The 288,358-nt window shown below is 46.7% G+C and overlaps 2 protein-coding genes across 2 annotated transcripts; one reads left to right on the top strand and one right to left on the bottom strand.

Annotated features, from left to right (window-relative positions):
* Positions 1 to 51,082: 51,082 nt before the first annotated feature.
* Positions 51,083 to 211,201, top strand: HAAO (3-hydroxyanthranilate 3,4-dioxygenase). The gene is made up of 10 exons (XM_073672034.1): positions 51,083 to 51,303; positions 70,122 to 70,200; positions 111,749 to 111,832; positions 116,276 to 116,382; positions 118,349 to 118,438; positions 165,919 to 165,962; positions 176,123 to 176,268; positions 178,992 to 179,060; positions 206,519 to 206,601; positions 209,177 to 211,201. The coding sequence occupies exons 1-10, from the start codon at positions 51,221 to 51,223 to the stop codon at positions 209,250 to 209,252; spliced, it is 861 nt and encodes a 286-aa protein (XP_073528135.1). The 5' UTR covers positions 51,083 to 51,220; the 3' UTR covers positions 209,253 to 211,201.
* A 32,068-nt stretch (positions 211,202 to 243,269) lies between these two features.
* Positions 243,270 to 285,969, bottom strand: TMEM229B (transmembrane protein 229B). The gene is made up of 2 exons (XM_073673310.1): positions 285,742 to 285,969; positions 243,270 to 246,605 (listed from the first exon to the last, which is right to left on the bottom strand). The coding sequence occupies exon 2, from the start codon at positions 246,581 to 246,583 to the stop codon at positions 246,104 to 246,106; it is 480 nt and encodes a 159-aa protein (XP_073529411.1). The 5' UTR covers positions 246,584 to 246,605; positions 285,742 to 285,969; the 3' UTR covers positions 243,270 to 246,103.
* Positions 285,970 to 288,358: the final 2,389 nt, after the last annotated feature.

Raw genomic sequence — 288,358 nt, 5'->3', positions numbered from 1 at the left:
CACATACTGCGGATTTAGCATTGTAGCACTGACCTCTAGCGGCGGATCGTCATATTGCAGTAATAGAATATCAGCTGTTCACTGATGGCAGCGGCTCACAGGTCACAGCAAAGCGGATCTGATGGGGGGTTGTGTACAGCTTGTGCTGATACAATGCAGACAATATGCCCGGAGCACAGCAATCCACACAACAGCCCACGCCAGGGCTACAGCTGCAAAACGCTTCCTCATTAGTCACACCTCCCCCATAACTGCCAGTCACAGGATCCCCCCTAATACTGCCAGTCACAGGAGCCCCCATAACTGCAATTCACAGGATCCCCCCTAATACTGTCAGTCACAGGATCCCTCCTAATACTGCAAGTCACAGGATCCCCCCTAATACTGCCAGTCACAGGAGCCCCCCTAAACTGTCAGTCACAGGAGCCCCCATAACGCTGCCAGTCACAGGATCCCCCCTAATACTGTCAGTCACAGGATCCCCCATAACTGCCAGTCACAGGAGCCCCCATAACACTGCCAGTCACAGGAGTCCCCATGACGCTGCCAGGCACAGGAGCCCCATAACACTGCCAGGCACAGGAGCCCCATAACACTGCCAGTCACAGGAGCCCCCATAACTGCCAGTCACAGGAGCCCCCCTAATACTGCCAGTCACAGGAGCCCCATGACACTGCCAGTCACAGGAGCGCCCCTAATACTGCCAGTCACAGGAGCCCCCTAATACTGCCAATCAAAGGAGCCCCCATGACACTGCCAGCCACAGGAGCCCCCCTAATACTGCCAGTCACAGTAGACCCCATAACACTGTCAGTCACATGAGACCCCCTAATACTGTCAGTCACAGGAGCCCCCTAATACTGCCAGTCACAGGAGCCCCATAACACTGCCAGTCAAAGGAGCCCCATAACACTGCCAGTCACAGGAGCCCCCTAATACTGCCAGTCACAGGAGCCCCATAACACTGCCAGTCAAAGGAGCCCCATAACACTGCCAGTCACAGGAGCCCCCTAATACTGCCAGTCACAGGAGCCCCATAACACTGCCAGTCAAAGGAGCCCCATAACACTGCCAGTCACAGGAGCTCCATAGCACTGCCAGTCACAGGAGCTCCATAGCACTGCCAGTCACAGGAGCCCCATAACACTGCCAGTCACAGGAGCCCCCATAACTGCCAGTCACAGGAGCCCCCCTAATACTGCCAGTCACAGGAGCCCCATGACACTGCCAGTCACAGGAGTGCCCCTAATACTGCCAGTCACAGGAGCCCCCTAATACTGCCAATCAAAGGAGCCCCCATGACACTGCCAGCCACAGGAGCCCCCCTAATACTGCCAGTCACAGTAGACCCCATAACACTGTCAGTCACATGAGACCCCCTAATACTGTCAGTCACAGGAGCCCCATAATACTGCCAGTCACAGGAGCCCCATAACACTGCCAGTCACAGGAGCCCCATAACACTGCCAGTCACAGGAGCCCCATAACACTGCCAGTCACAGGAGCCCCATAACACTGCCAGTCACAGGAGCTCCATAACACTGCCAGTCAAAGGAGCCCCATAACACTGCACACCACACATATCATGTGATCTGTCACATTACACGTCAGGTGACCAACAAAATTTAAAGTGCCCAGGGCCTTACTTCGCTACCCTTTATCTGCTTATCTGCCCCCTGGCCAGATGTGTGTCAGCTGTTTATTCTCTGCTCTCCATGGAAAACACATACACATGTAAGCATGTGTAAGGTGCCCCAGCGAGGTAGTCGTAGGCGAGCTGCAGCCCCCTCTCGCTCTGGCACCCTACAGACAATTTGTGTCCTCCCTCTGATGTGTGGCTGTGTATGTGGTGCTCTCCACTTACTTCAAACCATCCAATCGCGGCTGTCTCCAGGCATTTCTCTTCTGGGACCAGGGCAGCAATAAATTCAGAGGACACGAGATTCTTAACCAAAACTTGGACTTTACTTGGGGAAGAGGAATATGTACAGTATTTGCAGGCAGATATAATGGATAAGGCCCGACAGGTTGTTATCTCTCTCACAGGCGCTGGCAACATCTTCAGCCCTGGTTCTCTCTTTAAGTGAAGCTTCTCTGTGACTTTAATCTCTAGCCTAAGAGACTCTTCTGCAATACCAGCAGTGTTCCGGATCCAATATCTCCCCCACGTCTTAGCCTGGAGTCCTAGTTATCTTCCTCTGCTTCCTGCAGACTAGAAGTTCCCCTGGGTCCTCAATACCTCTGAGTTTCTCCGGCCGGCTAACAGGACTCTTGCGTAGGGAGACTTTTACACTGGTGATCCCACTGTCTCAGGGTATGGAGCTCCCGTCTACCCTAGCAGCCACCATATAGTCAGGCTGCCCATACAGTTCACTGTCCTATCTCTTACTGAATATCTCTTCCTGCTTCTGGAAACTAAGCAGGGATTTTCCTAAAGTGCCCACCCTCTGTGAGCTGTCATCACTCAGCATTAACCCCATCACTGTCTGTAACACTGCTAGCAGACTCAACCTAACATCTGCACCCAGGACAGTGGCATCTTGTGGCTGATTACAGGTACTGCAGCCCACAAGGAATTATGCCAGGAACAAGCTCCACAACACTCAAGGCTTGATGAGGGCACTAAGTTACCCCTTTACTCTACTGACTGGACCACTGAAGCTAACCCCTTAGCTTGGCCTACCAACAGTTCAGAGAGGTCTAACTACAGGAACACTTCTTTTAACTACCTCAGTGCCAAGGGAAGGCTACGTCCTTCCCCACTATTACATTCCCCCACACTTTAATGTTGGTCGTCCCCGACCACGCTAAACATTCAATACATATCAGCAGCTATAACATCATATCACATTACTACATTTACTAAAACATTTTAGTACACGACTGGTCCTGGAGTCTTCTTCTTGAGTAGGAGACCGGCCCTTCTCGGTTAAGGGCCCGGAACTGCAATTCAGGACAGTCCATTATCAGCTTTCAAACTTCTCAAAAGTACCGGTCCTTCTTGGCAAGGACCCTGGAAACACAATGTCCATGTCCATATTTTTAAGACAGGTCACACATCAATAGCCCTTAATCTCCTTTGAAGGCTGCATTCTGAGGCACACGGTCACAGGGAGCATCCCGTGAGTCACTTTCTTCTTGGCCCTAGCAGGGGTCACCGGTTCTTCCCGCTAGGCCGCAAGTCTCTTAGATTTAGAGGACAGTCATCTTCACAGTGTGCCTCAGTGTTTTAAATTCCAGCAGAAAAAGGCGCAACAAGCGCAACAAAAATAAAAGTAGAAGTAAAAACAAAAAGAGCAGCTCCCTTTGGCACACAACTTTAGTGCTGCTTAAGGCCTTCGTGGCCTGGGAGGCAGGGGAACAGTCCTCCAATTTTTTTTCTTTTCCTTTAACTTAATTCAATATGGGGCACTCCGCCCTCATTGAGAAACAGTCCCAGGGCCAGGACCACCGCTGTTGGGTCCTGATAAAGGAAGAGGTGAAAGGTCAACGGACCTTTTAGCCCGCTAGCTCACTTCTTCCGGGCCTCCCCCCGTTCCTTCATGAAGGCGGCCCATGCTGCAGACGAAGGTGGCTTCTTCCACTTCCAAGGCTGATCAGGGTATCTGCTAGGCCCGGGGTCCTCGTCCGAGGATGTAGCACTGCCACAGCCGACCTGGGTAGGGCCGTAGCTGGTCACTGTAAAGTTGAGGACTTCATGACTGACACCAGCCTGAGTCCTTCTGACAGTTCCTTGCTCAACTGCCTCAGCCCCTCCTGGGTATTTGGCTGCTGAGTCAAAATCAGGCGCCTCACTGGGAGAGTCGGCCCTGCTGCAGCTCGGGAAGACTTCCTCCCCTTCATTCTCGATGTCTCCCCACTGCCGCTTCCTGGGTTCCTCCTCTTGCGGGACACTGGCCTTGGGAGGGGGTAGGATTTTTTTCCGGGCTTCCCTAGCCCAGTGCTGCAGAGCCTCTCTCTTGGCCCTTCGTTGGAAGACCTCCTTGTCCTTCTCGAGGACATCCTCCCATTTGTACGGTCGGATGAGCGCAGCCGCGTACCACCCCCTGGAACACTCACATTTAACAAAGTGGACTATGTCCCCCACACATAGGTTGTGGAGACGGTCGGGCAGGTAGTCGCGCTTGATGACTTCACGGGTGACGAATACCTCATGTCCGGTCCACTCCTCCTCTAAGAACCCATACCCCTCATGGATATGGAACTCGAGGACTCGCCCCCGAGTCTGGGACGCCTCCACCGACTCCCTCCGCGCCGCGTTGGACCCCTCCAGCCAGCCTCTCAGGAAGGTATCAGTCCATCGCCGCTGTTCTCGTGGCGTCATCGGGGGGTTGCGGGTAGTCCACTTCAGGCTACCGAGCTCGGCGTAACGCTTTGCCGAGGGGACGTTTATGGCCTCCAATGCCAGCTGCCAAAAATTCTCCCGGGTGGCCTTCCTTCTAGGGGGCCTCGCCTCCGCGCCACCCCCTTCAGGCCTAGGGGCCCCTGTCGCCGCGGAAGCTATCACGGCAGGCGCCGCAGGCGAAACCGGCTGCTGGGGTATAGACCGCTCACCTCCATCAAGCTCCGCTGCAGTTATTGCTCCGGCCCCACCGGGATGTTCTTCACCCTCGGCCGAGGGGGACGTGTCTTCCGGCATCCGGCTCCAGCACCACATACGAAACTCGTGGACGAGCAGGCCCAACTCCGGATCGGGCCTAGTGGACCACTGGACAGCCACTGGGGGCAAAGACTCAAGGGCGGCGTTCCCGGGTGAGCGACTTCCGATTGCGGCCCCTGGGGTAATCAGCTCTAGAATTTCCTCCTCGCTGCTCATCTCGGACAGAATATCCAATCCTCCGGCTGCTATCTTCTTGAAGCGTCCACTACAGCACCTCTTTCCTCTCACACGCTGAGCAGAAAATGGCGCTGGTCGTTTACCGGTGACGCGCGTCCTGCGCGTCCAACTCCTCCTCTTCCTGGGCCGGCCTTCTGACGGGACCGCCGTGTCACTCGTCGCTCTCGGCTGCTCCGCCTTCAGCCGCGCCCCTTTTCTGTGCGCGCTGATACTCACGGGGCCGGACTTCACCTTGCACCGCGCCCTCTTCCTCACTGGACGTCCCATCCTGGGACGCATCTTCACTGCTGGGCCCATCCTCCTTTGGGCCGGAACTCGTAGGGGCTGGATATCTTTTCGCGCTCTCCGGCGCCGTCCACTCCCACGATAGGCGGTTCTTCTCCCAGACTTAACCGCCATTGTCACCATCTTGAAATCCATGCTTCGGGCCGCCATCTTGGGCCGCATGCCTTCCAACACTCTCTCCTCAGTGTTCTGCGTCTTCTCTTCCCCGTTTTCTTCATGCGAGGAGCTCGCATCCTGCTGACTACGCCAAATGTAAGGTGCCCCAGTGAGGTATTCGTGGGCGAGCTGTAGCCCCCTCTTGCTCTGGCACCCTACAGACAAGTCGTGTCCTCCCTCTGATGTGTGGCTGTGTATGTGGTGCTCTCCACTTACTTCAAACCATCCGATCGCGGCTGTCTCCAGGCATTTCTCTTCTGGGACCAGGGCAGCAATAAATTCAGAGGACACGAGATTCTTAACAAAAACTTGGACTTTACTTGGGGAAGAGGAATATGTATAGTATTTGCAGGCAGATATAATGGATAAGGCCCGACAGGTTATTATCTCTCTCACAGGCGCTGGCAACATCTTCGGCCCTGGTTCTCTCTTTAAGTGAAGCTTCTCTGTGACTTTAATCTCTAGCCTAAGAGACTCTTCTGCAATACCAGCAGTGTTCCGGATCCAATATCTCCCCCACGTCTTAGCCTGGAGTCCTAGCTATCTTCCTCTGCTTCCTGCAGACTAGAAGTTCCCCTGGGTCCTCAATACCTCTGAGTTTCTCCGGCCGGCTAACAGGACTCTTGCTTAGGGAGACTTTTACACTGGTGATCCCACTGTCTCAGGGTATGGAGCTCCCGTCTACCCTAGCAGCCACCATATAGTCAGGCTGCCCATACAGTTCACTGTCCTATCTCTTACTGAATATCTCTTCCTGCTTCTGGAAACTAAGCAGGGATTTTCCTAAAGTGCCCACCCTCTGTGAGCTGTCATCACTCAGCATTAACCCCATCACTGTCTGTAACACTGCTAGCAGACTCAACCTAACATCTGCACCCAGGACAGTGGCATCTTGTGGCTGATTACAGGTACTGCAGCCCACAAGGAATTATGCCAGGAACAAGCTCCACAACACTCAAGGCTTGATGAGGGCACTAAGTTACCCCTTTACTCTACTGACTGGACCACTGAAGCTAACCCCTTAGCTTGGCCTACCAACAGTTCAGAGAGGTCTAACTACAGGAACACTTCTTTTAACTACCTCAGTGCCAAGGGAAGGCTACATCCTTCCCCACTATTACACATGTCCAGCAAGGGGTGCTTTATATGTGACGCGCCCCTGGGCCGTGGGGTACCCGGTGCCGGGCCGGTAGATGCTGGGGGTTGTAGTCACTGTGGCGGTGACCCGGTCCATGACCCAGGGCAGTCAATCCAAGGGTAATTTGTATATATGGGTTTTATAATGTCCGACTACGCTACCTGTGGATTGCGGCTATTGGAGGCCGCCGCTGCGGAACAGTCCTCTGAAGCTGATGGTTTGGCAGCAAAGGTGGTATAACTCCCCACAAGAAGAGTTAGCTTCAGGGCAGTGTGTGGATGATGGTGGTTGTGCAGGGTATCAGTAATAACCACAGAGTCAGTATAGTGCAGTCCCAGGGTCTTTACTCACAGTTGTCAATTAGACAAGCATGGACTGGAGTACTGGCTAGAAGTAAGAGTCCAGTCAGCCTGGAAGCAAACATAGAGTCCTCCTTGCCAGGTGGAGTTGTAGGCCTGCCCCTCTCACTGTACTCATTGGCTTTACTGCTTGTAGCTGTGTTGTAGCCCACGTCCCTGAGTGTATCGTGTGGTGCTCACCCGTATGGCTGGCAGCTCGGGCCTTGTGGATGCTTCGCTCCCTCGTGGCGGTGCTGGTCCCTCTGTGCTGCTGAGCCTTTGGGCGTCTGATGGGGGCCAGGAGACCTGCAATCTGCTGCTGGATCTGAAGGGTCCCACAGCCTCGGACTCCGGTGTCCGGTTCTTTGTGTAGTCCAGCTAGGACGAGCTATCTCCAGCTCCAGTCCCTAGCTCCTCTCTCTTCAATGTCCTAAACTCAACTCCCTGCACTAAACTAAACTAACCCCGCCTCCAGATCCCAGTTGCCAAGGGGAGGATCCTCCCCTTGCTGGTCTGGAGCCAGGAAGTGTTGCATGTATAGTGTACCTGACTAAAAGAACTCCTGCTTGCAGCCAGGTATGGCATTACCTCTTTTGAGGGAAGCAATGCCACTGTGGCAACCAGACCCTTGGGGTGCCACATATGCAGCTGTCATGTGGTACATCTATGCCTCCATTACTGAGCTGCAGTTGATTACAGGCTCCCTCTTTCCACAGCACAGGGAACAGTTAGGGCAGGGAAAGCACAACTTTCACTAGGCTATGCCATCAGTTTATGCGTCTGTGCATGCGCGGGCTTGATGTCAGCTCATTGTTCTGCCTGTGCTATGCCGGTGGGGACTCGTCAGGACCCTGGATTAGGTGAGTATATGATGTTTTTTATTTTGATTAAAACTTCTAGGAGCATCATAAACAATGGGGCACCCTGAAACAGTGGGGGGCCCTAATACATTATAGGGACTACTGTGGGAGCTCTAATAAAGTGTATGTACCATTATACAGTTTGGATACTAATGTGGGTGCCATTATACAGTATAGGAGCTAATGTGGGGGCCATTATACAGTTTGAGGGCTAATGTGAGGGCCATTATACAGTGTAGAAGCTAATGCGGGGCCATTGTACAGTGTAGAAGCTAATGTGGGGCCATTATACAGTGTAGAAGCTAATGTTGGAGCCATTATTCAGTATAGGAGCTAATGTGAGGGCCATTATACAGTTTGAGGGCTAATGTCGGGGCCATTATACAGTTTGGGGCTTACTGTGTGGGCCATTATACAGTGTATGAGCTAATGTAGGGGCCATTATAGAGTTTGAGGGCTAGTGTGGGGCTACTGTGGAGACGATTATACAGTGTAAGTCTTACTGTCGGTGCCATTATACAATGTGAGGGCTTCTGTGGGAGTCAGGGCCGGCTCCCAGTTTTTGTGGGCCCTGGGTGAAAGAGTCTCAGGGGGCCCCTTTAACACATACCAGGATTCATGATGCACAGATACCACTGAGAAATATATATATAGTACAATGCTAAAGATTTCACTTCTTACATTCCATGAACGATATCTATTGTAAATTCTACAAAAGCTCAGAAACCGGTGAATTCTCTCAACGCACAGTGCAGACCGGATAGTATAGTCCTCCATACAGTATTATGGGCCCCATATATTGCTCCATACAGGATACTGGTCCCCATATAACGCTCCATACAGGACACTGGTCCACATATAATTCTCCATACAAGATACTGGTCCCCATATAATGCTCCATACAGGACACTGGTCCACATATAATGCTCCATACAGGATACTGGTCCCCATATAACGCTCCATAGAGGATCCTGGCCCCCCTATAACGCTCCATATAGAATACTGGCCTCCTTATAATGCCCCATTCAGTATGTCACCTCTCCCCCCATATAATGCCCTATGCAGGATGTCCCCCCCCCCCATATAATGGCCCATGCAGGATGTTACTTATTCCCCCCCATATAATGCCCTATGCAGGATGTCATCTCTCCCCCCATATAATGCCCCATGCAGGATGTCACCCCCCCCCCCATATACTGCCCCATGCAGGATATCACTTGTCCCCCTCATATAATGCCCCATGCAGGATGTCACTTGTTTCCCCCTCCCCATATAATACCCCATGTAGGATGTCACTTGTCGTCGTCCCCCATATAATGCCCCATGTAGGATGTCACTTGTTCCCCCCCATATAATGCCCCATGTGGGATGCCCCATGTAGGATGTCACTTGTCCCTCCCCACCATATAATGCCCCAAGCAGGATGTAACTTGTTCCCCTCCATATAATGCCCCATGCAGGATGTCACTTGTTCCCCCCCACCATATAATGTCCCATGCTTCCATACATATAAAAAAAAAAAATCAAATACTCACCTCACTTCTCACCTGCTGCCGCTGCTCCGGACCCCTCACCCGCGCCGGCGTCTTCCCGCTCTGCGCTGCCTGTGACAGCTCAGGAGAGAGCGCGGTGTATAGACGTCACCGCGCCCCCTGACCTGAGACATCACATTGCAGCAGCCGCGGAAGAGACCGGAGCTGCTGCGGAGACACGAGGAGAGGTAGGTATTGTTCCGCGGCCCTGTGCAAGTGGGGGGGAGCGGGCGCTGACACTGGCACCACACCGCTCACGGGTCCCATAGTGAGCCGTAGTGCCCGACGGTGAGTGGGGTGGGCCCCCCGCCTGCTCAGGGCCCCGGCACTTGCCCGGGTGTGACGGGTGCTGATGCCGGCCCTGGTGGGAGTCATTATACTGTGTTTTGGGGGAGCAGTGGGGACATCATACTGTGTGTAGCGGAGCTGTGGGGCCATCATACTGCATGTAGCGGAGCTGTGGGCCCATAATTCTGTATATAGTGGAGCTGTGGGACCATCATACTGTATGTAGCGGAGCTGTGGGCCCATCATGCTGTATATAGTGGAGCTGTGGGACCATCATACTGTCTATAGTGGGGACATCGTAATGTGTATAGGTGAGCTGTGGGGACATCATACTCTGTATAGGGGAGCTGTGGAGACATCATACTCTATATAGGGGAGCGGTGGGGACATCATACTGTGTATAAGGGAGCTGTGGGGACATCATACTGTGTATATGGGAGCTGTGGGCGCATCATGCTGTGTATAGGTGAGCTGTGGGGACACCATACTCTGTATAGGGGAGCTGTGGGAGTATCATACTGTGTATAGAGGAGCTGTGGGGACATCATACTGTGTATAGAGGAGTTGTGGGCCCATCATACTGTATATAGTGGAGCTGTGGGGACTTCATACTCTGTATAGGGGAGCTGTGGGCCCAAACTGTGTATAAAGGAGCTGTACATTGGGGGACTCAGTAGACATTATTAAATGTTAAGTGGGCACTTAAGAAGCATTATTGTTATAGGGGAACTCAGAATATTGTGGCCATCAAAGGGGTAAAATGTGGGCACTGTTTTCTAGGGCATTTGCACAGGACATTAATATTTTGTAGGAGGGGAATTTTACCTTCTAGAGGACACAAAGGAGGCATTGTTACTATGTATGGGACATAGTGGTGGCATTACTATGTGGGTCACTAAGAAGAGCGCGGTTATTGTGCCAAACAGCAGGTGCAGTAATAGGGACACATACGGCAGAAGCGGCTCAGCATTGGGGTATCAGCAGGATGAGGCGTTTGTGCAGGTTGGGAACAGATGGGGACAGTGCTGGAAATGTGAGAAGTCAAATGTGTCTTTGTTGTAATCTCCACAGAAGACTCAAGGCTGGAGAAGTTGTAATTTCGATCTGGGCCAGATGGAAAAGATGTAAACAATGAACGACTCAATCAGAAAGAATGTCATCTGTAAGTTATTATATATAACTGTGCTGTAATCACTTGTATGTTCAGCAGGACTGGTATCTACCACTATATGTCACCATATGGCGGTAATGTCAGTGCACCACCATAGCTGTAATCAGGGTTACCATTTAGGGGCCCACTCATATGTCCCCCTCCTAAGTTGAACCCCTTGCTACTCCTCTGGTCAGAGACTAAGGTATCAGTACCTCTAACGCACCTCCACCCCCCTTCCCCAAAGATAGGTCAGATAACAAGCTCTGACGACTGCTTCCACTAGAATTATTGACTTTTTCACCCAAAAATAGCAGCAAATGTAAAAAAAGTGTTATACTTTAGGGGTGTGGTCCAACAGGGGTGCAACTTCACCCCTGATATGTTGGTAAGATATAGCAATTGTTTGCGGACTGTTTACACGATACCAGGCAATTAATATTCATCCCTGACATATATTAAATGTCCAACACAATGACAGTCATGGAAACAAATATAGCTTAACAATAAGGCAATGTTCACACTATGCATTTTTTTATGCGTTTTATTATGCTAATTTTCTGCTGCTTTTTACAGTACCAGCAAAGTCTATGAGATTTCAGAAATCTCTAGCACACACATTGTTTTTTGAGTCATCAGTATTTTGTGCTTTGCATGTTTTTTTGCATAGAGCACCTCACTTCTTTCAGTGTTTTCTATGCGTTTTTTCAGCGTTTTTCACCCATTGAAAGTAATGGGTGGTGAAAAAATGCTGAAAAAACGCCTAATGTGAACATAAATATCAGATTTTGCTGTGTTTTTAGTGAAAAAAAGCAATAACAAACTCATTTATTTTTGTGATTTTACCATCTTGTCTTGGTCACCTGAGATGGCAGTTTGGACTAGGACAGTTTAATTAAATTAGTGATGTGTACAGTGTAAACATTGGCTGAGCTAGGTGTGAGATTGAACAATACCTGTGGCCCACGAAGGTGTGAAATTTAACAATCTCTGAGCAACTGAATGCCAGACCATAGTGTGCAAAAAAATTGGGTCCTACAAACTCAGTTCACTGCCAGTGTCTTAGGTAAACTATTCCTGAACAATTCACCTCCCCCACTCTTACCTTTAAAATTCTGGTTTATATGGTTTCACATATGTCTTGCATTAGTGATCTGTTTTGATGCTTCTAAGGTCGAAGCAAAGCTGAACTTTGGGATCCTGAAAAACGCACCAAAAAGTGCACCAAAACCTGCGTTTTTGGCGCAGCTTCTTTCCTGCCAAGAGATCAGGTTTTGCTACAGGAAAAAAAATTGCTGAAAAAAATGCCTAGTGTGAACATAATGTAAAGGGGACATTTGGTTTCTATTAAGGTGACAGTATGATATCCACAGCAGCCCCCCTAATATACAGTATGATATCCACCACTGACCCCATAAAATATGATCACCACAGCCCCCTATATAGTATGATATCCCCCTCAGCCTCCCATACATTATGTCTACGTCAGCCCTCCATATAATAAGATGACCCCCACAGCATGATGGACCCAACAATCCCCCACGTGGTGTAATGACCCTTACCACCCACATAACCTCTTATACACAATATAATGTCACCCACTGCCTCCCACATCCCCTCATAAAGTATAATGTCCAACACAGGCCCCCATACAGTATGGTCATCACATATTTTTGTCACCACTTCAGCCTCCATACGCAATATACAATCCACCACAGCTCCCCACACAGTATAATGTCCATCACAGCTTCCAATACAGTATGATGTCCACCACAGCCCCCATATATAGTATGGTCACAGCCACAGTCCCCCATATATATAATGATGACCCCCACTGCATCCCATACAGTATGATAACCCCCTCAGTCCCTGATACAGTATAATGGCCACAACAGCCTTTTATATACAGTATGGTCACCACAGCCCCCAGTATAATGTTCCAAATAGCCCACTATACAGTGTTATCATCACAGCCCCCAATATAATATCCCCTATAGCTCCCTATTATTATTATTTATTATTATAGCGTCATTTATTCCATGGCACTTTACATGTGAAAAGGGGGTATACATAGCAAAAACAATTACAATAATCTTGAACAAAGCGTGACGGCGACTGGTACAGGAGGAGCGAGGACCCTTACCTCGAGGGCTCACAGTCTACAAGGAATGGGTGAGGATACAGTACAGTAGGTGAGGGTAGGGCTAGTCATGGAGCGATGGTTAATGCAGGTTGTAGGCTTGTCGGAAGAGGTGGGTCTTCAGGTTCCTTTTGAAGGTTTCCACGGTCGGCGAGAGTCTGATGTGTTGGGGTAGAGAGTTCCAGAGTAGGGGGATACACAGGAGAAATCTTGTATGCGATTGTGGGAGGAGGAGATAAGAGGGGAGTAGAGAAGGAGAACTTGCGAGGATTGAAGGTTGCGTGCAGGTATGTACCGGGAGACTAGGTCAGAGATATATGGAGGAGACAGGTTGTGGAAGGCTTTGTATGCCATGGTTAGGGTTTTGAACTGGAGTCTCTGAGCAATAGGAAGCTGTGGTGCCCCTGAGGGTTCAGTCGCCACAGAGGTACTGCACCTCACCCAGAGGTGTGGTGTCTCCTTCTCTCAGGTAAGGAGGGAGTGCTGCCCGGAACCCCAACACCCGCATTCAACACTACACTGCTCCAGGCTGGCTGGAAGGGCAAGATGCAATGTGTTTCCTGCTGAGCCCTGTCCCTGGCTGGAGTGGGGGGAACCAAAGGTAGGGGGAACCTGTAGTGGGTGTGGGTGGAGGAAGTAGAGTAGGGGAGCACCAGAGTAGGAAGTATATAATGGGAAGCCATCTTAGGGTGGCAGAACAGAATGAGCAGTCAGTGAGAGGAGAGAGTGAAGACAGTCTGGGAGCAGAGTCTCTTTAGGAGCTCTGCTCCACAAGTGGGCCTAGTGATAGAGGCCCAGGAGGGGAGCAGAGGAGAAAGGCTCCGTTCTATTGAAGGGATCCCAGGGGGTACGGCGAGTGCAGGACCGCACCCGTACGCCCCGAATCTGCCAGGTGTCAGAGGGATCAGGCCGCAAGAAGAGGGACCGGCCCCTGGACCAGCCGTGTTACTCCAGGTCTCGGCTGGAAAAACCGAAGGCTTCTGACTTTTATAGTGCAGTTGCCACAGCCTCATCTTAGTCACCGTAAGGGTCAAGCAGGTCCAGGAACTCCAGGTTGCCCAGAGGGACTCCAGAGCACCCGAGCGGGACTGTGAGTGGGGAAGCGCAGGGCTGGAGGGAGAAGACCCAGCGTGAAGTCGGTCAAGGAAAGGAACATAAGCAAGCAGGGTTCCGTCAAGCACTCCTGACACAGCTGAGGAAGAGCTGAACCCCCGGTCTGGTGAATGCAGCGCGACGTGGGAGGCTGGCACCCGCGCAGTGTACCTGTGGAACTTGCATAAGAACTGTGAGTAAAAACTCGGATGACTGCTCTGCACTGCCTCCGTCAGTTATTTCAGTTATTCCCTCTGCACTACAATGCCCAGCACCACCCACCATCAAACTCTACACTGCCCTGAGGCCCGCTCCGCCTGTGGGGAGCTGTTCCATCCTAGCTGCCTATCAACTGCCTCAGAGGTCTGCAGCAGCGCTGGTACAAATTACCAGAAACCACAGGTGGCATCACGAACTCTACAAATCCCCTATAAATAGAAGCCCCCCCATTTTATTGACCGCCCTGGGTCACCAACCGGGTTGCAGATTCATGGTTGAGGAATGAGCGGATGAGGGTGTAGCGTCGGCGTCCCTGCCTCCAGCTAGGCAGGGACGCTGTTCCCCTCACCTCTCCGCTCCGTGCCCGGCGTCTTCCTCCCGCTCTGCTGGCAGCGCGCGCTGCTTCCCGGTCACGGTGCTTAGGGCGCTCGCGCGCGCTCTCCCCCTCTCTTAAAGGGGCCGCGCGCGCCGTCCTAAGGAGTCCCCGGCCAATGGCCGGAGGACTTCACCATATATAAGGCACCTCCTCCAAAATGGAGGTGCCCGAGCAATATTGTTGCAAAGCCTTCACTCTGCTTCAGCCCTCAGGTCCCGTTACCAGTTACCTGCCAGTCACCTGTCAGATTCCTGCTTGATACCTACCTGATATCCGTTTACCTGCTTGCAAGCCTGCGGTTCGACGGTCTGCCTTCCGACACCTGTCAGTCTGTCTATGGACCAGCCTGCCCGCTCACCTGAGAGCGCTCATCTGCTACCTGCCTGCTAGCCTACCTGGAGGCTCCGCCGTCACTCGCCGTGACCACCTGCCTGTCCAGAGACTCTTGCCTGCTCACCTGGGAGCGCTCACCTGCTACCTGCCTGGTAGCCTACCTGGAGGCTCCGCCGTCACTTGCCGTGACCATCTGCCTGTCCAGAGACTCTTGCCTGCTCACCTGGGAGCGCTCACCTGCTACCTGCCTGCTAGCCTACCTGGAGGCTCTGCCGTCACTTGCCGTGACCACCTGCCTGTCCAGAGACTCTCGCTCGCTCACCTGGGAGCGCTCACCAGTCACCTGCCTGCTGTCCTTCTACCCAGAGACTGTCCCTGTCACTTGCCGTGAGTACCCGTCCTTCTACCCAGAGACTGTCCCTGTCACTTGCCGTGACTACCTGCCCTTCTACCCAGAGACTGTCCCTGTCACTTGCCGTGACTACCTGTCCTTCTACCCAGAGACTGTCCCTGTCACTTGCCGTGACTACCTGCCCGTCTTCCCTGGGAGCCACCCGCTTCCTTACAAGGACCGCCCCCTTGTATAGTAGCTCAGAGGTTCCTCCTCCCAGACCCGTTACAGTTTGCTCGGGCCATGGAATCCGGTGGCACCCAAGCTCCCTCGCTCTCGGACCTATGTCATGAACTGTCCCGTCAGAGGTCCCAACAGGAGTCCATCCTGAGTCACCTGCGGAGTGTCAACTCTCGCCTGGACACTCTGTCTGCTCCACCAGCAACCACCGCTAGTGTCATGACTCGCAACCCGGCAGCGCCGCTGCCCACCAATACCATGGTATCCTGTCCCGGACCCCGGTTTTCTGCACCTCCTCGTTTCGGAGGTGACTCCGCTCAAGCTCGGGGCTTCATAAACCAGTGCACCCTGCACTTTGAACTCTTGTCCCACCAGTTTATCTCCGACCGGTCCAAAGTAGCCTTTATCATGTCCCACCTCACGGGGGAGGCTCTGGCTTGGCTAAATCCTCTGTGGGAGAGAGGAGATCCCCTAGTGTCCGACCTGCCAGCCTTTCTCACGGCTTTCCGGAAAGTCTTCGACGAACCCGGACGGAAGACCTCATCCGCATCGTCTCTGCTACGCCTCCGTCAAGGAGATCTCACCGTGGGCCAATATGCCATACGGTTCCGTACCCTTGCTTCGGAGCTGGCCTGGGATAACGACGCTCTGGTGTCTGTCTTCTGGGAGGGTCTGTCCGGCCGTATTAAAGATGAACTCGCCGGTCGGGACATTCCTACCACTCTCGACGACTTAATAACACTTGCCACCCGGATTGACATCCGATTCCAGGAGCGCGCCAAAGAGGTCACCCGTGAGAGGAGGTTTCCACGTCTATCCCCCACCTTCCAGAAACCCGTCACTCCCTCCGTTACTCCCCAGGCACACTCACCTGAGCCTATGCAGGTCGACCAGACCAAGATGGTCAAAACTCGTCAAGACTTACGCCGTGCCGAGGGGAGCTGCTTCTACTGTGGCAGTAAGAAGCACCGGATCCGTTCCTGCCCAGAGAGGTCGGGAAACGCCTGTGTCTAGGATCGCTCAGAGAGGTCGCCCTAGACAAAAGTAAACCCTCTCCATCTCTGATGCTGTCAGTCTCTATCACCTGCGGAGAGAACCGCTATTTCGAACTGGCTCAACTTGACTCAGGAGCTGCTGGAAATCTCATTTCTCAGTCTCTGGTAGAGAAATACCGCATTCCCACCAAACCTCTGGCCGTACCTTTATCTGTCGCCGCCGTGGATGGGGGCCTCTTACCACATCCCATCCAACTCATCACCGAAACCATACCTCTGCAGGTGGGAATGCTGCATTCTGAGAGCATCTCCTTTCATGTTCTGCCTGGACTCTCTCACGCTCTCTTGTTAGGCCTACCTTGGCTCCAGAAACATGCACCCGTGCTTGACTGGCAGACCGGAGAAGTCCTTCGCTGGGGACAGGACTGCCATAGGACTTGTCTAGTTCCCGTTCATCCTGCTCGTCCTTCTCCTACCCCAGTCAATCTACCTGGTCTACCGGTTCCCTATTGGTCTTATGCGGTTGTCTTCAATAAAAAAGAAGCAGAGACATTACCCCCTCATAGACCATACGATTGTCCAATCGACCTGATACCCGGCTCTACTCCTCCCCGTGGGCGTATCTACCCTTTGCCCGCAGCAGAGACCCGGTCCATGTCAGAATATATTGAGGAGAATCTGGCCCGGGGATTTATCCGGAAATCTACTTCCCCGGAGGGAGCAGGCTTCTTCTTCGTCAAAAAGAAGGACGGCTCACTCCGTCCATGTATAGATTATAGAGGTCTTAACCAGATTACAGTGAAGAATAAATACCCCCTCCCGCTCATTCCTGAATTATTTGACCGCCTGAGGGGGGCTAGAATCTTCACCAAACTGGATCTCCGTGGGGCGTATAACCTGGTCCGTATCCGTCAGGGGGATGAGTGGAAGACGGCATTCAACACCCGGGACGGCCACTATGAGTACCTTGTAATGCCCTTCGGTCTCTGTAACGCTCCTGCCGTCTTTCAAGAGTTGGTCAATGACATCTTCCGTGACCTTCTCTACTCCTGCGTGGTGGTGTACCTGGACGACATCTTGGTCTTCTCTCCGGACCTTCCTACTCACCGGAGGGATGTTCGTCAGGTCCTGCTCAGGCTCAGGCAGAACCACCTCTACGCTAAATATGAGAAGTGCATCTTTGAGCAGACCTCTCTTCCATTTCTGGGCTACATAATCTCTCAGACCGGCCTACAAATGGATCCTGAGAAACTGTCTGCCATCCAGAAGTGGCCCCGACCAGAGGGGTTGAAGGCTATTCAGCGGTTCCTGGGCTTCGCCAACTATTACTGCCTCTTCATACCGCACTTCTCTTCCCGGACTGCCCCTATCTCTGCGCTCACCCGTAAGGGTACTAATCCCAGAAGATGGCCGCCCGAAGCTGAGGAGGCCTTTCTTTCCTTAAAACAGGCCTTCTCCTCCGCCCCGGTGCTGCATCGTCCGGACGGCAACAAACAATTCTTCCTAGAAGTTGACGCTTCCTCCTCCGGAGCCGGGGCGGTACTTACCCAAAAGTCATCTTCCGGAAGAATGATAACCTGCGGTTTTTTCTCCAAACTCTTCTCCTCTTCTGAGCGCAACTATTCTATTGGAGACCGAGAATTGTTAGCCATTAAGCTGGCACTGGAGGAGTGGAGTTACCTGCTCGAGGGGGCTCTTCACCCGGTAATAATTTACACGGACCACAAGAACTTGGCTTACCTTCAGAGCGCCCAGAGACTTAACCCGTGCCAAGCCCGGTGGTCCTTGTTTTTTGCCCGCTTTGATTTTGTTCTTCATTTTCGCCCGGCAGACAAAAACATCAAAGCTGACGCCTTGTCCCGATCCTTCCTGGTATCTGATCTAGAGGAGGAACCTAAGCACATCATTGATCCCGCCAGAGTAATGCAAGTGGCTCCTGTGAATCTAAATCGTCTCCCTCCCGGTAAGACGTTCGTAACAGTACCTGATCGGAAGAAGGTCCTACACTGGGGTCACTCGTCTAAGCTAGCTGGCCACGCCGGTCAGAAAAAGACCCTCCAGCTCATTACCCGGCATTACTGGTGGCCTACCCTGCACAAGGATGTAATAGACTTTGTTTCTGCCTGTGTGTCCTGCGCCCGCAACAAAGTTCCGAGACACCTGCCAGCCGGTCGCCTTCTTCCTCTTCCAGTAACTGCTGCCCCATGGCAGCAAATTGCTATGGACTTTATAACGGATCTTCCTGTCTCTGCCGGTTGTACGGTCATTTGGGTGGTCGCTGATCGCTTCTCCAAGATGGCGCACTTCATTCCCCTGCCGGGTCTCCCGTCTGCACCCGAACTGGCTAAAGACTTTATCCGCCACATCTTCCGTCTCCATGGCCTGCCCCTCCACATCGTGTCAGATCGTGGGGTTCAGTTCACCTCACGCTTCTGGAGAGCCACATGTAAGTTGCTTGACGTCACTCTGGACTTCTCCGCTTACCACCCACAGTCCAATGGTCAAGTGGAGCGGATCAATCAGAACCTAACCAGTTACCTCCGGCACTTCGTTAATGCCCACCATTCGGACTGGGTGGATCTCCTACCATGGGCCGAGTTCTCTTACAATAATCACGAGAGCGAATCTTCCTCCAAATCCCCGTTTTTTGTAGTCTTCGGTCAGCATCCTCGGATCCCATTTCCCGTCTCCACCTCGGTGGACAATCCGGCTGCGGAATCTCTCGTTAGCGAATTCTCCTCCATTTGGGAGAGTACCCGATCCGCACTCCTTCAGTCATCCGAGCGGATGAAAAAACACGCTGACAAGAAACGCCTGGATCCTCCACAATTCCGTCCTGGAGATAAAGTCTGGCTCTCGTCCAAATATGTCCGGCTCAAGATTCCTTCCTACAAGTTAGGGCCTCGGTTCATCGGCCCACTGGAGGTTATCAAACAGATCAACCCGGTGGCCTATAAATTAAAACTCCCGGCCAACTTACGGATCCCTAACTCCTTCCATGTATCTCCTCAAACCCGTGGTACTTAACTCTTTTTCCAAGTCTACAGGTACGCCTCCTGCTCCGGTTTCCACTGAGAACGAGTTTGAGGTAGAGAACATTCTGGCCACCAAAAGGGTAAGAGGAAAAACCTTTTTTTCTGGTAGATTGGAAGGGGTTTGGTCCTGAGGAGAGAACGTGGGAGCCCCGGGAGAACATCCATGCCCCTCTCATCCTTGATAAATTTCTCTCTGGCCTAAAAAGGGGGGCCTAAAGGGGGGGTACTGTAGCGTCGGCGTCCCTGCCTCCTGCTAGGCAGGGACGCTGTTCCCCTCACCTCTCCGCTCCGTGCCCGGCGTCTTCCTCCCGCTCTGCTGGCAGCGCGCGCTGCTTCCCGGTCACGGTGCTTAGGGCGCGCGCGCGTGCGCTCCCCCTCTCTTAAAGGGGCCGCGCGCGCCATCCTAAGGAGTCCCCGGCCAATCGCCGGAGGACTTCACCATATATAAGGCACCTCCTCCAAAATGGAGATGCCCGAGCAATGTTGATGCAAAGCCTTCACTCTGCTTCAGCCCTCAGGTCCCGTTACCAGTTACCTGCCAGTCACCTGTCAGATTCCTGCTTGATACCTGCCTGATATCTGTTTACCTGCTTGCAAGCCTGCGGTCCGACGGTCTGCCTTCCGACACCTGTCAGTCTATCTATGGACCAGCCTGCCCGCTCACCTGGGAGCGCTCATCTGCTACCTGCCTGCTAGCCTACCTGGAGGCTCCGCCGTCACTTGCCGTGACCATCTGCCTGTCCAGAGACTCTTGCCTGCTCACCTGGGAGCGCTCACCTGCTACCTGCCTGCTAGCCTACCTGGAGGCTCCGCCGTCATTTGCCGTGACCATCTGCCTGTCCAGAGACTCTTGCCTGCTCACCTGGGAGCGCTCACCTGCTACCTGCCTGTTAGCCTACCTGGAGGCTCTGCCGTCACTTGCCGTGACCACCTGCCTGTCCAGAGACTCTCGCTCGCTCACCTGGGAGCGCTCACCAGTCACCTGCCTGCTGTCCTTCTACCCAGAGACTGTTCCTGTCACTTGCCGTGAGTACCCGTCCTTCTACCCAGAGACTGTCCCTGTCACTTGCCGTGACTACCTGCCCTTCTACCCAGAGACTGTCCCTGTCACTTGCCGTGACTACCTGCCCGTCTTCCCTGGGAGCCACCCGCTTCCTTACAAGGACCGCCTCCTTGTATAGTAGCTCAGAGGTTCCGCCTCCCAGACCCGTTACAGCGGGAGATATTTTTAAGTTGGAGTCGGCAGGAAGTGGAAAGGGCTTGCATATGTGGTTTGAAGGAGAGTTCAGAGTCCAGGGTTACCCCAAGGCAGCAAGCTTGAGGGACTGGGGAGAGTGGACAGCCATTGAAGTTGATAGGTCAGCTGGGGGGGTTGAATGAGATGGCGGAAAGATGATGAATTCTGTTTTGTCCATGTTAAGTTTTAGAAATCTATCAGAGAAGAAGGATGAAATAGCAGACAAACATCATGGGATTTTGGTTAGTAGAGAGGAGATATCTTGTCCAGAAAGGTAGATCTGTGTGTCGTCAGCATAGAGGTGATAATGAAAGCCATGAGATTCTATGAGCTGTCCCAGGCCTAAGGTGTAGATAGAGAAGAGCAGGGGTCCTAGAACTGAACCTTGGGGGACACCGACAGATAGGGGGTGAGATGAGGAGGTGGTGTGTGAGTGGGAGACACTGAATGTCCGGTCTGTTAGGTATGAGGAGATCCAGGATAGGGCCAAGTCTGTGATGCCGAGAGATGAGAGAGTTTGTAGTAAGAGGGAATGGTCCACTGTGTGGAAGGCAGATGACAGGTCTAGGAGTAGGAGGACAGAGTAGTGTCGCTTGGATTTGGCAGTTAGTAGGTCGTTAGTGACTTTAGTCAGTGCAGTTTCAGTTGAATGGTGCGGTTGGAAACCAGATTGTAGGCGGTCAAAGAGGGAGCAGGAGGAGAGGTGGGAGGACAGTTCAGAATGGACATGTTGTTCGAGTAGTTTTGAGGCATAGGGGAGAAGTGATATGGGGTAATAGCTAGTCAGAGAGGATAGATCAAGGGAGGGCTTTTTGAGCATGGGTGCGATCGAGGCATGTTTGAAGCTTGATGGGAAGGTTGGCCGGGATTGGGTCAAATTCACAGGTGGTGAAGTGTGATTTGGAGAGTAAAGAGGAAAGTTGATCTTCTGCAATGGTGGAGAAGCTGGTTTTGGAGGAGAAGGGTTGAGTAGGTGTGGGGAGGGGCTGTGGGGACTTTAGGCAAAAGCTTTGTCTGATGGTGTCAATCTTCTGCTTGAAGAGTAAGGCAAAGTCTTCGGCTGAAATAAGAGGAGAGGAAGGAGACACTGGGGGACGGAGGAGAGAATTGAAGGTGTTGAATAGTTGTTTGGGGTTGTGAGACAGGGAGGATATGAGAGATGAGAAGCCCTGTTCTGAGGCAAATGATATTATACTTAAAAGAAATGTTTAACCCCTTCCTTCTATTTTCTTGGATTAGAATCAAATCCCAAAATGAATTCAAAATTTTGGGGGAAATTTTTACCAAAAATAATCCTTTTAGAATCGCTCATGTCATATCCTCGCTATATACCATAACTTTATAACACGGGAAAACCCCATTGATATTAGGGCATATGCCATTTTATTTAGAAAGAGGTCAACACATTTAGAAGTAATAATAAAAATCTAATTAATGTATTAGGTATTAACTAAAAAAAATATTATTACTATTGCTATTCTCCTAAATACCATCACGTTCCATTTTCCAGCTGGACCCTCATCTTGTCACTAACTGGTTATGTAAGTGGTCCTGGGGGAGCTTGGCGGCCCATGATGCTCCTATCAGTCAGTGCTCATTGTTTGCTATTGAAGTTGTGCCGCCGGTTCAGTGACGGTTCAGTTTTCCAAGCCTCAAGCAGCTGCCGGCTTTGCTGAACTTTCTTCTCCATGAGAACCAAAGTCATTAAAACTTTCCAGTCTGTGGCTAATTGCCCCCTGCCTAGCACAAACATGTCCCCTCCATGTCATACAACTTAACGTATTGTTACAGTTGTTCCAAATACACTTCAAAGGATGAAATTAAATGATACTGATGTGACAAAAAAACACATAGAAGAGTCCCGCGTCACAGCGGAGGACAGAACTGCTGGTGTTGGCTGCAGTAGCGGCAATTTGTCATTCTTGTTCTCACAACTCCTGCCTATTTAGGCAATGGTGCGTCATTTAGTCCCATAAGGCTCCATCTATACAACTGATCTATGAGAACAAAACCTACATGACTTTCCCAGTGCTCTGTGTGCCGCTATATGGTTCTATATGACTTTCATAGTGTTCTGTGTGCCGCTGTACAGGGGTGGACATATCACCGATGCAGCCGGTACAGTTGCACCGGGGCCCAATTGTGGAGTGGGTCCGCCAACATCAGGAACTATTTCAGCTGTATGTGCATCCTTGGTTGCATATTCAGCTGAAATGTATTGCGGTGCAGGGGAGCCTCTGGCTCCCTACGCTGCAATACACACCACTGCCTATCAGAGGCCAGCAGTGTGCCTATGACAGTGACGACATGCACCATGGTGGACAGCCGAAGTCAGCTGCCGGCTCCTACGGTGGCTGTAGGAGAGGACCCCGAGCACCGTGAGAGAATGGGGGAAGGTGAGTAGTATCGTTTTGTTCTTTTTAATGTATTGGAGAATAGAACAGGGCACATTATCCCAGGAAGGGGACCAGGATGGGGAACATTATCCCAAAAATGGGACCCGGATGGGGCACATTATCCCAGGAAGGGGACCCGGATGGGGCACATTATCCCAGGAAGGGGACCAGGATGGGGCACATTATCCCAGGAAGGGGACCTGGATGGGGCACATTATCACAGGAATGGGACCTGGATGGGGCACATTATCACAGGAATGGGATCAGGATGGGGCACATTATCACAGGAATGGGATCAGGATGGGGCACATTATCCCAGGAAGGGGACCAGGATGGGGAACATTATCCCAAAAAGGGGACCAGGATGGGGCAGATTACCCCAGGAAGGGGACCAAGATGGGGCATATAATCCCAGGAAGGGGAACATTATCCCAGGAAGGAGATCAGGATGGGGCACATTATCCTAAGAAGGGGACAAGGATGGGGAACATTACCCCAGCAAGGCGATCAGTATGGGGTACATTATGTCAGGAAGGGGACCAGGATGAGGAAAATTATCACAGGAAGGGGACAACAATGGGGCACATTATCCCAGGAAGGGGACAAAGAAGGGGTACATTATCCCAGAAAGGACCCAGGATAGGGCAAATTAAACCAGGAAGGGTCCCAGAATGGTGCATATTATATCACAAAGGGGACCAAGATAGGGCACATTATACCAGGATGGGGAACATTATACCAGGAAGGGGACCAGGAAGGGGAACATTATACCAGAATGGGGGACATTATCCCAGGAAGGGGGCCAGGATGGGGAACATTATACAAGAAAGGGAACCAGGATGAGGCACATTATGCCAGGATAGGGAACATTATACCAGGATGAGTCACATTATACCAGGAAGGGGACCAGGATGGGGAACATTATATCAAGGAGGAGGCCAGGTTGGGAGACATTATCCCAGGAATGGGCCCAGTATGGAGGACATTATTACTGGAAGTGGCGTCCCTTATTAGGTACTATCCTCTCTAGTTATGTATGTAACCGTCCCCTATTACTTAGTGTCCTCTGTTATGTACAGTGGTGTCTCATTATTACATAGTATTATATCTTGTTATATACAGCACCATCCCTTACATACTATATTCTCAAAATTGTTATTCACAGAGCCCTCTTTTTATTACATAGAGTCGTCTCTTGTTAGATATAAAATGACTGCAGATGTCGTGGCATCTGACTAGACCAGTCCATCAGCTCCTCCATCAGAAAAAGAAGCTTTCCCATATTTCATCAACAGTCAATTAAGTTTATATCTAACAAGAGAGGACGATATGTAATAAAGAACAGGGCGATATAAGTAACAAAAATAACAAGGAAATCCAATATGTAAGGAACGGTGCTGTACATAACAAGAGAGGGCACTATGTAATAAGGGACAGCAATATACATAATGAAAGGAGACTGTGTAGTATATATATATATCTGTAGCATGGTTGCCATACAAAGAAAGGGGCCCAAACACATTTCTTGCACAGGAGCCTCAAATTGTCAGTGTCTGCCCCTGCTGCCGTATGTTCCTATATGACTTTCATATTGCTCTGTATGCCACCATATGGTTCTATTTCACTTTCATAGTGTTCTATGTGCCGCCATATTGTTCTATATGACTGTTATAGTGCTCTGTGTGCTGCCATATGGTTCAAAATGACTTTTATAGCGTTCTGTGTGCCGCCATATCGTTCTATATGACTTTCATAGTGCTTTTAGTGCCGCCATACGTTATGAAATATTATACACATATATACACATCTATCCTATAATTATTATAGGATATGCTTATTAATCATATGCTGCCATATGTTTCTATATAACTTTCACGATGATCTGTGTGCTGCCATATATTTTTATACGACTATCATACCTTTCGTAGTGCTCTATGTGCCACCATATGGTTCTATATGACTTCCATAGTGCTTTTTAGTACCGTCGGCACCATATGTTTCCATATATCTTTCATACTGCTCCGTGTGCCGCCATATAGTTCTATAGGACTTTCATATTGCTCTGTATGCCGTAATATGGTTCAACATGACTTTCATATTGCTCTGAATGCCGCCATATGGTTCTATATGACTTTCATATTGCTCTGAATGCCGCCATATGGTTCTATATGACTTTCATATTGCTCTCTGTGCCGCCATATGGTTCTATATGACTTTCATATTGCTCTGTACGCTGCAATATCGTTCTATATGACTTTCATATTGCTCTGTATGCCGCCATATGGTTCTATATGACTTTCATATTGCTCTGTATGCTGCTATACGGTTCTAGAGGACATTCATATTGCTCTGTATGCCGCCATATCGTTCTATATAACTTTCATATTGCTCTGTATGCCGCCATATCGTTCTATATGACTTTCATATTGCTCTGTATGCCGCCATATGGTTCTATATGACTTTCATATTGCTCTGTATGCCGCCATATGGTTCTATATGACTTTCATATTGCTTTGTGTGCCGCCATATCGTTCTGTATGACTTTCATATTGCTCTGTATGCCGCCATATGGTTCTATATGACTTTCATATTGCTCTGTATGCCTCCATAGGGTTCTATATGACTTTCGTATTGCTGTGTGCTGCCATATCGTTCTATATGACTTTCATATTGCTCTGTATGCCGCCATATGGTTCTATATGACTTTCATATTGCTCTGTATGCTGCTATACGGTTCTAGAGGACATTCATATTGCTCTGTATGCCGCCATATCGTTCTATATAACTTTCATATTGCTCTGTATGCCGCCATATCGTTCTATATGACTTTCATATTGCTCTGTATGCCGCCATATGGTTCTATATGACTTTCATATTGCTCTGTATGCTGCTATACGGTTCTAGAGGACATTCATATTGCTCTGTATGCCGCCATATCGTTCTATATGACTTTCATATTGCTCTGTATGCCGCCATATGGTTCTATATGACTTTCATATTGCTTTGTGTGCCGCCATATCGTTCTGTATGACTTTCATATTGCTCTGTATGCCGCCATATGGTTCTATATGACTTTCATATTGCTCTGTATGCCTCCATAGGGTTCTATATGACTTTCGTATTGCTCTGTGTGCTGCCATATCGTTCTATATGACTTTCATATTGCTCTGTATGCCGCCATATGGTTCTATATGACTTTCATATTGCTCTGTATGCCGCCATATCGTTCTATATGACTTTCACATTGCTCTGTATGCCGCCATATGGTTCTATATGACTTTCACATTGCTCTGTATGCCGCCATATCGTTCTATATGATTTTCATATTGCTCTGCATGCCGCCATATCGTTCTTTATGACTTTCATAGTGCTCTGTGTGCCCCCATATTGTTCTATATGACTTTCATGTTGCTCTGTATGCCGCCATATGGTTCTATATGACTTTCATATTGCTCTGTAGGGCGCCGTATCGTTCTATATGACTTTCATATTGCTCTGTATGCCGCCATATCGTTCTATATGACTTTCATATTGCTCTGTATGCCGCCATATGGTTCTATATGACTTTCATACTGCTCTGTATGCCGCCATATCGTTTTATATGACTTTCACATTGCTCTGTATGCCGCCATATGGTTCTATATGACTTTCATATTGCTCTGTGTGCCGCCATATGGTTCTATATGACTTTCATATTGCTCTGTATGCCGACATATGGTTCTATATGACTTTCATATTGCTCTGTATGCCGCCATATCGTTCTATATGACTTTCATACTGCTCTGTATGCCACCATATGGTTCTATATGACTTTTGTATTGCTCTGTATGCTGCCATATCGTTCTATATGACTTTCATAGTGGTCTGTATGCCGCCATATGGTTCTATATGACTTTCATATTGCTTTGTGTGCCGCCATATCATTCTATATGACTTTCATAGTGCTCTGTATGCCGCCATATGGTTCTATATGACTTTCACATTGCTCTGTATGCCGCCATATGGTTCTATATGACTTTCATATTGCTCTGTATGCTGCTATACGGTTCTATAGGACTTTCATACTGCTCTGTATGCCGCTATATGGTTCTATATGACTTTCATATTGCTCTGTGTGCCGCCATATCGTTCTATATGACTTTCATATTGCTCTGTATGCCGCCATATCATTGTATATGACTTTCACATTGCTCTGTATGCCGCCATATCGTTCTATATGACTTTCATATTGCTCTGTGTGCCGCCATATGGTTCTATAGGACTTTCATACTGCTCTGTATGCCGCTATATGGTTCTATATGACTTTCATATTGCTCTGTATGCCGCCATATGGTTCTATATGACTTTCATATTGCTCTGTATGCCGCCATATCATTGTATATGACTTTCACATTGCTCTGTATGCCGCCATATCGTTCTATATGACTTTCATATTGCTCTGTGTGCCGCCATATGGTTCTATATGACTTTCATATTGCTCTGTATGCCGCCATATGGTTCTATAGGACTTTCATATTGCTTTGTGTGCCGCCATATCGTTCTATGTGACTTTCATAGTGCTCTGTATGCCACCATATGGCTCTATAGGACTTTCATATTGCTTAGTGTGCCGCGATATGGTTCTATGTGACTTTCATATTGCTCTGTATGCCGCCATATGGTTCTATAGGACTTTCATATTGCCTTGTGTGCCGCCATATCGTTCTATATGACTTTCATAGTGCTCTGTATGCCGCCATATCGTTCTATATGACTTTCATGTTGCCTTGTGTGCCGCCATATCGTTCTATATGACTTTCATATTGCTCTGTGTGCCGCCATATGGTTCTATATGACTTTCATATTGCTCTGTGTGCCCCCATATGGTTCTATATGACTTTCACATTGCTCTGTATGCCGCCATATCGTTCTATATGATTTTCATATTGCTCTGTATGCCGCCATATCGTTCTTTATGACTTTCATAGTGCTCTGTGTGCCGCCATATGGTTCTATATGACTTTCATATTGCTCTGTGTGCCCCCATATGGTTCTATATGACTTTCATATTGCTGTGTATGCCGCCATATGGTTCTATATAACTTTCTTATTGCTCTGTAGGGCGCCATATCGTTCTATATGACTTTCATATTGCTCTGTATGCCGCCATATCGTTCTATATGACTTTCATATTGCTCTGTATGCCGCCATATGGTTCTATATGACTTTCATACTGCTCTGTATGCCGCCATATTGTTTTATATGACTTTCACATTGCTCTGTATGCCGCCATATCGTTCTATATAATTTTCATATTGCTCTGTGTGCCGCCATATGGTTCTATATGACTTTCATATTGCTCTGTATGCCGACATATGGTTCTATATGACTTTCATATTGCTCTGTATGCCGACATATGGTTCTATATGACTTTCATATTGCTCTGTATGCTGCTATACGGTTCTATAGGACTTTCATATTGCTCTGTATGCCGCCATATGGTTCTATATGATTTTCACATTGCTTTGTGTGCCGCCATATCGTTCTATATGACTTTCATACTGCTCTGTATGCTGCTATACGGTTCTATAGGACTTTCATACTGCTCTGTATGCCGCTATATGGTTCTATATGACTTTCATATTGCTCTGTGTGCCGCCAAATCGTTCTATATGACTTTCATATTGCTCTGTGTGCCGCCATATGGTTCCATATGACTTTCATATTGCTCTGTATGCCGCCATATCGTTCTATATGACTTTCATATTGCTCTGTATGCCGCCATATGGTTCTATATGACTTTCATATTGCTCTGTATGCTGCCATATGGTTCTATAGGACTTTCATATTGCTCTGTATGCCGCCATATCGATCTATATGACTTTCATATTGCTCTGTGTGCCCCCATATCGTTCTATATGACTTTCATATTGCTCTGTATGCCGCCATATGGTTCTATATGACTTTCATATTGCTCTGTATGCCGCCATATGGTTCTATATGACTTTCATATTGCTCTGTATGCCGCCATATCGTTCTATATGACTTTCATATTGCTCTGTATGCCGCCATAAGGTTCTACAGTGGTGGCCAAAAGTATTGGCACCCCTGCAATTCTGTCAGATAATACTCAGTTTCTTCCTGAAAATGATTGCAATCACAAATTCTTTGGTATTATTATCTTCATTTAATTTGTCTTCAAAGAAAAAACACAAAAAGAATTGTCCTAAAGCCAAATTGGATATAATTCCACACCAAACCTAAAAAAGAGGGTGGACAAAAGTATTGGCACTGTTTGAAAAATCATGTGATGCTTCTCTAATTCGTGTAATTAACAGCACCTGTAACTTACCTGTGGCACCTAACAGGTGTTGGCAATAACTAAATCACACTTGCAGCCAGTTAACATGGATTAAAGTTGACTCAACCTCTGTCCTGTGTCCTTGTGTGTACCACATTGAGCATGGAGAAAAGAAAGAAGACCAAAGAACTGTCTGAGGACTTGAGAAACCAAATTGTGAGGAAGCATGAGCAATCTCAAGGCTACAAGTCCATCTCCAAAGACCTGAATGTTCCTGTGTCTTCCGTGCGCAGTGTCATCAAGAAGTGTAAAGCCCATGCACTGTGGCTAACCTCCCTAGATGTGGACGGAAAAGAAAAATTGACGAGAGATTTCAACGTAAGATTGTGCGGATGGTGGATACAGAACCTCGACTAACATCCAAACAAGTTCAAGCTGCCCTGCAGTCCGAGGGTACAACAGTGTCAACCCGTACTATCCGTCGGCGTCTGAATGAAAAGGGACTGCATGGTAGGATACCCAGGAAGACCCCACTTCTTACCCCGAGACATAAAAAAACCAGGCTGGAGTTTGCCAAAACTTACCTGAGAAAGCCTAAAACGTTTTGGAGGAATGTTCTCTGGTCAGATGAGACAAAAGTAGAGCTTTTTGGGAAAAAGCAATAACATAGAGTGTACAGGAAAAAAAAAAAAAGGCATTCAAAGAAAAGAACACGGTCCCTACAGTCAAACATGGCGGAGGTTCCCTGATGTTTTGGGGTTGCTTTGCTGCCTCTGGCACTGGACTGCTTGACCGTGTGCATGGCATTATGAAGTCTGAAGACTACCAACAAATTTTGCAGCATAATGTAGGGCCCAGTGTGAGAAAGCTGGGTCTCCCTCAGAGGTCATGGGTCTTCCAGCAGGACAATGACCCAAAACACTATTCCAAAAGCACTATAAAATGGTTTGAGAGAAAGCACTAAAGACTTCTAAGGTGGCCAGCAATGAGTCCAGACCTGAATCCCATAGAACACCTGTGGAGAGATCTCAAAATGGCAGTTTGGAGAAGGCACCCTTCAAATATCAGGGACCTGGAGCAGTTTGCCAAAGAAGAATGGTCGACAATTCCAGCAGAGCATTGTAAGAAACTCATTGATGGTTACCGGAAGCGGTTGTTCGCAGTTATTTTGGCTAAAGGTTGTGCAACCAAGTATTAGGCTGAGGGTGCCAATACTTTTGTCTGGCCCATTTTTGGAGTTTTTTTGTGAAATGATCAATGATTTGATTTTTGCTTCATTGTCTTTTGTGTTTTTTCCTTGCAAGCAAATTAAATTAAGATAATAAGACCAAAGAATTTGTGATTGCAATCATTTTCAGGAAGAAACTGAGTATTATCTGACAGAATTGCAGGGGTGCCAATACTTTTGGCCACCACTGTATATGACTTTCATATTGCTCTGTGTGCCGCCATATGGTTCTATATGACTTTCATATTGCTCTGTATGCCGCCATATTTGTCTATATGACTTTCATATTGCTCTGTATGCCGCCATATCATTCTATATGACTTTCATATTGCTCTGTATGCCGCCATATGGTTCTATATGACTTTCATATTGCTCTGTATGCCGCCATATCATTCTATATGACTTTCATATTGCTCTGTATGCCGCCATATGGTTCTATATGACTTTCATATTGCTCTGTGTGCTGCCATATCGTTCTGTATGACTTTCATATTGCTCTGTGTGCTGCCATATCGTTCTATATGACTTTCATACTGCTCTGTATGCCGCCATATGGTTTTGTATGACTTTCATATTGCTCTGTATGCCGCCATATGGTTGTATATGACTTTCATATTGCTCTGTATGCCGCCATATCGTTCTATATGACTTTCATACTGCTCTGTATGCCGCCATATGGTTTTGTATGACTTTCATATTGCTCTGTATGCCGCCATATGGTTGTATATGACTTTCATATTGCTCTGTATGCCGCCATATGGTTGTATATGACTTTCATATTGCTCTGTATGCCGCCACATGGTTCTGTATAACTTTCATATTACTCTGCATGCCGCCATATGGTTCTATATGACTTTCATATTGCTCTGTATGCCGCCATATCGTTCTATATGACTTTCATATTGCTCTGTGTGCTGCCATATCGTTCTATATGACTTTCATATTGCTCTGTGTGCTGCTACTTGGTTTCATAATTGTCCCTATTCTGGAAATGCGCAGCTGCTGGCCGGCCGCTCAGATGAGGAGTCTGGAGCTGCTGACATTAAACTAGGAGTTAGTTCCATGCAACATGTTCATTTTGCTGCTGATTAACCGCAAATTCCAGAGTGGCAATGATCCACCATGCTTGGAATTACTGATGACTATAGACATATCAGTAACAGAGTACCAGCGAAGTGTCACATGCCCAGATATGAGCTCCTTATGATGTGTAGGTACAGGTACTTCTCGCAAAATTAGAATATCATCAAAAAGTTAATTTATTTCAGTTCTTCAATACAAAAAGTGAAACTCCTATATTATATAGAGTCATTACACACAGAGTGATCTATTTCAAGTGTTTATTTCTGTTAATGTTGATGATTATGGCTTACAGCCAATGAAAACACAAAAGTCATTATCTCAGTAAATTAGAATACTTTATAACAACAGCTTGAAAAATGATTTTAAAATCTGAAATGTTGTCCTACTGATATGTATGTTCAGTAAATGCCCTCAATACTTGGTCGGGGCTCCTTTTGCATCAATTACTGCATCAATGCGGCGTGGCATGGAGGCGATCAGCCTGTGGCACTGCTGAGGTGTTATGGAAGCCCAGGTTGCTTTGATAGCAGCCTTCAGCTTGTCTGTATTGTTGGGTTTGGTGTCTCTCATCTTCCTCTTGACAATACCCCATAGATTCTCTATAATAGATTCTCTATGGGGTTAAGGTCAGGCGAGTTTGCTGACAATCAAGCACAGTGATACTGTTGTTTGTAAACCCGGTATTGGTACTTTTGGCAGTGTGGACAGGTGCCAAGTCCTGCTGGAGAATGACATTTCCATCTCCAAAAAGCTTGTCGGCAGAGGGAAGCATGAAGTGCTCTAAAATGTCCTGGTAGACGGCTGCGCTGACTTTGGTCTTGATAAAACACAGTGGACCTACACCAGCAGATGACATGGCTCCCCAAACCATCACTGATTGTGGAAACTTCACACTAGACCTCCAGCAGCTTGGATTGTGGCCCCTCCACTCTTCCTCCAGACTCTGGGACTTTGATTTCCAAATTAAATTTAAAAATTTCCTTTCATCTGAAAACAACACCTTGTACCACTGAGCAACAGTCCAGGTCTTTCTCCTTGGCCCAGGTAAGACGCTTCTGGCATTGTCTATTGGTCATGAGTGGCTTGACACAAGGAATGCGACACTTGTAGCCCATGTCATGGATACGTCTGTGTGTGGTGGCTCTTGAAGTCTTGAAGCAATGACTCCAGCAGCAGTCCACTCCTTGCGAATCTCCCCCAAATTTTTGAATGGCCTTTTCTTAACAATCCTTTCAAGGCTGCGGTTATCCCGGTTGCTTGTGCACCTTTTTCTACCACACTTTTTCCTTCCACTCAACTTTCCATTAATATGCTTGTATACAGCACTCTGTGAACAGCCAGCTTCTTTAGCAATGACCTTTTGTGGCTTACCCTCCTTGTGGAGTGTGTCAATGACTGCCTTCTTGACATCTGTCAAGTCAGCAGTCTTCCCCATGATTGTGGAGCCTACTGAACCAGACTAAGGGACTTTTTTAAACGTTTCGGAAGCCTTTGCGGGTGTTTTTTGTTAATTATTGTAATTTACTGATGTGGCGCCCCTGAGGATTCGACCGCCACAGGGATGCTGCACTTCTTTAATGGAGTGTAGTGTTCCTCCTCTGAGGTAAGAACAGTGTGATGGTCAGGACCCTTTCTTTACATCCAACACCACAGAGGAGGCTAGAATGCACTAGGTGCTGCCCTCCTGGTTACATGGAGACTGGGGAACCAAGAGTTAGGGGAACCATATAGTGGGAGAGGGTGGAGGACTCACAATTTAGTGACACTGTAAATTTCATATTTAATAAAAAGCCATCTTGGTTCTTGGTCTTTTTTAGTCCTTGTTAGTCAAGTTTATTGGCTGTCATCTACTGTGATCTCCCACCCTGAAAGTGGATCCTGTGTGGACCTGCAGCGGATGGGGACACAGCCCTCGTACCCCGGCCTCGGGACGGTGGGCAGGTTGCAGACAAGGAATGTCTCAACCCGGTCAAGGACCACGACCAAGAAGGCCCGGAGCTTAAGAGTGTAGTTCCACAGCAAATGGATCACAGGGAGGATGCAGACGGATCGGTATACGCCACCTGTCCTCGCCAACCTGATATATTCAGAGGGAGTCCGGCTGCAAGAGGGGTACTGGCTCCCAATACCTGACCTTGCTACTCCACGTCCTGGTCGGGAAAGCCCGGTAGGCCCTGAGGATCCCTCCGGGTATCGGAAGGAGCGGAGCTGCCACCCGTGCCCTTGTTCTGAGAGGAGTTCAGAGGGAAACCTGGCCTATGTGCACACACAGACAGGAAAGGATACTTCCTGTAGTTCAGGACTTATTCGGAGGTTGTCGGACCCCCCGTTCCTAGTGACCGCAGGACTCCGCGGGGAGCAGGGAGTCGCCTTCCTTCTGCCATCTCTTTCGTGAGTAAAGTTCACCCCTATGGCCTCCGGACTCTTTATTCTGCACTACACCGCGTTAAGCGGCACCAGATCTCCTACACTGCTACTCCCGTCATCCTGTCCTTCTGCCCTGAGGCCCTGCTCCGCCTGTGGGGAGCAATAATAACGATGGCCGCTATAACACCATGCCTCAGCGGACTGCAGCGGCGCTGGTGGCCCTTCACCAGGTGCCACAGGTGGCGTAGCCGTAATCAGCCACTCAACCCGGATAAGCCCACACCATCCTTTTAATGTGACAGCCCTGAGCACGGGTCGGGTCCGGGCCACGGCCGCACCCCATCTCTCCATCTCAGGACCCGACTCCGAGTCCCCCATCTCCCAGGGTAAAGACAAGGGCTTCCGAGAAGAGGCGTCACACTGAGATAATTAATTATGTGTTTTCGTTGGCTGTAAGCCATAATCATCAACATTAACAGAAAAAAAACAATTGAAATAGATCACTTTGTTTGTAGTGACTCTATATAATATATGAGTTTCACTTTTTGTATTGAAGAACTGAAATAAATTAACTTTTTGATGATATTCTAATTTTGTGAGAAGCACCTGTAAGTCATCCCTCATCCATCAGGTCTCTGCTGTGTGTCTAACCTTCTCAATAACATTAAACTCATCAAGTTGTCATTAGTTAATCATTATGTCATCCCCACCCCAAGCTCCGACCATCATAACCTCTTCTCCTGCTGTTTTTTTAATTGAATTTCTAAATGGTATTATCTCAGTTTGATCGCACAGCACAACCTTTATAGGACAAAAAAAATAATAAAATCTTGATATTCACAACATGTCATTGCTTCATCTTGGAATCCTTGAGAATTAGAATCTTTTAAAATTGTAATTTTAATTTTTCCCAAGAAATTTGATTTGCAACAAATTAAATGTTTTCCAAAGCCTCCAATTACCCTGAAAAGAAATATATGACACTATTCTCTTTTCTTTACACACTAATCTTCTTCACTGATGTCACACATTATCTGTACAGTTTCTTTAGTATTTTATGGCTTTCTTTTCCCTATCTTTAGAACTCATTCGTGACCTGTGACGTTCGCTCACTATCCAGATTCACCACAAATGGTTGCTGTATTTTCTACTTATGCTAATAAACAGGCTATGATAGTCTCTCCCGATTGGCTGTGCCACACCATGTGATGTGATAATTTTAAGGCATTATGGAGCAGCCTTCCCGGCGGTGCCTGGGGTCATCTGATCTTAGTGTGGTTGATGCAATCTTCTGCAAAGTGTAAAATGGCAGCAACCATATTGAGAGCAAATCCTAAAAATTCAATATGAATTTGATTCACATTGAAATGATTCACGCACATCGACTCTCAATCATGTGTTAGACTGTGTGCACACGTTGCATTTTTTCAGTGCTGATTGGTCACAAAACCTGATGGGTTTCCTAATGCCAGCAAAGTGACTGAGAATCCTGAAGTCTCGTGCACACATTGCTTATTTGTGACTTACAGATTTGCTGCAGCATGTCAATTCTTTCAGCGTTCTTGCTGTAGATTTCACCCATACTAACAAGCAGGGAAAAATCTGCAATAGAAACGCAGGTAAAAAATGCCGCAAAAATGCACATTTTTACTGCCAAAAGATGCAGAAATGGTGCACCAAATACTTAACGTGCACATACTCTTAATTTAGAATCTTAGGCAGTTCTTTAGGGAAGACTTTCAACAGGATTTTGGAGGTGTCTTAGGGAATTTTTGCCCATTCACCCAGAACAGCATTTGTGAAGTCAGACAATGATATTGAGGATATCCCTTCTAATTCACCCCAAAGGTGTTGGAGGAGGCTGAGGTCGAGGTTCTGTGCAGCTGGTCATGTTCTTCTACACCAAACTTCCCCAAGATATCTTTATGGACTTTAGACACTGGTCATAGCCATGGGAAACAGAAAAGGGCCTTCACCAAACTGTTTCCACAAAGTTGGAAGCTACAATTGTTCATAAAATCATGGACTGTTAGAGTTGGAAGGGACCTCCGGGGTCATCGTGTCCAACCCCCTGCTCAATGCAGGATTCACTAAACCATCTCAGACAGATGTCTGTCCAGCCCGAAGATTTCCATTGTTCTAAATATCTTGTATGTAGAAGCATTAAGATTTCCCCTCGCTGGAAATAAGGGGCCAAAACCAACCACTGAAAATAAATTCCATAGCATTATTACCTTCTAAACCAAACTTTACAGCTAACACAATGTAGTAAGGCGTGTATTGCCAAGCATTAGATGGAGTGGCATAACCACTGAACTCTGGAGCAGTGGAAAAGTGTGTGGAGTGATGGATGCCACTTCTCTCTTTGGTATCTGATGGGCAGTTCTGGGTTTGGTGAATACCAGAAGAATGTTACCCGCCTGGCGCCATTGTGCCAACTGTAAGGTTTGGTGAAGGAGAGATAATGCAATTGTGCAACACATTTTTGACAATTGTAACTTCCAGCTTTGTCAGAACAGTTTGTTGAAAACTCGCTCCTGCACCAACACCAGCATATTTGAAGGGGGCTCACTCACAATTTTTCCTAAGAACACTGCCATGAATAAAGAATGGCGTCTAAACCTTCTCCAAGACCAACTTCTCTCAATGATCCCGGAGCAATTTGGTGATGAGCAATGCTTTTTCCAGCATGAAGGAAATCATGTCACAAGTCTCAGTGAATAAAACATTGACATTTTTGGTTCCCAGATCTCAACCTGTGGTCAATTTTCAAAAAGTAGGTGGACAAAATACAAAAACGCAATATTTTGATAAACTCCAGGCACTGATTAAACAAGAATTGGACATCTGTCAGGATGTCTAGCTTTCAGAACGAAGGGTAGAAATCTAGAAAAATCAGGGTCAAACTGCAAATATCGAGTCTTTGCATAAACTTGATGTATTTGTCAATAAAAGTATAAAAACATATGAAACGCTTATAATTGATCTTCGGTAACCATAGAAACATCCGACTAAAAGACCTAAAAACACGGATGCAGCAAACTTTGTGAAAGCCAAAATTTGTGTCAGTCTCAAAACTTTTCATTCTAGTATCCTGTATGGGCTTGCTGTTGCAACATTAAACCAATAGGATATGGGCTAGGTTTCAATTCAGCTTCTAGACACAGCACAATTGGACTGTAGGATTATGACGCACGGTTGTACCATCCCTACAATCACTTCCTTGCTTCAAATTCAGTATATGATAACAGTACAGATGGGCTGCCAGCTCCTCTTCCTCCAACTTCTTCTCCAGCTCTGGGGTTGGAGTGAGTAATCACCAGCATGTGCCGAAACCTCAAAAGCTGGATTGGACTGATAGACTGCACTGGTTGAATCACCGCTGTGGTCCACAGACCATAGGGACCCACAGTCTGAATATACTAAACTTTATCCCCTTCTCACAACAGTTCCTATTGCTTCGGCCACTTCAAGAACCTGCGGTGGACATACAAATGCTCACCATCCTGGTTAGACTGGACATAGCCACGTCCATGTTTCCTATCAAACCACAGAATAACTCCAGTCTCTTAGGCTGCCTGGATTAGCTCACTGCCGGACTTTTCTCATTCTTGCACCATCAATGGTAAAGAAATTCACAGTAGTGGGAGTCACAGGACCCTGTAGCAAAATTTGGAAAGGAAGCAGAGATAGGTATCAGAATGTAAAACCAGAGCCCAATGTACACATACAGCAAACCTACAACTTTGAAAGATAAGAAAGAGGGTCATAGACTGCATAGAACCCCATGACAAATTTTATTTTGCATTGAACCCACACACAAGTATTACTTCTAGTAAAGCCCATTAGTGTTACCATACAATTCGATCTCAGTTTCATGCTTCTCACTTTGGCCCCTCAGAACCCTCTAACATACACAGTATGATTCCAGCACAGATCCCCATACAGTATAATCCCCCAGAAACCCTTAACATGCACAATATGATGCACACATTTCCCCTCTCACACTATGATATACCCACAGCTCCCTCAGACACACAGTATGATGCACACATTGCCCCTCTCACAGTATTATGTCCCCACAGCCCCCTCACACAAACAGTATGACACACACATTGCCCCTCTCACAGTATTATGTCCCCACAGCCCCCTCACACACACAGTATGACGCACACATTGCCCCTCTCACAGTATTATGTCCCCACAGCCCCCCCACACACACAGTATGACACACACATTGCCCCTCTCACAGTATTACGTCCCCACAGCCCCCTCATACAGTATGACGCACACGTTGCCTCTCTTACAGTATGATGTGTTGGTATATGCAACAGTTGTGGAGGACTTTATGCTGATCTGACAGTAGATGGCGATGTTATGTAAAGTTTACTGCATTGTAAAAGAAAAAAGCCTCTCTTGTACTTTCTGTTTTGTTCTTACTTCCTGGTGCAGTACTGTGTGACTGTGCGTTTTTTTCCGTTACCTCATGTTCTGAGAAGTAAAAGCTTGTTATCCCATGTAATCTGCTCTGTGAAGTTTTCTACTGCAACTGTGGGTATCCAGAAGCTGTGCAACAGATTATGGACCCAGGCACCGAGGACCCCAGACACCCAGGACACCGGAACTCTCAGCAAGACCCGGGTGAATGCAGAAGAATTCTTCAGTACAATTCTCTCCAAACAAATAAGACAAGTTAAAGATGACAAGTAGCATAGAGCTAAAACTCACAGTAGCTAAGCTGAATAATGAGAATTATCAGTTATAGAAGTTCAAGGTAGAAATGTTATTGTCTAAAGATGATTTATGGGAAGTAATCACTACAGATAGACTTGATGAGGATAATCAGACATGGGATAAGAAAAATAGACAAATAAGAGCTACCATCAGCCTATTAGTGGATGATGCTCAATTAATCCACATAAGGAATGAGAATACAGCAAAGGGAATGTGAGAAGCACTAAGAAAGCTGCATGAAAGACCCAGCTTAAATCACAAGTTATTTCTGCTAAGAAAGCTTTACAGTATGAGACTAAGTGCAGACAATGACATGCAGAAGCATATACAACCCCAGGAAAAAATTATGGAATCACAGGGATAGGAGGATGTTCATTCAGTTGTTTAATGTTGTTGAAAAAAAGCAGATCACAGACATGGCACAAAACTAAAGTAATTTCAAATGGCAACTTTAGGGCTTTAAGAAACACTAAAAGAAATCAAGATTAAAAATGTGGTACTCAGTAAGGGTAATTTTTTTCAGACCAAGCAGAGGGAAAAAATTATAGAATCACTCAATTCTTAGGAAAAAATTCCTGAAGAAGAAGCCAATAAATGGATAGAGGCAACAGAAATAGAAATAAAATCCATGCATGACTCAAAAACATGGACACTAACAGAATTTTTAGAAGGAAGAAAAGCTATAGGATGTAAATGGGTTTTTAAAGTAAAGTACCGAACAGATAACACAGCTGAATGATACCGAGCAAGACTCGTAGCTAAAGGTCATTCAAAAAAATATGGAGAAGACTATGATGAAACATTTGCTCCAGTTGTCCAACATACTACAATAAGAACTTTGTTTGCAGTTACAGCAATGAAACAAATGGAACTGAAACATCTGGATATAAAGACAGCATTTTTTAATGGAAGTTTAACAGAAGATATTTACATGGAACAACCTCCAGGATTCAAAGATGAAAGTAACCCAAACATGGTTTGCAAATTACAGAAAAGTATATACGGTTTAAAACAAGCTGCTAAAGCGTGGAAAGATAAAATTACGGAGGTGCTCACAAATGAAAAATTTAAAAGAAGCAAAGCTGATCCTTGCCTGTACACAAAAAGACTAATGGCACAGATGGATCTATGTACTCATATACACTACCGTTCAAAAGTTTGGGGTCACCCGGACAATTTTGTGATTTCAATGAAAACTCATATTTTTATTTATCAAATGAGTTGCAAAATGATTAGAAAATATAGTCCAGACATTGACAAGGTAAGAAATAATAATTTTTATTGGAAAGAATAATTTTCTCCTTCAAACTTTGCTTTTGTCAAATAATGCTCCCTTTGCAGCAATTACAGCATTGCAGACCTTTGGCATTGTAGCTGTTAATTTGCTGAGGTAATCCGGAGAAATTTCCCCCCCATGCTTCCTGAAGCCCCTCGCACAAGTTGGATTGGCTTGATGGGCACTTTTTGCATACCATACGGTCAAGCTGCTGTCACAACAGCTCAATGGGGTTGAGATCTGGTGACTGCGGTGGCCACTCCATTACAGATAGAATACCAGCTGCCTGCTTCTTCCCTCAATAGTTCTTGCATAATTTGGAGGTGTGCTTTGGGTCATTGTCCTGTTGTAAAATGAAATTGGCTCCAATCAAGCGCTGTCCACAGGGTATGGCATGGCGATGCAAAGTGAAGTGATAGATTTCCTTATTCAAAATTCCATTTACCTTGTACAAATCTCCCGCTTTACCAGCACCAAAGCCACCCCAGACCATCACATTACCTCCATCATGCATGACAGATGGCGTCAGGCACTCTTCCTGCATCTTTTCAGTTGCTCTGCATCACACAAATGTTTTTCTGTGTGGTCCAAACATCTGAAACTTTGATTCGTCTGTCTATAAAACTTTTTTACAATCTTCCTCTGTCCAATGTCTGTGTTCTTTTGCCCATATTAATCTTTTTCTTTTATTAACCAGTCTCAGATATGGCTTTTTCTTTGCCACTTTGCCCTGAAGGCCAGCATCCCGGAGTTGCCTCTTCACTGTAGACGTTGACACTGGCATTTTGCGTGTACTATTTAATGAAGCTGCCAGTTGAAGAGCTGTGAGGCATCGATTTCTCAAACTAAAGACTCTAATGTACTTGTCTTGTTGCTCAGTTGTGCAGTGGGGCCTTCCACTTATCTTTCTCCTCTGGTTAGAGCCTGTTTGTGCTCTCCTCTGAAGGGAGTAATACACACCGTTGTAGGAAATCTTCAGTTTCTCGGCAACTTCTCGCATGGAATAGCCTTCATTTCTAAGAACAATAATAGACTGTCGAGTTTCACATGAAAGTTCTCTTTTTCTGGCCATTTTGAGAGTTTCATAGAACAAACAAATGTAATGCTCCAGATTCTCAACTAGCTTAAAGGAAGGTCAATTTTATAGCTTCTCAAATCAGCCAAACCGTTCTCAGCTGGGCTAACATACTTGTGCAAGGGTTTTCTAGGGTTTTCTAAACATCCATTAGCCTTCTTACACAGTTAGTAAACACAATATACCATTAAAACACTGGAGTGGTGGTTATTGGAAATGGGCCTCTGTACACCTATGTAGATATTGCAATAAAAACGAGACGTTTGCAGCTAGAATAGTCATTTACCACATTAACAATGTATAGAGTGTATTTCTGATTCATTTAATGTTAGCTTCATTGAAAAAAATGTGCTTTTCTTTCAAAAATAATGACATTTCTAAATGACCCCAAAGTTTTGAACGGTAGTGTATGTTGATGACATTTTAGTTTGTTCTGAAAAAGAAAGGGATAAAGAGGACATACTAAAAATCCTAAATCAACATTTTGAGATCAAAGACTTGGGAAATGTGAAACAGTACTTAGGAATACAGATAGAAAGAGAAGAAGATGGAAGTTTCCTACTTAATCAAAATCACATGATTCAAGACATAACCGAAACATTTGGATTGAAGGATGCAAAACCAGCAAAGTCTCTAATGGAAGCTAATTATATTAAAGAGATGAGTAGTGAGAAAAATGTGTTACCAAATAATGAAGAGTACCGAATGGCGATAGGAAAATTACTGTATCTAGCGACTGTTACAAGGCCAGACATTGCAGCAGCAGTAGGAATTCTGAGCAGAAAAGTGTCCAAGCCAAATAAAGCGGATTGGAATGCTGTGAAGAGATTAATGCGTTATTTGAAAGGAACCAGCAATGTTAAACTGAAACTGCCTACAGGTGATAAATGCATTTTAGCTGGATACGTTGATGCATATTGGGCTGGAGATCCAACCGACAGAAAATCTACCAGTGGCTATCTTTTCTTTCTCTCAGGTGGACCAATTAGTTGGACTAGTAAAAAACAATCAATAGTAACGCTGTCGTCAACAGAAGCAGAATATGTTGCAGCAGTACATGTGAGTCAAGAAGTTCTATGGTTAAGACAATTGCTAACAGACCTAGGACAAGCACAGTTGGAACCAATAAAAATAAATGAGGACAATCAGGGATGTCTTGCTCTGATGGAAAGAGTTAACCCAAGAACCAAGCACATTGATGTGAAGTATCATTTCTTGAGGGACCATCAGGAACAAGGAATCCTGAAATTAGAATATTGTCCAACTAAAGATATGACAGGAGACATTTTCACAAAGGCATTGAATGCAGTAAAACATCAGAGACTAATGAAGAAATTAGGTTGGACTGAATAAGTCCTTACTGCTGAGAAAGGGTGTTGGTATATGCAACAGTTGTGGACTTCTTTGTTTGTGTGAAGGAGGACTTTATGCTGATCTGACAGTAGATGGCGATGTTGTGTAAAGTTTCCTTGTTTACTGCATTGTAAAATAAAAAAGTCTCTCTTGTACTTTCTGTTTTGTTCTTACTTCCTGGTGCAGTACTGTGTGACTCTGCGTTTTTTTCCTTTACCTCATGTTTTGAGAAGTAAAAGCTTGTTATCCCATGTAATCTGCTCTGTGAAGTTTTCTACTGCAACTATGGGTATCCAGAAGCTGTGCAACATGATGCCCTACAGCCCCCTCACACACATTGTATGATGTTCACACAGTACATTTCACCACACCAGTATGATGCCATCATCAGTGCCTCAGTATAATGCCTGTACTGACCCCCCGCACAGTACATCCCTCCAATCAGTATCATTCCCCCACAGCATGCCCCAACAGTGACGCTCATGTGTCACCCTGGCCTGGATGCTACAAATATAATAAAGCTGTGTCTGAGAGCAAGGGGGAGGTTTTCTGATCAGGGGAACATTAGCATGCAATACCTCCTGTCTCAGGCCAGTAGGGGCAGCAGGCTGTCCCTATAAAAGCTGGAACTGGGGGCAGGGTTAGAGAGAACTGGATGACCTGTCTCTGGATTGAGAGGTGTCCCAGAGCAGTGAGGGACAGTTGTATTGCACCCTAAGAGGACGTGTGGCAGTAGGAGAGCCACAAGCCAGGGACAAGAGGTGAAGTACGCCTGTCCTGGCAGATAAAGAACCAAATTTACCAGACTTTGGTGTCTGAGGCTGTGAGGATTCCACATCCTACAGCAGATAACCAGTCCGCAGGGGACTGTACGTTCCTTGGCCTAAGAAGCCCGGAGGTTCCGCCACACCAGAAGGGACCAGCAAAGCCGTACCAGGTCGGGAGTAGAAAGGAACCCACGTTGCAAACCATACGGGTGAGAGGACACGGTGAGCTCGGGACCGTGGGCTGTTACCCTACCAGGAGGAGATAGCCAGAAGGAGCGCAGAGAGCACGGTAGGTCTACACCCTCACTCTGACCAGGGCCAATTTCCCAATTGCTCTCAGACATCCAGGTCCCCTCCTAGCCGGGACTGTTTGTGGGTCAGTTCACCTGTTCTAGTAAAGACCCTGGACTGCAACCTGTTGTCTGTGTGCTCCTTGCTCCTCCAGCACTAACGGTACTGGGACGCCCTACACCATCACCCCCATCTTCCATTATACTGCCCTGGGGCCGCACTCTTCCCGTGGGGAGTCACACTATCCCAGCTGCATACATCATCAGCCACAGCGGTCTACCTGGCAGCGGCGGTCCGCACTGACCGCAATCCACGGGTGGCGTAGTCGGACACACCAACAGCGTGTCGCAGACTACCATTGGTCTGACCACCCTGAGCCACGGAACTGGGTAGCCACTACTACCCCCATCGTTCCCCTATTGCCCGGATCCGAGTGCCCCACGGCCCAGGGGGCGAGTCACTCACACAGCATGACCACCATAGTAATCCCAACACATTATGATGCTCCCTTAGTGCATTGACTCCTGCACAGTGTGACATTCCTACAAAAACAATGGGATTCCCATTGTGGCACCATTACACAGTAAGTTACCCCCAACAATCCACCCCACACAGTAAAATGCCCCCCCACACTCCCTCCACACTGAATGATTTCCCCTACACAGTATGATGCCCATCATAGTCACCCCCAAACAATATGATGGCCCCCACAAAGGTATGATTTCCCCACAGACTACCAGACAATATGATGCCTCCACAGCTCTCCTTGCACACAGTATGATGCCCCCCGCACACTGTATGAAGTTCCTCAATGAGCCTAACACAGCTCCTCAAATTTGAGACTGTCCTGCTGGGACGGTTGAGAGGTATGCATACAGAAGTAGCAATTGTTAAAATAACACTAGAGATGAGTGGATCGATCAGAGGAGAATTGAGTTTGAGTTGAATTTCCCAATATTCGTGGTTTCATAATATCCTGCAGCTATGATGTATAGCTGATTATCACACTTTGTACAGTAATGGTCAGTACCAGGACCATCACAGATCAGCGGTTCCAGCTGAGCACAGTTTGTATGGCAGAGTCATTTTCAGGGGCGTACATAGGAATCATGGGGCCCAATAGCAGAAGTTCTAATTGGGCCCCCCCCCCAAAAAAAAGTAAATAGTTGTCGGGGTCACAGAAGAGCAGATCTCACAACTTTCCAGCCTTTACATAGTAATTTTCCTCCTGCTGAAGTCCTAGATTGCTTTTTCATTGTCCCATAAAGTGTGATGCCAACAAAAGTGCCCCCCAAACACAGTATAATACCCGCATGATGAATTCCTCCACATTCACAGTATAATGACCCTATTGTACCCCACCTCAACTCCCAAGGCAAAGTATGGTGACCCCAACACAGTATGATCCCCCAACTGTGACCCCCACACAGCCCTCCATGCAGTATAATGGGCCTATATGCAGTATAGTGGCCCCACACCTCTCCACACTCCACAGAGTATAATGCACTCGCCATGGTCCTCCATACAGTATAAGGCACTCGCCATGGTCCTCCACACAGTATAATGCACTGCCATGATCCTCCATACAGTATAATGCACTGACCATGGTCCTCCACTTAGTATAATGCACTCACCATGGTCCTCCACTCAGTATAATGCACTCGCCATGGTCCTCCACACAGTATAAGACACTCGCCATGGTCCTCCACACAGTATAATGCACTCGCCATGGTCCTCCACACAGTATAAGACACTCACCATGGTCCTCCACACAGTATAAGACACTCGCCATGGTCCTCAACACACTATAAGACACTCGCCATGGTCCTCCACACAGTATAATGCACTCGCCATGGTCCTCCACACAGTATACTGCACTCGCCATGGTCCTCCACGCAGTATAATGCACTCGCCATGGTCCTCCATGCAGTATAATGAACTCCCCATGGTCCTCCATGCAGTAAATGCTCTCCCCATGGTCCTGTATGCAGTATAATGCACTCGCCATGGTCCTCCACATGGTATAAGACACTTGCCATGGTCCTCCACACGGTATAAGACACTCATCATGGTCCTCCACACGGTATAAGACACTCGTCATGGTTCTCAACACAGTATAAGACACTCGCCATGGTCCTCCACACAGTATAATGCACTCACCATGGTCCTCCATACAGTATAATGCACTCGCCATTGTCCTCCACGCGGTATAATGCACTCGCCATGGTCGTCTACGCAGTATAATGCTCTTTCCATGGTCCTGTATGCAGTATAATGCATTCGCCATGGTCCTCCACACAGTATAATGAACTCCCCATGGTCCTCCACACAGTATAATGCACTCCCCACGGTCCTCCACGCAGTATAATGCACCCCAAATGGTCCTCAACACAGTATAATGCACCCAATGGTCCTGTAGGCAGTATAATGCAGCCCACCATAGGGTAAAATGCAGCCCCCAGTCCTCCAGTTTTATCAGTACTCACTGATTTATAAATAAATACATACTTACCGCTCCTCGTTCCTTGCTGCTTCAGTCTCTGCAGCGCGTCTCTGTCATCACCTCAGCAGCTGCCAGCTCCACTGTCTGACAGAGCGTGGAGCATCATCATGCCGCTGCGTCAGACGCAGAGGAGGAATGATGGGAGAGAGAGTGTCACATGATGTTCCCTCCTCCATCATTGCTATCAACCAGGGCCAACTTCAGGTTTTCATGGGCCCCAGGCGAAAGAGTCTCAGTGGGCCCTTTAATACATACCACCATTCACGATGCACAGATACGGCAGAGAAATATAGGTATAGTACACAGGGCCCAGGCTATCCCCTCATCCTTCATATATGTAGACATGCGCACACACACAGTACGCAGACACGCACACACACACACATTACACAGACACGAACACACACAGTACGCAGAGACGCACAGACACAGTATGCAGATATGCACACACACACAGTACGCAGACACGCACAGACACAGTACGCAGATATGCACACACACACAGTACGCAGACATGCACACACACAGTATGCAGACACGCGCACACACAGTATGCTGACATGCGCACACAGTACGCAGACATTCACACACACAGTACGCAGACGCACACACACAGTACACAGACATGCACACACACAGTACACAGACACACGCACACACACAGTACGCAGACATGCACACACACACAGTACGCAGACATGCACACACACAGTATGCAAACATGCACACACACAGTTCGCAGACATGCACACACACACAGTACGCAGACATGCACACACACAGTACGCAGACATGCACACACAAACAGTACGCAGACATGCACACACACAGGACGCAAACATGCACACACAGTATGCAGACATGCGCACACACAGTACGTAGACCTGTGCACACACATGGTACGCAGACATGCACGCATATGGTACGCAGACATGCACTCACTTGGTACGCAGACATGCACACACACGGTAAGCAGACATGCACACACACGGTAAGCAGACATGCACGCACATGGTAAGCAGACATGCACGCAAACGGTAAGCAGACATGCACGCACACGGTAAGCAGACATGCACGCACATGGTAAGCAGACATGCACATGGTACACAGATATGCACATACACAAAGAGATACACAGATAAGTACACATACAGACATACGTACATATTTGAACACATTCTTAAAAACACATAAAACAGACATAAATATATATGTACACACTGACATACACACAAGACACATTAGAAATATATTTAATATGGGGATTGGGGAATCTGGCCACAAGCCTCACTCACCTGCCCCTTGGCCTGTGTCCCGTCCAGCTGTGCAGGGCCGCCGGCTTGTCTAATGGCCATCACAGGCCCTGGATCATCAGAGGGGCCCACTCGCCATTGGGACCCACACCGCTTCCCCAGCATCTCCGCAGGGAGAACCTCCGGCGATGTTTGATTGCCGACCCTTCATCAGGGCCCCCCTCCTGCTCCACCGGCGATGCTTAATTGACGGCACTTCATCAGGGCCCCCTTCGGGGCCTCCCTCCATCAGGGCCACCTTCAGGACCTCCCTTCGTCAGGACCCCCCTCGGGGCCTCCCTTCATCAGAGCCCCCCTCGGGGCCCGTCTTCATCAGGGCCCCCCTCGAGGCCTTCCTTCATCAGGGCCTCCCTTCATCAGGACCCCTTCTTCATCGGGGCCCCCCTCCTGCACCCCCCGCTCCGCTGCTTGATTGCCGCCGCTGCCCCCCGGCACTGTTTTCAGGCATGGCCGCGCGCAGTGCGCTGTGCGGCTGTGTCTGCTAGTAATGACGGCAGGGGCGACACAAGCACAATTAACAGCGCAGTGTCGCCCCTGCCGTGTCATTACTACAATACACAAACGCACAGCGCACTGCGCATGGCCATGCCTGAAGACAGTGCTGGTGGGTGGCGGCGGCAATCAAGCAGCTGAGCGGGGAGTGATGGAGGGGGCCGACTGCTATGGGGCCCCCCCAGCTCACGGGCCCCATAGCAGTCGCGTGGCCTGCCGCCATTGGCGGTATGCCACTGGTCATTTTCCATCTCCTGACTCACTGAGTAAGTCTCTCTCTCCAGAAGAGTGCAAGCTCTAATGGTCAGTGGGATCCTCTCTCTCCTGTAGAATGTAAGCTCTTATGGTCATTGGGGTATTTTTTTTCTCTCTGTACTGTAGAGTGTAAGCTCTTATGGTCAGCAGGGTCCTCTCTCTCCTGTAGAGTGTAAGCTCATATGGTCAGTGGGGTCTTCTCTCTCTCTCTCCTGTAGAATGTAAGCTCATATGGTCAGTGAGTTCCTCTCTCTTCTGTAGTGTGTAAGCTCTTATGGTCAGTGGGGTCCTCTCTCTCTCCTGTAGAGTGTAAGCTCTTATGATCAGCGGAGTCCTCTCTCTCTCCTGTAAAGTGTAAGCTTATATGGTCAGCGGAGTCCTCTCTCTCTGCTGTAGAGTGTAAGCTCTTATAGTCAGCGGGTTCCTCTCTCTCTCCTGTAGAGTGTAAGCTCTTATGATCAGTGGGGTCCTCTCTCTCTTGTAGAGTGTAAGCTCTTATGGTCAGCAGGGTCCTCTCTCTCCTGTAGAGTGTAAGCTGTTATGGTCAGCAGGGTATTTTTTTTCTCTTTCTCTTGTAGAGTGTAAGCTCTTATAGTCAGCAGGATCCTCTCTCTTCTGTAGAGTGTAAGCTCTTATGGTCATCTGAGTCCTCTCTCTCTCCCCTAGATTATAAACTCTTATGATCAGCAGAGTCCTCTCTCTCTCCTGTAGAGTGTAAGCTCTTATGGTCAGCGGGGTCCTCTCTCTCTCGGTCAGCAGGGTCCTCTCTCTTTCTCTCTATCCTGTAGAGTAAAGTATAAGCTCTTATGGTCAGCGGGTTCCTCTCTCTCTCCTGTAGAGTGTAAGCTCTTATGGTCAGCAGGTTCCTCTCTCTTTCTCCTGTAGAGTGTAAGCTCTTATGATCAGTGGGGTCCTCTCTCTCTTGTAGAGTGTAAGCTCTTATGGTCAGTGGGGTCCTCCTTCTCCTGTAGAGTGTAATCTCTTATGATCAGCGGGGTCCTCTCTCTCTTGTAGAGTGTAACCTCTTATGGTCAGTGGGGTCCTCCGTCTCCTGTAGAGTGTAAGTTCTTATGATGAGTGGGTTCCTCTCTCTCCTGTAGAGTGTACGCTCTTATGGTCAGCAGGGTCCTGTCTCTCTCTCTCCTGTAGAGTGTAAGCTCTTATGGTCAGAAGGTTCCTCTCTCTCTCTCCTGTAGAGTGTAAGCTCTTATGGTCAGCGGGGTCCTCTCTCTCCTGTACAGTGTAAGCTCTTATGATCAGCAGGGTCGTCTATCTCCCCTATAGAGTATAAGCTCTTATGATCAGCGGGGTTCTCTCTCTGCTTCGATTAGTGGGAGGCACAGGACTAATTATGTCCTGACAGATTTACTATAAACTTTATGTCAGAAATAGGTGTAAATAATAGTGGAAATTTGTGCCAGCTCATTGCAGGTGTAGATTTCAGGTTGTGGCACACAGAGAGCAGAGATATGGCGCTTCTTAATACATGTGCTGCATCTTTCTTTACCAGGCTTCTGTTTTGTTTTAGACTGATGTATGAAACACAAGTCTTGCGTCCTATTCACACAAATGATGTTCAAATGTGCATTCTGTTTCTTCAACTGAACCCTGCACCATTAAAGTCAATAGGAAAATTCACATGAGCAATTTTCCATACAAACTGTCTGTCCTTGCAGAATGTGCTACTTTGATGCAAATCTTGGATGAGTTCTTACTATTCAAAGTCAATAAATTCATGAAAAATGGAAAAAGCACAAAGACACAAAACTGATTTAGATATATTCAATCTACGTGCATAAATACATTACATGGGTACTGGATTTTGCAAGGATCTTTGGCTGAGAAACCAGCATATAAGCCATGTACGGTGGTAACTTCATCACAGGCAAAAGAAAAAGACACTACAAGATTATATACTGTAGGCAGCATGGTGGCTCAGTGGTTAGCACTGCATCCTTGGAGTGCTGGGGTCCTGGGTTCAAATCCTACTAAAGACAACATTTGCAAGGAGTTTGTATGTTCTCCCTGTGTTTGCGTGGGTTTCCTCCAGGTTCTCCGGTTTCCTCCCACTCTCCAAAGACATACTGATAGGGAATTTAGATTGTGAGCCCCAATGGGGACAGTGCCGATATTGTCTGTAAAATGCTGTGGAATTAATGGCACTATATAAGTGAGTAAAATAAATATACAGTATGATGTGCAATTCTATATAACAGGCACAAGAGGGAGCCAAAGAGCAGTTATCATTCACAGTAATGATAACACAACAAATAGAATTTTGTTAAATAAATTTCCGTCTCACTGCACTTTTTCTTTTCATTTCCTGATTTAAGATGGAGTTTGGATATGAATCATAGTAATAGAAATATATTCAGTACTAACTCTCCTGTGCCAGCCTTCTGTGCATCATAAAGGAATCCATAGTTGAATTCCTGCAGAAGTGTAATGAGGTCCTAGGTTGCAATATACTGTTTTCTAGGTATCTTATACCATACAGGTTAGGGGCAGACATATTATTTATTACTCAAGAGATACGGGGGCCACATCCACCTCCAAAGCAGGTGAAATTGTGCATTATGAGGAGCTATTGGACTGCAAAGGGCCCATATATTGTTCTTGCTCTTTGGCCAGTGCATACAGGCATTTTTTCTTCTTTTCTTTAAAGGGGACATGTCACATTGTACATGTAGTCTGATCTGTGCAAAGCACGGTAAAGAGAAGGAGAAGCTGAACAGAATGATATATGGGTTGGTTGGAAAAAGTTCAGTATAACTTGTATTTTTTTCTTTAAAATTTCTGGTGTTTGTATGCATGATCCACTGGGCGGTCCTACCAGTGATTGACAGCTCTCTCTGGAAGCACAGTCATACAGGGAAGACTGTCAATCACTAAGTAGGACCGCCCACTGGACTCTTACATACAAACACCAGGGATTTCAATTAATAAAATGCAAGTTTTACTGAAACTTTTTCCACAAAATGTCCATCAATCTGATCATCTCCTCCTGCTGTATAACATCCTGCCTGCAGATCAGGTACCATTATCAACATGACAGGTTCCCTTTAAATTTGCACCAGCTCTGCACAGCTTTACCTTTGCACCTTTCAACCTTTGCTTGGTAAACATGCAGTGGTTTTAAAATGCACAGTCTGCTTTTCTCCATAAAGGCTTTTATATTAGTCCATGGTCCATTTTCCTGCATAAGACGAACCACTGCTGTCAGACATGGAGATGCCACCAATTAATGTAAAGAGATGGATACAAGAGAACAAGGCGTATTTCTTACCCCCTGTGTGCAACAAACTTATGTAAGTACAAAGTGTTTATCCTGGATATTGCCAGAAACTTTTTCATATGGTAATTGTAAGTACTGATTGACAGTTTATCAGACAAATCACAGACAAATGGTTATCAACTCATAGATAATGTCATGAATACACAATCTGCAAATGACTCTATTTACAAAGGATGTTGCTTAACCCCTTAAGGACCGATCCATTTTGTAGGTTAATGACCACGCCTCATTTTTTAAATTTGATCACTGTCACTTTATGAGCTAATAACTCTGGAACGCTTCAACGAATCCCGCTGATTCTGAGAATGTATTTTCGAGGCATATTGTACTTCATGATATTGGTAAAAGTTTTTCGATAGGACTTGAGTTTATTTGTGAGAAATTGGAAATTTAGCAAAAACTTTAAAAATTTCGCAATCTTCAAACTTTGAATTTTATTCCTTCAGAGAGATATGTCACACAAAATAGTTAATAAATAACAATTCCCACATGTCTACTTTACATCAGCACAATTTTTGAAACATAATTTTGTTTGTTAGGAAGTTATAAGGATTAAAAGTTGACCAGCGATTTCTCACTTTTCCAACAAAATTTACAAAACCATTTTTTTAGGGACCACATCACATTTGAAGTGACTTTGAGGGGTCTATACGACAAAAAATACCCAAAAGTGACACCATTCTAAAAACTGAACCCCTCAAGGTACTCAAAACCACATTCAAGAAGTTTATTAACCCTTCAGGTGCCTCACAGAAACTGAAGCAATGTGGAAGGAAAATTTTACTTTAGACAAAATTTTTTTATTTTCACAAGGGTATCAGGAGAAAATGGACTCCAAAATTTGTCGTGCAATTTCTCCTGAGTATGCCAATACCCCATATGTGGGGGAATACCATTGTTTGGGTGCACGGCAGGGCTTGGAAGGGAAGGAGCACCGTTTAACTTTTTGAACGCAAAATTGTCTGGAATCGAGAACAGATGCCATATTGTGTTTGGAGAGCCCTTGATGTGCCTAAACAGTGGAAACCCAAAACAATTGACCCCATTTTCAAACCTAGACCCCTCAAGGAACTTATCAAGATGTCTGGTGAGCACCTTAAACCCTCAGGTGCTTCACAGAAGTTTATAATGTAGAACCGTGAAATAAAAAAATCTATTTTTTTCCACAAAAATGATCTTTTAGCCCAAAATATTTTATGTTTACAAGGGTAACAGGAGAAAATGGACTCAGAATTTGTTGTAAAATTTCTCCTGAGTTCACCAATACCCCATGTGTGGTCAAAAAATACTCTTGAGGCAGAGTGCTAAGCTCAGAAGGGAAGAAGCGTCATATTGGAGTTCAAATTTTGCTGGAATGGTTTGAGGGTGCCATGTCACATTGGTAGAGCCTCTGAGGTGCCAAAACAGCAGAATCCCCCATAAGTGATCCCATTTAACAAACTACACCTCTCAATGAATTCATCTAAGGGTGCAGTGATCATATTGACACCACAGGTGTGTCACAGAATTTTATACCATTGGGCAATGAAGAAAAAATAATTACATTTTTACCACAAAAATGTTTCTTTCGCCCCAGATTTTACATTTTGACACAGAGAAATTGGTAAAAAATGGCACCAAAAAGTGTCATACAATTTCTGCTGAACGTGGCAATACCCCACATGTGGCTGTACAGTACTGCTTAGCCACACGGTGAGACTCGGGAGGGACAGAGCGTTATTTGCCTGCTGGAGTGCAGATTTTCCTAGAATAGTTTGCAAACTCCATATACAGAGCCTCCAAGTGCTAGAAGAGCAGAATCCCCCCTCAAGTCATCCCATTTAGGAAATTATACTCCTGCCAAACATGTGAAGGCTAAATGGGTTTAGACACACTGTGGTGCTCAGAGGGGAGGGGGGAATTTGTATTTGGGAGCGCAAAATTTGCTGAATTTCTTTTGGGTGGGTGAGGAGCCATTTCGCTTTTCCAGAGCCTTTGTACTACCAGTAATCTGGAAGCCCCCTATATTTCCATTAACAGATGACGGACCAGATTGGGGGCTTTTTATGTGAAGCTTTTATTGGGAACATTTTACATAACACTTGGGATCACATAAATCCTGTGCTCTACGCTGAGCACTTACTTTGAGGTTTCCATCTAAATCTCCAAATGACATGATTCAGTTGAAACCCCCGAGGGATCCAATAACTACAATGAGGCAGCAGAGTTACTCTGGACTCCATATGGCCTCTGTTCAGCGCTGTCTTTCTTTTCAGAGGTGCACGAAACTGTGGCTGTCTGCGCTTTTATCCATGCCTAAAAAGATGGACACCACCGGATCACAGGCCAGAAGGCATCCACAGTGCCCCCATCTGCCTCATTATAGGGAATCTTGCGCCAGAGTTTCCATCTGAATCACGTATTTCAGAGATTTACACAGAAACCCCGGTGTAAGCGCTCAGTGCAGAGCACAGGATAAATGTGAGCCAAGCCATACTGCGATCTTTTGGAGGCAGAATGAACAAATCAACAGCATGTAAAGAATTGGTTTTATTTTTTACGACGTTCCTTGTGCGACATAAATGATTAGGCGACTTTATTCTTTGGGTCAGTGTGATTACAGCGATACCAGATTTACATTGGGTTTTTATGATTGGCAGCAGACACACACTAAAAGACGCTTTTTTTGCAAAAACTAGTTTTTGCATCGCCATATTTTGAGAGCTATAATTTTCCATACTTCGGCCGACAGAGTCATGTGAGGGCTTGTTTTTTGTGGGACAAGTTGACGTTTTTATTGGTACCATTTTTGGGCAAAACACATTTATTAATCGCTTTCTATTCTGATTTTTGTGGAGGCAAATTGAACAAAAACCAGCAATTCAGGATTTTTTTTTTTTTTATGTCGTTACTCGTGTGGTAAAATTGATAAGGCAACTTTATTCTTCAGGTCAGTACAATTATAGTGATACCTCATTTATGTAACTTTTTTATGTTTTTGTAATTTTACATAATTATTTTTTCAATAAGTTTTTATTATCTTTGCATTGCTGTATGCTGAGAGCTGTAACTTTTTAATTTTTTGGCTGATGGAGCTGTATGGTGGCTTGATTTTTGCGGGACAAGATGACGTTTTCAGCGGTACCATTTTTATTTACATTCGTCTTTTTAATCACGTTTTATTCCACTTTTTTCCAGAGGTATGATGAAAAAAGCTTCTTTTCCTATGTTTTTTTTTTGTTGTTTTTTTTACGCCGTTTACTGAACGGGTTAACTAGTATAACAAGTTTATAGATCAGGTTGTTCCGGACGCAGTGATACCAGATATGTGTACTTTTTTGTTTATTTCTATTTTTTATATAAAAATGTGTACTTATTAGTGTAATTTTTTTATTATTTTTTTTAACCTTTTTATTATTATTTTTACAATTTCTTTTTTACTTTTTTGAAACTTTTTTTTACTTAGTCCCACTATGGGACTTTCACTTTTTTTCATTTTTTCCACAGGAATAATGCACTGCAATGCACTAGGTTGCAGTGCATTATACCTGTGCAGAATATTTTTGAGACCATGCTGTGATCTTTCCGTACCTTCGTGACCATGGCAACAATCGGGCCCCCATGATAACGTCCCGGGGGCGCCGATCTGAAGGCAAAGGGAGCTCCCATCCCTCTGCCTGCCTCCTGAATGCTGCGATCACGCTCGATTGCAGAATTTAGGGGGTTAACAACCAGGGGCAGAGCTGACACTGCTCCTGGGTGTTCGTGCAGGAGCTCAGCCTCTGGCAGCGCTGAGCTCCTTCTGTGATCGCGTAGGAGATGCTGATATTTTAGCGATCATGCTGTTATCGGTCAATCAGATTGACTCACCGATCACAGCGATTTGGGTGCAGGGACCGCCGGCATGTCTGTGACAGCTGTCGGCACGGAACTGTCACTGTGTGTTTACTCGCAGTGACAGTTTGAATGCATGATGGGGATTACCCATCCTGGTGCGCGAACTAGCACCCGGCCGTGACGGGATATCCCCGTCATTGAGCATAATGGGGTTAAAGAGTTATCGTTGTTTTAATTTTTATTTCATAAATCAATAGTACAAATGAAAATAAGCAACTTTGTAATATATCTGATCAGAGAGATCTGCTTCATTCTCTGCCAACATTGATCAGTCACTGTCAAAATTCTCAATTCTGAACTAAAATCTGTATTCAGTGAAGACAAACTTTCCCATTACTGAGATAGGAGATGACAGTTACTACTGATAAGATTCTACGTAGATAGGAGGGAGAGGAGGATGAGGATGCAGCTCTGCCTCTAGCACCTCCCTCCTTCCATTTACATAGAATTGTATCCATAATGGCTGCCATCTCCTATCTCAGTAATGGGAAAGTCTTTCTTCACTGAATACAGATTTTAGATAATGACTGATCAATATTGGCAGAGAAAGAAGCTGATTTTTCTAGCAAGATATGTTACTTATTGTTGCTTATTTTCATGTGTACTATTTATTTACGACATAAAAATTAAAACAACGGTTACTCTAGGCCTCTAGATGTCTCCCTTCTGTGTAACTTGTTACCGGCTGCCTGTTGTCATATATAATCAGTCACTAGCAGCTGGGTCACCAAGATGACTGGCAGGTTTTTGTCTCTACAGGAAGCGGGGGCGGGTCTTTGTCTCTACAGGCAGTGTAACTTTGCTTCTACAGGAAGTGAGGAGGGGATTTGTCTCTACAGGAAGTGGGGGCGGGTCTTTGTCTCTACAGGCAGTGTAACTTTGCATCTACAGGAAGTGAGGAGGGGATTTGTCTCTATGGAGTAGTGGAATTTTGCTTCTACAGGAAGTGGCAGCAGGTCTTTGTTTCTACAGGAAGTGGGGTCGGGTCTTTGTCTCTGCAGGAAGTGGGGTTCAGTCTTTGTCTCTACAGGAAGTGGGGGCGGGTCTTTGTCTCTACAGGAAGTGGAACTTTGCTTCTATTGGAAGTGGGGCGGGTCTTTGTCTCTACAGGAAGTGGAACTATGTTACTACAGGAAGTTGTGGCAGGTCCTTGTCTCTACAGGATGTGGGGGCATGTCTTTGTCTCTACAGGAAGTGAGGGCGGGTTTTTGTCTATACTGGAAGTGGAACTATGCTACTACAGGAAGTGGCAGCAGGTCTTTGTCTCTACAGGAAGAGTGTGTTAATGGACCTTAAATAGGTCTAGGCAGATGATGTCATCTAGCCACGCCAAGCAACTTGCAAACCCCGATGTGGAGCACAGCAAAGGGCAATGAACCCAGGGGAAGGAAGCAGAGCCCGAGATACCGTTGACAGAGGAACACTAAAAGGTCCCAAAATATTGTCTGACAAGCATGGCTTCATCGCCTTACCTAGTGGGGCCAATCACAATACTCCCCTACTTTAAATTGATGAACAATATTAAATGTAAGTGAAAGCAGGAGAGTCACAATTCCAAACACAACCCCAAAATAAGACTGGTTTTGTATTGGGAAAAAGCTGAACTTTTTCTAGTATCACACAAACCAAATTAAAATGTATATTTTTAAGGGGTAGTCGAAGCTTATGATATTGATGAAATTTAACTTGGATAGGTCATCAAACCAATTGGTCGGTGTCCAAGATCCTGACAAGAGACTTGTATGGAAATCTATGGTGAGTGAGCCGTGTGCGACTTGTGACCAGTGACAGAAAATGAAACACATACGGAAACATTCATGTTGCAGTTTCATGTTGCAGGACGCAATAAGACACCATAGGAAATAATTAGATGCTATGTCTCAATGCGACACTGCAATTGCAATGTCACATTATGCCTCGATATTGACAAATCTGATTGGAAATATCAAGCAGTTAAATTTTGAAAGAGAATATGTCATTATTAGTGATGAGCGAACACTAAAATGCTCGGGAACTCGTTGTTCGAGTCAAGTAATTTGGAATACTCCAGTGCTCGGTCCGAGTAACGAGCTCAATGTAAGTCTATGGTAATCTCAAGCATTTTTCTGGCGGCCTCCCCCCCCCCCGGCGGTCTGCAGAGGGCCTAAAAATTGCCCAAATCGATGGGAACAGTGCTCAAATGAGATGGGAACAGCATGGGGAAGACCCCTGGTAGCATTTCTGACTCCCAGGTCACTGTTGTCAACAACGTTGTCAGAGGTATTACGCCACTTTTACGGACTGACAATAAAACATGCAAAAACGAAACCAAAATGGATTTTCCTGGGAAATATGTTAAGGAACATCCTTTCCAGGGTAATGACTTGTATGTAAGGCAAAATAAATGCACAAAAAAATTGCTCCTCCATACCTTGGGTTATGTTCACACATAGCGGTTTTGATGCGTTTTTGCACTTTTGCATTGCTTTCAACCAAGACAAATGCATTCACCGGGAAATGTTATTTTAACATTTTAAAACCTTATCTGGCCATGTGGTGTGTGAGATATCATCAGACACATGCATACAGTGCTGAAAAGACAAGGAAACAGCATGGGGTAGACCCCTGGAAGCATCTTTGACTCCCAGGTCACCGCCTAAAAGTGTGCCCATCAGAAGTGATCCTTGGCACATGCGAAGATGCCTCCCACCATCCACCTGTCATTGCAGATTTGCAACAATCACCGTCCACATCCTTGTCCCAGCGCAGCGTTCAGTTGTCCCTACCCCATTCCTTGGAATACAAGCGCAAGTATGCAGCCAGCCAAACACCCACCCACCCACAGGCCGCAATAGTAAACTGCCAGATTTCTGGGCAGCTGCTTGTGTGGCACCCCAGGGGTCTGGTTACCACAGTAATAGAAATATTATGTCTGAGAGCAAGTGGGAGGTTTCTCTGGTCAGGAGCCCTAAGCATGCAACACTGCCCGCCCAGACCAGGGAGGGGAGGAATCTGCCGTTATAAACTGGGTCTGGGGCGGGATTAGGTCAGTCAGAGCCTGGAGACAGTTCCAGACACAGGGAAAGTGTCAGCAAGGAGCTCTGTAGGAGCAGGAGCGAGTGCCAGGGGCTGGAAGCTAGATAGCTCACCCTGGCTGAAGACATTAAGACCGGACACGGAGTCCGAGGCTGTGGGGACATCCAGGTCCAGCAGCAGAATCCAACCGGCAGGGGATTCCATGTCCTCTGGCCAGAGAAGCCCGGAGGCACGGTCACAAGCAAGGGACCAGCACCGCCATCGTGAAGCGGAGGCTAACAGAAGGCCCCAAGTCACCGGCCGTACGGGTGAGCACCACATGGTATACTCAGGGACGTGGGCTACTTCTACCCGCACACAGCAAGGTAGCCAGGAAAGAGTACAGATAGACGGGGAGGCTTACAACTCCACCTGGCCAGGGGAGATCCTGCTAGCTCTCAGACTGACCAGGCCTCTACTGCTAGCCAGTACTCCCGGGAGGGTCTGCTTTATAACATCAGTAAAGACCCTGAACTGCACTTCATGGACTCTGAGTTATTCCTGCTGCGCTCGTGCACCATCACTCCCATCATCCACATTAACTGCCCTGAGGCTATACTCCTCCCGTGGGGAGTCATCCCGTTCTTAGCTGCACACACAACACCGGCATCAGCGGTCTGCCTTGCAGCGGCGGTCCCCACTGACCGCAATCCACGGGTGGCGTAGTCGGACTATTATCTCACTAATAAGACTGCCACTGAATTGACCACCCTGGGCACGGACCGGGTCAGCGCCACGGAGACTACAACCCCCAGCGATCCGGCTCCGGCTATTCCCTGCACAACACAGGCCCAGGGGGCGCGTCAACTTTGGCGTAGTCGGCAGGATTCAAACCAACCCGCCCCAACGGGTATTGCGTGCCTGAAAAAAGACTTTTGCACTTACCTGAGAGAAGTTTCCCGCCGTCCAGAGTCGTTTCCCGCCATAGAACGCCATCTTGGGTCGTTTCCCGCCATCTTTTGCCGTCCTCCCGCCATCCGCAGCCGCTTCCCGCCATCGGACGCCATCTTCGGGACGCCGCGCGGGAAGAAGAGGGGCGTGGATGCTGAAAGCGCGCGAGATCCGAAGCTCCGCCCCACGCGCTGACGCTGCGCAAGGTCCTGGAAGGGAGAAGGAGCGACGCTGACGTCACAGGAGCGCGACGCAAGGTCCTCAACCCCGACGATCGACTGCGGAGCCGCGGCCTATGGAAGAGGATCATCGCAAGGTAGGCCACGGTCCACTAGGGGGGAAGGAGGATGTTGGATACCGAGGGGAGCTCCACCGCCACACCGGCCGCCAGCGCAACCGCTGCTGTGGTCATGCCATTCACCATGCCCTATATCCCGGGGGCAACCTGGCTACCCCAGTACTCAGGGGAGTCACATACCCTAAGTGACTTTAGGGAAAGACTGGATAGCCTCTTCCAGGTATACCCCCTCACGGAAGAGCAAAAAGTGAGCATCCTGGTGGCCCAGTTAATCGGGGCAGCCCAAAGGGAGGTAAAGTCCTGGCCACCTAGGAAGAAGAGTACTGTCAGAGAAATACTAGCCCGGCTGAAAGACACATTTGATACCCGCACCTCAGCCGAAATAAAGCTCAGATTTTACGGGTGAAAACAACGGGCACATGAAAGTATAAGAGACTATGCTCTAAACCTACAAGAGGCCCTGAGAGCCATTAAGCAGGCAGACCCTGACAGCATGGGGAATGAAGACAAGCTGTTGACCGAACAATTTATTGAGGGTCTACTGTGCAATGCCCACCGAACCCAGTTGCGGGCAATGGCCTTACAGGACCCTGACCTGGACTTTGCACAGTTCAAGGACAGAGCCATCCGGGTGCTCCGAGAACTGGCACCAGGTGGAGCTGTGACCGACAGGCGCCCTGCTACCACTTATCACCAGGACGCGGCGCCCTTGTCTGCAGGGCCTGTGGGAGCTGATGTGCAGGCTTTGAACAATAACCCGGCTACAGACCTGCACCATCAGGTCCAAGAGCTGACTAAGAGCGTTGCCGCGCTAACCAGAACTGTGCAGTCTTTACAGGTCTCTTCTTCAGAAAAGATCCAGCTGGCATCCGGACCGTAGGACTTCCCGTGGCGCCGACTGAGGAGGACCCCACCGGCCAGAGGAAGACCTAGCGACCGATACAACGAACAACGAGGACGGACAACCCATCTGCCGCCGCTGCAATCAACCCGGACATGTGGCAAGGTACTGTCATTTAAACGGGCACAACCTGGGGTAGAGGGGGGCCAACCCCCAGGCATAAGATCATCAGGCCCATCGAACTGGCGTGATAAATACGTAGGGGGACGTCCGGTCTTGCCTGTGGTACTGGATGGCATTCCTATGAGTGCCCTACTAGACACTGGGTCACAGGTGACTACCATCCCGTACGTGCTCTTCAAGCGGTACTGGAATGACTCGGACATAACCCGCTACCTAGATGACGACCTGAGCATTATCGCCAGCAATGGTCAGCCCGTGCCACAGATAGGATTTAAAGAGGTGACCATCAAGGTCGGTAAGGTTGAACTGCCGGCACAAGGACTGATCATTGTGGACATTGACCGTTGCGAGAGTCACCCAAAAATAACCCTAGGTACTAACGTAATCGAAGACTGTCTTGCAGAGGTGATTCTTATTTTGCAACAGGTTGCCAAGAACGCCAGTTCCAGCCAGCAGCGTGTCCTCCAAAAAGAGATCCGGGCACTGATGAAACGGCAACAGGTGGAACTATCTGGTGGTGAGATTGGTAGCATGAGAATGTGTGACCCGTTCCCTATTGCCATGCCCCCGAAAAGTGAGATGATGATTTGGTGCCGGGCAGCTATTGGTCTAAGAGGTAGAGACTACCAAGCAATGGTAATGTCTACTCAGACAGTAGGCCCACCATTTTGACAGCACGGGGGGTGGTCGATGTACGCCATGGGAGGGTGCCCGTCCGCATCATAAATATCGGGGAGAGAGAAGTATACCTGCCCCGGTATGCCACGCTAGCCAAATTGTTCACCATCAACCAGAACTCTGTACAGGCCGTGGAACCCTTGCTTCCATCTCAACCAGAGGAAGGTAACGGCTCTAAGAAACCAATGGAGGACTGGTGTCAGCAACTGCATTTGGGTACTGACTCCACTCCCTCACACCAAAAACAGGGAGTCTATCGGGTGGTTCAAGAGTACGAGAGAGTGTTTAGTAAACACCCGCTGTACTTCGGGCGAGTAAAGGGGGTAGAACATCACATCCCCACGGGAGACCATCCTCCCATAAAGGAGAGATACCGACCCGTACCGCCTGCACACTATCAACACTCAAGGGGATGCTAAAAGACATGAAGAAGGCTGGGGTAATTAGGGACAGCTGTAGCCCCTGGGCAGCTCCACTAGTCCTAGTGAAAAAGACAGACAACACCATGAGAATGTGTGTAGACTACAGGAAGGTCAACCGTATCACACACAAAGATGCGTACCCGTTACCAAGGATAGAAGAGACCTTAGCTGCATTAAAATCTGCTAACTTCTTTTCTACTTTGGATCTCACTAGCGGATACTGGCAGGTTCCTGTAGCAGAGGCGGACCGGGAGAAGACCGCATTCACCACCCTGATGGGACTCAGCGAATTTAACTGTATGCCGTTCGGGCTCTGCAACGCACCAGGAACCTTCCAACGGTTGATGGAATGCTGTCTGGGACACCGGAACTTCGAGACGGTCCTATTATACCTGGACGATGTAATCGTCTATTCCAAGACCTATGAGGACCATCTGGAACACCTGGCAGAAGTGTTTGAAGCCCTGGCAAACTATGGCCTAAAGGTAAAACCCTCAAAGTGTCATCTACTGAAGCCAAAGGTACAGTACCTGGGACACGTGGTGAGTGCTGACGGAGTGGCCCTCGACCTTGACAAGATCACCATGATTAAGGACTGGCCAAGGCCATCCAGCATAAAGGAAGTGCGGCAGTTCCTCGGGTTGGCTACTACCGAAGATTCATTCCCGGTTTTACCAAGAATGCAGCTCCTATGCAGGACCTCCTGATAGGCCAGTCCAGGAAGGCCAAAAACCAGAAGCCACCCTTCAGATGGGAAAAGCTGGAAGAGGAGTCATTCCGCCAGCTGAAGATGGCCCTCACGGGGGATGAAATCCTGGCGTACCCTGATTACAGCCAGCCCTTTATCCTCCACACGGACGCAAGCAACATCGGGCTAGGAGCCGTACTGTCCCACATCCAGCAGGGGAGAGAACGGGTAATTGCTTACGCCAGCCGAAAACTGCGACCCACGGAAAGAAACCCTGAGAATTACAGCTCGTTCAAGCTAGAGTTCCTGGCAGTGGTGTGGGCGGTAACCGAACGTTTTAAGCATTACCTTGCCTCTTCCAGGTTCACCATGTACACGGACAACAACCCGTTGACACACCTGGACACTGCAAGACTGGGTGCTCTGGAGCAGAGATGGATGGCCCGCCTGTCCAATTATGAGTTCACGTTCAAATACCGGGCAGGACGCTCCAATACCAACGCGGGCGCCCTGTCCAGGATGCCAAACCTACTAGACGGAGGGGAAGATCCAGAAGAACTGGAAGAGGTCGAACTCCCTGCGTTCCACCGTCATGGGATTACCCAGTATTCCCACCGTGTGAGGGGCCAGCGATCCGCTACGTTCAACCCCTTACCCCACTACAACTGGGCGGAGACGCAAGACAGTGACCCCGCAGTCCGTCTGGTGAAGGAGATGCTGACCCAGGCTGACGCCCGCCTGGACCCAGACGCTCCGGAAGAGACCAAGCAACTGTGGACGGAAAAAAGCAGACTGTTTCTCTACAAGGAGAAGTTGTGCCGCAGAATGGTCAATTCCCGGACACATGAACTGATCTGGCAGGTTGTGGTACCGAGACGGGACTCAGCTATGGTGCTGGAGGCCTACCACAATGGGGCAGGGCACTTCGGATGGAAGAAGCTGGAGTTCCTGCTGCGTGAACGGTTCTACTGGATAGGCATGAGAGGAGCCATTGAGAGATGGTGTAGAGACTGTGGCCCGTGCAATCTAAGAAGGAGGGACCGTGCCAGCCGGAGGACTCCCCTGCAGCCCATCCTCACCAGGCAGCCGCTGGAACTGGTCGCTCTGGACCATGTTAAACTGGCTCCAAGCAGAAGCGGGTATGTCTACGCCCTAACCATCGTGGATCACTACTCCCGGTTCCTGGTGGTGGTCCCTGTCAAAGACTTGACGGCTCAGACAGCAGCCAGAGCCTTCCAGCTGCAATTCTGCCGCTCACACGGGTACCCGGACCAAGTGCTGACACACCAAGGACCAGCCTTCGAAGCGGAGGTCTTCCAGGAGTTCTGCAACCTGTATAGCTGCAAGAAGATAAGAACAACGCCCTATCACCCCCAAACCAATGGACTCTGCGAGAAGATGAACCAGGTGGTGATAGATCTGCTAAAAACATTGCCCCTGGAAGAACGCAGTCTGTGGCCTGAGAAACTGCCCGATCTGGTGGACCTGTATAACCACATCCCGGTAGGTTCCACCAACTGTACCCCGGCTTACCTAATGCGAGCAAGACCTGGTAAGCTGCCTGTTGACCTGGATATGGGAGTCCTGACACCCGAGGACACCTCGCCAGAGGCAGACTGGGATACAGAACGGCAGCAGCAGTACCGGAAAGTACAGGAGAGCGTCGAGCGAAGTCTCTGTCAATCAAGAGAAAGACAGGAGAGGACTTATAACCAACATGCTCCCGCTGTTCCCCTGGTACCTGGAGAGCAGGTCTTGAAAAGAAAAAGGCGGCTCCATAAGTTGGACGACCAGTGGGAAAAGGACCCGTACACCGTACTGCCCTCAAGCCACAATAATCCAAAGGTGTACTTCATCAGCAAGGATGGAGGAGAGACCACAGCCACTGTCTCCAGAGACCACCTGAAAAAGTGCCCCGAGAAGTTGCAAAGTACGGATGAAGATCAGGAAGACCCTCAACCCATAGAGGAAAAGGAGGAAATGATCAGCACCGTACTCGGAGACTTTCCCCGGTCCTGGACACAAGTAAACAACGCTATCGTGGTGCCCATCCTCACCTTTCTCCAGCCAGCCCCTCAAGTGCCTACAGAAGACCAGGTAGAGCTGGAAGAGCAGCCGGCCCAGGAGGCAGAAGAGTCCACACCAGTAGTGCAGGAGGATCAACCCTCTGCTAGTAGTGAGCCTGCCGTGCCCCTAGTGAGCCAAAGAGTACGCAGACAGCTGCCCAGCTTACCCATAACACCTCCTACACCCTGTAGTGCAGGACCAGTTAGTGAGCTCCGTAGGTCCACTAGAGTCACTAGAGGTCAGATGCCCGCTCGCTGGAGAATATAAAGTAATGCACTGTAAATTTACCTGTTTCTTGAAAATGTTTACGGTTTTTGTTGTTGCCTGTTATTAATTATGTTTCTCAGTTACCCTGCAGATTTCTATGGACTAACAGGTTATGGACGCTGGATAACCGGAACAATCTTGTAGATAGTTGCACATTGTGCCTCTTGCGAAGATGGCCGCGGAAGAGAAAACCTGTCTGGCGTGGCCTCCTTGCGGCCCAAAGTAGCTAGCTTCAGCCTTGCAGCCACGCCCAAGGCCAACGCAAGGGGTTTTCTTTGGACAGGTCCTTAAAACTTCACCTTGGGTGATATGGACACCCGGTTACGGAAACGCCGTGACCACAAAATGTACTTTTTCATGTTGTCTTATTTTTTTTATACCCTGCATTTATGTTTCTTTAAAAATATGTTTAGTCTCGGAGTACTAAATTTTACAAGGGGGGAATGTGGCACCCCAGGGGTCTGGTTACCACAGTAATAGAAATATTATGTCTGAGAGCAAGTGGAAGGTTTCTCTGGTCAGGAGCCCTAAGCATGCAACACCGCCCGCCCAGACCTGGGAGGGGAGGAATCTGCCCTTATAAACTGGGTCTGGGGCGGGATTAGGTCAGTCAGAGCCTGGAGACAGTTGCAGAAAGTGTTACAGGGAAAGTGTCAGCAAGGAGCTCTGTAGGAGCAGGAGCGAGTGCCAGGGGCTGGAAGCTAGATAGCTCGCCCTGGCTGAAGACATTAAGACCGGACACGGAGTCCGAGGCTGTGGGGACATCCAGGTCCAGCAGCAGAATCCAACCGGCAGGGGATTCCATGTCCTCTGGCCAGAGGCATGGTCACAAGCAAGGGACCAGCACCGCCATCGTGAAGCGGAGGCTAACAGAAGGCCCCAAGTCACCGGCCGTACGGGTGAGCACCACACGGTATACTCAGGGACGTGGGCTACTTCTACCCGCACACAGCAAGGTAGCCAGGAAAGAGTACAGATAGATGGGGAGGCCTACAACTCCACCTGGCCAGGGGAGATCCTACTAGCTCTCAGACTGACCAGGCCTCTACTGCTAGCCAGTACTCCCGGGAGGGTCTGCTTTATAACATCAGTAAAGACCCTGAACTGCACTTCATGGACTCTGAGTTATTCCTGCTGCGCCCGTGCACCATCACTCCCATCATCCACACTAACTGCCCTGAGGCTATACTCCTCCCGTGGGGAGTCATCCCGTTTTTAGCTGCACACACAACACCGGCCTCAGCGGTCTGCCTTGCAGCGGCGGTCCCCACTGACCGCAATCCACGGGTGGCGTAGTCGGACTATTATCTCACTAATAAGACTGCCACTGAATTGACCACCCTGGGCACGGACCGGGTCAGCGCCACGGAGACTACAACCCCCAGCGATCCGGCTCCGGGTATTCCCTGCACAACACAGGCCCAGGGGGCGCGTCACTTGCACTTGAAATGTGGCCTTTTAGGCTCATGGAGGTGGAATCTGTTCACAACCTCATGGCGGCAGCCGGGTGTCCATACTCGGTCCCCAGCAGCCACTATTTCTCCCGGTGTCGTCTCCGCCTTCCACAAGCACGGGTCTCACAACATTACCCATGCCCTCCCCAGTGAACTTAAGTGGGAAGGATCGCTTAACCACAAACACATGGACAGGTGAATGTGGCCAGGGACGGTACATCTCACTAGAGCCAAGTCCACGTAAAAAAAGCAGCCTTAAAGTGTCCGGGAACCTTCCCACACACTTTTCTTAGCCAGGGCTGCATCTCAGCAGGGTTGGACGGGCCCACCAGAGAACCGGAGAATCCTCCGGTGGGCCCTGGCTTCTCCTTCAAGAGAGTTCATAGTGCCGAGGTTGTGATGATGATAGAGGTCGTGATGATGATAGAGGCCACCATCTCCTTAGCTTGCTGTTGGTACTTTTTATGGGAATCAGCTTGACTCCAACCAGCCTGGAATATTTCCAATGAACTATGGCACGACACCATGGTATTAGCAATCCCCCAGTACCAGTAGTGAAGCCATCCACAATTTCCTTTTCTTCTGCCCAAATACATTTGTTTCTCAGTCCCCAGCCATCACTATTTCTCCCGGTGTTGTCCCCGCCTTCCACAAGCATGGGTCCCAGAACATTACTGCTTGTACTTTTCTGTGGGAATCTGTTTGCCTCCTACCAGCCTGGGATATTTCCAGTGAACTATGGTACGACACCATGGTATTAGCACTGCCCCCAGTACCAGTAGCGAAGCCATCCCGAATTTCCTTCTCAGGAATTGTATTTGGTAGACTGAGTGGCTGCCCAAATATATTAGTTTCTTACAAAAGAGCTGAAGATACAGTGTGGCATTAGGTGCAAGTTTCTCCAGCCTGTTAGATATCAGAGGGCAGCACAGTGGCTCAGTGGCTCAGTGGTTAGCACTGAAGCCTTGCAGCGCTGGGATCCTGGGTTCAAATCCCAGCAAGCACAACATCTGCAAGGATTTTGTATGTTCTGCCCATATTTGCATGTGTTTCCCCCTCAGTAAAAAAGCAGCAATAGAGTGTCCGGGAACCTTCCCACACGCTTCTCTTAGCCAGGACTGCTTCTCGGCAGGGTTGTACGGTCCCACCAGAGAATCCTCTGGTGTGCCCTGGCTTCTCCATCTGGAGAGTTCGTGATATCACAAACTTTGCAGCTGCTATGGGGCAATTGAGCGGGGGAGAAATGTGGGCCCTCAGAATCAAATCCTCTGGTGGGCCCAATGTTTTTCAGTCTGACACTGTTTCTCAGTAAGAGTTGTATTTCACCATAGCCATATTCTTTAGCTCGGTGAAAGGACTGGCATAGATTGAAACCGTATCTACTCCGGCTGTCATTTCTCTGCCACTAAGTTCCTCCCATTGTCACACATGACCATGCCTGGCTGTATGTTCAGCGGTGAGAGCCACAGATCAGGCTGGTGTGTTACAGCTTTCAACAACTCTGCAGTGGTGGGTGGTTTGTCATCTAAGCATTAAGCATGTTATCTTCAGCACAGCCTGTTGACGCCAGTGCTGTAGTGCTTTCAGCTTGTGACTGATGTGGTCATTTCAGAGATGGAGGCCGAACTGGAGGAGGAGATGCAGGAACTGAACAATGTGATTATATTGAGGTCACATTGGCGAGTCTGGTTTTTATACTAAAGAAAGATTCTGTGTTTTTTATTGTTTTTTTTACTCTCTTCAAATTTGTATTGGAGTGCGTCCTAATTTTTGGCAGCCCTTGAAATTGTTGCATATGCAATAACAGTATAGGAGACACACTCCTTAATAGTGGGAAGGACAATTCAAATAGATTCTATATTCTAGAATATTAACTGTCTTATCTGAAATTCTTTTACGGGTGAGGTATCGCAGTATGGATAGCGTATTACACTGAACCAGCCAGGTATTATTGCCTTATACTGTGTGCTGCTGGTGCTGCCCAAAAAAATGTAAAATCTATTCTATTCCCTATCGATAACGCTGTTAGATGCATTTAAAATAGGAACAGGAGCAGCTGCTAGGTGGTATCATCACCAGCTACAGATGAGTGTTCATTTTGGTCGCATAAATGTCTTCCACAGTCCATAACTTTATTTTTTTTTATTTCTTTGGCCTTATATACAAGTCATTACCCTGGAAAGAATGTTTCTTAACATTTGTTCCATTTTAGCTTGATTTTTGGATGTATTTTTTTTGTCAGTCCGCAAAAGTGCTGTAATACTCTGACAACATTGTTCACAGATATGCTATTTGTCAGCAGGCAACTGAGAATATGTTTGAACCCTCAACTGCAATACTTTAAATATTTGACACGCTCACAATAATTGCTGGATTATTAGACAGTCGCCTAATAGAATATTATTTGTCAGCGCCCAAGTGTCAATTGCTTCAACAAAATACAGGTGGCTGACTTTAAAAGGAGTGGAATATTTGGCACGCTCCACAAAATGTCTATATTATTACAGCAGTCATATGGATCACGTGCGTCTGATCATTGAAAAAAGTTCCTCTGCTTCCACAATACAGTAATATGAATCAAACTAAAAAAATCTGGCTGCATTCTGCAAACAAGAAAATGGAGCTGTAAAATGGTGTAAACTGACACACTGCTACAATCTATAAATGGAGGACAATATTTTCCATGTTCACTACAAATGGCTGGATTAGAACCGCAGTAATATGTGATACGTCTGAAAGAAAACCACGGTTTTAAATAGCAGCCCTGTAATTTACTAATACTATTCTTCACAGACACCTAGTGTTAATAGCTTGACCGACACACTGCAACAGAATGGAAAAGGAGGCCAATATTTTCCACGTTCAGTTCAAATTTCTGGATTTTTATCGCTGAAATATGGAACAGATCTGGCTTTATTCTACAGTGAGAACAAGCAAATGGAGCAGAAAAATGGTGTACTCTGGATTGCTTTTTAAGCAAATAACCAAGATTAAGATAAAAATTTGCCCTGGCCCCTGATATCTGGGACTCTGTCTACAAATATCTGTAATTATTACAGCAGCAGACAGGACGTTCAATGGACCCTCTTGTGCTGAATCATGCACTGCAGTCTGCCACATACCCTGCCTGCCTGCCTAACACTGCTGCTATCACCACTGAATATATGCAGCTGCATTAGCCCTCAGAAGGACTGTTGGTTCAGATGGATATAGATATATGTTGTGGAATACCTAGACTAACAGGACGTTCAATGGACCCTCTTGTGCTGAATCATGCACTGCAGTCTGCCACATACCCTGCCTGCCTGCCTAACACTGCTGCTATCACCACTGAATATATGCAGCTGCATTAGCCCTCAGAAGGACTGTTAGTTCAGATGGATATTATAGATATATATTGTGGTATACCTATACTAACTATAAACAAGCAAATCTCTCCCTGACGCAGCAGCAGCACCTCTCCCTACTCTGTCTGGTTCTGGGTAGACTGTGACGAGCATGGTGGCGCCCGGTCTTATATACACCTGATGATGCTGTGCGGTCAGCCAATCACTGTAATTCCTACAACCAACATGGCTGCGGCATTACAGTGTGTGGCAGGCAATTCCTGCATGTTCATTGGCACTCTTTAGAGAGTTTTTGCTGCCAAGAGGAGCAGAAACGCTGCAGAAATTTTCCTGATCGTGCGCACATAGCCTTAAACAATCTGTTGACACAATCCTGTTAGGATTAACTCAAATTATCCAGCTACATTATTACTACCTGCTATATATTCTTAATTTATTTTTTATTTTTTTCATTTTCAAACAACTGGGCGAAACAAAACTTGATGTAATATATCTAATTCTTGACTGAATACTTATTACTGTGCAAGGGAGACCGGAATGTTATCCTCTCAATTACCATGTGTATAATTTATACCTAATGCACCAATATATCCCATAATGTAATTAGGGCATGAGCATGATAGAAAGAAGAACAACAGCAAAGGAAGATATCTCTGTGGCTGGACAAACAATTACCTTGCAGGGAAGCCAAGAGAATTACTAATTAGGATTTGCTTTCTGGGCTCATCGTTTTCAAGTAGTAATATTTTATAATTGTTTTTACAGGCACAATAATCAGCTGACAGTGATGTTCGTAGGAGGCCCGAACCAGAGGAAAGATTATCATATCGAAGAGGGTGAAGAGGTAATGCCACCTCTTAGTGATCAGGCCAAATTTTTCTAATCTGACATATGTCACTTTATGTGGCAATAATTCTGCAATGTTTTAACATATCCCAGTGATTCTGAGATTGTTTTTTCGTGACACATTGCACTTTTTGGTAAAATTAGATCGATATGATTTGCGTTTATTAAAATATCAAAAATGTGCAAAAAATGTCAAAAAATTTGCAATTTTCAAACGTTAATTGTTTATCCCTTTAATCCAGATAGTCATACCACACGAAATAGTTAATAAATAACATTTACCGTACCTCATGTGTACCTTACATCGATGCTATTTGTCAAATGTCCTTTTATTTTGTTTGAAGGTTTAAAAATTTAGTCGCAATTTTTCAAGGAAATTTACAAAACTTATTTTTTTTAGGGAGCTATTCAGTTTTATAGTGACTATAATATTGGAAAACCACCCAAAGTGATACCATTTTAAAAACAGCACCCCTCAACATATTTAAAGCTCTTTTCAGGTAATTTATTAACCCACAATGTGCTTTTCAGGAATTAACACAAAGTGGAGAGCCAGAAATGAAAAATTATATTTTTATCACTAAAATGTTGCTAACAACTGAACAGGCAACTATAGCTGGCAGACTTTAATGCCATTACTTGGCCTTAGGTTGCCAGGGAAATCATCGGGACCACACAATCACGATCTCAGGGTGCCGATGGGGTTAAAAGGGAGCCAACACACTCTTTTGACTATCTAGATCCTGCTGTCTATATTGACAATATGGGGTTAAACATCTATGGTTGATGCCAACACCATTCATGGCAGGTGCAGCAAAGTGTAAGGGGATGCTATTTTCTTATATCTTTGGTGAGTAAAAAGTCATACTGGTGGTCATTAAGGGGATTAAGTCATGGCCAACACCAGGGTCCATTCTATGTGGGTTTCAAATTGCGACATTGGCCATATTGTACACACTGCATGTGCAGCGAAGGTGCTGGCAAACAAGTGTAACTCCTGTAATTAAGGTCGAGCCTACACATCGACTTTAGCCATGACACCTGTTGGGGGAAACAAGTTCTCTAGGAGTCACTGCTACATTGCAGCACAATACAAGTGAATAGGGTCGCATCGTAATCTTTAAGTCATAATGACTGCAACAAACAAGTCGCAAGATTTCCAATTGTGAAAGACCTGTTTGTCGCAATCTCAATACCTTCGAGGAAGCAATATGATCCTAAGAATCATAGAATCCTAGAATGTTAGAGTTGGAAGGAACCTCCAGGGTCATCGTGTCCAACCCCCTGCTCAATGCAGGATTCACTAAACCATCTCAGACAGATGTCTATCCAGCCTCTGTATGAAGACTTCAATTGAAGGAGAACTCACCACCTCTCGTGGCCGCCTGTTCCACTCATTGATCACCCTCACTGTCAAAAAGTTTTTTCTAATATCTAATCTACATGTTCTCCCTTTCAGTTTCATTCCATTGTTTCTCGTTTTTACATGTGCAAATGAGAATAAGGTTGATCCCTCTACAGTGTGACAGCCCTTAAGATATTTGTAGACAGCTATTAAGTCTCCTCTTAGCCTTCTCCTTTGAAACCTAAACATTCCCTGATCCTTTAACTGTTCCTCATAGGACATAGTTTGCAGTCCGCTCACTATCCTGGTAGCTCTTCCCTGAACTCCAATTCACCTGTATTGCGCTGCAGTGTAGCAACAACACCTAGCAAACTTTGTTAAAGTGACAGGTGTCCTGGCCAAAGTTTGCATGCAGTCAATCTTAACAGCAGCATTGAAGAGCTTGGAAATGTGAAGAAGTCTTTTCTGATGCTCATAGTTCCTCTACAACATAATTGTGGGCTGCCTATGGCACTCTCATGTCAGCCATGTTTGTACAATATGAAGCAAAGGCCATGGCTGGTAATTTTATAAAACACTGCAATACACTGTGTTCCAAATTATTATGCAAATAATATTTTCTCAGATTTTCCCAAATTACCTATATGAATTGCAGTCATTGTAATTTTCCAGTCAAATAACTATTAGAGTACAATTGAAAGGTTTTTGTACAAACTGCCTATGATAACAGTATATTTAAAAAAAAAATAAAACACTCAAACTGCACTCAAAATGTATGTTCCAAATTATTATGCACAGCAGAGTTTTCAACCTTTTCATTTTAATAAAGAACAAAAAAATGGTCATTTTTGAAATTATAAGCATTAGCAGGTTATTACAAACTGAAATCAAACAGTTTTCAACTCAAAACTTTATTCTAGGTGATGTTCCATTTGCACATAGGACCCCTTGTTCGAAAGGAGCTATTGAACTCTCTCATTCATTGAATTTGTCAGGTTTTGGATGGTTTCTGCTTCAATTGTTTTGCATGAGGACAGAATACCCTCCCAGAGCTGTTGCTTAGATGTGAACTGCCTCCCGCCATCATAGACACTCCTTTTGATGATGCTCCAGAGGTTCTCAATGGGGTTGAGGTCAGGGGAGCATGGGGGCCACACCATAAGTTTGTCCCCTTTTATGCCCACAGCAGCCAGAGATGCAGATGTGTTATGTGCAGCATGAGACGGGGCATTATCATGTATGAAAATGATCTTGCTGCGCAATACACGATTCTTCTTCTTAAACCATGGCAGGAAGTGCTGTTTGAGAAACTCAACATACATTATGGAGTTCATCTTTACCCTTTCAGGGATCCTAAAAGGGCCGACAATCTCTCTCCCCATGATTCCAGCCCAAAACATTACTCCACCTCCTCCTTGTTAGCGCCGTAACCGTGTTTGCATGGGGTGTCCATCAACCAGCCATCCTCCACTCCATCCATCTGGACCATCGAGATAATTTTCATGCATGATAATGCCCCGTCTCATGCTGCACATAACACATCTGCATCTCTGGCTGCTAAGGGCATAAAAGGGGACAAACTTATGGTGTGGCCCCCATGCTCCCCTGACCTCAACCCCATTGAGAACCTCTGGAGCATCATCAAAAGGAGTGTCTATGATGGCGGGAGGCAGTTCACATCTAAGCAACAGCTCTGGGAGGGTATTCTGTCCTCATGCAAAACAATTGAAGCAGAAACCATCCAAAACCTGACAAATTCAATGAATGAGAGAGTTCAATAGCTCCTTTCGAACAAGGGGTCCTATGTGCAAATGGAACATCACCTAGAATAAAGTTTTGAGTTGAAAACTGTTTGATTTCAGTTTGTAATAACCTGCTAATGCTTATAATTTCAAAAATGACCATTTTTTTGTTCTTTATTAAAATGAAAAGGTTGAAAACTCTGCTGTGCATAATAATTTGGAACATGCATTTTGAGAGCAGTTTGAGGTTTTTATTTTTTAAAAAATATACTGTTATCATAGGCAGTTTGTACAAAAACCTTTCAATTGTACTCTAATAGTTATTTGACTGGAAAATTACAATGACTGCAATTCATATAGGTAATTTGGGAAAATCTGAGAAAATATTATTTGCATAATAATTTGGAACACAGTGTAGTACAGTATTACAGTGTATTGTACAGTTAATCAAGTAATTGCAGGTTTAATAAAAAATATAAAACAAAAAAATTAAAGTTATTAAAAAATATATAAGGTTCATAAAATATTTGCATTTCCCTGGGAATCTGAAACATAAAAACATTTAATAAATTTGGTATCACCACGTGCATAACTGTCTGAAGCAATAAAATATAATAATAATTACTGGCAACAATAAGCTCTGAAAAAAATAAAGAGCAAAATGGTCACTTTATCTCCCCTTAAAATGTAATAAAAAGATATCAGAAAGTCAGATACATTTTTTATCACTATGACCCTCCATGTTCAATGGAGCCAAATGGGCTCCCTCTTGCTCTCCTATTAACGTGCTGGTGCAATATATCAGTAACACCACGATCCATTCTTCGGCTCTTACTGGGCCTATCTAGCACAGTTCTCCTCCTCTGGGGCGGTCTCCCAGAAACCTTTAATTTCTTTGTACAGCTTCAGTAACACCACAAACCACAGTCTCAGTCTCAGGTGGCTAATGTATCATCCTACTAGATCTTGTTGCAGCAGAGTCATCTACTATCAACTGCAATAAACAATGAACATAACATATCGTATACATAAATAATGTAAAGGACAAGTATATAGAAGTAATATCTAGGCAGTCCATTTGCCACAAACTATTTCTTATGTCACCTTACAGCAGGGCCGGGACAGCTTAATTTGGAGGTGTAAGGAAGATGAGGGCAATGGCACATCTCCCTCTACCCTCTCAAAGGTAAAAAAAAAATGGGTATGAAAAAGTCAAGTAAGGTAACCCTCCCCACATCACACCAGCCTTGTATAGGTAAAGGTAAAGCATTTTAATGAGCAGAGATTCGATGATCGAACATTCGTAAGAACGTTTTTCCAAATTAGAAGAAGAACAGAGGGAATAACATGGATATGAAGTGACCGCGGGCAAGGCCGCGCATTGGTATCTATGATCTGGCCCAGCAAGATCCCCACACACAGACTCTATCTTGATAACCGTATCTTTACTCGTATACATTTTTAACACAGCAAAGAAAAAAACAATAAATGACAACCGTAAATATGCACAGTAATAACGTGTACTGATAAGCTGACCCTCACTGTCCCTACTCACACGTTACCAGTCCTTTACTCCAGAAGGATGTGTCCCCCGTCGCAGGCCTGTCTGTCTTTGCAGGAGGGCGTCCCAGCCAGAAAAAAAACAGGAACAGCAGAATTCGCGGAAAGAAAGGAAGGGATACTTCGGCCTCTCGCCAGAGGTCCCGCTTACAGTCTCTCTGATCCGGATAGAAGCTCTGGTGGGTCCCCTTATGTAGTCCACACTCCAGTAGCAGGGAGTGTAACAGTTGAATCCTTCAGCAGTGCAGGAGCTGGGGAAGGCTCCGAGGATATGGTGTCAGATAGAAGAAATCACGTTGAGAGTCTCTCCTGCGCCACACACGAGGGCCTGCACACCGTCCTGGCTCTTTTCACAGACCACAGCAGACTCTTCGCGCGCTTTTTCCTGCTTCCCACTTTGGTCACGTGACTCTCTAGGGCGGGACACAGGAGGCTCAGTCTTTTTCTCTGTCATCACACCCTGCGCAGGTGCAACCTCTGGCCGCAAGGTGGCAACATCATCCTGTGTAATCACTTCTGTAACAGGCTCTATATCAATTATCACAGAACAGCCAGAGCCAGCCAGCTCACTACACGCCCCCCCACTCAAAGGTTGGCAGTCCCTGCCAACGACCGGCTCCAGGGCGGCGATGGCTGTGGATGTGACAGGGGGCGGCTGAGAAGAGGGCCACACATATTGGTCTCTGTAGGACTGTCCTGGAGGTACCCCTGCAGTGGTCCTCATTGTCCGCCTAACGAGTTGGATCCCCTCTCTCCTATCAGTTACCCCACTCTCTTTCCCAGTCGACATGTCAGTAGAGGAGGTTAATCGGTTCAAGTGCGTCAGTCGGACGGACAAGGGTAGGCATGCATTCAGTCTCTACATCCCCGGGGTCAGTGTCTCCGACAGTATTAGTGATATCCATCTCTCTAGGTATCACAGTAGGGGAGTCAGGCTGGGAACGGCAGGGGCGCAACATATTACGGTGCAAAGTTCGGATGCAGCTGCTGTCTTCGCCCTGCACTCGATAGACGGGGCCACCGGGGTACGGCTGTCCAATTACTCGATAGACTTTGGTCTCCCACTTGGGCCGGAGTTTCCCTTGTGGCTTCTTTATTCGGACTAGGACCAGTTGACCTACATTCAGTGGGTCTTCTTGTACCGGAAGTGGGTCAGCGTGCACTTGATCCTGAATTTGTAGGCCTACTAGCCGGTAGACAGTCTCCATTCTCTGGCGGTGTGTTTGTAGCCAGGAAGGATAGGTACCACAGGTATCTTCTTCGGAGCTAGACAGTTGCAACTCATGGATGTCTTTGCCTGGACGGCCAAAGAGAAGGGTGTATGGGGTGTATCCGGTGACGGAATGGACCTGATTATTATAGGCCCACAGCAGTTCCGGGAGGAATCGAGGCCAGTCGGGCTTTTTGTCTTCAGCCAAAGTTCACACGCGCCATTCCCTTGTGGATGGTAAGGGGTGGTCCTGGACTTCTTGATTCCATACATCTGTTGGAGTTCTTCAATGACTCGCCCTTCGAAACAAGCCCCCTGATCAGAGTGTAGCCGCTCCGGACACCCGTAGACCCGAACGAATTGCTGACAGCCTGTGCAGCTGATTCAGCAGTCTGATCCTTGGTAGCAACAGCGACAGCGAATTTCGTGAAGTGGTCCACCATCACCAGACAGTACTGGTAGCCACTATTCGCCGTTCCGATGAACAGATAGTCCACCATCAACAGCTCGAGGGGCCTCGACGTCTTAATAGTCTGGACGGGGGCACGCTGCTCCGCGGACTTGTGGAATTCACAGGCACGGCATGCTTGACAGACGTTTTCAACCAACTTACGGAGCCCCGGACAAAAAATGAACTGCTGGGTCCACCGGAGGGTCTTGTCTATGCCGAAGTGGCCGTTCCTCCTGTGAGCTTCGCCCACCATCTCATGGGCCAACTGCACCGGGACGACAATCTGCAAACACTCCTCCAGCATATGGGATAAAAGGGCCCTGCGACACAGGACTCCATCTTTCACAATCAGCCGATCCCACTGGGCAAGCAGAGCCCAGGCTCCGGTCGATAGTCGGGCTCTCACTTTGGAGGGCGGTTTCTCTTGTTTATTCACATACTGTTTCAGTAAGACGTGCTCGGGATCTCGATCTTGAAGCTTGGCTCATTCTTGCTGGGACAGGGGAGATCCCACTACGGCTTCAATCCCTCCTACCACATACTGGCGGCTATCTTCTATTTGCTTTGCGAGCCGGGCAAAGTCAGGCATCTCATCTTCCTCCAACTCTTCATCCCGGTCCCCCACTGGCGGGGATGATGTCACTCTAGACAGGCTGTCAGCATTCTGATTCTCGTTCCCCACTCTGTATTTAATTTTGTACTGGAATCTAGAGAGCCTGGCCATCCAACGCTGTTCCATTGCCCCTAGTTTGGCATTCTCTAGGTGGGCAAGAGGATTGTTGTCCGTCATGACCAGCACCTCCGCTCCTGTCAGATAGCCGGCAAATTTCTCCGTCATAGCCCAAGTCAGAGCCAAGAGCTCCAAGCGGAAGGAGCTGTAGTTGACGGGATTCTTTTCGGTGTCACGGAGAGACCTACTGGCATAGGCTATCACGCGTTCTTTATTATCTTGAACTTGAGAGAGGACCGCCCCTAGACCTTGAAGGCTGGCGTCGGTGTGCAACTGAAACGGTAATGTGTAGTCTGCATATGCCAGAACAGGGGGTGATGTTAGAGCAGCCTTAAGTGCCTGAAAGGATTTTTCTCGGTCAGGCCCCCAACTGATGCGTCGTCCTCTGGGGTTGTTCGCGGTCCCTCGGAGAACCTCATGCAGTGGTTCAGCAAGCCGAGCAAAGTCCTTGACAAACCGACGGTAGTAGCCTGCTAGCCCCAGAAAGGCCCGGACTTCTTTGACGGTAGTTGGCTGCGGCCACTCTTGAATGGCTGCTATCTTCTCCGGAGAGGGCTGGATGCCTTCGGCCGAGATCCGGTGACCCAAGTAGTCGATTTCCTGCTGGAACAGATGGCACTTGCTGGGCTTCAACTTCAAGCCGTGTCGCCTCAAGCGCTGGAACACTTGGCCAACCTTGTGAAGATGATCTTCAAAGGTGGCGGAGTATACCACGATGTCGTCAAGGTATATCAGCGTAAACTCAAAGTTGAAGTCCCCCAGACAGCGTTCCATTAGTCTCTGAAAGGTCCCCGGTGCGTTATTCAAGCCGAACGGCATCCGGTCGAACTCGTACAGGCCCATGGGAAGGATGAAGGCGGTCTTTTCCCTGTCCTTCTCACTCATTGGAACCTGCCAATATCCACTGGCCAGGTCTAGGGATGAAAAATATTTGGCCTTCTTCAGGGCGGTCAGTGACTCTTCAATCCGAGGAAATGGATATGAGTCCCGGATAGTGCAAGCGTTCAGCCTATGGTAGTCCACGCAAAACCTTAGGGAACCATCTTTCTTTTTGACTATCACCACGGGTGCAGCCCACGGGCTCTGGCTTTCACGTACCACTCCGGCATGTAGCATAGATTCTAACAGGCTTTTCACCTCCTGGTATTCCTGAGGTGGTATCTGCCGGTACCTCTCACGGATAGGGGGGGTATCGCCCGTGGGTATCTCGTGCTGGATACTGGTGGTACACCCAAAGTCTGTGTCATGCTTTGCAAAGGAGTCTTGGTGTTCCCGCAGGAGTTCCTCCACTTGAGACACTTCTTGTTTGGTGTACTGAGACGTGTCTAGCTGCACTTTTTCCCATAGTTTTCGCCTAATGTCTTCATCGTCTACTTGAGCGTTTATGGCTGAGACGGTTACCGTCCAGTCGCCTTCTGTAGACGGTGTGAATTCTAGGGGCCCAATGGGATTCACTTCCGTGGGTAGAGCATATACCCGGGCAAGTTGAGTGCCGGCTTCAAGGGCTAGGCCTACGTCTGCGGTGTTGTTTAGCCTGACAGGGACTCTCCCGTTCCTCACGACGGCTAGAGTGCGAGCAACTAGTGGGTTTAGCTTACCCCCACTTAGGGTCCTCGGCTCGATCAACACTTCAACCCCCTCAAGTTGTCAGTGGGTGTTAAGGGGTAAGGAAATGACTGTCTCTTTTTCAGCGGGCAAAGTAATCCGGGTAAGGCATGGCACCGTAATGGCGGCTAGGGGTAGTTGTTCCTCTGCCATCTGTTGAAGTCCAACGGTCCGGATTACGCGCTGGAACGCCAGACGAGTCGGCTTATGTTTGGTGACTTTCTGCCAGTATTTGGGTCCTTTTCTTGTCAACAGCATAATATCTAGGTCTTTCAAGATGTTCATTCCAACTATCACTGGGGTTTCGGAGCCGAAACCTTCCTTGATGATGACGATCCCTCGTTTCCCTAAGTCCTGTCCGTAGGCCTTTGTGTCCATCCAAGCAACTCCGGTCACTGGAATGGGTAGATTATTAGCCGCAATAATCTTAATGGCGGTGTCTGGGTCACGAGCAGTTCTTGGTTTGAGGTAATTTTCGTAAAACTGTTCAGAGATCATGGTCACTTGTGACCTGGTGTCCATCAGTCCCTGTACGGCAATTCCTTCCAGAACAACTTCAAGTGTCGGGCTATTCGAGGCAAGAGCACTCCGCCATCGGCTCTGTTTTTCCACACCCCTCTCCTTGGCCTCCCCTGCTGCACGAGCCTCAGCTGCAGGGGTGTCTAGTTTAACGGCGGCCATTGTGGTGAGGCCCCGCGTGGTAGCTCTGCTTGTGGATATGGCTGGGGTTCCATTCGCTGGTCTGATCGAAATTCCCTTCGCTGGGGTGACTGAGGGTTTGTTCGTTGGTGCGACGGAGGTTGTTGCGGAGGGAAGTGTTGGTCTCCCTGTCGGTCTAATGTTAACTGTAATATCTGTCTCTGTAAGTCTGCTACCATCTGTTTCAGGTCTTCCGTGTCACTGTTCGGATTTTTAATGTCAGATATGGATCTGCACGCAGCACCTTGAATCCCCACATCCATGACGGGTCCCCTTGAACGTTCTATGGCTTCCTCTTTGACTTCAGCAAAAGTAAGAGCCGGCATCATCCGGATCAAGTCCTGTAACGTGCGGTTAAGATACTGGTCTCTCAGTCCTATTACAAATTGGTCTCTCAGTACCAGGTCACGAGAAGCCATACCAGCTAGTTGCTCCCCTTTTCCACAGGTTTGTTCAAGGAGTACCTGAAGGGCGTTCGCATATTGGGGAATATCCTCCCATTCAAGCTGCGTCCGTCTAAAGAACATGTGTCGCAGTGTTCCCTGGTATGTGGTCGGCCCATAGGTGTTCTCCAGCACCCGCACCAAATCATCTACTGTACGCTGGCCCCTGACCGTCTCCAGTCTGACTGTCGTCGTCCATGCCTCCCCCTCTAGCGTCAGTACCGCCATTTCTGCCAAGGTCTTAGGGTCAATATTATACATTTCCCCCAGTATCCGGACTTGTTCCGCCCACTCTGGTACAGGGTAGTTTCGTCCGCCAAATTTCCTGACCTGATTCACAATAGACACCGGCGGGGCTTTCTGACTGTACACATGGTCTGGGTGGGAATCCTGTTGGTCACAGATCCTGCCGACTACGCCAGATGAAGTGACCGCGGGCAAGGCTGCGCATTGGTATCTATGATCTGGCCCAGCAAGATCCCCACACACAGACTCTATCTTGATAACCGTATCTTTACTCGTATACATTTTTAACACAGCAAAGAAAAAAACAATAAATGACAACCGTAAATATGCACAGTAATAACGTGTACTGATAAGCTGACCCTCACTGTCCCTACTCACACGTTACCAGTCCTTTACTCCAGAAGGATGTGTCCCCCGTCGCAGGCCTGTCTGTCTTTGCAGGAGGGCGTCCCAGCCAGAAAAAAAACAGGAACATCAGAATTCACGGAAAGAAAGGAAGGGATACTTCGGCCTCTCGCCAGAGGTCCCGCTTACAGTCTCTCTGATCCGGATAGAAGCTCTGGTGGGTCCCCTTATGTAGTCCACACTCCAGTAGCAGGGAGTGTAACAGCTGAATCCTTCAGCAGTGCAGAAGCTGGGGAAGGCTCCGAGGATATGGTGTTAGATAGAAGAAATCACGTTGAGAGTCTCTCCTGCGCCACACACGAGGGCCTGCACACCGTCCTGGCTCTTTTCACAGACCACAGCAGACTCTTCGCGCGCTTTTTCCTGCTTCCCACTTTGGTCACGTGACTCTCTAGGGCGGGACACAGGAAGCTCAGTCTTTTTCTCTGTCATCACACCCTGCGCAGGTGCAACCTCTGGCCACAAGGTGGCAACATCATCCTGTGTAATCACTTCTGTAACAGGCTCTATATCAATTATCACAGAACAGCCAGAGCCGGCCAGCTCACTACAGATACCTACACTGATTTTGACATTGACCTTTAAAGGAAGAGCTACTGTACCAGCTCACTCACCTACCATGAGAAGTGACGGCTACTTCTACACCTTCTATGGCTCTATCCAATGGGATACCTCAAATAGAGGTAGACCACGCATCTCCTATGGGGTCTATGAGTTGGGGGAGCCATGTGCCAAATAGTCCCACTCCTTGACTGGTACCAACATCCCTTATGTCCAGAAACATCATCAGATTCAACTGGCTAATTAAAAGAGATTCTCTGCCAGTTTGCCAGTCCAGCGTCTGACTGACACAGCATTACACCAGACGATCCTCCGGTGGGCCCCGGGTCTTCAGTGGGCTTCCGTGCTGGATGTAGAGGGGGCCCGTTGGTTGTTAAATTATGGGGTCTAGGATGGGGTCATTATAAAATAAAGATGCCCAGGATGAGGACATTATTGAATAAAAGGGCCCATGATGGGGACATTATTCCCAGGATGGAGACATTATTAAATAAGGGGCCCAAGATGGAGACATTATTAAATAAAAAGGCCCAGAATCTGGGACACAATTAAATAAAGGGGTCCAGAATCTTGAACATTATTAAATAAAATGGCCCATGATGGGGACATTATGAAACAAAGGGGTGCCAGGATGGGTGACAATTACTGTATGGGGGCCAGAATGAAGAACATACATTATTGGTTTATGATGGCAAGTGGAACAAATAATTACTGTAGAAGCCAATCAGGGGACCTTATTACTGCTGTAATAATAATTTTTGAAGATACTCCATAGAGGGAACAAAAGAGAGGTCCTGTTACTGTGCAAGGTGGCACTATGTCGCTTTTTTCTTCATCTAATGTAGTCTAGAAGTCGGCAACAAAGTGGGGAATATGCTCTAGAAGTGATAAGTTATAGATAACTGTGTCTTATTTTCTGCAGAGATGAGTCTTGGTTGGAGGAAGTGAAAGCAGCATTCGCTGGATGAAGAAGAATAGCAAAGATGAATGATTTCAACTAGAGAAGTCACTGTATTTAATGTACACGCAAACTATACACTATCATATAGAGAGCTCCTGTGTATAATGTCACTGATGATCACTGTATTACCTGTACACTATATGCTATATAAAGAGCTCCTTTGTATAATGTCACTGGTGATATCTGTATTACCTGTACACTGTGACTAAATACAGAGCTCCGGTGTATAACGGCACGGGTGATCACTGTTTTATATGTACACTATATTCAGAGCTCCTGTGTATAATATCACTGGTGATCACTGTATTACCTGTACACTCACGTTATATACTGAGCTCCTGTGTATAATGTCACCGGTGATCACTGTATTTCCTGTACACTATACACTATATACAGAGCTCCTGTGTATAATGTTACCGGTGATCACTGTATTACCTGTACACTGACGCTATATACAGAGCTCCTGTGTATAATGTCATTGGTGATCACTGTATTACCTGTACACTATACATTATGTATAGAGCGCCTCTGTATAATATCACTGGTGATCATTGTATTACCTGTATACTATACACTATATACAGAGCTCCTGTATGTAACGTCACTGGTGATCTCTGTATTACCTCAACACTGACACTATATACAGAGCTCCTGTGTATAATGTTACAGGTGATCACTGTATTAACTATACACTATACACTATATACAGAGCTCCTGTATGTAACGTCACTGGTGATCTCTGTATTGTAACGGGTCTGGGAGGTGGAACCTCTGAGCAACTATACAAAGGGGCAGTCCTTGTAAGGAAGCGGGTGGCTCCCAGGGAAGGCGGGCAGGCAGTCACGGCTAGTGACGGGGACAGTCTCTGGGTAAGACGGCAGGAGGTCATGGCAAGTGACGGGAACAGTCTCTGGGTAAGAGGGCAGGAGGTCACAGCAAGTGACGGCTGAGTCTCCAGGTAGGCTAGCAGGCAGGTAGCAGGTGAGCGCTCCCAGGTGAGCGGGTAAGAGTCTCTGGACAGGCAGGTGGTCACAGCACATGACAGTAGAGCCTCCAGGTAGGCTAGCAGGCAGGTAGCAGGTGAGCGCTCCCAGGTGAGCGGGCAGACAGGTCCATAGACAGACTGGCAGGGCTGGTAGGCAGACTGTCAGACCGCAGGAATGTCAGCAGAAAGACAAGTATCAGGCAGGTATCAAGCAGGAAACTGGCAGGTAACTGGCAGGTAACTGGCAGGTATCTGGTAACGGGACCTGAGGGCTGAAGCAGAGTGATGGGCTATGCAACAACATTGCTCGGGCACCTCCATTTTGGAGGAGGTGCCTTATATATGGAGAGTCCTCCGGCCATTGGCCGAGGACTCCTTAGGACGGCGCGCGCGGCCCCTTTAAGAGAGGGGGAGCGCACGCGCGCGCGCCCTAAGCACAGTGGCCGGGAAGGAGCGCGCGCTGCCAGCAGAGCGGGAGGAAGACGCCGGGCACGAAGCGGAGAGGTGAGGGGAACAGCGTCCCTGCCTAGCAGGAGGCAGGGACGCCGACGCTACATGTATTACCTCAACACTGACACTATATACAGAGCTCCTTTGTTTAAAGTCACTGGTGATCACTGTATTACCTCTACACTGACACTATATTCAGAGCTCCTTTGTTTAAAGTCACTGGTGATCACTGTATTACATGTACACTATATACAAAGCTCCTGTGTATAATGTCACTGGTGATCACTGTATTATATGTACCCTATATACAGAGCTCCTGTGTATAATATCACCGGTGATCATTGTATTAACTGTGTAGTATATACTACACACAAAGCTCCTATGTATAAGTTCACTTGTGATCACTGTATTATATACACTGACACTATATACAGAGCTTATTTATATAATGTCTCTGGTGATCCATGTATTACCTGTACACTGACACTATATACAGAGCTCCTGTGTATAATGTCACCGGTGATCACTGTATTGCCTGTACACTATACACTATATACAGAGCTCCTGTGTATAATGTTACTGGTGATCACTGTATTACCTTTACACTGACACTATATACAGAGATCCTGTGTATAATGTTACCGGTGATCACTTTATTACCTGTACACTGACACTATATACAGAGCTCCTGTGTATAATGTTAACGGTGATCACTGTATTACCTTTACATTGACACTATATACAGAGCTCCTGTGTATACACCGCATGCAGAATTATTAGGCAAATGCGTATTTTGATCACTTCCATACTTTTTATACATGTTGTCCTACTCCAAGCTGAATAGGCTTGAGAGCCAACTACCAATAAGGAAATCTGGTAATGTGCATCTCTGTAATGAGGAGGGGTGTTGTCTAATGACATCAACACCTTATATAAGATGTGCTTAATTATTAGGCAACTTCCTTTCCTTTGGCAAAATGGGTCAGAAGAGAGATTTGACGGGCTCTGAAAAGTCCAAAATTGCGAGATGTCTTGCAGAGGGATGCAGCAGTCTTGAAATTTCCAAACTTTTGAAGCGTGATCACCGAACAATCAAGCGTTTCATGGCAAATAGCCAACAGGGTCGCAAGAAGCGTGTTGGCCAAAAAAGGCGCAAAATAACTGCCCATGAATTGAGGAAAATCAAGCGTGAAGCTGCCAAGATGCCATTCGCCAGCAGTTTTGCCATATATCAGAGCTGCAACGTTACTGGAGTATCAAAAAGCACAAGGTGTGCGATACTCCGGGACATTGCCAAGGTAAGGAAGGCTGAAAAACGACCACCTATGAACAAGAAACATAAGATAAAACGTCAAGAATGGGCCAAGAAATATCTTAAGACTGTTTTTTCAAAGGTTTTATGGACTGATGAAATGAGAGTGACTCGTGATGGGCCAGATGGATGGGCAAGAGGCTGGATCAGTAAAGGGCAGAGAGCTCCACTCCGACTCAGATGCCGGCAAGCTGGAGGTGGGGTACTGGTATGGGCTGGTATCATCAAAGATGAACTTGTGGGACCTTTTCGGGTTGAGGATGGAGTGAAGCTCAACTCCCAGACCTACTGCCAGTTTCTGGAAGACAACTTCTTCAAGCAGTGATACAGGAAGAAGTCTGTATCGTTCAAGAAAAACATGATTTTCATGCAGGACAATGCTCCATCACGTGCATCCAACTACTCCACAGCGTGGCTGGCCAGTAAAGGTCTAAAAGAAGAAAAAATAATGACATGGCCCCCTTGTTCACCTGATCTGAACCCCATAGAGAACCTGTGGTCCATCATAAAATGTGAGATCTACAGGGAGGGAAAACAGTACACCTCTCGGAACAGTGTCTGGGAGGCTGTGGTGGCTGCTGCACGCAATGTTGATCGAAAACAGATCAAGCAACTGACAGAATCTATGGATGGAAGGCTGTTGAGTGTCATCATAAAGAAAAGTGGCTATACTGATCAGTAATTTTTTTGTTTTCTGTTTTTGCATGTCAGAAATATTTATTTCTAAATTTTGTGCACTGATATTGGTTTAAATGGTAAAAATAAACAAGTGAGATGGGCTTATATTTGGTTTTTATTAAGTTGCCTCATAATTCTGCACAGTAATAGTTACCTGCACAAACAGATATCCTCCTAAGATAGCCAAATCTAAAAAAAACCCACACCAACTTCCAAAAATATTAAGCTTGGATATTTATGAGTCTTTTGGGTTGATTGAGAACATAGTTGTTGCTCAATAATAAAAATAATCCTCTAAAATACAACTTGCCTAATAATTCTGCACACAGTGTAATGTCATTGGTGATCACTGTAATACCCGTACACTATAAGCTATATACACAGCTCCTTTGTATAATATCACCTGTGATCACTGTATTAACTGTATACTATGCACTATACACAGAGCTCCTATGTATAAGGTCACTTGTGATCACTGTATTACCTGTACACTATATACAGAGCTCCTTTGTATAATGTCACTGGTGATCACTGTATTACCTGTACACTATACACTATATACAGAGCTACTGTATGTAACGTCACTGGTGATCTCTGTATTACCTCAACATTGACACTATATACAGAGCTCCTCTGTATAATGTCACAGGTGATCACTGTATTACCCCTACACTGACACTATATACAGAGTTCCTGTGTTTAAAGTCACTGGTGATCACTGTATTACATGTACACTATGTAAAGAGCTCCTGTGTATAATGTCACTGGTGTTCCCTGTATTATATGTACACTATACACTATATACAGAGCTCCTGTGTATAATATCACTGGTGATCACTGTATTAACTGTATACCATATACTGCACACAGAGCTCATATGTATAAGTTCATTTGTGATCACTGTATTATATACACTGACACTGTAGCATCGGCGTCTCTGCCCCCTGCCAGTCTGTCCCCCTTACCGCCGCGTTCCTGGTCCGGCGTCTTTCGGCCTCCCTGCTGCTGCTGGTGCACGCAGCTTCCCGGGCACTGTGCTTAGGGCACGCTCCCTCCCTCTTAAAGGGGCCGCGCGCGCCATCCTAAAAAGTCCCCGGCCAATGGCCGGAGGACTTTCCCTATTTAAAGCACCTCCTTCAATATGGAGGTGCCCGTGCAAGGTTGTTGCTCTGTGAATCTTCCTGTACCTTCAGCCCTCAGATCCATCTGCAAGTCAGTCCTGTCCACCAGTCTGTTCTTCAGTCCAGTCCGCCAGTCTGACTACTATACAGCCCGACAGTCTGTCTACAGTCCAGTCTACCAGTCTGTCTATGGGCTCTGCCCGCCTGCTTACCTGGAAGCACCTGCCTGTTACTTGCCATGCCCGCGAGCCTGCTTACCTGGAAGCACCTGCCTGTTACCTGCCGTGCCCGCCAGCCTGCTTACCTGGAACCACCTGTCTGTTACCTGCCGTGCCCGCCAGTCTGCTTACCTGGAAGCACCTGCCAGTTACCCGTTGTGCTCGCCAGCCTGCCTACCCGGAGCACTCGTCTGGCTATCAGCCGAATCAGCCTGGACCACCCGTCAGCCTGCCTGCCATGCTCATCCGCTGTACCGGTCAGTTCCTGCCATCTGATCCGTGGGAGTCACCTGCTCTCATACAAGGTCGGTCCCAGAGTGGCACCTGGTCCCCCTGCTCGGTCCCTCCCTGGTTCTTGGAGTCGATTGAGCCGCCATGCGACCTTGATCAGGCCGAGTAGGTACTTAGTCACGTCCCTCTGGTCCCTCCTTGCACCGCAGCACAGAGGTTCCACCACCCGGATCCGTAACAGTTTGCACGGGCCCTGGAACCCGGTGGCCCCCAGGCTCCTTCGCTCTCTGACTTGTACCAGGAGGTTTCTCGTCAGAGATCCCAACAGGAGACTATCCTGTCCTATCTGCGGTCTGTCAACTCCCGCCTGGACACGCTGCCCACCCCATCTGTGTCCGTCTGGAGCCGTGCGGCACCCGCTCTGGCGGAGCCTCAGCCTACTTATGCCATGCATCCAGCTCTGGTCCCCGGCTCTCTGCGCCTCCACATTTTGGTGGTGACCCCGTCTTATGTCAGGGTTTTCTAAATCAGTGCACGCTGCACTTTGAACTCCTGGCACATCAGTTTCCCTCCGACCGGGCCAAGGTGGCGTTCATCATGTCTCATCTCACCGGGGAGGCATTGGCATGGCTAAACCCTCTGTGGGAGAGAGGGGATCCCCTGATGTCCGATCTTCCGGCTTTCCTCACTGTCTTCGATGAGCTCGGACGAAAGACTTCTACTGCCTCCTCACTTCTCCGTCTCCGCCAAGGGAGTCTCACCGTGGGCCAGTATGCCATACGTTTTCGTACCCTCGCATCTGAGCTTGCCTGGAACAACGAGGCCCTGGTGTCCACCTTCTGGGAGGGTGTTTCCAGACGGATCAAGGATGAGCTAATCCTGGACGACCTGGTGTCACTAGCTACCCGGATTGACATTCGTTTTTTGGAACGAGCTAAGGAGACTACCCGGGAGAGAAGATTTCCGCGTCTCGCTCCTGTATTCCAAAAGCCTGCCTCCCAACCAGCAATTCCCAGGGCACGCTCGCCTGAACCCATGCCAATTGACCAAACCAAGATGGTCAAGTCTCGTTAGGAGACGCGCCGAGCCGAAGGGAGTTGCTTCTACTGTGGCAGAAGAAGCACCTGATCCATTCCTGCCCGGTGAAGGTGGGAAACTCCAGTGTCTAAGACCGCTCGGAGAGGTCGTCCTAGGCAAGAGTAAATCCTCTCCGTCCTTGACCCGCTTCTTTGAGACCGCCCACCTGGATTCCGGAGCCGCTGGGAATCTCATTTTTCAGGCCCCTGTGGAGCGGTATCAGATTCCTACCATACATCTGGCTGAACCATTGACAGTCACTTCCGTGGATGGGAGACTTCTTCCAGAGTCCATCTTGCTCGTCACAGAGTCTTTAACCCTTCAGGTGGGAATGCTGCACTCGGAGAGGATCTCCTTTCATGTGCTTTCCGGTCTCTCTCACTCCCTCTTGCTTGGTCTACCCTGGTTACAGAGACATGAACCCGTCCTGAATTGGCGATCTGGTGAGGTTCTCCGTTGGGGGCAGGATTGCCATGAGTCCTGGTTCCGGTTCGTCCAGCTCGACCCACGTCTAGCCCAGCTAATCTACCTGGTCTGCCGACACTCTACTGGTCCTATGCGGACGTCTTCGACAAGAAGGAAGCTGAGACACTATCACCTCATAGGCCGTATGATTGCCCAATTGACCTGGTACCCGGTGCTTCACCTCTCCGCGGGCGTATCTATCCCCTGTCGCTGGATGAGACCCAGGCCATGTCTGAGTACATAGAAGAGAATCTTGCTAGGGGATTCATCCAGAAATCTACCTCCCCGGCTGGAGTAAGATTCTTCTTCGTTAAGAAGAAAGACGGCTCGCTACGTCCATGTATCGACTACAGGGGTCTTAACCAGATTACCATCAAGAATAAGTACCCCCTGCCTCTCATCTCGGAGCTGTTCGACCGCCTTAAAGGCTCAAAGAACTTTACCAAGCTCGATCTTCGTGGGGCGTACAATTTGGTCCGGATCCGCCAGGGAGACGAGTGGAAGACGGCATTCAACACCCGGGACGGTCACTATGAATATCGCATGATGCCCTTTGGTCTCTGTAATGCCCCAGCTGTCTTCCAGGAGCTGGTTAGTGACATCTTCTGTGATCTCCTGTATTCTTGCGTGGTGGTGTACCTGGACGATATCTTGGTCTTCCCTCCGGATCTCCCCACACACCGGAGGGATGTTCATCAGGTTCTGCTAAGGCTCCGGCAGAATCGCCTCTGCGCAAAATTTGAGAAATGTCTCTTCGAGCAGACTTCCCTTCCGTTCCTGGGATATATTATCTCCGAGACTGGTCTACGGATGGATCCCGAGATGGTTTCTGCTGTCTTAAAGTGGCCCCGACTGGAGGGGTTGAAGGTGATTCAGCGATTCCTGGGCTTCACAAATTATTACCGCCTCTTCATTCCTCATTTCTCCTGCCGGACCACTCCCATCTCCGCACTCACCCGTAAGGGAGCAAATCCCATGGAATGGACTTCCGAAGCGGAGGAGGCCTTCGTCTCCCTAAAACAAGCTTTCTCCGCCGCCCCCGGGCTGCACCGTCCGGATTGCAACAAGCAGTTCTTCCTGGAGGTTGATGCTTCCTCCTCCGGAGCCGGAGCGGTACTCACCCAGAAATCCCCGTCCGGGAGAATGGTAACCTGCGGCTTCTTCTCCAAGCTCTTCTCCTCGTCCAAGCGCAACTACTCCATAGGAGATCGTGAGCTGCTTGCCATCAAATTGGCGCTGGAGGAGTGGCGCTACCTGCTGGAAGGGGCTCTGCACCCGGTGGTCATCTACACTGACCACAAAAACATGGCCTATTTACAAAACGCCCAAAGACTCAATCCGCGTCAGGCCCGGTGGTCTCTGTTCTTTGCCTGATTCTGCTTTACTCTACATTACCGCCCTGCGGACAAAAACATTAAAGCCGACGCTCTATCCCGCTCATTCCTGTATTCCAACCAAGAGGAGGAGCCTCTGCATATCATCGAACCCTCCAAAGTAATGACTGTGGCTCCGTTTTACCTGTCTCGTCTTCCACCCGGTAAAACCTTTGTAGCGGTTCAAGATCGTAAGAAGGTTCTTCTCTGGGGCCATTCATCCAAATTAGCTGGCCATGCTGGCCAGAGGAAGACCTTCCTGCTCATCGCTCAGCATTCCTGGTGGCCTTCCCTATGCAAGGATGTTGCGGATTTTGTCACGGCTTGTTCCTCCTGTGCCCTTAACAAGGTTCCCAGACATCTTCCAACCGGCCGTCTCCTTCCTCTTCCCGTACCTTCCGCTCCGTGGCAACACATTGCTATGGACTTTATTACAGATCTCCCTGTTTCTGCCGGTTGTACTGTCATTTGGGTGGTCGCTGACCGCTTTTCTAAAATGGCCCACTTCATCCCTCTGCCTGGTCTCCCGTCTGCATCTTTGCTGGCTAAGGACTTCATTCATCACATCTTTCGTCTCCAAGGCCTACCCCTCCACATTGTGTCTGATCACGGGGTCCAGTTCACTTCGCGCTTCTGGAGAGCTATGTGTAAGCTGCTGGATGTCTCCTTGGATTTCTCCTCTGCTTATCATCCTCAGTCCAATGGTCAAGTGGAACGTATCAACCAGGTCCTTACCAGCTTTCTCCGGCACTTCGTCAACGCTCACCATAACGATTGGGCTGAGCTCCTACCATGGGCCGAGTTCTACTATAACAATCATGAAAGCGAGTCTTCGTCCAAATCCCTGTTCTTTGTGGTCTATGGTCAACACCCCCGGATTCCGTTTCCCGTCTCCACTTCAGTGGACAATCCTGCCGTGGAGTCTCTGGTCAGCAAATTTTCTACTATTTGCGAAGACACTAGATCTGCACTTCTTCAGTGCTCCGAGTGGATGAAGAAACATGCTGATAAGAGAAGTCTGGATCCGCCTCAATTCCGTCCGGAAGACAGTGCCTGGCTCTCCTCCAAACATGTTCGTCTCAAAATACCATCGTATTAGTTGGGTCCGCGGTTCATCGGTCCGTTTGAGGTTCTCAACCAAATCAATCCCGTGGCTTACAAGCTAAAACTCCCGGCCACGGATTCCCAACTCTTTCCACGTATCTCTCCTCAAACCAGTTGTTCTTAATTCTTTTTCTGACGATCCAGGTACCACCCCAGCTCCGGTCTCCGCTGAGGACATCTATGAGGTAGAGAACATTTTGGCAACCAAAAGGGTAAGAGGAAAAGCCTTTTTTCTGGTGGATTGGAAGGGGTTTGGCCCAGAGGAGAGGTCTTGGGAACCCAGGGAGAACATCCATGCCCCTCTTCTTCTTAAAGAAGTTCTTGTGTGGCACCCCTGAGGGTTCGGTCACCACAGAGGTACTGCATCTCACCCAGAGGTGTGGTATCTCACTCTCAGGTAAGGAAGGAGTACAGCTCGGGACCCTAACACCTGCATCCAACACATACCAGCAGTGAGGGCAGGGTGAGATTGCTCCTAAGGGAGAGCACAGTCCCTGGTCCCTAGCTGAGGGGAGGAGCTATGTAGTGGATGTGGGTGGAGGAAGTAGCTTAGGGGAGCACATGGAGGAAAGTATAAATAGAGAAGCCATCTTGTTTAGAGAGTTCGGTCAGTTAGACAGATGAGTCTACAGTGAGAGGAGTTGGGAGTAGGAGCTCTGTAGGAGCTCTGCTCAGGCGGAGGGCCTGAGGAGAGGCCCAGGACTGAAGGAGAAGGAGGGAGGAGCAGGAAGGGCTCCAGGAACGAAGAAGGGACCCCAGGCATACGGGCAGTGCTGGAGGCGACCCGTATGCCCAAATCTACCAGGAGGTGGAGGGGTCAGGCCACACAAAGGAGACCGGTCCCTCAACTAGCGGAAGACTGTACATCTCAACTAGAAACCGGAGGCTGCAGTATTTCAAGTCCTGCAGCCAACAGTCCATATCAGTCTCACCAAGAAGGTAGCTATAGAGGACCCAGGGGACGGAACAGACGTCGCCCGACAAGGCCCGCGGGTACCAGATTGGGACACTTGGTATGAGGTGCAGGGAAACGGCCAGAGAGAGAACATACAGAAGGGGGTTCCGCTAAGTACTCCGAAAATATCTGAGGGTGGACTGAACCCCTCCCTGAGTAAGCGCAGCACAACGAGGGAAGTTACACTGGTACCTGTAACTTGGACTGCAACAACCGTGAGTAAAGACCCTGAGGACTGCACCCACTGTCTCTGTGATTATTAGCTGCGCCATCACCCCTGCACTACAACGCCCAGCATCATCTACTTCACTACAACATCTACACTACCCTGGAGCTAAGCTCTGCCTGTGGAGAGCTGAACCAAACCTGCTGCACCAACAACAGCTCCAGAGGTTCTGTACAGCAGCGGCGGCTCCAGTAGCCGCATACCACAGGTGGCGTCACGAACTATAAATTTAAAACTATAAAATCCCCTGTAAATAATCCCCCTTTTGAATGACCGCCCTGGGTCACGGACCGGGTCACTGCCACTGTGACACCGAGTACCCCATGGCCCAGGGGACGCGTCACTTGCAGGCCTAAAAAAAAGGGGGCATAAAGGAAGGAGGGGTACTGTAGCATCGGCGTCTCTGCCCCCTGCCAGGCAGAGACGCCGTCCCCCTTACCGCTGCGCTCCTGGTCCGGCGTCTTCTGGCCTCCCTGCTGCTGCTGGTGCGCGCAGCTTCCCAGGCACTGTGCTTAGGGCGCACGCGCGCTCCTTCCCTCTTACAGAGGCCGCACGCGCCGTCCTAAACAGTCCCCGGCCAATGGCCTGAGGACTTTCCCTGTTTAAAGCACCTCCTCCAATATAGGGTTGTTGCTCTGTGATTCTTACTGTACCTTCAGCCCTCAGGTCCCTCTGCAAGTCAGTCCTGTTCACCAATCTGTTCTTCAGTCCAGTCCGCCAGTCTGACTAATATCCAGCCCGACAGTCTGTCTACACTCCAGTCCATCAGTCTGTCTATGGGCTCTGCCCGCCTGCTTACCTGGAAGCACCTGCCTGTTACCTGCCGTGCCCGCCAGCCTGCTTACCTGGAAGCACTTGCCTGTTACCTGCCGTGCCCGCCAGCCTGCTTACCTGGAAGCACCAGTCTGTTACCTGCCATGCCCGCAAGCCTGCTTACCTGGAAGCACCTGTCTGTTACCTGCCGTGCCCGCCAGCCTGCTTACCTGGAATCACCTTCCAGTTACCTGTTGTGCTCACCAGCCTGCCTACCTGGAGCACCCATCTGGCTGTCAGCCAAATCAGCCTGCTTGTCTACCCGGACCACGCATCAGCCTGCCTGCCGTGCTCAACCGCTGTACCGGTCAGTTCCTGCCATCTGACCCGTGGGAGTCACCTGCTCTCATACAAGGTCTGTCCCAGAAGTGGCACCTGGTCCCCCTGCTTGGTCCCTCCCTGGTTCACAGAGTCGATTGAGCCGCTGTGCGACCTTGGTCAGGCCTAGTAGGTACTTAGTCACTCCCCTCTGGTCCCTCCTTGCACCACAGCACAGAGGTTCCACCACCTGGATCCGTAACAGACACTATATACAGAGCTACTTTATATAATGTCTCTGGTGATCCATGTATTACCTGTACACTGACACTATATACAGACCTCCTGTGTATAATGATCACTGTATTGCCTCTACACTATATACTATTTACAGAGCTCCTTTGTATAATATCACCTGTGATCACTGTATTAACTGTCTTCTATGCACTATACACAGAGCTCCTATATATAAGGTCACTTGTGATCACTGTATTATCTGTACACTATATACAGAGCTCCTCTGTATAATGTCACTGGTGACCACTGTATTAACTGTACACTATACACTATATACAGAGCTCCTGTATGTAACATCACTGGTGATCCCTGAATTACCTCTACACTAACACTATATACAGTGCACCTGTGTATAATGTCACAGGTGATCACTGTATTATCTGTACACTGACAATATATACAGAGCTCCTGTGTATAATGTCACTGGTGATCAGTGTATTACCTGTACACTATACACTATATATAGAGCTCCTGTGTATAATGTCTCCGGTAATTCCTGTATTACCTGTACAATGACACTATATTCACAGCTCCTGTGTATAATGTCACTGGTGATCATTGTATTAACTGTACACTTACACTATATTCAGATATACTGTGTATGTCACTGATGATCACTGTATTTCATGTACACTATACACAGAGCTCCTGTGTATAATGTCACCGGTGATCACTATATTACCTGTACACTGATATTATATACCGAGCTCCTATGTATAATGTCACTGGTGATCAGTGTATTTAATGTACATTATACACTATATACAGAGCTCCTGTGCATAATATCACTGATCACTGGATTAAATGTATACTATACACTACACACAGAGCCCCTATGTATAAGGTCACTTGTGATCACTGTATTATATGCACTGACACTATATACAGAGCTCCTTTGTATAATGTATCTGGTGATCCATGTATTACCTGTACACTGACATTATATACAGAGCTCCTGGGTATAATGTCACTGGTGATCACTGTATTACATGTACACTATACACTATATACAGAGTTCCTGTGTATAATGTCACAGGTGATCACTGTATTACCTGTACACTGACAATATATACAGAGCTCCTGTGTATAATGTCACCAGTGATCACTGTATTACCTGTACACTGACACTATACACAGAGCTCATGTGTATAATGTCCCTGGTGATCACAGTATTACATGTACACTATACACTATATACAGAGCTCCTGTATATAACATAACTGTTGATACCTGTATTACCTGTGTGCTGACATTATATATGGACCTCCTGTGTATAATGTCACTGATGATCCTTGTATTACCTGTACACTATATGTGACATGCAGAAGTAGTGTTGTGCTCCAGAAGCATACAGCAACTAGAGGGGTTAACACAGTCACAGGAGACAGGGAGTGTTTTAGCAGAGCCCCTGGAGGATTGTGGGGAAGTTGTTTACTATCTGGCTAGAGCCAAAGAGAGAGGTGATGTATGATCTGCCTCTCACAGAAGACAAGGGAACAGAATTCAGGTCAGGAGGAAATCTAAACACAGGTCAGATAGACTTCCTGAGCTAACAGTGTGGAGTATTATCGGGCAGGAAGATAAGGACTGGAGGGAATTGTGTCATAGGGATCATCTCCCTCATCAAACCCCCCCCTCCATCTCCATGCAGGATAAAGAATGCTGTGTACTATTGTGTCCTTGTGGAGGAAAAGCCTGTGGTTGTATATGCATTAAAACTGTGCTACTGGATAGACTGTGTACTACTGTGCTGCAAAGGTGATTGTACTGTTGTTACTGGAGCCTGTTGCTCAAAGAGACACTTAAATTGCGCTGGCCGTGCCTCATTAAATGTTACTGTTCTACTGTTTCTGAAGGCTCTTGTCAAATGTGTCTGGTCAGCAATTGAATCTATCCTGTGCGTGAGAGAAGCTGCAGCCTATGGTCGCCCTGAGTAACAGTTCCCCCAAGATTCCAACGAATTCATGTAACCGGTCTCGCCCCTATCTGAACTTAGGCAGCGTACATGTAACATATACACAGAGCTCATGTGTATAATGGCACTTTATGGTAATAATATTGTGGTTTTTATTATTGACAAGTATTGTAGTATTTGGTCACTATGTGGTGGTAGTATGTTGTCTGGTCATAGTGTGGCTGTATTTTTCCCTTTATTTGGTATTATTTGGTCACTATATGGCGATAATATGTTGTCTGGTCACAGTGTGGCGGTATTTCTCCCTTGTATATAGTTTTATTGATCTTGTTATAGTGGATTGTGTTGTGTATGGAGGTCCCTTGTTCTCTCTGATATCAATAAGGGTAAGATTCTTTATTTCCAATAGAGATTAAATACTTGGACATTTAACCTCCCTGTCCTTATTACATAGTAGCAAATATGTACTTACAGAGATTCTTCGGTGAAAACTAGTAACCACCTATCATAAGGCCATGTTCACACGTTCAGTATTTGGTCAGTATTTTATATCAGTATTTGTAAGCCAAAACCAGGAGTGGGTGAAAAATGCAGAAGTGATGCACGTGTTTCTATCATACTTTTCCTCTCATTGTTCCACTCCTGATTTTGGCTTACAAATACTGATGTACTGACCAAATACTGACCAAATAGTGAATGTGTGAAGATGGACTAAGGATCAGTAATAAATTATTGATTAGTGGGGGTCTGACTGCTGGTACCCTGACCGATAGGCAGAATGTGCAACATCTATCCCCATTAATATGGAGCGACATGTATGACTCGACCACTGATCCAATCATTCCCTGATGAATGTAGCTGCAGTCAGACGTCCCACTAGCCGCCGCATTTTAAAATGGGGACAACAGTGCCCTGTCAGGGATAAAAGTTCCCCATTCTTCAGATCAGTGCGGTTTCCAATTGTCGGATTCCACTGATCAATAAGTTATCACCTACCTAACCTGTGGATTGGTGATAACTTGTTTTCATCAAAAAACCCTTAAATGCAAACTACCGTAATTAATTGTACATCCCAGTTATAGTGGCGCACAGTAGATGTACAGGAGCCTGTTGTGTTTTACAGTCAATGCTCCACTATAACAGGGATAAGGACTTACAGGCATTTGCATAAAGCTGTAGGGTGGGCCCCTAGAGTAAATTCCTCGTGTGGGCCACAGACACCTCAGTCCGACCATCGGCCAGTCAAGTTTTCTGACATGTTTGGCCTACCTTTTTGAAGACTGCACCTATTCATTGTGTTCTCATCTGACCTGATGGGAAAATGGGGCCAAATTCAAACTTTTGTATTGGACCCCCATGTACTCTCCTGGCTACATCAATTTTTGCAGACACCTGTAGGAAGTGTTCTCAACAAAACACCTTCTCATCTAAAATGGGCCAGTTCTTCCAGTTGCTCTATCTATACCTCCACCAGTAGAAGACACACAGGGGGACTCTACATGCCTTTCTTGTCCCAATGAAAAATGAAACTCCAGGCTATGCATTATGTTAAAAGTTTTAATAACTATCTTGGATACGAGAGGGCTTATATTCCAAAAATCTTGGTTCAGTTAAAATCAAGTTAAAATTGCATAAGTGCACGGTCACCAAAAAAATAATTTGTCTCAACACAGAAAGCGCTGGAGCAGAAATGATGAACATTGTTGACGGCTGTTTATAATGAGCTAATTTAATTACACGTTACTTGTATTTAGGTGAACGCCGCTTCCGAGAAAATTCATTAATTACCGAAATGCATCAAATTATCAAGTAATAAATATGAAATAGAAACCTTTGACTTATTTTGTCTGCTCTAAATAATGATCCATTTACGTAGCAGCAGATAATGTATTACACATTTCAGAGTGCAATGTCCCAGTATGGGATATAATGAAAATGTACAAGGTTCCTCCAAGTCCCCAACATGGAGTTGATTATGACTATTGACTTATAGCTAGAGATGAGCGTTGTTCTACTCGAACTGTTCGCCAATCTCAAATTCGAGCTGTTTTGGGCGGTGTTCGAGCCGGTCGGCGAACACGAACAATTTGAGAAAAATTCGGCTGTTCGAGGTTATGTTCGATAACTGTTCGTGCACCAAAATCATAACTGGATTTTTTCTCAGTAATGATGAAAATTAATGTTAATACGCAGTTTGAGTGTACAGCGGGGCGGGGGGAGGGGCAGGGGATGGATCTCTGCAGGAACAATGAAGATCTCCATTTTTTTTTCTCTTTCCCGCATTTGCAGTGGGGAGGTGCAATCTGTCAGCCTATAAGCAGCGCACACACGGAGCGAAGTGCTTTTTTTCACACAAGCAAGGGCATGTGTGATTGGCAGTGTATGTCACATGTCCTTGCCCTATAAGACCAAGCCATTTTCCCCGTCGCCACCATTTTCTCACTGCTGCAGCTGCGTGTTAGACGGCACCGCTGTTGCTGTGTGCGCTATACCTTGTTAATTTCAAGCCAATTTTCGCACAAATATACAGATAGCTTGGGAGTAGGGAATAGTTGTGATTGCAGTCCTTTTAAGGACTAGGTTACAGCATTTCCTACGACTTTTATCAGGCAGGTCTGTGCTCTTAAATAGATAGATTGTGGGAGTAAAGACTAATTGTAATTGGAGTCCTTTTCAGGACTAGGTTACATCAGTTCCTATCAGTTTTTGCCAGGCAGGTCTGTGCCAGTGCTGTGCAAGTTTTTTCACAGCATTTGGCTGAATCTAGCAAAGCTAATCCTTTTTGGCCTATTGCAGAGTGTGTTAGTCAGTGGAGTAGCCTATCTGTGTTGCAAGATATACCACCTGTGTATAGAATACCAATTTTTTTACTGCACCTAGTGAAGTAAAATCTTTTGGGCATAGCATCATTCTATTAGTCCATCTATACTGACCTCCATCAGGTTGCAAACTGAATATAATTTTTTTCTGCATCTAGCTCTGAAAAAATATTTGGGCTTCTAGCAGTGTGTGGGACTTGGTCTATTAGTCCATCTATACTGACCTCCATCAGGTTGCAAATTAAAAATAATTTTTTTCTTCATTTAGCTCTGAAAAAATATTTGGGCTTCTAGCAGTGTGTGGGACTTGTTCTATTAGTCCTTCTATACTGACCTCCAGCAGGTTGCAAATTGAATATAATTTTTTTCTGCATCTAGCTCTGAAAAAATATTTGGGCTTCTAGCGGTGTGTGGGACTTGGTCTATTAGTCCATCTATACTGACCTCCATCAGGTTGCAAATTAAAAATAATTTTTTTCTGCATCTAGCTCTGAAAAAATATTTGGGCTTCTAGCAGTGTGTGGGACTTGGTCTATTAGTCCATCTATACTGACCTCCATCAGGTTGCAAATTAAAAATAATTTTTTTCTTCATTTATCTCTGAAAAAATATTTGGGCTTCTAGCAGCGTGTGGGACTTGTTCTATTAGTCCATCTATACTGACCTCCATCAGGTTGCAAATTAAAAATAATTTTTTTCTGCATCTAGCTCTGAAAAAATATTTGGGCTTCTAGCAGTGTGTGGGACTTGGTCTATTAGTCCATCTATACTGACCTCCATCAGGTTGCAAATTGAATAAAAAAATTTTCTGCATCTAGCTCTGAAAAAATATTTGGGCTTCTAGCGGTGTGTGGGACTTGGTCTATTAGTCCATCTATACTGACCTCCATCAGGTTGCAAATTAAAAATAATTTTTTTCTGCATCTAGCTCTGAAAAAATATTTGGGCTTCTAGCAGTGTGTGGGACTTGGTCTATTAGTCCATCTATACTGACCTCCATCAGGTTGCAAATTAAAAATAATTTTTTTCTGCATCTAGCTCTGAAAAAATATTTGGGCTTCTAGCGGTGTGTGGGACTTGGTCTATTAGTCCATCTATACTGACCTCCATCAGGTTGCAAATTAAAAATATTTTTTTTCTGCATCTAGCTCTGAAAAAATATTTGGGCTTCTAGCAGTGTGTGGGACTTGGTCTATTAGTCCATCTATACTGACCTCCATCAGGTTGCAAATTGAATAAAAAAATTTTCTGCATCTAGCTCTGAAAAAATATTTGGGCTTCTAGCGGTGTGTGGGACTTGGTCTATTAGTCCATCTATACTGACCTCCATCAGGTTGCAAATTAAAAATAATTTTTTTCTGCATCTAACCCAGCCAATAGTTTTGGCCTAATACCACAGTTTGGCCACTCAGCTCTGCTCGGTTACCATCCATTGTTTTTTTGTGCAAACAACTCCAGAGTTGTGAATTAGTTAACCACCAAAATGAGTGGAAAAAGGCCTGCTGCTGGTGGAAAGGGGAATAGGCGTGTTGGGAAGGGGAAAAAAGGTTGTGTCCGTGGGGTAGGTGCAGAAGAAAGACCATCTTCCAGCCAAACTAAAATGTCTACTTCTTTTAGCGGACAATGTGATAAGATCCCTTTCTTACGGCCACGCCAATCGCTACAAATTCCAGATGAGGCACAAAAACAGCAGGTGCTTCAACGGATATCAAGTGCTCCTTTAAGTGGGCTCTCCTCCACATCAACTTCAACATCACAAATACTCCAGTCCTCAAAGGTGTCACCCCAATCGCACTTGCTTCCTCACAGCTCCCAAATCTCCAGCTGCCCGTCTGAGTATGAGGTAGAACAGATGGTTGAGTCTGCAGAGCTGTTTACTCATACTATAGCCTGGGAATCAGAAGTCGACTCCAGCGCTTCTGTGAATCCAGACGAGGAAATGATCTGCACTGATGCCCAGAATCTTTATGAGTCGGATCCAGGACCAGACGCAGAAGGTTCTGACCATAATGTAGACCCTCATTCCCAAACTGTAACTCCTGTTGGTGGAGACAATGAGGAAGACGATGATAAGACTCAAATACCTGATTGGAGCGACAACTTTAGTTTTTTGTCAGGGCAGGAACAGGTTGGCTCTGAGGACGACGGGTGTGATAACGCACAGGGTGATGATGATGAGGTCGGAGATCCCACTTTCTGTCAACCCACAGTCAGCCAAGAGATGAGGTCAGCAGAGGAGGTGGAGGAAGATGCTAGTGACGACGAGGTCAGGTTGCGCCTTCCTGGACAGAGACGTAGTACTGGAAGCACGTCAACAACTGCATCCTCAAACACAACTCTGCCTCTCACCACAAGTCGTGGTGGCTCTTCAGGTCGCATGGGTGCTAAGCCTTGCATAGCCTGGGCATTTTTTCAGATCGATAAAGATGACCCAACTCGTGTTATCTGTAACATTTGTCAGCAAAAGCTAAGTAGAGGCCAAAAAATACATAGTTTGAGTACTTCATGCATGAACCGGCACATGGACATGAAGCATAAGTTGCAGTGGGAAGCTCAGTGTGCTACAATGCGGTCTAGCCGGCCGGGCCAACCACCGTCTGCCATATCTTGTGCATCCGCGGCCTCTTCATCCTCTGTGACTGGGGGGACAGCAGTCACACCTGTTTTGGGGCGCAGACCTGCCACCTCTTTACCCGCAACAGCCAGCGTGATTGGCAGGTCATCATTTTCTTTGGAGGTGGTAACACCAGCTGGTCTTGAGCGCTGTCCGACATCGATAGCACCACCTTTGGATCAAGGCAACCTAACATGTCCGCCTGCATCTTCCTCACAGACCGGCAGTTTGCCGGGGACACCCTTATCAACCCCGTCTAAGCACAATAGCCAGCCCTCGGTCCCTCAGATGTGGACAAGTAAAAGACCATTTCCTCCTAGCCATGAGAAAGCTAAGAGGTTGAATTTCACCATCTGCAAGCTCTTGGCTACAGAAATGCTGCCTTTCCGCCTGGTGGACACAGAGGATTTTCGAGACCTTATGTCCGTCGCAGTGCCCCAGTACCAGATGCCCAGTCGGCACTACTTCTCAAAGAAAGGTGTGCCTGCGCTCCACCAGCATGTCGCACACAACATCACCGCTTCTTTGAGAAACTCTGTGTGTGACAGGGTGCATTTCACCACAGACACTTGGACGAGTAGGCATGGACAGGGGCGTTACATGTCGCTGACTGGGCACTGGGTAACTATGGTGACAGCAGGACAAGGGGCTGCTGTTCAAGTCTTGCCGTCCCCACGAGTTGTGCGTCAATCCTCTTTATGTCATTTTTCCTCCACTGCTTCTGCCTCCTCAACCTCCTCTCGGTCTTCCACCTGCACCCAAAGCCTGTCTGGTCATGCCACAAGCTTTCTAACTGCGCAGAAGGGATCCTGCACACCTCCTTACTATGCTGGCAGTAGGGCTCAACGTCATCAGGCGGTTTTTACATTGAAATGTCTGGGAAATGTGAGTCACACAGCTGAGGAGTTGTGGTCAGCTCTGGAGAACCAATTTCATGAATGGTTGTCTCCACTGGACCTGAAACCAGGGAAGGCCGTGTGCGACAATGCTGCAAACCTGGGTGCGGCCCTTCGCCGGGGCAATGTCACACACGTGCCTTGTATGGCTCACATGTTGAACCTGGTTGTCCAGCAATTTTTAGCCCACTATCCCAGACTAGATGGCCTTCTGCAGAGGGCACGGTCGCTGTGTGCTCACTTCCGCCGTTCGCATCCCGCAGCTCAGCGACTTACATCTCTACAGAAGTCGTTGGGCCTGCCACTTCACCGGCTAAAATGCGATGTGCCTACCCGGTGGAATTCAACTCTGCACATGTTGCAGCGACTGTGGCAGCACCGACAAGCCCTGGTGCAATACGTTCTGACGTATAGCTTGGGCCAACGAGATTCAGAGGTGGGGCAAATCACGCTGGAGGAGTGGTCTCAGATCAGGGACCTATGCACCCTTCTGCACAGTTTTGAAATGGCGACGAAGATGTTTAGTGCTGACGATGCCATTATCAGCATGACTATTCCGGTGATTTACATGCTGGAGCACATGTTAAACAGAATTCAGAGTCAGGTGGTGGCACAAGAGGAGGTGGAGGAAGTAGAGGAGGAGGAGTTGTATGCGGAAGGGCTAACATCTGCAAGGTCCAGACGGTCGGCAGCACCAGGGCGGCAGGCATGTGAGGGTGGGGGAGATGATTTTACCAGGGCGCATGGTAGCAGCCAAACTAGTGAGGAAGGTGCAGGAGCCCAGGAAGAAGTGGAGGACGAACTGATGGAAGACTCATCAGATGAGGGAGACCTTGATCACATTTCTGTTGTGCGAGGTTGGGGGGAGAGGACAGAGGAAGGAAGCATGATTGTTACCTCGCCACCAACACAACAGGGACTTGGTGCTCCTGGATGCGCAACACACATGAGTGCCTTCTTGCTGCACTACCTGCAACATGACCCTCGAATTGTGAGAATTAGAAATAATCCTGACTACTGGGTTGCCACACTGTTAGATCCCCGGTACAAAAGTAAATTTGCAGAAATTATTCCTGCCATAGAAAGGGATGCACGCATGCAGGAGTATCAGCAGAGACTGTTGCAGAATCTTACATGTGCTTTTCCACAAAATACCAGTGGTGCACGTAGTGAATCTCACAGTTCCAACTTGCCAACCGTGGGACCGTCAAGTGTTCAGCACTCAAACCGTAACAGAACCACAGTATCTGCTGGTAACATCAATTTTGCGGAATCATTTCACCACTTTTTTAGCCCATCCTTTGCAAGGCCACAGGAGACAAGAAGTCTGACACATAGTCAACGCCTAGAGACGATGGTACAGGAGTATCTCCAAGTAAACATTGAAGCCACGACTGTGTCACTGGACCCTTGCTCTTTTTGGGCTTCCAATCTGGATAAATGGCCGGAGCTAGCCACTTACGCCTTGGAGATCTTGTCATGCCCCGCAGCCAGCGTTCTGTCTGAACGTGTGTTCAGCGCTGCTGGTGGTGTGCTGACAGATAAGCGCACGCGGCTCTCCACTGATAATGTAGACAGACTCACGTTCATAAAGATGAACAAATCATGGATCCGAAACGACTTTTCTACCCCTGTGTCATCCTGGGGAGAGTAAAAGCTTGATGATTGGTTAAAATCACCCTACCAACCGTTTTAAGCTTTCAAATTACTAATCATGTTTATCTGTATCTTGACTGGAAAATAATTTGGGCTTTGTAGCAGTGTGCAGCACTGATCCTATTAGGCCATCTATAATAAGCTTCACCAGATTTAAAATTAAAAATAATTTTTAGCTGCATCTAGCCCGGAAAATAATTTTGGGGCTCCGAGATGCGCAAGACACATAAGTGCCTTCTTGCTGCACTACCTGCAGCATGACCCTCATATTGTCAGAATTCGAAGTAATCATGACTACTGGGTTGCCACACTCTTAGATCCCCCAAACTTTTCGATCAACCTTTTCATTTTAATAAAGACCAAAAAAAATGGTCATTTTTGAAATTATAAGCATTAGCAGGTTGTTAGAAACTGAAATCAAACAGTTTTCAACTCAAAACTTTATTCTAGGTGATGTTACATTTTCACATAGGACCCCTTGTTCGAAAGGAGCTTCTGAACTCTCTCGTCCATAGAATTTGTCAGGTTTTGGATGGTTTCTGCTTCAATTGTTTTGCATGAGGACAGAATACCCTCCCAGAGCTGTTGCTTAGATGTGAACTGCCTCCCGCCATCATAGACACTCCTTTTAATGATGCTCCAAAGGTTCTGAATGGGGTAGAGGTCAGGGGAGCATGGGGGTCACACCATAAGTTTGTCCCCTTTTATGCCCATATCAGCCAGAGATGCAGATGTTTTATGTGCAGCATGAGATGGTGCATTATCATGCAGAAAAATGATCTTGCTGTGAAATACACGGTTCTTCTTCTTGAACCATGGCAGGAAGTGCTGTTTGAGAAAATCCACATACATTATGGAGTTCATCTTTAGCGCCTTCAGGGATCCTAAAGGGGCCGACAATCTCTCTCCCCATGATTCCAGCCCAAAACATTACTCCACCTCCTCCTTGTTGGCGCTGTAGCCGTGTTTGCGTGGGGTGTCCATCAACCAGCCATCCTCCACTCCATTCATCTGGACCATCGAGCGCTGCACGGCACTCATCCGTGAACAAAACAGTTTTGAAATCAGTCTTCATGTAATGTTTGGCCCACTGGAGCCGTTTCTGCTTGTGTGAAGTGGATAGAGGAGGTCGACAGGATGGCGTATGCACAGCTGCAAACCTCTGAAGGACCCTGCATCTTGTTGTTCGGGGGACGTTGGAGGCACAAGCAGCTTCAAAAACTTGTCTGCTGCTATGACAAGGCTTTTTTGCCGCTGCTCTTTCAACCTGACGTAATTGCCTGTAGGAAAGAGTCCTCAATTTGCCCTTATCAGCACGCACACGTGTGTACTGTGAATCAGCTACATACTTCTTGATTGCCAAGACACTTCATCCTGATCATCGCACAATGTTGATTGTAGTCATGCCTTGACCTAAACACTCCACAATTTGTTGCTTCTCAGCAGCCGACACATCCTTTTTCTTTCCCATTTTGGCAGAAAATGTAGGCTGCTTAATAATGTGAGAGAGCCTTCTTAAGTAGTCTTGCCTTTCATTGGACACACCTGCCAAACTAATTAGCACAGGTGTCTGCAATTGCTTACAGTGATATAAAGAGCCCTGACACACATCACCATCAATGAGTTTAACTGACAAACAAACAAATTCTTCCCTTATCACTCCTAAACACTTTTTGCATAATAATTTGGAACGCGGTGTACATGTGCTTTTCCACAAAACACCAGTGGTTCACGTAGTGAATCTTACAGTTCTAACTTGCCAACCGTGGTCTGTATGGAATTGTTCAATAAAGGGCCCAAAATTAAGATAACATAGATGGGAGAGGTCTCTATGAATAGGAATTCCTAAGTATTTGATACCCTGTGAGGGCCAGGCAAAGGGAAAGTTGGACTGGATGGAATCCTATATGGATTTAGGGAGGGAGACATCGAGGGCCTCAGACTTCGCTGCATTGATTTTAAAATTTTACCATGTAACAAAGTGATCTATTTCAGCCATAACAGCAGGGATGGATATATGTGATTGAGTGATATATACTAGGACATCATCAGCAAATAGAGAGCACTTGTACTCGGTGCCTCCCACCTCAATCCACCTAATATTGGGGTTATGGCGAATTGATGAGAGCAGGTGCTCCGTCACTAGGATGTATAAGAGAGGGGACAGAGGACATCCCTGCCTTGTCCCATTGGTGATTGTGAAAGGTGATGAAAATGTTCTGACGCACCCCCTGGGCCTTGGGACACCCGGAGCCGGACCCTTTTTGGTGGATGCTGGTGGTTGTAGTCTTCGTGGCGGCGATCCGGTTCCGTGGCTCAGGGCGGTCAAACCAGTGGCGGAACTATTTATGTGGTTTTGATGTTTAAATGTCCGACTACGCCACCCGTGGATTGCGGTCAGAGTGAACCGCCGCTACAGGGCAGACCGCTAAGGCTGGTGTTGTGGGTGCAGCAGAGCGTAGCATAACTCCCCACGGGAGGAGTATAGCCTCAGGGCAGTGTATGCGGAGGATGGGGGTGATGGTGCAGGGCAGCAGCAGTAACGACACGGAGTCAGTGATGCAGTTCAGGGCCTTTACTCACAGTTCTTATTATCCAGACCACGTCTGCAGGTAACGGCTGCCCACGTCGTACTGTGCTCACCAGGTGAGGGGCTCAGACAACTCCCAGATAACTTTGGAGCGCTTCACAGGACCCCCTTTGTGTGTCCTTTGTCTGGCCTTTCTTACCAACACTTCTGTCCGGCTGCCTCGGGCCTCCTCTTGGTAAACTTGGCGCCAGTTTCCCTGACCCTATGTGGTGCCTTCCTAGCGGGTGGAGCAAGGGGCTGCGCCACATAAAATGTCAGAGCCTCCGGTTTCTAGCTGAGGGTCGTTTCCTGCCTCCACTAGTTCGGGGACCGGTCTCCCCCTTTGGCCTGACCCCTCCACGCAGGTGGATTCGGGCGTGCGGTGGCGACTCGCCCGTCCGCACCCCTGGGATCCCTTCATTCCTCGTTCCTGGAGCCTTCTCCGCTCCTCTTCCTTCCTTCTCCCTCTGGCAGGCCTGGGCCTCTGTTACTAGGCCCGCCTCCGGAGCAGAGCTCATGCAGAGCCCCTGCTCCCTGCCACTTCTGCTCAGACTTCTCTGCACTGAACTAAGATGGTGCCCACCTTTTATACTCCCTTCTCAATGCACCCAGGAACTGCTTCCTCCCTGCTCCTGCACTGCAGGGTTCCCCTTCCTCAGTGTTCCCTCCCCCCACTCCAGCCAGGGACAGGGACTGTCGTGCCCATCTCAGGGGCATATTGGTCGCCCTGCCCCACGGCAATGTGGTGTAATGCATGCAGGTGTCGGGTCCTGATCCACACTCCATCCTTATCTGAGAGTGAGATATCACACCTCTGGGTGAGGTGCAATACGTCTGTAGCAACCGAGCCCTCGGTGCTACAGTTCCATTTATCTTCAGCGTAGGTGACGTATTGTGATACAGGGCCGTGATTTTGGCTATAAAAGGGTCCCCTAGACCCCTACCCCAAGCTTTTTAAGAGAATCATATATGGCGTGCCAGGAGACTCTATGGAATGCTTTCTCAGCATCCAACGAGAGTATCTACTTACAAATTTTTAACTGCATCTAGCCCAGGAAATACTTTGTGCCTAGTAGCAGTGTCTGCTAGTCAGCGGATTATCCCGGCTGTTAAGCAAGCTACACCACCTGTAGTTTGGACACTTAATTTTTTCAAAGGAAATGCTTCGGGACCACGGGATACTTAGTGAAGAGCATCAGGAGGCACCCCAAGGCATAGGGGCTGGGACTGGCACTAGGATGCCTTGCGGTGGACAGCCGAGCTCGATCCTTATAAAAGCTTTTTAACTGCAGCAGCTTTAGTGGATGCTACTGGAGCTGGAATTACGCGGCTGCTGGCATGAGACTTGCCCTCCAATAGATCCTTGTAAATGGATTTAAAGTGTATTCATTCAAATTAGAGGGACAATTTAAATTAAAAAGCTTAGAGCTGCCTCCACCACAGGGGGGCTCTCTCGACCCACCAGCGGACAGGCACCAGTATTGGGAGAGGGGGGCTGGCCGTCAGGGTTCACCGCGGCTCTGGCACAAACCCGGCGACACGGAGGTGGCACGGGCAGGAGCGGACTGGCCGTCTCGGCTTCTCACTTTTTGGATTTTAGAAGGGCATGACATGCCTATATCTGTGTCTCCCCCTCCTTTTACTCCTCCACCTCTTTTCTTTTCGCATGACTATATGTACTTGTCACTTTTCCATGTGTTAGTTGTGTCTTCTGAGCAGTTTGTCAGCTTTTGGACACCTTTGAAGGTGTTTTCTATGTGTTTCTATGTGTTTTTGTTTGCCTGCCATTGGTTTTAACGGTGTTCGAAGGTGTTCGACGAACAGTTCGACGAACAGTTCGGCGAACACACGGGTGTTCGACGAACCGAACCGAACTCGAACACTACGGGGGTGGCTCAACACTACTTATAGCATGCCTTCTGCATTAAAAAGAGACAATATGGTAGTTTTATAGAGGTGAAAGTCTCCACCATGTGTTCCAACTCTTGCAAAAAAACACTTAATGTTTTTGTGTGGACCCATAGTTAGATCATATGCTATGGCTACCAATCAGTGTATCACTAAATATCAACCACAGTGCCAAACTGCAAAGCACAGAACTTCACATCACAGTCAGCTACAATTCAATCAAATCAATGACCACAAAAAAACATAGTACTGATGTAAAAGGCTAGGTTTTTTTCCATGTGGTGAAAGGCTAGGAAAACCTTTCATAAAAGTTGATCAAATGGTATGCCCTTTTCAGAGCGTAGGCCATAAAGGTACCTGGTGACTCAGGGATGTCAGAAAGAATGCCGGCATACACAGGTGGCGTTATCAATGTTCTTATTCAATATCTCAGCAGAGTATCATAGGAGGCAACCCCTTCTAGAACTAAATATCTGGCCCGATAAAATAAAAAAATCTATACTTACCTCCCATGCTGGCACCGTTCCGACGGTGTCAGCACTTGCTCTCCCCGGGGCTCCCTTATTGTTTTTGTGACATGTGAAGCAGGCGCCCAATCAGCGCCTACGTGTGGATTGAACATGAAGAGGAAGCCAGAGATCAGCTTTAGTCTGGACTTTGGCCCGCGATGCCACACTTTCAACTGCATCCTGAATGCCAATACAGTTGAAAGCAATGATGGTGGAGGGAGCTTCAGCTGATGCTTCCTCCGCCATCAATCTCCCTCTGATTTTGACATCTCAGAGCAGTGGGAGCGATGAAGTCACTATTTCACGCCCACTGTGCCGATCAGTGAAGAGCCAGTGACTTTGTCACATATCCCCCCTCTGCTCAAAGTAAAGCCTGGGGTTTTGGCACCTTCAGTCACCAAACAGGGTAGTCTAGACAGGGCATCTGCATTGCCGTGCAGTTTCCCAGGCCTGTGTTCCACATGAAAGTTGAAGTCCTGTAGCCCTAAGTTTAAACTTTTGGAACACTATCTCTGCCTCAAGAGACCATTTGGCCATTGACATCTTTGTGCCCTTAAGAAGGTCAGTCAAGGGTGCGGCTGTCAAGGCGAAATTCAGGATACATCTTTGATAGTATCCCATCATTCCTAGACTTTTTTAGGGCCAACCCATTTCTTACCCGAGTAATCGAGGTCTCTGCCCCTCCCCCACAAGGGTGCAATAAATCCGACCTCATGGGACCACGGGCCATCTCAATTACCACTCTGGCCACAGGATAGTTTTTAGTATCCCCGTGAATGCAGCGGACTCCCACCTTCTTCCCAGGGATCAATTGGAGAGGGAGTGTGGCCCTCACGAAGGTTACCAAACTCCCTGAGTCTAGTAGTAGTCATTTGAAGGCCATTCTCTTTTAAAGGACAAGCTTGGGGCCCCTCGCTGGGTGAACACCCTGCAAGCTATATGTGTGAAAAGGAACACCGGCATCCCAAACTATAGTTCATTTGCTCGGTGATCAGGGGACAATGGGCTGTGACATCTCCAACAAATTACATCCCCCCATGAGACCCTTGGCATGACCTAAACTGCCCCCTTGGACTTTGGACCCATCACCCTCTTTTTAAACTCTGGTCCCCAGTATGGAGTGGGTTGCCTCAAGGACCCGTTGACCCCTTGATACCTTTCGACTAGTCCGACCAAGTCTTCGGCGTTCTGGGGATCTCCGTGGTCAACCAACTCTGCATCGGGCTTGGAAGGGAGTGCACAAACTGGTCCATTACAACTCGCTCTATCATCTGTGCTGGTGTAGAGGACTCCGGCTGTAACCACGTTTGGACAAGGTGCAACAGATAAAACATTTGGGACGGAGGGGGATTGTCACAGTGATATGCCCAGCAGTTGACCCCTTTTTGCCCTGATAGACATTGTCACCTCCAAGCGTGCCAAAATTTCTGTTTTCAATTTTTTGTATACTTTGGCGTCCTGTAATGCCAAATCATAGTAGGCCTTTTGTAGCTCTCCCATTAAGTGTGGCGCCCGGACTTCTACCCACTGCTCTGGCGGAAGTTTCTCCCTATTTAAAAAACTATTAAAAAGGCCACTATGTCATCAACCGGGGTAATTTTCTGCAAGGCTCTATTCACCGCCTTCCAGTCAGAAAACTCATCAGCTGACATTGGGGTCGGAGCAGCCACTATGCCACGAATTGCTTCTTTGAGTAACTCAATCTGTTGCTGGTGTTGTTTCTGCTGCTGGAGTTGTTGCATCAGCAGCCTACCTGTCTCCTGTTGTGCCAGCTGGAGCTTCTGCTGCTGCACCCCGTGCTGCTGCACTGTTGCAGGTGCTGGTGGTGCTGGCTTTGGATCAGGTGCTTGACCAGCTTCTCCATTTTGTCTGACCGCTGTTCCATCCTTACAGCCGCCTTTACCCAGGACATGCAGCTTGTCCACAGCTGTCACACTTGCTACCTGGGGATCTTGCTTGCACTTCTAACACCAACTGTGGTAGATTGGCTCACTCGGCTGCACATAGAGTTAGATACAAGAACACTGTCTCTTTAAGTCTTCCACTGGTTTTATTAAAAATACTGCATAAAACCAGTGCAACGTTAGCAAAAGAAACACAGCCTTCCCAGTCTAACAGGAAAATAAAAACAACGTATTACAGAGTCCTGATTTTTTCCTTGGTTTATATTACTGAAGCTAACAACTTCAGTGCTACATATCTCCCCTCTAGTACTTTACCAGTGACTTTATAACATTTGTTATTACATATTTAAACTAGGCCATTAGGCTATATGCTTTTTCTGCTCTTACTTAACCTATTATATTATTCCAGTATGCCCTATTTGTGATTATGTGTTTATTTTATTCTAATATCTAAAAAGTAAAATGTATTTTGTTTGCGGGACAACCCCTTTAAGTTTGTTTCCATATGAAAGGTTTCATTGTTATATTTGATGATAACGAAAAACTTCTTCAATTGTAGATACTTTTTAATAAATATCAAGGTTGGCCCCCGACTTAGTCCAAGCTTTTAATTTTGTCCCTTTGTGTATTTTAGTTTGACATCCCTGATCTAAAGAAAAGAAGGTTTAATTATAGATACCAAGTTTTAAAGTTATTCTACATTACAGGAAAAGGGATAACTTGCTGACTGCTGGGAGTCCAACCTCTATAGACCCCAAGTGATCCTGAGAACAATGCTCTGCAGACCCCCATCTGATTGGAGCTGAGGTTGAGCATGCTCATCTATTCTCCATTCATTCTCTATGGGACTACAGAGATAACTGGGCACCATTTTCGGATATCTCTTGCAGGCCCATAGGCAATGAATAGTATACAGGTGCACATGCCCGACCTCCACTTCAATCAGATGGGGCTCTGCAGAGTACCTTTCTCTGGATCGCAATTAGACCCCCTAGCAATCAGTAAATTATCTCCTATCCTATTGATAGGAGATCGGATAGGTCAGATTAAAATTAAATTTACCTGATCCTCTTTTCATCAATGTTGGACACCGGTATTATAGACGTGATATTATTGAGTGATACCATAAGAATTAGCAGAAGACACCGATGATTATCTCATCTCTATGGAAAGTTGAAGATGTTCACCAATGGCTCATGAGAATGACACAACTTGCTAATTTTCTTGTTTTACAGTTATTTTACCAGTTGGAAGGTGATATGTGTCTGAAGATAATCGAGAATGGAAAACATAAGGACATTTACATTAAAGAAGGGGAGGTAAGGATATCCATGAGTGCTAGATTTTTAACCCTGAATGTATTACCTTTGGAGAATCTTAATGTGTTCAAGGGGTAGTCCAATACTAATATGGATTTTCATCCTGAATAACTATCTATTTATTGAAATAATCTAATAGCTTTTCTAATATGCAATAATTAAAAATTCCATATCTTTTCCCTCTCTAATATGGCTGCTTTATTTATTTTTATTTTTTTCCCATTTCCGTTTTGATGACGTTGTGTTTGAGAATTCCCAGTGCATGCTGGGATACTCAAGTGGTACTGGTCCTGATTGTCGCATTCTTTCCTTACAATGCGCACTGACAGTGCCTTCTGCTGACGCCATGTCGCTTCTCATTAGAGCCAGCAAGGGAGCGCACTGTCACTGTGCACTGTGAAGAATATCGCAAAGAAAGAAGGGTGCTTGTGTTGAACATATGTTGGAATTGACAACCAATGCATGCTCATTACAGTAGGTATTAGCCCGGCCCCTGAAATGGACGTCACTGATAAAGTTTCATTTCAGGGTGGGGACAGAGGCTGTGGCAGTGACTGCAGCCTCTTCCCCTTGGTGATGCCATCCCATTTGAGTATCCCAGCATTGACTAGGGATTCTCAAACGGAACATCATCAAAACGGAAATAGGCAAAAAAAAAATAAAGCAGTTATAATAGAGAAGGAACGGAAGATACTTTTTAATTAAAGCATATTAGAAAAGCTATTAGATTACAATAAATAGATGGTTATTTAGGATGAAAAACAACATTAGTGTCGGACCACCCCATTAAGGTGTAATGATGGCCACACAAGTATGATAATCATTAAAAAGGTATTCTGTCTCTTTTAGTGAGAGTAGCTACATTTTGCTTCTTTACATTTTATGCCACAACGCGGTTTATACATGGAAATTCCTTCCCTTTCAGTCCAAGACTGAAGGCAATTAGGATTAAATAGCTATTTAATTCTGCCTAATTACAATAGATTTCCCTAGGTAAAATATTGCTGTTTACGCACTCTGTAGTGACTTTGAAGTTACTTTTAGACTGACTTGTCCCTTAGAATTGCAACTTTTTTTAAGTGAATTTAGTTTACATGAAGGAGATATTTAACAATGGGTTGAATATACAGTACAGTCCAAAAGTTTGGACACACCTTCTTATTTAAAGATTTTTCTGTATTTTCATGACTATGAAAATTGGACATTCACACTGAAGGCATCAAAACTTTGAATTAACACATGTGGAATTATATACTTAACAAAAAAGTGTGAAACAACTGAAAATATGTCTTATATTCTAGGTTCTTCAAAGTAACCTTTTGCTTTGATGACTGCTTTGCACACTCTTGGCATTCTCTTGATGAGCTTCAAGAGATAGTCACCGGAAATGGTTTTCACTTCACAGGTGTGCCCTGTCAGGTTTAATAAGTGGGATTTCTTACCTTATAAATGGGGTTGGGACCATCAGTTGTGTTGTACAGAAGTCTGATGGATATACAGCTGATAGTCCCACTGAATAGACTGTTAGAATTTGTATTATGGCAAGAAAAACATAGGATGCTCTCTGCAGGCTTAATTGTAAATGGAGAGAATTAATGATTAAAGGGGTTTGCATTCTTTCATTTATTTTTTTTACTTAAATGCATGTATTTGAGACTAAGAGTAATTTTTGCAATTTGGTTGCATTCAAAATTTTTGCATCCTTCTGTAGCCTGTGAGTTTCCCTATATGTTACTGGCTGCAGAAAGAGTTACTGTATTTTTTCGGACTATAAGATGCACTTGTGGCACCCCGAGGTCTGGTTGCCACAATGACAGCAATGTCATGTCTGAGAGCAGGTGGGAGGTTCCCTGGTTGGGGACAATTAGCATGCAGCACCTCCTGCCTCAGTCCAGGGAGGGGAGAAGCCTGCCCTTTATAAACTGGATCTGGGGCGGGGTTAGAGAGTCCAGTCCAGCCAGAGTGAAGTGCCAGACAAGTTCCAGAAACAGGGACAGGTCAGCAGCAGGATGAGGAGTTCCTGTAGGCAGTGGAGGAACACGAGGCCAGGAGGGGAACTAGCAGAGTTCGTCCTGACCAGAGACTTACTAAGCCGGACACTGGAGTCCGAGGCTGTGAGGGTTATAAGCCCAGCAGCAGAAAACCACCACGCAGGGGACTTCAAGTCCTTTGCCCCAAGGAAGCCCGGAGGCTCAGCCACACGAGAGGGACCACTACTGCCCTTGAGGGGTGAGAAGCACGGAAGACCCGAGTCACCAGTCATACGGGTGAGAACAACACGGTACACTCAGAGACGTGGGCTACCACTACACTACAGCAGGATAGCCAAGAAAGAGTGAAGTCAGCACGGTAGGCCTACAAACTCCCCCTGACCAGCGGGATTTCCCAGTTGCTCTCAGACTGACCTGGCCTTCCTTGTTAACCTGTATTCCGGACGGGTCCTTTAATACCACCAACAGTAAAGACCCTGACTTGCATGACAGACTCCGTGTGGTTACTGCTGCTCCTGCGCACCATCACCCCCATCCTCCGCATACACTGCCCTGAGGCTACACTCCTCCCGTGGGGAGTTGTACTACACTCTGCTGCACCCACAACACCAGCCTCAGCGGTCTGCCCTGCAGCGGCGGTTCAACCTGACCGCAATCCACGGGTGGCGTAGTCGGACATTTAAAATGCATCAAACAGACTGCCATTTGAGTTGACTACCCTGAGCCACGGGACCGGGTCCTCGCCACGCAAGGACTACAACCCCCAGCATCCGCAATGGGTCCGGTTTCGGGTATCCCCACACTCACACGGCCCAGGGGGTGCGTCACACTCATCCCTCATCCCGGTATGTATGGCACCTTTCATCCCTATATATATGGCCCCCCTCATCCTTGGATGCTTGGCGCCCCCTGATCCCCGTCACGCTGCACAGAAATAAAATAGACACTCTCCTCCAGCACTGTGTCCTGATCTGTGCCGGAATAGTCACTGCTCCCCACGCCGGGACTGTGTGCGTGGGGAGCAGTGACCATTCATTCTCACTAATAGTGCGCACGCTGTACCAGCAGCGCGGCTCCTACTGCGCTCGGCTGTCAGTGTGCCCGCTTTTAAAATCCATGAATATTCAGCACTCCCATGGGTGTGGTGAATATTCATGGACTTTAAAAGCAACCATGCTGACAGCCGAGCCCAGCAGGAGCGGCGCTGTGGCTACAGTGTGCACGCTATTAGGGAGAATGAATAGGCACTGCTCCCTACGCACACAGTCCCGGCGTGGGAAGCAGTGACTATTCCCGCAGAGCATCTCGCTGTGTTAGGGCGCATGGCAGTTTCGCCATGCATAGCTCACACAGTGAAAACCCTGTCAGTAACAGAGCGGAACACAGTGCTGGAGTAGAGAGGAGGTGAGTATAATTGTTTCTTTTTTTTCTGTGCAGCATGACAGGGATCAGGGGGTGCCAAGCATAACAGGATGAGGGGGGCCATACATACAGGGATGAAGGGTGCCATACATACCATGAAGAAGGATGGGGGTGCCATACATATCGGGATGAGGGGGGCCATACATACAAGGATGAGGGGGGCCATACATACAGGGATAAGGCATGAGGGGGGTCATACATACCGGGATGAAAGGGGCCATACATAATGGGATGAAGGGGGCTATTCATACAGGGATGAAGGGGCCATACAGACCAGGATGAGGGGGGGCCATACATACAGGGATGAAGAGTCCCATACATGCCAGGAAGAGGAATGAAGGTACCATGCATACCAGGAAGAGGGATGAAGGTGCCATAGATACCAGGGTGGTTGTGAGGGGGGCCATACATACCAGGATGAAGGATGCCATACATATCAGGAAGAGGGATGAGGGGGGCCATGCATACCAGGATGGGGGATTTTGGTGCCATGCATACCAGGATGGTGAATTGGGGTGCCATGCATATCAGGATGGGGATGAGGGCCACGTATAGCAGGAAGGAGGGGGCCATATATACCAGGATGGGGATATTAACAGAATTGGGGGACATTACCCCTATAACAATGTCAGCAGTAGACTCCCTCCCCCTTAACAGGGCATCATGACCACATTTTTTGCTTCATTTTTTTTTCTATTTTACTCCTTTAAAACCTAGGTGTGTCTTATGGTCCGGTGCTTCTTATAGTCTGAAAAATACGGTATCTGAAAATTTGTCAGAGAGCTCATTCTGACGATGTGATGGGAGAGTTTGTTACTTTTTATTTATATTTTCTGAGCTCTTCATAGCTAATTTGTCAAAGTTGAATATGCAATGAAACAAAGTTTTTAAAAGATAAATAGTGCAACATTTTTTTATGTAACCAAATTGGAAAATTGATTTTCAACCCCAAATGCATGAATTTAATCTGCCTAGATTATTCTATATTTGTGTGAATCATCTCTGATAATAAGAGTTACTGTGTGCACAGATGTTTCTGCTCCCTGCTCGGATTCCGCATTCTCCGCAAAGATTCGAGAACACGGTGGGGCTTGTGTTTGAGAGGAGGAGATCATCTGAAGAGAAAGATGGTTTAAGGTACATTTTATTCTTATCACCATATTAATAAAACCCTGAATAGCGTGATAACATGTACAGCATTGCTTACTGATAGAAATCACAGAAACATCATCCAATACATGGTCTATCCAGAGAATTGGTGATAAATGTACGATTACATCTGCTGAGATCCGCAGAAATCACAAGAATGTGTTTCGTAAAGTCCACTTTGTGAATGGACTGGGCTTGTGCTCCATTCACTATTATTGGACTATTGTTCGCTCACTAACATTTCATTCAGGGTATGTTGGGAACGATGCTCTCAGAGGACGAACACAAAGGTCCATTTGCTTTTTTTTATGTCATTTTCTCTTTTTCCTTTGTTATTCCTATCCTTGCTTTTTTTTGCACCGACTTCTTCAAAATGACAGACGCAGTGCATGAATTTTTTGCAAAGACAAAAAGTTTAGCGCAGAGTTACAACTTCTGCAAAATGTCACAAAAATTGTGTAAAAAAACTAGCATGCTCTAAAACTCACCAGGGGAGGGGACTGGGTACCTTTGCGCCAAATTTTGCAACTTTTTAAATGTCGCACATAAAGAATCAGATGAAAACTTCTGCAATCGCTAAACGCAGCCAACAAAGCAGAAAACAAACAAAAAGAAAACAGACACGGATATATAAAATAGACCCCCAAAAAGGGGCAAATAGAATAATGAATTGGATGCAAACAAAAATAAGGTGATAAATCAAGGCTCAGGTGTTCAACTTAACTTGTTTTTTGCGGAGGAAGAAAAGAAATTCATAGAATAAAGTGGGAATTTTATCAAGAGAAGACTTTCTGAAGTCAAGTTCTGTTTGTGGCTGCGGTACCTTTTTTATCATCAGTGTTGCATGCTGTTGGATAAATTTGGCGCATCTCTACATGCAACCCTTCTGCCTGGAGTTGTTTGTCTCCTTTTTTTGTGACTTTTTAAAAAGTTACAATTCATAAATCTGATTTTGGTCGAGTTAACCATGGCCACTTTCCCAACCATTTTTTTAAAAAATGACGAGGGAACAACAAAACACAACAAAAGTCAGAAATGTCGCCTAAAAAAGGTGTCCGATTTGCAAAACTCCTTGATAAATTTCCACAAAGTCTCTGACGAAGACATAATGCGATGCTGAGTCACTTCTCACGGACAAGCCGTGAGGCAGGGAGGTCAAGGAGTCGAGGTTAAAACCAATTAAGTGCATCAGAGACAATGGGACAAGACAAATGAATAGTCAAGAGCGAGACCGAGGTCAGGCACCAAGGGTCAGGGAACAACAAGGCAAAGGAGCAATCTGAGCAAATGGTCAAAGAGGTTAAATCCAAGGTCTGGAAACAAAGATCAGAGTTAGAGAATACTATGCACAAAGCACACACACACCACCGTGCAAAAGCTACAACTGGCAATAGTCCAAGCACAGCCAGCCAGCTAAATAGCCAGGCAATCACCCTAAAAAGGGCGACACCTGGAGTTCTTCCAGCAGGCCCGGCCTAATTCTCATACACAAAACTGAAAGCTCAGCATGTCTCTGCATACTATAGGATGGCCAAGCTGTCACTCACAATGCTGACAGCTCGGCATGCCCCTGCAATCCATAGGACAGTTGAGCTGTCACTCACTGCAACCCTATGACACAGTGAGCAACGGGATCATGACACATAGCACTTCAATGGTTTCTTAGCAAGAACTATAAGAAATTAAAATTGATACTGCTGTCAGATGGTATCTCTCTCAGTATAGATTCTGCTCTACAGCGCAGAGGGGGTGGAAAGGAAATCATCCCTTTTCTCTCAGTAGTCAGCCAAAGATACACCTGAGCAACGTTGTCAACTTTTAGCACAAGACCTGTTCTTGGGAATCTGCGTCTTGCACCGGCTTTGCAGTGCTCTGTCCACATTAGGTTCTCTAATTATATTTTTCTGTTTGGCTGTTTCTCACATCCACTAATAATTCTATTTTCTTTCTAAAGGTATTACGTGGAGAACTCTACTGAAGTTCTATTTGAAAAGTGGTTTCACTGTAAAGATCTTGGAGTAGAACTTGCACCAATAATTAAGGAGTAAGTCAGTCATCCATTTTATATACGTTGTGTTATGTGGCTGGTGTGTTGTTTTCTTATATGTTTAGGTGACAGTAATTTTATGTTTGTGACAGTTGGTGGAGATGTAGAAAAGCAGAGCAGAGTTGGTCTTTTACAGTTGGCATCAGGGGTGGACATGTCATGGGTGAAACCTGTGCAGCCACACAGGAACCCAAGAGCAGTGGTGTAAGTAAAGTTTGATGAACCCTGATGCAAGATTTGGACTGGGGCCCCTCCCCATCCTGAATAAATTTATATATACACTGCTCAAAAAAATAAAGGGAACACTCAAATAACACATCCTAGATCTGAATGAATGAAATATTCTCATTGAATACTTTGTTCTGTATAAAGTTGAATGTGCTGACAACAAAATCACACAAAAATCATCAATGGAAATCAAATTTATTAACCATTCGAGGCCTGGATTTGGAGTCACCCCCGAAATTAAAGTGGAAAAACACACTACAGGCTGATCCAACTTTGATGTAATGTCCTTAAAACAAGTCAAAATGAGGCTCAGTATTGTGTGTGGCCTCCATGTGCCTGTATGACCTCCCTACAATGCCTGGGCATGCTCCTGATGAGGTTGCGGATGGTCTCCTGTGGGATCTCCTACCAGAACTGGACTAAAGCATCCGCCAACTCCTGGACAGTCTGTGGTGCAACGTGACGTTGGTGGATGGAGCGAGACATGATGTCCCAGATGTGCTCAATCATATTCAGGTCTGGGGAACGCACGGGCCAGTCCATAGCTTCAATGCCTTCATCTTGCAGGAACTGCTGACACACTCCAGCCACATGAGGTCTGGCATTGTCCTGCATTAGGAGGAACCCAGGGCCAACCCCACCAACATATGGTCTCACAAGGGGTCTGAGGATCTCATCTCGGTACCTAATGGCAGTCAGGCTACCTCTTGCGGGCACATGGAGGGCTGTGCAGCCCTCCAAAGAAATGCCACCCCACACCATTACTGACCCACTGCCAAACCGGTCCTGCTGAAGGATGTTGCAGGCAGCAGATCGCTCTCCATGGCGTCTCCAGACTCTGTCACGTCTGTCACATGTGCTCAGTGTGAACCTGCTTTCATCTGTGAAGACCGCAGGGCGCCAGTGGCGACTTTGCCAATCCTGGTATTCTGTGGCAAATGCCAAGCGTCCTGCACTGTGTTGGGCTGTGAGCACAACCCCCATCTGTGGACGTCGGGTCCTCATACCACTCTCATGGAGTCGGTTTCTAACCGTTTGTGCAGACCCATGCACATTTGTGGCCTGCTGGAGGTCATTTTGAAGAGCTCTGGCAGTGCTCCTCCTTTTCCTCCTTGCACAAAGGCGGAGGTAGCGGTCCTGCTGCTGGGTTGTTGCCTTCCTACGGCCCCCTCCACATCTCCTGGTGTACTGGCCTGTCTCCTGGTAGCGCCTCCAGCCTCTAGACACTACGCTGACAGACACAGCAAACCTACTTGCTGTTAGAACCCTCCTGTTTGTTTTTTCCATCTTGTGTTTTGCGGTCACGTGAACATCTGCCTTTATATTCCAGCTCCGCCCTTTTGGCTATGCTGGACCTCAGTGTTTGACTGTTTCTCTAGCCAGGTGCTTCTGTGCCTTTCTCTGTCAGTTCGTTTTGTCCTTCTGGGACCTCTAGTACTTTTTTGTCTGTTTGTCTTTTTGTGTTCTGCAACAACTTCTCTGTTTAGGAGGTGTCCCATTTTTGTCCCAGTCCTTAGTTCTTTTAGGGACCCCTTCCCTTATGCTATAGGTCTTTGTTCAGACTAGCCGAGGACTACGGCGGGTCTGTTCGCTAGGAACAGGCAGCCCGCTACATCGTAGGGATTCAGCTTAGTTTTACTGTAGGGACAGTTTTCCCTTTTCTTTCCTTAGTACATGTAGCAGATCATAACACTTGCCACAGCTCGCATTGATGTGCCATCCTGGATGAGCTGCACTACCTGAGCAACTTCTGTGGGTTGTAGAGTCCGTCTCATGCTACCAAGAGTGTGAAAGCACAACCAACATTCAAAAGTGACCAAAGCATCACCCAGAAAGCATTGGTACTGAGATGTGGACTGTGGGCCCCACCTGCAGAACTACTCCTTTATTGAGGGTGTCTTGATAATTGCCAATAATTTCCATCTATTGTCTATTCCATTTGCACAACAGCATGTGAAATTGATTGTCAATCAGTGTTGCTTCCTAAGCGGACAGTTTGATTTCACAGAAGTTTGATTTACTTGGAGTTATATTCTGTTGTTTAAGTGTTCCCTTTATTTTTTTGGGCAGTGTATATATATATATATATATATATATATATATATATATATATATATATATACAGTACAGACCAAAAGTTTGGACACACCTTCTCATTTAAAGACTTTTCTGTGTTTTCAGGACTATGAAAATTGTACATTCACACTGAAGGCATCAAAATTATGAATTAACACATGTGGAATTATATACTTAACAAAAAAGTGTGAAACAACTGAAAATATGTCTTATATTCTAGGTTCTTCAAAGTAGCTACCTTTGGCTTCGGTGACTGCTTTCCACACTCTTGGCATTCTCTTGATGAGCTTCAAGAGGTAGTCACCGGAAATGGTTTTCACTTCACAGGTGTGCCCTGTCAGGTTTAATAAGTGGGATTTCTTGCCTTATAAATGGGGTTGGGACCATCAGTTGTGTTGTGCAGAAGTCTGGTGGATACACAGCTGATAGTCCTACTGAATAGACTGTTAGAATTTGTATTATGGCAAGAAAAAAGCAGCTAAGTAAAGAAAAACGAGTGGCCATCATTACTTTAAGAAATGAAGGTCAGTCAGTTCGAAAAATTGGGCAAACTTTGAAAGTGTCCCCAAGTGCAGTTGCAAAAACCATCAAGACTAAAAGAAACTGGCTCACATGAGGACCGCCCCAGGAAAGGAAGACCAAAAGTAACCTCTGCTTCTGAGGATAAGTTTATCCGAGTCACCAGCCTCAGAAATCGCAGGTTAGCAGCAGCTCAGATTAGAGACCAGGTCAATGCCACACAGAGTTCTAGCAGCAGACGCACCTCTTCAACAACAGTTAAGAGGAGACTTTGTGCAGCACGCCTTCATGGTAAAATAGCTGCTAGGAAACCACTGCTAAGGACAGGCAACAAGCAGAAGAGACTTGTTTGGGCTAAAGAACACAAGGAATGGACATTAGACCAGTGGAAATTTGTGCTTTGGTCTGATGAGTCCAAATTTGAGATCTTTGGTTCCAACCACCGTGTCTTTGTGCGACACGGTGAACGGATGGACTCTACATGCCTGGTTCCCACCGTGAAGCATGGAGGAGGAGGTGTGATGGTGTGGGGGTGCTTTGCTGGTGACACTGTTGAGGATTTATTCAAAATTGGAGGCATACTGAACCAGCATGGCTACCACAACATCTTGCAACGGCATGCTATTTCATCCGGTTTGCGTTTAGTTGGACCATCATTTATTTTTCAACAGCACAATGACACCAAACACACCTCTAGGCTGTGTAAGGGCTATTTGACCAAGAAGGAGAGTGATGGGGTGCTACGCCAGATGACCTGGCCTCCACAGTCACCAGACCTGTACCCAATCGAGATGGTTTGGGGTGAGCTGGACCGCAGAGTGAAGGCAAAAGGGCCAACAAGTGCTAAGCATCTCTGGGAACTCCTTCAAGATTGTTGGAAGACCATTTCCGGCGACTACCTCTTGAAGCTCATCCACAGAATGCCAAGAGTGTGCAAAGCAGTCATCAAAGCAAAAGGTAGCTACTTTGAAGAACCTAGAATATTTTCAGTTGTTTCATACTTTTTTGTTAAGTATATAATTCCACATGTGCCAGTTCATAGTTTTGATGCCTTCAGTGTGAATGTACAATTTTCATAGTCATGAAAATACAGAAAAATCTTTAAATGAGAAGGTGTGTCCAAACTTTTGGTCTGTACTGTATATATATATATTTATGCGCCCTCCATCCTGGTATATATGTCCCTCATCCAGGTATATTTGTCCCTCATCCTGGTCCCATCCTGGTATATACAGTGGGTATGGAAACTATTGAGACCCCTTTAAATTTTCCGCTCTTTGTTTCATTGCAGCCAATTGGTAAATTCTAAAAAATTAATTTTTTTTCTCATTAAAGTACACTCTGCACCCCATCTTGACTGAAAAAAAACAGAAATGTAGACATTTTTGCAAATTTATTAAAAAAAGAAAAACTGAAATATCACATGGTCATATGTATTCAGACCCTTTGCTCAGACACTCATATTTAAGCCACATGCTGTCCATTTCCTTGAGATGGTTCTACTCCTACATTGGAGTCCAGCTGTATTTAATTAATCCTGATAGGACTTGATTTGGAAGGGCACACACCTGTCTGTCTATATGAGACCTCACAGCTCACAGTGCATGTGTTATGTTCTGCTACCAGAGCTAAGGAAAGAGAGGAGATCTGTCCCTACGATAGAACTCCGCTTTATCCCTACGATGTAACAGGGAACCTGATCCTGCGATCAGACCTGCTAAAGTCCTAAGCTAGTCTGTACGGAGACCTATAGATGTGGGGAAGGAATCCCTACAAGTACTAAGGACTGGGAGGAAAATGGGACACCTCCTAACAGAAATAGTAGCAGACAGACAAACAAACAAAATATATAGAACACTGAGGTCCGTAGACCAAGCAAACTAACAGAGTTAGATACAGAGCACAGGCTAGCTAGAAAGTAGTTATACAATGAAGTCCAGCAAAGCCAGAAGGGCAGAGCAGGATTAAATAGGCCAACAAGGTCATGTGACCAGCAAAGGAAAAAACCTAAGAGCAAGGTTCTAACAGTACCCCCCCTTCTAAGAGGATCCTCCGGATCCCCTAGGACCAGGCTTATCAGGAAATCTCCTGTGAAACACTCTGATAAGTCTGGACGCGGAAACATCATCTGACCTCACCCAAGAGTTATCCTCGGGTCCGAAACCTTTCCAGGCCACAAGATACTGCAAACTACCTCTATACCGTCTAGAGTTAAGGATGCGAGAAATTTCATATTCCCCGTCCTCCACCACCGGAGGAACAGAGGCAGAGGCGTCACCATCCGACACAACAGCTTTTTTTAACAGAGAGACATGAAATACCGGATTAATTCTCCAGGAGGTAGGAACCTCCAACCTAACAGCAGATTGGTTGACAACCTGAAGCACCTTAAAGGGCCCTACAAACTTGGGACCCAATTTCTTAGAAGGAATCCTCAACCACAGATTCCTAGAGGACAACCAAACCATGTCACCAACAGCGAACAAAACCTCCTGTCGTTTCCTATCAAAGTAGTCTTTAGATTTTCTGTTGGCCTCCTGAAGATTACCACGCACATCCGTCCAAACTCTCTCCAAATCACCGGAAAAATTCTCCTCCTCAGGCACGGCAGATCCCAACTTGGAGAACGACCCAAACGACGGATGTCTCCCAGAACAACAAAAAAAAGGCGAACAACCAGCAGAAGAAGATGTATGATTGTTCAGAGCAAATTCAGCAAGTGGCAGAAACTCAGACCACCCCTCTTGATTGTCTGCCACAAAACAACGCAAGAACTGCTCAACATCCTGGTTTTTCCTTTCTGTCTGGCCATTAGATTCAGGATGATATCCGGACGAGAACGACAAATGAACTCCCAACCTGTCACAAAAGGCACGCCAAAAACGAGCCACGAACTGAGGACCCCTATCAGAAACAATGTCAGTAGGAACGCCATGAAGTCTGACAATTTCCTTGACAAAGGCCTTAGCGAGAGTTTTAGCGCAGGGCAGTTTGACGAAGGGAACCAAGTGACACATCTTGCTAAAACGGTCCACGACCACCCAGATGACAGTAAAACCCTCAGAGGGGGGAAGGTCAGTTATAAAGTCCATAGCCAAATGTGTCCAAGGAGCACTGGGAACCTCCAAAGGACAAAGCAACCCCGCAGCAGGAGTATGTGAGGACTTAGATCTAGCACATATAGTACATTGACGCACCCACTTAATGACTTCCTTCTGCCATCCAGGCCACCAAAAACTGCGACCCACCAGTCTCTTGGTCTCAGAGATTCCGGGATGACCTGCCAACCGAGATTCGTGACACTCAACAAACAAATCTCTCCTAAAGGTCCCAGGCACAAACAACCTCCCATGAGGAGTGTTAGATGGGGCATTCTCCTGTGCTTTAAGAATCTCATCTTCCAAAACGGAGTCCAAAGCAGCTATCACAACACCTTCTTGTAAAATGTTCTCCTCTTTCTCAGCACCGACTATGGGAGAAAAACTGCGAGACAAGGCATCCGCCTTAACATTCTTAGTACCAGGGATGTAAGTAACGGAGAAATTAAACCGCGAGAAAAACAGTGCCCACCTAGCCTGACGGGCATTCAGGCGCTTGGCAGCATCAAGATAAATCAGATTTTTATGATCCGTAAGAACCTGAACGGGAAATTCCGCACCTTCCAAGAAGTGGCGCCAGTGTTCAAATGCGAGTTTAATAGCCAATAATTCCCGATTACCAATATCGTAATTCAGTTCAGTCTCCGAAAATTTTTTTGAAAAAAAGGCACAGGGATGTAATCCATCCCCGTTATCCTGAGACAATACTGCGCCAACCCCCACAGAGGAAGCATCAACCTCAACCAAAAACGACTTAGTCACATCAGGCTGCATAAGGATGGGAGCAGAGGTGAACCTCTCCTTGAGATACACAAAAGCTTCAATGGCCTCAGAAGACCACTGAACCGCATCAGCACCTTTCCTGGTGAGATCGGTCAGAGGTTTGACAATACTAGAAAAATTTTTTATGAATTTTCTGTAATAATTGGCGAAACCTAAAAACCTCTGTATCGATTTCAAACCAATAGGCCTAGGCCATTCCTGTACAGCTTGAACTTTAACCGGGTCCATCTCAAAACCTTCGCTGGAGATAATGTAACCCAAAAAACTAATTCTCTGTACAGCGAACTCACATTTCTCCAGCTTAGCAAAAAGCGAATTGTCCATTAACAACTGTAATACCTCACGTACGCTCCGCCAATGAGACTCCAGATCTGGCGAATAAATCAAAATGTCATCCAAATACACAACCACATTTTTGCCGATCAAAGGTCTAAGGATGTCATTAATAAGATTCTGAAAAAATGCAGGAGCATTAGTAAGACCAAAAGGCATAACCAGATTCTCAAAATGACCCACAGGAGTGTTAAAAGCAGTCTTCCATTCGTCACCCTCCTTCATGCGCAACAGATTGTATGCCCCCTTAAGGTCAATTTTAGAGAACCACTTGGCCCCCATTAACTGGTTAAACAGATCAGGAATCAATGGCAGTGGGTAAGGATTGCGTACAGTAATTTTGTTAATCTCACGAAAATCCAGACAAGGACGTAAACCGCCGTCCTTTTTTTTTACAAAAAAAAATCCAACCGCCACAGGAGACTTAGAGGGCCTAATGTGACCGGCGGCCAAACTTGTCTGTATGTATTCCTCCAAAGCTTTCCTCTCAGGAATAGTAAGGTTAAATAAACGACTTTTAGGAAGAGTCGCTCCAGGGACAAATTCAATAGAACAATCATAGTCTCTATGGGGAGGCAAAACCTGCGATTCCTTCTCAGAAAAAACTCTCCAAAAATCCTGAATAGGAACAGGCAATTCTCCCCTATCCAAAGCTGCAATACGCCCGTTACAACACTTGTCATAACATTTATGGCTCCAGGATTTAATTTCACTGGTAGACCAATCCAGTACAGGATTGTGAAATTTTAACCCCTTACTTACCGGGGACTTATTAGTACGCATATTTGCGTACCCTCCGTTCAGTGAGGGCTGCTGCGCTGAGCCCTCACTGAACGGAGCACATGTCAGCTGATTCTTACAGCTGACATGTGCCCGCAACAGCCGCGGGTGGAATCGCGATCCACCCGCGGCTGTTAACCAGTTAAATGCTGCTGTCAATCTCCGACAGCAGCATTTAACGCGCGCTTCCGGGTAGCGCGTCATAAGCCCCGCCCACCGGCGACCCCGTCACGTGATCGCGGGTCGCCGATGGGCGTGCATGACAACCCAGGGTCTGCAGCAGACGCCTGTGGTTGTCATGATCTTGTCGCTATGAGCGCCACCTAGTGGTCGGCGCTCATAGCACAGGACCATTTCTGCTGCATGCAGGGGACCTGCTCGTCCCCTGTATGTAGCAGAGGCGATTGGATAGTTGCTGCTTCTAGTCTCCTATGGAGACAATAGAAGCATGCAAAAAGTAAAAAAAAAAAGTTTTTAAAAATATAAAAAAAAATAAAAAAATATAAAAGTTTAAATCACCCCCCTTTCGCCCCATTCAAAATAAAATATATAAAAAAATAACCCACATACACATATTTGGTATCGCCGCGTTCAGAATCGCCCGATCTATCAATATAAAAAAAAAATTATTCCGATCGGTAAATGGCGTAGCGAGAAAAAAATTCTAAACGCCAGAATTACGTTTTTTGGTCGCCGCAAAATTGCAATAAAATGCAATAACGGGTGATCAAAACATCGGATCTACCCCAAATGTTATCAATAAAAACGTCAGCCTGGCACGCAAAAAATAAGCCATCAACCAGCCCCACATCACGAAAAATGGAGACGCTACGGGTCTTAGAAAATGGCGCTATTTTTTTATTTTTTTTTTTACCAAATTTTGGAATTTTTTTTCACCACTTAAATATAAAAGAACCTAAACATGTTTGGTGTCTATGAACTCGTAATGACCTGTAGAATAAGAAGGGTAAGTCAGTTTTAGCATTCAGTGAACATGGTAAAAAAAATAAATAAAAAACAACTGTGGTATTGCACTTTTTTTGCAATTTTACCGCACTTGGAATTTTTTTCCCGTTTTCCCGTACAGGATATGATAAAACTAGTAATGGCGTTGAAAAGTACAACTCGTCCCGCAAAAAATAAGCCCTCACATGGCCATATTGACCAAAAAATAAAAACGCTATGGCTCTGGGAACAAGGGGAGCAAAAACGAAAATGCAAAAACGAAAAATGCTCCGGGGCTTAAGGGGTTAACCAGGGCAATCCCAATATTACTGGAGAAGGCAAGTTATTCAAAACTACCAAATCCAATTTCTCATGGTGAACACCATTAATAGTGAGAGGAAATTCACAGACCTTGAGAGTAATATTCTTCAAAGGGGAACCATCCACAGAAACCACAGCAATGGGGGATGATAAAGGTTCGGGTTTTAAATTGAGTCTTTCCAAGAATCCCCCATCAATTACATTCAGAGTAGACCCACAATCAACAAACACCTGAAATTCCATTAATTTTTCCTGAGAAATCGTGGAAGCAGCTAAAAATACACCCTTGGAATTTAAACAGGCAATACGGGCATGACTGACCATTTTTTTTTCTTTCTTCATACGAAGCTCACAGCCTTTAATCAAATGACCAGATTTTCCGCAATAGAAACACAAGCCTTCAGAAAATCTGCGATCTTTTTCTTGAGAGCGAGGTGCCACCGATCCAATCTCCATCGGTTCACCACTGTTAGTACACACATTCTCATAACCAGAAACTGACATAGCAGAGGATTTGCTCTCATTAACCCTTGCACGCAGTCTCCTATCCACCCGTATAGCTAATTGCATAGCCTGTTGCAAATCTTCAGGTGTAGGATAAGCAATTAGCAGGTCTTTAACCCTTTCATTGAGCCCAGCAAGAAATAGACTTTTCAGAGCAGAATCGTTCCACCCTGTTTGAGTAGACCAACGACGGAAATGAGTACAATATTTTTCCACAATACCTGATCCCTGTTTCAAACGTCTCAACTCAGTCTCAGCTGATGCGACACGGTCAGGATCATCATATAATAGCCCCAAAGCGGAAAAAAAACTATCCACTGATCTGAAGCATGTATCACTAGGTTGCAAAGAAAAGGCCCACTCCTGAGGCTCTTTGCACAAAAGTGACATTATGAACCCTATGCGCTGGGATTCATCCCCAGAGGACTTGGGTGTCAAACGAAAATACAATAAGCAAGCATTTTTAAATGAAAAAAATTCTCGGTGTTCACCAAAAAATAAATCCGGCAAACATACCTTAGGCTCCAAGAAATGTGCTCCAGGACAGTTACTCACGTGCTGACGGAGCTCGGCCACCTCCAGAGAGAGTCCCTGCAGGCGATGAGCCAAATCCTGAACCGACACCATGATGGAACAGAAAAATCTTTCCTTAGAGAATTTGCAGGCTGGACTTACTGTTATGTTCTGCTACCAGAGCTAAGGAAAGAGAGGAGATCTGTCCCTACGATAGAACTCAGCTTTATCCCTACGATGTAACAGGGAACCTGATCCTGCGATCAGACCTGCTAAAGTCCTAAGCTAGTCTGTACGGAGACCTATAGATGTGGGGAAGGAATCCCTACAAGTACTAAGGACTGGGAGGAAAATGGGACACCTCCTAACAGAAATAGTAGCAGACAGACAAACAAACAAAATATATAGAACACTGAGGTCCGTAGACCAAGCAAACTAACAGAGTTAGATACAGAGCACAGGCTAGCTAGAAAGTAATTATACAATGAAGTCCAGCAAAGCCAGAAGGGCGGAGCAGGATTAAATAGGCCAACAAGGTCATGTGACCAGCAAAGGAAAAAACCTAAGAGCAAGGTTCTAACAGCATGTCTGACCAAATGAAAATCATGAGCTCAAAGGAACTGCCCAAGGAGCTCAGAGTCAGAATTGTGGCAAGGCAAAGATCTGGCCAAGGTTACAAAAGAATTTCTGCATTACTCAAGGTTCCTAAGAGCACAGTGGCCTTCATAATCCTTAAATGGAAGAAGTTTGGGACCACCAGAAGTCTTCCTAGACCTGGCCGTCCAGCCAAACTGAGCAATCGTGGGAGAAGAACCTTGGTGAGAGAGGTAAAGAAGAATCCAAAGATCACTGTGGCTGAGCTCCAGAGATGCAGTAGGAAGATTGGAGAAAGTTCCACAAAGTCAACTATCACTGCAGCCCTCCACCAGTTGGGCCTTTATGGCAATGTGGCCCGACGGAAGCCTCTCCTCAGTGCAAGACATATGAAAGCCTGCATAGAGTTTGCTCAAAAACACATGAAGGACTCCCAGACTATGAGAAATAAGATTCTCTGGTCTGATGAGACAAAGATAGAACTTTTTTGTGATAATTCTAAGCGGTATGTGTGGAGAAAACCAGGCACTGCTCATCACCTGCCCAATACAATCCCAACAGTGAAACATGGTGGTGGCAGCATCAATCTATGGGGGTGTTTTTCAGCTGCAGGGACAGGACAACTGATTGCAATTGAAGGAAACATGAATGCGGCCAAGTATATACAGATATATCCTGGATGAAGAGCTCTTCCAGAGTGCTCTGGACTTCAGACGGGGCCGAAGGTTCACCTTTCAACAATACAATGACCCGAAGTATACAGCTAAAATAACAAAGGAGTGGCTTCAGAACAACTCTGTGACCATTCTTGACTGGCCCAGCCAGAGTCCTTATCTAAACCCAATTGAGCATCTTTGGAGAGACCTGAAAATGCCTGTCCACCAACGTTCACCATCGAACCTGACGGAACTGGAGAGGATCTGCAAGGAAGAATGACAGAGGATCCCCAAATCTAGGTGTGAAAACTTGCTGCATCATTCCCAAGAAGACTCATGGCTGTAACTAGCTGAAAAGGGTGCTTCTACTCAATATTGAGCAAAGGGTCTGAATACTTATGACCATGTGATATTTCAGTTTTTCTTTTGTAATAAATTTGCAAAAATGTCTACATTTCAGTTTTTTTCAGTCAAGATTGGGTGCAATGTACTTTAATGAGAAAAAAAATAACTTTTTAGAATTTACCATATGGCTTCAAAGAAACAAAGAGTGGAAAATTTAAAGGGATCTGAATACTTTCTGTACGCACTGTATATTGTCCATTCTGGTATATGTCCCTTATACTTGGACCGATCCTGGTAAATATATCCCTCATTTTGGTATATATCACCCATCTTGGTATATGTTGTTACTAGTGTTGAGCGAGCACTAAAATGCTCGGGTGCTTGAAGCTCGGCCCGAGTTCGCCGTGATACTCGGGTGCTCGACCCGAGCAACGAGCCCAATGTTGGTCTATGGGAGACCCGAGCATTTTTGTGGCAGCACCCCCGGCAGTCTGTAGAAAGCCTAAAAAGTGCCCAAAACGATAGTGACAGTGCTCAAATGACATGGGGACAGCATGGGGATCGCCCCAGGAAGCATTTCTGACCCCCAGGTCACTGTTGTCAACAACGTGTTCAGAGGTATTAAGCCACTTTTACAGGCTCATAATAAAACGTTCAAAAACAAAAGTGAAACTTTTTTCCTGTGAAATATGTGAAGGAATTTCTTTTCCAGGGTAAAGACTTGTGTATAAGGTAAAATAAATAACCAAAAACAAAAATAGTCCTCCACACCTTGGGCTATGTTCACAAGTAGCATTTTTTATGCATTTTTGCACTTTTGAATTACATTCAACTGTGACAAATGCATTCACCGGGAAATGTCATTTTAACATTTTACAACCTTATCTGGCCATGAGCTGTGTGACACATGCATACAGTGCTGAAAAGACATGGGGACAGCATGGGGAAGACCCCTGGAAGCATCTCTGACTCCCAGGTCACTGCCTAAAAGTGTGCCCATCAGAAGTGATCCTTGCCGCATCAGAAGATGCAGACTTGCAACTATCCCCGTGCAAGTCCTTGTCTCAGGGCAGTGCTCAATTGTACCACTCCCTTTCCTTGCAATGCAAGGGCAAATATGCAGACAACCACCCACCCACCCCCAGGCTGCAATACCATACTGCTAGCTTGCACTTGAAATTGGACCTTTTAGTTTTGAGGAGGCCGAAGCTGGCCACTACCTCATGGCTGCTTCGGCAGCGAGGTATCCATATTCAGTCCCCAGCCGCCCGGCGGCCGGGTGTCCACGGTCGGTCCCCAGCCGCCAGGGGGCGGCCGGGTGTCCACACTCGGTCCCCATCCGCCCCGCCGCCGGGTGTCCACACACGGTCCCCAGCCGCCTGGGCGCGGCCGGGTGTCCATAAACGGTCCCCAGCCGCCCCAATTTCTCCGCGGAACATCCCCACACACTTTTCTTAGACTTGTCTGCTTTAGGGCAGCATTGGACGAGCCCACCAGAGAACCCGACTCCTCCGGTGGGCCCTGGCTTCTCCATCAGGGGAGTTGTTTGTGCCAAGGTGAGGAGCAAGATGATGATAGAAGTTAGCATCTGCTTTGTTTTGTTGGAATGCAAGCGTAAGTGTGCAACCTGCCACCCATCCACCCCCAGGCTGCAATACCATACTGCTAGCTTGCTTGCACTTGAAATTGGGCCTTTTAGGCATGTGGAGGCAGATGCCGGTCACCATGTCATGAATGCGTCGACGGTCCTTTTATCCATACTCAGTCCCCAGCCGCCCCGCGGCCGGGTGTCCACACACGGTCCCGAGCCGCCGGGGGGCGGCCCGGTGTCCACACTCGGTCCCCAGCCGCCCCGCGGCCGGGTGTCCACACACGGTCCCCAGCCTCCTGGGGGCGGCCGGGTGTCCATAAATGGTCCCCAGCCACCCCGATTTCTCCGCGGAACATCCCCACACACTTTTCTTAGACTGGCCTGCTTTTGGGCAGCATTGGACGAGCCCACCAGAGAACCCGACTCCTGCTTTGGGCCCTGGCTTCTCCATCAGGGGAGTTGAGAGTGCCAAGGTGAGGAGCATGATGAGGATGATAGAAGTTAGCATCTGCTTTGTTTTCAAGGAATGCAAGCGCATGTATGTAGTAGCGGCTAGGCCTGAGGTGGTCAGCGTTTTGGCGCATATCCTACCTCCTCCAAAGATTGCTGGATGTTTTCCTGCTACTATCCAAGTTCTATGACTCCCGTTAAAACAAAGCTTCAGGTGATAAATGATGGATGAGGTAGTGGCAAAGGAGAAAGAGCAGGAGGAACAGGGACCATTCACATCAATATCAGGCCAGTCAACCACATATGTCTTGTAGGATATGTTTCTGTAACAAAAGGAGCGGTTCGGCTACACAGTTATAGAGCATACAGTGAGTGCAATGCCTACCAAAAATTTTGAGGCACTCCAATGCCCCTTGGAAATGACATGGAGGTCAGAGGGCCTTAAGTAAACCTCTTTTTCCATTTATAGCAACTGGGTCTCCTGTGCACTGTTGGCCTAAGCAGTGAATGGAAGGCTTTCCAAAAATTATGAGGAACTGCAATGCCCCTTGAAACAGACGTGGATTACAGCATACTAAAAACCTTCTACCCATTATTGGGGAGTGTGTCTCCCTTAGTTTTCACCTTTGCATTGAAAAGCAAAAGCTGACTAAAATTAGGAGGAAATGCAATGCCCGTTGGAAGAGTTGTGGAGATTAGAGGTAAGGTAATTAAAGACACTATTTCAATGCCCCTTGGAAGAGACGTGGAGGTCACAGTAGCTTAACAAGACGGTTTTAATGCCCCTTGGAAGAGTGGTGGAAGTTACAGTGGAATAAAAAGACAATATCAATGCCCCGTGGAATAGACGCTGAGGTCACAGTAGCTTAACAAGACGTTTTTAAAGCCCCTTGGAAGAGTGGTGGAAGTTACAGTGGAATAAAAAGACAATATCAATGCCCCGTGGAATAGACGTTGAGGTCACAGTAGCTTAACAAGACATTTTTAATGCCCCTTACAAGAGCCATGCAGTACAGCATATTACAAACATTAGTCGCATTATTGGGAAGTGGGTCTCCCATAGTATTTGCTTATGCCTTCCAAGCAAAAGCTTCCAAAAATTAGGACGGAGCAACTTGCAATGCCTCTTACAAGAGCCATGCAGTACAGCATATTACAAACATTAGTCCCATTATTGGGGAGTGGGTCTCCCATAGTATTTGCTTATGCCTTTCAAGCAAAAGCTTCCAAAAATTGGGACGGAGCAACTTGCAATGCCTCTTACAAGAGCCATGCAGTACACCATATTACAAACATAAGTCCCATTATTGAGGAGTGGGTCTCCCATAGTATTTGCTTATGCCTTCCAAGCAAAAGCTTCCAAAAATTTGGAGGAAATGCAATGCCCGTTCGAAGAGTCGTGGAGGTCCCAGTAGCTTAACAAGAAGCTTTTAATGCCCCTTACAAGAGACGTGGAGGTCACAGTGGTATAACAAGACGCTTTTAATGCCCCTCAGAAGAGACGTGGAGGTCAGAGTGGTATAACAAGAAGCTTTTAATGCCCCTTACAAGAGACGTGGAGGTCAGAGTGGTATAACAAGACGCTTTTAATGCCCCTTACAAGAGACGTGGAGGTCAGAGTGGTATAACAAGACGCTTTTAATGCCCCTCAGAAGAGACGTGGAGGTCAGAGTGGTATAACTAGACGGATTTAATGCCCCTTACAAGAGACGTGGAGGTCAGAGTGGTATAACAAGACGCTTTTAATGCCCCTCAGAAAAGACGTGGAGGTCAGAGTGGTATAACAAGACGGTTTTAATGCCCCTTACAAGAGACGTGGAGGTCAGAGTGTTATAACAAGACGCTTTTAATGCCCCTCAGTAGAGACGTGGAGGTCAGAGTGGTATAACAAGACAGTTTTAATGCCCCTTACAAGAGACGTCGAGGTCAGAGTGTTATAACAAGACGCTTTTAATGCCCCTCGGAAGAGACGTGGAGGTCAGAGTGGTATAACAAGATGCTTTTAATGCCCCTTACAAGAGACGTGGAGGTCAGAGTGTTATAACAAGATGCTTTTAATGCCCCTCAGAAGAGACTTGGAGGTCAGAGTGTTATAACAAGACACTTTAATGCCCCTCAGAAGAGACGTGGAGGTCAGAGTGGTATAACAAGACGCTTTTAATGCCCCTTACAAGAGACGTGGAGGTCAGAGTGGTATAACAAGACTCTTTTAATGCCCCTTACAAGAGACGTGGAGGTCAGAGTGGTATAACAAGATGCTTTTAATGCCCCTTACAAGAGCCATACAGTACAGCATCTTAAAAATATTATTCCCATTATTGGGGAGTGGGTCTCCCACAGTCTTTGCTTATGCCTTCTGTTATGCACACGCCCGGACTGACTGGCGTGTGCGGGTGTTGTGGTTCCACTGGACCATAGACCGGAGAGTGCCTGGAGGGGCGTGACTAAGTATCTGGCCGATCCGACCAAGGTGGCACGACGGCATACGACGCCAGTGCACCAGGGAGAAACCGGGCAGAGGGACCAGGTGCTACTCCAGGTCAAACTCCGGACACGGGGGTTGACCCACACTGGGATTACTGGAACAGGCAGGTTAGGCTGGCACAGACTGGTGGATGTAAGCAAACACGGCAGGTATGCAGATGGGTGGATACAGGCGAGTATGCAGGCAGGGAGGTACTGGCCGAAAGGACGGGCTGGAGCACAGAGAGGTTAAGACCCAGTACAGACTGGGTCACAGAACCGCAGATGCGGTAGACAACCACAGCAGAGAGGGAATGCCCGAAGCGGTGGGCAAGAACAGAGCAGGACGGGGCTGCAGGAGCAGCGAGCACAAGCAGGGCAGGACAGGACTGCCGGAGCAGCGGGCAGAAGCAGGGCAGGGCGGAAACCGCAGAAGCAGTAAGCAAGATAAGAGCAGAGCAGAAATCGCAGGAGCGGCAAGCAAGGCAAGAGCAGAGTGAAAACCGCAAGAGCGGCAAGCTAAGCAGGAGCAGAGCGGACACCGCAGAGCGGTAAACAAGGCAGGAGCAGAGTAGAAACCGCAAGAGTGGCAAGCTAAGCAGGAGCAGAGCGGACACCGCAGAGCGGTAAACAAGGCAGGAGCAGAGCAGAAACCGCAAGAGCGGCAAGCTAAGCAGGAGCAGAGCGGACACCGCAGAGCGGTAAACAAGGCAGGAGCAGAGCAGAAACCGCAAGAGCGGCAAGCTAAGCAGGAGCAGAGCGGACACCGCAGAGCGGTAAACAAGGCAGGAGCAGAGCAGAAACCACAAGAGCGGCAAGCTAAGCAGCAGCAGAGCGGACACCGCAGAGCGGTAGACAAGGCAGGAGCAGAGCAGAAACCGCAAGAGCGGCAAGCTAAGCAGGAGCAGAGCGGACACCGCAGAGCGGTAGACAAGGCAGGGGATAGGACTCTGTTCACAAAGAACAGACGGAGAAGGAAAGGCAGAACCAGAAGCACGCACAGTACTTACATAGAAGTAGCGAGCGTACACTAAATTCACAACAGAGGTACAGAGACAACGAGAAGGAATTTAGGAGCGGGTTCAGACTCTGCAGAAAGACGCAGAAAACAGACATAGAGGGTAAAGGGAGACAAGGTTAAAGTAGAAACGAGGCACAGACAACAGGGAACAGAGGAACGGGAACAGAGACAGCAAGGCAGGAACACAAACAGGACTCTGTTCAGACGGGAACAGATACCGCAAGGCAGGAACACAAACAGGACTCTGTTCAGACGGGAACAGATACCGCAAGGCAGGGACACAAACAGGACTCTGTTCAGACGGGAACAGATACCGCAAGGCAGAGACACAAACAGGACTCTGTTCAGACGGGAACAGATACCGCAAGGCACAGACAGGCAGATCTAGGAATACGGCCCCTAGAAGGCGAAAGAACAGGCAAGAAGCGTGTTCACAAGAACAGACCACAGTTCAGACACAGAACTGGAAAACAGGCAGGAAAACAGGATAGGACCTGGCATGTCAGAGACAAAAAGCCAACTGACAAGAAACAATGCTCAGGCGCCATCTTGAGGAAGAAGGTGGTATAAATACCCAAAGATGGACAGCAATAGGCTGAAGGTGCAACAGGGGCGTGTCCGCAGCAGGTACAAGAAACAGGAAGTTCAGCGGGCGTCGCCCTATGCAGCCAAAGTGGAGCAGAGCAGAGCACAAGGAAAGAAGCCAGACCAGGAAGCTGGGCGGGAGATGAAGTTTGCGATCTTGCATGATGAGAGATGGAACACCATGCAAGAACGCCGCCAGGTATGCTACAGTACCCCCCCCCCTTACGCCCCCTCTTCTTCAGGCCTGCAAGGATCTTCCGCAGGGAATTTGGGGGCCAATCCCTCTCTTCAAGGAGATTACTTCTATTGTCCACAGGAGGAGACAAAACTGGTCTCATAATCTGGATGGCTGGGATGCGACTTCCCATCCAGCCATCTTCAGCAACAGATGAAACGGGTGAAGTACCAGAAACAGCACACAAAAAAGTCTCTCTACATTTATTTTTAGGCAGCACCCCAAAAAGTTCAGGAGACAACTGGAGGTCCTCTGCCGGGTTGGAGGGGTGCAGAGACTCGGGGGTAGCCTCTGCTTCGGGGTACATCTTGTCAAGCTCACAGGATGAAATGGGCAAAGTATCAGGTACAAGGTGTAGAGAAGACACTGCCTCTTTGTTATGTGGTGGTACCCCGGAGGATTCAGGAAACAACTGGGGGTCCTCCGCCAGGTTGGAGGGATACCGAGACTCGAGGGTAACCTCTGCTTCGGAGTACACAAGGTCAGACTCACTGAAAGAAGCGGGCGAGGTATCAGGTACCGAGTAAAGGAGAGTCTCTGTCCATTCGCTATCAGGTAGCACCCCGGAGGGTTCAGGAGACGACTGGAGGTCCTCCGCCTGGTCGGAGGGGTGTAGAAACTCGGGGGTAACCTCTGCTTCGGAGTACACTAGGTCGGACTCACTGGAAGAAGCGGGCGAGGTATCAGGTACCGAGTAAAGGAGAGTCTCAGTCCATTCGCTATCAGGTAGCACCCCGAAGGGTTCAGGAGACGACTGGAGGTCCTCCGCCTGGTCGGAGGGGTGTAGAGACTCGGGGGTAACCTCTGCTTCGGAGTACACTAGGTCGGACTCACTGGAAGAAGCGGGCGAGGTATCAGGTACAGAGAATAGGAGAGTCTCTGTCCTTTCGCTACCAGGTAGCACCCCGAAGGGTTCTGGAGACAACTGGAGGTCCTCCGCCTGGTCAGAGGGGTGTAGAGACTCGGGAGTAACTACCACTTTGAGGCACCCATTGTCAGGCCCACAGGACTGAGCGGACGAAGTATCGGGTACCGGGTGTAGGGAAGTCTCTCTCCAATTGTCATCGAGTGGTATCCCGGAGGATTCAGGAGGCAACAAGGGGTCCTCCGCCAGGTAGTAGAGGTGTACAGACTCGGAGGTAAACACAGCTTCGGAGCATCCTTGGACATGCACACTGGTTAAAGTGGGTGTAGAATCTGATGCCAGGTGCAGGAAGCTCTCCTGTGTGGACTCTGGATGGGTAGCAGTCTCTTCTGGCTGGAGAACTGGTGCACCACCCACGCACATCACGCGCTGGGGCTTCTCCGGGATACAGGAAGATGAAGCTTCAGTAGGGACTTCAAGGTTGGGGTCAGGAGGTCTCAGGGAGGACAGACCCTGGCGTGACGGCTTGCCTCTGCGTCTAGCACGTCTGGACTGCCTCTTGAGGTTGGGAGCAGTATTCCGGAGAGTGTAGTCATCCTGAGAGGATTCAGGGCAAGCAACAGTCTTTTCGGGCAGGAGAACTTGTGCGCTACCTATGCACATTACCCGTCGGGGCTGCTCCGGGATACAGGGAAGTGAAGCTTCAGCAGGGGCTTCAGGGTTAGGATCATCGAAAGCCAAAAGGAAGGCCACCAGGAAGGCCTGTAGGTCAAGAACGATAGGATCCTGTGCTTCCCATAGGGGGTTGATCCATTCCAAGGCATCACCCGCTAGGTTGGACATTATAAATCCCACCTTAACCCGATCAGAAGAATAAGCATTAGCATAGAACCGGAACTGCAGCAAGCATTGCCACACAAACGCACGGCATTGTTTTGGATCCCCGTAGTACCGTGGTGGATCCGCGGGAGCAGGTGCAGCTTCAGCAGGGACTCCAGGGTTGGGGTCATCGAAGACCATTAGGAAGGCCACCAGGAAGGCCTGCAGGTCAAGGACGATAGGATCCCAAGCTTCCCATAGGGGGGTGACCCACTTCAAGGCATCCCCCGCTAGGTAGTCAATTATAAATGCCACTTTAGACCAATCAGAAGGAAAAGAAAGAGGGTAGAACTTGAAGTGCAGCATGCATTGCTCCACAAATGCACGACTTTGTTTTGGATCCCCATAGTACTGGGGCGGATCCGCAGGAACGGGTGCAGAAAGCTCCATCTGGACGGGTGCGAAATTAGCTTGGAACTCAGCTAGAGAAAAAAAAAAATGTATTTATTTATTTTTAATGCACGTATTAGCTGGAAAACGTCTCAGAGAGCGAAGGCCGTGGGGCTCAACGGGAACCATGGCCTGAGCATGCTGTTATGCACACGCCCGGACTGACTGGCGTGTGCGGGTGTTGTGGTTCCACTGGACCATAGACCGGAGAGTGCCTGGAGGGGCGTGACTAAGTATTTGGCCGATCCGACCAAGGTGGCACGACGGCATACGACGCCAGTGCACCAGGGAGAAACCGGGCAGAGGGACCAGGTGCTACTCCAGGTCAAACTCCGGACACGGGGGTTGACCCACACTGGGATTACTGGAACAGGCAGGTTAGGCTGGCACAGACTGGTGGATGTAAGCAAACACGGCAGGTATGCAGATGGGTGGATACAGGCGAGTATGCAGGCAGGGAGGTACTGGCCGAAAGGACGGGCTGGAGCACAGAGAGGTTAAGATCCAGTACAGACTGGGTCACAGAACCGCAGATGCGGTAGACAACCACAGCAGAGAGGGAACGCCCGAAGAGGTGGGCAAGAACAGAGCAGGACGGGGCTGCAGGAGCAGCGAGCACAAGCAGGGCAGGACAGGACTGCCGGAGCAGCGGGCAGAAGCAGGGCAGGGCAGAAACCGCAGAAGCAGTAAGCAAGATAAGAGCAGAGCAGAAACCGCAGGAGCGGCAAGCAAGGCAAGAGCAGAGTGAAAACCGCAAGAGCGGCAAGCTAAGCAGGAGCAGAGCGGACACCGCAGAGCGGTAAACAAGGCAGGAGCAGAGCAGAAACCGCAAGAGCGGCAAGCTAAGCAGGAGCAGAGCGGACACCGCAGAGCGGTAAACAAGGCAGGAGCAGAGTAGAAACCGCAAGAGCGGCAAGCTAAGCAGGAGCAGAGCGGACACCGCAGAGCGGTAAACAAGGCAGGAGCAGAGCAGAAACCGCAAGAGCGGCAAGCTAAGCAGGAGCAGAGCGGACACCGCAGAGCGGTAAACAAGGCAGGAGCAGAGCAGAAACCACAAGAGCGGCAAGCTAAGCAGCAGCAGAGCGGACACCGCAGAGCGGTAGACAAGGCAGGAGCAGAGCAGAAACCGCAAGAGCGGCAAGCTAAGCAGGAGCAGAGCGGACACCGCAGAGTGGTAGACAAGGCAGGGGATAGGACTCTGTTCACAAAAAACAGACGGAGAAGGAAAGGCAGAACCAGAAGCACGCACAGTACTTACATAGAAGTAGCGAGCATACACTAAATTCACAACAGAGGCACAGAGACGACGAGAAGGAATTTAGGAGCGGGTTCAGACTCTGCAGAAAGACGCAGAAAACAGACATAGAGGGAAAAGGGAGACAAGGTTAAAGTAGAAACGAGGCACAGACAACAGGGAACAGAGGAACGGGAACAGAGACAGCAAGGCAGGAACACAAACAGGACTCTGTTCAGACGGGAACAGATACCGCAAGGCAGGAACACAAACAGGACTCTGTTCAGACGGGAACAGATACCGCAAGGCAGGGACACAAACAGGACTCTGTTCAGACGGGAACAGATACCGCAAGGCAGAGACACAAACAGGACTCTGTTCAGACGGGAACAGATACCGCAAGGCACAGACAGGCAGATCTAGGAATACGGCCCCTAGAAGGCGAAAGAACAGGCAAGAAGCGTGTTCACAAGAACAGACCACAGTTCAGACACAGAACTGGAAAACAGGCAGGAAAACAGGATAGGACCTGGCATGTCAGAGACAAAAAGCCAACTGACAAGAAACAATGCTCAGGCGCCATCTTGAGGAAGAAGGTGGTATAAATACCCAAAGATGGACAGCAATAGGCTGAAGGTGCAACAGGGGCGTGTCCGCAGCAGGTACAAGAAACAGGAAGTTCAGCGGGCGTCGCCCTATGCAGCCAAAGTGGAGCAGAGCAGAGCACAAGGAAAGAAGCCAGACCAGGAAGCTGGGCGGGAGATGAAGTTTGCGATCTTGCATGATGAGAGATGGAACACCATGCAAGAACGCCGCCAGGTATGCTACACCTTCCAAGCAAAAGCTGACAAAAATCAGGATGGAGGAACTTTCAATAATGGCAACACGGACCACGGTCACCCCGGTGGTATAGTGGTGGTGGAGGCTGAGGATAAGGAGAAGAACATAAAACAGCCGAAACGAGGAAGCGTATACCCATGTGTGGGTGTGAAGCGGTGCATGTGAATACACCTCCCGAAATAACACAGTGGATTTGACTTTATGTTACTCTGCTGTCATTTGGTGATGATGAGAAGTCTGGCCCAATCCAGCCCTTGTTCATTTTGATAAGGGTCAGCTTGTCAGCATTGTCAGTTGACAGGCGAGTGAGCTTATCAGTTATAATTCCCCTAGCGGCACTAAAAACACGCTCCGATAACACGCTAGCGGCAGGGCAGGCCAGGACCTCCAAGGTGTACAGAGCGAGTTCATTCCAAGTATCCAGCTTGGATACCCAATAATTAAAAGGCACAGAGGAATCACGGAGGACGCTGGTACGGTCGGCAAGGTACTCCCTCACCATCTTTTGAAACTTTCCACTGCTTGTGAGAGTACCCCGCGCCTCAGGGTCTGTCCGAAGGGAGGGTCTGAGAAAACTGTCCCAGAACGTTGACAGTGTTCCCCTGCCTCTGGTGGATTGGAGTTGCGTCTCTCTTGCATGTACGCCTTGGTTGGGCAACAACAAACTGTGACCTCTGCCGCTAGCGTGTTCAGATGGGAATTTTTTTAACAGTTCTGCAGCAAGGGCCTTCTGGAACTGCCCCATTTTTGTAGACCTCTCCACCTCAGGAATAAGAGAGTGAAAGTTCTCCTTGTAGCAGGGGTCTACAAGTGTCACCAACCAGTAATGACTGTCACCCAAAATTTTGACAACGCGAGGGTCACGGTTAAGGCAGCGTAACATAAAGTCAGCCATGCGTGCCAGACTGGTAACGGGCAAGATTTCCGTGTCCTCACCAAGATGACAACAGACCATGCTCTCCTCCTCCTCCCCCCCCCCGTCTTCAGGCCACCCACGCTGAACTGACGGTATGACAGTTGTACAGGTACTACCATCTACAGCGCATGATACCAGCTCCTGTTCTTACTCCTCCTCCTCCTCTCCCTCATTGTCCCCCAATGCACATTGGGATTAGATAAGGCTGGGCTGTGTGTAATCGCCCGCTACAGCTTCTTTATCCATCTCATCATACTCTGGCTGCAATGCCTCCTCTTTAATTCTCTGCAGAGAGCGTTGCAAAAGACAGACAAGTGGGATGCTGACACTAATGATGGCGTCATCGCCACTCACCATCTTGGTGGCCTCCTCAAAGTTTGTCAGGATGGTACATATGTCAGACATCCAGGTCTACTCCTGAGGTCTTATGTGTGGAGTCTGACCTGAATATCGACGAACTTGTTGCACCTGGTACTCCACAACTGCTCTCTTCTGCTCACAAATCCTTAGCAACATGTGGAGGGTAGAGTTCCAACATGTGGGGACATCACACACCAGTCGGTGTGCCGGAATCTGCAAACACTTCTGCAACACAGCAAGGGCGGCGGAAGCTGTAGCCGACTTGCGAAAATGAGCTGACAGACGGCGTACTTTCACGAGCAGATCTGGCAACTCGGGGTACGATTTAAGAAACCGCTGAACCACGAGGTTAAGCACATGAGCCAGGCATGGTACGTGTGTGATCTCGCCTCGCCTCAGAGCCGCCACCAGGTTATGGCCATTGTCACACACGGCCATGCCTGGATGGAGGTTCAGCTTTCTCAGCCACAGATCTGCCTGCTCTTTCACAGCTGTGCACAACTCACAAGCAGTGTGAGGTTTATCACCTAAGCTTATGAGTTTCAGCACAGCCTGTTGACGCTTGGCGGAGGCAGTACTGCAGTGCTTCCAGCTTGTAACTGATGTGGTGATATCTGAGATGGAGGTTGAGCATGAGGAGGAGGAGGAGGAGGATGATGCGCAGGAGCTTTACACTGTGGGGGCAACTCTGACTGACATAGGGCCCGCAATCCTCGGTGTGGGGAGGATGTGTTCCGTCCCAAGGTCCGACTGGGTTCCGGCTTCCACTATGTTTACCCAGTGTGCCGTCAGGGAGAAGTACCGTCCCTGGCCACAAGCACTTGTCCACGTGTCCGTTGTCAGGTGGACTCTCTCAGTAACTGCGTTGTTGAGGGCACGGCAGATGTTTTGGGACACGTGCTTGTGTACTGGGGGGATGGCACACCGGGCAAAATAGTGTCGGCTGGGGACCGAGTACCGAGGGACGGCCACCGCCATAAGGTTGCGGAAGGATTCCGTCTCCACCAGCCTAAAAGGCAGCATTTCCAACGCAAGCAGTTGTGAAATGTGCGAATTTAGGACTGTGGCCTGTGGGGCGTTAGCTGCGAATTTCCGCTTTCGTTCAAAGGTCTGGGATATGGACAATTGAACGCTACGGTGGGACGTGGACGTAGACGTTGATGCTGTTTCTTGAGAAACTGCCATAACAAGTGAAGAATGAGAGGAGGGGGCATCTTTACATGCAGTATGGACAGGGGATTTCCTTGCACACACAACAGGGGATTCTAATGCACACACAACAGCGGAAGAAGCAGTGATGACACCCGCTGACACTGGTCGTGGACACTGGGGTTCGCCCCACAATGTCGGGTGCTTTGCTGCCATGTGCCTGATCATGCCGGTGGTGGCCAGGCTGGTAGTTTTGTCACCCCTGCTGATGCTGGCATGGCAGGTGGTACAAGTGGCCTTTTTGGGGTTATCAGCAGAGTCTTTAAAAAAATTCCAGACTCTGGAAGACCTACCGCTTGTACTGGCAACGTCCCTCATGTTGGTGTTACGGGGACGGTTGCCCGCCTTCTGTCTGCGGAAACCACACTGCTTCTTCCTGCCTGTTGGGGTACTCTGCCTCCCTCCCCCTGTGTGCTGCTGGCCTCAGTCTGCATGTCCTCCTGCCACGTTGGGTCAGTTACTAGATCATCCACCACCTCCTCCTCTTCCACTTGCGCACCACGATGCTCCTCCTCACTTCCTGGCAATTGTGTCTCATCATCATCCACCTCTTGTGACAAATTGCCAGCGTCGACTTCCTGTGGCCGTGGCTGTTCAAATATTTGTGCATCACTACATGGGATCTCCTCTTCCACTACTTCAAGCGGAGCAGGCGAGGAGCACAAATCTGGAAATGGACCAGTGAACAGCTCTTCAGAGTGTCCAAGTGTGGGATCAGTTGCTGTCTGACGACACTCGGTATGGTGGGAGGAAGGAGCATCAGGGTGAGGAGGAGTATGCGGTTGAGACTCACGGCTACTAAGAGTTGACCGTGTGGAAGACAGACCGGAGGAAGTGGTGCTCAGGTATCTGGAAGTATTATCTGCTATCCAATTAATAACCTGTTCACACTGATCAGTAGAGATGAGCGTTGTTCTACTCGAACTGTTCGCCAATCTCAAATTCGAGCTGTTTTGGGCGGTGTTCGAGCCGTTCGGCGAACACGAACAATTTGAGAAAAATTTGGCTGTTCGAGGTTATGTTCGATAACTGTTCGTGCACCAAAATCATAACTGGATTTTTTCTCAGTAATGATGAAAATTAATATTAATACGCAGTTTGAGTGTACAGCGGGGTGGGGGGAGGGGCAGGGGATGGATCTCTGCAGGAACAATGAAGATCTCCATTTTTTTTTTCTCTTTCCCGCATTTACAGTGGGAAGGTGCAATCTGTCAGCCTATCAGCAGCGCACACACGGAGCGAAGTGCTTTTTTTCACACAAGCAAGGGCATGTGTCATTGGCAGTGTATGTCACATGTCCTTGCCCTATAAGACCAAGCCATTTTCCCCGTCACCACCATTTTCTCACTGCTGCAGCTGCGTGTTAGACGGCACCGCTGTTGCTGTGTGCGCTATACCTTGTTAATTTCAAGCCAATTTTCGCACAAATCTACAGATAGCTTGGGAGTAGGGAATAGTTGTGATTGCAGTCCTTTTAAGGACTAGGTTACAGCATTTCCTACGACTTTTATCAGGCAGGTCTGTGCTCTTAAATAGATAGATTGTGGGAGTAAAGACTAATTGTAATTGGAGTCCTTTTCAGGACTAGGTTACATCAGTTCCTATCAGTTTTTGCCAGGCAGGTCTGTGCCAGTGCTGTGCAAGTTTTTTTCACAGCATTTGGCTGAATCTAGCAAAGCTAATCCTTTTTGGCCTATTGCAGAGTGTGTTAGTCAGTGGAGTAGCCTATCTGTGTTACAAGATATACCACCTGTGTATAGAATACCAATTTTTTTACTGCACCTAGTGAAGTAAAATCTTTTGGGCATAGCATCATTCTATTAGTCCATCTATACTGACCTCCATCAGGTTGCAAATTGAATATAATTTTTTTCTGCATCTAGCTCTGAAAAAATATTGGGATTCTAGCTGTGTGTGGGACTTGTTGTATTAGTCCATCTATACTGACCTCCATCAGGTTGCAAACTGAATATATTTTTTTCTGCATCTACCTCTGAAAAAATATTGGGCTTCTAGCTGTGTGTGGGACTTGTTCTATTAATCCATCTATACAGACCTCCATCAGGTTGCAAACTGAATATATTTTTTTCTGCATCTACCTCTGAAAAAATATTGGGCTTCTAGCTGTGTGTGGGACTTGTTGTATTAGTCCATCTATACTGACCTCCATCAGGTTGCAAACTGAATATATTTTTTTCTGCATCTACCTCTGAAAAAATATTGGGTTTCTAGCTGTGTGTGGGACTTGTTCTATTAATCCATCTATACAGACCTCCATCAGGTTGCAAACTGAATATATTTTTTTCTGCATCTACCTCTGAAAAAATATTGGGCTTCTAGCTGTGTGTGGGACTTGTTGTATTAGTCCATCTATACTGACCTCCATCAGGTTGCAAACTGAATATATTTTTTTCTGCATCTACCTCTGAAAAAATATTGGGCTTCTAGCTGTGTGTGGGACTTGTTCTATTAATCCATCTATACAGACCTCCATCAGGTTGCAAACTGAATATATTTTTTTCTGCATCTACCTCTGAAAAAATATGTGGCCTTCTAGCAGTGTGTGGGACTTTCTCTATTAGTCCATCTATACTGACCTCCATCAGGTTGCAAACTGAATATAATTTTTTTCTGCATCTAGCTCTGAAAAAATATTTGGCCTTCTAGCAGTGTGTGGGACTTTCTCTATTAGTCCATCTATACTGACCTCCATCAGGTTGCAAATTAAAAATAATTTTTATCTGCATCTACAGTACCTCTGAAAAAATATTTGGGCTTCTAGCTGTGTGTGGGACTTGTTCTATTAGTCCATCTATACTGACCTCCATCAGGTTGCAAATTGAATATAATTTTTATCTGCATCTAGCTCTGAAAAAATATTTGGCCTTCTAGCAGTGTGTGGGACTTTCTCTATTAGTCCATCTATACTGACCTCCATCAGGTTTCAAATTGAATATAATTTTTATCTGCATCTAGCTCTGAAAAAATATTTGGCCTTCTAGCAGTGTGTGGGACTTTCTCTATTAGTCCATCTATACTGACCTCCATCAGGTTGCAAATTAAAAATAATTTTTATCTGCATCTACCTCTGAAAAAATATTTGGGCTTCTAGCTGTGTGTGGGACTTGCTCTATTACTCCATCTATACTGACCTCCATCAGGTTGCAAACTGAATATATTTTTTTCTGCATCTACCTCTGAAAAAATATTGGGCTTCTAGCTGTGTGTGGGACTTGTATTAGTCCATCTATACTGACCTCCATCAGGTTGCAAATTAAAAATAATTTTTATCTGCATCTACAGTACCTCTGAAAAAATATTTGGGCTTCTAGCTGTGTGTGGGACTTGTTCTATTAGTCCATCTATACTGACCTCCATCAGGTTGCAAATTGAATATAATTTTTATCTGCATCTAGCTCTGAAAAAATATTTGGCCTTCTAGCAGTGTGTGGGACTTTCTCTATTAGTCCATCTATACTGACCTCCATCAGGTTGCAAATTAAAAATAATTTTTATCTGCATCTAGCTCTGAAAAAATATTTGGCCTTCTAGCAGTGTGTGGGACTTTCTCTATTAGTCCATCTATACTGACCTCCATCAGGTTGCAAATTAAAAATAATTTTTATCTGCATCTACCTCTGAAAAAATATTTGGGCTTCTAGCTGTGTGTGGGACTTGTTCTATTAATCCATCTATACAGACCTCCATCAGGTTGCAAACTGAATATAATTTTTTTCTGTATCTAGCTCTGAAAAAATATTTGGCCTTCTAGCAGTGTGTGGGACTTGTTCTATTAGTCCACCTATACTGACCTCCATCAGGTTGCAAATTCAAAATAATTTTTTGTCTGCATCTAGCTCTGAAAAAATATTTGGCCTTCTAGCAGTGTGTGGGACTTTCTCTTTTAGTCCATCTATACTGACCTCCATCAGGTTGCAAACTGAATATATTTTTTTTCTGCATCTACCTCTGAAAAAATATTGGGCTTGTAGCTGTGTGTGGGACTTGTTCTATTAATCCATCTATACAGACCTCCATCAGGTTGCAAACTGAATAAAAAAATTTTCTGCATCTACCTCTGAAAAAATATTTGGGCTTCTAGCTGTGTGTGGGACTTGTTCTATTAGTCCATCTATACTGACCTCCATCAGGTTGCAAATTGAATAAAAAAATTTTCTGCATCTAGCTCTGAAAAAATATTTGGGCTTCTAGTGGTGTGTGGGACTTGGTCTATTAGTCCATCTATACTGACCTCCATCAGGTTGCAAATTAAAAATAATTTTTTTCTGCATCTAACCCAGCCAATAGTTTTGGCCTAATACCACAGTTTGGCCACTCAGCTCTGCTCGGTTCCCATCCATTGTTTTTTTGTGCAAACAACTCCAGAGTTGTGAATTAGTTAACCACCAAAATGAGTGGAAAAAGGCCTGCTGCTGGTGGAAAGGGGAATAGGCGTGTTGGGAAGGGGAAAAAAGGTTGTGTCCGTGGGGTAGGTGTTAAAGCATAAATAGTATCTAGATACACACAAACAAACATAAATAGGGATGCTATTCACCCAGTGGGGTGGACTAGTTCAGAAAATACAACAGGAGATATATGTTCCTTAATTTACTACAATAATGTTTACTCCTTAATAGTAGAGAGAGACTATCATATGCAAACAGTGGAAATTCATAAGTAGAAAGAAAAGGAACAATCTCACCGGTCCTGCAGCACGAATTTCTCCACAGAATAGCACAGGGTTAATCCAGCGGTCATCCACCTCTGACCCTATAATGCCCTGTTCTCATATGCTGTCCCTAGGACCCCAAAGCTCCCGCCCTAACAAGGGCAGTCCACAGCTGACCCTAAAGATCTGATCAGCCCTACATAGACCCTACAGAAGTTTCCCAACGCGTTTCCTCACCATCAAGTGATTCTTCAGGGGAGTAACAGAAAAATTATTATCAATGGTCTAGGGTATGGTAACCCTCCATGCAGGTATATAGAAAAGGCAGTGGCAAAATGGCCACAGGTTGATTGCCTTAAGTATGTTCAGGTACAATTAATCCAAATAATTCCCATGTGTGTACCTTGAGACACATCTGGTCTCATTGGATAACACCGTAAATAGCAGCGAACTTTAGCCAATTAAAGCTCGTATATGCAAATGCCCCCTGCAGGAGCTAAACCCACCCACACATACATGCCCCAGCGATCCACAAATGCCCCATAAAGGGCAGACAACGATCCCCTACCCCCCAAGGCAGGATCCCCCCGAGGAGACACATCTAAGACCCCCACAAAGAAAAATCCATTATAAGACCCCCTGAAAACGAGACAATCTAACACTTCCCATGCAGTATGCTCCATTCCCACGCCGTGGAACACTGTTTGCGCTCCACCGATGTCACTTCCGGTCATGTGATCCACACCGCGGCGTCACTTCCAGTTTCTTGGAACGCAAGCCTGCGCTCCACCGCCGTCATTTCCGGTTTCGTGGAACGCAAGTCTGCGCTCCACCGCCCCATAGCCATCTCACAGACCCAAAATCAGTGGTCTCAGCAAACATAGCACAATGGCCGACCACAAAGAGCATCCCCACTATGTCATAAAGCCTGCACAATACCCCTAAAGAGGGAATGTGCAAATGACAAAAAAAGGGGGGGGGGGGAACGCCTCATATACATAAGATCTATAAGACACACCTCCTATATATATATATATACCTCATAAGCTTAAAGCCACACAACCTCCAGTGGGAGGATAAAAATGCAAAGAGTGAGGATATGTACAGGGGTTTATAAACGATCTTAGATAGCATAGGATAAGAGGGCATAATCAGTACATTAGAAACGAATAAGTGGTGAAAAGGGGGGGGTGAAGATGGAGAGGAGGGGGGAGGGGAAAAGGAAGAAGGGAACGGGAGGGGGGCAAAAAAGCTCAACTCACAGGGAGAATATATAAGTAGATTTGCATATAGGGATTCAGAGCCATATCCCTGTTCACTCTATCTCATACACATATGAAAAAGAAAAGGTGTATTTATACATTGATGTCCAAGCAGGTTCAAAAGAAGGTTATGTAATATCTAGTTCCAAAGAGTAAAAGAAAGTCCAAGGCTAAGGAAGCCAGCAGTATCGGGAGAAAAATACAAGAGTTTACTCATCTATAAAGCAGTTGAATGTAAGTTGTTCATTCAGCCCCATAGGGGCCATAGTTTTAAGTCGGAAAATCCAACTTGTTTCCTTCTGTAGGATTACACGATCCCAGTTACCTCCCCTATGGGGTTTAGGGACCTTTTCTATCCCCATGAACAAAATGGCCTTCTTGTCCCCTCCATGAAACTCATTAACGTGTCTCGCAATGGGTGTTTCCCTATGATGTTCAATGTCCCCCAGATGCTCGCCTATCCTCCGTCTCAAGTCACGTTTTGTTTTACCAACGTACTCAAGGCCGCATTTACAGGTACCTTTATAAACCACCCCTTGTGTACGGCAGTTAATAAAGTCCAGCACCCGAAATTCCCTGTCAATGTTATTGCCTCGGAATGTTTTACCACACTGTATCGATGAGCAGACCACACATTTTCCACATTTATAGCATCCCTTAGTCAAAGAGCCAAGCCAATTATCCTGTCTAGGTGCAGAGTAGTGACTATGTACCAAACGGTCCCGGAGAGAGCGGCCTTTTTTATATGTAACATGGGGGAACCCCCCAAGGTATGGAGATATATCTCCATCCATTTCCAAGATAGGCCAATACTTGTTAAGGATCTCCTTCGCCTCCCTAGCTCCGTTTCTAAAGGTTGTAATAAACCTAACCACTTCTCCATCATCACCCTTAGGTTTAGAAGTCAACAGGCTGGACCTTCTTCTGGACCTACTCTTGAGGTTTGCTTGATGTACCACATCTCTAGGGTAACCCCTTTCATGGAATCTATTGTGGAGGTCGGCAGCCTGCTCCTCAAAAGCAAGATTGGTGGTACAATTTCTGCGAACTTCGCAGATATTGGCCTGTAGGGATACCTCTCTTCAGGGGAACAGGATGATGACTTTCCCATCGAAGCAACGAGTTGGTCGCTGTAGGTTTTCGAAACGTACTCGTTTCCACAAGACCACCTCTACCCTTGCGAATCAAAACGTCAAGAAAAGGAAGACAAGTAGAGTCTGCTTCACACGTAAATCTCAGGCCAATCGGATTTTTATTAAGCCCCTCAACGAGGAGCTGAAATTCCTGAACGGAGCCCCTATATATGACAAATACGTCATCTAAATACCGTGCCCACATTTCAATCCTCTCTACGCCTGAACAGACTCCCTCCTCAAAGACCATTGTTTCCTCCCACCAGCCCAGGAGCAGATTAGCGTAGGTAGGCGCACAAGGGCTACCCATCGCAGTGCCCCTGAGCTGGTGGAAGTACTTATGGTCAAAAGTAAAGAAATTTTTAGTCAAACAAAATTCAAGCGCTTTCAGCAGAAACCCATTATGGGCCCGACACTGCATACTCCTTGTGGATAGATAGTACTGTACTGCCTTCAGACCCATATCATGTGGTATGGAGGAATACAGTGCCTCTACATTCACACTTGCCAAAATGACCTCGGGTCCCAGTGTCACCCCATCCAACTTACGAAGCAAGTCTGCTGTATCTCTGGTGTAAGATGGTAATGCAAGAACAAAAGGGCGTAGCACCTGATCGAGGTATATGCCTAGGTTCTGACAAAGACCACCCACCCCCGATACTATCGGCCTACCTCTAAGGGGATTAATTCCTTTGTGTATTTTAGGTAGGCAATAGAATGTCGCCATCACCGGATGTTGAGGCAGCATAAAATCAAATTCATTTTTGTCAATCAGTTTATCTCTCAGGCCTTTTTTCAATAACTCTGTTAATTCACCCAGAAAGGCCGACATTGGGTTTTCAGAAAGGATCGCATACCCCTGCCTGTCCTTTAACAAATCCAAACACATCCTACAGTATTTTTCGACATCCATGACCACCACATTACCCCCTTTATCTGAAGGTTTGATAACAATGTGGTGGTCCTGTTCAAGATGTCTAATAGCCATTATTTCATCTCTACTACAGTTATACTTATAGAATGTGTTTGTTCTATCAAGTGCCAACAGTTCTCTAGTAACCATATTCACAAACGTGTCAATTCCACGGCGTGGGAATGGAGCATACTGCATGGGAAGTGTTAGATTGTCTCGTTTTCAGCGGGTCTTATAATGGATTTTTCTTTGTGGGGGTCTTAGATGTGTCTCCTCGGGGGGATCCTGCCTTGGGGGGTAGGGGATCGTTGTCTGCCCTTTATGGGGCGTTTGTGGATCGCTGGGGCATGTATGTGTGGGTGGGTTTAGCTCCTGCAGGGGGCATTTGCATATACGAGCTTTAATTGGCTAAAGTTCGCTGCTATTTACGGTGTTATCCAATGAGACCAGATGTGTCTCAAGGTACACACATGGGAATTATTTGGATTAATTGTACCTGAACATACTTAAGGCAATCAACCTGTGGCCATTCTGCCACTGCCTTTTCTATATACCTGCATGGAGGGTTACCATACCCTAGACCATTGATAATAATTTTTCTGTTACTCCCCTGATGAATCACTTGATGGTGAGGAAACGCGTTGGGAAACTTCTGTAGGGTCTATGTAGGGCTGATCAGATCTTTAGGGTCAGCTGTGGACTGCCCTTGTTAGGGCGGGAGCTTTGGGGTCCTAGGGACAGCATATGAGAACAGGGCATTATAGGGTCAGAGGTGGATGACCGCTGGATTAACCCTGTGCTATTCTGTGGAGAAATTCGTGCTGCAGGACCGGTGAGATTGTTCCTTTTCTTTCTACTTATGAATTTCCACTGTTTGCATATGATAGTCTCTCTCTACTATTAAGGAGTAAACATTATTGTAGTAAATTAAGGAACATATATCTCCTGTTGTATTTTCTGAACTAGTCCACCCCACTGGGTGAATAACATCCCTATTTATGTTTGTTTGTGTGTATCTAGATACTATTTTAGATTTTAATTATCCCATTAAAAGTTATATTTTAATTCTGCCATTTTTTGCTGTATATGTCCGATTCTTGTTGGCGGATTTTTTGTGGCCAGATGGCCTTTTTTTGAGATTTGTATGTATTTGCTGTTTATTGTAGGTGTTAAAGCAACAGTAACATCTGCAGAAGAAAGACCATCTTCCAGCCAAACTAAAATGTCTACTTCTTTTAACGGACAATGTGATAAGATCCCTTTCTTACGGCCACGCCAATCGCTACAAATTCCAGATGAGGCACAAAAACAGCAGGTGCTTCAACGGATATCAAGTGCTCCTTTAAGTGGGCTCTCCTCCACATCAACTTCAACATCACAAATACTCCAGTCCTCAAAGGTGTCACCCCAATCGCACTTGCTTCCTCACAGCTCCCAAATCTCCAGCTGCCCGTCTGAGTATGAGGTAGAACAGATGGTTGAGTCTGCAGAGCTGTTTACTCATACTATAGCCTGGGAATCAGAGGTCGACTCCAGCGCTTCTGTGAATCCAGACGAGGAAATGATCTGCACTGATGCCCAGAATCTTTATGAGTCGGATCCAGGACCAGACGCAGAAGGTTCTGACCATAATGTAGACCCTCATTCCCAAACTGTAACTCCTGTTGGTGGAGACAATGAGGAAGACGATGATAAGACTCAAATACCTGATTGGAGCGACAACTTTAGTTTTTTGTCAGGGCAGGAACAGGTTGGCTCTGAGGACGACGGGTGTGATAATGCACAGGGTGATGATGGTGAGGTTGGAGATCCCACTTACTGTCAACCCACAGTCAGCCAAGAGATGAGGTCAGCAGAGGAGGTGGAGGAAGATGCTAGTGACGACGAGGTCAGGTTGCGCCTTCCTGGACAGAGACGTAGTACTGGAAGCACGTCAACAACTGCATCCTCAAACACAACTCTGCCTCTCACCACAAGTCGTGGTGGCTCTTCAGGTCGCATGGGTGCTAAGCCTTGCATAGCCTGGGCATTTTTTCAGATCGATAAAGATGACCCAACTCGTGTTATCTGTAACATTTGTCAGCAAAAGCTAAGTAGAGGCCAAAAAATACATAGTTTGAGTACTTCATGCATGAACCGGCACATGGACATGAAGCATAAGTTGCAATGGGAAGCTCAGTGTGCTACAATGCGGCCTAGCCGGCCGGGCCAACCACCGTCTGCCATATCTTGTGCATCCGCGGCCTCTTCATCCTCTGTGACTGGGGGGACAGCAGTCACACCTGTTTTGGGGCGCAGACCTGCCACCTCTTTACCCGCAACAGCCAGCGTGATTGGCAGGTCATCATTTTCTTTGGAGGTGGTAACACCAGCTGGTGTTGAGCGCTGTCCGACATCGATAGCACCACCTTTGAATCAAGGCAACCTAACATGTCCGCCTGCATCTTCCTCACAGACCGGCAGTTTGCCGGGGACACCCTTATCAACCCCGTCTAAGCACAGTAGCCAGCCCTCGGTCCCTCAGATGTGGACAAGTAAAAGACGATTTCCTCCTAGCCATGAGAAAGCTAAGAGGTTGAATTTCACGATCTGCAAGCTCTTGGCTACAGAAATGCTGCCTTTCCGCCTGGTGGACACAGAGGATTTTCGAGACCTTATGTCCGTCGCAGTGCCCCAGTACCAGATGCCCAGTCGGCACTACTTCTCAAAGAAAGGTGTGCCTGCGCTCCACCAGCATGTCGCACACAACATCACCGCTTCTTTGAGAAACTCTGTGTGTGACAGGGTGCATTTCACCACAGACACTTGGACGAGTAGGCATGGACAGGGGCGTTACATGTCGCTGACTGGGCACTGGGTAACTATGGTGACAGCAGGACAAGGGGCTGCTGTCCAAGTCTTGCCGTCCCCACGAGTTGTGCGTCAATCCTCTTTATGTCAAAGTTCCTCCACTGCTTCTGCCTCCTCAACCTCCTCTCGGTCTTCCACCTGCACCCAAAGCCTGTCTGGTCATGCCACAAGCTTTCTAACTGCGCAGAAGGGATCCTGCACACCTTCTTACTATGCTGGCAGTAGGGCTCAACGTCATCAGGCGGTTTTTACATTGAAATGTCTGGGAAATGTGAGTCACACAGCTGAGGAGTTGTGGTCAGCTCTGGAGAACCAATTTCATGAATGGTTGTCTCCACTGGACCTGAAACCAGGGAAGGCCGTGTGCGACAATGCTGCAAACCTGGGTGCGGTCCTTCGCCGGGGCAATGTCACACACGTGCCTTGTATGGCTCACGTGTTGAACCTGGTTGTCCAGCAATTTTTAGCCCACTATCCCAGACTAGATGGCCTTCTGCAGAGGGCACGGTCGCTGTGTGCTCACTTCCGCCGTTCGCATCCCGCAGCTCAGCGACTTACATCTCTACAGAAGTCGTTGGGCCTGCCACTTCACCGGCTAAAATGCGATGTGCCTACCCGGTGGAATTCAACTCTGCACATGTTGCAGCGACTGTGGCAGCACCGACAAGCCCTGGTGCAATACGTTCTGATGTATAGCCTGGGCCAACGAGATCCAGAGGTGGGGCAAATCACGCTGGAGGAGTGGTCTCAGATCAGGTACCTATGCACCCTTCTGCACAGTTTTGAAATGGCGACGAAGATGTTTAGTGCTGACGATGCCATTATCAGCATGACTATTCCGGTGATTTACAAGCTGGAGCACATGTTAAACAGAATTCGGAGTCAGGTGGTGGCACAAGAGGAGATGGAGGAAGTAGAGGAGGAGGAGTTGTATGCGGAAGGGCTAACATCTGCAAGGTCCAGACGGTCGGCAGCACCAAGGCGGCAGGCATGTGAGGGTGGGGGAGATGGTTTTACCAGGGCGCATGGTAGCAGCCAAACTAGTGAGGAAGGTGCAGGAGCCCAGGAAGAAGTGGAGGACGAACTGATGGAAGACTCATCAGATGAGGGAGACCTTGATCACATTTCTGTTGTGCGAGGTTGGGGGGAGAGGACAGAGGAAGGAAGCATGATTGTTACCTCGCCACCAACACAACAGGGACTTGGTGCTCCTGGATGCGCAACACACATGAGTGCCTTCTTGCTGCACTACCTGCAACATGACCCTCGAATTGTGAGAATTAGAAATAATCCTGACTACTGGGTTGCCACACAGTTAGATCCCCGGTACAAAAGTAAATTTGCAGCAATTATTCCTGTCATAGAAAGGGATGCATGCATGCAGGAGTATCAGCAGAGACTGTTGCAGAATCTTACATGTGCTTTTCCACAAAATACCAGTGGTGCACGTAGTGAATCTCACAGTTCCAACTTGCCAACTGTGGGACCGTCAAGTGTTCAGCACTCAAACCGTAACAGAACCACAGTATCTGCTGGTAACATCAATTTTGCGGAATCATTTCACCACTTTTTTAGCCCATCCTTTGCAAGGCCACAGGAGACAAGAAGTCTGACACATAGTCAACGCCTAGAGACGATAGTACAGGAGTATCTCCAAGTAAACATTGAAGCCACGACTGTGTCACTGGACCCTTGCTCTTTTTGGGCTTCCAATCTGGATAAATGGCCGGAGCTAGCCACTTACGCCTTGGAGATCTTGTCATGCCCCGCAGCCAGCGTTCTGTCTGAACGTGTGTTCAGCGCTGCTGGTGGTGTGCTGACAGATAAGCGCACGCGGCTCTCCACTGATAATGTAGACAGACTCACGTTCATAAAGATGAACAAATCATGGATCCGAAACGGCTTTTCTACCCCTGTGTCATCCTGGGGAGAGTAAAAGCTTGATGATTGGTTAAAATCACCCTACCAACCGTTTTAAGCTTTCAAATTACTAATCATGTTTATCTGTATCTTGGCTGGAAAATAATTTGGGCTTTGTAGCAGTGTGCAGCACTGATTCTATTAGGCCATCTATAATAAGCTCCACCAGATTTAAAATTACTAATCATGTTTATCTGTATCTTGACTGGAAAATAATTTGGGCTTTGTAGCAGTGTGCAGCACTGATCCTATTAGGCCATCTATACTAAAGCTTCACCAGATTTAAAATTAATAATAATTTTTAGCTGCATCTAGCCCGGAAAATATTTTTGGGGCTCCGAGATGCGCAAGACACATAAGTGCCTTCTTGCTGCACTACCTGCAGCATGACCCTCATATTGTCAGAATTCGAAGTAATCATGACTACTGGGTTGCCACACTCTTAGATCCCCCAAACTTTTCGATCAACCTTTTCATTTTAATAAAGACCAAAAAAATGGTCATTTTTGAAATTATAAGCATTAGCAGGTTGTTAGAAACTGAAATCAAACAGTTTTCAACTCAAAACTTTATTCTAGGTGATGTTACATTTTCACATAGGACCCCTTGTTCGAAAGGAGCTTCTGAACTCTCTCGTCCATTGAATTTGTCAGGTTTTGGATGGTTTCTGCTTCAATTGTTTTGCATGAGGACAGAATAACCTCCCAGAGCTGTTGCTTAGATGTGAACTGCCTCCCGCCATCATAGACACTCCTTTTAATGATGCTCCAAAGGTTCTGAATGGGGTAGAGGTCAGGGGAGCATGGGGGTCCCCTTTTATGCCCATATCAGCCAGAGATGCAGATGTTTTATGTGCAGCATGAGATGGTGCATTATCATGCAAAAAAATGATCTTGCTGTGAAATACACGGTTCTTCTTCTTGAACCATGGCAGGAAGTGCTGTTTGAGAAAATCCACATACATTATGGAGTTCATCTTTAGCGCCTTCAGGGATCCTAAAGAGGCCGACAATCTCTCTCCCCATGATTCCAGCCCAAAACATTACTCCACCTCCTCCTTGTTGGCGCTGTAGCCGTGTTTGCGTGGGGTGTCCATCAACCAGCCATCCTCCACTCCATCCATCTGGACCATCGAGTGCTGCACGGCACTCATCCGTGAACCAAACAGTTTTGAAATCAGTCTTCATGTAATGTTTGGCCCACTGGAGCCGTTTCTGCTTGTGTGAAGTGGATAGAGGAGGTCGACAGGATGGCGTATGCACAGCTGCAAACCTCTGAAGGACCCTGCATCTTGTTGTTCGGGGGACGTTGGAGGCACCAGCAGCTTCAAAAACTTGTCTGCTGCTATGACAAGGCTTTTTTGCCGCTGCTCTTTCAACCTGACGTAATTGCCTGTAGGAAAGAGTCCTCAATTTGCCCTTATCAGCACGCACACGTGTGTACTGTGAATCAGCTACATACTTCTTGATTGCCAAGACACTTCATCCTGATCATCGCACAATGTTGATTGTAGTCATGCCTTGACCTAAACACTCCACAATTTGTTGCTTCTCAGCAGCCAACACATCCTTTTTCTTTCCCATTTTGGCAGAAAATGTAGGCTGCTTAATAATGTGAGACAGCCTTCTTAAGTAGTCTTGCCTTTCATTGGACACACCTGCCAAACTAATTAGCACAGGTGTCTGCAATTGCTTACAGTGATATAAAGAGCCCTGACACACATCACCATCAATGAGTTTAACTGACAAACAAACAAATTCTTCCCTTATCACTCCTAAACACTTTTTGCATAATAATTTGGAACACAGTGTACATGTGCTTTTCCACAAAACACCAGTGGTTCACGTAGTGAATCTTACAGTTCTAACTTGCCAACCGTGGTCTGTATGGAGTTGTTCAATAAAGGGCCCAAAATTAAGATAACATAGATGGGAGAGGTCTCTATGAATAGGAATTCCTAAGTATTTGATACCCTGTGAGGGCCAGGCAAAGGGAAAGTTGGACTGGATGGAATCCTATATGGATTTGGGGAGGGAGACATCGAGGGCCTCAGACTTCGCTGCATTGATTTTAAAATTTGACCATGTAACAAAGTGATCTATTTCAGCCATAACAGCATGGATGGATATATGTGATTGAGTGATATATACTAGGACATCATCAGCAAATAGAGAGCACTTGTACTCAGTGCCTCCCACCTCAATCCACCTAATATTGGGGTTATGGCGAATTGATGAGAGCAGGTGCTCCGTCACTAGGATGTATAAGAGAGGGGACAGAGAACATCCCTGCCTTGTCCCATTGGTGATTGTGAAAGGTGATGAAAATGTTCTGACGCGCCCCCTGGGCCTTGGGACACCCGGAGCCGGACCCTTTTTGGTGGATGCTGGTGGTTGTAGTCTCCGTGGCGGCGACCCGGTTCCGTGGCTCAGGGCGGTCAAACCAGTGGCGGAACTATTTATGTGGTTTTGATGTTTAAATGTCCGACTACGCCACCCGTGGATTGCGGTTAGGAGTATAGCCTCAGGGCAGTGTATGCGGAGGATGGGGGTGATGGTGCAGGGCAGCAGCAGTAACGACACGGAGTCAGTGATGCAGTCCAGGGCCTTTACTCACAGTTCTTATTATCCAGACCACGTCTGCAGGTAACGGCTGCCCACGTCGTACTGTGCTCACCAGGTGAGGGGCTCAGACAACTCCCAGATAACTTTGGAGCGCTTCACAGGACCCCCTTTGTGTGTCCTTTGTCTGGCCTTTCTTACCAACCCTTCTGTCCGGCTGCCTCGGGCCTCCTCTTGGTAAACTTGGCGCCAGTTTCCCTGACCCTATGTGGTGCCTTCCTAGCGGGTGTAGAGAGGGGCTGCGCCACATAAAATGTCACAGCCTCCTGTTTCTAGCTGAAGGTCGTTTCCTGCCTCCACTAGTTTCGGGGACCGGTCTCCCCCTTTGGCCTGACCCCTCCAAGCAGGTGGATTCGGGCGTGCGGTGGCGACTCGCCCGTCCGCACCCCTGGGATCCCTTCGTTCCTCGTTCCTGGAGCCTTCTCCGCTCCTCTTCCTTCCTTCTCCCTCTTCCAGGCCTGGGCCTCTGTTACTAGGCCCGCCTCCGGAGCAGAGCTCATGCAGAGCCCCTGCTCCCTGCCACTTCTGCTCAGACTTCTCTGCACTGAACTAAGATGGTGCCCACCTTTTATACTCCCTTCTCAATGCACCCAGGAACTGCTTCCTCCCTGCTCCTGCACTACAGGGTTCCCCTTCCTCAGTGTTCCCTCCCCCCACTCCAGCCAGGGACAGGGACTGTCGTGCCCATCTCAGGGGCATATTGGTCGCCCTGCCCCACGGCAGTGTGGTGTAATGCATGCAGGTGTCGGGTCCTGATCCACACTACATCTTTACCTGAGAGTGAGATATCACACTTCTGGGTGAGGTGCAATACCTCTGTAGCAACCGAGCCCTCAGGGTGCTACAGTTCCATTTATCTTCAGCCTAGGTGACGTATTGCGATACAGGGCCGTGATTTTGGCTATAAAAGGGTCCCCTAGACCCCTACCCCAAGCTTTTTAAGAGAATCATATATGGCGTGCCAGGAGACTCTATGGAATGCTTTCTCAGCATCCAACGAGAGTATCTAATTAAAAATTTTTAACTGCATCTAGCCCAAGAAATACTTTGTGCCTAGTAGCAGTGTCTGCTAGTCAGCGGATTATCCCGGCTGTTAAGCAAGCTACACCACCTGTAGTTTGGACACTTAATTTTTTCAAAGGAAATGCTTCGGGACCACGGGATACTCAGTGAAGAGCATCAGGAGGCACCCCAAGGCATAGGGGCTGGGACTGGCAGTAGGATGCCTTGCGGTGGACAGCCGAGCTCGATCCTTATAAAAGCTTTTTAACTGCAGCAGCTTTAGTGGACGCTACTGGAGCTGGAATTACGCGGATGCTGGCATGAGACTTGCCCTCCAATAGATCCTTGTAAATGGATTTAAAGTGTATTCATTCAAATTAGAGAGACAATTTAAATTAAAAAGCTTAGAGCTGCCTCCACCACAGGGGGGCTCGCTCGACCCACCAGCGGACAGGCACCAGTATTGGGAGAGGGGGGCTGGCCGTCAGGGTTCACCGCGGCTCTGGCACAAACCCGGCGACGCGGAGGTGGCACGGGCAGGAGCGGACTGAACGTGTCGGCTTCTCACTTTTTGGATTTTAGAAGGGCATGACATGCCTATATCTGTGTCTCCCCCTCCTTTTACTCCTCCACCTCTTTTCTTTTCGCATGACTATATGTACTTGTCACTTTTCCATGTGTTAGTTGTGTCTTCTCAGCAGTTTGTCAGCTTTTGGACACCTTTGAAGGTGTTTTCTATGTGTTTCTATGTGTTTTTGTTTGCCTGCCATTGGTTTTAACGGTGTTCGAAGGTGTTCGACGAACAGTTCGACGAACAGTTCGGCGAACACACGGGTGTTCGACGAACCGAACCGAACTCGAACACTACGGGGGTGGCTCAACACTACTGATCAGTTCGCAATAGTGGTGTTGTTGTGTGCTTCCCTAGTAATTCGGTCAAGAAGTGGGAGCGAGAAGAAGTGGCTGTTGGTTGTGGCACATTTTCACCTTGGCCACAGACCCGTCCTCTGCACGCACCATCACCAGAACGTCCAGTTCCACGTCCCTTGCCATGTGTAAAATAGCTTACACTCGCACTATCAATGGAAAAAGGGTAATAAAAAGGAGATTAGAACCGTGGAAGAGGAAAACCACAATTCTATTTCTCTGGCGTACACCCGACTCTTTTAAACAATCAGAACAATCAGGGAGAAACTATTACTGTTTTTCTTTACGGAAAAAATACCAAAAGCTGTATAATAGAGATTTTTTACCGTCGAATGGCAAAACCACAGTTATTGTTTACTGGGGTATACCATAAAATTTTAAATATATATATTTGCGGCTGAACAGTGAGCGACACACTCAAACTGTTTTTTTTTTTTAGATACAAACGGCCCAAAACAGGATAATACAGACATTTGACCCGTGGAACTGCAAAACCACACTGGGATTTGTCAGGCCTACAACAGACTATTTTCAACAGATATATTTTTGTGTCTGAACAGTCAGGAGACACTACTGTTTTTTTTTAAGGCAAAAAATGCGACGAAAAACAGGATAATAGAGATTTTTTACCGTGGAACAGCAAAACCACAGTTTTATTTTAGTGGTGTATACCAGACTTTTTTAAAAATATAGATTTGCGGCTGAACAGTGAGCGACACACTCAAACTGTTTTTTTTTTTAGATACAAAAGGCCCAAAACTGGATACTACCAAGATTTGACCCGTGGAACTGCAAAACCACACTTGAATTTGTCGGGCTTACAACAGACTATTTTCAACAGATATATTTTTGTGTCAGAACAGTCAGGAGACACTACTGTTTTTTTAAAGGCAAAAAATGCGAAAAACAGGATAATAGAGATTTTTTACCGTGGAACAGCAAAACCACAGTTTTAATTTACTTGTGTATACCAGACTTTTTTAAAAATATAGATTTGCGGTTGAACAGTGAGCGACACACTCAAACTGTTTTTTTTTAGATACCAAAGACCCAAAACTGGATACTACAGAGATTTGACCCGTGGAACTGCAAAACCACACTTGGATTTGTCGGACCTACAACAGACTATTTTCAACAGATATATTTTTGTGTCAGAACAGTCAGGAGACACTCATGTTTTTTTTTAGGGCAAAAAATGCGAAAAACAGGATAATAGAGATTTTTTACCATGTAACAGCAAAACCACACTTCTGTTTCTGTGGCCTATACCAGACTCTTTTCAACAGATATATTTTTGTCTGAAAAATCAGAGACACACATTTTTTTTTTGGGGGGGGAGGGACACCAATAGGTTAATAAGACGGGTATTTGTACAGTGTGAAAGAGGAAAAAAAAAAGAGGATTTAGATGAAAGAAAAGGATTTTCACTGGCCCCCGAGACCTGGAGCTAAGTCCAGCAATTTAAGAAACAGGAGCACACAGGACTGTAATGCAGCGTTTGCTGGTATAACCACTGCGTCTCCTATACAGCCTGCCTGCCTGCCTGATATCTGGGATGGATATTAGTCCTGAGAAGGACTGTTTGTTTGATTTGGCAGCCTTTACAGACCCTACACTAACTATTTCGCAGGATAAATCTTTCCCTAGCTCAGCAGCGCTGTCCCTACACTGTCTAATCCGGAGCGACTGTGTCCAAGATGGCGGCGCCCGGTTTTAAATACTCGAGGTGACGCTGTGTGGCCAGCCAATCACTGTAATGCCCACAAACAACATGGCTGCGGCATTACAGTGACTGGATGGCAATCCCTGCTTGTTCATTGACTCTGTAAAGAGCGCCAAACGTGCAAGGCGGAGACCAGAGCTCCCGCCCGAGTAACCCGAAAATGCTCGGTGCTCGCCGAACATCCCGAGTAGCATGCTCGCTCAACACTAATGCTAACCGAAAGGGTTAACAGAACATACTCGCTCATCACTAATCCTAAAATGTCTCCAGTTTGATTGCAATTCAAGTACATTTGGATTTTAGCTGGATTAAAGAACATAGGGGCCGATTAATTAATGGGAACTTGTCACCAGAGAAAACGCCATTACCCTACATATATGGGGTTAATCTGTAAGTTAATAGCGTTATTAACCTGCCAGGCGCCTGCAGAAGAGAATTAACTTTATTTTCCTTGGCGGCATTCCAGTTTCAGTCACGGGGCGGTGGTGGCTCTGGTTCAATATCCGCTCAGAGTATACAGAGTGGGGGGCTAACTGACTGATGGTTTGCATTGAGGCCGGCTCTCAGTCACTGCTGGGGGTTCTTTAATACTGCTCTTGCAGAATTATCTGGGTAGAAAGTCAAAATGTGCAATTGTAAGTACACAGTGCTATATAATATGATGACTGCAATATAGTAAGAGGATAAAAAAAATTCTGGGAAGAGTGCTTCTTTAAACACTGCCATTGCTCAGAACTCTAGTGGTGTTCAGTGATATACGTAGTAAAAACGAACGTTACAAACAGAACAAAAACTCAAAGTGTGCATCCATTTTTGTTCCGTTTGTAACAGATTTAGTTTTTTTTATATATATACCAGGTTCATTACAATTGAATGAAAACTGGACGTGTGAACAGAGCCTTATAAAGGAAAGCCATCATCAGAAAATGATCTATAGATTAGATTAGGTTTTCTGTTAAATTTATTTTTTAAGAGACTTTTTAGCAATTTTATTTTACATAGCACAATCTGCATTGAAAGGAAAAAAAAACAGGTCTTGCAATCTTCGCAATGATCTTTGGGGCTGTTTTAGACTCGAAGCACACATTGTGTTTTTTGCTGCATTTTTTCAGTGCACATTTGTCATGAAACCTGAAGGATTTCCTGATGACAGCAAAGAGAATGAGAATCCTGAAGTCTCGTGCACACGTTGCTTATTGGTGACTTGCGGATTTAAAGCTGCAGCATGTCAATTCATTCAGCGTTTTTGGTGCAAATTTCACCCACATTAATGAAATGAAAAATCTGCACCAAAAACACAAGTAAAAAAGCAACAAAAAATGCAGCAAAAAAGAGGCAATAACTCACCTTTTTCCTGCCAAGAGATGCAGAAATGGCGCAGAAATTTCTGCACCAAATACTTACCCTAACTTTCTTCATTTTCAGGAAATAGCACATGTATATTAGCCACAATAGACTATATCTTTTGTATTGAAGTATCTAATGAGCGTGTGTAGAAGGTCATTGCGAAGGGCGGGGGAGCAGGGGAGCGACATCACTTATTGTGATGGGTGGATCCTGTGTTAACAACTCTGTATAAGGTGTTATCTGTCATTGTAATCCTGCCTCTGATGATAAAAACTCCCGTAAACTCTTCCTGAAAGGACAGATGTTACCAGTTTAAAAAGCCCCAGTGGTCAATGTGAAAATTGCAGGATTACGGTACATTTTTTAATAAAGATTGTGATATGAAAAAAAAAACTGATTTAAACAATAGGTAATTTTCAGATAAAAGCTTCCCTTTAAGGTATCAGTTACTGTTTTTTTTACCATGCTTTTAACACTGCTCAATACTTTAGGTCCTGAGGAATACAATTTAATTACTCCTTTTTTGATGATTATACCCCCCCTCCCCGGCCAAAAGAAAGGGGTTAGGGAAGATTTACATCCGAGAAGCTGGAACACTTTATGGTTTGGGAACACTCAGTGAGCACTTAGCAACTCATTAGTATAGGTTCATAGGTGACTGAAACTTTTCTGTCTTAACAACACGATTGACAAGAGGCATGATTAAACTTCATTATCAAAGGATACGGACACCATTGGAGCATTTTTTTTTACTTGCATGCATGTATTTTGGTCTAAAAATAATTTTGCATTTGGGTTACATTAAAAATTTTGTATCATTTTGCTTCTCTAGCCTTTGTATTGCACTGTGTGTTGCTGGCTGTAGAATGAGTTAACTGAGGTTCCATCAGTGAGCTCATTCTCATCTCTTTTTTAGTTCCTCTCAGTTGATCTTTTACCACATGAAAGTTGAACTATTTGGTCTTAAATCAGAAGAAAAGAACTCAGAAGAAGAAACAAGCATTATAAATAATCAGAACCAGCTCACTGACAGATTCTAAGCTAACTCGTTCTGCTGCCAGCAATAGACAGTGCAACGGCTATCAATGTAAAATAGGGCAATTTTAATTACAGCTCAATTGCAAAAAATATTTTTAGCTTAAAATATATGAATTTAGTGTAAACAAATGACCCCCAATGCATCCGTATCCTTATCCATACCCTTTAAGGATCTATTGGGCGGTGTTAATCATAACTGGGCAAATGTATAGACCACAACCAGTTAGACCCCACTAATGATGACATTTTTGGGTCTTCCCTTTAAATTACTTATTTTTATATACATATTATCTTGTAGCTTTTAGGCTATGTTTACACATTGAGTTTTTTCAGGGTTTTTTATGCTTTTTTATGCAAATTTTCAGCTGCGTTTTACAGAACCAACAAAGCCTATGAGATTCCAGAAATCTCATGCACACTCCTTGGTTTCTGTTCGACCAGCATTTTGTGCTTTGCATGTTTTTTTTCAGAATAGAGCATGTCACTTCTTTAAGCATTTTTTCTGCGTTTTTTCAGCTTTTTTCACCCATTGAAAGTAATAGGCAGTGAAAAAACGTAGAAAAAACGCATAGTGTGAACATAGCTATCAGGTTTTGCTGCGTATTTAGTGAAAAAAGCAAGTACAGCAGTATTTGAAACTCATTTATTTTTGCGATTTTACCATCTTGTCTTGGTCACCTGAGATGGCAGCCTGGATTAGTACAGTTTAATTAAATTAGTGATGAGGTGTAAACATTGGCTCAGCTAGGTGTGAGATTGAACAATACCAGTGGCCTATGGAGGTGTGAAATTGAACAATGCCCTGAGCAACTGAATGGCAGACCATAGTGTGAAAGTAAATAGTGTCCTACAAACTCAATGCACTGCCAGTGTCTTAGGTAAACTATTACTGAACAATTCACCTCCCCACACTGTTACATTTGTAATTCTGGTTAATATGGTTTCACATATGTCTCGCATTGGTGATCTATGTTCATGCTTCTGTGGTGGAAGCAAAGCTGAACTTTGGGATCCTGAAAAGCGCACCAAACCGCACCAAAAAATGCGCCAAAAAACCTGCGTTTTTGACACAGCTTCTTTCCTGCTAAGAGATCAGGTTTTGCTGCAGAAAAAAAAACGTTGAAAAAAACGCCTTGTGTGAACATAGCCTTATTGTAGTATTTCCCTTTTACCTGCAGATGTCACATGCAGTACTGTATTTGACAACTTTCTTTAAAGAAACTATCAATTCTCAAATGTCTTCTACATTATATAAACCATCTGCTACCGATACAGCTATAGAAATAAGGTCCTTGTTATACACATAATTAATAATCTCCTTCATTGTTTCACATTTTAGATTTTTCAACTCAAAACAATATAAAACCGGGAAACCTGACCCAGGTAATGGAGATTATTAAACCTCTAAAGTGTTATGAGAGCTGGCAAGTGGACTGCTGGATATTTCACTTGTTCATAACGATTTACTTTGCATTTCACCCTATGTTTTATAAAGAAGGAAAACCCACCATGAAAATGTGTAGAATACATTGACCTGCTATAGAATTAATGTGTGCACTGAAGGTAGATTTTCACGTGGTTTCCATGTACACAGTGTTGGACTGGGGTGCCAAGGGCCCACAAGTAACATTGACTTTGGGAGGCCCACTATTTACAAGCAGGCAAATCTTATACTACCCTCGTTCACAAATTTACATATGCCTCTATATAATAATAAACAGTAGTTTGGTAAATTAATGATGATATGCTGCTTTTTTCTGTACCTAGTGAATCAAGTGAATTATGCTAAGTACTGCCCATATGGTAGAGTTGTCTGCACAAGGGCCCACCGGGGAATTCCCCAGTTCCCCGATGTGCCAGTCCGAGCCTGCATGTACATATCCTACACAACACATTTACCAAATGTATGCACCCTGTTGATACTATAATACACTATAGTAAGGAAAGAGGGTGGAGAGCTTACCACGCCGTGTAGTCCATATATCCCGGTTGTGAACTGTATGGACAGATCCTGGTCCTGCTGGTGAAGCACAGTCAATGGTAGGAAAAGAAAAAGGAGTGTGGCCCTTCCATCCGACGATTTAGCAAAATGGAAACTTTATTAGAAAAACATAAAAACTTTGGAATCCAGATGACATGTTAGAAGCCCTACGCGTTTCTGGCGCACGACGGCGCCCTTGGTCATAGGATATGGAGCAGACTCCTGGGTAAACTATATAAATAAGTCCAAACCAATCAGGACATAGAAATGCTGATAATTCAAGAAACTCAATGCAGGTGTGAACTGCAAATAGGCTGGACTGGCTAAGAGCAAGATGGAAATAGATGTACATGTACAGTACAGACCAAAAGTTTAGACACACCTTCTCATTTAAAGATTTTTCTGTATTTTCATGACTGTGAAAATTGTACATTCACACTGAAGGCATCAAAACTATGACTTAACACTTGTGGAATTATATACTTAGCAAAAAAGTGTGAAACAACTGAAAATATGTCTTATATTCTAGGTTCTTCAAAGTAGCCACCTTTTGCTTTGATGACTGCTTTGCACACTCTTGGCATTCTCTTGATGAGCTTCAAGAGGTAGTCACCGGAAATGGTCTTCCAACAATCTTGAAGGAGTTCCCAGAGATGCTTAGCACTTGTTGGCCCTTTTGCCTTCACTCTGCGGCCCAGCTCACCCCAAACCATCTCGATTGGGTTCAGGTCTGGTGACTGTGGAGGCCAGGTCATCTGGCGTAGCACCCCATCACTCTCCTTCATAGTCAAATAGCCCTTACACAGCCTGGAGGTGTGTTTGGGGTCATTGTCCTGTTGAAAAATAAATGATGGTCCAACTAAACGCAAACCGGATGGAATAGCATGCCGCTGCAAGATGCTGTGGTAGCCATGCTGGTTCAGTATGCCTTCAATTTTGAATACATCTCCAACAGTGTCACCAAAAAAGCACCCCCACACCATCACACCTCCTCCTCCATGCTTCACGGTGGGAACGAGGCATGTAGAGTCCATCCGTTCACCTTTTCTGCGTCGCACAAAGACACGGTGGTTGGAGCCAAAGATCTCAAATTTGGACTCATCAGACCAAAGCACAAATTTCCACTGGTCTAATGTCCATTCCTTGTGTTCTTTAGCCCAAACAAGTCTCTTCTGCTTGTTGCCTGTCCTTAGCAGTGGTTTCCTAGCAGCTATTTTACCATGAAGGCCTGCTGCACAAAGTCTCCTCTCAACAGTTGTTGTAGAGATGTGTCTGCTGCTAGAACTCTGTGTGGCATTGACCTGGTCTCTAATCTGAGCTGCTGTTAACCTGCGATTTCTGAGGCTGGTGACTCGGATAAACTTATCCTCAGAAGCAAAGGTGACTCTTGGTCTTCCTTTCCTGGGGCGGTCCTCATGTGAGCCAGTTTCTTTGTAGCGCTTGATGGTTTTTGTTTCGGACTGACTGACCTTCACTTCTTAAAGTAATGATGGCCACTTGTTTTTCTTTACTTAGCTGCTTTTTTCTTGCCATAATACAAATTCTAACAGTCTATTCAGTAGGACTATCAGCTGTGTATCCACCAGACTTCTGCACAACACAACTGATGGTCCCAACCCCATTTATAAGGCAAGAAATCCCTCTTATTAAACCTGACAGGGCACACCTGTGAAGTGAAAACCATTTCCGGTGACTACCTCTTGAAGCTCATCAAGAGAATGCCAAGAATGTGCAAAGCAGTAATCAAAGCAAAAGGTGGTTACTTTGAAGAACCTAGAATATAAGACATATTTTCAGTTGTTTCACACTTTTTTGTTAAGTATATAATTCCACATGTGTTAATTCATAGTTTTGATGCCTTCAGTGTGAATGTACAATTTTCATAGTCATGAAAATACAGAAAAATCTTTGAATGACAAGGTGTGTCCAAACTTTTGGTCTGTACTGTACAAATAAAATATAAAGACCTTTGATTATAAAGTAAATTAATTGTGATAAGCCAAATATAAAGACAATTGAAAAACAAACCAACTCCTAAAAATCAATAAATATAAAACAAATAACTTTTCATAATTCATACCATACGAAAATGTTGTATTTAGGCTTAAAATCCAGAATGCCTCTAGAAGTGCTAAGTGTCCGCTCTAGGAGGATACGTCACCTTCTCCAGACCATAAAATAGAAAGTGTGGCATGGTGAAGGGTTTCACTGCTCCAGAATATGTGTTGGTATTTCTGTGTATGTTGGCTATTTGCTCTGCAATGAGTTTTTTTTAACATTTGATATGGATTGCAAATTTTTATGTTTTTCCAATAAAGTTTTCATGTTATTAAATCGATGGATGGAAGTGCCGCACTCCTTTTCGTTCTCCTATAATACGTTGTAGATTTGCTTCCTGTTAAATCTAGAAATGGAAATTCCACAGTATATCAGCATGTGCGAACAGTAAGGCTGTGTGCACATGTTGCAGATTTGGGGCGTTTTTGGTGCATTTTGGCCATGCAGATTTGCTAGCAAAACTTGATGCCAGCAAAGTGAATGAGAAACCTGAAGTCTCATGCATACGTTGAGTATTTTTGACTTGCAGATTTGGTGCAAAAAATAATCTCTGTGCATTTTTGCCTGCGTTTTTCACCCATTGAATGCACTGAAAAAATGCAGGCAAAAATCCACCAAAACGCAATGTTTTGGAGGCTGCGTTTTCCTGCCAAGAGATGCAAAAAGGTGCAAAAATTTCTGCACACAAAATACTCTTGCACATACCCTTAGAAGAGTGTGCAATAAAGAAAACCCTAGTGCATAAATTCAAATTCCTAATTTATTATCTCAGAGATCTGTAGTTACTCAATCTAATCCCTAAGAGGCAGTTGCCTCACCCCAGAATTATTTAAGTTCCACCCATGAATTTCCTAAAGAGGCACTTTTTCTTTCTTGTTTTTTCTTTTCTTTTCTTTCTTTCTTTCTTTCTTTCTTTCTTTCTTTCTTTCTTTCTTTCTTTCTTTCTTTCTTTCTTTCTTTCTTTCTTTCTCTTTCCTTCCTTCCTTCCCTTATATCTCATTAATTCTTATCTTTCCTTATCATTTCTTTCTTTCCTTCTTTCCTTCCTTCCCTCCCATTCAATTCTTTCTCTTTCCTTCCTTTCTTCTTTTTTTCATTTTTTTCTTCCTTCCTTCATTTATTTTTTACATTTCTTTCTTTCGTTCTCTTTCTTTCTTTCTCTCTCTCTTTCTTGCTTTCTTCCTTTTTTTTCTCTCTCGTTCCTTCCCAACTTCCTTTCTTCCCTCACTCTTCTATCGTTATCTTACTTCATTTTCTTCATTTCCTCTCTCTCTTTTTTTTCTCTTTCTTTCTTTCGTTCTTTCTTTCTTTCTTTCTATCTTTCTTTCTTTCTTACTTTCTTTCTCCCTTCATTCTTATCTTTCCTTACCCTTCATCCCTTCCCTTCTTTCCTTACTTACCTTTCTTTCCTTTCCTTTTTTCGCTCCATTGAATTCTTTCTTTCCTTCCGTCCTGTTACGGATCTGGGTGGTGGAACCTCTGTGCTGAGATGCAAAGAGGGACCAGAGGGGCGTAACTAAGTACGAACTCGGACCGACCCTCGTCACACGGAGGCTTAATCGACTCCGTGAACCAAGGAGGGACCGGGCAGGTCAACCAGGTGCCACTCTGGGACCGACCTTGTGTGAGAGCAGGCGACTCCCACGGGTCTGGTGGCTGAGGCTGACAGGTACAGAGGATGAGCACGGCAGGTAGCCTGACGGGTGATCCGGGTAGGCAAGCAGGCGGGCACGGTAGGTAGCCAGACAGTTGATCCGGGTAGACAAGCAAGCAGGCACAGCAGGTAACCTGATGGGTGATCCGGATAGGCAAGCCGGCGGGCACGACAGGTAGATAGCTGGAGGGCACGGCTGATAGACAGGCTGGCGGGCATGGCTGATAGACAGACTGGCGGGCACTGGAACCTGAAGGCTGAGGAAAGTGTTAGCACATAAACAACAACCTTGCACAGGCACCTCCATTTTGGAGTAGGTGCTTTAAATAGGAGTGATCCTCCGGCCATTGGCCGGCGACTCTTTAGGACGGCGCGCGCGGCACCTTTAAGAGGGACTGTGCGCTCGCGCCCTAAGCGCAGTGCCCGGGAAGCTGTGCGCGGTGTGCGCAACAATAGCAGGAGAGCTGGAGGATGCCGGAACAGGACCGAGGTGGTGAGGGGAACGGCGTCTCTGCCTGGCAGGAGGCAGAGACGCCGGCGCTACAGTACCCTCCTTTATGCCCCCTCTTCTTTAGGCCCCAAGAAATTTTTCTAGAAGACAAGGGGCATGAATGTTCTCCCTGGGCTCCCAAGATCTCTCCTCAAGACCAAACCCCTTCCAATTCACAAGAAAGAAAGTCTTTCCTCTTACCCTCTTGATGGCCAAAATGTTTTCTACCTCAAAGACGTCCTCAGAGGAGACTGGAGCTGGAGTGGTACCTGGATCGTCAGAGAAATAATTAAGGACTACCGATTTGAGGAGAGACACGTGAAAGGAGTTGGGAATCCGTAAGGAGACCGGGATTTTCAGCTTTTAAGCCATTGGATTTATTTGGTTCAGAATCTCAAACGGACCGATGAACCGCGGACCCAACTTGTAAGATGGTATCTTGAGGTGGACATATTTGGAGGATAGCCAGACCTTGTCTCCCAGAAGGAATTGAGGCGGATGTAGACGTCTCTTATCAGCATGCTTCTTCATCCGCTTGGAGGACTGAAGGAGAGCAGATCTAGTGTCTTCCAAAATCGCAGAAAATTCACTGATAAGAGACTCCGCGGCAGGATTGTCCACTGAAGAGGAGACGGGAAACGGAATCCGGGAGTGTTGACCGTAGACCACAAAAAACGGAGACTTAGCAGAAGACTCACTCACATGGTTGTTATAGGTAAACTCGGCCCAGGGCAGGAGCTCAACCCAATCGCTATGGTGAACATTGACAAAGTGCCGAAGAAAACTGGTAAGGATCTGTTTGATACGTTCCACTTGACCATTGGACTGAGGATGATAGGCCGAAGACAAATCCAAAGAGACATCCAGCAGCTGGCACGTAGCTCTCCAAAAGCGAGAAGTGAACTGAACTCCTCGGTCTGAGACAATGTGGAGGGGTAAGCCGTGGAGACGGAAGATGTGACAGATGAATTCCTTAGCCAGCACAGGTGCAGACAGAAGACCAGGCAGGGGGATGAAGTGAGCCATCTTGGAAAAGCGGTCGGCGACCACCCAAATGACAGTACAACCGGCCGATACAGGAAGATCCGTGATGAAATCAATTGCAATATATTGCCACGGAAATCCTCCCTGAGGAAGCATACTTGTGAAACGTGCGTTGGAGTGTGGATTTTCATTACACCTGGTGTTTGCAGCATGAATCCAGGTATTTCATGTGATGTTTGTGATGCAATATCCATGGTTATAAGCTAATGTTCTACTTTGTTACTTTATGTGCATTGCACTTTATATGTATAGACGAATTCATGCTGTGACCATGTATATCTCTATTGAGATTTGATTACCTGCTAAGCGGACACTAACACCATGCCACTTTGATATGACTACTCATCTATTTTGTTGTCTGGCCATAGAATCAATATTTGCCTAAACACTAAAGACACCCTGACCTGAATAAATTTGTAGTTGCATTATTTGCATTTTGTTTGGCCAGTGACCTAATATTTGTTTAAGCACTGAGTCACTTTAAATTATTTATATCCAGAATTTGCATTTGCACTTTATAGTGACATGTAAGGCATTGAGTCACTTCTAACTATTTGTTTTCTAAATTTTCATTCGCACTTTATAGTGACATAATTTTACTGCCGTGCTTTTTTTCTATTGAAGTGGCTCAGTGCTATGTACTTTTGATTAAGATCACTGACCTGATGTTCCTCACCTGTGTCCTGCATACTATTTATATCTTATGCTGCATACACCTTGTTGCTTTTTAAATTGTTCTGTGTTTATGTATACATATGTATATGTCGTGTATTATGATTTGTGTTTTTTGGGTGTTTTTTGATTATTCAATAAAATTGAATGATTTCATTGCACAATATAAACTTATCTTGTCTGAGCAATTTTTAGATTTAGGTTAGCTGGAGTAGATGGGGGTCGAGCAGGACAAACCGGAACCAGACAGGTCTTATGGCATTCCTAACCCCAACGGAGCACCTCACCCGAGCTCCAATTCAGGACGGGCTCATGTCTCTGTAACCAAGGCAGGCCAAGCAAGAGGGGATGAGAGCGACCGGACAATACGTAAAAGGAGATCTTCTCCAAGTGCAGCATTCCTACCTGAAGAATTACCGGCTCAGTGACCAACAAGATGGTTTCAGGAAGAAGCTTTCCATCCACAGAGGAAACTGCTAAAGGATCCGCCAGACGTATGGTAGGAATCTGAAAGCGCTCCACAACGGCCTGTTGGATGAGATTCCCAGCGGCTCCGGAATCCAGATGGGCAGTCTCGAAGAAGCGGGCCTCACCACTGGTAACGGAAATGGACAGAGTCAATGGTGGAGAGGAAGAACTCTAGCCTAGGACGACCTCTCCGAGCAGTCCTAGACACTGGAGTTTCCCGGTCTCACCAGGCAAGAGCGGATCTGATGCTCTATATTGCCACAATAGAAGCAACTCCCCTCGGCACGACGGGTCTCCTGGCGAGACTTGACCATCTTTACTTGGTAAATTTGCATAGGCTCTGAAGAAGGCACCCGGGGGAGTGAAGGTTGCGAGACTGGACTTTGGAGGATGGGAGCGAGGCTCAGAGGTTTCCTCTCATGGGTCATCTCCTTAGCGCGTTCCAGAAAACGGATGTCAATCCGGGTAGCTAATGACACCAAGTCGTCCAGGGAGGGAGGTATGTCACGACCGGCTAGCTCATCCTTGATCCATCCGGAAAGGCCATCCCAAAAGGTGGACACCAGGGCCTCATTGTTCCAGGCAAGTTCAGATGCGAGGGTTCGGAAACGCACGGCATACTGGCCCACAGAGAGACTCCCTTGGCGGATTCGGAGACATGAGGAGGCAGTAGAAGATTTTCGTCCTTTTTCACCTTCCAGAAAGCCGCGAGAAAAGCCTGGAGATCGGACACCAGAGGATCCCCTCTCTCCCACAGAGGGTTAAGCCACGCCAACGCGTCTCCGGTGAGGTGAGACATGATGAATGCCACTTTGGAGGTAAACTGGTGTGACAGGAGTTCAAAGTGCAGTGTGCACTGATTTATGAAGCCCCGACATAGGACAGGGTCACCACCAAAACGTGGAGGCGCAGAAAGCCGGGGTCCAAAGCCAGGTGCCACAGCGCCACTGTGTTGAGCTGCCGCAGGAGCGGGTACCACACGGTCAGAGGCGGACACAGTCAGGGTGGACAGTGCGTCCAAGCGGGAGTTGACTGTCCGCAGATAGGATAGGATGGTATCCTGTTGGGATCTCTGGCGAGAAACCTCTTGGTACAGGTCGGAGAGCGAAGGAGCCTGGGAGCCACCGGGTTCCATGGCCGGTGCACACTGTTACGGATCCGGGTGGTGGAACCTCTGTGCTGAGATGCAAGGAGGGACCAGAGGGGCGTAACTAAGTGCCAACTCTGACCGACCCTGGTCACACGGCGGCTTAATCGACTCCGTGAACCAAGGAGGGACTGGGCAGGTCAACCAGGTGCCACTCTGGGACCGACCTTGTGTGAGAGCAGGCTACTCCCACGGGTCAGGTGGCTGAGGCTGACAGGTACAGAGGATGAGCACGGCAGGTAGCCTGATGGGTGATCCGGGTAGGCAAGCAGGCGGGCACGGTAGGTAGCCAGACAGGTGATCCGGGTAGACAAGCAGGCGGGCACAGCAGGTAACCTGATGGGTGATCCGGGTAGGCAAGCCAGCGGGCACGGCAGGTAGACAGGCAAGCGGGCATGGCTGATAGACAGGCTGGTGAGCACGGCTGATAGACAGGCAGACGGGCACGGCTGATAGGCTGGAGGGCATGGCTGATAGACAGGCTGGCGGGCACGGCTGATAGATAGACTGGTGGGCACTGGAATCTGAGGGCTGAGGAGAGTCTTAGCACACAAACAACAACCTTGCATAGGCACCTCCATTTTGGAGGAGGTGATTTAAATAGGAGTGGTCCTCTGGCCATTGGCCGGCGACTCTTTAGGACGGCGCGCGCGGCCCCTTTAAGATGCAGGGAGCCCGCGCGCGCTAAGCACAGTGCCCGGGAAGCTGCGCGCGGCGCGCTCAATAGCAGGAGGGGAGCTGGAGGTTGCCGGACCAGGTCCGCGATAGTGAGGGGAACGGCGACTCTGCACACCTCCCTCCCTTCCTTTCCTCTTTCATTAATTTTTTCATTCCTTCCTTCCTTTCCTCTTTCTTTTATTTCCTTCCTTCCTTCTTTCCTTCCTTCTTTTCCATCCTTCCTTCCTTTCTTTTCATCCTTCCTTCCTTTCTTTCCATCCTTCTTTCCATCAAAGGGATTGTCCACTACTCTCACAACATGTTCTCAATTACTATTCCCCCATTAAATATTAAAACAGCTTGTACTCACCTCTGGTGCTGGAACGTTCCAGCCTTGTTGGCACTTGCTCTCCCGAGGATCATGTCACCTTGTTATATCACTTGAGCCCTGAAGCCCAATCAGGCCTGGCGTCACCTGTCACAACAACCGCATGGGAGCCCCGGGGAGAGCAAGTGCGCCAGCATGGGAGGTGAGTATAGGCTTTTTTATTTTATCGGGGCCAAACATTTAGATGAATAAGGGGTTGTCCAAGTAGTGGACAACCCCTTTAAAGATTATTCCCAAAACCCAAAATAATGGCATACGGATAGGATATTCCATCACTTTGTAGTTTGTGGTGTTTAACTGCGGGATCTCACACTGATTTCGAGATTGAACTGGGTAGAATAAGCCATTCATTGGGATTAATGAACAATAATTAGAAATATTAGGAAGGGGGCACATATTTTCTATAGCACTCTAGTTGTATCCTATACAGTATGTTTTATGCTTTAGATTTAGTTTTTACTGAAGTCCGTCTTTAAAATGTTGGTAGGAATCCTGGTTTTCATCCAGGTGGCCTGGGTTCGACTCCCAGTAGGGGAAGATGTTTACCAGAGCTTGTGGCTCCATAACTTTAGCTCCTGCCTGAAATTATAGAGGTTGTTGGTTGAAGTCCCGGGGAGACCTGTTTGATGGCATTTTTTTTGCATTTTATGTATGTTTGGCTTAGAATAATTTTGTTAATAGGGTTACATTTTAGTAATAAGCCATTTGTCTTCTACAGCCTCTGTGTATCAAAGTACATAGCAAATTGCAGAAAAAGTTAAAGGGGTTATTGCACAGGAGAGTTGATAACTTGCTGGGGATCTTTGAAACTTGTTCATTAGCCATAAATACATGCATTTAAAAACAATTACCACACAGGTAATCATATTCTGTTGTTTTTGAAGACCATAGTGTTAATTTTTAATGACCATCAATTTGGTACAATTTGATTGGATCACACTTTTTTTTCTAATACTAACTTCTCATTGTTTTGTTTCCTTAAAGACCAAATAACAGAAAAAATTCCATTCGAGCTAAATACTGAAAAAGTGATGGAACCATTTTCCTTTCAGAGTTGGCTGGATACACATTGTCTGGGAATAGAGAAGAAAAAATATGTACAATTGTTTGAAGATCGTTATGAGACTAAGGTATGATATCAAGTACTGGGGGGAAAAATGAAAGGTTAACTCATTATAACACACATGACCACAGGCAAATATTTATTATATATGAGTCAACTGTATGGGGAAAAATAAACTTTCTGTCCCCATACAGCATCATGTTGTTGGCAGCACATGCCTGGCTTACATAGGGCGATGTGCAGCGAACATTGCAAAATTTTACACCATGATAAATGATCTGATCATCCACCAAGCCAGCGTTTAGTTTGTCAGGTGTTTACACAGCCCTATAATTGAGAATGAGCATTCTCTTAAATGCTTGCTTGCCAATTTGTGGTTCATGTGACGGTGCCTTGATACTTTAAATACAGCATGATTATGCTTAGTCATTGCACTGGAGCATTGTTGTCTGGCAGCAGGGTATTAGTGAATTAAATTTTATGATAAGAATATAAACAATTATTCTTTCCTTAGTTAACAGGGTTATGTAAAGGCGGAAAAGCTTCTGTTGGTGCTATATTTGCCACTAAGGGCTGGAGGGCCAGTGCCTAAGGCGGCATCTTGTGTGGGGGCAGCACCAGGCAATTGGAAAAAATCTATATGTTTTTTCAAAAATTTTCAACTTCTTACAATGCCTTCAACAGCTCTTACAACTAAATCATGCAACCGAGGTGTGCTCGCAACATCAGCATTGAGAGAGATGGAGGGACCCTAAAATCTGCAGTAAGTAAGCCTAGTTGCTTGAGCATCAGTCAGCTGGAGCTGAGAGGCAGACTGAAAGACTCCACTGCTGAGGATTTTGATCATTCCACTGGGCAGTGATTCCTTCTGTAAGGCCACGACCCCACTATCAGTATTCGGTCAATATTTTTTCTCAGGAGTGGGAGCCAAAACCAGGTGAGGAACAATCAGAGAAAAGATATAATAGAAACAAGTCACCAATTCTGCATTTATCACCCACTCCTGGTTTTGGCTCCCACTCCTGAGGAACAATGCTAACCAAATACTGATAGTGGAGCCGTGGCCTAAGGATGAGGTCACAGGCAGAGAGACCACCACGCTGGGACACATTGACAATTTGTACTGTCAAATACAACTTTTACTCATGGCACTGTTATCTTCCGTGTGAATAAAACATTCAGCATGACCCATATGGCGAAAGTAATAGTTTTAAAAGAGGTAGCAGCCACAAAGTTAAGAAGACTATAAGATTTAAAGGTACAAGCTATTCTTTGAGTTGCAGAGGTTCCCTGTTGGCATTGCCTTTTGGACCCATCACTTCACTTTCCTCCTCCAGCAGTCTAGGCTGGCCATACACATGAAATAACTGTTGGATGAACGTTCTTTCATCTGAGGCTATCACTCCCAAATTCCCCATACAAACGAGCGCTTGGCTGAGCTTTCACGTATCTTCAACAAGGAGAGAGGAGAAAAGGATCGAACATTGAAATTTAAATGGCCTAATCCCCTGACATCATCAGCTGGAGAGATTGAAGAAGCCACCATACACATTAGACTGTCAGCCAATCCGGCTAATATCAGAAGGTTCGGATGACTTTTATCTGCTGTTTTCGTCTACTTTGTAGCCACAGCATGTCCACGTAACCTTATTCTTAATGTCTAGGGCCAATCTAGGTCTTATAGATTATATACTTGCGAGCAGGGTCCTCACTCCTCCTGTAACTGTTGAACTATATGTTACTTTGTGATGTCTTTATTGTTTGTACTTGTTCACGCTTTATTGTAAAGTGCTGCGGAATATGTTGGCGCTATATAAATAAAATTATTATTATTTATTATAAGGGCAGCTGAAAATACAGTTTTGACCCCACCATAGATAAATAAGGAATCTTGGGTGCTAGGTGTTACGAGTCCGGGTGGTGGAACCTCTGTGCTTCGGCCTGACCAAGGTCGCACGGCGGCTCAATCGACTCCGTGAACCAGGGAGGGACCGAGCAGGGGGACCAGGTGCCACTCTGGGACTGACCTTGTGTGAGGGCAGTTGACTCCCACGGGTCAGATGGCAGGAACTGACCGGTACAGCAGATGAGCATGGCAGGAAGGCCGACGGGTGGGCAGGGTAGACAAGCAGGCTGGTTCGGCAGATAGTCAGACAGGTGCTCCGGGTAGGCGGGCACGGAAGGTAACTGGCAGGTTCTTCGGGTAAACTGGCTGACAGGCAAGACAGGTAACAGGCAGATGCTCCAGGTAGGCAAACTGGTGGGCACGGCAGGTTACAGACAGGTGCTCATGGTAAGCAGGCTGGCGGGCACAACTGTAGACAGACTGGAGAACAGAACTGTTAGACAGGCTGGCGGGCTGAACTGACAGAAGACGGGCGGGCAGGACTGACAGGCAGTGGGACCTGAGCGCTGGAGCAAGTGTTTAGCACACGGAACAACAACCTTGCACAGGCACCTCCATTTTGGAGGAGGTGCCTTATATAGGGGCAGTCCTCCGGCCATTGGCCGGGGACTCTATAGGATGGTGCGCGCGGCCCCTTTAAGAGGGAGGGAGCGCGCGCGTGCGCGCCCTAAACACAGAGAACGGGAAGCTGCGCGCGGTGCGCGCCACACCAGCGGGGGAGCGGGAGGACGCCGGATCTGGACCGCAGCGGTGAGGGGAACGGCGTCTCTGCCCGGAAGGAGGCAGAGACGCCGATGCTACACTAGGGAGACCTTTATTGCCTACATTCAGACCATCCTCTGTCATCCCTCGCATAAAAAGTACATTTTTCCTTTTCGTTTCAGGCTTCAGTGTATGGCACAGGAGAAACCGAAGAGGACACATCACATGCAGACACCTGGATATGGCAACTGGTGGGTCCAAAATATATTTATTGTATTGCATCAAAGAGGTTTATTATGAAGCATTTTTATGATATAGAATATAATTATTATTTACTGTCGACTGTCTTGTCTAAGGCAAAAATGGATAGAAAAATTTTTGGAAACTAATTATAAAAATCTGACTTCTCTTCCAATTTTTCCCCCATTTTTCTTAAAAGCACTGCCTTGGCACAAACATTGATGGCATACTACTAGGATATGCTATCAGATGACTGGTAGGTGGAGGTCTGATCAACACTATATCTACAGTGAATGGTCGGTTGTTGACTATGATGGTCTGACCTTAGAGTTCCCCAGAAAAACAACCGAGGGACACGAAGCCTAGTAATGCTTCCATATTGGTGTAACATTCATCAAAGGTTAAAGCAGAGCTGCTTCCATTGATTGGACATAATTGCCATTTCCTAGCAATATGTTATCAAACTATATGGCAAGACAACCCTTTAAGATTACAGCAGTGCAAATGTTTTTATATTGCTTTATTTTTTTTCAACATTTTAAGATATGTTTATTAGGTGAACTTGCTGAAACCGTCATCAATCTTATGTTTTCCTGTAAATGATTGACACTCCTGCTTACGTATTCCTATATTTTTTTAAGAAACAACATGTTTTTGATTGAGTCCAATGTAAAAAATGGCAACTAAAATAAAAAGATAAGACTTTAGCTGCAAGAATTAGATCAGGGAGGATGAGGATGTTGAAAACTAGACTACATATCTTTTTAAAGTAGCTGTTGAGTAAGGAATTCAATGTGGCTCTCATTTAAGGGAACGTTACTTTTTAATTCCCACTACTTTCCAAAATCGTTGCATGATCTTCCCAGTCTAAAAGAAGTCGTACAAAATTAGAAAAACACAACTGTTGTCATCTAGAAAGATGACAAGGCTATGAGGGAAATGCAATTAGTAAATATCATTACTGCTAATACTATCATGCTGGCAGTGGGGAAACTCAAAAATGGCTAAAATTTGCAGCAAAGTCCTCTGTACGTTAAAGAGCAACTACTCTTTTTTTTTACATTTATTTAATTACCCCTCATACATTTCAAAGTTATGAATGTTTGAAATATAGTGAAGGAAATAATTATTTCATCCCTTGCTGTTTTTGTAAGTTTTCCCACTGACAAAGACATGAACAGTCTATAATTTTAAGGGTAGGTTAATTTTAACATTGAGAGATAGAATATCCCCCCAAAAAATCAAGAAAATCACATTGTATGTGACGCGCCCCCTGGGCCATATTCTTTAGGGGAATACCCGGAGCCGGATCAGATGGGAGTTGTAGTCTTCCGAGTGGCTGTGACCCGGTCCGTGCCCAGGGTGTCAAACTCAGTTGTATGTGGCAGTCCTACAGATGTTATAAGTTCTTTATTGTCGACTACGCCACCCGTTGTATTGCGGTCACTATGGCCGCCGCTGCAGCAGGGTCCGCTGAGGCTGATGGTGTAGGTGCAGCTTTTGGTGGTATAACCCCCAACGGGTGGGGTATAGCCTCAGGGGGTCAGGTGCAGAGGATGGGGGTTGTGGTGGTGCAGCATAGATGTTAAAGGAAGACAGAGTCGGGTTGTGCAGTTTAGGGTATTTACTCACTGCTGATGTTCCGGTCACTCCAGCTTCAAGTGACCTCCCGAGCCGTGCTGCGTCCACCAGGTCCTGGATCCAGCCAACCCCCAAGCGAGTCCGGAGCGTGACCCTGAGCTCTCCTTCTGTCCTTTCTCTGGCCGTCCCCACTATTGATCCACCCAGGTCCAGCTCCCTCGGGCCTTCTGTTGGGTGACCCTTGGCCTTGGGTTCCCTGACCCTCCACGTGGTATGCCTTCGTGGTGGATATGGTGGGTGGCCGTGGCAGACGCTGCCCACGGCCTCCGGTCTCTGGCTGGGGTGTGTTTTTGCCCCCACCAGCTTGGGTTCCGGTACCCTGATGCCGACTCTTCACCCATAGCTTGAATTTGGGCTCTCAGAGTCCTCTCTTTGTCCCCTCTCTGGGTCTTTCCTTCTTTCTCCTCTCTCTCTCTCTCTAGGGCTTCTCTGCTCCTCTTCCTCTGACTCTGACAGACTGACTGCTCTGCAAAGACTGACCCTGATCTCTGATGGTGCCCACCTTATATACACCCTCTATGTGTGAGCTCAGGTGACCAGCACCCAATGAGCTCCTATCTTTACCCAGGCTGCTCCCCCTATCTGCCCCTACACTACTTGGGATGTTCCACCCCCCTCCCACTCCAGCCAGGAACAGACTCGGTCGTACCTGCACATTTCTAAGTGGGAGTACCGTCGGCCTGTTCCTCGGAAATGGGATGTGTGTAGTGCATGCAGCCTACCGAGCTCAGATCCACACTCCATCCTTACCCGGGAGTGGAATATCACACCTCTGGGTTGAGGTGCAATACCCCTGTAGCAGCCGAATCCTCAGGGTGCTACATTCCCCCCTGGTAAATCACAGCACGTCCTCGGGCTGTAAGGCAAAACATCCACAAACATACATTTTTTTTTCATAAAACAACATAATAAAACATCATATAAAAACTTTTCATATAAACATTCTCTCTTCTTTTTCTGGTTCCTCCTCCGGACACTGTGCAACGTGTGTCCGGGAAAAGTGCGACAGTCTCTCTGGAAAACTGGTTTTCCTATAAAACCGGTAGGGGGCGCTTTAAGACGCGCAACTATTTACAGGGATATGGCCGCTCTCAGTCCTCGGCCAGGTATTGGGGAGGAATGACCGCTCTCAGTCCTCGGTCAGTGGGATTTAGGGGTTAAACGGGTAACAGTTCACAGATGCTGGTCCCAACGGGGACTATATTAGCAGCAGTAACAGTTTCAGTTTATGGTGCCCCGACGGGCAACTATATACAGCTCCTGCTTCGCTGTACTTAACGACGGCGTCCTCCTGCTCTTTCTTTATTGTTACCTTTGGCTCTAGTTTCAGACCCGTCCGGGTCCTCTTGTTCTTCCTCCTCACACCGCAGCTCTTCCTCCGTCAGACGATGCACATGGAGGGCGTAGGGTCCTTTGGCACACTTGTGCCGGGTGAAGGTGACCTCGTCCCCGATGTAAAGGTCACGACCTCTGTGTCCCTCCGGTAGGTGGGACTCAACGTCTCTCCTGGTCACGAAGACGTCGCCTAGGGTGCGGTGGTCTCGGATGAAGCCCCACCCATGCTGCATATTAAACTTTATCACAGTCCCGGTGGTGCGGGGACTATGCGCTGCACGGGGGTCTCTCCTGGCCCGGCTCTTCTGCTCCGCGCTCCGTACTTGAGCTTGCTGTTCCCGGACCCGCCTCTCTCTCCGCTCCCTCTCAAAGTCCTCGAGCTGTTGGCGGCAGCACTCAGCACGCTCCGCTGCAGCTGCCCGAGTCTCTTGAGTGAACCCCATGAGATCTTCTCCGGTGGGGTCCCACTCGAACTGCGCTTCTGCTAGCGGGAGCGAGATCCTCTTTACGGGCTTTGGAGCCGGGATCAGGGGTTCATCCAGGGGTCTTTCTCTCCGGAGTCGGGGATGGTGGAACTCCGGTGGCCATATAAATGGTTGCCCATCCGGGCACGTATGCTGGGCGTACAAGTCCTCTCCCAGATGCGGCACTCTTGGTCTTATGGGCGCGGTGGTGTTAGCGCCCGGGTTGCCCGGGCCTTGCGGCCAGGCCTGGGGTATCTGGAAGGTGAAGGGCACCGTAAGGACGGCGGCGCCCTGGGCTACTTGGCCCTGCGACCAGGCCGGGGGCTCCGCGGAGGTAGGGGGCGCTGTTGGTATTGCGGCGCCCGGGGGTACTAGGCCTTGCGACCAGGCTGGTGGTACTTCCTGCTTGGTCACGCTCGGGGTCGAGGCGTGTGACGTCACAGGGGTCGCGGCTCCCGTTTGAGGCCTAGTCTGCGGCGGTGACGTTGCAGCGACGGGCACGGCAGGATAGACTTCGGGCTCTGCGACGGGGAGCTGGGGCAGGTACGCGGTTTCCCGGTTTGGGGTATAGACGTCCCCTTTACCTGCCTCCACTCGTTCGGCTCCCTTCTCGGCGCCGTCTCCGGCCTTCAGTCCTCCCGCGCCATCCTCAGAGGCGGTCGGTCTCCTCGTCTTGGGTGGCGTGCTCCGCTGACAGGTCTCGGTCTGCTGGGCCATCTCACAGCTCCACTCCGCCAACGTCTCTCGCTGCACCCGGGCCATCCTCCTTGCGAGGCCCTCCAGAGCGGTCTGCGCACACTCCCGGTCTCGGGGGAGCTGTGCTAGGACCTCCACTAGGCCTAGTGGGGTCGTTGTTTCCAGCAGGCTCCTGACCAACGGGTCGGTGCTGCTCTGCTCTTCTACAGTTGTTTCCAGCAGGCTCCTGGCCAGCGGGCCGGTGCTGCTCTGCTCTCCCTCCTCTGTTTCTAGCAGGCTCCTGGCCAACGGGCCGGTGCTGCTCTGCTTTCTCGCCATCTCCGGGTAAGCTCCTCCGATATTCTTCTCCCGGCTTCTTGCCTCCGGGTGCGCTCGCTCTCGACTGCTCCAGGCGGCACCCATCTTCGTTCTCTCCTTTCGTCTCCTCCCACCTCGAGGGCGGTCCCGGGGCCACTTGGTGACTGTCAGCTCCAGGGGCTGTTCTTTCACGCTGACAGACACCTCTAGCATCACAGTCTCTGTTGGTGGGGGCGGTTTCCACTTTTGGCGCCATTTTCGGTCCTGGCCCACGATGGGAGGTGGCCTCTCGCCACCCTCTGGCACGCCCATAATGGCGTCCGCTCTTCCAAGGCGGGAAACCTTTGGAAATGGCGGGAATCGCTTCCCAGTGGCGGGAAACTCTGCAGATGGCGGGAAAAAGCTGTTAATGGCGGACAACCGGCGGGAATCGACCTGTGATGGAGTCCGATGGCATGGACCCTCCGGAACCGACAGGAGACTTCTTTTTGAGGTAAACTTGCACTTTTCTTCAGGCACGCAGTACCCGGGTGTTGCGGGCACGTAATCCTGCCGACTACGCCAAAGTTGACGCGCCCCCTGGGCCATATTCTTTAGGGGAATACCCGGAGCCGGATCAGATGGGAGTTGTAGTCTTCCGAGTGGCTGTGACCCGGTCCGTGCCCAGGGTGTCAAACTCAGTTGTATGTGGCAGTCCTACAGATGTTATAAGTTCTTTATTGTCGACTACGCCACCCGTTGTATTGCGGTCACTATGGCCGCCGCTGCAGCAGGGTCCGCTGAGGCTGATGGTGTAGGTGCAGCTTTTGGTGGTATAACCCCCAACGGGTGGGGTATAGCCTCAGGGGGTCAGGTGCAGAGGATGGGGGTTGTGGTGGTGCAGCATAGATGTTAAAGGAAGACAGAGTCGGGTTGTGCAGTTTAGGGTATTTACTCACTGCTGATGTTCCGGTCACTCCAGCTTCAAGTGACCTCCCGAGCCGTGCTGCGTCCACCAGGTCCTGGATCCAGCCAACCCCCAAGCGAGTCCGGAGCGTGACCCTGAGCTCTCCTTCTGTCCTTTCTCTGGCCGTCCCCACTATTGATCCACCCAGGTCCAGCTCCCTCGGGCCTTCTGTTGGGTGACCCTTGGCCTTGGGTTCCCTGACCCTCCACGTGGTATGCCTTCGTGGTGGATATGGTGGGTGGCCGTGGCAGACGCTGCCCACGGCCTCCGGTCTCTGGCTGGGGTGTGTTTTTGCCCCCACCAGCTTGGGTTCCGGTACCCTGATGCCGACTCTTCACCCGTAGCTTGAATTTGGGCTCTCAGAGTCCTCTCTTTGTCCCCTCTCTGGGTCTTTCCTTCTTTCTCCTCTCTCTCTCTCTCTAGGGCTTCTCTGCTCCTCTTCCTCTGACTCTGACAGACTGACTGCTCTGCAAAGACTGACCCTGATCTCTGATGGTGCCCACCTTATATACACCCTCTATGTGTGAGCTCAGGTGACCAGCACCCAATGAGCTCCTATCTTTACCCAGGCTGCTCCCCCTATCTGCCCCTACACTACTTGGGATGTTCCACCCCCCCTCCCACTCCAGCCAGGAACAGACTCGGTCGTACCTGCACATTTCTAAGTGGGTGTACCGTCGGCCTGTTCCTCGGAAATGGGATGTGTGTAGTGCATGCAGCCTACCGAGCTCAGATCCACACTCCATCCTTACCCGGGAGTGGAATATCACACCTCTGGGTTGAGGTGCAATACCCTTGTAGCAGCCGAATCCTCAGGGTGCTACATATGCATTAGATAAATGTATTTGCATTTTGCAGTGAGAAATAAGTATTTGATCCCTCTGGCAAACAACACTTAATACTTGGTGGCAAAACTCTTGTTGGCAAGCACAGCAGTCAGACGTTTTTTGTAGTTGATAATGAGGTTTGCGCACATGTCAGGAGGAATTTTGGTCCACTCCTCTTTGCAGATCATCTCTAAATCATTAAGATTTTGAGGCTGTCGCTTGGCAACTCGGAGCTTCAACTCCCTCCATAAGTTTTGTATGGGATTAAGGTCTGGAGACTGGCTAGGCCAGTCCATGACCTTACTGTGCTTCTTTTTGAGCCACTCCTTTGTTGCCTTGGCTGTATGTTTTGGGTCATTGTCTTGCTGGAAGAACCAGCCATGACCCATTTTTAATGTCTTGGTGGAGGGAAAGAGGTTGTCACTCAGGATTTTACGGTACATGGCTCCATCTATTCTCCCATTGATGCGGTGAAGTAGTCCTGTGCCCTTAGCAGACAAACACCCCCAAAACATAATGTTTCCACCTCCATGCTTGACAGTGGGGATGGTGTTCTTTGGGTCATAGGCAGCATTTCTCTTCCTCCAAATACAGCGATTTGAGTTAATGCCAAATAACTCAGTTTTTGTCTCATCTGACCACAGCACCTTCTCCCAATAGCTCACAGAATCATCCAGGTGTTCATTGTCAAACTTCAGAGGGGCCTGCACATGTGCCTTCTTGAGCAGGGGGACCTTGCAGGCACTGCAGGATTTTAAACCTTTAAGGTGTAATGTGTTACCAATGAATGTCTTGGTGACTGTGGTCCCAGCTGCCTTGAGATCATTAACAAGTTCCCCCATGTAGTTTTAGGCTGATCTCTCATTTTTCTCATGATCAAGGATACCCCACGAGGTAACATTTTGCATTGTGCCCCAGATTGATGTCGACTGACAGTCATTTTGTATTTCTTCCATTTTCTTACTATTGCACCAACAGCTGTCTCCTTCTCACCAAGCGTCTTACTTATGGTTTTGTAGCCCATTCCAGTTTTGTGCAGGTATATGATCTTATCCCTGCCATCCTTAGAAAGCTCTTTGGTCTTGTCCATGTTGTAGAGGTTAGAGTCTGACTGATTAATTGAGTCTGTGGACAGTAGTCTTTTAGACAGGTGACTGTGTAAGACAGCTGTCTTTAATGCAGGTAACAAGTTGATTAGGAGCATCTAACTGGTCTGTAGGAGTCAGAACTTTGTAGGGGTTTGTAGGGGATCAAATATTCATTTCTCACTGCAAAATGAAAATAAATTTATCTAATTTATACAATGTGATTTTCTTGATTTTTTTTTAAATATTTTATCTCTCAATGTTAAAATTAACCTACCCTTAAAATTATAGACTGTTCATGTCTTTGTCAGTGGGCAAAAACAGCAAGCGATTAAATAATTATTTCCTTCACTGTATACTTCGTTACTTTTTTTGTTACCTTCTATTTCAGTCTTTGACAGTGCAGTTTCAATGTCCAGTTTATGCTCCTTTAGAAGCTGCTTTCAACTGCTGATCCATGCACTACATTAACCCCTTAGCAGCATATGATGTACCAGTACATCATATGCAGACTCCCAGACTTTGATGCAGGTTCTGACGCTGAGCCCACTTCTTTCCTTTAATCAGCCATCATGTGCCTCTAACAGCTGCGGATTGATCGGTGCTATGCCCGTTGCTGTTAACTTGTTGAATCTTGCTGTCAATTTCTGACAGTAGCATTTAACACTTGCCGACAGTGGCGTGCATTGTTTCATGCTCCCATTGGCGTGCCTGTGATGTGATCGCGGGGCGCAGATGGGTTATCATGACAGCTATGGGTCTGCTGAAGACCCCCGTGTCTGTCATTATGATCCTCCTGTGAAAGCCAGCTCATTGTCAGCATTTATAGGAGATTGTGATCTTTGCTATATATAGCAGCACTGATGCCCTGCTATGTATAGCATGAGCTAACAGATGATTGCAGCTTCAAGTCCCTTAAGGGGACCAATAAACACAGTAAAAAGTGAAAAAAGTTTTTAAATTATAAAAAACCCCACAAAAGTTCAAATCACACACCCCTTTTGCCCCATTAAAAATGTAAAAAAATTAAAAAGTTGCTTAGTTCAGAAAAGTCAAAAGTCAAAATATAAAATAAATGAATCCAATCGGAAATCGGCGAAACAAAAAAAATGAAAATGCCAGAATTACTTTTTTTTTGACCTCCGCAGCATTGCAATAAAATGCAATAGGAGTTGATCAAAACATTTTATCTACCCACAAATGATATCAGTAAAAACGTCAGCTCAGGGTGCAAAACATAAGCTCTTACACAGCACCAGATCCCGAAAAATGGAGAGTATATGGATCTCAGAAAATGGGTACAAAAGCAACATTTTTTTCCCTTACAAATTTCTGATTTTTTTTTCACCACTTAAATAAAAAAACCTTGACTGACCGATATGGGATGGAATGGACACTCACTACTCCATAACACAAACCATAAATCCGGTTAATCTCAACTCTAATACGTACATAAAACACATGAGTTTGGAGGTCAAAGTGGCCACAGCTTTATTTAAATCACAGGATTATACAACCATAGTTGGAGTCAGGTGGAGTCCTTGGTCGCAGGGATCCCCAGACACTGTGATATCCCAGCTGTCTGACCTACTTTACCAGGCAATATAGCCAAAAGCATTATCATTCCACATACCTCAGGCTGGCCGAGCATGTTCACCAACATGAGATTTTACATCATTTATTAGATCAGAATAGTCCACCATAACTTCCTGCAACTTCCACCTGACTCCTAAACTGCAGCTGTGAGAATTCACATAAAAGATAAATTCAAAGCCATATTAGGCACTCCTCCTTAATTCAATGGTGTGAACATATAAACTAGAGCCCCTTCAAACATTATAACAAGCTGCTTACAGACAACCCACCTTCGACTTACAAAGAGTCATCCTGCAGTGCTCAGAAGAGGAAAAAACCCGGTGGAGGAAACCTCTAAGGAACCATGACTGAAGGATTGCCCTTCCCTTAGGCTTAGAAGGATTTAGTAAATTTAGCTGGTTATATACATAATAGAATCAGACATGGACCAACAAGATATATAACTAGTGTTGATCGATACCTTCCGATATCAGGAAATATCAGATCGGATTGGATTAGACCGATACCCAAAAAGTATCGGATATCGCCGATTCCGATACCGGAAACCAATGCAAGTCAATGGGACACAAATATCGGAATGAAAATAAACCCTTTCTTTCCTTGTAGGTTAATTCTACATGAAGGAAAATAGCTAACAATAATGTAGAATGTATTGGGGGAGGTGGTTGCCCAAATCGATGGGAACAGTGCTCACAGTGAAACATGAAAAGCCGGCAATTCAGCAGCGGCATATACCAGTACCCGACAATTTAGAACTGAAAGAATAGAGCTTCACACATAGATTAGATAGATAGAAACATGTCAGTCACATATATAATAAGTACAGTGACAGTGTTGGTTACTGTACTTGTCACTTAGTGTTAAAGGATTTATTTAAAAAAATAATAGTGTTTTCATGCACCGTCTCTTTAAAAAAGCTGGCCGGCAATTCAGCAGCGTACCCGACAATTTAGAACAGAAAGATGGAGCATCACACATAGATTAGATAGATAGAAACATGTCAGTCACATATATAATAAGTACAGTGACAATGTTGGTTACTGTACTTGTCATTTAGTGTTAAAATGAAGGATTTATTAAAAAAAAAAATTGGCGTGGGGTTCCCCGTAATTTTAGGCTCTAGCGGAGGTTAAGCAGACGGCTGGGGCAGATGTTTGAAGCCTGGGAAGGGGGTAATACCCACGGAGCTTCCCAGGCTACTAATATCAGCCCCCAGCTGAATACCTAGCCTTTACTAGCTATTAAAATGGGGGACCCCCCAAAAAAAATGACGTGGGGTCCCCCATATTTTAATAGCTAGCAAAGGCTAGGCAGACAGCTGGGGGCTGATATTAATAGCCCAGGAAGGGTGTCATGAATATTGGCCCCCTCCCAGGCTAGAAATACCAGCCGTCAGCCATCCCAGAAATGGCGCATCCATAGGATGCGCCAATTCTGGCTCTTAGCCTCGCTCTTCCCACTGCCCTGTAGCGGTGGCAGTGGGGTAATAGGGCTGGGGTTGATGTCAGCTTATAATGCCAGTAGTGTTGAGCCACCCCCGTAGTGTTCGAGTTCGGTTCGGTTCGTCGAACACCTGTGTGTTCGCTGAACTGTTCGTCGAACACCTTCGAACACCGTTAAAACCAATGGCAGGCAAACAAAAACACATAGAAACACATAGAAAACACCTTCAAAGGTGTCCAAAAGCTGACAAACTGCTCAGAAGACATAACTAACACATGGAAAAGTGATAAGTACATATAGTCATGCGAAAAGAAAAGAGGTGGAGGAGTAAAAGGAGGGGGAGACACAGATATAGGCATGTCATGCCCTTCTAAAATCCAAAAAGTGAGAAGCCGACACGGCCAGTCCGCTCCTGCCCGTGCCACCTCCGTGTCGCCGGGTTTGTGCCAGAGCCACGGTGAACCCTGACGGCCAGCCTCCCTCTCCCAATACTGGTGCCAGTCCGCTGGTGGGTCGAGCGAGCCCCCCTGTGGTGGAGGCAGCTCTAACCTTTTTAATTTAAATTGTCTCTCTAATTTGAATGAATACACTTTAAATCCATTTACAAGGATCTATTGGAGGGCAAGTCTCATGCAAGCAGCCGCGTAATTCCAGCTCCAGTAGCGTCCACTAGCTGCTGCAGTTAAAAAGCTTTCATAAGGATCGAGCTCGGCTGTCCACCGCAAGGCATCCTACTGCCAGTCCCAGCCCCTATGCCTTGGGGTGCCTCCTGATGCTCTTCACTGAGTATCCCGTGGTCCCGAAGCATTTCCTTTGAAAAAATTAAGTGTCCAAACTACAGGTGGTGTAGCTTGCTTAACAGCCGGGATAATCCGCTGACTAGCAGACACTGCTACTAGGCACAAAGTATTTCCTGGGCTAGATGCAGTTAAAAATTTGTAATTAGATACTCTCGTTGGATGCTGAGAAAGCATTCCATAGAGTCTCCTGGCACGCCATATATTATTCTCTTAAAAAGTTTGGGGTAGGGGTCTAGGGGACCCTTTTATAGCCAAAATCACAGCCCTGTATCGCAATACGTCACCTAGGCTGAAGATAGATGGAACTGTAGCACCCTGAGGGCTCGGTTGCTACAGAGGTATTGCACCTCACCCAGAGGTGTGATATCTCACTCTCAGGTAAGGATGGAGTGTGGATCAGGACCCGACACCTGCATGCATTACACCACATTGCCGTGGGGCAGGGCGACCAATATGCCCCTGAGATGGGCACGACAGTCCCTGTCCCTGGCTGGAGTGGGGGGAGGGAACACTGAGGAAGGGGAACCCTGTAGTGCAGGAGTAGGGAGGAAGCAGTTCCTGGGTGCATTGAGAAGGGAGTATAAAAGGTGGGCACCATCTTAGTTCAGTGCAGAGAAGTCTGAGCAGAAGTGACAGGGAGCAGGGGCTCTGCATGAGCTCTGCTTCGGAGGCGGGCCTAGTAACAGAGGCCCAGGCCTGGAAGAGGGAGAAGGAAGGAAGAGGAGCGGAGAAGGCTTCAGGAATGAGGAACGAAGGGATCCCAGGGGTGCGGACGGGTGAGTCGCCACCGCACGCCCGAATTCACCAGCGTGGAGGGGTCAGGCCAAAGGGGGAGACAGGTCCCCGAAACTAATGGAGGCGGGAAACGACCCTCAGCTAGAAACCGGAGGCTGTGACATTTTATGTGGCGCAGCCCCTCGCTACACCCGCTAGGAAGGCACCACATAGGTTCAGGGAAACTGGCGCCAAGTTTACCAAGAGGAGGCCCGAGGCAGCCGGACAGAAGGGTTGGTAAGAAAGGCCAGACAAAGGACACACAAAGTTATCTCGGAGATGTCTGAGCCCCTCACCTGGTGAGCACAGTACGACGTGAGCAGCCGTTACCTGCAGACGTGGTCTGGATAATAAGAACTGTGAGTAAAGGCCCTGGACTGCATCACTGACTCCGTGTCATTACTGCTGCTGCCCTGCACCATCACCCCCATCCTCCGCATACACTGCCCTGAGGTTATGCTCCTCCCGTGGGGAGTTATGCTACGCTCTGCTGCACCCACAACACCAGCCTCAGCGGTCTGCCCTGCAGCGGCGGTTCACTCTGACCGCAATCCACGGGTGGCGTAGTCGGACATTTAAACATCAAAACCACATAAATAGTTCCGCCACTGGTTTGACCGCCCTGAGCCACGGAACCGGGTCGCCGCCACGGAGACTACAACCACCAGCATCCACCAAAAAGGGTCCGGCTCCGGGTGTCCCAAGGCCCAGGGGGCGCGTCAGAACATTTTCATCACCTTTCATAATCACCAATGGGACAAGGCAGGGATGTCCTCTGTCCCCTCTCTTATACATCCTAGTGACGGAGCACCTGCTCTCATCAATTCGCCATAACACCAATATTAGGTGGATTGAGGTGGGAGGCACCGAGTACAAGTGCTCTCTATTTGCTGATGATGTCCTAGTATATATCACTCAATCACATATATCCATCCCTGCTGTTATGGCTGAAATAGATCACTTTGTTACATGGTCAAATTTTAAAATCAATGCAGCGAAGTCTGAGGCCCTCGATGTCTCCCTCCCCAAATCCATACAGGATTCCATCCAGTCCAACTTTCCCTTTGCCTGGCCCTCACAGGGTATCAAATACTTAGGAATTCCTATTCATAGAGACCTCTCCCATCTATGTTATCTTAATTTTGGGCCCTTTATTGAACAACTCCATACAGACCACGGTTGGCAAGTTAGAACTGAAAGATTCACTACGTGAACCACTGGTGTTTTGTGGAAAAGCACATGTACACTGTGTTCCAAATTATTATGCAAAAAGTGTTTAGGAGTGATAAGGGAAGAATTTGTTTGTTTGTCAGTTAAACTCATTGATGGTGATGTGTGTCAGGGCTCTTTATATCACTGTAAGCAATTGCAGACACCTGTGCTAATTAGTTTGGCAGGTGTGTCCAATGAAAGGCAAGACTACTTAAGAAGGCTGTCCCACATTATTAAGCAGCCTACATTTTCTGCCAAAATGGGAAAGAAAAAGGATGTGTTGGCTGCTGAGAAGCAACAAATTGTGGAGTGTTTAGGTCAAGGCATGACTACAATCAACATTGTGCGATGATCAGGATGAAGTGTCTTGGCAATCAAGAAGTATGTAGCTGATTCACAGTACACACGTGTGCGTGCTGATAAGGGCAAATTGAGGACTCTTTCCTACAGGCAATTACGTCAGGTTAAAAGAGCAGTGGCAGAAAAGCCTTGTCATAGCAGCAGACAAGTTTTTGAAGCTGCTTGTGCCTCCAACGTCCCCCGAACAACAAGATGCAGGGTCCTTCAGAGGTTTGCAGCTGTGCATACGCCATCCTGTCGACCTCCTCTATCCACTTCACACAAGCAGAAATGGCTCCAGTGGGCCAAACATTACATGAAGACTGATTTCAAAACTGTTTTGTTCACGGATGAGTGCCGTGCAACGCTCGATGGTCCAGATGGATGGAGTGGAGTATGGCTGGTTGATGGACACCCCACGCAAACATGGCTACAGCGCCAACAAGGAGGAGGTGGAGTAATGTTTTGGGCTGGAATCATGGGGAGAGAGATTGTCGGCCCCTTTAGGATCCCTGAAGGGGTAAAGATGAACTCCATAATGTATGTGGAGTTTCTCAAACAGCATTTCCTGCCATGGTTTTAGAAGAACCATGGCATGATAATGCACCGTCTCATGCTGCACATAACACATCTGCATCTCTGGCTGATATGGGCATAAAAGGGGACAAACTTATGGTGTGACCCCCATGCTCCCCTGACCTCTACCCCATTCAGAACCTCTGGAGCATCATCAAAAGGAGTGTCTATGATGGCGGGAGGCAGTTCACATCTAAGCAACAGCTCTGGGAGGGTATTCTGTCCTCATGCAAAACAATTGAAGCAGAAACCATCCAAAACCTGACAAATTCAATGGACAAGAGAGTTCAGAAGCTCCTTTCGAACAAGGGGTCCTATGTGCAAATGTAGCATCACCTAGAATAAAGTTTTGAGTTGAAAACTGTTTGATTTCAGTTTCTAATAACCTGCTAATGCTTATAATTTCAAAAATGACCATTTTTTTGGTCTTTATTAAAATGAAGGGGTTGATCGAAGAGTGTGGGGGATCTAAGAGTGTGGGAACCCAGTAGTCAGGATTACTTCGAATTCTGACAATCTGAGGGTCATGTTGCAGGAAGTGCAGCAAGAAGGCACTTATGTGTCTTGCGCATCTCGGAGCCCCAAAATTATTTTCCGGGCTAGATGCAGCTAAAAATTATTATTAATTTTAAATCTGGTGGAGCTTAGTATAGATGGCCTAATAGAATCAGTACTGCACACTGCTACAAAGCCCAAATTATTTTCCAGCCAAGATACAGATAAACATGATTAGCAATTTTAAATCTGGTGGAGCTTAGTATAGATGGCCTAATAGAATCAGTACTGCACATTGCTACAAAGCCCAAATAATTTTCCAGCCAAGATACAGATAAACATGATTAGTAATTTGAAAGCTTAAAATGGTTGGTGAGGTGATTTTAACCAATCATCAAGCTTTTACTCTCCCCAGGATGACACAGGGGTAGAAAAGTCATTTCGGAACCATGATTTGTTCATCTTTATAAACGTGAGTCTGTCTACAATATCAGTGGAGAGCTGTGTGCGCTTATCTGTCAGCACACCACCAGCAGCGCTGAATACACGTTCAGACAGAACGCTGGCTGCGGGGCATGACAAGATCTCCAAGGCCTAAGTGGCTAGCTCCGGCCATTTATCCAGATTGGAAGCCCAAAAAGAGCAAGGGTCCAGTGACACAGTCATGGCTTCAATGTTTACTTGGAGATACTCCTGTACCATCGTCTCTAGGCGTTGACTATGTGTCAGACTTCTTGTCTCCTGTGGCCTTGCAAAGGATGGGCTAAAAAAGTGGTGAAATGATTCCGCAAAATTGATGTTACCAGCAGATACTGTGTTTCTGTTACGGTTTGAGTGCTGAACACTCGACGGTCCCACGGTTGGCAAGTTGGAACTGTGAGATTCAGTACGTGCACCACTGGTGTTTTGTGGAAAAGCACATGTAAGATTCTGCAACAGTCTCTGCTGATACTCCTGCATGCGTGCATCCCTTTCTATGGCAGGAATAATTTCTGCAAATTTACTTTTGTACCGGGGATCTAACAGTGTGGCAACCCAGTAGTCAGGATTATTTCTAATTCTCACAATTCGAGGGTCATATTGCAGGTAGTGCAGCAAGAAGGCACTCATGTGTGTTGCACATCCAGGAGCACCAAGTCCCTGTTGTGTTGGTGGCGAGGTAACAATCATGCTTCCTTCCTCAGTCCTCTCCCCCCAACCTCGCACAACAGAAATGTGATCAAGGTCTCCCTCATCTGATGAGTCTTCCATCAGTTCGTCCTCCACTTCTTCCTGGGCTCCTGCACCTTCCTCACTAGTTTGGCTGCTACCATGCGCCCTGGTAAAACCATCTCCCCCACCCTCACATGCTTGCCGCCTTGGTGCTGCCGACCGTCTGGACCTTGCAGATGTTAGCCCTTCTGCATACAACTCCTCCTCCTCTACTTCCTCCACCTCCTCTTGTGCCACCACCTGACTCCGAATTCTGTTTAACATGTGCTCCAGCATATAAATCACCGGAATAGTCATGCTGATAATGGCATCGTCAGCACTAAACATCTTCGTCGCCATTTCAAAACTGTGCAGAAGGGTGCATAGGTCCCTGATCTGAGACCACTCCTCCAGCGTGATTTGCCCCACCTCTGGATCTCGTTGGCCCAGGCTATACGTCACAACGTATTGCACCAGGGCTTGTCGGTGCTGCCACAGTCGCTGCAACATGTGCAGAGTTGAATTCCACCGGGTAGGCACATCGCATTTTAGCCGGTGAAGTGGCAGGCCCAACGACTTCTGTAGAGATGTAAGTCGCTGAGCTGCGGGATGCGAACGGCGGAAGTGAGCACACAGCGACCGTGCCCTCTGCAGAAGGCCATCTAGTCCGGGATAGTGGGCTAAAAATTGCTGTACAACCAGGTTCAACACGTGAGCCATACAAGGCACGTGTGTGACATTGCCCCGGCGAAGGGCCGCACCCAGGTTTGCAGCATTGTCGCACACGGCCTTCCCTGGTTTCAGGTCCAGTGGAGACAACCATTCATGAAATTGGTTCTCCAGAGCTGACCACAACTCCTCAGCTGTGTGACTCACATTTCCCAGACATTTCAAAGTAAAAACCGCCTGATGACGTTGAGCCCTACTGCCAGCATAGTAAGGAGGTGTGCAGGATCCCTTCTGCGCAGTTAGAAAGCTTGTGGCATGACCAGACAGGCTTTGGGTGCAGGTGGAGGACCGAGAGGAGGTTGAGGAGGCAGAAGCAGTGGAGAAACTTTGAGATAAAGAGGATTGACGCACAACTCGTGGGGACGGCAAGACTTGGACAGCAGCCCCTTGTCCTGCTGTCACCATAGTTACCCAGTGCCCAGTCAGCGACATGTAACGCCCCTGTCCATGCCTACTCGTCCAAGTGTCTGTGGTGAAATGCACCCTGTCACACACAGAGTTTCTCAAAGAAGCGGTGATGTTGTGTGCGACATGCTTGCAGATGGTGAAATTCAACCTCTTAGCTTTCTCATGGCTAGGAGGAAATGGTCGTTTACTTGTCGACATCTGAGGGACCGAGGGCTGGCTATTGTGCTTAGACAGGGTTGATAAGGGTGTCCCCGGCAAACTGCCGGTCTGTGAGGAAGATGCAGGCGGACATGTTAGGTTGCCTTGATCCAAAGGTGGTGCTATCGATGTCGGACAGCGCTCAACACCAGCTGGTGTTACCACCTCCAAAGAAAATGATGACCTGCCAATCACGCTGGCTGTTGCGGGTAAAGAGGTGGCAGGTCTGCGCCCCAAAACAGGTGTGACTGCTGTCCCCCCAGTCACAGAGGATGAAGAGGCCGCGGATGCACAAGATATGGCAGATGGTGGTTGGCCCGGCCGGCTAGGCCGCATTGTAGCACAGTGAGCTTCCCACTGCAACTTATGCTTCATGTCCATGTGCCGGTTCATGCATGAAGTACTCAAACTATGTATTTTTTGGACTCTACTTAGCTTTTGCTGACAAATGTTACAGATAACACGAGTTGGGTCATCTTTATCGATCTGAAAAAATGCCCAGGCTATGCAAGGCTTAGCACCCATAAGACCTGAAGAGCCACCACGACTTGTGGTGAGAGGCAGAGTTGTGTTTGAGGATGCAGTTGTTGACGTGCTTCCAGTACAACGTCTCTGTCCAGGAAGGCGCAACCTGACCTCGTCGTCACTAGCATTCTCCTCCACCTCCTCTGCTGACCTCATCTCTTGGTTGACTGTGGGTTGACAGTAAGTGGGATCTCCAACCTCATCATCATCACCCTGTGCATTATCACACCCGTCGTCCTCAGAGCCAACCTGTTCCTGCCCTGACAAAAAACTAAACTTGTCGCTCCAATCAGGTATTTGAGTCTCATCATCGTCTTCCTCATTGTCTCCACCAACAGGAGTTACAGTTTGGGAATGAGGGTCTACATTATGGTCAGAACCTTCAGCGTCTGGTCCTGGATCCGACTCATAAAGATTCTGGGCATCAGTGCAGATCATTTCCTCATCTGGATTCACAGAAGCGCTGGAGCCGACCTCTGATTCCCAGGCTATAGTATGAGTAAACAGCTCTGCAGACTCAACCATCTGTTCTACCTCATACTCAGACGGGCAGCTGGAGATTTGGGAGCTGTGAGGAAGCAAGTGCGATTGGGGTGACACCTTTGAGGACTGGAGTATTTGTGATGTTGAAGTTGATGTGGAGGAGAGCCCACTTAAAGGAACACTTGATATCCGTTGAAGCACCTGCTGTTTTTGTGCCTCATCTGGAATTTGTAGCGATTAGCGTGGCCGTAAGAAAGGGATCTTATCACATTGTCCGCTAAAAGAAATAGACATTTTAGCTTGGCTGGAAGATGGTCTTTCTTCTGCAGATGTTACTGTTGCTTTAACAACTACCCCACGGACACAACCTTTTTTCCCCTTCCCAACACGCCTATTCCCCTTTCCACCAGCAGCAGGCCTTTTTCCACTCATTTTGGTGGTTAACTAATTCACAACTCTGGAGTTGTTTGCACAAAAAAACAATGGATGGGAACCGAGCAGAGCTGAGTGGCCAAACTGTGGTATTAGGCCAAAACTATTGGCTGGGTTAGATGCAGAAAAAAATTATATTCAATTTGCAACCTGATGGAGGTCAGTATAGATGGACTAATAGAACAAGTCCCACACACAGCTAGAAGCCCAAATATTGTTTCAGAGCTAGATGCAGAAAAATATTATATTCAATTTGCAACCTGATGGAGGTCAGTATAGAAGGACTAATAGACCAAGTCCCACACACTGCTAGAAGCCCAAATATTTTTTCAGAGCTAGATGCAGATAAAAATTATTTTTAATTTGCAACCTGATGGAGGTCAGTATAGATGGACTAATAAAACAAGTCCCACACACTGCTAGAAGCCCAAATATTTTTTCAGAGGTAGTTGCAGAAAAAAATTATATTCAGTTTGCAACCTGATGGAGGTCAGTATAGATGGACTAGTAGAACAAGTCCCACACACTGCTAGAAGGACAAATATTTTTTCAGAGCTAGATGCAGAAAAAAATTATATTCAATTTGCAACCTGATGGAGGTCAGTATAGATGGACTAATAGAACAAGTCCCACACACTGCTAGAAGGCCAAATATTTTTTCAGAGCTAGATGCAGACAAAAAATTATTTTTAATTTGCAACCTGATGGAGGTCAGTATAGATGGACTAATAGAACAAGTCCCACACACTGCTAGAAGCCCAAATATTTTTTCAGAGGTAGATGCAGAAAAAAATTATATTCAGTTTGCAACCTGATGGAGGTCAGTATGGATGAACTAATAGAACAATTCCCACACACTGCTAGAAGGCCAAATATTTTTTCAGAGCTAAATGCAGATAAAAATTATTTTTAATTTGCAACCTGATGGAGGTCAGTATAGATGGACTAATAGAACAAGTCCCACACACTGCTAGAAGGCCAAATATTTTTTCAGAGCTAGATGCAGATAAAAATTATTTTAATTTGCACCCTGATGGAGGTCAGTATAGATGGACTAATAAAACACGTCCCACTCACTGCTAGAAGCCCAAATATTTTTTCAGAGGTAGATGCAGAAAAAAATTATATTCAGTTTGCAACCTAATGGAGGTCAGTATAGATGGACTAGTAGAACAAGTCCCACACACTGCTAGAAGGACAAATATTTTTTCAGTGCTAGATGCAGAAAAAAAAATATTTTGAATTTGCAACCTGATGGAGGTCAGTATAGATGGACTAGTAGAACAAGTCCCACACGCTGCTAGAAGGACAAATATTTTTTCAGAGCTAGATGCAGAAAAAAATGATATTCAATTTGCAACCTGATGGAGGTCAGTATAGATGGACTAATAGAACAAGTCCCACACACTGCTAGAAGGCCAAATATTTTTTCAGAGCTAGATGCAGACAGAAAAATATTTTTAATTTGCAACCTGATGGAGGTCAGTATAGATGGACTAGTAGAACAAGTCCCACACACTGCTAGAAGGACAAATATTTTTTCAGAGCCAGATGCAGAAAAAAATTATATTCAATTTGCAACCTGATGGAGGTCAGTATAGATGGACTAATAGAACAAGTCCCACACACTGCTAGAAGCCCAAATATTTTTTCAGAGGTAGATGCAGAAAAAAATTATATTCAGTTTGCAACCTGATGGAGGTCAGTATAGATGGACTAGTAGAACAAGTCCCACACACAGCTAGAAGGCCAAATATTTTTTCAGAGGTAGATGCAGAAAAAAAATATATTCAGTTTGCAACCTGATGGAGGTCAGTATAGATGTACTAGTAGAACAAGTCCCACACACTGCTAGAAGGACAAATATTTTTTCAGAGCTAGATGCAGATAAAAATTATTTTTAATTTGCAACCTGATGGAGGTCAGTATAGATGGACTAGTAGAACAAGTCCCACACACTGCTAGAAGGACAAATATTTTTTCAGAGCTAGATGCAGAAAAAAATTATATTCAATTTGCAACCTGATGGAGGTCAGTATAGATGGACTAATAGAACTAGTCCCACACACTGCTAGAAGGCCAAATATTTTTTCAGAGCTAGATGCAGACAAAACATTATTTTTAATTTGCAACCTGATGGAGGTCAGTATAGATGGACTAATAGAACAAGTCCCACACACTGCAAGAAGGCAAAATATTTTTTTCAGAGCTAGATGCAGATAAAAATTATTTTTAATTTGCAACCTGATGGAGGTCAGTATAGATGGACTAATAGAACAAGTCCCACACACTGCTAGAAGCCCAAATATTTTTTCAGAGCTAGATGCAGACAAAAAATTATTTTGAATTTGCAACCTGATGGAGGTCGGTATAGATGGACTAGTAGAACAAGTCCCACACACTACTAGAAGGACAAATATTTTTTCAGAGCTAGATGCAGAAAAAAATTATATTCAATTTGCAACCTTATGGAGGTCAGTATAGATGGACTAATAGAATGATGCTATGCCCAAAAGGTTTTACTTCACTAGGTGCAGTAAAAAAATTGGTATTCTATACACAGGTGGTGTATCTTGCAACACAGATAGGCTACTCCACTGGCTAACACACTCTGCAATAGGCCAAAAAGGATTAGCTTTGCTAGATTCAGCCAAATGCTGTGAAAAAAACTTGCACAGCACTGGCACAGACCTGCCTGGCAAAAACTGATAGGAACTGATGTAACTTAGTCCTGAAAAGGACTGCAATTACAATTAGTCTTTACTCCCACAACCTATCTATTTAAGAGCACAGACCAGCCTGTTAAAAGTCGTAGGAAATGCTGTAACCTAGTCCTTAAAAGGACTGCAATCACAACTATTCCCTACTCCCAAGCTATCTGTAGATTTGTGGGAAAATTGGCTTGAAATTAACAAGGTATAGCGCACACAGCAACAGTGGTGCCGTCTAACACGCAGCTGCAGCAGTGAGAAAATGGTGGCGACGGGGAAAATGGCTTGGTCTTATAGGGCAAGGACATGTGACATACACTGCCAATGACACATGCCCTTGCTTGTGTGAAAAAAAGCAGTTCGCTCCGTGTGTGCGTTGCTGATAGGCTGACAGACTGCACCTCCCCACTGCAAATGCGGGAAAGAGAAAAAAAAATGGAGATCTTCATTATTCCTGCAGAGATACATCCCCTGCCCCTCCCCCCGCCCCGCTGTAAACTCAAACTGCGTATTAACATTAATTTTCATCATTACTGAGAAAAAATCCAGTTATGATTTTGGTGCACGAACAGTTATCGAACATAACCTCGAACAGCCGAATTTTTCTCAAATCGTTCGTGTTCGCCGAACAGCTCGAACACCGCCCAAAACAGCTCGAATTTGAGATTGGCGAACAGTTCGAGTCGAACAACGCTCATCTCTAAATGCCAGCTGACATCAAGCCCAGGTTAGTAATGGAGAGGCGTCTATAAGACACCCCCATTACTAACCCCATAGTCAAAGTTAAAAAAAAAACACAAACACCCAGAATAAAGTCCTTTAATTGAAATAAAGACACAATTCTTTATTGTTCTAAATTAAACCATACTTACCATCACGCCCATTCCAGCTGAAGCCAACGATCTCCTGCAATAAAAATAAAATAATAAAGCAACCTCATCCTTACCTTTCGATGGTTCCCAGGACAGCTCCAGCTCTGCTACATCGGGATGACAGGCTGGACCGCAGCAGAACGCTGCCATTCAGCCTGTCATCCTGCAGACACAGAGAAGCGCAGGCTTGCTTGCGCTCCTCAGTGTCTGGCTGTGACGCATCCAGATGAGCCGACAATGAACTCAGCTCACCTCATGCACGTCACTGACAGCGTGGGAGAATTCTCCTGCGCATTCAGTGAGCGTGAGAGACTCGGCTCATCTGGATGCCGTCACAGCCTGACACTGAGGAGCGCAAGCATGCCTGCGCTTCTCAGTGTCCGCGGGATGACAGGCTGGATGGCAGCTTTCTGCTGCGGTCCAGCCTGTCATCTCGATGTAGCAGAGCTGGAGCTGTCCTGGGAACCATCGAAAGGTAAGGATGATGTTGGTTTATTATTTTTCTTTTATTGCAGGAGATCGTTGGCTTCAGCTGGAATGGGAATGATGGTAAGTATGGTTTAATTTAGAACAATAAAGAATTGTGTGTTTATTTCAATTAAAGGACTTTATTCTGGGTGTTGTGTTTTTTTAAATACATTACTAGAAATTCATGGCGGTCATGTCTAATATTGGCGTGACCCCATGAACTTTGGGCTTAGGGCCAGCTGATAATGCCAAGCTGGCCCTAACCCCTTTATTACCCAGTGAGCCACCGCATCAGGGCCCTGGATGAGTTGGGTACAGCGCCAGAAGATGGCGCTTCTATGAACGCGCCATTTTCCGGGGTGGCTGCGGACTGCAATTTGCAGCGGGGGGGGGCCCCACAAAGCTTTGGTTCCTCCCTGCGCTGCAGATTCCAGCCCCCAGCTGCCTAGTTGTACCTGGCTGGACACAAAAATAGGGCGAAGCCCCACGTATTTTTTTTTTTTAATTATTTCATGAAATTCATGAAATAATTAAGAAAAAAAGGGCTTCCCTATATTGTTGTGTCCTACCAGGTACAAATAGGCAGCTGGTGGTTGGGGGCAGCCCGATCCTGCCTGCTGTACCTGGCTGGACACAAATATAGTGCGAAGTCCCACCACAATTTTTTTTTAATTATTTCATGAAATTCATGAAATAATTTAAAAAAAAAGGTCTTCCCTATATTGTTGTGTCCGGCCACGTACAAATAGGCAACTGGTGGTTGGGGGCACCCTGTTCCTGCCTGCTGTACCTGGCTGGACACAAATATAGAGCGAAGCCCCACATCAATTTTTTTTTAATTATTTCATGAATTTCCTGAAATAATTAAAAAAAATTGACGTGGGGCTTTGCACTATATTTATGTCCAGCCAGGTACAGCAGGCAGGAACGGGCTGCCCCCAACCACCAGCTGCCTATTTGTACCTGGCCGGACACAACAATATAGGGAAGCCCTTTTTTTCTTAATTATTTCATGAATTTCATGAAATAATTAAAAAAAAAAATACGTGGGGCTTCGCCCTATTTTTGTGTCCAGCCAGGTACAACTAGGCAGCTGGGGGCTCGAATCTGCAGCGCAGGGAGGCCCAAGCTTTCTCTTCTGGCGCTGTACCCAACTCATCCAGGGCCCTGGTGCGGTGGCTCATTGGGTAATAAAGGGGTTAGGGCCAGCTTGGTATTATCAGCTGGCCCTAAGCCCGAAATTCATGGGGTCACGCCAATATTAGACATGACCTCCATGAATTTCTAGTAAAGTATTTAAAAAAAACACAACACCCAGAATAAAGTCCTTTAATTGAAATAAACACACAATTCTTTATTGTTCTAAATTAAACCATACCTACAATCACGCCCATTCCAGCTGAAGCCAACAATCTCCTGCAATAAAAGAAAAATAATAAACCAACATCATCCTTACCTTTCGATGGTTCCCAGGACAGCTCCAGCTCTGCTACATAGAAATGACAGGCTGGATCGCAGCAGAAAGCTGCCACCCAGCCTGTCATGCCGCAGGCAGACACTGAGAATCGCAGGCATGCTTGCGCTCCTCAGTATCAGGCTGTGACAGCATCCAGATGAGCCGAGTCTCTCACGCTCACTGAATGCGCAGGAGAATTCTCCCACGCTGTCAGTGACGTGCATGAGGTGAGCTGAGTTCATTGTCGACTCATCTGGATGCCGTCACAGCCTGACACTGAGGAGCGCAAGCATGCCTGCGCTTCTCAGTGTCCGCCTGCGGCATGACAGGCTGGATGGCAGCTTTCTGCTGCGATCCAGCCTGTCATGTGAATGTAGCAGAGCTGAAGCTGTCCTGGGAACCATGGAAAGGTAAGGATGATGTTGCTTTATTATTTTACTTTTATTGCAGGAGATCGTTGGCTTCAGCTGGAATGGGCGTGACGGTAGGTATGGTTTAATTTAGAACAATAAAGAATTGTGCATTTATTTCAATTAAAGGACTTTATTCTGGGTGTTTGTGGGTTTTTTTAACTTTGACTATGGGTGTAGTAATGGGGGTGTCTTATAGACGCCTCTCCATTACTAACCTGGGCTTGCTGTCAGCTGGCATTATAAACTGACATCAACCCCAGCCCCATTACCCCACTGCCACCACTACAGGGCAGTGGGAAGAGCGAGGCTAAGTGCCAGAATTGGCGCATCCTATGGATGCGCCATTTCTGGGGCGGCTGATGGCTGGTGTTTCTAGCCTGGGAGGGGGCCAATATTCATGGCACCTTTCCTGAGCTATTAATATCAGCCCCCAGCTGTCTGCCTAACCTTTGCTAGCTATTAAAATAGGGGGGACCCCACGTCATTTTTTTTGGGGACCCCATTTTAATAGCTAGTAAAGGCTAGGTATTCAACTGGGGGCTGATATTAGTAGCCTGTGAAGCTCCGTGGGTATTACCCCCTTCCCAGGCTTCAAACATCTGCCCCAGCCGTCTGCTTAACCTCCGCTAGAGACTAAAATTACAGGGAACCCCACGCCAATTTTTTTTTTAATAAATCCTTTATTTTAACACTAAATGACAAGTACAGTAACCAACACTGTCACTGTACTTATTATATATGTGACTGACATGTTTCTATCTATCTAATCTTTGTGTGATGCTCTATCTTTCTGTTCTAAATTGTTGGGTACCGATGCTGAATTGCCGGCCGGCTTTTTTAAAGAGACGGTGCATGAAAACACTATTATTTTTTTAAATAAATCCTTTAACACTAAATGACAAGTACAGTAACCAACACTGTCACTGTACTTCTTATATGTGTGACTGACATGTTTCTATCTATCTAATCTATGTTTGAAGCTCTATTCTTTCTGTTCTAAATTGTCGGGTACCGGTATATGCCGCTGATGAATTGCCGGCTTTTCATGTTTCACTGTGAGCACTGTTCCCATCGATTTGGGCAACCACTGTAATGCCACAACCACCATGGCTGTGGCATTAACGTCTTAAAAAAAATATTAATTCCTGCTATTCCATTTAATTGTAATGTAAGGGAGATAATGTAATGTCAGCGCTTGAGCAGGAGAATTCTCCCACGCTGGGATGGCATTCTGATGACAGGCTGGATCGCAGCTGAGCGCTGCCATCCAGCCTGTCATCCTTCAGAGACACTGCAGAGGGCAGGCATTAGGTGAACTTCCGATTCCGGTATTCGATATTGTAAAAGTATCGGAACTCAGTATCGGAACTCCGATACAGCGAATATCGGTCGATACCCGATATTTCAGTATCGGAATGCTCAACACTATATATAACCATTAATGCAACAAATACAATAAGACAATAAGTCATCACCATACAAGTAATGCTGAAATGAACAACTGTAGAAATGATTGTAACAGGGCGGACAGGAGGGAAAATGTTTCCTCAATTCCTCCAGGTATGAAAAGAGAGCGAACAAACAGATAGGAAAGGACGTCCACCGCCTAATAAACTCTTCTCTTCCCAGAAAGCAACAAGCACATATCCTGTGCTCCCCCCAACAATGCAGGACCCCCCTTTGCTAAAAAAACTACTCAGCTATGCAAAACTAACACTTCAGGCATGTGTTTATGGGTCTGCTTCTCCCCCAGCCATGTTCCCTCCTCCGCTAAGGGCTGCGGGGAAGTCTATACATGTTTGAGATCTGTGTACTCGTAATGACCTGGAAAATCATATTTCCAGATCAGTTTTACCATATAATGAACATAATAAATAAAAAAAAAGGGAAATTGCACTCTTTTGGCAATTTCAATGCATTTGGAATTTTTGTTCGTATTTTCCAGTACACTATGTGGTAGAATGAATTAAGTAATTCAAAAGTACAACTTATCCAACAAAAAAGAAGGCCTCATACGGCTATATTGACAGAGAAAATAAAAAAATGATAGGTTTGGAAAGAAGGGGAAGAAAAAACAAAAAAAGCAAAAAATGGCCATGGCTTGAAGGGGTTAAAACAGTCTGTTTGTGACTTTCCCTCTCTAAGCCTCTAAACTTCCCTATTCAGGCAGGAAAAATCCCACACTCTGTTTGTTTGATCATAGTTTATAAATCTTTGCTGAGCAGCAGTTAAAAGCAGCCTCTAAAGGATCATGAACTGAACATTGAAGCAGCACTGATGCATAGTGCTTGGAAGAGAACGAAGCAAAATAAGGTAAGGAAGTATAATAACTTTGCAATACCTGAAGGTTGCATTAAAAAAAAGTTAATGTTTAAGTATTTTTTTTTTGCCTGGTTCCTTAGTATATTATGTAACTTGAACTCCACAATAAGTAGATCCTATATAGAAAAAAATTCTATAATTTCTGGTTGATTCCATATTTTTTTTATCTCAAAGTTAGTCTATGGGGCCATTCACCTGCCCCTGAATTTTTGCAGATGGAGAGATCCGCAAAAAATCCTAGAGGCATGTCGATTTTGATCGAAGGGTGGGACTAAAATTGGCAATTCAAGTCAATGGGTTAGTGAAAAAATTGCACAGATTTTCACAGACTTTCAGAATCGAGAAGGTGGAGAATTTTTTTTTTACATTTTTCCACGTACGAAAAAATCGGACGGCAATCGGACTACCCTCTGATCAAACTCTGATCAGAATAATCGGTTCGATTTTTGACTTATGTAAAAAAATCGGACGTCTGAATGAGGCTTTGCATTCAGTTTGCAATATGAACTTACCAATTAATCAGCACAACTATGGGGAAATATACTGGCACAGTCACAACTTATTTCTCTCTTACCCCTATTACTATATGAAAGAACAGTCTCGCTGTATTAGGGCCGTGCGGAGGCACAATGACTTGGAACAAGTATGTCAAAACAATGTTGTATATTCTAAACAATATAACAATGAACCATAATATCGTTTATAGTGACATTTTCTTATGGCAACACATTGCAGGAAGGCTCCTCTGTGGTAGCTGCTGGTGACAGAGTTCTGACGTTAGCAACTGGAGACAGCCTGCTCCTACCAAAACAGTCTGCGTAAGTTAAGAGATAAAACCTTCATGATGTACAATATGCAGAACTGTATGGCTTAACCCTTCAGGACCATGGTATTCAGATCTCCACAGCAAAATTTCACCCTTTGGAATGACATATTTTAATGTTAAATGTAATTTTTTTTATTTTATTTTAGACTTTGGTTAAATATAGATTTTTTTGGCTTGATTTTTGGCCACAGATTAGGGCTTTACATTTGCGTCACCAAATCAAGGACGTTTAAAGAGTGATCGTCATTATAATTTTTATTTAATAAATTAATAGTAAACATCAAAATAAACAACTTTGTAATATATCTTATCAGATTAATTTGCTTCTATCTCTTTCTGGATTTATCTCTTGCCCTCATTCATTCTCAAGTGGTGGGTAAAATCTGTATTCATTGCTAAAATAGGAGATGACAGTTGGTGCACGTAATATTCTATGGAAGGGGAGGAGCTAGACACAGACATTCTGCTGCAAGTTCTCCTGAAATAACAGTTATAATTCTTCATAGAACTTTATGGGCACCAGCTGTCACCTCCTTCTCAGTAATGGGAAAATATAAATTCAATGAAAAAAATCACTTGGTAAACCTGGGCAATTCCTGGGACTTTCTGTATCTATGCTGCTCATTCGACCCACATTTCCATTGCCAACATCTGCCGCATATGTATGGCGGATGTCCGCATTGCATGGGCAGACTCAAGAGCTGAGCTTGGCTGTTCGATATAGCTGACAACTGAATGTAACTTCAGGAATTAGATTTAGCTCCGACTGCAGCAGTTTAATCACTTAGAGGCCACTATCAATCATCACAGTGGTATAAAATAGCTTGGAATTGGGGGTTTTCTTCTGATGCCCATTGCCCCCACAATTCCAATGGCATTATCTTGATCAAGCACGTTCAAGTGCCCTAAGGGGATTAATATAAATGTAAAAAACATTGAATAATATTTAAAAAAATAAATAAATACAAATATATATATTTTTATATATAAAAATCACCCCCTTTACCATAACATACATGAAAAAAAATAGAATAATAGCATATTTGATTATTGCAACTTGTATAACTGTCCGAACTAATAATATAACATTTAGCCCACCTGGTAAATTGCTGTATATTAGCAGAATTGCTATATTTTCATTACTTCAGTTTCCAAAAAATGCAATGAAAGAGACCAGAAAGTTGAGTGAACTCCAAAATGGTAATAATATAAAGTACAGCTCATACTGCAAAACTACCTTACCGAAATGTAAATTAAAAAGTTAAAGCTCTTCAAAGGTGAATAGCAAAAATCGAAATTGAAGAGATGCCCACTGGGACTCAGTTGCCCAAGGGCCCACATAAACCTGGAGCTGAGGACAAAACTAGAGATGGGCAAACCCGAACTTTAAAGGGGTTGTCCAGTCCATAATCGATAAGTCTGCAATCTCCTGGAGGAGACATGAGGCACTGTGCGCTGCGGGGATTCACCGGTTTCTGACCCAGGACTGGAGGGTATGTATGAGTTATACATACCCCTGGCCGGTGGGCATTGACGAATAGAGGGTGTGGCCTCGCTCCATATAAGTGTATGAAAGCGAGGCTGCACCCACTGGCCAGGAGTATGTATAACTCATATACTCATGGATAGCCGCATCACTAGACGGGCCCTGGCTGGGAGTATGTATAACCCATACATACCTTCCGGTTCCAGGTCAGAAACCGGCGAATCCCCGCAGCGCACAGTGCGTGCGCTGGGGGGAATTCAAAGACTGCAGTCACACAGACTTACTGCAGACTTATCGATTTTGATGGACAACCCCTTTAAAGTTCGGGGTTTGCACCGGACACCTAGTGTCTGGTGCTAAACTCCAAACACGGACTTCTCTCTCTCGAGAGAGAATAAAGTTCGGTTGGGTACTAGAAAGTGCGTGAACTTACACGGGTCCGCTCATCCCTAGATATAATGATATATGGACTGGGTACTCCTATATTTAAGATCACTGGAATTTCAGTAATGAAATCCCAATGTTCATAAATCTTTATGATGGTGGAACCCCTTTAAAGTTCACATCTTTAGGTTATGTAGAATATACTCCATCGATATGTATTTTGTATATGTGCTAAATATTTAATTTAAAATATATGGGAATTTTCCAGCCTAAAGCAGTTGGATTGGTGGGATTCTGGTTACTGGGACGCCAGTACCTGCACCCGTGCGACCAAGGATGGAAGGAGGTTTGAATAGGATGGCGGTCTAGTTTGAAGCCGGAAGCTCCGTAGTCTAGGCAGTGACAAAATCAGCCAACCACAGCTGCCACATTCACAGGTCTTGAATGTACCATCCAATACTGATGGGGGCAGGAGATTTGAGTTTCCCATTCATGTGATCATGAGAGTCCTTACAATTGAAGCCCAACCGATCTAATATTCATGAGTCACCTATCCGGTGGATTGTTGATGAGTGGTTTCGGCTGAAATAAATACTGAGTACTGAATAGTATACTTACTGGAATATCCTGAATTTATTGAATATGTGTGTGATGTTTTCTATGCAGTAACAGTTTCTTACTATTTTACTTGGAACAGGTTTTCCTGGAGGAGACATGAGGGCTGTGTTGCCTTCTGCATTCGCATGGAACCAGCTCAAAGGAAAACATATTAATCACTTGATCAGAGCATTTTCCGAAGAGAGCAGCTGCATTTTTATCATGACACATTTGCCACTAAACATGTTCATGAATAAATTTGATATCGGATGCTTCGTCCTTGAGTATATACACATGTAATAAACGAAAATTCTAGCGTTAAGGGAAATGTCAGTGTATTCATCTGTTTTAAAAGTATTAGAAATGCCTTTCCATTTTGGATAATTCTTTTTGTTGGAGCACCTTTTGATTATAGGACAGGATTTGTTTTGATTGTGACTTTAACTTAATAATATTTTATTGCTTTTTTATTTGAGGAAATGTTTTTATTAATTGTTCATCAGCAAGTGTGATTACTCCATAGAAGGAGACGTTTTCATGGTTCGCTGGTTAGCACATATCCAAGGAGGATGATCTTAGAGAAGCAATTGTTGCTACCCGTCAATAAGAGAAGAAGTTTTAAGGCCATTTCCAAAAAATTTGGAGACTAACATTCTGCAGCGAGTGAGTATTTACAAGTGGCAAACATTTAAGACAGTTGACAATCTCCTCAGGATGGGCTGTCCCAGCTAATTAACCCTAAAGTCAGACCATGCAACGCTCAGAGAAATTGCAAAAAAAACCAAAAACTACATCTCAGACTTGAAAGGCCTCAGTTAGCATATTTCATTTTCAAGTTCATGTCAATACACACTGATCAAGAATTACTTGTTTGAAAGGATTTTGTCATGTCCCATGACTTGGGAATCATGCAATATTGAATTGCCATTGTATTGTTGCTTTTACACTGCTATGCAATCAGGTTTGCCTTTTAGTAGTTTGTCCTGTCTCTCATCCTGTAGCCTGGCTGTGATTTTAGCAACCCCTCTCTTCTTCTTCCTGTATCACTGTTTGTCAGCCAGATTCGTCTGAGGTTGATCCCTATACATTTCTACTTCAGGTTAGTCTTTTTACCTACTGCAGTTGTTTGCAGATACTGTAACTACTACAGCTGCTGCTGTTACTATTGAGCATAATACAAGAATTAAGCTTGAAAATAAATTTCTTCTGGAATCTTCATTCGTCCCTCTGCAGTAGAGTTAAAACTATCTGATGAAATCTCTTCATGTGAGTACTGGTACATAGAGACATCCATAGAAACGGTGTACCAAAAGCCCCACACTCACAGCCTAGTTATGGAGTCAAAATTGGTTTGACTGGAGAAAGCCTCTTATTTTTTAACTTGCAGAGTTGTAAAATTGCATATGACCACTTCTAGAACAATGTCTCTTGAACAGACAAGACCAAAGTGGAGATGTTTGGCCATAATGCTCTGTGTCGTGTTTGGCAAAAACCAAACATAACAGACACCTCATTTTGACTGTCAAGCAAAGTGGTGGAGGAGTGATGATGTAAGTTTTTTTGCAGCCACAGGACTTGGGCACCTTATATTCGTTGATTTGATCATGAACTCCTCTGTATAATTAAGTAGTCTAGAGACAAATGTGAGGCCGTCTATCCAAAAGCTAAAGCTTGGCCGAAACTCTGTCACGTAACAGGACAGTAATTCCAAGCACACTAGCAAATCTTCACTAGAATGGCTGAAAAACGAAATAATCAAGGTGTTGCGATGGCCAAGTCTTAGTCCAGATCTCAACCGGATTGAAATGCTGTGGCATAAGAGAGCTGTTCATAAACGATGCCCACAAACATTAATGAACTTAAGCAAGTTATAAAGAAGAGCTGGCCAAAGTTCCACCACAATAATGTGAGAGACTGATAGATTTATACAGAAAACCATTACTTCAATGTATTGCTGCTAAAGGTGGTTCTACAAGCTATTGATTCATGGGGTGTACTAAATTTTTCACACACTACTTCTGCATTTTCGCCTAGTTTTTGTTCACCGGAGGTTGTATTTCCATACTGTTAAGGACCAGATGTTTTTTATTACTGTATTTCCTGATATATAAAATCATAGAATTCAGAGAGGATGAACTATATGTGTTACGTTTCCCGTGCCATCAACTTCAGCCGTTCGATTCTGAATCATCGTTACTCATTCACACATTTGTCCAGGCTGACATTTTCTCTAATTAACCAATGCTAGATTATTTATTATAGCTTATTTATATAGAGATGGAAATAACTGAGAAGATTCTCACAGTAACCTAACCAGCTGGATCATTCTTCCTTCTTCTTAGCCCTCAAATATTTTGGATGATGCATTGTCTTGCATACTAATCAATAATATAAATATTATTATATATCTATAACATACTGTATAGTAAGATTAAATATTTATCACTTATATACAGGGTGGGCCATTTATATGGATACACCTAAATTAAATGGGAATGGTTGGTGATATCAACTTCCTGTTTGTGGCACATTAGTATATGGGAGGTGGAAAACTTTTCCAGATGGGTGGTGACCATGGTGGCCATTTTGAAGTTGGCCATTTTGAATCCAACTTTATTTTTTTCAATGGGAAGAGGGTCATGTGACACATCAAACTTATTGAGAATTTCATAAGAAAAACAATGGTGTGCTTGGCTTTAACGTAACTTTATTCTTTCATGAGTTTTTTACAAGTTTATGACCACTGAAACAACGGATACTGGAAGCCTGTGCTAGCATTTCTTCTGCGGTGTTGCTATCAGTGTGTCAAGAGTGGGAGAAGAGGGTTGCATTGAAAATCCAACACAATGGGCAGCACTTTGAACACATTTTATAAGTGGTCATAAACTTGTAAAAAAAACTCATGAAAGAATAAAGTTACGTTAAAATCAAGCACACTATTGTTTTTCTTATGAAATTCTCAATAAGTTTGATGTGTCACATGACCCTCTTCCCATTGAAAAAAATAAAGTTGGATCCAAAATGGCTGCCATGGTCACCACCCATCTGGAAAAGTTTTCCACCTCCCATATACTAATGTGCCACAAACAGGAAGTTGATATCACCAACCATTCCCATTTAATTTAGGTGTATCCATATGAATGGCCCATCCTGTATATCTTTGCTTTTCTCTTACAATTTTAGATCCTAGCCACATTTTACCTCTCTTATTATTTATCAGACCGATCGTCCACTTCCCAAATGAGGAATATTTGCTAAATAGTTGTCAGATTGCATCTTGTGTCCTGAATATTATTAATCACCATGGTCCTTTTTCTTGCCTTTACTACTGTTATCAAAGATCAGGGAGAGCTAAAGGAGACTTGCTGTAGATCCTGGATGTAGCTTTGTGTTAATAACTGCTGAGGGTCCCTTGTACTATACTGTGGAAGGCCTGCTATGACTACTGGGGCGATAGTGGTGGGCACTAAAGTATGGGAAGGGCTGTGTGACTACTAAATGGAGAAGTGTTGGCCTACTGTGACTACTGGGGAAGTCATGGTGGAGAGTACTGTGACTACTGAAAAAGTATGGGAAGTAGAGTGACTACTAAGTGGAGTCAGTGAGATCTGCTTTGACTACTAGGAATGTAGTATTGAGCATTACTGTTACAAAGCCATCTATAACCACTCTCCTCTGTATATCTCTGAACTAATCTCACGATATTTTCCCGCACGTAACCTCCGGTCCTCCCAATACATCCTTCTCTCCTCCACACTTGTACGTTCAGCACCCAATTGCCTCAGAGACTTCTCCTGAATATCCCCCATCCTCTAGAATTCTGTGCCCCAACACGTCCGATTATCTGCCACATTCGGATCCTTCTGACCGAACTTGAAAATCCATCTCTTCAAGAAAGCTGATAGCCTGCAAAATAATAATAATAAATAATAATAATAGTGCTGAAGTATGGTAGGCCCTGACTACAAGCTGGGGAGACATAGGCCTGCTGCACTTATTGGGGAATCGAAAGTGGTATTGGCAAGAGTGCTGAGTAGAGACAAATCTTTTAATATTCAAATTGACCAAATTTGCCAAACTTAAAACAAAAAAATACATTTGTCACAAATTGATTAACCATGTTAAAAGTATTTATAAGCCTTCAATTGCCCTGAAAAATATGTATGACCCTATTCTTTCTTTCTCATACTCTTATCTTCTTCGTGCTGAGCTGTCACACACTATACAGTTTGATCAGTGTTTTTTTATGGCTTTCTCTCCTTATCTGTGTGGCTAAGTTGTGAGCTGTGACATCCTTTCACTATCCAGATTCACTGCATAATGGCTGCTGCATTTCCTGCCTCAGCTTTTATACTGGCAGCGATACTTCCTCCTGATTGATTATGTTACACCATGTGATGTGATAGCTTCAAGACATTAAAGGGCAGCCAGCCCGGCTGGGCCTGAGGTCTTGTGATCCTTCTATGGCTGATGTAATCTTCTGCATTGTATAAAATGGCAGTGGCGAATCACAAATTGTTCACTTTTGCCAGGTTCAGTAACATCCTAAAAATGTCAATTCAAATTAAATTTGAATTGAATTAATTTTCTCATCTTTATTGCTGAGATTATTATGATACTAATGCAATACCGTGACTGATGGCATATAAAGGGAAGCGCTACTTTTACAACTGGTGAAGGGGGCTGTGGTGCCTACTCAAAAAGCATGGGGGTGGGCTTCTTTAATGACCTACGATGAAAAGGAAGAGTGTTAAATGCAAAATTTATTATTAAGTGAGGGGTAGTATAGTAATAAATATAGTGTTTTTGTGTTTTGTACAATTAGTACTCAAGTTTTTTTAATTTCTAGCCGTATGGTATTATTTAGTAAGTGAAGAGAAAATGAGATGTTTATAGCTAAAGAAAATCACTTTTTGTTGAAGTTTATGGATTTTCTAAGAATTATCCACCTGCTCATGCACATGTACCACGGAAATGTGCATATAAACAATCAGATGGTAGCACTCAATTTAGTCAGGATTTGCAGATGTTGTTTTTGAAGAGCTTAAAATTAGTGTAATGTCTACACACAGATATAGAACTACTATTTTTACTGCTAATGTTTAAAGGTATATGTATTAAAATTACCAGTTTACTAGAAAATATACAGTCTGAGTTCAAGTAGGCCTCACATTTAAATCCCCCCTCCAATTGGTAGATAACCAGAAGATAGATACCCTTATAACACTATGAGGTCGCCTAGGACTGTATTCAACTCATTCTTAGCTCTTTTGCAAACACAGACTTTGGGATCATTCACACATCAGTTTTTCATGTACGAGTGCAATCTGTTTTTTTTATGAGAAGCAATTTTACGTATGATTGTCTATGGGATGTTCACATGTCTGTGAGTTTTTGCAGTCCGAGTGGTGTGTGCAAAATCGCGAGACATGCCAGATATTGATCCAAGTGTCGGATCAAACTTGGCAAGTCTATGTGTAGAGGGGAGCACACGGGGCCGCTACCATCACGCTGTGTGCCGGAACAATCTTTTTTTCACCCAATGCCCCCTCTACTATTAAGGACTGAGACCGGAGTGTGTGCTGAACTGGAGGATTTGCTGTACTCACTGTTACACCGTTCATGGAACCGACACCGACTTCAAGCAAGACAGGAGATCGTAGATCCGAGTTAACAGACTCACTTTTACTATGCAATTCTTCCATGGCTGCAGTATACAGATCAAGACATGTTCTTTGGTTAGTGAACTACTCTTGGTAATGTGCCTTTCCAGTGTTTGCTCTCGTCCCTTCCTGAGACCTAATGTGGCGCCCCTGCTGCGCATTAGTGCCACAGATCCTAGAGGGGTGCATGGATGGATTCCTCCACAAGAGGTCCTCACAGCATACACACACCTCCACCTTCCACCTCAGACCACCAGAGGGAGCCCGGATAGGGATATAAATAGGGAAGGTGTCGTTAGGCAGGCAGTTCCTCTGGAGAGTTCAGCAAGTACAGGTCTGAATACAGAGTCGAGCTCAGTCTAGGGAACAGAGTCACTGCTCAGAGCCAGAGAAGGACAGAGTTCTCAGTCCAGTTCCTCTAGTGAAAACAAGCCTAGAGTGAAGCACAGGTTAGTGAGCCAATGGCGTGCCGACACCATAAGAGCGGTGAAGAGTAGCGAGGCCTTCTGCCAGTGTGAAGCCTAGTGAGGGCCCGAGCGGCCGAAGGGAAGTGGAGTAGCGAGCTACATAGGGGGCAGAGAAGCGTTACCAGCTCACCCCAAAACCATATACCGGACACCGGGTCCGCGTCTGCAAGGATTCCTTATATCTAGCAGAGATAACCGGAACCCCTGGCAAACTACATGTCCCAGGAATACCAAACGCTGACTGTTATACTAGGGTCAGGATCCACTGAAACCCCAGAAACCAGGGAGTGCGTACTCCAACAGAAGGCCCTACCACAGGATCAGCAGGTGCAAGACGGAGAACAAGTTAGGCCTAGTTACAGGCAGGTCAGAAACTTACTAAGGAGAGGAAAGGAACACGGAGGCCCCACACCTGCTCACTGGGGAGCGTCCTGAAATGCACCCTTCACCCTACAGTGCCCTGGATCGTGCCTGAAACACCACCAGTAAAGGTACTGAAGTGAACCGTTGTGTGTGCCTATCCTTTCTCTGACCCGGCTGGGTCCCCTCTGTCCTGTGTCCCTCCATATATGCTGCCCTGAGGCCCCGCTCCACCTGTGGGGAGCTACACCAACTAGGTTGCCAGAACACCGGCCTCAGAGGACTGCCGCAGCGCTGGTGAATCTACAGGTGGCATCACGAATATACCCCCTATCCCATACAAACTTTCCCCTTTTTGTTTTGTCATTTTACTGACCGCCCTGGGTCACGAACCGGGCCAGCCACCGTGGTAATCCCAGCAAGCAGCCATAGGCCCGGTTGTCGAGTACCCCACGGCCCAGGGGGCGCGTCAGCCCTGGCATCATGAACAGGATTCCGTGCCCGTTGCAACGACGGAGTGTTGTGCCCGTTGCCACCGAGTACTGTGCGCCTTTAATAAAAACTGTGTATTTAACTGTGGCGAAGATTTCCGCCATTGTTGGGCTGCCGAGCGAGAAGAAGGGCGTAACTGCGGGAAACTGAGAGGCATACCTGCTAAAGCGCGCGAAGTCCCGGACACGCCCCACGCCTAGACGTCAAACCAGGAAGCGCCAGGTCCTGGAAGGAGCTCCGGTGAGCGCTCTGACGTAGGACGCAAGCGACGCAAGGTTCTGAAGAAGACCGTCACCCACGGAGCTGCGGCCTACCGGAAGAAAAGAAAAGAAGGTAGGCCACGGTTCGCTAGGGGGGTGCCAGAATGTCCGAAGAACAGCACAACGCCGGAGTACCGGTTAAAGACCCTGATGTTCAACCCGAGCTCGGCGCCGAGCAGGCCGAAGCAGCCGCCCCTCCAGCAGGGTCTGTAATCCCTGTCATACCCATGGCCCTACCGTACATCCCTGGAGTGAAGTGGCTCCCCCAGTACAGTGGCAAACCAGATACCCTGTCTGGATTTAAAAGGAAAATATGCGGTATTTTGGACATGTACTCTATGACAGGCAAGCAAAGAGCCGCTGTTGTATTAGGACAATTGACCGGTGCTGCGGAGGGAGAAGTAAAAACCTGGTCGGCTGCAGACCAGGAGTCAGTGTCCGCAATCTTTAAAAAGTTACAGACTGTCTTTGAGAATCTTACTGAGACAGACCTCCGGATGAGGTTCTACAACTTCTCTCAGCAACCGGAGGACAGTGTTCGGGACTATGCCTGGCATTTACAAGGGGCCCTGCGAGCTCTGGAACAGGTCAGTCAAACCAACATCAGTGATGAAAATAAAATGCTGAAGGAGCAGACTGAGGTCTCAAGAGGAGAGCAGGACTGTGCGTTGGTGGTCCCTGGATCATCCAGATGCCACCTTTGACACCCTTAAGGACATGGCTATAAATGGACTGCAGCCCCTGGAAACAACTGCTATCCAATGTTACCAGGGTGGGGCCACCCCAGTGCCTGCAGTGTCCACCTTTTCCCCGGTGGCTGCTGAAGCCAAGGTTCCAGCAACGTCCCCTAGTGAGCTGGACAGCTTGCGTTCTGAAGTGCGTCAGTTGAGCAAAACACTGACCACTGTACTGAGTGCCCTGCAGCTGCGGACGGAGCCCGAGGAGGAAGGAAGGATCCTGCTAGCCGACAGCCCTGAGGATGTCCCCTGGATGAGAAGGAGGAAGAGGACAACGCCACCCCCTGGGAGGATCAGCGACCAACGCCGTCCACCGAGGGACCCTGTCTGCCACCGCTGCCACAAGTCAGGTCACACCATCCAGAGCTGTCCTTTAAACGAGAAAACCTTGGGGCCAAGGGCCGACACCCAGGAGTAGACTCCCCAGGGCCAACAGACTGGTACAGCAGGTTCGTGGGAGGAAGACCTTTCCTGTCCATTGTGCTGGATGGCATCGCGACATCAACTCTGCTGGACACAGGATCTCAGGTAACCATCATGCCTGACGTCCTCTACAAAAGGTTCTGGTCCATGCATGACCTAAGCCCACCAGCTCCAAACCTTTCCGTTTATGCCTCAAACAGCCTCCCCCTTAACCTAGTCGGGGTTAAGGATGTGGCAGTAATGGTGGGAAGAGTGGAACTGAAGGACCAGGAACTAATTGTAGTAGAGACTAATCCTGATGATACCAACTTGTATATGGTACTTGGCACTAATATTGTTAGTAACTGTTTGGGAGAAGTTGTGTTCTTGCTCCAACAGATAGCTGACACTGCCAGACCAGGGCAGAGAAGGGCGCTGAAGAAAGAGATCCGAGCCCTCATGTACCAGCAACAGGTAAAGCTAACAGGCGGTGAAATTGGTAATGTACGGGTGACAGACCCGGTACCCATTGTGATTCCCCCGATGATTGAAATGCTGATATGGTGTAGAGCAGCAATAGGTCTAAAAGGACGGAGCTACCAGGCGGTAGTAGAGCCCCTTAGCTCGGAACATAGGCCTACACTCTTGACTGCCAGAGAGGTAGTGGATGTACGCAATGGGAGGGTGCCCATACGCCTCCTAAACTATGAGGAGGACGAGGTTAGATTAGCACGCTATGCCACTGTTGCCAAACTGTACACAGTAAATAATAACTCCATACACACGGCGGAGTCCTTAACCTCACCAGATGAAGTGGAGGATAATGACCCATCAACCCAGGTGGAGGATTGGTGTCAACAACTCCACGTTGGGACAGACACCACTCCTGCCCATCAGAAGCAGGGTGTACACCGGGTGGTTCAGGAATACGAGCAAGTATTCAGTAAGCACCCACTCGACTTTGGGAGGATTAAGGGGGTTCAACACCATATCCCCACAGGTGACCATCCACCCATCAAAAAACGTTACAGGCCTATACCACCAGCACACTACCAGAAGGCGAAAGAGATGTTGCACGACATGAAGAAGGCAGGGGTAGTAAGGGATAGTTGTAGTCCCTGGGCAGCTCCCCTAGTTCTAGTCAGGAAAAAGGACGGAAGCATGAGAATGTGTGTCGATTACAGACAAGTAAATTGCATTACACATAAAGATGCATACCCTTTACCAGGTATAGAGGAATCCCTGGCTGCCTTAAAGTCTGCAAATTACTTCTCCACCCTTGACCTCACTAGTGGGTACTGGCAAGTAGCTGTTGCTGAGGAGGATCGGGAGAACACAGCCTTCACCACCCCGATGGGACTCTGCGAGTTCAATAGTATGCCGTTTGGACTCTGCAATGCCCCCAGAACGTTCCAGAGATTGATGGAGTGCTGCCTGGGACACCGCAACTTCGAGACTGTACTACTATAGCTGGATGACGTGATAGTGTACTCCAAAATGTATGAGGACCACTTGAAGCACCTGGCAGAGGTATTTGAGTCGCTGTCCCGCTACAGGATGAAGCTGAAGCCCTCAAAGTGCCACCTGCTCAAGAGAAAGGTACAGTACCTGGGGCACATTGTTAGTCCAGAGGGAGTAGCACCAGACCCGGAGAAGGTCACTGCAATCCAGAAATGGCCGGAGCCGAAGAGCCTCAAGGAGGTACGTCAGTTCCTGGGACTAGTCGGGTATTACCGGAGGTTTGTGAGGAACTATACTAAGAAAGCGGCGCCTCTGCAAGACCTCCTGGTAGGACAGTCCCCCAGAGGCAGAAATCCCCGTTCCAGTGGGGTGAGGAGCAGGCTGAATCCTTTAAAGTGATGAAGGAGATCCTGACTGGCGAAGAGATCCTAGCCTACCCTGACTACAGCCAACCATTCCTGCTGTACAAGGATGCCAGCAATGAAGGATTAGGAGCTGTATTGAGTCAGAAGCAGAATGGCCAAGAGAAGGTGATCTCCTATGCAAGCAGGAAGCTCCGCCCGACCTAGAGGAATCCAGAGAACTATAGCAGCTTCAAGTTGCAGTTCCTGGCCCTGGTCTGGGCCATCACTGAGCGGTTCAAGCACTACCTAGCCTCCAGTAAGTTCACTGCCTTCACTGATAACAACCCCTTGACTCATCTAGAAACAGCCAAGCTAGGAGCCCTGGAACGATGGATGGCTAGGCTGTCAAACTACCAACTCACTATTAAGTACCGGGCGGGCCGCAAGAACGCCAACGCCGATGCCCTGTCTAGGATGCCTTACCAGTCGGACACTGAAGAAGAAGTGGATGACCTGGAGGAGACTGAACTACCTGCCTTTCATCGGAATGGAATGATCCACGAGCAACGAGCCTCCAGGAGGCCTCGCGGTAAGACGTTAAACCCCCTGCCTCACCACAGCTGGAAGGAGACCCATGCAAGTGACCCGGTTGTCAGCCGTATCAAGGAGTTGATAACCCAAGAAGGTTCCTCCCTGGAGAAGAAAGCATCTCTCCAAGCCAAGCAGCTGTGGAACGAGAGAAGCCGGCTGTTTATCTACCGTGAGAAGCTGTGTCGGAGGTACGTCAATCCAAAAACCCATGAGATGGTATGGTAGATAGTAGTGCCTAGGACAGACATCCAGATGGTGTTGGAGGCCTACCATGATCAGGCGGGGCAATTTGGCTGGAAGAAGCTAGAGACCCTACTGAAGTGTCGATTTTACTGGGTGGGAATGCGCAGCTCCATTGAGAGGTGGTGCCGAAACTGTGGACCCTGTAGCCTCGGAAGAAAAGACTACAGCAGCCAGAAGGCACCCCTGCAACCCATCAAGACAACTTGACCTTTGGAGATCGTGGCCCTGGATCATGTCAAGCTGTCACCCAACAGGTCAGGGTACTCCTATGCCCTGACCATGGTGGATTACTACTCACGTTTCCTGGTGGTCGCCCCATCAAAGACCTGATGGCAGAGACAGCAGCAAAGACGTTCCAAGCGTATTTATGCAGACCCCATGGATACCCGGAGCAGGTGCTCACAGATCAAGGCTCAGCCTTTGAGGCCGAATTGTTCAAGGAGTTCTGCCATTTGTACGGGTGTAAAAAGATAAGGACTACACCGTACCACCCCCAAACCAACGGTCTCTGTGAAAAGATGAATAACATCGTCATTGACCTGCTGAAGACCTTACCACTAGAGGAGAGAAATCAGTGGCCAGACCTACTACCTGACCTGGTAGATCTGTACAACCACATACCTGTGAGTTCCACCAATTATACTCCGGCGTATCTCATGCGTGCAAGACCTGGGAAGTTGCCCACGGACCTGGAGCTTGGTGTAGTAAAACGCGAAGCAGATATGTCCACTGAGGACTGGGACACGACCAGACAGGAGCAGTACAGAAGAGTACAGGCCTGTGTCGAAGACAGTCTCACTCGGGTGAGGTACAAGCAGGAAGCCCACTACAATAAAAGTGCGCCCCCAGAACCCTTCACACCAGGAGAAGTGGTGTTAAAAAGGAAAAGGAGAAACCACAAACTTGATGACCAGTGGGAGAGAGAACCCTACACTGTGTTAAATTCAAGATTTGGTAACAGGAAGACCTGTCTAATCACTAAGGATGGAGGAATAACGACTGCAACGGTATCTAGAGACCATCTGAAGTTGTGTCCAGACCTGCTAAAGCCCCAAGAAGAAGTGCCTCTTACCGTACCGGAGGAGCCTAAAGAAGCAGTACTCCATACTGACTTAGGAGATTTCTCAGCAGATTGGCCTCAACTAGGAGGAGCAGTAATAATCCCTGTGATCCACTTCTTTCAACAGCCAGAAGACCCTCCACAGCAAGTAGAACCTGTAAGTGCTTCAGAAGAGCCTGCTCAAGAAGAATCCCCGAAAGAAGGATCCCCAGTTGGAGCAGAGCAAGAAGGCCCAGCCAATGGTACACTTGCCAGTCCCCTAGCGCGGTTAAGGCAGTTTTACAATCTACCCACACGTAGAACTGACAGGGTAGCAGATGAAGCAGACCAAGATACCATCCACACTCCCATACTACGCAGATCGACACGTAGCACACAAGGTCAGACCCCTGTCAGATACAGACAGTAAAGAAGGAAACTCTGACAGTGTAGATAGTTGCCTTTGGGGTATTGTATTGTATTATGTTGTGTGTTTTCGTATATATATTTATTAACTTGTGCTTTGCCTTATAATGGACAATTTAAGTGATATGGACACTTTTCTTGTTTGCCTCTGAATACCCGTCAGGGTACCTAAAGAACTTTGTGGCTGAGGACTATGTGCAGCCCAAAAACTATTTGTTGTAAATAATTGCACTCCCTGGAGTGCCCCTTTAGGTGACCTCAGAAGAAAAACCTGTCTGGTGTGGCTCTCCCGGAGTTCCAACTCAGGATCTCCATGCCCTGCAGCCACCCCAGGCCTACGTTGAGGGTTTGGGACAGGTCCCTCAAGCTACCAAGTACTCTACCCTGTGAGATGGACATCCTGTCAGGGAACCTCACCAAAAGATACTTGAATTCTGAGGTTGCTTATCAAATTGTATATATCTATTTATTATTTATAATGTTTTATATGTAACGTTTAAGCAAAGTGCCTCCCATAAAGGGAAGAGTTATTGTTATTGTTATAAAAAGTACTTCAGTCCGGGAGTACTGAGCTTTCCTAGGGGGGAATGTGGCGCCCCTGCAGCACATTAGTGCCACAGATCCTAGAGGGGCGCATGGACGGATTCCTCCACAAGAGGCCCTCACAGCATACACACACCTCCACCTTCCACCTCAGACCACCAGAGGGAGCCCGGATAGAGATATAAATAGCGAAGGTGGAGTAAGGCAGGCAATTCCTCTGGAGAGTTCAGCAAGTACAGGTCTGAATACAGAGTCGAGCTCAGTCTAGAGAACAGAGTCCCTGCTCAGAGCCAGAGAAGGACAGAGTTCTCAGTCCAGTTCCTCTAGTGAAAACAAGCCTAGAGCTCAGGTTAGTGAGCCTAAGACGTGCTGACGCCATAAGAGCGGTGAAGAGTAGTGAGGCCTACTGCCAGTGTGAAGCCTAGTGAGGGCCCGAGTGGCCGAAGGCAAGTGGAGTAGCGAGCTACATAGGGGGCAGAGAAGCGTTACCAGCTCACCCCAAAACCATATACTGGACACCGGGTCCGCGTCTGCAAGGATTCCTTATATCTAGCAGAGACAACCGGAATCCCTGGCGAACTACATGTCCCAGGAATACCAAACTCTGACTGTTATACTAGGGTCAGGAGCCACTGAAACCCCAGAAACCAGGGAGTGCGTACTCCAACAGAAGGCCCTACCACAGGATCAGCAGGTGTAAGACGGAGAACAAGTTAGGCCTAGTTTCAGGCAGGTCATAAACTTACTAAGGACAGGAAAGGAACACGGAGGCCCCACACCCGCTCACTGGGGAGAGTCCTGAAATGCACCCTTCACCCTACAGTGCCCTGGATCGTGCCTGAAACACCACCAGTAGTGTTGAGCGATACCTTCCGATATCAGGAAATATCGGATCGGATTGGATCGGGCCGATACCCAAAAAGTATCGGATATCGCCGATTCCGATACCGGAAACCAATGCAAGTCAATGGGACACAAATATCGGAATGAAAATAAACCCTTTCTTTCCTTGTAGGTTAATTCTACATGAAGGAAAACAACTAAGAATAATGTAGAATATATTGGGGGAGGTGGGGGAGACAATAAAGGCATAGAGGTTTAGCCCAATCAAATGGAATAGCAGGAATTAATATTTTTTTTAAGACGTTCTGAGTTACGGAAATATTGACTATGTTACGTTTTTTTATATTTTGTCAGATATTTATGTTTCACTACTTCCATGCTCTTCACCTTCTTTTTTACTTCTCCCACACTTTCTCCTTCATCATCCTCAGCATCAGCGTCTTTTTCATCAACTTCTTCTTCACCTTCTTCATCTTCTTCTTCGTCACCTTCTTCGTATTATTCTTTTTTTTTACATTCTTCATATTCTTCTTATTCAACTATTATTCTTCTTCATATTCTACTTCTTCATCTTCTTCATATTCTTCTTCTTCATCATGTTCTTATTTGTGACAGGCATTCCTGTAGTTGTTATCTATAAAAGTTTGAACATTACACTTTTCGTTCTGCCCATCACAAAAGATTTACAACAGGATTTGTCCGCGTTCAGTTTGGCCAGCAGCAGCAGGTCTTTTCCAGGGGCACCACGAGGAGGAACGGACTCACCCCCATACACTGCTTAGGCTTCTTCTGTTTATAATTTAGATAATATCTTTTGCTCTGATTTTTAGTCTTATGCTTAATGTTCTTCCGCTTTTTGTTCTGCAGCTTCTTGTACTTCTGCTTGTTGGTTTTCTGTCTCTTGTTCTTCTGTATCTTGGTGGTTGTCTTCTTGTTCTTTGTCCTCTTGGTCATCTTCTTCAGGGTCATCTTCTTGGTCTTCTTCGGGGAGGTCTTCAGGGTCCTCATTTTCAGGGTCCTCGTCTTCTTCGGGGTTGTCTTCAGGGTCCTCGTCTTCAGGGTCATCGTCTTCAGGGTCCTCGTCTTCGGGGTCCTCGTCTTCTTTGGGGTGGTCTTCAGGGTCCTCATCTTCAGGGTTGACGTCTTCGGGGTCCTCGTCTTCTTCGGGATGGTCTTCAGGGTCCTCATCTTCAGGGTCGTTGTCTTCGGGGTCCTCATCTTCTTCGCGGTGGTCTTCAGGGTCCTCGTCTTCAGGGTCCTCGTCAGGGAGATCCAGAGTGATTACCAAGAACCATTTCAAAAAGCTCTAACTTGGAAATGTAGCAGAAGGTACAAGAAGGCTGTGGAACTGCTGAGGAAGGCTAATATGAGCTAATGTGGTCTACACAACTGTAAAGTGGAGTGTTTGGTGAACTTTATTTAGGTTTTTTGGGTCACAAAAAGACACTGGATGTGCCCAAAGATGGAATACGGATAGTATCACAAACTTTTTGTAGCTATTACAATGCAGAAAGGTAACCTACAATGCAATAGATGAGGCTACAAAAAATAGGCTAATACTAATCTGGCTGGGGCTGCAGGGCACAATGCTGCAGAAAGGCTCCTCTATCTACTCCTATATAGTGTGTTTGGAACCAATGTAGCTGGATACGGATGTAACCACCACACTAATAGGAGAAATCAGGAAAAATGATCAATTAGCAAAAAAGGACAATGTATGAGGCAGTGACGCACGCTGAGCGCACTACAACCAGACGTGGCTGAAGCACACACTACAGCGTGAGCTGCACTCACACACAGAGACCTTGCAGACAGCCGTGAACAGTGCAGATGCAGAGCACTGTGCACTAGCGCTGCAAGACAAAATAAAACTTCTCTATCTACTCCTATATAGTGTGTTTGGAACCAATGTAGCTGGATACGGATGGAACCACCACACTAATAGGAGAAATCAGGAAAATGATCAATTAGCAAAAAGGACAATGTATGAGCCAGTGACGCACACTGAGCACACTACAACCAGACTTGGCTGAAGCACACACTACAGCGTGAGCTGCACTCACACACAGAGACCTTGCAGATAGCGGTGAACAGCACAGAGAACTGTGCACTAGCGCTGCAAGGCACAGCGATTTATAAAGGAGCTTGGGTAAAGCAGTATAGAGCAAATAGGTAGCTAAAACTGTCCCTCAGAACAACAGCGTCCTATCCCTAACTGAATTCACAGCAGAGTGAGCTCAAAATGGCGGCGGCGGCTTTTATAGTGCATCATGACTAGAGATGAGCGGTGTTCGACTAGAACTGTTCGCCAATCTCAAATTCGAGCTGTTTTGGGCGGTGTTCGAGTTGTTCGACGAACCCGAACGATTTGCAAAAAATTCGGCTGTTCGAGGTTATGTTCGATAACTGTTCGTGCACCAAAAGCGTGTCCTGCATGTCTGGCGCTATTTAGAGCACCAATCATGCAGGGATTGTCTGCCACTCACTGTAATGCCACAGCCATGGTGTTGTGGCATTACAGTGATTGCCCAAATCGATGGGAACAGTGCCAACAGTGAAACATGAAAAGCCGGCAATTCAGCAGCGGCATACACCTGTACCCGACAATTTAGAACCGAAAGAATAGAGCTTCACACATAGATTAGATAGATATAAACATGTCAGCCACATATATACGAAGTACAGTGAAAGTGCTGCTTACTGTACTTGTCATTTAGCGTAAAGGATTTATCAAAAAAAATAATAGTGTTTTCATGCACCGTCTCTTTAAAAAAGCCGGCCGGCAATTCAGCAGCGGTACCCGACAATTTATAACAGACAGAATAGAGCTTCACACATAGATTAGATAGATAGAAACATGTCAGCCACATATATACGAAGTACAGTGACAGTGTTGCTTACTGTACTTGTCATTTAGCGTAAAGGATTTATCAAAAAAAATAATAGTGTTTTCATGCACCGTCTCTTTAAAAAAGCCGGCCGGCAATTCAGCATCTGTACCCGACAATTTATAACAGACAGAATAGAGCTTCACACATAGATTAGATAGATAGAAACATGTCAGTCACATATATATGAAGTACAGTGACAGTGTTGCTTACTGTACTTGTCATTTAGCGTAAAGGATTTATCAAAAAAAATAATAGTGTTTTCATGCACCGTCTCTTTAAAAAAGCCGGCCGGCAATTCAGCAGTGGTACCCGACAATTTATAACAGACAGAATAGAGCTTCACACATAGATTAGATAGATAGAAACATGTCAGTCACATATATATGAAGTACAGTGATAGTGTTGGTTACTGTACTTGTCATTTAGTATTAAAATAAAGGATTTATTATTAAAAAAATTGTCGTGGGGTTCCCCTTAATTTTAGGCTCTAGCGGAGGTTAAGCAGACGGCTGGGGCAGATGTTTGAAGCCTGGGAAGGGGGTAATACCCACGGAGCTTCCCAGGCTACTAATATCAGCCCCCAGCTGAATACATAGCCTTTACTAGCTATTAAAATGGGGGACCCCCCAAAAAAAATGACGTGGGGTCCCCCTTAATTTAATAGCTAGCAAAGGCTAGGCAGACAGCTGGGGGCTGATATTAATAGCCCAGGAAGGGAGCCATGAATATTGGCCCCCTCCCAGGCTAGAAACACCAGCCGTCAGCCGCCCCAGAAATGGCGCATTCATAGGATGCGCCAATTCTGGCACTTAGCCTCGCTCTTCCACGCTGCCCTGGTGCGGTGGCAGGGGGTAATAGGGTTGGGGTTGATGTCAGCTTATAATGCCAGCTGACATCAAGCCCAGGTTAGTAATGGAGAGGCGTCTATAAGACACCCCCATTACTAACCCCATAGTCAAAGTTAAAAAAAACACAAACACCCAGAATAAAGTCCTTTAATTGAAATAAAGACACAATCCTTTATTGTTCTAAATTAAACCATACTTACCGTCACGCCCATTCCAGCTGAAGCCAACGATCTCCTGCAATAAAAGAAAAATAATAAAGCAACCTCATCCTTACCTTTCCATGGTTCCCACGACAGCTTCAGCTCTGCTACATCGAGATGACAGGCTGGACCGCAGCAGAACGCTGCCATCCAGCCTCTCATCCCGCAGACACTGAGAAGCGCAGGCTTGCTTGCGCTGCTCAGCGTCTCTCTGTGACGACATCCAGATGAGCCGAGTTCATGTCCAATGAACTCGGCTCACCTCATGCACGTCACTGACAGCGTGGGAAAATTCTCACGCTGAAGCGGTGAGTGCAGGAGAATTCTCCCACGCTGTCAGTGACGTGCATAAGGTGAGCTCATGTCCAATGAACTCAGCTCACCTCCTGCACGTCACTGACAGCGTGGGAGAATTTTCCTGCACTCAGCGCTTCAGCGTGAGAATTCTCCCACGCTGAAGCGCTGAGTGCAGGAGAATTTTCCCACGCTGTCAGTGACGTGCATGAGGTGAGCCGAGTTCATTGGACATTAACTCGGCTCATCTGGATGCCCTCACAGAGAGACACTGTGGAGCGCAAGCAAGCCTGCGCTTCTCAGTGTCTGCGGGATGACAGGCTGGATGGCAGCGTTCTGCTGCGGTCCAGCCTGTCATCTCGATGTAGCAGAGCTGAAGCTCTCATGGGAACCATGGAAAGGTAAGGATGATGTTGCTTTATTATTTTTCTTTTATTTCAGGAGATCGTTGGCTTCAGCTGGAATGGGCGTGATGGTAAGTATGGTTTAATTTAGAACAATAAAGAATTGTGTGTTTATTTCAATTAAAGGACTTTTTTCTGTGTGTTGTGTTTTTTTTAAATACTTTACTAGAAATTCATGGTGGTCATGTTTAATATTGGCGTGACCCCATGAATTTCGGGCTTAGGGCCAGCTGATAATGCCAAGCTGGCCCTAACCCCTTTATTACCCAGTGAGCCACCGCATCAGGGCCCTGGATGAGTTGGGTACAGCGCCAGAAGATGGCGCTTCTATGAACGCGCCATTTTCCGGGGTGGCTGCGGACTGCAATTTGCAGCGGGGGTGGCCCAGAAAGCTTGGGCCTCCCTGCGCTGCGGATTCCAGCCCCCAGCTGCCTAGTTGTACATGGCTGGACACAAAAACAGGGCGAAGCCCCACGTCAATTTTCTTTAAATTATTTCATGAAATAATTAAGAAAAAAAGGGCTTCCCTATATTGTTGTGACGCGCCCCTGGGCCTGTGTCGCGCTGCGTTGCGCATGCGGGAGCCTACCCGGAGCCGGATCAGTGGAGGGTTGTAGTCTCGTGGCGGTGACCCGGTCCGTGCCCAGGGAGTCAAACTAGACGGCAGTCTATTAGTAGTAAATAGTTGATGACTACGCCACCCGTTGAGTGCAGCCAGGGAGCTGCTGCTGCAGGGCAGACCGCTGAGGCCGGTGGTAGGATTGTGCAGCGTGATAGTATAACCCCCAACGGGAGGGGTATGGCCTCAGGGCAGCCGACGTGGATGATGGGGGTAGCAGGAACCACTCAGAGACGGTACGGTGTAGTTCAGGGTCTTTACTGGTAACAACGATAGACCCTCCCGGAGTACTTGCTAGCAAACGGGGCCTGGTCAGTCTTTGAGCAGATGGGATCTCCCCTGGCCAGGCGTAGTTGTAGGCCTCACAAACTGACTGTACTCTTCTGGCTACCTTGCTAGAAGCTGATGTAAGTAGCCCACGTCCCTGAGTGTACCGTGTGGTGCTCACCCGTATGGCCGGTGACTCGGGGCCTTCTAATGGCTTCCGCTCCACGATGGCGGTGCTGGTCCCACGCGTGTGACCGTGCCTTCGGGCTTCTGGGCCAGAGGACCTGAAATCCCCTGCCTGACGGATTCTGCTGCTGGGTAGAAGTTAGTCCCCACAGCCTCGGACTCCGGGTCCGGTAAAGAATCTTCTTAGTCAGGGCGAGCGCTGCAGCTGCCAGCCCCTGACTCCTTGGAACTCTCCTGTTTCCTATGCTGCTTCTTGTCTCCACTCTCCTTGTCTGACTCACCCTGCCTCAGCCCCGGGTTTATACAGGGGAAGTTCTTCCCCTCCCAAGACTGGGCAGGAGGTGTGGCATGCACAGGATCCCTGACCAAAGGACCTCCCACCTGCTCTCAGACATAACATTACATTACTGTGGAAAACCAGACCCCTGGGGTGCCACATTCCCCCCTAGTGAAATTTAGTACTCCGGGACTAAACACATTTAGAAAAACATAACAAAGTATAACAATAACAACACAATAAGAAAAACATATAAGATGGTTGCGGCGTGTCCGCAACCGGGTGCAGTCTTTGAAGAAAAGCAAAGGTGTCCATTTCACCAACACAGGGAGACGTAACCAGGTAGGGGTCTGTCCTACCCCGAGTCCTTAACAGTCTCTAGTCCATCCTGGGTTACGCTCCAACTATATACAAGGATTCCCGGTAAATCCACCAAGGTTTCCTAAAAACAACTGGAAACACAAAATTATTCACAAGCAACAATACACAGAAAAACATAAATAAAACAATTTATACACTTTAAATTATCCAGCGTGCGGGTAACTGGCCTCTAGTGGCCCGAGTGGACCTACGGAGCTGACTGTCTGGCCCTGAACTACAGGGTGTAGGAGCTGTCAAGGGTAAACTGGGCAGCTGTCTACCGGCTCTTTGTCTCACTAGGGGTACGGCAGGCTCACTATAAGCAGAGGGTTGATTCTCCTGTTCTGCTTGTGTGGAGTCTTCTGCCTCCTGGACCGGCTGTTCTTCCAGCTCTACCCGTTGCTCCGTAGGTTCTTGGGATGATGGTTGGAGGAAGGTGAGTACGGGTACCACAACTGCACCATTGACTTGAGTCCAAGACTGAGGGAAGTCCCCGAGCACGGTACTAACCATATCTTCCCTTTCTTCCACGGGTCGATGGTCTTCTTGTTCCTCTTCAGGGTTCCTCAGTTGTTCGGGACACTTCTTCAGGTGGTCCCGGGATACAATGGCTGTGGTTTCCCCTCCGTCTTTACTGATGGTACAGACCTTCGGGTTCTCGTGGCTTGAGGGCAGTACGGTGTACGGGTCCTCCTCCCACTGGTCATCCAACTTGTGGAGCCGTCTTTTCCTCTTCAAGACCTGCTCTCCGGGTACCAGGGGAACAGCGGGAGCATACTGGTTGTAAGTCTTCTCTTGTCTTTCCCTAGCCTGACAGAGACTTCGCTCCACGCTCTCTTGTACTCTCCGGTACTGCTGCTGCCTCTCTGTGTCCCAGTCTGTTTCTGGTGAAGTGTCCTCAGGTGTCAGGACTCCCATTTCCAGGTCAACAGGTAACTTACCAGGTCTCGCCCTCATTAGGTAAGCCGGGGTACAGTTGGTGGAACCTACCGGGATGTGGTTGTATAGGTCCACCAGATCGGGCAACTTCTCAGGCCACAAACTGCGTTCTTCCAGGGGCAATGTTTTTAGCAGATCCATTACCACCTGGTTCATTTTTTCACAAAGTCCATTAGTTTGCGGATGGTAGGGTGTCGTCCTTATCTTCCGGCAGCCATACAGATTGCAGAATTCCTGGAAGACCTCCGCTTCAAAGGCAGGTCCCTGGTCCGTCAGCACTTGGTCCGGGTACACGTGTGGACGGCAGAAGTGCTGCTGGAAGGCTCTAGCTGCTGTTTGAGCCGTTAAGTCCTTGACGGGGACGACAACCAAGAACCGGGAGTAATGATCCACGATGGTTAACGCGTAGACGTAGCCACTTCTGCTTGGGGTCAGTTTTACATGATCCAAGGCTACCAGTTCCAACGGTTGCCGGGTGACGATGGACTGCAGGGGAGTCTTCTGGCTGGCCCGGTCCTTCCTTCTCAGATTGCACGGGCCACAGTCTCTGCACCACTTCTCGATGGTTCCCCTCATGCCTACCCAGTGGAACCGCTCGCGCAGCAGGAACTCCAGCTTTTTCCACCCGAAGTGTCCAGCTCCGTCGTGGTATGCCTCCATCACCATGGCTGCGTCTCTTCGTGGCACCACTACTTGCCAGAGTAGTTCATGCGTCCGGGAGTTGACCATTCTGCGGCACAACTTCCCCTTGTAAAGGAATAGTCGACTCTTCTCCGCCCATAGTTGTTTGGCTTCCTCCGGAGCGTCTGGTTCAAGTCGAGCCTCCGGCCGAGTCAGCATCTCCTTCACCAGTCGGACGGCAGGGTCGCTGTCTTGCGTTTCCGCCCAGTTGTAGTGGGGTAAGGGGTTCAACGTAGCAGCCTGTTTACCCCTTACCCGGTGGGAATACTGGATAGTCCCATGACGGTGGAACGCAGGGAGTTCAACTTCTTCCAGTCCCTCCGGATCTTCTCCTTCGTCCGGCAGGTTGGGCATCCTGGACAGGGCATCCGCGTTAGTATTGGAGCGTCCTGCCCGGTATTTGATTGTGAACTCGTAGTTGGACAGACGGGCCATCCACCTCTGCTCCAGGGCACCGAGTCTTGCCGTGTCCAGGTGTATCAACGGGTTGTTATCCGTGTATACGGTGAACCGGGAAGAAGCGAGGTAATGCCTAAAGCGCTCGGTGACTGCCCATACCACTGCCAGGAACTCTAGCTTAAATGAGCTGTAATTCTCGGGGTTCCTTTCGGTGGGTCGCAGTTTTCGGCTGGCATAGGAGATCACTCGTTCTCTCCCCTGCTGAATCTGGGATAGTACGGCTCCTAGCCCGATGTTACTGGCGTCGGTGTAGAGGATGAAGGGCTGGCTATAGTCTGGGTACGCCAAGATTTCATCCCCCGTGAGGGCCATCTTCAGCTGGCGGAAGGACTCTTCTTCTAGCTCTTCCCATTTGAAGGGCGGCTTCTGGTTCTTGGCCTTCCGGGACTGGCCTATCAGGAGGTCCTGCATAGGCGCTGCCTTTTTGGTGAAACCGGGAATAAACCTTCGGTAGTAGCCTACCAACCCTAGGAACTGCCGCACTTCTTTTACGCTGGAGGGGCTTGGCCATCCCTTAATTGCGGTGATCTTATCGGGGTCGGGAGCCACTCCGTCAGCGCTCACCACGTGTCCCAGGTTTTGCACCTTTGGTTTCAGGAGGTGACACTTGGAGGGTTTCACCTTTAGGCCGTAACTCGCCAGAGCTTCGAACACCTCCGCCAGGTGTTTCAGGTGGTCCTCATAAGTTTTGGAGTATACGATGACATCGTCCAGGTACAACAGGACCGTCTCGAAGTTTCTGTGGCCCAGACAGCACTCCATTAATCGTTGGAAGGTTCCTGGGGCGTTGCAGAGTCCGAACGGCATGCAGGTGAACTCACTAAGTCCCATCGGGGTGGTGAATGCGGTCTTCTCCCGGTCCGCCTCTGCTACAGGAACCTGCCAGTACCCGCTAGTGAGATCCAAGGTAGAGAAGAAGTTAGCAGATCTTAAAGCAGCCAATGACTTCTCTATCCTTGGTAAGGGGTACGCATCCTTGTGTGTGATACGGTTGATTTTCCGGTAATCTACACACATCCTCATGGTGTTGTCTTTCTTTTTGACTAAAACTAGTGGGGCTGCCCAGGGGCTACAGCTATCCCGGATTACCCCAGCCTCCTTCATGTCTCTAAGCATCCCCTTGGCGTGTTGGTAATGTGCAGGGGGTACGGGTCGATACCTCTATTTTATGGGAGGATGATCTCCCGTGGGGATGCGGTGTTCTACCCCCTTGACTCGCCCGAAGTCTAACGGGTGTTTACTAAACACTCTCTCATACTCTTGAACCACCCGATAGACTCCTTGTTTCTGATGTGAGGGAGTGGAATCAGTACCCAAATGTAGTTGCTGACACCAGTCCTCCATGTCTTTCTTAGAGCCGTTACCTTCCTCCGGGTGAGATGGAGGCAAGGGTTCCACAGATTGTATAGAATTTTGATTAGTGGTATATAATTTGGCTAGCGTGGCATACCGGGGCAGGTACACTTCCCTCTCCCCGATATTTATTATGCGAATGGGCACCCTCCCATGGCGTACATTGACCACCCCCCGTGCTGTCAAAATGGTGGGCCTACTGTCTGAGTAAACTGGTTCTACCATTGCCTGGTAATCTCTTCCTCTCAGACCAATAGCTGCCCGGCACCAAATCATCATTTCACTTTTTGGGGGCATGGCAATAGGAAAAGGGTCACACATTCTTACGCTACCAATCTCACCGCCGGAGAGTTCCACTTGTTGCCGTTGCATCAGTGCCCGGATCTCTTTCTGGAGCACCCGCTGCTCGCCGGAGCTGGCGTTCTTGGCAACCTGCTGTAAAAGGAAAATCACCTCTGCAAGACAATTTTCAATTACGTTAGTTCCTAGAGTTATTTTTGGGTGACTCTCATGTTTATCAATATCTACAATGATCAGTCCCTGTGCGGCCAGTTCGACTCTACCGATTTTGAGGGCCACCTCCTTAAATCCGATCTGTGGCACGGGCTGGCCATTGCTGGCGATGATACTCAAGTCGTCGTCAGGGTAGTGGGTAATATCCGAGTCATTCCAGTACTGCTTGAAGAGCACGTACGGGATGGTGGTGACCTGTGACCCGGTATCCAGTAGGGCACTCATGGGAATGCCATCCAGTACCACAGGCAAGACTGGACGTCCTCCCACATATCTGTCGCGCCAGTTCGATGGGCCTGGTGATCTTTTTCCTGGGGGTTGGCCCTCTACCCCAGGTTGTGCCCGTTTAAAGAACAGTACCTTTCCATATGTCCGGGTCGATTGCAGCGGCGGCAGATGGGTCGTCCGTCCTCGCTGTATCGGTCACTGGGTCTTCCTCTGGCCGGTGGGGTCCTCCTTGGTCGACGCCACGGGATGTCCTCCGGTCCGGATGCCAGCTGGATCTTCCCTGGGGTGGAAACCTGTAAAGACTGCACAGTTCGGGTTAGCGCAGCAACGCTCTTAGCTAGCTCTTGGACCTGATGGTGTAAGTCTGGAGCCGGGTCATTGTCCAAAGCCTGCGCATCAGCTCCCACAGGCCCTGCTGACAAGGGCGCCGCCTCCTGGTAGTAAGTGGTAGTGGGGCGTCTGTGGGTCACAACGCCACCTGGTGCCGGTTCTCGGAGCACCCGGATGGCTCTGTCCTTGAACTGTGCAAAGTCCAGATGGGGATCCTGTAAGGCCATTGCCCGCAACTGGGTTCGGTGGGCATTGCAATATAAACCCTCTATAAATTGTTCAGTCAACAGCCTGTCCTCGTTTCCCACCCCATCAGGGTCGGTCTGCTTTATGGCCCTCAGGGCCTCTTGTAGGTTTAGTGCATAGTCCCTTATACTCTCATGCGCTCGCTGCTTGCACCCGTAGAATCTAAGCTTAATCTCGGCTGAGGTGCGGGTATCAAAGGTGTCCTTCAGCCGGGTTAGTATCCCTGCGACAGTCTTCCTCCCAGGTGGCCAGGATTTTACTTCCCTTTTGGCTGCCCCGGTTAGTTGGGCCACCAGGATGCTCACTTTTTGCTCTTCTGTGAGGGGGTACACCTGGAAGAGGCTATCCAGCTTTTCTCTAAAGTCATGCAGGGTATGTGACTCCCCTGAGTACTGGGGTAGCCAAGCTGCTCCCGGGATATAGGGCATGGTGAAGGGCATAACTGCAGCAGCGGTAGCGCTGGCGGGGGTTGGGGCAGTGAAGCTCTCCTCCGTATCCGACATCTTCCTCCCCCCTAGTGGACCGTGGCCTACCTTGCGATGATCCTCTTCCGTAGGCCGCGGCTCCGCAGTGGATCGTCAGGGTTGAGGACCTTCCGTCGCGCTCCTGTGACGTCGGCGTCTGCTGGGCTCCTTCCAGGACCTTACGCAACGTCCGGACGTGAGGCGGGGCTTCAGTTCTCGCGCGCTTTCGGAGTCCACGCCCCTCTTCTTCCCGCGCGGCATCCTCAAGATGGCGTCCAATGGCGGGAAAACTCCACGGATGGCGGGAAGAAGGTCGAAGATGGCGCCGGATGGCGGGAAAACTTCGCGGATGGCGGGAAGAAGGTAGAAGATGGCGCCGGATGGCGGGAAACCTCCACGGATAGCGGGAATCTTCACCACTGGTAAGTTTGAACAGTCTTTGCTTTTCAGGCACGCAGTACCCGGTGGTTGCGGGCACGAAATCCTGCCGACTACGCCAAAGTTGACGCGCCCCTGGGCCTGTGTCGCGCTGCGTTGCGCATGCGGGAGCCTACCCGGAGCCGGATCAGTGGAGGGTTGTAGTCTCGTGGCGGTGACCCGGTCCGTGCCCAGGGAGTCAAACTAGACGGCAGTCTATTAGTAGTAAATAGTTGATGACTACGCCACCCGTTGAGTGAAGCCAGGGAGCTGCTGCTGCAGGGCAGACCGCTGAGGCCGGTGGTAGGATTGTGCAGCGTGATAGTATAACCCCCAACGGGAGGGGTATGGCCTCAGGGCAGCCGACGTGGATGATGGGGGTAGCAGGAACCACTCAGAGACGGTACGGTGTAGTTCAGGGTCTTTACTGGTAACAACGATAGACCCTCCCGGAGTACTTGCTAGCAAACGGGGCCTGGTCAGTCTTTGAGCAGATGGGATCTCCCCTGGCCAGGCGTAGTTGTAGGCCTCACAAACTGACTGTACTCTTCTGGCTACCTTGCTAGAAGCTGATGTAAGTAGCCCACGTCCCTGAGTGTACCGTGTGGTGCTCACCCGTATGGCCGGTGACTCGGGGCCTTCTAATGGCTTCCGCTCCACGATGGCGGTGCTGGTCCCACGCGTGTGACCGTGCCTTCGGGCTTCTGGGCCAGAGGACCTGAAATCCCCTGCCTGACGGATTCTGCTGCTGGGTAGAAGTTAGTCCCCACAGCCTCGGACTCCGGGTCCGGTAAAGAATCTTCTTAGTCAGGGCGAGCGCTGCAGCTGCCAGCCCCTGACTCCTTGGAACTCTCCTGTTTCCTATGCTGCTTCTTGTCTCCACTCTCCTTGTCTGACTCACCCTGCCTCAGCCCCGGGTTTATACAGGGGAAGTTCTTCCCCTCCCAAGACTGGGCAGGAGGTGTGGCATGCACAGGATCCCTGACCAAAGGACCTCCCACCTGCTCTCAGACATAACATTACATTACTGTGGAAAACCAGACCCCTGGGGTGCCACAGTTGTGTCCGGCCAGGTACAAATAGGCAGCTGGTGGTTGGGGGCAGCCCGTTCCTGCCTGCTGTACCTGGCTGGACACAAATATAGTGCGAAGCCCCACGTCAATTTTTTTTAAATTATTTCATGAATTTCCTGAAATTTTTTAAAAAAATTGAAGTGGGGCTTCGCACTATATTTGTGTCCAGCCAGGTACAGCAGGCAGGAACGGGCTGCCCCCATCCACCAGCTGCCTATTTGTACCTGGCCGGACACAACAATATAGGGAAGCCCTTTTTTTCTTAATTATTTCATGAATTTCATGAAATAATTAAAAAAAATTGAAGTGGGGCTTCGCACTATATTTGTGTCCAGCCAGGTACAGCAGGCAGGAACGGGCTGCCCCCAACCACCAGCTGCCTATTTGTACCTGGCCGGACACAACAATATAGGGAAGGCCTTTTTTTCTTAATTATTTCATGAATTTCATGAAATAATTAAAAAAAAAGTACGTGGGGCTTCGCCCTATTTTTGTGTCCAGCCAGGTACAACTAGGCAGCTGGGGGCTGGAATCTGCAGCGCAGGGAGGCCCAAGCTTTCTGGGCCCCCCCCCGCTACAAATTGCAGTCCGCAGCCACCCCGGAAAATGGCGCGTTCATAGAAGCGCCATCTTCTGGCGCTGTACCCAACTCATCCAGGGCCCTGGTGCGGTGGCTCACTGGGTAATAAAGGGGTTAGGGCCAGCTTGGTATTATCAGCTGACCCCAAGCCCAAAATTCATGGGGTCACGCCAGTATTAGACATGACCGCCATGAATTTCTAGTAAAGTATTTAAAAAAAACACAACACCCAGAATAAAGTCCTTTAATTGAAATAAAGACACAATTCTTTATTGTTCTAAATTAAACCATACTTACCATCACACCCATTCCAGCTGAAGCCAACGATCTCCTGCAATAAAAGAAAAATAATAAACCAACCTCATCCTTACCTTTCCATGGTTCCCACGACAGCTTCAGCTCTGCTACATCGAGATGACTGGCTGGACCACAGCAGAACGCTGCCATCCAGTCTGTCATCCCGCAGACACTGAGAAGCGCAGGCATGCTTGCGCTCCTCACTGTCTCGCTGTGACGGCATCCAGATGAGCCGAGGTCATGTCCAATGAACTCGGCTCACCTCATGCACGTCACTGACAGCGTGGGAAAATTCTCACGCTGAAGCGCTGAGTGCAGGAGAATTTTCCCACGCTGTCAGTGACGTGCATGAGGTGAGCCGAGTTCATTGGACATGAACTCGGCTCATCTGGATGTCGTCACAGAGAGACGCTGAGCAGCGCAAGCAAGCCTGCGCTTCTCAGTGTCTGCGGGATGACAGGCTGGATGGCAGCGTTCTGCTGCGGTCCAGCCTGTCATCTCGATGTAGCAGAGCTGAAGCTGTCGTGGGAACCATGGAAAGGTAAGGATGAGGTTGCTTTATTATTTTTCTTTTATTGCAGGAGATCGTTGGCTTCAGCTGGAATGGGCGTGATGGTAAGTATGGTTTAATTTAGAACAATAAAGGATTGTGTCTTTATTTCAATTAAAGGACTTTATTCTGGGTGTTTGTGTTTTTTTTAACTTTGACTATGGGGTTAGTAATGGGGGTGTCTTATAGACGCCTCTCCATTACTAACCTGGGCTTGATGTCAGCTGGCATTATAAGCTGACATCAACCCCAACCCTATTACCCCCTGCCACCGCACCAGGGCAGCGTGGAAGAGCGAGGCTAAGTGCCAGAATTGGCGCATCCTATGAATGCGCCATTTCTGGGGCAGCTGACGGCTGGTGTTTCTAGCCTGGGAGGGGGCCAATATTCATGGCTCCCTTCCTGGGCTATTAATATCAGCCCCCAGCTGTCTGCCTAGCCTTTGCTAGCTATTAAATTAGGGGGGACCCCACGTCATTTTTTTGGGGGGGTCCCCCATTTTAATAGCTAGTAAAGGCTATGTATTCAGCTGGGGGCTGATATTAGTAGCCTGGGAAGCTCCGTGGGTATTACCCCCTTCCCAGGCTTCAAACATCTGCCCCAGCCGTCTGCTTAACCTCCGCTAGAGCCTAAAATTAAGGGGAACCCCACGCCAATTTTTTTAATAATAAATCCTTTATTTTAATACTAAATGACAAGTACAGTAACCAACACTATCACTGTACTTCATATATATGTGACTGACATGTTTCTATCTATCTAATCTATGTGTGATGCTCTATCTTTCTGTTCTAAATTGTCGGGTACCGCTGCTGAATTGCCGGCCGGCTTTTTTAAAGAGACAGTGCATGAAAACACTATTATTTTTTTAAATAAATCCTTTACACTAAATGACAAGTACAGTAAGCAACACTATCACTGTACTTATTATATATGTGACTGACATGTTTCTATCTATCTAATCTATGTGTGAAGCTCTATTCTTTCTGTTCTAAATTGTCGGGTACAGATGCTGAATTGCCGGCCGGCTTTTTTAAAGAGACGGTGCATGAAAACACTAATATTTTTTTTAATAAATCCTTTACACTAAATGACAAGTGCAGTAACCAACACTGTCACTGTGCTTCTTATATGTGTGACTGACATGTTTCTATCTATCTAATCTATGTGTGATGCTCTATTCCTTCTTGTCTAAATTGTCGGGTACCGGTGTATGCCGCTGCTGAATTTGCCGGCCGGCTTTTTTAAAGAGAGTGTCTTCTGAGCAGTTTGTCAGCTTTTGGACACCTTTGCAGGTGTTTTCTATGTGTTTCTATGTGTTTTTGTTTGCCTGCCATTGGTTTTAACGGTGTTCGACGGTGTTCTAAGGTGTTCGACGAACAGTTCGACGAACAGTTCCTCGAACATCCCGGTGTTCGACGAACCGAACCGAACCCGAACACTACGGGGGTGGCTCAACACTAATCATGACATCATTTCAGCAGCCAATCACAGCTATGCCATTAGTTAACATGCCTACATGCCTAACAGGATGTGCCCACACTTCTTAGGATCCTCATTGGCTGAATAAAATGAAACTGGCTCATTGCATTATGGCAACTTCCGATTCCGGTATACGATATTCCAAAAGTATCGGAATTAAGTATCGGAATTCCGATACCGCGAATATCGGCCGATACCCGATATTTCAGTATTGGAATGCTCAACACTAACCACCAGTAAAGGTACTGAAGTGAACCGTTGTGTGTGCCTATCCTTTCTCTGACCCGGCTGGGTCCCCTCTGTCCTGCGTTCCTCCATCTACCCTGCCCTGAGGCCCCGCTCCACCTGTGGGGATCTACACCAACTAGGCTGCCAGAACACCGGCCTGGCCTCAGAGGACTGCCGCAGCGCTGGTGAACCTCACCAGAATCTACAGGTGGCGTCACGAATATACCCCCTATCCCATACAAACTTTCCCCTTTTTGTTTTGTCATTTTACTGACCGCCCTGGGTCACGAACCGGGCCAGCCACCGTGGTAATCCCAGCAAGCAGCCATAGGCCTGGCTGTCGAGTACCCCACGGCCCAGTGGGCGTGTCTCTAACATAATCCACTTCTTCTGCAACCCAGCTGAGAATCTCCCCTCCAGGGATATAGATGCCTCGTCTTGAGTACCTCTGACAGGCCATGAGCCTAGGACTGTGCCGGTGTCCAGATTCCATCTCGAATGTGTCCTCATTCTGTTCTGATAACCTGCACAAGAAAAACACTTCTTCACTGCTGCTACTGCTGATGGAGTCTGTTTTACTGTCTGCTCAGTCTTCCTCCAAACTCCGTCTCTCTCTCTGTATATGGAACAGAACCTACACTGGTCCTGTGCACTTGAATCTTGAACCCAGGGATGGAGTGGCCTGACACATACCTCCCCTAATGGCAGGCATTCACTGCCTAATGCTCCTCACTACTCATTCCCCCCCAACTGACTGCAACCCGGAAATGATTTTCTATAAAACAACTCTAAACCCCTCCCAGCTAATGATGTAACCCCTGTATTAACTACCTAATGTCTAAGCAGTGTAGTGTACTAAATCCCTATCTCTATAGTATGGCTCCCCCTTCTGGGCAGACCTCCCGCTTCCCAGGGACGGCCTTAGGTTAAACCTATAGGAGAACCGGCATACAATAATCAGCCATAGGTATTTCACAATTATTAACCCCATCTTCAACTCGACGTCTTCATTACGCCCAGCCCCCTACATATGTGTCAGTGAAAAAATCAGCTGGCACTCAAATGCCATGCGTGTGCTGTCCATTTTTCACTGACTGATAGGTAGGAGAAGGTGGAGAACCACTGAAAAAAACTGATGAAACTTTGACCAAACTCTGATGACACTGATGAAAATCTGATGAAAATGACTGACGAAACTCAGTTATGTCATCACTTCCAAGACTCCTTGTTCTTCTTTGCTCTGAAGATAGTTTTTAATGACATTGGCTGTATGCTTTTGGTGTTTGTTCTGCTTCAGAATAAATTTGGAGTCAATCAGGCGCCCAACTGATGGAATTGCATCATGAATAAGTATCTGTTAGAATATGTGTTGTTTTACTATCGGCCATCTTGTTGTGGTTTGCTGGCTTCTAGTCTTTTCCTCTGGCGCTGGGTTTCTTGGTCACGTGATTTCTACACTCTTTATTACCTAGCACCTAGTCCCCATTTCCTGCTGGACATCAGTGTTGTAATGCCCATGCTCTGGCTAAGTAGCCTGGTTTAGTTCTTCTTGCTTTAGACTATTGTTATCTTGGGACTTCTTGTTCCACCAGTTTTGTTTCCTTTAATTTTTGTTTCTGCAACTAACTTTTCTGTTAGGAGGTCTTCTGCTTTTGCTCCCAGTCCTTAGATCTTTTAGGAACCCCTTTTCCTTTCCTACAGGTCTTTGTTTGAGTCAGGTGCAGGAGTTTCGGTGGGACTATTCACAAGGAATAGGGCACCCACCCCAGCGTAGGGTTAAGCTTAGTCTCAGTGCAGGGACAGATTTTCCCTCCTATTCCTTAGTTCTAAGTTGCAGAACATAACAGTATGTCCAGCCGCGTTTAAAAAAAAAAAGGTGTTTTTTTTTTTCTTCTCCTCTCCTCTTCCTGGATTTTCTTCAGTATGTGTACCATCCAGGAGCTTGCTCAACGCTTGCAAGGGCTGACTCTGGAGGTTGCCAATCTTCAGCAGTACATGAGTAAATACCCTGCAGAATGCTATGAAAAACCTAAGGTAGGATTACCTGAGTGTTTCTTGGGGAAACGACTGGATTTTTTTTCATTTAAAAATGCTTGTTTGTTGTATTTTCGGCTCAGACCTAGATCTTCTGGTAGCGAACTACAGCGTGTAGGAATTATTATGTCTCTATTGCGTAAGGAACCTCAAATCTGGGCGTTTTCCTTGTCTCCTGATGATCATTGTCTGAGGTCTGTGGAGGCATTTTTTGATGCCATGGGTTTGCTATATGATGATCCTGATCAGGTTGCATCAGCAGAAGCAGAGCTCAGACAGGGTTCTCTTGATGCTGAGAGTTATTGCACCCTGTTCAGACGATGGTCTGCAGAGGTCAGGTGGAATTACCCTGCACTCAAGTTTCAGTTTCTGTCAGGCTTGAGTGAAAGGGTTAAAGATTTGCTCATTTCATTCCCTGCACCTGATACTCTGCAAGTTGCCATGCAGTTAGCTATCCGTGTGGATAGAAGGTTGAGGGCTAGACAGAATGCGGAGAAGTTTCCTGTATTGTTGGATTCTGTTGTTTGGATTGACATTCCTGCCAACACTGGGGAATCTATGCAGGTCGGGGCAATGTCATCCCATTCCAGGGAGAGGGACAGGAGGTTCTCTGAGGGATGTTGCTTGTATTGCGGTAAGGCTGGTCATTTTTTAAAGCAGTGTGAGGTTCGCTTAAGGAAAGAAAAAAAAATGGTCAGTAGAAATCTCAGTCCCATTCGCATTGCGTTTTTATGTTCTGCTGGGGTGTTTTTTCCTGGTAATACCACTTGTCAGGGTCGTTTGATTGCGTTTCAGGTTATGGTGAATTGTGGTTCTGCACTTAATTTGATTGATCAGCAATTTCTTGAACTTGATTCTGAACCTTTGTCATCTCCTTTTCCTGTGGTGACGATTGATAATACTCCCCTGGAGCATGGGAGCATTCTTCGAAAGGTCACTGGGTTTCCGCTTACTATAAATATGGAACATCAGGAACAGATTGACTTATTTGTACTTGCTAAGTTGCCTTCCCTGGTCATCCTGGGGTTGCCCTGGTTAAAAGTGCATAATCCTTTGCTGGACTGGTCGCCTGGTTCCATAAGATCCTTGTGTCAGGGGTGTTATGGTAAGTGTTGTAATGTTCACATTGTGGCTGTTGTGAAGGAGGAGTTATCTGAACCCATTCAGGATTTTTGGAGGGTTTTTTCAGAGGTGGAGTCGAAAGCTTTACCACCTTATAGAGATTACGATTGCTCTATTGACTTCGTCCCTGATGCTAAGCTCCCTAAGAGCCGGTGGTTTAATCTGACAATTCCCGAGAGGGAGGCTTTGAAGGAATACCTTCAGACTAGCTGCAGGTCACATAAGACCCTCTAAGTCTCCTGTGGTGGTTGTATTCTTTTTGTCAAAATGAGGGATGGGGGTCTTAAGCTATGTCTGGATTTTCGGGAGATTAATAAGATCACTGTGCTCAATCCTTACCCGTTACCACTTATTCCGAATTTGTTTAACCAATTGACCGGAGATAAATGGTTTTCTAAGATTGACCTTTGTGGGGCATATAATTTGCTGCGGGTGAAGGACAGAGATGAATGGAAGACAGCATTTAACACCCCGGAAAGACATTTTAAGTGTTTGGTGATGCCTTTTGGGCTTACTAATGACTCGCCCCCTGGGCAGTGGGGTACCCGGAACCGGGCTTCTGTACGATGCTGGGAGTAGTAGTGGCAACCCGATCCCATGGCTCAGGTTGGTCAGACCAAATGGTGGCAGTCTATTTATCAGTGTTTTGTGAATGTCCGACTACGCCACCCGTGGATTGCGGTCAGGGATAACCGCCGCTACAAGGCAGACCGCTGAGGCTGGTGTTGGTGTGCAGCACAGGGGTAGGATAACTCCCCACGGGAAGAGTGTAGCCTTAGGGCAGTGTAGGTGGATGCTGGGGGTGATAGTGCAGGCCGCAATAGTAAGAGTTCAGAGTCCGCTTCAAACAGTCCAGGGTCTTTATTGTAGATGTTAATACTGACCCAACAGGAGTACCAGTTAGGAGTGGGCCTGGGTATCTGAGAGCATTCGGGCGAGCCCCACTGGTCAGGGTGAGTGTGTAGGCCTACCGTTCTCTCTATGCTCTTTCTGACTATCCCCCTCTTCGTGGTGTAATAGCCCACGTCCCTGAGCTGGCCGTGTACTTTGCCTGTATGGCTTGCGACTCGGGCCTTAGGTACCTTTTGCTTTCTCCTGCTGTACTGGTCCCTCTGTGTGGCGGAGCCTCCAGGCTTCTTAGGCCAAGTGACCTGAAATCCCTCGCTGGTTGGTTCTCTGCTGCTGGGCTTGCATCCCTGCCAGCCTCGGACCCCAATGTCCGGTTGTGCGCTTCTCTCAGCCAAGACCGGCTCTCGTCACCTCTGTCCCTGGCTCGCAGTCTCTCCTCTGCCTCACGGACTCCTCAGCTGCTGCTGACCTGTCCTTTCCTCTAAGGAACCCTTCTGGTCACTTCAGACGTGGGTTCTGGTCTCTCTAACCCTGCCCCAGTTCCAGCTTTTATAGGGGCAGCCTGCTCCCCCTACTGGCCTGGGACAGGAGGTGCTGCATGCTAATGGTCCCTGACCAGGGAACCTCCCTCCTGCTCTCAGACACAGCCTTTAATGTTTGTGGCATCCAGACCTGGGGTGACACTCTAACGCCCCTGCATTTTTTCAAAATTTCATCAATGAGATTCTGAGACCCTTGATTGGTAGGAGTGTTATTGTTTATCTGGATGACATTTTGATTTATTCATCAGATCTTGAGTCTCATTGGCTGAGAGTCCGCTTAGTTCTTCAGATACTGAGAGTTAACACACTCTTTGCTAAATTGGAGAAGTGTCAGTTTGCTGTCTAGAAAATTAGTTTTTGGGTTATTTTGTCTCTTGTGATGGTTTTGAGATGGACCCTAACTTTTCTGTTAGGAGGTCTCCTGCCTTTGCTCTCAGTCCTTAGATCTTTTAGGGACCCCTTTCCCTTTCCTACAGGTCTTCTTTTGAGTTCAGTGCAGGAGTTTTGGTGGGGCTATTCACAAGGAATAGGGCACCCACCCCAGCGTAGAGTAAAGCTGAGTCTCAGTGCAAGGACAGCTTTTCCCTCCTATTCCTTAGTTCTAAGTTGCAGAACATAACAGTATCTGCCGGTATGTTAAAGCCTTGAGGACACCAATAAATGAGCAACATTGAGGGCTGTAGAATTAGTGATTGGCAAAGGAAATGTAGTGCAGCAGATGAAAGACACAACATGCTTACTTCCCTTCAAAATCAGGCGATATCCAGCAATGCCATCAGCTCAGAACTAGTAGCAACCAATGGGACCCAGCTACACCCATCTACTGTTTGAAAAAGTCCGTCGAGAAGTGGTCTTCATGGGAAAAAATTCAGCCAAAAATAATACCTTTGACATGGAAACAAGGCCAAGTGACTCAACTATGCATGAAAAATTTGGTGCAGGAAAATGGCAACAGATGCTCTGGAGAGATGAATTAAAATTTGTAATACCAATATTTGACTGTAACAAAAGGCAGTTTGTACCTGAAGTGCTGGAGAGTGGTACAATAATGAGTGTCTGCAGGAAACAGTGAAGCATGGTGAAGGGTCCTTGTAAGTTTGGAGCTGCATTTTAGCAAATTGAGTTAGATCAACAATAATGGGGTTCTCAATTCTGAGAAATATAGGCAGATACTTATCCATCATGTAATACCATAAGGGAGGCATCTGATCGCCTCTACATTTATTCTACAGCAGAACAATGATCCCAATCATACAGCCAATATCATTAAGAACTTTCTTCAGCGTAAAGAAGAACAAGGAGTCCTGGAATTAAAGATATGGTCCCACAGAGCCCAGGTCTCAACATCATCCAGTCTGTCTAGGATTACATGAAGCGACTGAAGAATTTGCACAAGCGACATCTAGAGACGATCTCCATGATGTTTGGAGCAACCTTCTTGCCAGGTTCCTTCAAAAACTGAGCAAGTGTAACTAGAAGAATTGATGCTGTTTTGAAGGCAAAGGACAGACATTCAAAATATTGATGTGATTTAGATTTCTGTTTTGTTCATTCACTTTGCATTCTGTTAATTGCAAAAAAATAAAGTATTAACTCTTCTATTTTTGAAAGCTTTCTTGCTTTGCAACATTTTTCCACACCTGTTCAAAACTTTTGCATAGGTCTGTACAAAACCATGACATGTAAGCCTAGGGACTACCGACTGAGGAATAATGCTTCAGATTCAATAGCAAGAAGCGTGGGGAGTTTATGCTTTATGGTTCTGTTATTATACAGGAAGATCCCGGCAGGGCAGTAGGAGAATATTTTTCTGTTTCAATGTTAAAAAAAGTGGAACTCACATCTTGGAATGAAGAGGTAGTAGGTGGTACACAATATATTCTTTAGAAAGACAGAACTCTTGTTGTGCACTGTGCACCACACACACACTGTGTTTTCTGCTCTAAATATTTCAACATTTCTTTAAGAAACATATTGTGCATTCAGTAAATATAAAACCATAACACAATAGTCTTAAAGTAAAAAAAATAATAGACTAATGTTAAGGCACTACATTCATTATTTAAAGATTTTTGGCATAGGACATAATGCCAAACTCCTAGCTCCATAGTTCACGTAGAATACAACAAGGTAATTCTTCACAAAATATTATTAGAAAATTGTCCAGGCAGTTACACAATTCTTTGCAACAGTTCTGAAAATAGCTGGACAAGCGTGAGCTACATTTTTCAGAACTTTTATAGAAGCGAAGAGATTGTTGCCTATGCACAGTTCCCCCTCTCCTTTCACAGGTCCTCGTTTTGAACATAGGTGTTGGACTCAGAAGTTGCATCTTTAGAGCATAGTGTGTGGACATGCCATGGATATTGGAGATGAAAATCTCATTCTAGGGCTATTACCATGTTATTTTATGTAAAAAAAATTTATTGTTTTTTGCAATTTTTATGGTCATTCTGGATAAATTTTAGTCTAAGTGTATTTTTGATCACCACTTTTTCGGCTATCATGCAACCGAAATACCAAGGTATTGCATACTCCATAGTAATGAGCCCCATAAAGTTTCCATTGAAATGTGAGTAATCCCATGGGCAGGAATTAAATATGTGTAGTAGAAAACCAGTGGAGAACTCCCAGGCATATGTCCAGAGAGTGTATAGAATACATCTAATAAGAAGGTGACATTTTCCGTCCAGATAGAGTGACATTTTCTCTATGATGAATATTGCAGTTCCGTATATAAAAATTGCCCAAATGCTGCTCACACCGATCAGTTTCCAGCTGGAGGTGGCAGCCAAATTCCAGGTTGCTGTAAACAATATTTCACATAAAAGTCCATGGATTGCATATATGTACCAACGCCAGAGTCCACTGAGACTTGCAGATTTCTGCTTTTGGACTGTCATTGTTTTGGTGGAAGATCACATCCTGAGAAAGGAAAAAAATAATCAAAATATTAAAGATCATGACAAAAAATACACAACATGTCCTAGGTGGAATTTAAAACAAGAGTTAAAGGATTATTCCCATCTTTAAACATTATCGCCTATCCATAGGGCCCAAGACCGGAACTCTGAAATGTCCCATCTGAATGAAGTAGCGACCAGGTATGTGCACCATTGCTCCATTCATTCTCTATGGGACTGACGAAGATAGGCAAAGGTTGTACTTGGCTATATCTAGCAGTCGCATAGAGATAGAAAAGAGCAATAGGATAAACAAGTTATCACCCATCCTTTGAATAAGTAATAATCTCGTTCACTTGTTCCGGAATTGTTGTTTGCTTCCCTTACCCCGGTCCACTGAATTCTGTTTTTATCCAAGTCGGGCTTTTCAGATAGACTGGCAAGATCCCATGTGATCGTCTGCCTGAGCCTATATAAGGCCTACCAATACACACACCTCTGTCTTGGTGTTAAGACTTTTAGTATTTTAGAGTCCTGTGTGCTTGCATCCTCCAGGAGCTCTGTTACTTGTTCCCAATCTACTGTCCGTTTGCAGTCACCAGTACCTTCACTACCTGATAATTGGTCTCCTGTTTTCCTGCGGTCTCTAGGACTACTGCTACCTTTTCCTGGTCTCCTGTCCGCCTGTTGTCTCCAGAACATCTACTACCGGTTCCTGGCCTCCTGCCCACCAGTGGTCTCCACGACCTCTGTTACCTCTTTCCCGCATGCCTCACCTGCCTGCTGCACTGATGCCTGTGGCCCGTGTGCACACTCAAACCTTGGGCTTGGAGGATCCACCTCACCAGGTGAAACTAACAAACAACTTCAAAATATATTATATTGGTGGTACATTGATAAAATATGCCGTGTGTTATGATCTGCAACAAGAACTAAGGAAAGATAGGGGAAAGCTGTCCCTACAGTAAGACTAAGCTGAATCCCTACGATGTAGCGGTCTGCCTGTTCCTAGTGAACAGACCCGCCTTCGTCCTCGGCTAGTCTGAACGAAGACCTATAGAATTAAGGGAGGGGTCCCTAAAAGAACTAAGGACTGGGACAAAAATGGGACACCTCCTAAACAGAAGTTGTTGCAGAGCACAAAAGACAAACTGACAAAAAGTACTAGAGGTCCCAGAGGACAAAGCAAACTAGACAGAGATAGGCACCGAAGCACCTGGCTAGAGATACAGTCAAACAACACTGTAGTCCAGCAAGGCCAGAAGGGCGGAGCTGGAATATATAGGCAGATGGTCACGTGACCACAAAACACAAGATAGAAAAAACTAACAGGAGGGTTCTAACAGTACCCCCTCTTTTATGAGGATCCTCTGCATCCTCCAGGCCCAGGCCTATCAGGAAACCTCCTGTGGAAAGCTTTAACAAGCCTAGGAGCAGAGACATCATCCGTCCTTACCCAGGAGTTGTCTTCGGGACCGAAACCCTTCCAGGAGACAAGATACTGTAATCTCCCTCTATGCCATCTAGAATTCAAGATACACGAAATTTCATATTCGCCGTCTTCCACCACAGGAGGAACTGTGACAGTGCCGTCCCTATCAGATACGTCAGCCTTTTTCAACAAGGAAACATGAAACACAGGATTAATCTTCCAGGAAGTAGGGACATCCAACCTAACAACAGATGGGTTAACAACCTGAAGCACTTTAAATTGACCCACAAACTTAGGACCCAGTTTTTTTGAGGGAATCCTCAACCGCAGGTTCTTCGAGGACAACCAAACCATGTCACCCACAGTAAACAAAACCTCTTTACATTGCCTGTCAAAATACTTCTTGGACTTTTTGTTAGCCTCTTGAAGGTTACAACGTACATTAGTCCAAACTCTCTCCAAATCACTGGAAAAGTTTTCCTCCTCCGGCACCCCAATTTGGAAAACGAACCAAAAGACGGATGTCTCCCAGTACAACAAAAAAGGAGAACACCCAGCAGAGGAGAATGCATGATTGTTAAGAGCAAATTCTGCGAGAGGCAGAAACTCCGACCACACCTCTTGATTGTCCGCCACAAAACAACGCAAAAACTGGTCAACATCCTGGTTCTTTCTTTCAGTCTGTCCATTAGACTCTGGATGATAACCAGACGAAAATGACAAATGGACTCCCAACCTGTCACAAAAAGCACGCCAAAAGCGAGCCACAAACTGAGGTCCTCTATCAGAAACAATATCCGTGGGAACGCCATGGAGCTTGACAATCTCCTTAACAAACGCCTTAGCGAGTGTCTTGGCGCAGGGCAACTTAATGAATGGAACCAAATGACACATCTTACTAAAACGGTCCACGACCACCGAGATGACAGTAAAACCCTCGGACACAGGAAGATCAGTAATAAAATCCATAGTGAGATGCGTCCAAGGCGCACTAGGAACCTCCAGAGGGCAAAGCAACCCCGCAGCAGGAGTATGTGAAGCCTTTGACCTAGCGCACACAGTACACTGACGCACCCACTTGATGACTTCCTTCTGCCATCCAGGCCACCAAAAACTGCGACTGATCAGTCTCTTAGTCTCAGAAATTCCTGGATGACCAGCCAACAGAGACTCATGACACTGCACAAACAAATCTCTCCTAAAGGCTCTAGGTATGAACAACCTCCCTTGGGGAGTGTTAGATGGGGAATCATCTTGAGCTTTCAGAATCCCATTCTCCAAAACGGAGTCCAAAGCAGCCACCACAACTCCTTTCTGTAAAATGCTCTCCTCCTCCTCGGCACTGACCGTAGGAGAGAAGCTGCGAGATAAAGCATCGGCTTTAACATTCTTAGTACCAGGGATATAGGTAACAGAAAAATGAAACTGAGAAAAAAAAAGTGCCCACCTAGCTTGACGGGCATTCAAGCGCTTGGCAGCATCCAGATAGATCAAATTCTTATGATCTGTGAAAACCTGAATAGGAAATCTAGCGCCTTCCAAAAAATTACGCCAATGTTCAAACTCGAGTTTAATAGCCAACAACTCCCGATTTCCAACATCATAATTCAGTTCGGTTTCCGAATTTTTTTTCGAAAAGAAGGCACAAGGATGTACTCCACCCTTGTTCTCCTGAGACAAAACTGCTCCGACCCCCACCGATGAAGCATCGACCTCAACCAAAAAAGGCTTGGTCTCATCAGGCTGCATAAGGATAGGGGCAGAACTGAACCTGTCTTTGAGATACTCAAATGCTTCAATGGCCTCAGTAGTCCACTGGGCCGTATTCGCACCTTTCCTGGTGAGATAGGTTAGAGGTTGAACAATTACAGAAAAATTCTTAATGAATTTCCTGTAATAATTGGCAAAACCCAAAAATCTCTGTATAGATTTCAAACCAATAGGCCTAGGCCATTCCTGCACAGCCTGAACCTTCACAGGGTTCATCACAAAGCCCTCGCTGGAGACAAAGTAGCCCAAAAAACTAATTTTCTGCATAGCAAACTCACATTTCTCCAGTTTAGCAAAGAGTGAATTATCACTCAATAACTGCAAGACTTCACGTACACTCTGCCAATGGGACTCTAGATCTGGTGAGTAAATCAAAATGTCATCCAAATACACAACCACATTCTTACCAATCAGAGGTCTCGGGATGTCATTAACAAGGTTCTGAAAAAATGCAGGTGCATTGGTAAGACCAAAAGGCATCACCAGATTCTCAAAATGACACTACCGGAGTGTTAAAAGCAGTTTTCCATTCATCACCCTCCTTCACACGTAACAAATTGTATGCCCCCCGGAGATCAATTTTGGAGAACCACTTGGCTCCCACTAACTGGTTAAATGGTAATGGGTAGGAATTGCGTACGGTAATCTTATTAATTTCACGAAAATCCAGACATGGACATAAACCGCCGCCCTTTTTTTTAACAAAGAAGAATCCAACTGCCACAGGCGACTTAGAAGGTGTAATGTGACCAGCAGCCAGGCTAGTCTGTATGTACTCCTCCAAGGCCTTTCTTTCAGGGATAGTCAGATTAAACAAGCGACTTTTGGGAAGAGTAGCACCCGGAACAAACTCAATGGCGCAGTCATAATCCCTATGAGGAGGTAAAACTTGTGACTCCTCCTCCGAAAAAACCCTCCAAAAATCTTGAATAGGTACAGGTAATTCCCCTTTTTCACAGCCGCAATGCGACCATTACAACATTGATCATAGCACTTCGGACTCCAAGACTTAATCACATTAGTAGACCAGTCCAATAAAGGATTGTGCAGTTTTAACCAAGGCAATCCTAGAACAACTGGAGAGGGCAAATTATCCAAAACAACCAAGTCCAAAATTTCTTGGTGAACTCCATTGATAGTGAGTAGAGATGAGCGTTGTTCTACTCGAACTGTTCGCCAATCTCAAATTCGAGCTGTTTTGGGCGGTGTTCGAGCCGGTCGGCGAACACGAACAATTTGAGAAAAATTCGGCTGTTCGAGGTTATGTTCGATAACTGTTCGTGCACCAAAATCATAACTGGATTTTTTCTCAGTAATGATGAAAATTAATGTTAATACGCAGTTTGAGTGTACAGCGGGGCGGGGGGAGGGGCAGGGGATGGATCTCTGCAGGAACAATGAAGATCTCCATTTTTTTTTCTCTTTCCCGCATTTGCAGTGGGGAGGTGCAATCTGTCAGCCTATCAGCAGCGCACACACGGAGCGAAGTGCTTTTTTTCACACAAGCAAGGGCATGTGTGATTGGCAGTGTATGTCACATGTCCTTGCCCTATAAGACCAAGCCATTTTCCCCGTCGCCACCATTTTCTCACTGCTGCAGCTGCGTGTTAGACGGCACCGCTGTTGCTGTGTGCGCTATACCTTGTTAATTTCAAGCCAATTTTCGCACAAATATACAGATAGCTTGGGAGTAGGGAATAGTTGTGATTGCAGTCCTTTTAAGGACTAGGTTACAGCATTTCCTACGACTTTTATCAAGCAGGTCTGTGCTCTTAAATAGATAGATTGTGGGAGTAAAGACTTATTGTAATTGGAGTCCTTTTCAGGACTAGGTTACATCAGTTCCTATCAGTTTTTGCCAGGCAGGTCTGTGCCAGTGCTGTGCAAGTTTTTTTCACAGCATTTGGCTGAATCTAGCAAAGCTAATCCTTTTTGGCCTATTGCAGAGTGTGTTAGTCAGTGGAGTAGCCTATCTGTGTTGCAAGATATACCACCTGTGTATAGAATACCAATTTTTTTACTGCACCTAGTGAAGTAAAATCTTTTGGGCATAGCATCATTCTATTAGTCCATCTATACTGACCTCCATCAGGTTGCAAATTAAAAATAATTTTTTTCTGCATCTAGCTCTGAAAAAATATTTGGGCTTCTAGCAGTGTGTGGGACTTGGTCTATTAGTCCATCTATACTGACCTCCATCAGGTTGCAAATTAAAAATAATTTTTTTCTTCATTTATCTCTGAAAAAATATTTGGGCTTCTAGCAGCGTGTGGGACTTGTTCTATTAGTCCATCTATACTGACCTCCATCAGGTTGCAAATTGAATAAAAAAATTTTCTGCATCTAGCTCTGAAAAAATATTTGGGCTTCTAGCGGTGTGTGGGACTTGGTCTATTAGTCCATCTATACTGACCTCCATCAGGTTGCAAATTAAAAATAATTTTTTTCTGCATCTAGCTCTGAAAAAATATTTGGGCTTCTAGCAGTGTGTGGGACTTGTTCTATTAGTCCTTCTATACTGACCTCCAGCAGGTTGCAAATTGAATATAATTTTTTTCTGCATCTAGCTCTGAAAAAATATTTGGGCTTCTAGCGGTGTGTGGGACTTGGTCTATTAGTCCATCTATACTGACCTCCATCAGGTTGCAAATTAAAAATAATTTTTTTCTGCATCTAGCTCTGAAAAAATATTTGGGCTTCTAGCAGTGTGTGGGACTTGGTCTATTAGTCCATCTATACTGACCTCCATCAGGTTGCAAATTAAAAATAATTTTTTTCTTCATTTATCTCTGAAAAAATATTTGGGCTTCTAGCAGCGTGTGGGACTTGTTCTATTAGTCCATCTATACTGACCTCCATCAGGTTGCAAATTAAAAATAATTTTTTTCTGCATCTAGCTCTGAAAAAATATTTGGGCTTCTAGCAGTGTGTGGGACTTGGTCTATTAGTCCATCTATACTGACCTCCATCAGGTTGCAAATTAAAAATAATTTTTTTCTTCATTTATCTCTGAAAAAATATTTGGGCTTCTAGCAGCGTGTGGGACTTGTTCTATTAGTCCATCTATACTGACCTCCATCAGGTTGCAAATTAAAAATAATTTTTTTCTGCATCTAGCTCTGAAAAAATATTTGGGCTTCTAGCAGTGTGTGGGACTTGGTCTATTAGTCCATCTATACTGACCTCCATCAGGTTGCAAATTAAAAATAATTTTTTTCTTCATTTAGCTCTGAAAAAATATTTGGGCTTCTAGCAGTGTGTGGGTCTTGTTCTATTAGTCCTTCTATACTGACCTCCAGCAGGTTGCAAATTGAATATAATTTTTTTCTGCATCTAGCTCTGAAAAAATATTTGGGCTTCTAGCGGTGTGTGGGACTTGGTCTATTAGTCCATCTATACTGACCTCCATCAGGTTGCAAATTAAAAATAATTTTTTTCTGCATCTAGCTCTGAAAAAATATTTGGGCTTCTAGCAGTGTGTGGGACTTGGTCTATTAGTCCATCTATACTGACCTCCATCAGGTTGCAAATTGAATAAAAAAATTTTCTGCATCTAGCTCTGAAAAAATATTTGGGCTTCTAGCGGTGTGTGGGACTTGGTCTATTAGTCCATCTATACTGACCTCCATCAGGTTGCAAATTAAAAATAATTTTTTTCTGCATCTAACCCAGCCAATAGTTTTGGCCTAATACCACAGTTTGGCCACTCAGCTCTGCTCGGTTACCATCCATTGTTTTTTTGTGCAAACAACTCCAGAGTTGTGAATTAGTTAACCACCAAAATGAGTGGAAAAAGGCCTGCTGCTGGTGGAAAGGGGAATAGGCGTGTTGGGAAGGGGAAAAAAGGTTGTGTCCGTGGGGTAGGTGCAGAAGAAAGACCATCTTCCAGCCAAACTAAAATGTCTACTTCTTTTAGCGGACAATGTGATAAGATCCCTTTCTTACGGCCACGCCAATCGCTACAAATTCCAGATGAGGCACAAAAACAGCAGGTGCTTCAACAGATATCAAGTGCTCCTTTAAGTGGGCTCTCCTCCACATCAACTTCAACATCACAAATACTCCAGTCCTCAAAGGTGTCACCCAAATCGCACTTGCTTCCTCACAGCTCCCAAATCTCCAGCTGCCCGTCTGAGTATGAGGTAGAACAGATGGTTGAGTCTGCAGAGCTGTTTACTCATACTATAGCCTGGGAATCAGAGGTCGACTCCAGCGCTTCTGTGAATCCAGACGAGGAAATGATCTGCACTGATGCCCAGAATCTTTATGAGTCGGATCCAGGACCAGACGCAGAAGGTTCTGACCATAATGTAGACCCTCATTCCCAAACTGTAACTCCTGTTGGTGGAGACAATGAGGAAGACGATGATAAGACTCAAATACCTGATTGGAGCGACAACTTTAGTTTTTTGTCAGGGCAGGAACAGGTTGGCTCTGAGGACGACGGGTGTGATAACGCACAGGGTGATGATGATGAGGTCGGAGATCCCACTTACTGTCAACCCACAGTCAGCCAAGAGATGAGGTCAGCAGAGGAGGTGGAGGAAGATGCTAGTGACGACGAGGTCAGGTTGCGCCTTCCTGGACAGAGACGTAGTACTGGAAGCACGTCAACAACTGCATCCTCAAACACAACTCTGCCTCTCACCACAAGTCGTGGTGGCTCTTCAGGTCGCATGGGTGCTAAGCCTTGCATAGCCTGGGCATTTTTTCAGATCGATAAAGATGACCCAACTCGTGTTATCTGTAACATTTGTCAGCAAAAGCTAAGTAGAGGCCAAAAAATACATAGTTTGAGTACTTCATGCATGAACCGGCACATGGACATGAAGCATAAGTTGCAGTGGGAAGCTCAGTGTGCTACAATGCGGCCTAGCCGGCCGGGCCAACCACCGTCTGCCATATCTTGTGCATCCGCGGCCTCTTCATCCTCTGTGACTGGGGGGACAGCAGTCACACCTGTTTTGGGGCGCAGACCTGCCACCTCTTTACCCGCAACAGCCAGCGTGATTGGCAGGTCATCATTTTCTTTGGAGGTGGTAACACCAGCTGGTCTTGAGCGCTGTCCGACATCGATAGCACCACCTTTGGATCAAGGCAACCTAACATGTCCGCCTGCATCTTCCTCACAGACCGGCAGTTTGCCGGGGACACCCTTATCAACCCCGTCTAAGCACAATAGCCAGCCCTCGGTCCCTCAGATGTGGACAAGTAAAAGACCATTTCCTCCTAGCCATGAGAAAGCTAAGAGGTTGAATTTCACCATCTGCAAGCTCTTGGCTACAGAAATGCTGCCTTTCCGCCTGGTGGACACAGAGGATTTTCGAGACCTTATGTCCGTCGCAGTGCCCCAGTACCAGATGCCCAGTCGGCACTACTTCTCAAAGAAAGGTGTGCCTGCGCTCCACCAGCATGTCGCACACAACATCACCGCTTCTTTGAGAAACTCTGTGTGTGACAGGGTGCATTTCACCACAGACACTTGGACGAGTAGGCATGGACAGGGGCGTTACATGTCGCTGACTGGGCACTGGGTAACTATGGTGACAGCAGGACAAGGGGCTGCTGTCCAAGTCTTGCCGTCCCCACGAGTTGTGCGTCAATCCTCTTTATGTCAAAGTTCCTCCACTGCTTCTGCCTCCTCAACCTCCTCTCGGTCTTCCACCTGCACCCAAAGCCTGTCTGGTCATGCCACAAGCTTTCTAACTGCGCAGAAGGGATCCTGCACACCTCCTTACTATGCTGGCAGTAGGGCTCAACGTCATCAGGCGGTTTTTACATTGAAATGTCTGGGAAATGTGAGTCACACAGCTGAGGAGTTGTGGTCAGCTCTGGAGAACCAATTTCATGAATGGTTGTCTCCACTGGACCTGAAACCAGGGAAGGCCGTGTGCGACAATGCTGCAAACCTGGGTGCGGCCCTTCGCCGGGGCAATGTCACACACGTGCCTTGTATGGCTCACGTGTTGAACCTGGTTGTCCAGCAATTTTTAGCCCACTATCCCAGACTAGATGGCCTTCTGCAGAGGGCACGGTCGCTGTGTGCTCACTTCCGCCGTTCGCATCCCGCAGCTCAGCGACTTACATCTCTACAGAAGTCGTTGGGCCTGCCACTTCACCGGCTAAAATGCGATGTGCCTACCCGGTGGAATTCAACTCTGCACATGTTGCAGCGACTGTGGCAGCACCGACAAGCCCTGGTGCAATACGTTCTGACGTATAGCCTGGGCCAACGAGATTCAGAGGTGGGGCAAATCACGCTGGAGGAGTGGTCTCAGATCAGGGACCTATGCACCCTTCTGCACAGTTTTGAAATGGCGACGAAGATGTTTAGTGCTGACGATGCCATTATCAGCATGACTATTCCGGTGATTTGCATGCTGGAGCACATGTTAAACAGAATTCGGAGTCAGGTGGTGGCACAAGAGGAGGTGGAGGAAGTAGAGGAGGAGGAGTTGTATGCGGAAGGGCTAACATCTGCAAGGTCCAGACGGTCGGCAGCACCAAGGCGGCAGGCATGTGAGGGTGGGGGAGATGATTTTACCAGGGCGCATGGTAGCAGCCAAACTAGTGAGGAAGGTGCAGGAGCCCAGGAAGAAGTGGAGGACGAACTGATGGAAGACTCATCAGATGAGGGAGACCTTGATCACATTTCTGTTGTGCGAGGTTGGGGGGAGAGGACAGAGGAAGGAAGCATGATTGTTACCTCGCCACCAACACAACAGGGACTTGGTGCTCCTGGATGCGCAACACACATGAGTGCCTTCTTGCTGCACTACCTGCAACATGACCCTCGAATTGTGAGAATTAGAAATAATCCTGACTACTGGGTTGCCACACTGTTAGATCCCCGGTACAAAAGTAAATTTGCAGAAATTATTCCTGCCATAGAAAGGGATGCACGCAGGCAGGAGTATCAGCAGAGACTGTTGCAGAATCTTACATGTGCTTTTCCACAAAATACCAGTGGTGCACGTAGTGAATCTCACAGTTCCAACTTGCCAACCGTGGGACCGTCAAGTGTTCAGCACTCAAACCGTAACAGAACCACAGTATCTGCTGGTAACATCAATTTTGCGGAATCATTTCACCACTTTTTTAGCCCATCCTTTGCAAGGCCACAGGAGACAAGAAGTCTGACACATAGTCAACGCCTAGAGACGATGGTACAGGAGTATCTCCAAGTAAACATTGAAGCCACGACTGTGTCACTGGACCCTTGCTCTTTTTGGGCTTCCAATCTGGATAAATGGCCGGAGCTAGCCACTTACGCCTTGGAGATCTTGTCATGCCCCGCAGCCAGCGTTCTGTCTGAACGTGTGTTCAGCGCTGCTGGTGGTGTGCTGACAGATAAGCGCACGCGGCTCTCCACTGATACTGTAGACAGACTCACGTTCATAAAGATGAACAAATCATGGATCCAAAACGACTTTTCTACCCCTGTGTCATCCTGGGGAGAGTAAAAGCTTGATGATTGGTTAAAATCACCCTACCAACCGTTTTAAGCTTTCAAATTACTAATCATGTTTATCTGTATCTTGACTGGAAAATAATTTGGGCTTTGTAGCAGTGTGCAGCACTGATCCTATTAGGCCATCTATAATAAGCTTCACCAGATTTAAAATTAAAAATAATTTTTAGCTGCATCTAGCCCGGAAAATAATTTTGGGGCTCCGAGATGCGCAAGACACATAAGTGCCTTCTTGCTGCACTACCTGCAGCATGACCCTCATATTGTCAGAATTCGAAGTAATCATGACTACTGGGTTGCCACACTCTTAGATCCCCCAAACTTTTCGATCAACCTTTTCATTTTAATAAAGACCAAAAAAATTGTCATTTTTGAAATTATAAGCATTAGCAGGTTGTTAGAAACTGAAATCAAACAGTTTTCAACTCAAAACTTTATTCTAGGTGATGTTACATTTTCACATAGGACCCCTTGTTCGAAAGGAGCTTCTGAACTCTCTCGTCCATTGAATTTGTCAGGTTTTGGATGGTTTCTGCTTCAATTGTTTTGCATGAGGACAGAATACCCTCCCAGAGCTGTTGCTTAGATGTGAACTGCCTCCCGCCATCATAGACACTCCTTTTAATGATGCTCCAAAGGTTCTGAATGGGGTAGAGGTCAGGGGAGCATGGGGGTCACACCATAAGTTTGTCCCCTTTTATGCCCATATCAGCCAGAGATGCAGATGTTTTATGTGCAGCATGAGATGGTGCATTATCATGCAGAAAAATGATCTTGCTGTGAAATACACGGTTCTTCTTCTTGAACCATGGCAGGAAGTGCTGTTTGAGAAAATCCACATACATTATGGAGTTCATCTTTAGCGCCTTCAGGGATCCTAAAGGGGCCGACAATCTCTCTCCCCATGATTCCAGCCCAAAACATTACTCCACCTCCTCCTTGTTGGCGCTGTAGCCGTGTTTGCGTGGGGTGTCCATCAACCAGCCATCCTCCACTCCATTCATCTGGACCATCGAGCGCTGCACGGCACTCATCCGTGAACAAAACAGTTTTGAAATCAGTCTTCATGTAATGTTTGGCCCACTGGAGCCGTTTCTGCTTGTGTGAAGTGGATAGAGGAGGTCGACAGGATGGCGTATGCACAGCTGCAAACCTCTGAAGGACCCTGCATCTTGTTGTTCGGGGGACGTTGGAGGCACAAGCAGCTTCAAAAACTTGTCTGCTGCTATGACAAGGCTTTTTTGCCGCTGCTCTTTCAACCTGACGTAATTGCCTGTAGGAAAGAGTCCTCAATTTGCCCTTATCAGCACGCACACGTGTGTACTGTGAATCAGCTACATACTTCTTGATTGCCAACACACTTCATCCTGATCATCGCACAATGTTGATTGTAGTCATGCCTTGACTTAAACACTCCACAATTTGTTGCTTCTCAGCAGCCGACACATCCTTTTTCTTTCCCATTTTGGCAGAAAATGTAGGCTGCTTAATAATGTGAGAGAGCCTTCTTAAGTAGTCTTGCCTTTCATTGGACACACCTGCCAAACTAATTAGCACAGGTGTCTGCAATTGCTTACAGTGATATAAAGAGCCCTGACACACATCACCATCAATGAGTTTAACTGACAAACAAACAAATTCTTCCCTTATCACTCCTAAACACTTTTTGCATAATAATTTGGAACGCGGTGTACATGTGCTTTTCCACAAAACACCAGTGGTTCACGTAGTGAATCTTACAGTTCTAACTTGCCAACCGTGGTCTGTATGGAATTGTTCAATAAAGGGCCCAAAATTAAGATAACATAGATGGGAGAGGTCTCTATGAATAGGAATTCCTAAGTATTTGATACCCTGTGAGGGCCAGGCAAAGGGAAAGTTGGACTGGATGGAATCCTATATGGATTTAGGGAGGGAGACATCGAGGGCCTCAGACTTCGCTGCATTGATTTTAAAATTTTACCATGTAACAAAGTGATCTATTTCAGCCATAACAGCAGGGATGGATATATGTGATTGAGTGATATATACTAGGACATCATCAGCAAATAGAGAGCACTTGTACTCGGTGCCTCCCACCTCAATCCACCTAATATTGGGGTTATGGCGAATTGATGAGAGCAGGTGCTCCATCACTAGGATGTATAAGAGAGGGGACAGAGGACATCCCTGCCTTGTCCCATTGGTGATTGTGAAAGGTGATGAAAATGTTCTGACGCACCCCCTGGGCCTTGGGACACCCGGAGCCGGACCCTTTTTGGTGGATGCTGGTGGTTGTAGTCTTCGTGGCGGCGATCCGGTTCCGTGGCTCAGGGCGGTCAAACCAGTGGCGGAACTATTTATGTGGTTTTGATGTTTAAATGTCCGACTACGCCACCCGTGGATTGCGGTCAGAGTGAACCGCCGCTACAGGGCAGACCGCTAAGGCTGGTGTTGTGGGTGCAGCAGAGCGTAGCATAACTCCCCACGGGAGGAGTATAGCCTCAGGGCAGTGTATGCGGAGGATGGGGGTGATGGTGCAGGGCAGCAGCAGTAACGACACGGAGTCAGTGATGCAGTTCAGGGCCTTTACTCACAGTTCTTATTATCCAGACCACGTCTGCAGGTAACGGCTGCCCACGTCGTACTGTGCTCACCAGGTGAGGGGCTCAGACAACTCCCAGATAACTTTGGAGCGCTTCACAGGACCCCCTTTGTGTGTCCTTTATCTGGCCTTTCTTACCAACACTTCTGTCCGGCTGCCTCGGGCCTCCTCTTGGTAAACTTGGCGCCAGTTTCCCTGACCCTATGTGGTGCCTTCCTAGCGGGTGGAGCAAGGGGCTGCGCCACATAAAATGTCAGAGCCTCCGGTTTCTAGCTGAGGGTCGTTTCCTGCCTCCACTAGTTCGGGGACCGGTCTCCCCCTTTGGCCTGACCCCTCCACGCAGGTGGATTCGGGCGTGCGGTGGCGACTCGCCCGTCCGCACCCCTGGGATCCCTTCATTCCTCATTCCTGGAGCCTTCTCCGCTCCTCTTCCTTCCTTCTCCCTCTTGCAGGCCTGGGCCTCTGTTACTAGGCCCGCCTCCGGAGCAGAGCTCATGCAGAGCCCCTGCTCCCTGCCACTTCTGCTCAGACTTCTCTGCACTGAACTCCCTTCTCAATGCACCCAGGAACTGCTTCCTCCCTGCTCCTGCACTGCAGGGTTCCCCTTCCTCAGTGTTCCCTCCCCCCACTCCAGCCAGGGACAGGGACTGTCGTGCCCATCTCAGGGGCATATTGGTCGCCCTGCCCCACGGCAATGTGGTGTAATGCATGCAGGTGTCGGGTCCTGATCCACACTCCATCCTTATCTGAGAGTGAGATATCACACCTCTGGGTGAGGTGCAATACGTCTGTAGCAACCGAGCCCTCGGTGCTACAGTTCCATTTATCTTCAGCCTAGGTGACGTATTGTGATACAGGGCCGTGATTTTGGCTATAAAAGGGTCCCCTAGACCCCTACCCCAAGCTTTTTAAGAGAATCATATATGGCGTGCCAGGAGACTCTATGGAATGCTTTCTCAGCATCCAACGAGAGTATCTACTTACAAATTTTTAACTGCATCTAGCCCAGGAAATACTTTGTGCCTAGTAGCAGTGTCTGCTAGTCAGCGGATTATCCCGGCTGTTAAGCAAGCTACACCACCTGTAGTTTGGACACTTAATTTTTTCAAAGGAAATGCTTCGGGACCACGGGATACTCAGTGAAGAGCATCAGGAGGCACCCCAAGGCATAGGGGCTGGGACTGGCACTAGGATGCCTTGCGGTGGACAGCCGAGCTCGATCCTTATAAAAGCTTTTTAACTGCAGCAGCTTTAGTGGACGCTACTGGAGCTGGAATTACGCGGCTGCTGGCATGAGACTTGCCCTCCAATAGATCCTTGTAAATGGATTTAAAGTGTATTCATTCAAATTAGAGGGACAATTTAAATTAAAAAGCTTAGAGCTGCCTCCACCACAGGGGGGCTCTCTCGACCCACCAGCGGACAGGCACCAGTATTGGGAGAGGGGGGCTGGCCGTCAGGGTTCACCGCGGCTCTGGCACAAACCCGGCGACACGGAGGTGGCACGGGCAGGAGCGGACTGGCCGTCTCGGCTTCTCACTTTTTGGATTTTAGAAGGGCATGACATGTGACGCGCCCCCTGGGACATATTCCTTTTTGAGGGGAATACCCGGCACCGGATCAGATGGGGGGTTGTAGTCTCCGAGCGGCTGTGACCCGGTCCCGTGCCCAGGGCGTCAAGCTCAGTGTGATGTGGCAGTCCTACAGATGTTACTAAAGTTCTTTTGTGTCAACTACGCCACCCGTTGTGATGCGGTCACTGTGGCCGCCGCTGCAGCAGGGTCCGCTGAGGCTGATGGTGGGTGCGCAGCTTGATGGGATAACCCCCAACGGGAGGGGTATAGCCTCAGAGGGGACAGGCGCAGAGGATGGGGGTTGTGGTGGTGTAGTGCAGACGGCAGTGAAGACAGAGTCGGGTATTGCAGTTAAGGGTGTTTACTTACTGCAGATGTTGTACTGGTCACTCCAGCTGCGAGTGACCACCCGAGCCGTGCTGCGTCCACCAGGTCCTGGATCCAGCCAACCCCCAAACAAGTCCGGAGCGTGGCCCTGAGCTCTCCCTCTGTCCTTTCTTCAGCCGTCCCCACCAGTGATCCACCTAGGTCCAGCTCCCTCGGGCCTTCTGTTGGGACACCCTTGGCCCTGGGTTCCCTGACCCTTCATGTGGTGTGCCTTCGGGGTGAATGTGGTGGGTGACCGTGACAGACACTGCCCACGGTCTCCGGTCTCTGGCTGGGGATTGTTTTTACCCCCACCAGCTTGGGTTCCGGTACCCTGATGCTGACTCCTCACCCGGTGCTCTGATTTGGGTTCTTGGGTCCCTTCTTTTCTGTGCTCTGGGTCTTTCTCTTTTCTCCTCTCTCACTCTGGGTCTTGGTCTTTCTTCTCTCCTCTGCTCCTGACTTGTTCTCTGCAGCTGATCCTCTCTGCATCTGATCCTCTGCATCTGACTCTCTGCGTCTGACCCTGATTCTAGTTGGTGCCCACCTTATATACACCCTCTATGTGTGAGCTCAGGTGACCAGCACCCAATGAGCTCCTATCTTTACCCAGGCTGCTCCCCCTATCTGCCCCTACACTACATGGGATGTACCACCCCCCTCCCACTCCAGCCAGGAACAGACTCGGTCGTACCTGCACATTTCTAAGTGGGAGTACCGTCGGCCTGTTCCTCGGAAATGGGATGTGTGTAGTGCATGCAGCCTACCGAGCTCAGTTCCACTCTCCATCCTTATCCGGGAGTGGAATATCACACCTCTGGGTTGAGGTGCAATACCCCTGTAGCAGCCGAATCCTCAGGGTGCTACATTCCCCCCTGGTAAATCACAGCACGTCCTCGGGCTGTAAAGACAAAAACACCAAAACATACAAATTTTTATAAACATATAAAACATTATATATATATAAAACATCATATAAAACTTTTCAGATAAAACATTCTCGTAGTCGTTTCTTGTTTCAGGTTCCTCCTCCGGACACTGTGCAACGTGTGTCCGGGAAAATTGCGACAGTCTCTTAGAAAAATCTGGTTTTCTATAAAACCGGTAGGGGGCGCTTTAGGATGCGCAACTATTTACAGGGGAAGTTGGCCGCTCCCAGTCCTCGGCCAGGTAGAGGGAAGGGAATGGCTGCTCACAGTCCTCAGCCTGTAGGATGAAGGGGTTAACGGGTAAACAGTTCACTGGTCCCAACGGGGACTATTTTAGCAGCAACAGTTTCAGTTTCTTTATACCCCCATTGGGTAACTTATTTACAGCACCTGCTCTGCCGCACTCAACGGCGTCTTCCTCCTGCTCTTTGAACTTCAGACCCGTCCGGGTCCTGTGAGCTGGCTGTACAAGTCCTCCCCCAGGTGTGGCACCCTTGGTATTGCGGGCGCTGGCGCGGTGGTGGTGGCGCCCGGGTTGCCCAGGCCTTGCGGCCAGGCCTGGGGCTCCTGGAAGGTGAAGGGCACCGTTAGGACGGCGGCACCCTGGGCTACCTGGCCTTGCGGCCAGGCCGGAGGCTCCGCGGAGGTAGGGGGCGCTGTTGGTGATGCGGCGCCCGGGGGTACTAGGCCTTGCGACCAGGCTGGTGGTATTTCCTGCTTTGTCACGCTCCGGGTCGAGGCGCGTGACGTCACAGGGGTCGCTGCGGCGGCTTCCGGTCGGGGCCTAGTCCATAGCGGTGACATGGCGGCTACGGGCACAGCAGGGGGACTTTCGGGCTCTGCGACGGGGAGCTGGGGCAGGTGGGCGGTTTCTCGGCTTGGGGTATAGGCGTCCCCTTTACCTGCCTCCATGCGTTCGGCTCCCTTCTCGGCGCCGTCTCCGGCCTTTGGTCCTCCCGCGCCATCCTCAGAGGCGGTCTGCTTCCTCTTCCAGGGTAGCGTGCTCCGTTGACTGGTCTCTGCTTGCTGGGTCATCTCCCGGCTCCACTCCGCCAGTATCTCGCGCTGTACCCGGGCCATCCTCCGTGCGAGGCCCTCCAGGGCAGTTTGTGCACACTCCCGGTCTCGGGGGAGCTGCGCTAAGATCTCCGCTAGACCTAGCGGGGTTGTGGACTCTAGCAGGCTCCTGACCATCGGGTCGGTGCTGCTCTGCTCTGCTTCCGGCAGGCTCCTGGCCAGCGGGCTGGTGCTGCTCTGCCCTCCTTCCTCGGTCTCTAGCAGACTCCTGGCCAGCGGGCCGGTGCTGTTCTGCTCTCTCTCCATCTCCGGGTAAGCTCCTCCGCTACTCCTCGTTAGACCTCTTGTCTCCGGGTGCGCTCGCTCCAGACTGCTCCAAGCGACACCCATCTTTTCTCTTCTCTTTCGTCTCCTCCCACTTCGAGGGCGGTCCCGGGGCAACTCGGTGACTGTCAGCTCCAGGGGTAGTTCTTTCACGCTGACAGACACCTCCAGCATCACAGTCTCTGTTGGTGGGGGCGGTTTCCACTTTTGGCGCCATTTTCTGTCCTGGCCCACGATGGGAGGTGGCCTCTTGCCCTCCTTTGGCACGCCCATAATGGCGTCCGCTGCTCTTCCAAGGCGGGAAATCTGCGGTTTTGGCGGGAAGCGTCGCCCAGTGGCGGGAAACTCTGCAGATGGCGGGAACAAGCTGGAAATGGCGGACAATCGGCGGGAAACGACCTGTGATGGGGTCCGATGGCGTGGACCCTCCGGAACCGGCGGGAGACTTCTTTCTGAGGTAAACTTGCACTTTTCTTCAGGCACGCAGTACCCGGGTGTTGCGGGCACGTAATCCTGCCGACTACGCCAAAGTTGACGCGCCCCCTGGGACATATTCCTTTTTGAGGGGAATACCCGGCACCGGATCAGATGGGGGGTTGTAGTCTCCGAGCGGCTGTGACCCGGTCCCGTGCCCAGGGCGTCAAGCTCAGTGTGATGTGGCAGTCCTACAGATGTTACTAAAGTTCTTTTGTGTCGACTACGCCACCCGTTGTGATGCGGTCACTGTGGCCGCCGCTGCAGCAGGGTCCGCTGAGGCTGATGGTGGGTGCGCAGCTTGATGGGATAACCCCCAACGGGAGGGGTATAGCCTCAGAGGGGACAGGCGCAGAGGATGGGGGTTGTGGTGGTGTAGTGCAGACGGCAGTGAAGACAGAGTCGGGTATTGCAGTTAAGGGTGTTTACTTACTGCAGATGTTGTACTGGTCACTCCAGCTGCGAGTGACCACCCGAGCCGTGCTGCGTCCACCAGGTCCTGGATCCAGCCAACCCCCAAACAAGTCCAGAGCGTGGCCCTGAGCTCTCCCTCTGTCCTTTCTTCAGCCGTCCCCACCAGTGATCCACCTAGGTCCAGCTCCCTCGGGCCTTCTGTTGGGACACCCTTGGCCCTGGGTTCCCTGACCCTTCATGTGGTGTGCCTTCGGGGTGAATGTGGTGGGTGACCGTGACAGACACTGCCCACGGTCTCCGGTCTCTGGCTGGGGATTGTTTTTACCCCCACCAGCTTGGGTTCCGGTACCCTGATGCTGACTCCTCACCCGGTGCTCTGATTTGGGTTCTTGGGTCCCTTCTTTTCTGTGCTCTGGGTCTTTCTCTTTTCTCCTCTCTCACTCTGGGTCTTGGTCTTTCTTCTCTCCTCTGCTCCTGACTTGTTCTCTGCAGCTGATCCTCTCTGCATCTGATCCTCTGCATCTGACTCTCTGCGTCTGACCCTGATTCTAGTTGGTGCCCACCTTATATACACCCTCTATGTGTGAGCTCAGGTGACCAGCACCCAATGAGCTCCTATCTTTACCCAGGCTGCTCCCCCTATCTGCCCCTACACTACATGGGATGTACCACCCCCCTCCCACTCCAGCCAGGAACAGACTCGGTCGTACCTGCACATTTCTAAGTGGGAGTACCGTCGGCCTGTTCCTCGGAAATGGGATGTGTGTAGTGCATGCAGCCTACCGAGCTCAGTTCCACTCTCCATCCTTATCCGGGAGTGGAATATCACACCTCTGGGTTGAGGTGCAATACCCCTGTAGCAGCCGAATCCTCAGGGTGCTACACATGCCTATATCTGTGTCTCCCCCTCCTTTTACTCCTCCACCTCTTTTCTTTTCGCATGACTATATGTACTTGTCACTTTTCCATGTGTTAGTTGTGTCTTCTGAGCAGTTTGTCAGCTTTTGGACACCTTTGAAGGTGTTTTCTATGTGTTTCTATGTGTTTTTGTTTGCCTGCTATTGGTTTTAACGGTGTTCGAAGGTGTCCGACGAACAGTTCGACGAACAGTTCGGCGAACACACGGGTGTTCGACGAACCGAACCGAACTCGAACACTACGGGGGTGGCTCAACACTAATAGTGAGGGAAAATGCAGTAGTCTTGTGAGTAATACAGTTCAAAGGAATGTTATCAATTGCAACCACAGAAATAGGTGATGACAAAAGTTTGGATTTCAATTTAAGGTTTTCCATAAACCCTTTATCAATCACATTAAGTGTTGAACCACAATCCACAAATACCTGAAATTCAATCAAATCTCCCTGCAGAGTAGTACTCCCAGAAAGCTATACGGGCGTAACTGACCTTTTTTTTTTCTTTACTTAAACGACGCTTACAATACTTAATCAAATGATCAGCCTTACCACAATAAAGACAGAACCTCGGCGAATCTCCGGTCTCTTTCCTGAGAGCAGAGTGACATTACCCCACCTCCATTGGTTCTCCGCTGTCAGAGCAGATTTTCTGGGAACTAGGACCTGATGTTACAGGAGTTTTTACATCATTCACCCTGGACCTCAGTCTCCTGTCCACACGAACAGCTAACTGCATAGCTTCCTGCAGAGTCTCAGGTGCAGGGAATGCAATTAGCAAATCCTTAACCCTTTCACTCAGACCAGCAAGAAATAAACATCTCAGCGCAGAATCATTCCATTTAACTTCTGAGGCCCATCTCCTGAAGTGTGTGCAATAATTTTCAACATCATCAGACTCCTGATTCAAATGCCTAAGTTCTGATTCAGCAGATGAGATTCGATCAGGATCGTCATATAATAGCCCCATAGCAGAAAAAAATTCTTCAAAAAAACTTAAACACGAATCATTAGGGTGGAGAGAAAAGGCCCAACCCTGTGGTTCTTTGCACAAAAGTGACATAATAAAACCAATGCGCTGTGCTTCACAAATTGATTCGTAAAAATGAAAAAGTATTTTTTTTTCCACTTTTTCATTTTTACGAATCAATTTGTGAAGCACCTGGGGGTTCCAAGTGCTCACTATGCGTCTAGATAGGTGCCTTGGGGGGGTCTAGTTTCCAAAATGGGGTTACTTGTGAGGGAGCTCCAATGTTTAGACACACAGGGGCTCTCCAAACGCAACATTGTGTCCGCTAACAATTTGATCCGATTTTCCATTCAATTTGTTAGCGGACACCATGTTGCATTTGGAGAGTCCCTGTGTGCCTAAACATTGGAGCTCCCCCACAAGTGACCCCATTTTGGAAACTAGACCCCCCAAGGCACCTATCTAGATGCATAGTGAGCACTTGGAACCCCCAGGTGCTTCACAAATTGATTTGTAAAAATTAAAAAGTGGAAAAAAAAACACTTTTTCATTTTTATGAATCAATTTGTGAAGCACCTAGGGGTTCAAAGTGCTCACTATGCATCTAGATAGGTGTCTTGGGGGGTCTAGTTTCCAAAATGGGGTCACTTGTGGGGGAGCTCCAATGTTTAGGCACGCAGGGGCTCTCCAAACGCAACATGGCGTCCTCTAACAATTTGAGCCGATTTTCCATTCAATTTGTTAACGGACACCATGTCGCGTTTGGAGAGCCCCTGATGTGCCTAAACAGTGGAGCTCCCCCACAAGTGACCCCATTTTGCAAACTATACCCCTCAAGGATTTTATTAAGGTGTATAGTGAACATTTTGAACCCAGAGGTACGACACAGAATTTGATAACATTAGGTCATCATATTGAATAAGTTGTCATTAGTCTTGAGCGCAAGTGCTCGCTACTTGAGTTTGCATCGGGTACTCAGGTATGCACCATGTACTGCGTGTGCTCGAGTGACATGCTCGAGTCCCTGCCCCGCATGTTTCACGGTTATTAGAAACCCAAAAAAAAACATGCGGGGATCGCTCGTGCATGGCAGGCAATCCCCGCAAAGTTTTTTTGGCCGCGAAGCATATGGGGCGGAGACTCGAGCATGTCACTCAAATACCCACGATACTCAATGCATACCCGAGCACACGATGCAAACTCAAGTAGCGAGCACTTGTGCTCAACACTAGTCGCCATATCGTCATCTTTTTTTCTTACTTTTGAAAAAAATCCCAACCCCATCACAACCCTAACCCCAAACCTAGCCCTAACCCTAGCCCAACCCTAACCCGAGAGTTTATTTTTTACGCCGTTCCTCGTACGGTATAAGTGATTAGACGACTTTATTCTTCGGGTCGGTGCGATTACAGTGATACCAGAATCATATCGGGTTTTTATGACTGACAGCTGTCACACACTAAAAGACGCATTTTTTATAAAATCTAGTTTTTGCATCGCCATATTTTGAGAGCTATAATTTTTCCAGATTTTGGCAGACAGTCATGTGACGGCTTGTTTTTTGCGGGATGAGTTGACGTTGTTATTGGTGCCATTTTCAGGCACGTGCCATTTTTTGATCGCTTTCTATTTTTGAGAGGCAGAATAAACAAAAACCAACAATTCAGGAATTGTTTTTTTTTTTTTTTTTTTTATTCTTTTCCGCGTGTGGTAAAATTGATAAGGCAGCTTTATTCTTCGAGTCAGAACGTTTACAGCGGTACCACATTTATATAGTTTTTCAATGTTTCGCACTTTTACATAATAAAAGCAATTTTATAGAAAAAAATATTTTTTAGCATAGCTTTATTCTGAGAGCTATAACTTTTTTATTTTTCGGCTGATGGAGCTGTATGGCAGCTTATTTTTTGCGGGACGAGATGACGTTTTCAGCGGTACCATTTTTATTTATATTCGTCTTATTGATCACGTGTTATTCCATTTTTGTTTGGCGGTATGATGATAAAGCATTGTTTTTTGCTTCGTTTTTTTTTTTTACCGTGTTCACTGAAGGGGTTAACTAGTGGGACAGGTTTATAGATCAGGTTGTTCCGGACATGGCTATACCAAATATGTGTACTTTTATTGTTTTTTTTTGTCTTTTTTATAATAATATTTATTGATGGGTACATTATATTTTTATTTTGGGTGGATTATTTTTTTTTATTTATTTATTTTTATTTTTACAATTTTTTTTTTATTTTTTTTTTTTCTTTCTGACAGTTTTTACACTTTTTTACTCTGTCCCACTCTGGGACTTTCACTTTTTTTATTCTGATCGCCTGCACAGCATAGGGATGGAGCACCATCCCTGTGCCGTGCAGGCTGTCAGCGCTGGACAGGGAGAAGATAGTTAGGAGATGCACTGCGCATGTCCAAAAAATCTTCCTGCTGTCTGGTGACCCGGATGTTGTCATGACGACATCGGGTCGTCATGGCAACATCCTGGAAGCCACGGCAGACAGCGCTGGAGGCCGGAAGAAGAGGTGAGTATCTGCGATCACCTCCCCTTGCCACCGCAATGCTGCGATCGACTTCGATCACAACATTGCGGGGGTTAATGTGCTGGGAGCGGTGCGGGACCGCTCCCTGCACATAGTACCGGGTGTCAGCTGTGACAATCAGCTGACACCAGGCGGCGATCGCGCCCGCACAGCCTGTGTGCGCGCGCGCGATCGCGATGACGAACTAATATGGGTCAGGCTCTTAAGTCCCAGGGCACAGACGTGTATTAGTACATCTAATGTTGTTAAGGGGTTAAAGTTCACTCTGCAACCCATCTTGACAGACAAAAACAGAAATGCAGAAATTTTTGCAAATTTATTAAAAAGAAAAACTGAAATATCACATGATCGTAAGTATTCAGACCCTTTGCTCAGACACTCATATTTAAGTCACATGCTATCCATTTCCTTGTGACCCTCCTTGAGATGGTTCTACTCCTTCATTGGAGTCCAGCTATGTTTAATTAAACTGATAGGACTTGATTTGGAAAGGCACACACCTGTCTATATAAGACCTCATAGCTCACAGTACATGTCAGACCAAATGAGAATCATGAGCTCAAAGGAACTGCCCAAGGAGCTCAGAGACAGAATTGCGGCAAGGCACAGATCTGGCCAAGGTTACAAAAGAATTTCTGCATTACTCAAGGTTCCTAAGAGCACAATGGCCTCCATAATCCTTAAATGGAAGACGTTTGGGACCACCAGAAGTCTTCCTAGACCTGGCCGTCCAGCCAAACTGAGCAATCGTGGGAGAAGAGCTTTGGTGAGAGAGGTAAAGAAGAACCCCAAGATGACTGTGACTGAGCTCCAGAGATGCAGTAGGGAGATGGGAGAAAGTTAAACTATCACTGCAGCCCTCCACCAGTTGGGTGATTATGGCGGAGTGGCCCGATTGAAGCCTCTCCTCAGTGCAAGACCTAAGAAAGCCCGCATATAGTTTGCTCAAATACACATGAAGGACTCCCAGACTATGAGAAATAAGATTCTCTGGACTGATGAGATGAAGATAGAACTTTTTGGTGATAATTCTAAGCGGTATGTGCTCAATGCAATCCCAACAGTGAAACATGGTGGTGGCACATCATGCTATGGGGATGCTTTTCAGATGCAGGGACAGGAAGACTGGTTGGAATTGAAGGAAACATGAATGCAGCCAAGTACAGAGATATCCTGGATGAAAACCTCTTCCAGAGTGCTCTGGACCTCAGACTTGGCCGAAGGTTCACCTTCCAACAAGACAATGACCCTAAAGGCCCACTAAGCAATGCAGCAGCGATCCCGACAGAGATACGACCTGTCAGGGATCGTTGCTACGTCGCTAATACATCGCAGGTGAGCTGTCAAACAGGCAGGCTCACCAGCGATCAGGGGAGCAGCGACATCGTGGAAAGGATCTTTTCACGATGTCCTGGTCCCGGTTACCAGCCTGCTGCTGAAGCAGGAGCAGGCTCGTAACCATGATAAACAGCGGGTTACTAAGTGCGCGTGTGCCCCTAGTAACCCGCTGTTTACCATGGATACCACTCTGCTACGGTGCGCGGGAGGTTACCGTTCACCGTTACTAGTAACCCGATGTTTATCATGGATACGACTCTGCTAAGGTGAACGGTAACCTCCCGCGCACCGTAGCAGAGTGGTATCCATAGTAAACAGCGGGTTACTAAGTGCGAGCGTGCCCCTAGTAACCCGATGTTTACCATGGATACCAGCCTGATCGTTGGTCCCGCTGGTCACACACAGCGATGTGTGCTGGCCAGCGGGAGGCCAACGACCAAAAAATGGTCCAGGACACTTTGCAGCGATCAGCGACCTCACAGCAGGGGCCTGATCGCTGCAAAGTGTCACACATAGCGACATCGCTGGTGAGGTCGCTGTTGCGTCACCAGAACCGTGACACAGCAGCGATCTCGCTAGCGATCTCGCTATGTGAAACGGGGGCTTCAGCACACAGCTAAAATAACAAAGGAGTGGCTTCAGAACAACTCTGTGACCATTCTTGACTGGCCCAGCCAGAGCCCTGACCTAAACCCAATTGAGCATCTCTGGAGAGACCTGAAAATGGCTGTCCACCAACGTTCACCATCCAACCTGACGGAACAGGAGAGGATCTGCAAGGAAGAATGGCAGAGGATCCCCAAATCCAGGTGTGAAAAACTTGTTGCATCATTCCCAAGAAGACTCATGGCTGTACTAGCTCAAAAGGGTGCTTCTACTAAATACTGAGCAAAAGGTCTGAATACTTATGACCATGTGATATTTCAGTTTTTCTTTTTTAATAAATTTGCAAAAATTTCTATATTTCTGTTTTTTTTAGTCAAGATGGGGTGCTGAGTGTACTTTAATGACAAAAAAATGAACTTTTTAGAATTTACCAAATGGCTGCAATGAAACAAAGAGTGAAAAATTCAAAGGGGTCTGAATACTTTCCGTACCCACTGTATGAACCTTCTATTACCATTTGCATGTGAAGTGCAATTTCTCACTGTACAAATTACATGCATTATCATGACATGCTATGAAAACCCTTGAAAGTATGCAATGCACATCTCCCGACAGAGTATCACAAAATCATGATTTTATTTTCAAGGTTTGTTTATACCACATCAGTCATCTTGGGACATGTCAAGCCAATAGGAAAAGTAAGGAAGGACACATCTGTAACGAAGTACATGCAGTAGTATCTGTGGTCAGCAGAGTATAGAGCAGACACAGCTGATTGATACAGTTTTGCAGGAGAAGACTCAGGAAAAGTTGTGATTTCTTCATTGACATCCCTGCTTCTTCAATGCTTAGGAGTCCGTAGACAGTCTTATTTATTATTTATAGCTTTCCCTGATATGATATAGTTAGCTAATTTTCAGTTACTGAGAAGGACCGCCCACTGGACTCCTAGGAATAGAAAAAGCAGGGATTTGCATAAATAAAATTATTTCTTCTCTATTTAGCTCCTCCTCTATACCATATTGCCCACAGGTTGAAATACATGTACCATGTGACAGGTTCTCCTTAACCCCTTCACGACCTTGAGATTTTCCATTTTTTTGCGCTTTCATTTTTTGCTACCCTTCTTCTCAGAGCCATAACTTTTTTATTTTTACGTCAATATGGCCATATCAGGGCTGTATTTTGCAGGACAAGTTGTACTTTTGAACAACATCATAGATTTTACCAGGGCATCAATGTATGATCGGCCGGGGTCCTTCACGTGGCACCCCCGCCGATCAGCTGTTATCGGTGCCAACAGCAGTGGCCGCCGGCTGGAAGTCATTACCTGCGGTGCTTGGCCGTCTGTGGCCACTGCGGGGTACTGCACATCCGCCTCCCATTCAATTGAATGGGAGGAGGATGTGCGGTACCCCGCAGCGGCCACTACAACTTGATGGCCAAGTACCGCAGGTAAGGACTTCCAGTCGGCGGCCACCGCTGCCAGCACCGACAACAGCTGATCGGCGGGTTTGACAGCGGCGTTTAACATGTTAACAGCTGTGGGTGGATTGCGAATCCACCCACAGCTGTTAATGGGTTTGACAGCGGCGTTTAACATGTTAACAGCTGTGGGTGGATCGCGAATCCACCCACGGCTGTTAGGGGCACATGACAGCTGATCAAATCAGCTGTCATCTGCCGGAAAAGGGGGATACACGACCTATGACGTATCTATATGTCATAGGTTGTGAAAAGGTTAAATGAAGATAAGCTGCAATACCAGGCACAGTCCATAGGCAGAGGTAGCGCTGTTTCTGCAGTTATGTAGCCGACCTCACAGTAGCCTGTATATTTTAATCTGCAGCACAGAAATTGGCAGCACATGACGTTACTCAATTATTGATTTGTAGACATTGATCTGTAGACATTAGACAACTAGATAAGATAGGATGGGAAGTGTCACGACTAAGCACAAAGTTAAATGATACCGTCCAGGGCCAAAAGTCAAATTAATGTATTACTAGAGCTCAAATAATGGGGTTACTGTGCATGAATGTCCTGAAGGCCATATCATATCAACTGAAAAAAGTGACAGAGATAATGGAAACCGCAGCAGATTGGCAGCACGGCAGGTTTTTATTTATTGATTTTAAGTGTAATTAATTCTATAAACTTTATTCACCAAAGATAAAGAATGAGAACGGTTCATTGATGTGAAAAATATTTGCCCCCTTTACCTATAGTATATTTGTGACCATAAACAGTTTTTGATGTTTCTGACGTTGAGGCAGGTACATAAGGTCACCAGTGTATATTGAGCTCTACACTGAAGCAGGAGGGGAAATCTATTTCAATAATCTAATGCTATAAAAATGTCCACCATTGAACTACAATTTGTTTTATTTAATTTTAAGTCCAAAATTATGTGTCAATTAAGTTTGATCTAAAATGGAATGAAATCTGTAAATCTTGCATTTAAAGGAGTTTTATAAACATTTAGCAATCATGACCTATCTCTAGAATAAGTCTTCAATATCATGTTGGTAAGCTTCTGACCCATCTCACCCCCAACAATCAGCTGATTGAAAGGACCGCCACAAGAATAGGAACAGCTCCGTACATTGAATAGTGGCTATGAATGGTACTGCAGCTTTCTCGCACTCAGCTATAAAATATAAAACTTAACTCTTTTTTTTTTGGACATTGAATCTTTATTGTTCATAAATGCGCTATGGATATTGTACATTCCATAGAGATGAGTGGATCTTTTGAAATTTGCCAGCTTTGCCGAATTATCCCCAAGATTTTGATTTTCTGAGAGAGAGAGGATCCTGCTGATCATAAAACCTTACATTCTACAGAATAGATAGAGAACCCTGCTATCCATAAGAGCTTACACACTACAGGAGAGAGAGAGGACCACGCTAATCATAAGAGTTTACACACTACAGAAGAGAGAGAGGACCACGCTGATCATAAGAACTTACACACCACAGGAGAGAGAGAGGACCACACTGATCATAAGAGCTTACACACTACAGGAGAGAGAGAGGACCACATTGATCATAAGATCTTACTTTCTACAGGAGAGAGAAAGAGAGGACTCCATTGACCATAAAAGCTTACAATCTACAAAAGAGAGAGAGGACCCCGCTGACCATAAGATGTTACACTGTATAGGGGAGGGAGGACACTGCTGATCATAAGAGTTTACACTTTACAGGAGAGAGAGAGAACCCCACTGACCATAAGAGCTTACACCCTACAGGAGAGAGAGGACCCCACTGACCAAAAGAGCTTACTCTCTACAAGAGAGAAAGAGGACCCCACTTATCTTACACCCTTTTGGAGAGAGACTCTGGAGATGGAAAATGACACGGCCATACAAACTGTGCTCCACTGGGAACCGCTCATCTGTGATGTCCCAAGTACTGACCGCCACTGTACAAAGTGTGATAACCTGTAAGATGTCATAGCTGTAGAACATTATGGGAAAGTCTGTGCAGCCATATAAAAAACACATTAGCCCACTCTCTGATACATCGGAAGTGTAGAAAATGGTGCCGGACAAGTGTATTTTTATGAACCCCAAATCTAATCACAATGTGTTTAAATTCGTGTAAAACCATACGTTTCAGGAAATGTGACTCAAACTTGATCCTCCGCTGATCAATCTGCTCATCCCTGATTATAACATAATGCAAATATATGCATAATAAACTATTAAACCCCTTTACGACCTTTCGATGTAGCCATACGTCCAGGTGATCTAGTACTTAACGACCTTGGACGTATGCATACGTCATGGCATTCGCCTGTGCACAGGGGCTGTGTGTGTGTGATCGCCACGGGGTGACAACTGATTCTGACAGCTGACACCCGGCACTCAGACCCAGGCGCGGTGGAGCCCCACTCCCGACACTTTAACCTCCTAAATGCTGCGATCGAAATCGATCGCAGCATTTAGAGAGCAGACAGAGGAAGAAAGCCCCTCTGCCCTTGGATCGGCGTCCCCCATGACGTCTTTGCAAAAGCCCAATCATTGTAATGGTGACCCGATGTCGTCATGATGACATCCAGGTCATCAGAACTAGAAAAGTTGGTACTCCATGCTCAGATTATGGTGTAGCAATTTTGTCTGTCAGTGCAGCACTTACAGTTTGTAAAACATAGGAATGCTACTGCATTACTATGCTTTATACGTGATCAGCTTGCAAAAAGTGAAAGTGGATCGACTTGAAGCTTTTGTTTTTGTTTTTTGTTTTTGTTTTGAGCATTTTACATAATGTTTGGGATCACATTTATCCGGTGCTCTACGCTGAGCACTTACACCGGGGTTTCCGTGTGAATCCCTGAAATACATGATTCAGATAGAACCCTCGGTGGAAGTTTCCCTGCAATGAGGCAGATGGAGGCACTGTGGACGCCATCTGGCCTGTGATGCGGCACTGTCCATCTTATTAGGAGTGCATAAAAGTGCCGCCGAACACAGTTTTGTGCACTTCTGAAAAGAAGGACAAAGCTGAATAGAGGTCAGATGGAGTCCAGAGTAACTCTGCTGCCTCATTATAGTGAATGGATCCCTCGGGACTTCATCTGATTCACATTACTTGGAGATTTGGACAGAAACCTTGATATAAGTGCTCAGCGTAGAGCGCCGGATAAATGTGATCCCAAACATTATGTAAAATGTTCCTAACAAAAGCTTCAAGTCGATCCACAAAAAAAGCAAGACCACACTCAGGTCCGTCATCTGTCAATGGAAATCTAGGGGATTTCACGTTACTGCTAGCACAAAGGCTCCAGAAAAGCGCTATGGCTCCTCGGGCCTCCCCCCAAAAAGAAATTCAACAAATTCTGCACTCCCAAATCCAAATGCCCCCCTCCATACTGAGCCCCACAGTGTGCGCCTAAACCGCAGTTAGCGTCCACATGTTTGGCATTTCTGTATTGATGAGAGCTCGCCTAATTTATGGGTGCATGTCTCTAGAAGCAAGAGCTGGGCACAATGTACTGGTCACTAGTGTTGAGCGATACCTTCCGATATCAGGAAATATCGGATCGGATTGGATCGGGCCGATACCCAAAAAGTATCGGATATCGCCGATTCCGATACCGGAAACCAATGCAAGTCAATGGGACACAACTATCGGAATGAAAATAAACCCTTTCTTTCCTTGTAGGTTAATTCTACATGAAGGAAAACAACTAACAATAATGTAGAATGTATTGGGGGAGGTGGTTGCCCAAATCGATGGGAACAGTGCTCACAGTGAAACATGAAAAGCCGGCAATTCATCAGCGGCATACACCGGTACCCGACAATTTATAACAGAAAGAATAGAACATCACACATAGATTAGATAGATAGAAACATGTCAGTCACATATATATGAAGTACAGTGACACTGTTGCTTACTGTACTTGTCATTTAGTGTAAAGGATTTATTAAAAAAAATAACAGTGTTTTCATGCACCATCTCTTTAAAAAAGCCGGCCGGCAATTCAGCAGCGGTACCCGACAATTTAGAATAGAAAGAAGAGAGAATCACACATAGATTAGATAGATAGAAACATGTCAGTCACATATATAAGAAGTACAGTGACAGTGTTGCTTACTGTACTTGTCATTTAGTGTAATGGATTTATTTAAAAAAATATTACTGTTTTCATGCACCGTCTCTTTAAAAAAGCCGGCCGGCAATTCAGCATCTGTACCCGACAATTTATAACAGAAAGAATAGAGCATCACACATAGATTAGATAGATAAAAACATGTCAGTCACATATATAAGAAGTACAGTGATAGTGTTGATTACTGTACTTGTCATTTAGTGTTAAAATAAAGGATTTATTAAAAAAAAAATTGTCGTGGGGTTCCCCGTAATTTTAGTCTCTAGCGGAGGTTAAGCAGACGGCTGGGGCAGATGTTTGAAGCCTGGGAAGGGGGTAATACCCATGGAGCTTCCGAGGCTACTAATATCAGCCCCCAGCTGAATACCTAGCCTTTACTAGCTATTAAAATGGGGGACCCCACAAAAAAAATGACGTGGGGTCCCCCCTAATTTAATAGCTAGCAAAGGCTAGGCAGACAGCTGGGGGATGATATTAATAGCCCAGGAAGGGTGCCATGAATATTGGCCCCCTCCCAGGCTACAAACCCCAGCCGTCAGCCGCCCCAGAAATGGCGCATCCATAGGATGTGCCAATTCTGGCACTTAGCCTCGCTCTTCCCACTGCCCTGTAGCGGTGGCAGTCGGGTAATAGGGCTGGGGTTGATGTCAGCTTATAATGCCAGCTGACATCAAGCCCAGGTTAGTAATGGAGAGGCGTCTATAAGACACTCCTATTACTAACCCCATAGTCAAAGTTAAAAAAAAAACACAAACACCCAGAAAAAAGTCCTTTAATTGAAATAAACACACAATTCTTTATTGTTCTAAATTAAACCATACTTACCGTCACGCCCATTCCAGCTGAAGCCAACGATCTCCTGCAATAAAAGAAAAATAATAAACCAACATCATCCTTACCTTTCCATGGTTCCCACGACAGCTTCAGCTCTGCTACATCGAGATGACAGGCTGGACCGCAGCAGAAAGCTGCCATCCAGCCTGTCATGCCGCAGGCAGACACTGAGAAGCGCAGGCATGCTTGCGTTCCTCAGTGCCTGGCTGTGACGGCATCCAGATGAGCCGACAATGAACTCAGCTCACCTCATGCACGTCACTGACAGCGTGGGAGAATTCTCCTGCGCATGCGGTGAGCGTGAGAGACTCGGCTTATCGGGATGCCGTCACAGCCTAACACTGAGGAGCGCAAGCAAGCCTACGCTTCTCAGTGTCTGCCTGCGGCATGACAGGCTGGATGGCTGCTTTCTGCTGCGGTCCAGCCTGTCATCCCGATGTAGCAGAGCTGGAGCTGTCCTGGGAACCATGGAAAGGTAAGGATGATGTTGGTTTATTATTTTTCTTTTATTGCAGGAGATTGTTGGCTTCAGCTGGAATGGGCGTGATGGTAAGTATGGTTTAATTTAGAACAATAAAGAATTGTGTCTTTATTTCAAGTAAAGGACTTTATTCTTGGTGTTGTGTTTTTTTCTAAATACTTTACTAGAAATTCATGGCGGTCATGTCTAATATTGGCGTGAACCCATGAATTTCGGGCTTAGGGCCAGCTGATAATGCCAAGCTGGCCCTAACACCTTTATTACCCAGTGAGCCACCGCACCAGGGCCCTGGATGAGTTGGGTACAGCGCCAGAAGATGGCGCTTCTATGAACGCGCCATTTTCCGGGGTGGCTGCGGACTGCAATTTGCAGCGGGGGGCATAAAGCTTGGGTCTCCCTGCGCTGCAGATTCCAGCGCCCAGCTGCCTAGTTGTACCTGGCTGGACACAAAATTAGGGCGAAGCCCCACGTTTATTTTTTTTTTAATTATTTCATGAAATTCATGAAATAATTAAGAAAAAAAGGGCTTCCCTATATTGTTGTGTCCAACCAGGTACAAATAGGCAGCTGGCGGTTGGGGGCAGCCCGTTCCTGCCTGCTGTACCTGGCTGGACACAAATATAGTGCGAAGCCCCACGTCAATTTTTTTTAAATTATTTCATGAAATAATTTAAAAAAAAAAAGGGCTTCCCTATATTGTTGTGTCTGGCCAGGTACAAATAGGCAGCTGGTAGTTGGGGGCAGCCCATTCCTGGATGCTGCAACTGGCTGGCATACAAAAATATGGCAAAGCCCACGTCAAAATTTTTGGGAAAAATTAATTAAAAAATAAATAATAATTTAGGGACTGCATCTTTATTAACCCCTCAAGTGTCATTTAGTGTTAAAATAAAGGATTTATTAAAAAAAAAATTGGGTGGGATCCCCCATAATTTTAGTCTCTAGCGGAGGTTAAGCAGACGGCTGGGGCAGATGTTTGAAGCCTGGGAAGGGGGTAATACCCACGGAGCTTCCCAGGCTACTAATATCAGCCCCCAGCTGAATACCTAGCCTTTACTAGCTATTAAAAAATGGGGAACCCACGTCATTTGTTTTGGGGTCCCCCCTATTTTAATAGCTAGGCAGATAGCTGGGGGCTGATATTAATAACCCAGGAAGGGTGCCATGAATATTGGCCCCCTCCCAGGCTACAAACACCAGCCCTCAGCCGCCCCAGATTTGGCGCATTCATAGGATGCGCCAATTCTGACACTTAGCCTCGCTCTTCCATGCTGCCCTGGTGCGGTGGCAGGGGGTAATAGTGGTGGGGTTCATGTCAGCGCCAGCTGCCATGAAGCCCAGGTTAGTAATGATGGGCGTCTATAAGACACCCCCATTACTAACCTACAAAGTGTTAAAAAGAAAAAGCACACTACACCCAGAAAAAAAATAATTTATTTGAAATAAAACACACCATTTTATTTAATTCTTAGTTTACTAAAAAAAAATAGTTACCTGTCCACGTTCCTGCGCTGATCTCCCATGCACAGCTGTCACATCTGGAGATGGTGACAGCTGTGCATGGCTGCTGTAAGCTCACACTGCCGGGAACACGTCCGCTCCCAGCAGCGTGAGCCCCTGACTGAGGTCACTGGAGTGCATTCAGGCAGCGCAGCTCCGGAGACCTCCTTTACGGCACTGCTGTACCGTGGGAATTTATCACGGTACAGCAGGCCCGTAAAGGAGCTCACCGGAGCAGCGCTGCCTGAACTCCGGCGAACCCGCTTCTGCAATGACGGGGCTGCTTTACGGCCCCGTCATTCTAGCGGCGGCAGCGGTTTAGAGCGGTCACATTCTATGTGGCTGTTCTAAACTGGAGATCATCCTGGGACACTCGTGGACTACTACGGAAAGTTCATGTGAGTTCATGCAATGCAGTCAAGCATGAACTCACATGAACCCTCTGAGGGCACCGCGGCTACTTCAAATGAACAGCTGATCGGCATCAGCGCATACCTCAGCTGTTCATTTGAAATAACCGTCGGGAAAGCGCAGCACAGAACGGGAAAGTCGGCGGTGAAGTCTTTTCACTGCCGGCTTCCCCGCCCGGGTCCTTCGCTCCCCGCTCCTTGGTGCTGCGCTCCCAGCCCGGTCCTAACTTACGATCAGGATGGGGGGAGCGGAGGATCGGGGTGGGAGGCTGCGGGGAAGCAGTATGGGGCTGTGTGATTGTTTAAAAGCCGGCGGCCGGCTTTTAAACAATCAGGAGAATTCTCTCAAGCTGGGATGGCATTCTGATGACAGGCTGGATCGCAGCTGAGCGCTGCCATCAAGCTTGTCATCCTTCAGAGACACTGCAGAGCGCAGGCATTATGGGAACTTCCGATTCCGGTATTCGATATTCTAAAAGTATCGGAATTAAGTATCGGAATTCCGATACCGCGAATATCGGCCGATACCCGATATTTCAGTATCGGAATGCTCAACACTATTGGTCACTACAATGGTTTGGTCACTACAATGGCAGTTTGCAAGTTTCAATCAACAACATCCACTGCTGGTTTCTGGAAAACACCCATGGAGTCAAAATCGTCACTACACCTGTAGATAAATTCACAAATGTGTATAATTTCCAAAATGGGGCCACTTGAGGAGGATTCTGCTCTTCTAGCACTTAGGGGCTCTATGTATGGAGTACGCAAACTATTTTAGGAAAAACTGCGCTCCAGGAGGCAAAAAGTGCTTTGTCCCTCCCGACTCTCGCCATATGGCTAATCAGTATTGTACTGCCACATATGGGGTATTCCTACATTCAAGAGAAATTGTAGGACAAATTTTGGTGCCATTTTTACCCATTTCCCAGTGTGAAAATGTAAAATCTGGGGCTAAAACAAACTTCTGTTGGTAAAAATGTAATTATTTTTTCTTTACTGCCCAACGGTATAAAATGCTGAGACTTGCATGGAATAAAAAGCATAGCAACATCACTGCTGCTTGTTTCTGGAAAACACCCATGGAGTCAAAATTGACACTACACCTGTAGATAAATTCCCAGAGGGGTAAAATTTCCAAAATAAGGTCACTTGAGGGAGGATTCTGCTCTTCAAGCCCATTGGGCTCTGTATATGGATTCCGCATGCTATTTTAGGAAAACATGCGCTCCAGGAGGCAAATGGCTCTCACTGTGTGGCTAAACAGTACTGTGGAGCCACATACAGGGTATTTTTACATTCAGCAGAAATTGTGGGACACATTTTGGCGCCATTTTTACCCATTTCCCATTATGAAAATGTAAAATCTGGGGTTAAAACAAAATTTTGTTGGTAAAAATGTAATTATTTTTTTCTTCACTGCCCAATGGTATACAATTCTGTGACCCACCTGTGGTGTCAATATGATCAATGTGACATGGCACCCTCAAACCAATCCAGCAAAATCTGAACTCCGATATGGCGATTCTTCCCTTCTGAGCTTTGCACTGTGCCTCAAAAATAGTTTTCAACCACATATCAGGTATCGGCGTACTCAGGAGAAATTGCACAACAAATTTCACTTCTGTGAATTATCTGGGAGTCCAATGTGCTCACTACACATCTACATAAGTTCCGTGAGGGGTCTAGTTTCCAGAATAGTGTCATTTGTGGGGGGTTTCCACTGTTTAGGCACATCAGGGGCTCGTCAAACGGGACAAGGCATCCGCTAATTATTCCAGCAAATTTTACATTCAAAAAGTCAAATGGTGCTCCTTCCCTTCCGATCCCTGCTGTGCGCCCAAACAGCGGTTTTCTCCCACATATGGGGTATCGGTGTGCTCAGGAGAAATTGCACAATAAAGTTTGGGGTCCATTTTCTCCTGTTACCCTTGTGAAAGTAAAACAAATTGGGTGTAAAGAAAATTTGTGTTAAAAAAGTTAAAAGTTTATTTTTTCCTTCCAAATTCCATTAATTCCCGTGAAGCACCTGAAGGGTTAATAAACTTATTGAATGTGGCTTTGAGCATCTTAAGGGGTGTAGTTTTTAGAATGGTTTCACTTTTGGGTATTTTCTGCCATATAGACTACTCAAATTCACTTCAAATGTGATGTGGTCCCTAAAAAAAATGGTTTTGTAAATTTTGTTGGAAAAATTAGAAATCGCTGGTCAACTTTTAACCATTTTAACTTCATAACAAAAAAAATATGTTTTAAAATTGTACTGATGTAAAGTAGACATGTAGGAAATGTTATTTATTAACTATCTTGTGTGACATGACTCTGATTTAAGGGCATAAAAATTAAAAGTTTGAAAATTGCTAAATTTTCAAACTTTTTACCAAATTTCTGTTTTTGTTTCACAAATTTTACCACTACCATGTAGTACAAAAAAGCAGTCTCAGAATCAGTGGGCTCTGTTGAAGTGCTCCAGAGTTATTACCTCATAAAGTGACACTGGTCAGAATTGTAAAATTTGGCCTGGTCATGAAGGTGAAAACAGGCTTGGGGGCAAAGGGGTTGAGACTTGCATTGTATAATTGCAGTAATAATATTAGACTTGCACAAGTTTTGGAAAAATAACAAATATATATTAGTGACACATTTGTACTTGCGCTGTATCGTATATTGAATAGTTTAATATTAAAGGCAAATGTTTAGTTTAAAATAATAACAAAATTTTATATTTTAAAACAAAGTTGTCTATAGTTTTGGGATACAAAAATGTACAGTATTTCTAACTGTAAAGTTCAACATTCACTACATATACATCCAATGTGAATTTTAAGGACAAACTGAGTCCTGATACCCAACCTGATTCCTTAAACTAAGGGGCAGAAGTACTCAGCTTATTTTTGATGTGTATGGAACCATATACTTTTTTATGAGCACATACACTGCTGTGCTTGGGCTTAAATATAATCTAAGAACTTCTGCTTCTTGGTTTCAGTGATCGGTGGGGGTCTTTTAGATCTGGACCTCCATCAAGTAACACTATAGACAAAAATTCAATAAAAGTAAGTTTTCATTTAAGCTGTAAGTAGCTTATATATCTTATACCCAACACAACAACTGCACATTGGCAAAATTAATATATTTCTTATACAGTCATGGCCAAAAGTTTTGAGAATGACACCAAAATTATATTTTCACATGATCTGCTGGCCTCTGGTTTTTCTTAGTGTTTGTCTGATGTTTATATCACATACAGAAATATAATTGCAATCATATTATGAGTACCAATAGGTTATATTGACAGTTAGAATGAGCTAATGCAGCAAGTCAATATTTGCAGTGTTGCCCCTTCTTCTTCAAGACCTCTGTAATTCTCCCTGGCATGCTCTTTATCAACTTTTGGACCAAATCCTGACTGATAGCAGTCCATTCTTGCATAATCAATGCTTGCATTTTGCCAGAATTTGTTGGTTTTTGTTTGTCCACCCGTCTCTTGATGATTGACCACAAGTTCTCAATGGGATTAAGATCTGGGGAGTTTCCAAGCCATGGACCCAAAATCTCTATGTTTTGTTCCATGAGCCATTTTGTTATCACCTTTGCTTTATGGCAAGGTGCTCCATCTTGCTGGAAAAGGCATTGTTGGGCGCCAAACTGCTCTTGGACAGTTGGGAGAAGTTGCTCTTGGAGGACATTTTGGTACCATTCTTTATTCATGGCTGTGTTTTTAGGCAAGACTGTGAGTGAGCCGATTCCCTTGGCTGAGAAGCAACCCCACACATGAATGGTTTCAGGATGCTTTACAGTTGGCATGAGACAAGACTGGTGGTAGCGCTCACCTCTTCTTCTTCGAATAAGCTGTTTTCCAGATGTCCCAAACAATCGAAAAGGGGATTCATCAGAGAAAATGACTTTGCCCCAGTCCTCAGCAGTCCACTCCCTGTACCTTTTGCAGAATATCAGTCGGTCCCTGATGTTTTTTCTGGAGAGAAGTGACTTATTTGCTGCCCTCCTTGAAACCAGCCCTTGCTCAAAGAGTCTCCGCCTCACAGTGCGTGCAGAAGCACTCACACCAGCCTGCTGCCATTCCTGAGCAAGCTCGGCACTGCTGGTAGTCCGATCCCGCAGCTGAAACAGTTTTAAGATACGGTCCTGGCGCTTGCTGGTCTTTCTTGGGCGCCCTGGAGCCTTTTTGACAACAATGGAAGCTCTCTCCTTGAAGTTCTTGATGATGCGATAGATTGTTGACTGAGGTGCAATCTTTGTAGCTGCGATACTCTTCCCTGTTAGGCCATTTTTGTGCAGTGCAATGATGGCTGCATGTGTTTCTTTAGAGATAACCATGGTTAACTGAAGAGAAACAATGATACCAAGAACCAGCCTCCTTTTAAAGTGTCCAGTGATGTCATTCTTACTTAATCATGACTGATTGATAGCCAGCCCTGTCCTCATCAACACCCACACCTGTGTTAATGGATCAATCACTAAAACGATGTTAGCTGCTCCTTTTAAGGCAGGACTGCAATGATGTTGAAATGTGTTTTGGGGGTTAAAGTTCATTTTCTGGGCAAATATTGACTTTGCAAGTACAGTAATTGCTGTTAAGCTGATCACTCTTTGACATTCAGGAGTATATGCAAATTGCCATTACAAAAAATGAAGCACTAAACTTTGGAAAAATTACTATTTGTCTCATTCTCAATACTTTTGGCCATGACTGTATAATACAGTGTGTATAGATTTACTAAAAACAACGCAGGATTCAGGAGGACAGCGGCTTTTACACTAGGGGAAAAAAACACATTTATGCAAATAACAGGTCCTCTTTAAATCAAGCTCTATTTTAAAACTATAGTACAAAATATCTTAAGTTCATTAAGGTTAGATGGAAAGCGCTATCCATTTTTGGGGGTAACTTAAAGAGGGTTTTTACCAAATGTTTCATGTTGAGCTGGACGTAAGATGTTGTAGTGGCTACAGAGCGGAATAAAAAGTTTTTGTAGTTTTTATTAAATTTTGCATAGATATTAGCGATTAATTTATTTGTCACCTAATGAGTTAACTTTAGTTAAAGCCAAGTGGGTGTTATCAGATACTTTTCACTGAGGGGTGTGTACTCCTTTTCTTTTTATCTGATAACACCCACTTGGACTTAACAAAATGTAACTCATTAGGTGACAAATACTTTGAACATTAATATCTCCGCAACAAAGAAGCAAAATTATAAGAAAAAAAAGTTTTATTTCGCAGACATTGCGTGTCCACATCAACATGAGAAATTTGGTGAAAGGTCCTCTTTAAAGAGGTATTCACACCTGAGAAAGTGATGGCACTTCACTAGGATATTCTATCATTTTATGACCACTGGAGGTCTGAACTCCAAATTCCCACCAGTCCTGAGATAAAAGGTCTGATGTAAGTGAATGGAACTGGCTGCAGGTCCCGATGTGAAGAATGTCTATATAAGTGACAATGACCTTTCTCAGGATGGGTGGTTGGACCCCCTGTCATTATAAAGTGAAGATATATCCTAGTAATATGCCATCACCTACATAGATGGGAAAACCACCCTTAAGGATTTGCTCTTGTACTTACAGAATAAAGATGTCCTCACGGTCCTCACCTCTTCAGGCTCTGTTCAGTACTTGATCACTTGAGGTTGATGACACTTAATCTAGTTAATATTTTCTTAGGCTGCATACTTCACTAAAATAACATTGATCAATATCCTGGATTGTGAAAGCTACTTGAAGATGGAGGACAGAATCATATGTGTGATGTTCGCTGCTCTTGCAAAGGTCACTAATAACTCCAGGCAATAAAAAAAGATAGAAGAGCTGAGCAGGTGTTTAATGAACCGATAGATGAAAGATCATTGCTTATCAATAGGCAACATCAGCTTCACTTTATAATGTTAGAGCAGATGCACCTTATTACATGACCTATGTCATCTATAAACAGTTTGACAGTCTGCTTATAGAATTAAAGGAGTTTTATACAATGGTCCATCAACATTTGATTGGCAGATATCCTTCTTTTGGTACCTCTGATGATCAGCTGTTTGAAGAGGTTATGGTGCTGAGATTGTGACTGTGCCTGGTTCTGTAGCTCACAGTCACAGTACCAGGCACAGTCAGAACCATAAGTACAGCACTGTGTTTAGATAACATGGGAGGGGACGTGGTACTTTACTACAGTTGCTCAACAGGGGTGCTCAGAATCAACCCCCACTGATCAAATATATTGATGGACTATGTACCATAGAAATCTCAGTATTAAAAATCCAGAAAACTTTGTAATTGGCTTAAAAATTTGATTACCTTTATGAATCAATGAAATTATTTCGTACTGATTCTGAGTTATCGTCTGCATTCACAATTCAGCAAACTTCACAGCTGAACTATCTGAGGAGTGCCTGCTCCAATTTGGTGCAAAGTTTATGCCAAAACTTGGTCATGTAACCCCAGCGGTAGAGATGAGCAGATCAGGCAAAATTCAAATCTCAGGATTCTCAAATAGAAGAAGATACTGTAGCAGAAGCAAACTATTAAAATGGAACTTTTAATGAAGTATCTAAAAGTAGTGCTCATGGCTACCAAAAAAGACAGGCACACATATAATATAATGAAAAAACATTATTTTGGCATATGTACCAGGACCCTATAGTGTTTAAAGAAGCACTCCTCCCATCAAAGTTTTTATCCTCTTAATATATTGCAATCGTCATATTATATAGCACTGTGTAATTACAATTGCTCATTTTGCCTTTCTACCCAGTAATTCTTCTTTTTTCCATTAGGTCTAAGACATTATCTGATTAAGGCTATGTGAACAGAAATGCTGCGAAAGCGCTTGTTAATAGGTCTGCCAGCTATAGCAATGGTAACCCTGATGTGCTGTGCACATGATGCGGAGATTTCCGCTCAGGATTACCATTGCGGAAAAAAACGCAGCATGTCCATTGTTCGGGCGTTTCCACCGCAAATTTGCGTCTATTGACTTCAATTGAACGGCAGCAAATCTGCAGGTATAATATCTATACCTGCGGATTTGCTGCATTACAATTAAAGCCAATCGGCTCGAATTCTTGGAGGAAATGCGCTGGGGGTGGTACCCAGGTCAGGAGAGGATGACTACTACTTCTCTCAACTGACCACGGCTCCTGCTGATAACAGTGAGTGCGGCATGACTGGGAGGAGCAGTAGTCTCCTCAGCCAAGCCGGCGTGCCCGCGGTTAAAGAAAGAAAAAAAAGTAAAAATAATAATAAAAAAAAAAACTCATACTCACTAGTGTTGAGCGAGCATGCTCGACACTGCTCGGTACTCGCCCGAGCATCATGCTACTCGGGATGTTCGGCGAGCACCGAGCATTTCCGGGTTACTCGGGCGGGAGCTCGGGTCTCCGTCCTGCACGTTTGGTGCACTTTACAGAGCCAATTAACATGCAGGGATTGCCAGCCAGTCACTGTAATGCCGCAGCCATGTTGTTTGTGGGCATTACAGTGATTGGCTGGCCGCACAGCGTCACCTCGAGTATTTAAAACCGGGTGCCGCCATCTTGAACACAGTCGCTCCGGATCAGACAGTGTAGGGTCAGTGCTGCTGAGCTAGGGAGAGATTTATACTCCGAAATAGTTAGTGTAGGGTCTGTAAAGCCTGCCAAATCAAACAAACAGTCCTTCTCAGGACTAATATCCATCCCAGCTATCAGGCAGGCAGGCTGTATAGGAGACGCAGTGGTTATACCAGCAAACGCTGCATTACAGTCCTGTGTGCTCCTGTTGGTCAAATTGCTAGACTTATCACCCGTGTCTCAGGGGCCAGGAAAAATTATTGTTTTTTTCATCTAAATCCTGTATTTTTTTTTTCCTCAGTCGAACTGTTCATCGAACACCGTCGAACACCGTTAAAACCAATGGCAGGCAAACAAAAACATATAGCAACACATAGAAAACACATAGAAAACACCTTCAAAGGTGTCCAAAAGCTGACAAACTGCTCAGAAGACACAACTAACACATGGAAAAGTGACAAGTACATATAGTCATGTGAAAAGAAAAGAGGTGGAGGAGTAAAAGGAGGGGGAGACACAGATATAGGCATGTCATGCCCTTCTACAATCAAGAAAGGCTGGAGTAAAAATCTAAAATCAGCCTACCAACAGCCAGACGTCGTGACAAGAAAATTAAAAAAAGAAATATCTTTAGGTAGT

This window comes from Phyllobates terribilis, unplaced genomic scaffold, assembly GCF_046119375.1.
Source record: "Phyllobates terribilis strain yellow unplaced genomic scaffold, ASM4611937v1 Scaffold_3__8_contigs__length_932513732, whole genome shotgun sequence".
NCBI classification, from domain to species: Eukaryota; Metazoa; Chordata; class Amphibia; order Anura; family Dendrobatidae; genus Phyllobates; species Phyllobates terribilis.
This window is presented reverse-complemented; position numbering and strand designations above follow the sequence as displayed.

What these genes read in the sequence shown, in the direction of transcription:
- TMEM229B (XM_073673310.1), bottom strand. Translation starts at nt 246,583, where the DNA reads ATGACAGTCCAAAAGCAGAAATCTGCAAGTCTCAGTGGACTCTGGCGT.
- HAAO (XM_073672034.1), top strand. Translation starts at nt 51,221, where the DNA reads ATGGAGATGCCACCAATTAATGTAAAGAGATGGATACAAGAGAACAAG. An exon ending in AAGATCGTTATGAGACTAAG is followed by an intron (nt 176,269 to 178,991) that starts GTATGATATCAA and finishes TTTTCGTTTCAG; the next exon opens with GCTTCAGTGTATGGCACAGG. An exon ending in ACACCTGGATATGGCAACTG is followed by an intron (nt 179,061 to 206,518) that starts GTGGGTCCAAAA and finishes AACACATTGCAG; the next exon opens with GAAGGCTCCTCTGTGGTAGC.